We start from the raw sequence: 246,644 nt of genomic DNA on the forward strand, positions 1-246,644 counted from the left end.
TACCAGTGGGGTCTTAAACACACAAGGCCTCACTCGTCAGTGTGGTGAAGAAAGCCAAGACTCCGCGCTCTCCATTGTTAGCAGACTGGAAAGATCTGGAGACTAGCAGTGGAGAGATGTTTCTTAGGCTGTTCAGATCCAAAACTTCCACATTCCCCGTTGTCGATAGGTATGGGATGGAGAGGTGAACAGAACTGAAGCAGCTGTTGGAATTCATTTGCTGGTTACTTTAGTGCTTATTTGGCAGTGATGGGTTTGGGATTGGGCTTTTGGTTTTGCACATTCCCTAAGATGATTCTTTATCACTTTAAAAAATACCAGGATACAAGGATAGCTGGATGATTCTATAAATCTAATTTTTAAAACTATCAGTTCTGGGTAGGCACGGTGGCTCACGCCTGCAATCCCGGCACTTTGGGAGGCCGAGGCAGGCAGATCACAAGGTAGGAGATCGAGACCATCCTGGCTAACACGGTGAAACCCCGTCTCTACTAAAAAAAATTGCCGGGTGCGGTGGCTCACGCCTGTAATCCCAGCACTTTGGGAGGCCAAGGCGGGCGAATCATGAGGTCAGGAGATTGAGACCATCCTGGCTAACATGGTGAAACCCCGTCTCCACTAAAAATTCAAAAAATTAGCCGGGCGTGGTGGCGGGCGCCTATAGTCCCAGCTACTCAGGAGGCTGAGGCAGGAGAATGGCATGAACCCGGGAGGCGGAGCTTGCAGTGAGCCGAGATCGCGCCATTGCACTCCAGCCTGGGTGACAGAGCAAGACTCCGTCTCAAAAAAAAAAAAAAACAAAAATGAAAATACAAAAAATTAGCTGGGCATGGTGGCAGGTGCCTGTAGTCCCAGCTACTCAGGAGGCTGAGGCAGGAGAATGAATGGCGTGAACGTGCCACTGCATTCCAGCCTGGGCGACACAGCGAGACTCTACTGATCAGTTCTGCTGATGGAGAAAAAAAATTTGATAAAATTTAACATCCATTTTCTAAAAATTATTCCGATGTACCATTTATTATTAGAAACCAAAAGTGTTAACGCTTTAGAGTTGCATTCCAAGTCCACTCTTGCCCACTACCAAACACTGTTCTAGAGGTGCTAGTCAGTACAATCGGGCACGAGAAGGAAAAAATGTCTTGGAATGAACAAAAAGCAATCAGGGGTCATACTGGGTCAATGTTCCTAGACAGGAACTATTTTGTTCCTAGTTAGAAATGTTTAATGATTCAGGGAAAATTGACAGCTGAATGGGAGTGACATATAATTCATACTGATATATGAGAATACCAATGGTGGCCTTAGGCCAATCCTAACAAACATCAGGCAGACAAAAACCAAGGAAGCACACCAAACCTCTTAAAGCTATGGTAATTCAGTGCATCACTTGAGAAGGGTGGTGTTTCAGCTTAGTAGGTAATAGTTGTATTATTATGTGGGGGGTCATCTTGAGAAAAATAAAGCTGTATCCCTTACACCCAATAAATTGCAAACGGATCAAAATACTTGGAAAATGCAACTATACCCCCAAAAGAAACATGGTTAAATGGTATAAACGAGAGAAAACAAATAGCTCATGTGAAAAGATGCTCAACTCCACTGGCAAATTAAAATCACGAGGTAACGTCTCGAGAAGTGGGTCTTGTGATGCCAAGGATGGAGCAGCTTGCGAGGATGAACTCTAGGGAATGACCGAAATCACTCAGCCTAGAGGTGTTCTCAACACCCTTACCCCTGCCCCCGCCCCAAGCAGGTCCACTCCTAGAGAATCTCACACATGGGGAAGAGCCACAGCAGAGTTTTTGGAGAAAAATGAAACCACCAGCAGGAAAATGGGTGAGTACATTCAGGCATATTCAGATGATGCTCAGCTATGAAATAAGCTAGAACTACGTTATCAACCTAAATAAATCCTGAACAGTGAAGCCAAGTGCAGCAACATATCAATATGCACAATACCGCCTCATATCCTCTAAACGTGGCCCACGGGCCAGGCTGGCTGAGGAGAGAAAGTGTGTACACCAGAGTGTACATCAACGTGGACTAGTACCAAACAGATTGGTAATGAGTTTGTGGACATCAGCCAGAGGCTGTGAAAGCCCGAATCGATAGTGGTTAATTCAGTGAGGGAGAGGGGCGGAGACGAGGAAAGGCAGATACAGCTTTACCTATCAGTAAGGAAAGTATAGACGGAGGTGTTCATTATGCCTGTTTGCGTGTCAGATTTTCATTTTTGGGGAGGGTGGGAAGTGACAGTGTCCCAGGCTGGGGTGCAACGGTGCCATCATGGCTTGCTGCAGCCTCAACCTCCTGGGTTCAAGCGATCCTCCTGCCTCAGCCTCTTAAGTAGCTAAGACTATAAGTGCACACTACCACACCTGGCAAATTTTATAATTTTTGGTAGAAATGGGATCTTGCTACTTGCCCAGGCTGGTCTTGAACTCCTGGCCTCTAGTGACCCTCCCATGTCAGCTCCCCTAGTCGCTGGGATTACAAGCATAAGCTACCACACACAGCTCTCAGATTTTTAAATATCTATATCCTTTGATTAAGAACTTCACTTTCCTGAAATCCTCCCATATGTTCAAAAAGTATAATCCCTACTGCACTCTTGTAGCAGAAGAGTGGAAATAAGCTGATGTTCATCAAGAGGCAAGAACTGAATAAGGTAGAGAGCATTCAAACCATGGAATACTGTGCAGCCTTTGAAAAAGACAAGGTACACGTGTGTACGAGCAAGGAATGATGTCTGATATACGTTGTCTGCCCAGGGAAATATTCAATTACAGAGCAGTTTGTATTATAATCTACCATTTTTTAAAAACAGAAGGAAGTTAACAGTTTCTAGTAATGACAGTTGCTGAGAATAACAAAATGCTGCATATAGATGGCAGATGGTGGAAGCCAGGTCTCTCTGTTGGAGTGGGAGGAAGCAGAGGAAGCAAGGGGAGAAGCTAAGATAAGCAAGGGGAGGAAGCTAGAATAATCCATGTGGTAATGAATTAGAGCCGGAGATATCAGGATGAAGTCATGTTTAGCTTCATATGTACGGATGGTTTCATATAGAAACACTGATAGTGGCGAGGCACAGTGACTCACGCCTATAATCTCAGCACTTTAGGAGGCTGAGGCAGGAGGATGAGGAGCCCAGCAGTTTGAGACCAGCCTGGGCAACACAGTGAGACCCCACATCCACAAAAAAATTTAAAAATTAGCCAGGCATGGTGGTACCTGCCTGTAGTCCCAGCTACTCTGGAGGCTGAGGCAGGAGGATCACCTGAACCCAGCAGGACAAGATCACACCAGTGCACTCCACCCTGCACGACGCAGCGAGAGCCTGTTTCAAGAAAAGGAAAAAAGAAAAACTGCTGACTGTGATGTGTATATACACTGGTCACTACACACATGCATTTCCTTGTACTGTCAGCTCAGAAGGCAATGAACACACTTGGCTTCCAGTGTTAGGTTTCTAATGCCATTCTCCAGTAAAAAAGGGCTCCTTGGAGAAATGGCTGATTCTAGAGATGGGACAGAAAACATACAGTACGTGCCTGAAGAATACCAAAGCACCAGAAAGGAAGGGCTCAAAAACAGCAATCAAAGATGTGGTTATGTGAAAGGAACACAGGAGCCAATTGAAAAAGCCACAACAGCCGAAGAATGTGAGCAACAAAATAAAGCAGTATTGGACTAGAATCCAAAGTATAAATATCCACAAGTCCACGCTGACATAAACAAATAAATAAATGGGGGTGACTACAAATCTTCCATGCAGAATTCCAAGTAATTTACATGGACACTGCCTCAGGAGGTGGAGCCTCACCTCCTCTGTGGGCTGTGCAATGTTCCAAAGAGTACATACAGTAGGGATGGGAAAGTGCCCGTCACTGTGGAAACCTGACATGCTACCTCAGCCAGGGGGCGTCATCTTGAAAGCATGGGCCCTTGATCTGAAGTGATGAAAATGGCATTTTACCTTTGTGGTCTTCCTCTCAAAATACACAACCTCAGTCTAATCATCATCAGAAAACCCCTGACCAATCCCCAGATGAAAAATCCCTGACTGGTATTCCTCAAAACTGTTGAGGTCATCAAACCAGGAAAGTGAGAAAAGTATAATCATCAGAATGTAAAAACTAATGGGGCCAGGTGCAGTGGCTCACGCCTGTAATCCCAGCACTTTGGGAGGCCAAGGTAGTTGGATCACTTGAGGTCAGGAGTTCAAGACCAGCCTGATCAACATGGTGAAACCCCATCTCTACTAAAAATACAAAAAAATTACCTGGGCATGATGGTGCATGCCTGTAATCCCAGCTACTCAGGAGGCTGAGGCAGGAGAATCGCTTGAACCTGGGAGGCGGAGGTTGCAGTGAGCCGAGATCAAGCCACTGCATTCTCGGCTGGGCAACAGAGAGAGACTCTGTCTCCAAAAAAAAAAAAAGGCCAGGCGCGGTGGCTCACGCCTGTAATCCCAGCACTGGGAGGCCAAGGCAGGCGGATCGTGAGGTCAGGAGATTGAGATCATCCTGGCTAACATGGTGAAACCCCATCTCTACTAAAAATACAAAAAAGAAAGAAAGAAAGAAAGAAAGAAATTAGCCAGGCATGGTGGCGGGCGCCTGTAGTCCCAGCTACTCGGGAGGCTGAGGCAGGAGGATGGCATGAACCCGGGAGGTGGGGCTTGCAGTGAGCCGAGATTGCACCACTGCACCCCAGCCTGGGCAACAGAGGGAGACTCCGTCTCACCAAAAAAAAGAATAAAAAAAAGGTTGGCCAGCCTGGGCAATATAGTGAGACCTCAAATCGGCAAAAAATTTAAAAATTGGCCAGGCAAGGTGGCTCAAGACTGTAATCCCAGCACTTTCGGAAGCTGAGGAGGGTGGATCGCGAGGTCAGCAGTTCAAGACCAGCCTGGCCAAGATGGGGAGACCCCGTGTTTACTAAAAATACAAAAAAAAAATAGCCAGGTGAAGTGGCAGGTACCTGTAAACCCAGCTACTTCGGAGGCTGAGGCAGGAGAATCGTTTGAACCCGGGGGGCGTAGGTTGCAGTGAGCAGAGATTGCGCCATTGCACTCCAGCCTGGCTGGGCAATTGAGACTCCGTCTCAAAAAAATAAATAAATAAAAATTAAAAATTATCCTGGCATAGTAGCACATGCCTGTAGTCCCAGCTACTGAGGGGCCCAAGGCTTGAGGATCACGTGGGCACAGGAGTTTGAGGTTACAGTGAGCTGACTGCACCACTGGACTCTAGCCTGAACACAGCAAGACCCTGCCTGTCGCAAAAAAAAAACAAAAACAAAAACAAAACAACTTCATGGTTGGATGTGGCATCAAAATTGACACAGCAAAATAATGAATGAGGCTGGGCGCGGTGGCTCACGCCTGTAATCCCAGCACTTTGGGAGGCCAAGGCAGGCAGATCACCTGAGGTCGGGAGTTTGAGACCAGCCTGACCAACATGGAGAAATCCTGTCTCTACTGAAAATACAAAATTAGCCCAGCCTGGTGGCAGTAGCCTGTAATCCCAGCTACTTGGGAGACTGAGGCAGGAGAATCACTTGAACCCGGGAAGTAGAGGTTGCAGTGAAACGAGATCGTGCTATTGCACTCCAGCCTGAGCAACAAGAGCGAAACTCTGTCTCAAAAAATAATAATAATAATAATGAAACGGTCGATGAGAATAAATTAATTAGAATGCAGCAGAAGGTGAGGGTGGGGAGAAAAGGCTAGAAAACATGCAGGAAAGGTAAGATACCTAGAAGACAGACTGAGAAAAGCGACAAAGTCAAATATACATTTCACTACCTTCAAAAGAGGGCCAGCCACAGTGGCTCACGCCTGTAATCTCAGCACTTTGTGAGACTGAAGCTGGAGGATCACTTGAGCCCAGGAGTATGGAACAGTCTCGGCTACTTGGGAAGCTGAGGCAGGAAGATCACTTGAGGCCAGAAGGTGGAAGCTGCAGTGGCCATGAGCATACCACTGCACTCCAGCCTGGACCACAGGCACATGCTGTCATATCTGGCTAATTAAAAAAAATTTTTTTTACTGGGTGTGGTGGCGCATGCCTGTGCAGCTACTCGGGAGGCTGAGATGGGAGGATCGCTTAAGTCCAGGATACAGGATAACTAAAAAGAAATCCAGGCTGGGTACGGTGGTTCACACACGTAATCTCAGCACTTTGGGAGGCCAAGGTGGGAGGGCTGCTTGAGCCCAGTACTTTGAAACCAACCTGGGAAACAGAGCAAAAAACCATCTCTACCGAAAAAAACAAGAACAAAAATTAGGTGGGCATGGTAGTACATTCCTATATTCCGCATTCCCAGCTACTTTGGAGGCTGAGGCGGGAGGATGTCTTGAGTCTGGGAGGCGGAGGTTGCAGTGAGCTGAGATTGCACCACCGCACTTCCCAGCCTGAGGGACAGAGCCAGATCCTATCTCAAAAAAAAAAAAAAAAAAAAAAAGAAGTAAATCATTCCAGCCCTAGTAATAAACTGCAGAAAACCAAAGAAAATCTTAAGAGCAGTGGGGGACAGGGCAGAGGTAAATATCATCTTCAAAGGAGACTGACATTACAACAGTAACAATGAAAGCCAGAAACCAACGGGATGGCAGCTTCATGTGCTGAAGGCGATTAATGGCAACCTGGAGAGATTATGTAGTATTTAAGCATATAGTATTCAGGGTGAAATAAAAATATTTTTAGGCAAAAACAGGGTTCAGGCCGGGCGCAGTGGCTCATGCCTGTAATCCCAGCACTTTCAGAGGCCAAGGTGGGAGGACCATTTGAGGTCAAGAGTTTGAGACCAGCCTGGCCCAACATGGTGAAACCCCATCTCTACTAAAAATACAAAAACTAGCTGGGCGGTAGTGGTGCACATCTGTAATCCCAGCTACTCAGGAGTCTGAGGCAGGAGAATCACTTGAGCCTGGAAGATGGAGGTTGTAGTGAGCCGAGATCATACCACTCCAGCCTGAGCAACACAGTGAGACCCTGTCTCAAAAAAAAAAAAAAAGAAAGAAAGAGAAAAGAAAGAAAGAAACAGTTCTTCATCAGCAGACCCACACTAAGGGAAACTCCAGATGGGGTGGGTGTAAACAGAATTTAAATGATCTGAGAGCTTTTGTCATCCAAGAGGACAGACAGTAAAGACATCAGTTAACTTTAGGTGTGGATATGTTAAATAAATACATTGCAATTCCTAAGATAACCACTAAAGGAACAGAAACACAGGCCAGACTAGCAAGCTGGCTGAAGGAAAAAAAGGAACCTAAAATTACAGAATAGCAAGGATAAGATGATAGATTCCAACCCCAAATATAATCAATAACAATATTTTAAGAATATACTAAATATGTTATTCCTGTTCCTCTATTACAAGAGAATGATTTTAGCATGGCTGAGACATTCCTATTTTGGAAAGCAATCTGTACTTTTTTTTTTTTTTTTTTGAGACAGAGTCTTGCACTGTCGCCCAGGCTGGAGTGCAGTGGCATGATCTTAGCTCACTGCAAGCTCCGCCTTCCAGGTTCACGCTATTCTCCTGCCTCAGCCTCCCAAGTAGTTGGGACTACAGGCACCCGCCACCACGCCCAGCTAATTTTTTTTTTTCTGTATTTTTAGTAGAGCCAGGTTTCACTGTGTTAGCCAGGATGGTCTCGATCTCCTGACCTCGTGATCCATCCACCTCGGCCTCCCAAAGTGCTGGGATTACAAGCGTGAGCCACCGTGCCCAGCCTAGCAATCTGTACTTCTGACAGGACTCCCTGCAGGGGGAGGAGAGAAAAACATGTCCAGTAGTCAGCCAGTGAGTGTTGGTAAACTTTAAATTGGATGTTTTTCCATCAAAATAAGTAGAGGCTGGGTGCAGTAGCTCACACTTGTAATCCCAGTAATTTGGGAGGCCAAGGCAGAAGGATCACTTGAGCCCAGGAGTTCGAGACCAGCCTGAGTAACATAGTGAGAACCTTGTTGCTACAAAAAATTAGCCAAGGCCGGACACAGTAGCTCATGCCTATAATCCCAGCACTTTGGGAGGCTGAGGTGGGCAGATCACGAGGTCAGGAGTTCGAGACAAGCCTGATCAACATGGTGAAACCCCATCTCTACTAAAAATACAAAAATTAGCCAGGTGTGGTGCACATAAGTAGTAATCATAAAAATGTATTTTGTAAGTTTGGAAATTACTGGGTGACAGAGCGAGACTCCATCTAAAAAAAAAAAAAAATTAGCCGAGTGTGGTGACTTGTGCCTGTAGTCCCAGCTACTAGGGAGGCTGAGGCAGGAGGATCACTTGAGCCTGGGAGGTTGATGCTGAAGTGAGCCACGATCACGCCACTGCACTCCAGCTTACACAAGAGTGAGACCCTGTCTCAAGAAAATAAATAAGTAGAAATCATAAAAATGTGTTTTTTAAGTTTGGAAATTACTCAAAATGCCTTGATTTGTGACTAAGAATGTACAAACTTTAACATTTATTTTTTTTTATATTTATCGATCATAACCTGTTTAAGAAACAGATTCTATTGAAAACTGGGACTTAACCAGGCACAGTGTCTCATGGCACAATCTCGGCTCACTGCAAACTCCATCTCCCAGGTTCATGCAATTCTCCTGCTTCAGGCTCCCGAGTAGCTGGGATTACAGGTTTACATCACCATGCCCAGCTAATCTTTTGTATTTTCAGTAGAGACGGGGCGCTTCACTATGTTGGCCAGGCTAGTATCAAACTCCTGACCTCAGGTGACCCACCCGCCTCAGCCTTTTTTTTTTTTTTTTTTTTGAGACAGAGTCTTGCTCTGTTGCCCAGGCTGGAGTGCAGTGGCGCAATCTCAGCTCACTGTAACCTCCACCTTCGGGGTTCAAGCAATTCTCCTGCCTCAGCCTCCTGAGTAGCTGGGATTACAGGCACGTGCCACCACGCCCGGCTAATTTTTGTACTTTTAGTAGAGATGGGGTTTCATCATGTTGATCAGGCTGGTTTTGAACTCCTGACCTCATGATCTGCCCACCTCAGCCTCCCAAAGTGCTGGGATTACAGGCGTAAGCCAGCCTGGCCACAGTTTTTTTTTTTAATTACAGGGTCTCGCTATGTTGCCCAGGCTGTAGTGCAGTGGCTATTCACAGGCATGATCCCACCACCGATCAGCACAGGAGTTCTGACCTGCTCCGTTTCTGACCTGGGCCAGTTCACCCCTCCTTAGGCAACCTGGTGGCCCCCCACTCCCTGGAGGTCACCATCTTGATGCCGAACTTAGCGCAAACACCCGATTGGCATAGTGCACTGCAGCCCAGAACTCTGGGGCTCAAGCGATCCTTGCACCTCAGCCTCCCAAGTAGCTGGGATTACAGGCACATGCCACTGTGCCTGGCAAAAAAAAATTTTTTAATTAGCCAGATGTGCAGGCACGTGCCTGTGGTCCCAGCTAAGTGGGAGGCTGAGGTGGGAGAATGGTTTGAGCCCAGGAGGTTGAGGCTGCAGTGAGCTGTGATCATGCCACTGTACTCCAACCTAGGTGACAGAGTAAGACACTGTCTCAAAAACAAAAAAAGAAAAAAAAATGAGAGTTTTGGCTGGGTACGGTGGCTCAAGCCTGTAATCCCAGCACTTTGGGAGGCCAAGGCGGGTGGATTATCTGAGGTCAGGAGTTCAAGACCAGCATGGCTAGCATGGTGAAACCCCGTCTCTACTAAAACTACAAAAATTTGTCCGGCATGGTGACAGGCACCTGTAATCTCAGCTACTTGGGAGGCTGAGGCAGGAGAATCGCTTGAACCCAGGAGGCAGAGGTTGCAGTGAGCCGAGAGTGCACCACTGCATTCCAGCCTGGGCAACAGAGCAAGACTCAAAAAAAAAAAGACTTTACTTTTTATAAACTCTGCTGATGAACTGTGCAAATACAAAAGGGGGGGTGGCATATGCATATCCACTTATGTGATTTCAAATTATTTCTGGAAAAATACATGAGAAACTAGTAACTATGGTTCCTTCTAGAGAGGCAACTAGAAGGCAGGCAGGGTGGGGAAATTTCATAATTTCCCTTTTTGAAAATTGCTGTCTAGTCTATTTAGAAAGAAAAAAAGAAAACTGCTCTGACTTATTATGTGTGAATCTTAAAAGGATATATATATAGGCCAGGGTTAATGGCTCATGCCTATAATCCCAGCACTGGCAGGCTGAGGTGGGCAGATCACTTGAAGGCAGGAGCTTGTGACCAGCCTGGCCAACATAGCGAAATCCCATCACTACTAAAAATACAAAAAAATTAGCTGGGTGTGGTGGAGCATGCCTGTAATCCCAGCTACTCGGGAGGCTGAGGTAGGAGAAACATTTGAACCTGAGAGGAGGAGATTGCAGTGAGCTGAGATCATGCCACTGTACTCCAGCCTGGGCAACACAGCGAGACTCTGTCTCAAAAAATAATACTAAAAACCAATAAAATTGGATCCCTACATCACACCATAGAGAGTACATTTTGACCTTGAGTAAGGAAGGATTTCTTAAGAATTGTAAAACACGGGCCGGGCACGGTGGCTCACGCTTGTAATCCCAGCACTTTGGGAGGCCGAGGTGAGTGGATCACGAGATCAGGAGATCAAGACCATCCTGGCTAACACAGTGAAACCCCGTCTCTACTAAAAAAAAAAAAAAAAAAAAAAAAAAAAAAATTAGCCAGGCGTGGTGGCACATGCCTGTAGTCCCAGCTACTCGGGAGGCTGAGGTTGCAGTGGGCAGAGATCGCGCCACTGCACTCCAGCCTGGGGGACAGAGTAAGACTCCATCTCAAAAAGAAAAAGAATTGTAAAGCACAACCATAAAGATTCAACTATATTAAAATTAAGACCCTCTGTTAACCAAAAGATACTACAGAGAATGACAAGCCATAAACTGGAAGAAGATATTGCCAACTCATGTTCGAAATTGTATCTAGAATATACAAAGAATGACTATGAATTAATGAGAACAAGATAATCCAATAGAAAAGTAGGCAAAACAACAGGAATTTCAGAGAAGAGGAAATCATTCCTCTGCAAAATCGTTACTAAATATATAAAATATTGTTCAATATTATTACAAAACAGGAAAATCTAAATTACAGTAACTATGTCATCTCACACACAGTGTGTTGGAGAAAATTAAAGATTGATAACACCCAGTTAGTGAGGAAATGGAACAAAGTGCTGCAGGTGAGCATGTTGGTTTGTACATTATATATTTCTGTAAAAATAAAATACATAGCAGAAGCAGTTTGAAACAAAAAGTTAGAAAAAATATGTCCATCAACAGAATAAAATGGATACCTTATATCCACGCAGATTCTTATATTGCAATGAAAACTGAATAAGGCACCCTACAAAACCCTTGACGAGTACTCCTCAAAACTGACAAAGTTAGTAAAAACAAGTGTGAGAAACTGATAGCCATGAGGAGCCTAAGGAGACATGATGACTATGTAATGTGGAATCTTAGATGAGATTCTGAAACAGAAAAAGGACATTAGGAAAAAAACTGAGTAAATCTGGGCCAGGTGTAGTGGCTTATGCCTGTAATCCCAACACTTTGGGAGGCCGAGACAGGTAGATCACCTGAGGTCAGGAGTTCGAGACCAGCCTGGCCAACACGGCGAAACCCTGACTCTACTATAAACACAAAACATTAACTGAAGGTGGTGGGGGGAGGCTGAGGCAGGAGAATCACTTGAACCCAGGAGGTAGAGGTTGCAGTGAGCCGAGATCACACCACTGCACTCCAGCCTGAGTGACAGAGCGAGACTCCATCTCAAAAAAAAAAAAAAAAAAAAAAGCAAATCTGAAAAACCATGGACTTTAGTTAATAATAATGTATCGGCTGGGCACAGTGGCTCACGCCTGTAATCCCAACACTTTGGGAGGCCCGAGGCAGGCGGATCACAAGGTGAGGAGTTCAAGACCAACCTGGCCAACAGGGTGAAACCCTGTCTCTACTAAAAATACAAAAAATTAACTGGGCGTGGTGGCGGGCACTTATAATCCCAGCTACGTGGGAGGCTGAGGCAGAAGAATTGTTTGAACCCAGGAAGCGGAGCTTGCAGTGAGCCGAGATTGTGCCATTGCACTCCAGCCTGGGTGACGACAGGGCAAGACTCCATCTCAAAAAAAAAAAAAAAAAAAAAGTATCAATGTTGGCTCATTAATTGTGATAAATGTTCCATGGTACTGTAAGATATTAACAATAGGGGAAACTGTGTGTGTGGGGGGGAACGTGGTTACTTTCTGTGCTATCCACCCAATTTTTCTGCAAATCTAAAACTGTTCTAAAAATATTCTATTAAAAATAGTCCAGGTCGGGCACAGTGGCTCACACCTATAATCCCATCACTTTGGGAAGCCAAGGCAAGCAGATTGGTTGAGCTCACGAGTTCGAGACCAGCCTGGGCAACATGTTAAACCCCATCTCTACAAAAAATACAAAACATTAGGCCAGGTGTGGTGGCTCATGCCTGTAATGCTAGTACTTTGGGAGGCTGAGATGGAGGACTGCTTGAGGCCAGGAGTTTGAAACCAGCCTGCTCAACTTAGTGAGACCCCATCTGTTACATTTTTTTTTTTTTAAGATGGATTCTCGCTCTGTCACCCAGGCTGGAGTGCAGTGGCACAATCTCGGCTCACTGCAAGCTCCGCCTCCTGGGTTCACGCCATTCTCCTGCCTCAGCCTCCTGAGTAGCTGGGACTACAGGCGTCCGCAACCACGCCCAGCTAATTTTTTTGTATTTTTAGTAGAGACAGGGTTTCACCATGTTAGCCAGGATGGTCTCGATCTCCTGACCTCGTGATCCGCCCGCCTTGGCCTCCCAAAGTGCTGGGATTACAGACGTGAGTCACTGTGCCCAGCCTAGATTTTTTTTTTTTTAATAAAAAGAAAAAAAATTAGGGGCTGGGAGCGGTGGCTCACGCCTGTAATCCCAGCACTTTGGGAGGTTGAGGTGGGCAGATCACTTAAGGCCAGGAGTTTGAGACCAGCCTGGCCAGCATGGTGAAACCCCATCTCTACTAACAATACAAAAATTAGCCTGGTGTGGTGGCATATGCCTGTGATCCCAGCTACTTGTGAGGTTGAGGCAGGAGAATCATTTGAACCCAGGAGGTGGCGTTTGCAGTGAGCCGAGATTGCCCTACTGTATTCCAGCCTGGGTGACAAAGCTAGACTCCATCTCATAAATAAACAAATAAATATATAAATAAATAAATGATATCATGGAACAACATACAACATTCAAAGTTCAAAACAAGCAAATAAATAAATAATTGCCAGGCATGGTGGCTCATGCCTGTAATCCTAGCACTTTGGGAAGCCAAGGTGGGTGGATCATGAGGTCAGGAGTTTGAGACCAGCCTGGCCAACATTGTAGATACCCTGTCTCTACTAAAAATACAAAAAAGAAAAAAAATTAGCTGGGCATGGTGGTGCACACCTGTAATCCCAGCTACTTGGGAGGCTGAGGTGGGAGGATTGCTTGAACCCAGGAGGCAGAGGTTGCAGTGAGCCAAAATCACGCCACTACACACTCCAACCTGGGTGGGAGACTGAGACTCTGGCTCAAAAAAAAAAAAAAAAAAAAAGCTGGGCATGGTGGCTCACGCCTGTAATCCCAGTACTTTGGGAGGCCGAGGCGGGCGGATCACGAGGTCAGGAGATCGAGACCATCCTGGCTAACACGGTGAAACCCCATCTCTATGAAAAATACAAAAAATTAGCCAGGCGTGGTGGCGGGCGCCTGTAGTCCCAGCTACTCGGGAGGCTGAGGCAGGAGAATGGTGTGAACCCGGGAGGCGGAGCTTGCAGTGAGCTGCGATTGCGCCACTGCACTCCAGCCTGGGCGACAGAGCAAAACTCCATCTCAAAAAAAAAAAAAAAAAAAAAATTATCTGGCCATGGTGGGGTGGGTGCTTGTAATCCCAGCTACTTGGGAGACTGAGGCAGGAGAATTGCTTGAATCTGGGAGGCAGAGGTTGCGGCGAGCCAAGATCAAACCACCGTACTCCAGCCTGGGTGACAGAGCAAGATTCTGCCACAAAAGAAAAAAAAAAGTGTTGTTTAGGATAAAAATGTGGTAAAAATAAAAATGAAACAAGGGAATAATGGTATTATTTTACAGATAAGAAAAATGAGGTTGTTATTTACCCAAGCTTCAAAAGACTTTCAGGGTCACAAAATAAAAGAAGTAATAAAACAAAATTCACTCATGGGTACTTCTGGCAGGAGTGGGGCTAGAGGAGGAGTAGGGCCAGCTGGGATCAGCCTGGTGCACAGGCGTGTGGGGGTCCTGGAAATGTTCTATTTTGTGACCTGGGTGGTTGTGTACACATTTTTCCTGTGGTTTTGTAAACACTTCTACTATGCTTTCACATGCTTCTGTATGTATGCTGTATTTCACCAATGTCCCATTTTTATTAAAATAATCAAGAAATCCCTGCCAGGCCCCAGGCAGGCTCTTGGCCTGGGCTCACTGGAGGTTCATTATGCACAGGGACCACTCTCCCAGATCTGCTCAGGGGTCTCCACACAGCCTTGACTCAGAGAGGGCCCCTCCCTGGCCTCCCCTAGGAGGACAGAAGCTGCCCCCAGGTCACTGCGTGGCTTGTGTATATGCCCAGCATTCTGGAACAAGCTCCAGTAGGGGGATATACAGGAGGTCACCTCTGTCCCTTCCTGTCACACTAGTAGGCTTCACCAAACAGCAGCAGCACAGATGTGGGGAGTGGCCTGGGCCTGCAGGGGTCCTGGGGTCAGCTCGTTTGGGCCCCTCAAGGCTGGGGCTTCAGTCTGGGAGCCACCTTGTCTGAAGGACAGACCCCTGCTGGCTGTGGTTCCTACTCAATTCCTAGACCAAACCTCTGTTGCCCCATGGAGACTGATAGGGAAGATGGGCCCGTGGGCCGAGGGGCCAGCTGACTAGGTCATGGGTAGAGGATGACCCAAACATGAAAAAAATAACTTCCCTGGGCCTCTTGCTTACGCAAGACCAGGCCCAGCACTTAGGGGTTCAGGTCAAATCCACTGATCTAGTGCCAAAGGGGTCCTAGCCCACAGGGCAGAAGGCAAGGTTACCATCCTCAGGGATGCTGGCCTGACAAGGACCAAGGTTTAGCCCTCAGAGGCTGCTCCCCACCCATACACCCCTCCGAGGGCTCCAAGTGCTGCCACCCCTGCTACAAGGCCCCTTTCATGTTATGCCCCCACCTGACGAGAGCGGAAGACCCAACTCTCTGAGTCTTATACCAAAGGAACATGGAGGCACACAGAACCCAAGGGAGCTGCCCACAGCCACACAGCCAGTGACAGGCCATGAGGCAGAGGCAGAGGCTTCCCGAGGGTGGAGAGAGGCCCTCCCCCAGGCCTCAGCCCTCCTAGTGGGGAGGGTGGGTACCTCTGAGGCGGCACTGAAGGAGGGGGACTCAGGGATGATACAAGCAGCCAGCACCCCCCCGACCCCGACACACACAAAACCTCAAGCACAGTCTCCCTCAGCCCTCAACAGGGGAGGAATTGACCTCAGTCCAGGAAATACCCCAACTGCAGAGCCAGGCGAGGGGGAGGGACCCCAAATCCCACAGCCAGGAGAAAGCTAAGGGGGAGGCCTGAGAGGACCGCAGAGAGCACAAGCTCCTAGCTCCAGCAAGAGGAAGCGGAGTAGACGCTCAAGAGACTGCAGAGCTCCTGGTTTGCCCCTAACCTGAAGCCCACGGAGGGGCTCCCTGGGTAGACACGGTGGCTGCCGGGCTAACCTGGGCATATGTGTTTGCCACGCAGAGAGGACAAGCCAGCCAGGTCCCTTGAAAGTTCCAAAAAAGATTATACTCTCACTCCAAAATCCCCCTGCTGAGAATTTACCCAAAGAAGGAAAAAAAATAGCACAAAGGAGGTCACCAGAGGGTTGTTTATAAAGAGAGAGACACTGGAAGATTTAAGTGGCCAGCGAGAGCTGTGTCGTGACGCGCTGTCCTTGCCAGACTGTCTGCAGCCTTTAGACACAGCAAGGCTGAGGCCTGCAGCAACAGACGGTGAGGCGGGCTTAGTGTGGCTGTTTTCTCTGGAACAGAATATATGATACAATTGCAGAGAGATCCGTTAAGACCATACTGAAACTCCAGGGCAGCAGGCTCTGGACAGACGAAAACAGCTAATGTGCCCATCTGAGACTCAGTGCACTCATCTGTGAAAGCGGCCAATTCTACCTCTCCAACTTCAGGGGGTGTGAGGCTGAGATGTGATAATGTAGGCAAAGGCCATGCCTCGTGGCCTGTCTCAGAGGAGCACTCACAAAATAGCAGCTGGGGCCGGGCGCCATGGCTCACACCTGTAATCCTAGCACTTTGGGAGGCCAAGGCGGCCAGATCATGAGATCAGGAGTTCGAGACCACCTTGACCAATATGGTGAAACCCTGTCTCTACCAAAAATACACAAATTAGGCAGGTGTGGTGGCCCATGCCTGTAATCCCAGCTACTCGGGAGGCTGAGGCAGGAGAATTGCTTGAACCTGGGAGGTGGAGGTTGCAGTGAGCCGAGACAGCGCCACTGCACTCCAGCCTGGGCAACAGAGTGAGACTCTGACTCAAAATAAATGAATAAATAAATAAAAATAAAGAAAAGAAATAGCAGCTAGGGGCCAGGTGCGGTGGCTCACACCTGTAATTCCAGTGCTTTGGGAGGCCAAGGCCCGTGGATCACCTGAGGTGAGGAGTTTGAGACCAGCCCGGCCAACATGGTGAAACCCTGTCTCTAGTAAAAATACAAAAATTAGCCAGGCGCGGTGGCGCATGCCTGTAATCCCAGCTATTCAGGAGGCTGAGGCAGGAAAATCACTTGAACCCAGGAGGCGGAGGTTGCAGTGAGCCAAGACTGTGCCACTGCACTCCAGCCAGGGCGACAGAGCAAGACTGTCTTAAGAAAAAAAAAAAAAAAAAAAAAGCCGGGTGCAGTGGTTCACGCCTGTAATCCCAGCACTTTGGGAGGCCAAGGCAGGCGGATAACCTGAGGTCAGGAGTTCGAGACCAGCCTGACCAACATGGAGAAACCCCGTCTCTACTAAAAATACAAAATCAGCCAGGCATGGTGGCACATGCCTGTAATCATGTGCCAGACGGAGAGTGAAACTCCGTCTCAAAAAAAAAAAAAAAAAAGGAAGAAAGAAAAAAGAATAGCAGCTAAGGCAAATAAAAGCAAGGGAGTACTGATCAAATCTGAGGTTGGTAAAAACAATAAAAACCAAATGAAAGCACTTAATGATAGTGGTGCTGATGAGGGGCCGGCAAACAGGCACTCGCACCTGTTATTGTTGGAGGGTAATCGGGCAGCACCCATGAGACATGTCAATGCACACAATCTGAGACCCAGGAATTTCACTGCAAGGAACTTGACTTCGGCATATCCTTGGAATATTATGGCAAAATATGTTCATGACAGCACAGACTGAAATAATTATGTTCAAGAATGGAAAACAAGTGTCCACCAGTAGCAGAAGGGTTGCGGAAATTGTTCCTTCTGCAGAATGGATTCTGCAGTACTGATGATTAAGGGGTGCACTGACGCTGCACAGAATGTCCCTGTGCACAGCACGGCCTCGTATCTTTTTTTTCATACGGGGTCTCTGTCGCCCCAGCTGAAGTGAAGTGGCACAATCTCGGTTCACTGCAACCTCCACCTCCTGGGTTCAAACGATTCTCCTGCCCCACCCTCCCAAGTAGCTGAAACTACAGGCGACCACCACCCATGCCTGGCTAATTTTTGTATTTTTAGTAGAGACGGGGTTTCACCGTGTTAGCCAGGATGGTCTAGATCTCCTGACCTCAGGTGACCCACCAGCCTTGGCCTCTCAAAGTGCTGGGGTTACAGGCATGAGCCACCGTGCCTGGCAGAATATTTTTTATAATATATATAGTTAAGGAAAAGCACAAAACTATTTTTACAAAAGTAGAACCAGAAACTTATTTTGGGGAGAGACAATAAATTCAGTGGATTGGGAAGTAGATGTATTTCTAATTTTATGCCTTTCATGGTTTAATTTTTTTTTTTGAGAGGGTGTCACTGTGTTACCCAGGCTGGAGTACAGTGATGCAACCACAGCTCATTGCAACCTCCACCTTCTGGGCTCAAGCAATCCTCCCACCTCAGCCTCCTGAGTAGCTCCCATGTGCATTGAAGCTGGGACCATAGGGACACACCACCATGCCCAGCTAATTTAAAAATTTTTTTGTAGACATGGGGTCTATGTTGCCCAGGGTGACCTTGAACTCCTGAGCTCAAATGATCTGCCCAGCTCGACCTCCCAAAGTGCTGGGATTACAGATGTGAGCCACTGCACCTGGCCTGAATTTTTTAAACATGTGTAACTTTAGGTAACACATATATATTACAAATACACACCACATTTCACATAAATTAAGATGTGTTTACTGGAGTTATCCAGATGGCAGGCTTACAGGTCATTTCTTAATTGTCATAAAACATATATAACATAAAATGTGCAACCATCCGCACCATATCCAGAACTTGTTAAGCATTCTAAGCAGAAACTCTGTCCCTATTAGAAACTAAGTCATTCCTTCCCCCCAGTTCCTGGCAGCCTCTAATCTACTTTGTCTTTATGAATCTGACTGTGCCAGGCACACCTCAAGATTCATGGAGTCATACAGCATTTGTCCTTTTGTGATTGGCTTCTACCACTTAGAATAATGTCCTCAAAGTTCCTCCATGCTGTAGCATGTGTCACTTGCCTTTACAAGGCTGAGTAATATTCCATTGTACCGAAAGACGCACCTTGGTTTGTTTATCTACTCATCTAAGGACACATGGGTTGTTTCCCCCTTTTGCTGCTGTGGACAGTGCTGCGTGGACATGGACGTGCAATCTTTTGGCGTTCCGGCTTTCACTTCTTCGGGTGTACACCCGGAGGTGGAACACTGGATCCTAGGGTAGTAGTACTGTTTGAATTTCTGAATCGCCAGACTGTTCTCCACAGTGGTTGTGCCACCTTACATTCCCACCAGCAATGCACAGTGGCACTGTTACTTTAAAATTCATGTTTTCTTTTCATGGCTACTGTGGAGGCTGCACTGTGGGCTTCTTGGTTTGTTCCTGACCTTGCTGGTGCCGTGTGCTGTGCTGCCAATGACCTTCCACAGCAGTCTGAGAAAACCCTACACTCTGGACCAGGCTGGTGGTGGCCCGGGCGGGGGTGCTGTTTGCCCAGGCCTGGAGAGGTCTAGACGGCAGACCTGCACTGCACCCCAAGACGGGAGGTGGCAACTGAGGCCCCTCCTGCTGCCCTGGGGCAGGGAGGCTCCTGCAGAAAGTGGAAAACCTTAGTAAGGCACTTACCTCAATGGCCCCTCCCAGCTCAGGGCTTCCCGGTGACCTGGCCACAGCCGTGCCTGGAGGACGAGGTGAGGTTCATGTGGAGTCTGGACTCACTGCCTGTCGTCAGCAGGGAACGCAGGCCTGAGCACAACCCCAGAGAGCTGCTCACGGGGACAGCTCACCTAAGCTCTGGGAAGCAGCTCCGCACAGGCCCTAGCCTGCCACAGGTAAGCCAGTGTAGGGCTGGGAACGCAGGAAGCCACAGGTGAGGCCTTTGGAGGCCGGTTCCTCCCACCCACGGACAGCTGCAGAGTTAACTCCCAAGGGCCCTCTGGGGTCAGGCCTGCAGCTGTTGGGAACTTCGAGCTCCCCTCTCGCAGGTTTCTCAATACTTTTCCAGGGAACACCTGCACAGAATAGGAAGTCAGGGTGGGAAGTGAAAGCTGCAGACCACTGGGCCTGGGCCAGGCCTCTGGATTCCAATAAAAGTTTGGTGCTGGGCCTGGGAACCTGCATCGCTGAGATGCATGCTCTAGTTTGGGGATTGCAGATTTTGGCAAAAGCCGGCCTCATTTTTTGGAATTCAGAGGCAGGAGTGTGGCCCCCCAGCTGTGGCTGCAGGGAGAGCTCCTGCCATCAGCCATGAGTAGGGTACATACCTACCAGGTCCCTGGAGCCCAGCAGGGGTTGAAAAGTGAAAAATGGGAGATTCTGCTGAAGGGCAAGGCTCACCTCGACTCCAGAGCCCGCCTCCCTGCTTGGCTGAGGGTCCTTCAGAGACGAGAGGGCTCCAGAAGTGCAGAACCACCCCCAGCTCCCCAGGGAGGCCTGGCCAGCTGGCATTCCCCCGTGAGGATGTCGCAAAGGGTGACGTGCTGAACGCCGCACGGACTCATTTAGTCCTCACCCCAGGAGGCAGCAGGGGCTGCATAGCTAACTGCCCCAGCAGCCCATGGGTTCTGAGGGGGAGTGGGGTCTTTTTAGACCTAGGTGGTCTCTGAACAATCTGGAAAGTGGAGAAATGACTGTTTAAAACACCCCCATACTGGCTGTGTGGGACTCCAGAACCCAGAAAGAACTTGTGGTGACTGGGCATTTGGGGGCTGTCCTTGGTCAGGTGCCTGGTCTCCAGGCAGGTGGCTCGGCAGGAGAGCCACAGGGCTGAGCAGCCTGGTTCTGTCCCTGCCTCCTGGAGCTCCCTGCCCTTGAGGTTTTGGGTTTGTGAAAGAGTGACAGTGGCAGTGCCAAGCGACAGCTTCAGCACCCTCTGAGCACCACTCTTTGATGTCGACCGAATGTTTTCTCAATCCCGTGTGAGGTGGTTTCACACCTTCAGCCGCCTCTTCCAGCCTGGCTGTCACCCTGGGGCTGGAGCTGGAGCTGCAGGGAATGAGGATCCGTCCTAGCAGGTGCTGGGCTGGAGAAACCTGGAGAACACAGGGGCTCTCAGCAGGGCTGAGGGGCATGTCAAGGAAGGGGATGGTGGGAGGGTGCCAGCTGAGGGCAATGCATGGGGCCTGGGCTCTGGGACCCTGATCCAGTGGATGTGAGTGCGGTGGTGAGCCTGCCATGCAGAGATGAGATTGCGCGGTGGGGCTGGGCTTCCTCCTGGAGTCAGGGGAAAGGAAAAGAGGCATCGCCTCTCTCATCACAGTAACGACAGGTCATGGAGCTGAGGAAGCCCATGAAGTGAGGCTGCATCCTGGAGAGCATGCCTAGGCCAAGGAGCAGGCAGCTTCTTCTACTGGCCGCACACTCACCTGGTGTGACCCCAACTATCTGTGGGGCTTTATTTTTTTTTAAACACTGTCTCTGTCGCCCAGGCTGGAGTGCAGTGCAGATCCTGGCTCACTGCAACCTCCACCTCCTGGGTTCAAGTGATTCTCCTGCCTCAGCCTCCTGAGTATTGAGTAGCTGGGATTATAGGTGTGTACCACCATGCCCGGCTAATTTTTGTATTTTTAACAGAGCGGGGGTTTCACCATGTTGGCCAGGCTGGTCTCAAACTCTTGGCCTCAAGTGATCCACCCGCCTCGGCCTCCCAAAGTGCTGTGATTACAGGTGTGAGCACGCCTAGCCTTATATGTCTCTTTAGAAGTGGCTCAGATCAAGTGATGTTGCGCAGGCTTTAGGTCTTAGACTGAAAGACTCATAGAAACTTTTTGCCCATTTTAAATTGCAGTTATCAGATGTTCTGAGTTCATTAACTGCTGTACAGTTACAGTTTTTACATTTTAGGATACGACTTTCTACTGACATCAAATTTATATTTTGCAGCACCTTGGACTAATTTTTGAATTTAGGATTAGCTGTGACACCCACCCCTCACCTCCGATTAATTGTATACTCAGAGCCATCGCAACTTAAGACACAAGGGAGAGGGTGTGGGAAGAAACTCCCAGCCCCAGAGTTCAGGGTGTGATACTCAGGCTGACCAGTGACAGACTGCTGGAACCAGACCCCAATCTCACAGCTGCAGCAAAAGAGCCAGGCAGACGCAGCTGAAATCTGGCCAAAGACTCTCAGGCTCCAGGGAAATTTACCTACTCAATATGCAAACAGATGAACCAGCTCAGGGTTCCTGAGCTTTCCAACCCTCCTGGCTCCCAACACTAGGGGAAGAAAGTCTATTTCTGGCAAATAATTCTGGGGCTGAATCAATGCATTCCGAATAAGACAAAAATACTAAGAGTCTATTTTGAAAAGGGCTTCCATTCTGATCACCCCAACACCATGACTGTACAAACCAGTTTTATTAGGGAACTGCCCCAGGTGCACCTCTGGTTCATGCTCTTGTCACACCTGTTTCTCAGATCAGCCCAGGCTCAGAGGCAAGTTACTAGCTAAGCAAAGAGGAAAACTGTTCTGCAAAATAGCAACTGTCAGCTTAAGGCATTACTAACATTGCAGAAGGAAGCAAGATTTACTAGGGACATCTGGATAGCCCAGGACAATGACTTCTGGGAACAGGAAGCTCCCTAGGGCCAGATCGTGCTGCCATCCAACTTGGGAGATGACACTATCGTGCTGGGATGGTGGGTAACTCCTTCAAACCAATCCATGTCACAGAACACTGTCTATTCCTTGAGTTTTTGGATTTAGAAATTAGTTATATAAAAAGTACTCTTGGCCCAGAAGCCCCAACATGTGCCTGGGTCTCGGGGCACTCCCTCAGTCCTCCCTGGCTGGAGCAGGGGAGGATGGAGATACATGGAAGGTTGGTCAGGCTCTGTTTTAGAAATGAAGTCACGACTAGGAATTGGGAGCGAGGGGGCAGAGACCCCTGCTGCAATCACATGCTGAATCATTGTCCTCCTGAGAGCAGGCTCCTACGGTTCCTTCAGTCCACGGAAGTGCTCAGAGCAGGGCAGGCCACTGCGGCCATGGAGCTGCCGCCCCCTCACTGCATGCCGAACCACTGCTCCTGGTCAGCCCACTGGGCCGCCTCACTGTCGCTGCCCTCCAGGTCCCCTTCTTCCCCACTCCCTTCCATGTCGTCCACATCCTCCTCCTGAGTGGCATCCGTGGGACTCTCCTCCTTCTCCATCTTCTGCATCCCCTCTAGAGACTTCTGGTCATTGGGGTCCAAACTAGGGGACAACAAAACAAAGGAGAGGCCTGAATCTCTGCCTTGCTCTTGCTGGCTGATTCGTCTTCTCCCTGGCCCGGCAGTGAAATGACCACACAGTCCCAAAAAATGTGCTAAAGCCTGGCCTCTCCAAACAACTCAGGCTTCCAAGCTGGGTTGAGGGAGTCCACCACCAGAAGTGCAAAAAGGAGTCTCTTCCTAATTTTTAGAGTTCTCAATTTGAGTTTTTCTCCACAAATTTCTTAAACTTTTTCATACCTATTACCCCTAGCATTCTGCTAGAGGCGGCTACCAGATAACACAAATGAAAAAGTGGCAAACAAACATTACCAGGTAAATTCAAATGGAATTCCCAGAAAGTTGGGTTTTTGAGCTACAGGGTTACAAAAAATAGGAATTTCTCTGAGTATAGGTGTCCCATGTTCTTATGATGTAATTAAACATAGCAGCATTTCAGGAGCCAACCAAAAACATCACGCTGTACCATGGAACAGACTTGTAAACACCTAGGTCAGACCCCAGGACCCAAGGCTACCCCTACCCAAGCATTCACATTTAGCAGCTGAGTGTCAGTACATACGCCACCCCCACCCCCAAAGTTCAGAGCCTCTAGAACATTCATTTATTTGCCTCCTAAGCAATCTTTCCTCTTGCCTTAGTGACCATCACCCAAGCCAGCAGGCGTCCCATGCCTAGCAAACCCCACCTCTAATGGAAGTCTGATATTTTATTTTCTCACTTGCTTCTGAGATTCTAAAAAGCAGCTAAAACCCATGTTGGCACCGTTTCTACCGATATAAATGCGGACCGATCTGTAACATCTCGTCTCCTGGTTGAAGCCTTCCACATCCTGTACTCTGAAGCTCTCACCCATACCCAGGGCTCCTGCCCTCTGGACTCCCACCTTCCCTTCTACAGACTACTATGAAAGCCCTTAGCACATGGTATGGCCAGTCTGCATGTCTGAGACTGACAGCTCCCGAAACATAGCATCTCCAGTTGTCACTGAGATGCTAGGCACACAAGTGGTGCTCAACTGTGTGCTGAACAATTGAATGTGATCAGACTCTATTAAAGACAGCCCTTCACCATAACCTTACAGACACACAGACAACCCTCAAAGAAACCACTTCTGTATTAAACAGTAAGAATACCACTATTTATTTAGTATTTACTAAGTACCAGGCACAGGGCTAAGAGCTTTACATGAAATAATCATTTAACCCTCATTCGATCATTTAATATCTAATAAGGTAGCTAGATATAGACAAGGAAATGTGTTAGTAACTTGCCCAAGATCACAGGTGGTGAAGGTAGTATTCAAAACTTCAGACCTCAAGTTCTTAACGACTACAGTAGATAGAAACATGGGAAAGTACTTACAATACTTTGATTTGAAAAAGAAGAATATAAAATATATACTAGGTACAACCCTATAAAAATATGTGTGTGTGGGCAAGGACAGAAGATGAGCTATACAAATGAACACAGATGTTATAGTGGTGTGGGATGGTTATGAGTGAAACAGTTCTCTAATGTTGTTAATATATTTTAAGAAAAAATTTTTAGAAGTCATGAATTCACAAATAACTCTTCTACCATTACTATTATTATTCTGCTTTCAACCATGGACACAAAGTGTGTGTGTGTTTCCATAACTCCTGTGACACAGCTCACTGCCTCCTCTACCCTCCTCAGTGGCCTTCCCCCAAGGGAGGCTAGTGCCTACCTTAGTGCTATACTATACTGGTCCATTGCCTCCTGATACTCATTGACAGCTACAAGGAAATCTCCTAGGATCCGATGCAGGACACAGTCACTCTGATTAGCCAGTGCGTTCCTCAGCAAAGCAATTCCATCTTCATATTTCTGTTCTCTGCCTGGGGGAATAAAAAAGACCCTCACTTAAGTCACGTACAAAAAAAACCACAACTACTATTCTGACAATCTCTTTGCAGACATCCTCAAGAGAACACTGGTGCAACACAAAGCGAGGGCAAGCACACCTGAAGCCCTATTCAGTTAAGAAATTTTCCATCCTGGCTAACACAGTGAAACTCCGTCTCTACTAAAAATACAAAAAATTAGCCGGGCTTGGTGGCAGGTGCCTGTAGTCCCAGCTACTCGGGAGGCTGAGGCAGGACAATGGCCTGAACCCGGGAGGCGGAGCTTGCAGTGAGCCGTGACTGTGCTACTACACTCCAGCCTGGGCAACAGAGCGAGACTCTGTCTCAAAAAAAAAGAAATTTGCAGTTTGAATTATTATGTTTTAAATGGGCTCTTAACTTTAAAAAGCCAAACTGCTTTTATTTGCCGACTAGCCCAAATTCAATGAACCAAATTATGAGTTTATCATAAATCAGGACTGAAAAAAAAAAAAAAACAGGGCCAAACGGGAAGTCATAAAATCATCCAAATAGCTCCACTCAAAATGGCTAAAATCAGTTAGTTATATTCAGCTCCAACTAATTCAGGACAACTCAAACCAGATAACAGTGAGCTGAGGCTGGGCACGGTGGCTCACGCCTATAATCCCACCACTTTGGGAGGCCGAGGCGGGTGGATCACAAGGTCAGGATTTCGAAACCGGCCTGGCCAATATGGTGAAACCCCATCTCTACTATAAAAAAAAATAATAAAAAATAAAAAAATTAGCTGGGCATGGTGGTGCATGCCTGTAGTCCCAGCTACTCAGGAGGCTGAGGCAGAAGAATCGCTTGAACCCAGGAGGCGGAGGTTGCAGTGAGCTGAGATCGCACCACTGCACTCCAGCCTGGGTGACCGAGCAAGACGCCGTCTCAAAAAAAAAAATTAGTGAGCCGAATAGATACCAACCAATTATAGGTGGTTGGAACCAAGCCAAGCAGATCTAAGCCAGCTACGTTTGGTTGGGCTAAATATAAACCAATCCAAGCAGGCTCAGACCTGCTGCAAAAGGCACACACCTGTCTAGTCATCTGTAACTAGCTGGGACAAGGGGCTCCAACTGAGGTCAGGTTTTATAAAAATTAATGATGAACAGGGCAGAAAATAAGACACACTTACTAAGTAGTTCTGCTTTTTTCACCACAGCCTTAATGTAATCTGGCCTTTGGGTCAGGGCTTTATCTAATAATGTTTTGGCTTTCTCCTGTGTCACTGGGTCTTCAAGACAAACGGTGGCTAAAAGGGTAAGGGTCTGTGCATTTGCTCCCAGAGTTTTGTAAACGTTGTTAGCCATTACCATTGCTTCTCGAATACTGTTGGAGGCTAAGTAACATTCGATAAGACCTGAAAAAAGTAAAACACGTGAAGACATTCAATGCCATTACCATTCCAACCCATGCTTCCACTCTGACAGCTCTCCAAATTGCTAACCTTCAAAGTTTCAGACAAAGGGCAGGCCAGGGGAAACTGATGGTGAGATTAGACTGGCAAGAGTGTTGATGGAATAGCTAAGAAGTGCTCTTCCCCAGAGCACTTGATGGATGTAGAAAAAGACTGCCTTCAAAGGCACCTTCAGTTTAGGGAAGGAAACAAGCACATGTAAGGAACCTGCAGCATGTGAGCACCCCATCTGACCACCGGAAGAATAAATGCCACACTAATGATTAGTCTGTCATGTGGCCAAGAGATCAAAGTAGTGAGAGATGATGTTCTCAACAAAACCCAAGGTTTTGCTGCCTCTTAACAAGCAGTTATTCTCCAGCTGCATTCGGTCACCTGTAGGGCTAGGTTTAAGATGGAGGACTCCTAGGGTCTTTATTTTATTATTTATTTTTTTTGCGACGGAGTTTCACTCTTGTTGCCCAGGCTGGAGTGCAATGGCGCCATCTCGGCTCACTGCAATCTCCGCCTCCTGGGTTCAAGCGATTTTCCTCCCTCAGCCTCCCGAGTAGCTGGGATTACAGGCATGCACCACCACACCCGGCTAGTTTTGTATTTTTAGTAGAGACGGGGTTTCTCCATGTTGGTCAGGCTGCTCTCGAACTCCTGACCTCAGGTGATCTGCCCAGCTCAGCCTCCCAAAGTATTAGGATTACAGGCATAAGCCACCGTGCCTGGCCTGGCTCCTAGAGTCTTAAAGTGAATTTACAGTTTGACAAATAAAGGACTTATTGTCAAGCAACCTAGGGAGAAAGACTCTTTTATTTGAAACGTTAACAGCTGTCTCAAAAGGCACTTGCTGAGGGCTTCCCTAAACAAGATGAACAGTACTTACCAGATGCACCAAACAGACTGCAACTGGCAGCCCTTGCCTCTTTCCACACCCACAGCGAGACGCCCTATGAGGAGGCCACCTTGAGAAGAGTCAACTCTCAACTCTTCATGGCAATAAGTTGAGGAGAACAGAGGAATAACTTTTTGGCACAAAGCGCTCATCAAAACAAAAAAACAGCTTAAAACCCCAAACCCACACAATCCTTGGCAGATTTTCTCTGCATACTCCTCCACCCTAGCAGCATTTATAACATTCATGCACACCCTTCCACACACTATGGTTACTTAACCAGAAATTACCTAACTCTAACTCTTTTTTTTTTGAAATGGAGTCTTGCTCTGTCACCCAGGCTGGAGGGCAGTGGTGACATCTCGGCTCACTGCAACCCATGTCTCCTGGGTTCAAGCGATTCTCCTGCCTCAGCCTCCCAAGTAGCTGGGACTACAGGCGTGCACCACCATGCCTGGCTAAATTTTTTTCTATTTTTAGTAGAGATGGTATTTCACCATGTTGGCTAGGCTGGTCTCGAACTCCTGACGTCAGGTGATCCACCCGCCTCAGCCTCCCAAAGTGCTAGGATTACAGGCATGAGCCACCATACCCAGCCAATTACCTAACTCTTAAGGACAACATGTTGGATTCCACATACAGTTGTTTGCAATTACTTACTGAATAGTTTTACTTCCCTGCTAAAGCCCTACTGGAACTTCAGAAGAAAACAGAATGCACTTGCCTAACCTAAATCTCTACCAGCAAAAGAAGGAAGCTCCAACTGGAAACTGTAAGAAACATCAAAGGGTGTAGTCAGAGTTGCCCTGACCCAAATCTCCAAATGGCAGCTTAAGAAGCCTCACTGGCCAACTGGGAAACATCCGCTGTCCAAATATTATAGGATGGGCTATTCAACCGCATCCCTGAGCTCTGGTGAAATAGGCATGCAGTATAATGGAATTAACATGATTAACAGCAGCTGGGAAGACAGGGAAGTTACAGTTTCAGGATCAAGAAGTTAATCTGAAATCAATGGTTGGTTTGCTAGAGCTTCTTTCAGAACAAAGACAATACTCTTTCCCCCCCCCCAACAAATCCAGAGGCATAGCTCTCTGGCTATATAAGCAGATTTGTTCTCTTTCCCAACATCCAAATTTTATTTCTCAAATTTGAACTCATCTTCCTGTTAAGAGCAAATCACTCCTAGACTCCTAGGTTTATTTTTAAATGCTTATAAAAATATGTTTTGGAGGAACTGCATCTTGTAAGATCTATTTTAATGTCTGTGACTGAGTCACCAAACGTTGCTGAAACTGGCACAGCTCCTTTGAACTCCCAGGGTCAATTCACATGAACTTAAAATATTACATAACAAAACAAAGTTGGACCCTGATTGTGCCCACTCTGGAGGTCACAATGAACAGACCCATTCCCACAGCCAACACTATCATATGGATGTGGAGTTATCCCACGAGTACTAACTCTGGCCCAAGGTAAGATGGCCACGAAAAAGAATAGGCCTAACAGGCCATGTACAGTGGTTCACGCCTGTAATCCCAGCACTTTAGGAGGCTGAATTGGGCAGATCACTTAAGCCCAGGAGTTCGGGACCAGCCTGGCTAACATGGCGAAACCCCATCTCTACTAAAAATACAAAAATGAGCTGGGTGTGGTGGTGTACGCCTGTAATCCCAGCTACTCAGGAGGCTGAAGCAGGAGAATCACTTAAACCCGGCAAGTGGAGGTTGCAGTGAGCTGAGATTGCACCACTGCACTCCAGCCTGGGTGACAGAGTGAGACTCTATCTCAAATAAAAATTAAAAAAATAGGCCGGTTGTGGTGGCTCATGCCTGTAATCCCAGCACTTTGGGAAGCCAAGGCAGGCAGCTCACGAGGTCAGGAGTTCGAGACCAGCCTGGCCAACATGGTGAAACTCCATCTCACTAAAAAATACAAAAATTAGCTGGGTGTGGTGGTGGGCGCCTGTAATCCCAGCTACTTGGGAGGCTGAGGCAGGAGAATGGTTTGAACCCGGAAGGTGGAGGTTGCAATGAGCCAAGATGATGCCACTGCACACCAGCCTGGGTGACAGGGCGAGACTCTGTCTCAAAAAAAAAAAAAAAAAAAAAACAGGGCCCGGGCACGGTGGCTCACGCCTGTAATCCTAGCACTTTGGGAGGCCGAGGCGGGCAGATCACGAGGTCAGGAGATTGAGACCATCCTGGCTAGCACGGTGAAACCCTGTCTCTACTAAAAATACAAAAAATTAGCCAGGTGTAATCCTAGCTACTGGGGAGGTTGAGGCAGGAGAATGGCATTAACCTGGGAGGTGGAGCTTGCAGTGAGCCGAGATCATGCCACTGCACTCCAGCCTGGGCAACAAAGCGAGACTCTGTCTCAAAAAAAAGAGGAATAAGGGAAAAAAAATAGGCAAACTAAGTGATCTTGCATGGTGCCTGACAGAGATTCATATTAATGAGTACGCCACACTGGATGGGGGCGAGGGGTGGGAGGACAAAAAAAAAAAACCCCATCCCAACTATCCCCTCACCAAAAACCAGAAAAAAAATCAGAAAAAATGGATTCTGAAAGTATGGGGTGACAAATCCAGTGAAAGCCCTAAATAAATGTAAAATGCCTAATGCAGTGGTTCCCAAACCTGTCTGCACATTGGTAACCCCTGGGGACCTCCAAAAATATCGATGTCTATTCCCAATTCCATGTATTTCCATCTACACTGGAGAGACCCAACGTCAGGATATTGAAAAGCTTCCCCGGATGATGGTTTTTGTTGTTGTTGTTGTTTTTTTAATAGATGGAGTCTCGCTCTGTCGCCAGGCTGGAGTGCAGTGGCGCAATCTTGGCTCACTGCAACCTCCGCCTCCCAGGTTCAAGTGATTATCCTGCTTCAGCCTCCCAAGTAGCTGGGACTACAGGTGTGAGCCACCATGCCCAACTAATTTTTGTATTTTTAGTAGAGACGGGGTTTCACCATGTTGGCCAGGATGGTCTCAATCTCTCGACCTCATGATCTGCCCGTCTCGGCCTCCCAAAGTGCTGAGATTACAGGTGTGAGCCACCACGTCCGGCCAGCTTCCCCAGATTATTCTAACAGAGTTTGGGAAGTGCTGGCCTAATGAAACCTTCCATCTGAGGGCTGCTGCCACACCCACGGATTCACATCATTCACCTATGTTTTCTGTCTTACCTTCATAACAATCTAAGCGACAAGGTGCGAGCCGTATGGCCTCCCGAAAGTGGATTATTGCTTCTTGGACTCTGCCCATGTTCCTAAGTGCTGCTCCCTTAAGTAGCAAAGCTTGAACACTATTACTGTTCAGCTGAATGGCCTTGGCTCCTAAATAGAGGGCCCGGGAGTAGCGTTTGCTATAGAAGCTGTGACAGCTGGAGAAAAAAAAAAAAAACACAAAAACCCCAGAAGTTATCCAAGAGAAGTCTACAAAGAAACTTGATCCAAAAATCATATTGAAGGCCCTGAACATAATCCTTATTCCAAACCACACTTATAGTTTTAACCTAAGATATTAGTAGGAAAGCAAAACAAACCAAAAAATCCACCATTTATTTTTAAGGGGAAATCTTGATATGGAAGGGAAAAATTATGAAAAAGAACCTATGATCTGGATATTAGTTATTAGCAGAGAGGCATTCAGAGAATTTGTAAAGCCAGGTTAATAAACAAAGGAGCATCTTCTGGCCCCATCACTGATGGCTCAGTACTAAGCACAATGCATTCACCAACTCAGTTAATGCTTAACCCTAGAAGGAGAGGTTATTAGCCCATTTTCCAAATGAGAATACAGACCTAGATAGGTAAATAATGCATCCAGAGTCATAAACCATGATTTGAATCCAGGGCTGATTATCCTATTAAAAAATATACATATACATATATATATACACATATATATATATACATATATATATATATACACACACATATATATTTATAGAGACAGGGTCTTGCTACATTGCCCATGCTGGTCTCAAATTCCTGGCCTCAAGTAATTACCTCTTTTTATTTTTATTTATTTATTTTTGAGACAAAATCTCACTCTGCCGTCCACCTGGAGTGCAGTGGCACGATCTTGGCTCACTGCAACCTCTGCCTCCTGGGTTCAAGCAATCCACCTGTCTCAGTCTCCCAAAGTGTTGAGATTACAGGCATGAGCCACCATGCCTGGCCAGGTGATTACCTCTTAAACCTGTGCTTTCAATTTATATTCTCTTCAGGAGCAACCATAATCTCTTAATCTACTGACAACTGGGGAGAAAAGAGAATGCATAATCATACCCAGAAACCACCCACGGTTCTGCATGCTGATCAGAGATATTGAAAAGGCGGCATCCAAGGTTCTCAACATCCTCCAGCCGCCCTTCTCGTGCCAGTAGGTAGCCATATACATCCATTCCTAGAAGAGAAGGACACAGTGAGAAGAGGTGTTTTAAGAAGAGAAGCAGGGGTCCCACATACAGGAGTAGCACCCAACATCAGACCCCATGCTGAGGCCCCAGCTCCTGCAGGGGCTAAGCCCTTTCCACCATCACAGGCTCCTCCAACTACTATTTCCAGTTTCCTACAAAGTGACTATTAAAATGCAAAACCCAGGTTGGGCGCAGTGGCTCACACCTGTAATTCCAGCACTTTAAGAAGCCGAGGCAGGTGGATCACGAGGTCAGGAGATCGAGACCATCCTGGCTAACATGGTGAAACCTCATCTCTACTGAAAATACAAAAAATTAGCCGGGCATAGTGGCACGCGCCTGTAATCCCAGCTACTTGGGAGGCTGAGGCAGGAGGATCACTTGAACCAGGGAGACAGAGGTTGCAGTGAGCCGAGATCACGCCACTGCACTGCCTGGGTGACAGACTGAGACTCCGTCTCAAAAAAAAAAAAAAAAAAAAAAAAAAAGAAAATGCAAAACCCAGCTGGGCATGGTGGCTCACACCTGTAATCCTGGCACTCTGGGTGGCAGAGGCAGGAGGATCACCTGGGCCCAGGAGTTCAAGACCAGCCTGGGCAATATGGTGAGACCCTGTCTCTAAAGAAATTTTAAAATATCAGCCAAGTGGCCAGGTGCAGTGGTTCATGCCTGTAAACCCAGCACTTTGGGAGGCCAAGGAGGGCAGATCACGAGGTCAGGAGTTCGAGACTAGGCTAACAGGTGAAACCCCATCTCTACTAAAAATACAAAAATTAGCTGGGCATGGTGGCGTGTGCCTGTAATCCCAGCTACTCAGGAGGCTGAGGCAGGAGAATCGCTTGAATCAGGGAGGCGGAGGTTGCAGTGAGCCGAGATCGTGCCACTGCACTCTAGCCTTGGCTACAGAGCGAGACTCCATCTCAAAAAAAAAAAAAAAAAAAGAAAAGAAAAAAGGGCCAGGCGCGGTGGCTCATGCCTGTAATCCCAGCACTTTGGGAGGCTGAGGCAGGTGGATCACGAGGTCAGGAGTTCAAGACCAGCCTGGCCAAGATGGTGAAACCCCGTCTCTACTAAAAATACAAAAAATTAACCAGGCACAGTGGCAGGCGCCTGTAATACCAGCTACTCGGGAGGCTGAGGCAGGAGAATTGCTTGAACTCAGAGGGCAGATGTTGCAGTGAGCCGAGATTGCACCACTGCACTCCAGCCTGGGCAACAGAGTAAGACTATGTCTAAAACATAAAATAAAATAAAATAAAATAAAATAAAATAAAATAAAATAGAAAGAAAAAAAATTAGCCAAGCACAGTGGCACATGCCTGTGGTCCCAGCTACTCAGGGGGCTAAGGCAGGAGGATTGCTTGAGCCCAGGAGATCAAGGCTGCAGTGAGCTATGTTTGTGCCACTCCCGCCTGAGTGACAGAGTGAGACCCTGTCTCTAACAACAAAAACAAAACCAAAGGAGGCCGGGCACAGTGACTCACGCCTATAATCCCAGCACTTTGGGAGGCCGAGGTGGGAGTTCAAGACCAGCCTGGCCAAGATAGTGAAACCCCCATCTCTACTAAAAATACAAAAACTAGCCAGGCGTGGTGGCACACACCTGTAATCCCAGCTACTCAAGAGGCTGAGGCAGAAAATTGCTTAAACCAGGAGGTGGAGGTTGCAGTGAGCTGAGATCGCACCACTGCATTCCAGCCTGTGAGACTCTGTCTCACAAAAAAAAAAAAAAAAAAAACAACCAAAAACCAAAGGAGCAGAACAACCTACCTCACAATTTGAAAGCCTGCTGTTTTCAGGAAGTGCTTGTCCTTCTATCCTGTGGTGTGATACACAGCTACCCTAACCCAACCAGAAAAGGCCCAAAAAAGGCATCAACTAAGGTCTCTCTTCCCAGAGTTCTAGACCATCAGAAATACACTGCTGAAAAGCCAATCAGTCTCAGAAAAAGTTGGCCTATTCCAGAAAAAAGCTCGTAGTTCTATCCAGAATGCAGTTCATTAAAGATCACTGCCTCAGGCTGGGTGCAGTGGCTCAGGCCTGTAATCCCAACACTTAGGGAGACTGAGGCGGGTGGATTACCTAAGGTCAGGAGTTGCAGACCAGCCTGACTAACATGGTGAAACCCCCGTCTCTTCTAAAAAAATACAAAAATTAGTTGGGTGTGGTGGCGGGCGCCTATAATCCCAGCTACTCGGGAGGCTGAGGTGGGAGAGTCACTTTAACCAGGAGGCAGAGGTTGCAGTGAGCAGAGATTGTGCCACTGCACTCCTGCCTGGGCGACAAGAGTGAAACTCCGTCTCAAACAAACAAATAAAAAATCACTGCCTCTCTGCAGCCCCCGCTTTATTCTCACCCACATTCTATAAAAAGGGACCTATGCTCACTGTTACCCATCTCTTGCCACCATTCTCTTCCATCCCTTGCTATCCCTTCAGATTCCCATGAAAATTCCTCTCAAGCCAAGATTACTGCAATGCTCCTGCTAGCCCCTGGGCCTGGGTCTGAGATTCCAAGCTGCCACTGCCATTCCAAGCTGCCAGCTGTTGCCAGACTAGTATTTCTAAAACATCATTTTCATCATGGGTGCAGGCAGCTTCGAGAAGAGGAATAAGCACTTGAGGCGAGGGGAGATCTTGTGCAAACAAATCCATCCTTCTAGATCTGCTTCCTCATCTAAACGCTGGGGATGGCCCCTTCCCAGCTCCATCATTCCCCTGGCTTAAGAGCTCATAAGACTGTTTATTGTCACAAGGCCCTGTTTTTCTGATGGCCTTTTTTGGACCTTTACAAATAGACAGCATATCTATCTGACCTTATTTCCCACTATTCCTGAGAACTCACTGCCAGTGTCCTAACTGCCATCTGTTGGAGGTCCCTGTGAAGATTACCCTTCACCTGCAATCTTTTTCAAGATCAGTGATTTTTCTGTTGTTCATGCCTAATTACTGCCTTTTATCACCTTATCCCTTTCTTATTCCTTTTTAATTATACTAAGGACATGGCAAAACAAAATTCCCTAAAAGGATATTATGGTTTTAGGGATGCCATCCAAATTCTCAGTCAGGCACACCATAAATTTATAAGTCATAAGGAGGAGCTATGAACCCCTCAAAAGAAAAAAAGCCAAATAATGATCTGTGGGGAGAAGACACTTGAATTCAAGCAAAAACAGCTGCTCAAATGGTATTACCTAAGCGTTAGAGACATGTGTCATGACCTAAAAAAAGTAGAAGACTAGTATAAGTTTTATACACCATTTCTATGAAACTTGGTATCGAGTATTAATGCTGCATATTCTCCCTATTATCTCTGATGCCCCCCAACAACAGCCACTGTCTTCCTGCCCCAAGAATTACTTACCTTTTATCAGATAAGGATCCAACATCTGTGCCTGTTCAAACTTGAGGACAGAGTTTTTATTGTCTCCAGCTCTGAAGTACAGATCTGCCAAGCTTCCCAATAGGTCCACGTTATCTCGCAATAAGGATTTTTTCTCTAGTGAACTTTAAGATATTTATTAAACATTGAACCTTTAAATCTATTATAAATCCTCTTAGTTGCTGAATCTGGATGATTGGTCATACAGATACTATTTTCTTTTGCATAAATATAAAATTCTTCGTAATAAAAAACTTTAAGCTTATGACTTTAAAAAAAGTTATATAGGACAGGATAGCAAAAACAAAGAATAAAGCAGAAATCTCTCAGTACCAACAAATAACTTTGTGGTTGCAGTTCTTCAGAACACAACATACGCTACATGGTGTTAAAGGTAATGTCATTCACAAGTGACACCTATTTATTACTCAAGTAAATGACTTTGCATAACACAAGCCCAATTCTCTTCTTGTCCTTGAACTTTATCTGAATATAAAGAAAATCCCTAGTCCTAAGCAGGCAAGCTAGGTTAGACGCTGCAATAAACTAAGCTTCTGGTGAGTGCAAAATGATTTTCTTCCAGGCTGAAGAATGATACACCAAGGCCAGGCATGGTGGCTCACGTCTATAATCCCAGCACTTTGGGAGGCCCACGTGGGAGAATCACTTGAGCCCAGGAATTCAAGACCAGCTTGGGCAACATGGTGAAATCCCATCTCTACAAAAACATACAAAAATTAGCTGGGTGTGGTGGCATGCGCCTGTAGTCCCAGATACTCAGGAGGCTGAGCAGGATGGTTTGAGCCCGGGAGATTGACAGGTCAAGGCTACACTGAGCTGTGACTGCGCCACTGCACTGTAGCCTGGGTTGGGGGGGGGGGGGGGAGAGAGAGAGACAGAGAGAGAGACACCTTGTCTCAAAAAAAAAAAAAAAAAAAAAAAAAAAAAAGAATGACACACCAAGGTAGCCTGCTTTGCTTTGCAAGGGTTACTACCTGTGCAGGCACAGAGCTAAACTCAGTCAGATTTCTATTTTTACAGGTCTCCAACAGAGATGATTACATGATTACATTTGGGACCATTCAGTATAAAAGACTAACACATCCCAGAGACTGGCTGCCGCACCAACAGCAAAGCATCTCATTTTTCTTTTTGCTACTTCAGATACATCAGACTTCCAGACAAGCAAAGGGCCTCAAGAACACTGAATTAACTTTGTGGCTCTCACCAGATGGTATTGATTGCTCTTGAGTTGTCACCAGTGTGCACAAAAGCATACGCTTTGATCCACACAGAGAGCCAGTCCAAGTTAGGCACGGTTTGGATCACATTCATTGTCATGGATGCCACCTCTGCCCCTTTTACAGAAAGGGACAACAAGCCTAAACCAACAGAAAGCAGAAGAAAGAAAGTAAGGCACGATATCTCTCTTCCACATGCAAGGAGAACGGGCTACATCTTCCCTTGGCTAAAAGGCAACCGCTTCCCTATTCTGAGCGATGCGTGAGAGAAAAACCATAATTTAGTATTTCTTTTCTTTTACAGACAGTCTTGTTCTGTCCCCCTGGGCTGGAATGCAGTGGCACAATCTCAGCTCACTGCAACCTCTGCCTCCTGGGTTCAAGCGATACTCATGCCCCAGCCTTCCGAGAAGCTGGGACTACAGGCACGCGCCACCATGCCTGGCTAATTTTTGTATTTTTAGTAGAGACGGGGTTGTGCCATGTTGCCCAGGCTGGTCTCGACCTGCTGAGCTCAGGCAATCCACCCACCTCAGCCTCCCAAGGTGCTAGAATTACAGGTGTAAGCCATCATGCCCGGCCAAAAACCATAATTAAGTATTTCTTGATTGAATATGTGACAACAGGAATCCTACTAAATCACTCTCTGGAGGGGAACTTTTAAAAAAATAAAGTTATTCTAATGTACAGGCAAGATTGAGAACTACTATCTTTGACAGTAAACATGCCATGAAAACAGGCAGGAAATATCTCTACCTAGAATGGCATCAAGGGCTAATGGGCACTGCCTCAGCACCTCCTTATAGCTGGTGACTGAAGGGCGCTCCTGACCAGCCTTCTTGTACAGGTTTGCCAGCATCATGTTTATCTGTACAAACACAAATAACAGATAGTAAAATAAGTGTATATTGCAAAGAAAATCTCTCACCATGAAAAAGTCCTAATTTTCATTACCAGTTATTTACTTTTTACTGGAAAATCTACCCACAACCCTGTGCAAATAAAGGCAGACTGACCCCATTCTTCAAAAGAAAGAAGAAATTGGCCAGGTGCGGTGGCTCACGCCTGTAATCCCAGCACTTTGGGAGGCCGAGGGGGGTGGATCACGAGGTCAGGAGATCGAGACCATCCCGGCTAACACAGTGAAACCCCGTCTCTACTAAAAAATACAAAAAAATTAGCTGGGCGTGGTGGCGGGAGCCTGTAGTCCCAGCTACTCGGGAGGCTGAGGCAGGAGAATGGTGTGAAACTGGGAGGCGGAGCTTGCAGTGAACCGACATCACGCCACTGCACTCCAGCCTGGGCTACAGAGTGAGACTCCATCTTAAAAAAAAAAAAGAAAAGAAATTACTGCCCTTCCTTTCCCTAGCTCCTCCCATCCCTAAGAGGAAAGTCACATTACCTTCCCACAAGGCCCAGTAATATCTGAACAAAAGACGCTGCCCTCTGGAAACTGGAATAACATTCATTTAAGAAATGGTAGAGAACGCTAGTTAACTTGATTCTTTCTTGATCTTAAAACAGAAGATGAACTATCTCACATAAGAAAGTGAGAAACTCTTGACATAGCTAGTTAAGAAGGATCAGCTCAGTTTTTCCTAATAAGGAAATGATACAGAAAGACAGATAAAGAAGTATAATACTTGGCTTTTCTTTGACAATTCCCCTTGTGGCTAGACTCTAGCCTTTCTAACACTTAAGGCTTTGGCCCGTAGGTACTAACTCACTAAAGTAATGCTACAAAAATCAGCTACACTATTTAAATCCAGTGAGTGCAGACAGCTTCATTTTAGCGTAATTTAAATATGTAACTTTGTAAAGCTAAATTAAAATAATCCTACCTAACATGCAACTGGGAAATGAGAAAATCTAAAAGTTCTGGCCGGGCACAGTGGCTCATGCCTGTAATCCCAGCACTTTGGGAGGCCGAGGTGGGTGGATCACGAGGTCAGGAGATCGAGACCATCCCGGCTAACACGGTGAAACCCCGTCTCTACTAAAAAATACAAAAAATTAGCTGGGCGTGGTGGCGGGCGCCTGTAGTCCCAGCTACTCAGGAGGCTGAGGCAGGAGAATGACGTGAACCCGGAAGGCGGAGCTTGCAGTGAGCCGAGATCGTGCCACTGCACTCCAGACTGGGAGACAGAGCGAGACTCCACCTCAAAAAACAACCAAAAAAACCCACAAAAACAAAAAAAAAAACAGAAAATCTAAAAGTTTCTAAGAATGTAGAAGTTATAGGCAAGTGATAAAAGACCTTCCTAATAGTACACAGATAAACACAATATTCCAATTTAAAATTAGATTTTTTTTTTTTGAGACAGAGTTTCACGCTTGTCACCCAGGCTAGAGTGCGATGGCACGATCTCAGCTCACTGCAACCTCTGCCTCCTGGGTTCAAGTGATTCTCCTGCCTCAGCCTCCTGAGTAGCTGGGATTACAGGCACCCGCCACCACGCCCAGCTAATTTTTTTTTTGTATTTTTAGTAGAGATGGTGTTTCACCATGTTGGCCAGGCTGGTCTCGAACTCCTGACCTCAGGTGATCCAACCACCTCAGCCTCCCAAAGTGCTGGGATTACAGGCGTGAGCCACCGTGTCTGGCAGAATTAGTAGATTTTAAACACAACAGTATTTGCTAGATCATTAACCTAAGGAAGCAGTCAATGTGAGGGCACAAAAGAAAAAAGGTCAACCCCCAATCTCTTCGATTTAACTGTGGCTTGGTATGCCAGATATTTACTAGAAAGAGTGGCTCTAAAGATAAAGAACATCTGTTCCAATTATAGACCTACATTATATAAAACAATCTAATATAGCATTGATTCACACTAATTCAAACAATGGAATAATGAAATACTAAAAATAAAACTATTTTTTACTTGGCCTCAGATTTTCCATATTAGGCTACTATTTTGAAAATGCAAAGAAAAATACTTAAAAGGAAAACTCCAGGATTGATGTCAATACTTGTAAAGAATAAAAAGTTAAATTTAAGATCCTTTCTTGACTGCTGGTTATATTAACAAACTATGACTGATGGACTATCTGTCTCAACAAATATCAAAATTTCCTTTAAGCTACTTGACTGTCACTTTAAAAGAAGGAGTTTTGAGTAATACCTAATGAAAAAGTCAATTATTGGCCGGGCGCAGTGGCTCACACCTCTAATCCTAGCACTTTGGGAGGCCGAGGTGGGTGGATCACGAGGTCAGGAGATCGAGACCAGCCTGGCCAACATGGTGAAACCCCGTCTCTACTAAAATACAAAAAATTAGGCAGGTGCAGCGGTACGCGCCTGTAGTCCCAGCTACTCAGGAGGCTGAGACAGGAGAATCGCTTGAACCCAGGAGGCGGAGGTTGCAGTGAGCTGAGATCATGCCATTGCACTCCAGCCTGGGCAACAGAGAGAGACTCCATCTCAAACAAACAAACAAAAAAAAGTCAACTATTTTAAAAATAGATCCTCACTTAAAAACATCATAAAGCCACATTCCACCAGTTATAAACACAAGCAGTCATCATTTTCTAAAAACTGAGTAAGAAATTCTATGTTGGTATGTTTACTCTTAAAAGGTGAAGATTTACCAAGATTTAATAATCTAACACTGGAATTTTCCTTTAAAATGTGAGGGAATATGTGGCGATGTTTACCATATATTAACAGACATTCATTTAGACACATTTTGACTCACTTCCTTGTCCTTTACATAGACTGAGAAGCCAGTTAACTCCCTAACGGACAAGAAAGAAAAACTGTAAATGTTATAGGTTTATGTTTGAGGCACACATCTTTGCTCCTAGCTGTAAGAGCACTACAGAATGAAGGATATGTACTGCTGACAAATGCAGACTCATATAGGTGCTTTAAGAATGATGGCAATGAAAATCAAGCAGTGGATGCTATAAAGCTGAGATGCTTTGCCATTACTATTTTCAAAAAAAAGTCCTACAAATATCCACAGGTCATTATGAAGGAGATTATGGTATATGTCTAATAAAGTAAGGAATAGTATCCTTCAAAGTTTATAATTAAAATGGCTTCTTGGCCGGGCGTGGTGGCTCACGCCTATAATCCCAGCACTTTGGGAGGCCAAGGCAGGCGGATCACCTAAGGTCAGATCGAGACCATCCTGGCCAACATGGTGAAACCCTGTCTCCACTAAAATGCAAAAAGGTAGCCGGGCGTGGTGGCACACGCCTGTAGTCCCAGCTACTCGGGAGGCTGAGGTAGGGGAATCGCTTGAACCCGGGAGGTGGAGGTTGCAGTGAGCCAAGATTGTGCCACTGCACTCCAGCCTGGCAACACAGCAAGACTCCACCTCAAAAAAAAAAAAAAAGACTTCTTACAAAAGGAAGATACCTTGAATACTGCAGCAGACATTCTTCATCTGTGCAACAAGATTATTCTTGGAGTAAGAGAAGACTTTCATAGGTTACCAGAACAGGATTTAGTATACAGCATCCAGGCTTATGATGAGAGAGGTTAATTCATAATAAACTTTCAAGTGTTTTTAATAGCAGCCACCATCATACTGAAGAAATAGCTTCAAAAACTCAGAAAATAGTAAATAATACCTTAATATGAGGAGGTGCTTAAACATGTTCTCATCAAGTTTGGTTACTTTTAAAGTTCAGCAAGACTTGGATGAAGCAGCACTAACTAAAATACACCAGGCCCCTACTGCTTAGATTTCGTATCTTTTAAAGGCAGGAGGATGCACCTGTCATTTTACCTATAAAATTCCTTATTGTTAAGCACAAGTTGCACAAAACAGTTTTTCAATAAAATGAGCAAGGCAGGAGACATGACAGTATTATTAGAATATTAAATACTGATATATTCTCACATTCATGAATTTGGTATTTATAAAAGTAACAGAAAAAATACTATTCTTCTCATTTTATAAATAAAAAAGTAGTAAAGCTCACAAATTGGTAACTTGCCCAAGTTCACACTGCACACAGCTTGTATGCACCTAAACTCAAACTAGACACCAGATCTTTTTTTGTTTTTTTTTTTGTTTTTTTTGAGATGGAGTTTCACTCTTGTTGCCCAGGCTGGAGTGCAATGGCACCATGTTGGCTCACCGCAACCTCTGCCTCCTGGGTTCAAGTGATTCTCCTGCCTCAGCCTCCGGAGTAGCTGAGATTACAGGCATGCGCCACCACACCCGGCTAATTTTATATTTTTAGTAGAGACGGGGTTTCTCCATGTTGGTCAAGCTGGTCTCGAACTCCCGACCTCAGATGATTCACCCACCTCGGCCTCCCAAAGTGCTGGGATTACAGGCATGAGCCACCATGCCCAGCCGACACCAGATCTTTTGATTTTAGTTAAAGGTGTTTTCTTCACTATAATATGCTGCTGAATCAAACACAAAGACATATTCTACACATAAATAAGGATAAAAGAATCTTACAGTATTAATTTTGAAAACAAAGGAATAAAACCACCCCCATTACCAAATGTGTACACCTATGGAAGGCAAAAAATGAAGTTCTAAAAAAGTATTTTTGCCACCTGGAAGTGTTTTGCAAATAAATCATTATTTCCTATAATAAGAAATATCAAAGGCTTCTCTGCCTATGGAGTAGCCATTCTTTATTCCTTTATTTTATTAATAAACTCACTTTCACTTAAAAACAAAAACAAACACAAGGAGGCCAGGTGCAGTGGCTCCTGCCTGTAATCCCAGCAATTTGGGAGGCTAAGGTGGGAGGACAACTTGAGCCCAGAAGTTTGGGACCAACCTGGGCAAATAGTGGAGACCATCTCTATTTAAAAAAAAGAAAAAAAAAAAATTGGCCGGGCATGGTGGCTCCCACCTGTAACCCCAGCACTCTGTGAGGCCGAGGTGGGTGGATCACCTGAAGTCGGGAGTTCAAGACCAGCCTGACCAACATGGAGAAACCCCGTCTCTACTAAAATTACAAAATTAGTTGGGCATGGTGGCGCATGCCTGTAATCCCAGCTATTTGGGAGACTGAGGCAGGAGAACTGCTTGAACCCGGGAGGCAGAGGTTGCAGTGAGCTGAGATTGCACCATTGCACTCCAGCCTGGGCACCAAGAGTGAAACTCCCTCTCAAAAAAAAAAAAAAAAAAAAAAAATAGCCGGACATGGTGGCTCACGCCTGTTATCCTAGCACTTTGGGAGGCCGTGGCAGGCAAATCACAAAGTCAGGAGTTCAAGACCAGCCTGGCCAATATGGTGAAACACTGTCTCTACCAAAAACACAAAAATTAGCTGGGCATGGTGGTGGGTGCCTGTAGTCCCAGCTACTCAGGAGGCTGAGGCAGGAGAATCACTTGAACCCGGGAGGTGGTGGTTGCAATGAGCCGAGATCGCACCACTGCACTCCAGCCTGGGCAACAGAGCAAGACTCTGTCTCAAAACAACAACAAAAAAACAAAACAAAAATAAAAAATAGGCTTGGAGTGGCGTCTCACACCTGTAATCCCAGCACTTTGGGAGGCCAAAGTGGGAGGACAGTTTGAGCCCAGGAGTTTGAGACCAACCTGGGCAACACAGTGGAACCTTGTCTCTACCAAAAATAAAAAAAATTGGCCAGGTGCGGTGGCTCCCGCCTGTAATCCCAACACTTTGGGAGGCCAAGGTGGGCGGATCACCTGAGGTCAGGAGTTCAAGACCAGCCTGGCCAACATGGCAAAACTCCATCTCTACTAAAAATACAAAAAAATTAGCCTGGCGTGGTGGCAGGCGCCTATAATCCCAGCTACTCGGGAGGCTGAGGCAGGAGAATCACTTGCACTTGGGAGATGGAGGTTGCAGTGAGCCCCCATGCTATTGCACTCCAGCCTGGGCAACAAGAGTGAAACTCCATCTCAAAAAAAAAAAAAAAATTAGCTGGCTGTGGCAGCATGCAACTGTAATCCCAGCTATTTGGGAGGCTGAGGTGGGAGGACTGCTTAAGCCTGGGAGATTGAAGCTGCAGTGAGCCAGGATCACAACACTGTACTGTAGCCTGGGTGACAGTGAGACTCTGCCTCAAAAAATATTAAATTAAGTTAAACATAAAAAAGAAAAAAGAAAAAACAAAGAATAAGCATGTGTAGTATTCTCCAGCTATCATTTTCATCAGCTGGATTTTCAGGGTCCCCCACCCCCACTCCATGAAGAGGAAGAAAATGAGAATTAGAATCATGGGTAAAATGTTCACACGGACTCCTTAATGCATGAGAAAACATGGAGAGAGGGAGCAGGGTTAGGAGAGCTGAGGAGAAAAACACATAAACATTCAACTTACTTTGGGAGTTCTTTGTCTTGAAGGGATCCCATCAAGTATAGCAATGGCATCTTTATCTTGTTTTAGCATTGTATAACATTCAGCCATTTTGTATTTCACTTCAATTTCAGATGGAAGACACTAAAAGACAATGGAAATATTTCTTTGAAACGTTATTCCAACAATATGACAGTTCTTCAAAACGTTAAACATAGAGTTATCATATGACCCAGCAATTCTTTTTTTTTTTTTTTTTTTTTGAGACAGGGTCTCGCTCTGTTGCCCAGGCTGCAATGCAGTGGTGCAAACATGATTTACTGCAGTCTTAGACTCCTAGTCTCAAGCGATCCTCCCACATTGGCCTTCTGAGTAGCTAGGACTACAGGTGTGTGCCACCATGCCCAGTTTTGTAAAGACAGGGGTCTCACTATGTTGCCAAGGCTAGTCTCAAACTCCTGACCTCAAGTCCTCCTACCTCCACCTCTGGAAGTGCTTGGATTACAGGTGTGAGCCACTGTGCCTGGCCTCATCTTCTTTTTTTTTTTTTTTTTTTTTTTTGAGACAGAGTCTCGTTCTGTCACCCAGGCTGGTGTCTCCTGCCTCAGCCTCCCAAGTAGCTGGGACTACAGGCATCCACCAAGATGCCCAGCTAATTTTTTGTATTTTTAGTAGAGACGGGGTTTCACCGTGTTAGCCGGGATGGTTTCAATCTCCTGACCTCGTGATCCGCCCGCCTAGGCCTCCCAAAGTGCTGGGATTACAGGCGTGAGCCACTGCGCCCAGCTTCTGGCCTCATCTTCTACATCTAATCAGCTATCATCTAAATCAGAGGTCCCCAACCTTTTTGGCACCAGGGACCAGTTTCATGAAAGACAATTTTTCCACAGATAGGGGGTGAGGGGGTGGTTTCAGGATGAAACTGTTCCACCTCAGATCATCAGGCATTAGACAGATTATAATAAGGAACACACAACCTAGATCCTAGCATGTGTAGTTCACAATAGGGTTTGTGTTCCTATAAGAATCTAATGCCGCAGCTGATCTGACAGGAGGTGGAGCTCAGGCAGTAATATTCACTAGCCCTCCACCCACCTCCTGCTGTGCAGTCTGGTTCCTAACAGACCAGGCACTGGGGCCTGGGGACCCTGTTCTAAATTCTTAGAGTCTTTCTCAAAAAAAAAATAAATAAATAAATCACAATTCTATCTCCAATTACCTGACTTTGTGGAGTAGATGCAGAATTTCCAGTTGAAGGTCTCACTTTTGAAGTTTTACTTAGCGCTTTCTTCTGCTGTAAAGCCATGGTATACTTACTCACAGCATTCCGATATTCCTTATCATGAAAGAGAGAATCTGCATGATACACCAAAAGCTGGTACTTCTGAGGTGGGGAGAATAACTCACTACAAAACAAGAGAAAATGTAATACATCTTTTCCTCCCTTTCAATCCAAGCTCCCCCAGCTTCTTTTTTTTTTTTTGAAATAGATTCTCACTCTGTCACCCAGGCTGGAGTGCAGTGGCACGATCTCGGCTCACCGCAACCTCCACCTCCCGGGTTCAAGTGATTCTCCTTCCTCAGCCTCCCGAGTAGCTGAGATTACAGGCGCATGGCACCACGCCCAGCTAATTTTTGTTTTTTTTTTTAGTAGACATGGGGTTTCGCCACGTTAGCCAGGCTGGTCTCAAACTCCCGACCTCAAGTGATCTACCTGCGTCGGCCTCCCAAAGTGCTGGGATTACAGGCGTGAGCCATCATGCCTGGCCACCAGGCCCTTTTAACAGTCTGAGATATATCTATCCATACTCTCATATTAAGATGACGTACAGAGAAACCTCACCACTTTGAATCCTTTTTAAAAACAGGCTGCACAGGCTGGGCGCGGTGGCTTACGCCTGTAATCCCAGCACTTTGGGAGGCTGAGGGGGGCGGATCTCGAGGTCAGGAGATCGAGACCATCCTGGCTAACGCGGTGAAACCCCATCTCTACTAAAAAATACAAAAAATTAGCCAGGCGTGGTGGCAGGCGCCTGTAGTCCCAGCTACTTGGGAGGCTGAGGCAGGAGACTGGCATGAACCCAGGAGTCTTGTAGTGAGCCGAGATCATGCCACTGTACTCCAGCCTGGGCGACAGAGCCAGACTCTGTCTCAACAACAACAAAAAAAAACCAATGCACAAAAAGAAGTTTGAAAAAACCTGAAAGCTCTTCAAATACTAAAGAAAGGCCAGGCGCGGTGGCTCACGCCTGTAACCCCACCACTTTGGGAGGCTGAGGCAGGCAGATCACAAGATTACGAGATCGAGATCATCCTGGCCAACACGGTGAAACCCCAGCTCTACTAAAAATACAAAAATTAGCTGGGAGTGGTGGCAGGCGCCTGTAGTCCCAGCTACTCGGGAAGCTGAGGCAGGAGAATTGCTTTAACCCAGGAGGTGGAGGTTATAGTAAGCCGAGATCGCGCCACTGCACTCGCACTCCAGCCTGGCGACAGAGTGAGATCTCGTCTCAAAAAAAAAAAAAAACAAAAAAAACTAAAAACTAAAGAAAATGCCACTATAAAAGGAGAATGGGGGGCTGGGTGTGGTGGTTCATGCCTGTAATCCCAGCACTTTGGGACACCAAGGCAGGCGGATCACCTGAGGTCAGGAGTTTAAGACTAGCCTAACCAACATGGTGAAACCCTCTCTACTAAAAATACAAAATTAGACGGGTGTGGTGGTGCATGCCTGTAATCCCACCTACTCGGGAGGTTGAGACAGGAGAATCGCTTGAACCCGGGAGGCAGAGGTTGCTGTGAGCTGAGATTGCGCCACTACACTCCAGCCTGGGCGACAAGAGTGAAACTCTGTCTTAAAAAAAAAAAAAAGATTGGGAAAGCCAATGGGATAGCAAGAGGATTGGCCTTGATAAAAGTTTATTTAGGCTGAGCTCAGTAGCTTGTACCTGTAATCCGAGCACTTTGGGAGGCCGAGGCAGGCAGATCACTGAAGGTTGGGAGTTTGAGACTAGCCTGGCCAATAAGATGAAACCCCGTCTCTAGTAAAAATACAAAAATTAGCCAGGTGCGGTGGCGAGTGCCTGTAATCCCAGCTACTTGGGAGGCTGAGGCAGGAGAATGACTTGAACCCAGGAGGCAGAGGTTGTGGTGAGCCAAGATCGTGCCACTGCACTCCAGCCTGGGTGACAAGTGAAACTCTGTCTCAAAAAAAAAGAAAATACAAAAATTAGCCAGGCATGGTGGTGCATGCCTGTAATCCCAGCTACTTAGGAGGCTAAGACAGGACAATCGCTTGAGCCCAGGAGACAGAAGTTGCAGTGGGCCAAGATCATGCCATTGTACACCAGCCTGGGCAACAGGGAATGAAACCCTGTCTCAGAAAAAAAAAAAGTAAACTTCACTAGCACTAGAATTCTTACCTCCTGGAGTCTCAGGGATTTCAGGACAGCGTAAAGGAACCAATGTTTTAAAACTGTTTAACCTTGAGTATTACAGTCAAGAATTATAACCTGCCTAGAAGTTGACCACCATTCCTAATGAGGAACTCATATTTTCAACCTCCAATTCCACTCCTTCCCAAATAAGAGGAAGAAGTTTACTGTTTTTCTTTGACAAGTAAAAACTATAGCAGGCCGGGCATGGTGGCTCATGCCTGTTGTAATCCCAGCACTTTGTGAGGCCAAGGTGGGTGGATCACCTAAGTTCAGGACCTGACCAACATGGAGAAACCCTGTCTCTACTAAAAATACAAAATTAGCCTGGCGTGGTGGCACATGCCTGTAATCCCAGCTATTCGGGAGGCTGAGGCAGGAGAATCACTTGAATCTGGGAGGCAGAGGTTGCGGTGAGCCGAGATAGTGTGCCATTGCACTCCAGCCTGGGCAACAAGAGCCAAACTCCATCTCCAAAAACAAAAACAAAAACAAGAAAAACAAAGTTATAGTTGCTTATATGAAAGAACAGAGTGAGCTGAATAATTCTTTTTTTTTTTTTTTTTTTTGAGAAGGAGTCTTACTCTGTCGCCCAGGCTAGAATGCAGTGGCACAATCTCGGCTCACTACGACCCCCGCCTCCCGGGTTCAAGCAATTCTTCTGCCTCAGCCTCCCGAGTAGCTAGGATTATAGGCACCTGCCACCTCGCCCAGCTAATTTTTGTATTTTTAGTAGAGACGGGGTTTCGCCATGTTGCCCATGGCTGGTCTCAAACTCCTGACCTCATGATCCACCCGCTTCAGCCTCCCAAAGTGCTGGGATTACAGGCGTGAGCCACTGCGCCCAGCCGAGTCGAATAATTCTGTAGATAGTTAATTTCTCAACAAGCTAGGCACAGTGGCTCACACCTGTAATCCCAACACTTTGGGAGGTTGAGGTGGGAAGACTGCTTGAGCCTAGAGTCTGATCAACATAGTGAGATCTTGTCTCTTAAAAAAAAAAACAAACAAACAGGTATCATACATTAGTGTTTGCGGGAGGAAGGGACAATTGGAGAGTGATTACTAATAGACACAGGGTTTCTTTTTGTTGGGATAATGAAAACCTTCTGGAGTTAGATCATGGTGATGATCATACAATTTTGTAAATACACTAAAACCCACAGAATTGCATTATTGTGGCCATGTGCGGTGGCTTATGCCTATAATCCTAGCTACTTAGAGGCTGAGGCAGGAGAATCGCTTGAACCTGGGAGGTGGAGGTTGCAGTGAGCCAAGATCCCACCACTGCACTCCAGCCTGGGTGACGAGAGAGAGACTCTGTCTCAGACAAAAAAAAAAAGGGGGGGGGGGCCGGGCGCAGTGGCTCACGCCTGTAATCACAGCAGTTTGGGAGGCCAAGGAGGGAGGATCACCTGAGGTCAGGAGTTCGACCAGCCTGGCCAACATGTTGAAACCTCGTCTCTAATAAAAATACGAAAATTAGCCAGGCATGGTGGTGGGCGCCTGTAATCCCAGCTACTTGCAAGGCTGAGGGAGAACTGCTTGAACCCAGCAGGCGGAGGTTGCAGTGAGCCAAGATCACGCCACTGCACTCCAGCCCTGGCAACAGAGCGAGACTCAGTCTCCCCAGAAAAACAGAAAAAAAGCAACAAAAAGAGAGTATACTCTAGATGACTTAAGTTCTCTTCAAACTCTGTGATTCTATGTATGTAGTGAGAAATAACCATTTGATGCTTAGATACAAAAGTATTATTACATCCACAGAAAGCATTCAGATATGCATATAACATACATGTCTACTTACACATGCATAAGTTATCTCTGTAAAGACACACGAAAAAATAGTTATTGCCTCTGGAGAAAGGAAATGTTGGGGTGATGTTCAAGACTCAGGTAAAGATACTGATCTGCATGCCCCTTCTCCACTGTTTGAATTTAACAGTGTCTATTCCTATTCCACAAGAAATTTTAAAGTATAAATCATGAAGGTCAGAACTTAAACATGTCCTGAAGCTAGGAAACTGCCAATCTAACCCAATATGAAAAAGCATGGGCTAAACTTCGTCTAGCCAGAGAATTAAACTGTTTCAAACTATCCTGTAACATCTTTAAGAACTAAGAGTAACTAGGGCCTAAATCTCCAAACGTGGAAACTGTATGCTTTGTCAAATCACTCAGAACCAAGTGAAAGGCTCCAGAATAAACACGTAAGGCTGACAGAGACCAGGGCTCCTGTCAACATGAAGTGGATGGTGGCAAAATGATGGGTCTCACTAGTAAGGTCCAAAGCACATTAATGAGGCCGGGCTCGGTGGCTCACGCCTGCAATCCAAGCACTTTGGGAGGCCTAAGTCATGGGGATCACTTGAGGTCAGGAGTTCCAGACAAGCCTGGCCAACATGATGAAACCCCATCTCTATTTAAAAAAACAACAAAAAAAAATTAGCTGGGCGTGGTGGTGCGAATCTGTAATCCCTGCTACTCAGGAGGCTGAGGTGGGAGGATCGCTTGAGCCTGGGAGGTGGAGGCTGTAGTGAGCCGAGATCGCACCACTGCACTCCAGCCTGGGCAACAAAGCAAGACTCTGTCTGAAAAGCAAAACAAAACAAAACACCAAAGTGCACTAATGAAAATCCAATGGGCAGCAGCAGCTGCATTGTAAGCACTTAAAGGACTTTTCCCTTCTGACCTAGACCAGCTTCTACAGCAGGCCAAACACTAATACATCTACAGAGTAGAAGTTTCCATTATAACGCCATTTGGAGGTAGCAGACTGGTGGCTCAGAATGGAGACTCTCCAGTCAGAGAAGACCAGGTCCAGACATCGTACTCCTCCATTTATTGGATGTGTGAACTTGGACAAGGGTATTTCACCTCCCTGAGGTTGTACTCACTTCCTCAACACACTCAATAAGCATGTGAGTGCTTATTGCGCACAGCCACTGCGCTTTCAATTGGTGGGTGATGCGAAGGGTAGAAAAGTGGGAGTACCCGAGAGTCCTGGGAGTCAGAGAAGGCTCTTTAGGAGAGATATCCAGGCTAAAACCTGAAGGAGGAGGCAACGCTGAGATGAGGACCGTCGCAGGAGGAACAGCAAGTACAAGGGCCCAGAGTAGAGAACACGCTTGGTGCATTCAAATAACACAAAGAGGCCAGAAGCGATGGTTCACGCCTGTAATCCTTAAACTTTGGGAGGCCGAGGCGGCGGGATCACCAGAGGTCAGGAGTTGAAGACCAGACTGGCCGGCTGGGCGCGATGGCTCACACCTGTAATCCCAGCACTTTGGGAGGCCGAGGCGGGCGGATCACGAGGTCAGGAGATCGAGACCACCGTGAAACCCCGTCTCTACTAAAAATACAAAAAAATTAGCTGGGTGCGGTGGCGGGCGCCTGTAGTCCCAGCTACTCAGGAGGCTGAGGCAGGATAATGGCGTGAACCCGGAAGGCAGAGCTTGCAGTGAGCCAAGATCGTGCAGAGCGAGACTCCGTCTCAAAAAAAAAAAAAAAAAAAAGACCAGACTGGTCAATATAGTGAAACTCCGTTTCTACTAAAATTACAAAAATTAGCTGGGCGTGTGGCGCTCGCCTGTAATCCCAGCTACTTGGTTGGCTGAGGCAGGAGGATCGCTTGAACCCAGGAAGTGGAGGCTGCAGTGAGCCAAGACTGCGCCACTGAACTCCAGCATGGGCGACAGAGCGAGGCTGTCTCAAAAAAATAAAAATAAATAAACAAATAAAAACAAATAACAGAATAGCCAGGGAGGCTAGAGGGCAGTGAACAGAGTAATGAGATGAAGTCGCAGAGAGTGGAGGGCAGATATTTGCCTTCAGAGGCCATGGGAAAGAATTTTCATAAGTGCAATCAAGGATTTTTTTTTTTTTTTTTTTTTTTTTTTTGAGACGGAGTCTCGCTCTGTCGCCCAGGCTGGAGTGCAGTGGTGCTATTTCGGCTCACTGCAAGCTCCGCCTCCCGGGTTCACGCTATTATCCTGCCTCAGCCTCCCGAGTAGCTGGGACTACAGGCGCCCGCCACCACGCCTGGCTAAAGTTTTTTGGTATTTTTTTAGCAGAGACGGGGTTTCACTGCGTTAGCCAGGATGATCTCGATCTCCTGACCTCGTGATCCGCCCGCCTCGGCCTCCCAAAGTGCTGGGATTACAGGCATGAGCCACTGCGCCCGGCCAATAAAGGATTTTACGCAGGAGAGGGACATGCACTCAAGGATGGAATCAGCTCAGTGCTTCAAGGAAACAAGAAAGGCGCCACGCCCACCCATTAATGGAGTCTCCCGTTTCCTTTTTTTTGAGACAGGCTGTCGTTCTGTCGCCCACGGTAAAGGACAGTGATGCGATCACGGCTCACTGCAGCCTCGACCTCCTGGGTTCAAGCGATCCTCCTGCCTCAGCCTCCCGAGTAGCTGGGACCGCAGGCACGCACCATCACGCCCGGCTAATTGTTTAATTTTTACTTTTCGTAGAGGCAGAGTCTCCCTATGTTGCCCAGGTTAGTCTTGAACTCCTGGGCTCAAGCAATCCTCCCGCCTCGGCCTCCCAAAGGGCTCGTATTAGAGGCGTGAGCCACCGCGCCCGGCCCCGTTTTCAGGGGTTTCCCAAGGCGAGAAAGTGGACCCTCCTGATACACTTAACGGGGGGACCAATCTCAGATGCGGGGGCCAGCGCATAAAAACCAGGAGGCTGGGTCCCTGAGCTGCAGCGAGAGAAAAAAACGTTCTTCTGGAAGGAGCCGAGAGGGAAGGATTCAGCCTAGCGATGTGACAGTCGCGCTGCCCCGCGACAGGTGCCTCAGGAAACCCTCGCCTGGGTCGTCCTCAGAGCCTCTGCCTTCTATGTCTCCAAGCCGCCGCTCGCCACATCCCCGCGGGGACTTGACGCCGGCACCCAGTGAACCCAACTTGCGCTCCGAAGTCTGCTCCGCTCCAGGACGCCCTCGCAGACCCCGGAGCCTCCGCTGGCGCCGGCGGCCGCTCCTTCCCGCCTGTTCCCACGTGCCCTGAGCCCCCGCTCCCAAACCGCCGCGGCTTTCTCCTCAGCCCCAGGCAGCTACCCGCCTCAACTCACGGGTTGTTATTACTCATTGTAAGTAACAAGCTGCTGAGGAGCCGCACGTTGGAGTGCAGCCCCGCGGCCGCCATGTCCCGCACGTGGTCTATCACATTCATCCTGCTCCGCAAAGCCGCGGGCAGCGGCGGCAGCACTGACTCGAAAAGCCGGTAGAGGATCCTTAGGGAAGACTCCAAAATGGCGGCGTCGCCGGGGTCCATCGGGTCCACACGCGGCACCACCCCCAAGCAAGAGGTAACTACTGAAGTGCCCGAATAAAAAGAAACTCGAGTCCCTGCTCCTGTCGTGGTCCTTTTCAGGTGAAATGAGTTGTTATTTTTACGCAAAAATCACGTTATCATCCTAAACTGCAAACTTTACTGAGGATTTACAATGAGACAAAAGGCACCTTATAAGACTACTCGGTCAATTTGAATGAGTCTGAGAGGAATTTGTGCCTCTCAGAAATTAAAATGTGTGGGTATTTACCGAAATAAAATACAGTAAGGTGAGGAAAAACGCTCCAACTGGAATTAAATATTCTAATCGGGAGCCAGGGACAGACCTAACGGCCTTTACAGTGGCGCATGCGCACCAGGCTAGGGCCGCCGCGCCCCTCCTCAGGTGTTTTGTGTTCCTGCCAAGTCAGGCTTCGGCCCTGCAGGAACTCCTTGGTTTGAGGGGCATATTTCCCCATGTAAAATTATTCCCTAGATCCGTGGAAATAGAGGCTGGATCCAGGAATTAGCTGATACCCATATAAACCAGCATGTGTCTGGCACACTTAACGTTTTAGGAAAGTTTTACACAAGTTATTGGACGCTCACAACAATCCATAAAGTTGAAGTTGTCATTCCCTTCCCACAAGGGAAGAAACTGCCTGCTTAAATTTTGTGCTCAGGTTGTTAAATGGTTGACTTGGAATCAGATCGACTGGTTAATTATGTTGGATCGCAAACTCAAATGTATACAGGGACCAGGGAGGTAACTGAGCCAATGAGGCAGTTTAGGTCGTTGAGTCAGAGTCCGAATACTCTCCACAATCATCCTCTCAGATCTAGCCTATCGCTCCTTTCTTGAAGGAGACAGTCGTTTTGGTCTAGATTTTGTTTTCATTTGATTTTTACAGTAATAGATGCAAAAAAAAATGCTCTGAAAAAATCACAGTGTATCTTCATCAGTCAACTTTTTCAGCTGTTAACATTTTGTCACAGTTGAAGCTCCTGTAGATCCTTTTCCCATCTCATCCCCTACTCTAGTTTCCTGGATGTGTGAGACCTTCTATTTGATTTTGGTGGGCATCATCACTGTGAACTTTCTTTTTTCTTTTTTTCGAGACGGAGTTTTGCTCTTGTCGCCCAGGCTGGAGTGCAAAATCTCAGCTCACTGCATGCTCTGTCACCCGGGTTCAAGGAATTCTCCCTGCCTCAGCTTCCCGAGTAGCTGGGATTACAGGCGCCTGCCACCACTGTCATGTGCGTCCATGTGAAGAGACCACCAAACAGGCTTTGTGTGAGCAACAAGGCTGTTTGTTTCACCTGGGTGCAGGCGGGATGGTAGCAGCACGAGCCATAGGCAAAACTCCTCAGACACCAAGTTAAAGAAGGAAGGAGTATATTCGGCTGGGAGCATCAGCAAGGCTCCTGTCTCAAGAGCCGAGCTCCCCGAGTGAGCAATTCCTGTCCCTTTTAAGGGCTCACAATTCTAAGGGGGTCCGCGTGAGAGAGTCGTGATCGATTGAGTAAGCAGGGGGTACATGACATGCACCGGTGGTCAGAGTGAAACAGACCGGGAAGTTTCACAATGTCTTTCTATAGTCTATAGATAACATCAGTTGCTAGGTCAGGGGTCAGTTAAGGCAGGAACCGGCCCTTTTCACTTCTTTTGTGATTCTTCAGTTACTTCAGGCCATCTGGATGTACACATGCAGGCTTGGGTTCAGAGGCCTGACATTCCTGTCTTCTTACGTTAACAAGAAGAATAAAACGAAATAGTCGTAAAGTGTTGCGGCAGCGAAAATTTTTGGGGGTGGTATGGAGAGATAATGGGCGATGTTTTTCAGGGCTGCTTCAAGTGGGATTGGGGGTGGTGTGTGGGAACCTAGAGTGGGAGAGATTAAGCTGAAAGAAGATTTTGTGGTAAGGGACGATATTGTGGGGTTGTTAAAAGGAGCATTTGTCGTATAGAATGATTGGTGATGGCATGGATGCAGTTTTGTATGAATTGAGAAACTAAATGAAAGACACAAGGTCTGAATTAAGAGAAGGAGAAAAACAGGTATTAAATAACTAAGAATTGGGAGGACCCAGGACATCCAATTAGAGAGTGCTCAAGGGAGTTCAGCATAATTACTTGCTTGGTTGGTGAGTTTTTGGGCTCTATCCTTGACAGAGTCCTTTTTAAGTTGGAGGCTGAGCTTGGTGAGGTGTGTTTTTAAAAGACCATTAGTCCATTCTACCTTTCCTGAAGATTGAGGACAGTAAGGGGTATGAAGTTTTCACTGAATACCAAGAGCCTGAGAAACTGCTTCGGTGATTTGACTAGCAAAGGCCGGTCCGTTATCGGACTGTATAGAGATGGGAAGGCCAAACCGAGGAATTATGTCTGACAGAAGGGAAGAAATGACTGCGGTGGCCTTCTCAGACCCTGTGGGAAAGGCCTCTACCCATCCAGTGAAAGTGTCTACCCAGACCAAGAGGTTTTTTAGTTTCCTGACTTGGGGCATGTGAGTAAGGTCTACTTGCCAGTCCTGGGCAGGGGCAAATCCCCGAGCTTGATGTGTAGGGAAGGGAGGGGGCCTGAACAATCCCTGAGGAGTAGTAGAATAGCAGATGGAACACTGAGAAGTGATTTCCTTGAGGATAGATTTCCTCAATGGAAAGGAAATGAGAGGTTCTAAGAGGAGGGCTAGCAGCTTGTAACCTACATGGAAGAGGTTATGAAATGACGACAGAATAGAATGGGCCTGTGAGGCTGGAAGAAGATATTTTCTTTGGTCCAAGAACCATTTGTCTTGTGTGGGAAGAGACTGATAGGTAGAAGTTTCAGTGGGGGAGTAGGTGGGAATGACCAGATGAGAAGGAGAAAAATTGGCCCTGAGGGACAGAAGTTGGAAGGCTAAGCTGCTTCTTTAGCTACCTTGTCAGCGTAAGCGTTGCCCTGAGCGATGGGATCTGATGCCTTTTGATGGCCCTTGCAGTGAATGACTCCAGCTTCCTTTGGAAGTAAAGCAGCCTTGAAAAGAGTTTTTATTAAAGAGGCATTAATGACAGAGGACCCTTGAGTAGTGAGGAAACCTCTTTCAGCCCATATAACAGCATGGTGGTGTAGGATATGGAAGGCATATTTAGAGTCAGTATAAATATTGACGCGTAGTCCCTTTGCAAGAGTGAGGGCCTGAGTTAAGGCAATTAGTTCGGCTTGCTGAGAGGTAGTGCAGGGGGTCAGAGCAGTAGCCTCAATGATAGATGTGGAAGATACTATAGCATAGCCTGCCTTTGCTGGTGAGTGGCAATTAGGCCTGGTGGAACTGCCATCAATAAACCAAGCGTGATCAGGGTGAGGAACAGGAAAGAAGGAAATATGGGGAAATGGAGTGAATGTCAGGTGGATCAGAGAGATACAGTGATGGGGGTCAGGTGTGGTATCCGGAATAATGTGGGGGCTAGCCTAAAACAGTAAGGTCAAGTTGTTTGGACAGGAAGGCTACAGGGTGTGGTCCCAGCTCTTGTGCAAGAATTTTGACCACACAGCCCTGTACTTTGGCTGTGTGTAATGAAAAGGGTTGGAATGAGTTAGGGAGAGCTAGTGTGGGAGCAGCTTCTAGGGCTGTTTTTAAGGAACAGAAAGAGGAGTGGCGAAAAAATTTAGGATCTATGGAGTCAGCTAGGTTTGCTTTTGTGAGTTTATATAACGTTTTAGTCAGGATGGTAAAACTAGGTATCCAAAAGTGGAAGTACCTAACAATGCATAGGAAGGAAAGGAGTTGTTGTTTTGTAGAAGGGATTGGGGTTTGGGAGATTAGCCGGACACAATCAGCAGGGAGAGCATGTGTGTTTTCACAAAGAGTTATGCCAAGATAGGTAATGGATGAGGAAGAAATGTGGGCTTGACTAAAGTAATGGGAGCTGTCTGTGAAGCCTTGCGGCAGTACAGCCCAGGTAGTTTGCTGAGCCTAATGGGTGTCAGGGTCAGTCCAAGTGAAAGTGAAGAGAGACTGTGATGAAGTGTGCAAAGGAATAGTAAAGAAAGCATGTTTGAGATCCAGAACAGAATAATGGGTTATGGAGGGGTTGTGGAGGGAGGTATTGAGGATAGAAGAGTATATGGCTTTGGCACCATGGGTTGAATAGGCAAGACAATTTGGTTGATAAGGCACAGATCCTGAACTAACCTGTAAGACTTGTCTGGTTTTTGGACAGGTAAAATGGGGGAATTGTAAGGAGAGTTTATAGGCTTTAAAAGGCCATGCTGTAACAGGCAAGTGATAACAGGCTTTAATCCTTTTAAAGCATGGCGGGCTAAGGGTGATTAGGTTTTAATGGGATGGTAAGGGGTGCATGATTGGTCTCCAAGGAGGGAGTAGAGGTATCATATACTCGTGGATTAGGGTGGGGAGATACAAGGGGAGGATGTGAAGGAGTCTTTGAACTGGGGAAAAGGGCAGTAATGAGGTGTGGCTGTAGCCTAGGAATAATCAGGGAAGCAGATAATTTAGTTAAAATGTCTCAACCTAATAAGGGAGCTGGTCAGGTGGGGATAACTAAAAAAGAGTGCATAAAAGAATGTTGTCCAAGTTGGCATCAGAGTTGGGAAGTTTTAAGAGGTTTAGAAGCCTGGCCGTCAATATCCACAACAGTTACGGAGGCAAGGGAAACATGCCCTTGAAAAGAAGGTAATGTGGAGTGAGTAGCCTCCGTATTGATTAAGAAGGGGACGGACTTACCTTCCACTATAAGAGTTACCCAAAGCGTCTGTGATGGTCCTGTAGGCTTCCGAGGTGATCGGGCAGTGTCAGTCTTCAGCCACTAAGCAGAGAAGATCTGGGAAGGAGTCAGTTAGAGAGCCTTGGGCCAGAGTTCCAGGGGGTCTGGGAGTGGCTGCTGGGTTGGACAGTCCAATTGCCAGTGGGGTCCCGCACAGATGGGACGTGGCTTAGGAGGAAACCTGGGCTGCGGGCATTCCTTGGCCCAGTGGCCAGATTTCCAGCACTTGAAGCAAGATCCTGGGGTAGGTGGTGTCAGGCCTCTGAGCCCAAGCTAAGTCATCATATCCCCTGTGGCCTGCACGTATACATCCAGATGGCCTGAAGCAATTGAAGATCCACAAAAGAGGTAAAAATAGACTTAACTGATAACGATACACCACTGTGATTTGTTCCTGCCCCACCCTAACTGATATGATATAGTCTACCCTGCCCTTAAGAAGGTACTTTGTAATATTCTCCCCCTCCCTTAAGAATATACTTTGTATGCCTATCCCAAACCTATAAGAACTAATGATAATCCCACCACCCTTAGCTGACTCTCTTTTCGGACTCAGCCTGCCTGCACCCAGGTGAAATAAACAGACTTGTTGATCACACAAAGCCTGTTTGGTGGTCTCTTCACATGGACGCGCCTGACAGGCAGTCCTGGAGGAATGCCTGGCCTCTGCGGTTCAGGCGTTTGGAAGTTCTTGTGTACTGGAGATGTGGCTGGGGTTTGTCTCACGGTGGAGGCAAGGAATTGCAACTCAGAAATACATTGCTACTTGGCTGCCTCTACTCTATTATTGTACACCTTGAAGGTGACGTTAATTAAGTCCTGTTGTGGGGTTTGAGGGCCACAGTCTAATTTCTGGAGCTTTTTTTAATGTCGGGAGTGGGTTGGGTAATAAAATGTATATTGAGAATAAGACAGCCTTCTGGCCCTTCTGGGTCTAGGATGGTAAAGCGTCTAACGGTTGTTGCCAAACGGGCCATGGACTGGGCTGGGTTTTTATATTTGATGAAAAAGAGCCTAAACGCTAACTGACTTGGGAAAGGTCGGATAAAGAAATAGGAGCATTAACCTTGACTATGTCTTTAGCTCCAGCCACCTTTTAAAGAGGAAATTGTTGGGCAGGTTGGAGAGGGCTAGTTGTGGAACGAAACTGCAAGCCGGACCGGGTGTGAGGAGGGGAGGTGATAAAAGGATTATAGGGTGGGGGAGCAGAGGCTGAGGAAGAATTGGGACCTCGCTTGGCCTGGCGAGGAGCAGCCTGGGGAGGAGAGGTCAGATGGGTCTGTAGAAAAGGAAGATTCAAAAGACTCAGCAATGCTTGGGGTTGGGACTGAAGGGACAGGCGAGAGGGAAAGAAGGAGGATTTGGGATGAGTCGCATTGGGAACAGAGACTAGGGAGGGACCGATGTGTAAAAGAATGCCTGGACGTCAGGCACCTCAGACCATTTGTCCATTTTTTGACAAAAATCATCCAGGTCTTGTAAAATGGAGAAATCAATAATGCCATTTTCTGGCTATTTAGAACCATTATAAAGTTTGTATTGGGGCCAAGTGGTGTTGCAGAAGAAAATAAGACGCTTAGGTTTTAGGTCAGGTGAGAGTTGAAGAGATTTTAAGTTTTTAAGAACACAGGCTAAAGGAGAAGATGGGGGAATGGAGGGCAGAAGTTTGCTCATAGTGAAGGAGGTAAGTTTAAAGAGAAAGGTAGAGACATGGAGAAGGGGGTGGTGAGCAGCCAACGCAGGCGTCTCCACAATTGACTTGCCACCAAGGGAATGTGGGTGAATGACCAAGCAGGCGTCCCCGCAGTGATCAGACACCAATGGACTGTGGGTGAATAATCAGGCAGGCATCCCCACAGTGATTAAACACCAAGGGAAGACTGTCTTCCCGAGTCCATGACCGGTGCCAGAGTTTTGGGTCCATGGATAAAATGTGTCTCCTTTGTCTCTACTAGAGAGGAAAAAGAACTGGAATTGGAAGGACAGGGAGATTGAAGGGTAGCAAGGGAGGGAGATTGAAGGGTAGCAAGAGAGGCTGGAGAAGAGAGTGGAAAGATCGTTTACCCGATTTGAAATTCATGAGATGTTCTTTGGGCTGGTTGGTCTGAGGACCTGAGGTCATAAGTGGATCTCCTCATGGAGTGAGGGTGAGGACAGGGGACCGGTCTCCCAAAGGAGTCCTCTTGTCCCGGGTTTCAGCACCAAATGTCATGCACGTCCATGTGAAGAGACCACCAAACAGGCTTTGTGTGAGCAACAAGGCTGTTTATTTCACCTGGGTGCAGGCGGGCTGAGTCCCAAAAGAGAGTCAGCAAAGGGAGATAGGGGTGGGGCTGTTTTATAGGATTCGGGTAGGTAAAGGAAAATTACAGTCAAAGGGGGTTGTTCTCTGGCGGGCAGGGGCGGGGGTTGCAAGATGCTCAGTGGGGGAGCTTCTGAGCCAGGAGAAGAAATTTCACAAGGTAATGTCATCAGTTAAGGCAGGAACTGGCCATTTTCACTTCTTTTGTGATTCTTCAGTTACTTCAGGCCATCTGGATGTATACATGCAGGCTTGGGCTCAGAGGCCTGACAACCATGCCCAGCTAATTTTGTATTTTTAGTAGAGACAGGGTTTCTCCATGTTGGTCAGGCTGGTCTCCAACTCCTGACCTCAGGTGATCCACCTACCTTGGCCTCTCAAAGTGATGGGATTACAGGCGTGAGCAACCATGCCCAGCCTAACTTTTTTTTTTTTTGGGACAGAGTCTCACTGTGTCCCCCAAGCTGGAGTGCAGTGGTAGGATCTCTGCTCACCACAACCTCCGCCTCCCAGGTTCAAGCTATTCTGCCTCAGCCTCCCAAGTAGCTGGGATTAAAGGCATGCACCATCGTGCCTGACTTATTTTTGTATTTTTAGTAGAGACAGGGTTTTGCTTTGTTGGCTAGTCTGGTCTTGAACTCTTGACCTCAGGTGATCTGCCAGCCTCGGCCTTCTAAAGTGCTAGGATTACAGGTGTTAGCCACTGCGCCCGGCCTTCTGTGAACTTTTAAATACTTTTTCTTTTCTTTTTTTTTTTTTTTTCTGAGATGGAGTTTCATTCTTCTTGCGCAGGCTGGAGTGCAATGGCGTGATTTTGGCTCACTGCAAACGCTGCCTCCCGGGTTCAAGCGATTCTCCTGCCTCAGCCTCCCAAGTAGCTGGGATTACAGGCATGCACCACCATGCACAGCTAATTTTTGTATTTTTAGTAGAGATGAAGTTTCGTCCTGATGGCCAGGCTGGTCTTGAACTCCCGACATCAGGTGATCCGCCCACCTCAGCCTCCCAAAGTGCTGGGATTACAGCTGTAAGGCACCACGCCCAGCCTTAAATACTTTTTCTAAATATGTATATATCCAAAAACAATGTATAACATTGTCATCTTGATAAATGGCAATTGACATCACCACTCAGCACATTGGGAGGAGCAGGGAAGTTGTAACAAACTGGAGTATGCCCTCTCTACAGGGGCAGCTGCAACTTAATTTCAGTATATTAGTCCCAGGCAGCTGGGAATTTTCTGTATCATTTGACTTTTCAAAAGAATTCATAGTTATAAATCTGGATTTTAAAATTTGAAGTATTCCAATTTTTTTTTTTTTTGAAACAGTTTCACTCTGTCACCCAGGCTGGAGTGCAGTGGCACGATCTTGGCTCACTGCAACCTCTGCCTCCTGGGTTGAAGGGATTCTCCTGCCTCAGCCTCCCAAGTAGCTGGGACTACAGGCATGCGCCACCACATCCAGCTAATTTTTGTATTTTTGGTAGAGACCGAGTTTCACCATGTTGGCCAGGCTGGTCTCAAACTCCTGAGCTCAGGTGATCCACCCACCTCCGCCTCCCAAAGTGCTGGGATTACAGGCATGAGCCACTGTGCCTGGCCAAGTATTCCAATTTTTAAACGTTGGCCAAAATGAAAATAACAAGAACTTTCTATGTATAGAAGACCAAAGCCTTGAAACATATTGTTTATACATTAGCAGAAGAATGGATACATTTTGCTACATTTATGCAAGGAACTGCTATGCAGCATTTAAAACATAAGTGAACTCTAACACATGTATTAATGTTAACATGGATAAATGTAAAAAAGTATATTGAATGACTAAAGCAAGTTGTAGAATTGTATCACTCTATGATACCATTTAAATAAAGTTTGAAAACGTACAGGATGTTATACATTGTTTTTGGATACATACATATTTAGGAAAAGTATTTAAAAGTTCATGGTGAAGATGCCCACCAAAATCAAATTGAAGGTTACATCTAGAAAACGAGAATAGGGAATGAGATGGGAAAAGGATCTACGGGAGCTTCAACTGTGGCAAAATGTAAGAGCTAAAAAAGTTAAATGATGAAGATACAGGTATTCTTTTGTTTTTTGGAGACAGAGTCTCACTCTGTCACCCAGGCTGGAGTGCAGTGGCGCCATCTCGGCTCACTGCAACCTCCGCCTCCCAGGTTCAAGCGATTCTCCTGCCTCAGCCTTCTGAGTAGCTGAGACTACAGGTGAGGGCCACCATGCCCAGGTGATTTTTTGTATTTTTAGTAGAGATGGGGTTTCACTGTGTTAGCCAGGATGGTCTTGATCTGACCTTGAGATCCACCCACCTCAGCCTCCCAAAGTTCTGGGATTACAGGCATGAGCCACTGCACCCGGCTGATACAGGTATTCTTTACATTGTCCTTCATAAATGGCACTGGGGAGCCATTAAAAGCATAGAAATAGGCACTAGACTGCCTGGGTTTAAATCTCATTTTTGCCATTTATTATCTTAATTTAAAAGTCACTTAATTTTCTGGGACCTTAGTCACCCCTTCTGTGAAACGGGGGAGATATAACAGCACCTATTTAATGGGATTGTTGTAAAGATTAAATTAATTCATGGTGGGAAGCTATTAAGGGCAGCGTGGTAGAAGTGATCCACCCCAGGGCATAGGTTAGAGAGGGGTAGGTTGCACCACTGCTCACTCCAGCCTGGGCAACAGAGCAAGACTCCATCTCAAAAAAAAAAAAAACAGGCCAGGCGCGGTGGCTCATGCCTGTAATCCCAGCACTTTGGGAGGCTGAGACAGGTGGATCACCTGCCGTCAGGAGTTCAAGACGAGCCTGGCCAACATGGTGAAACCCTGTCTCTACTAAAAATACAAAAATTAGCCGGGTGTGGTGACAGACAACTGTAATCCCAGCTACTTGGGAGGCTGAGGCAGGAGAATTGCCTGAACCCAGGAGGTGGAAGTGACAGTCAGCCAAGATTGTGCCACTGCACTCCAGCCTGGGCAGCAGAGCAAGATTCTGTCTCAGATAAATAAATAAATAAATATTATATAATATATATTATTTATATTAATATATATTAGATTGCTCTTGTCATACTGCCCAGGCAGGCAATATAATATATAATATATAGTATATTATATGTTATATATAATATATAGTATATTATATGTTATATATAATATATAGTATATTATATGTTATATATAATATATAGTATATTATATGTTATATATAATATATAGTATATTATATGTTATATATAATATATTGTATATTATATATTGTATATTATATATTGTATATATATATTATATATTGTATATGATATATAATACATATATACTATATATAATATATAGTATATCATATATAATATATATCTATATATTATAGATATAGATATATATAAGATATATAAAATATATATATGATATATATAATATATATTATATATCTATAATATATATATAAGATATATATATAATATATATTATATATCTATATATATAATATATATTATATATATATATAATATATATTATATATCTATATCTATATATATATATATATTTTTTTTTGAGACGGAGTCTCGCTCTGTCACCCAGGCTGGAGTGCAGTGGCGCGATTCTCCCGCCTCAGCCTCCTGAGTAGTTGGGATTATAGGCAGGTGCCACCACACCCGGGTAATTTTTGTATTTTTAGTAGAGACGGAGTTTCACCATGTTGGTCAGGCTGGTCTCGAACTCCTGACCTCGTGATCCACCCGCCCTGGCCTCCCAAAGTGCTGGGATTACAGGCATGAGCCACCACGCCCGGCCATAAATATATTTATATGTGTATATACACACATATATATACAAATATTTAAATGTCATTTAAAAGCATTAATTTGTTACCTTTTTGTACCATAATATGAATTTGATTTTTTTTTTCTTTTGATACAGAATCTCACTCTGTCATCCTAGCTGGAGTGTAGTGGCATGATCTCAGCTCACTGAAACCTCCACCTCCTGGGCTCAAGTGATTCTCCCACCTCAGCCTCCTGAGTAGCTGGGATTACAGATGCACACCACCACGCCCAGCTAATTTTTTTTTTTTTTTTTTTTTGAGAAGGAGCTTTGCTCTTGTTGCCCAGGCTGGAGTGCAATCGTGTGATCTCCGCTCACTGTAACCTCCGCTTTCTAGGTTCAAGTGATTCTCCTGCCTCAGCCTCCTGAGTAGCTGGGATTATGGCGTGCGCCACCACGCCCGGCTAATTTTGTATTTTTAGTAGAGACAGGGTTTCTCCATGTTGGTCAGTCTGGTCTTGAACTCCTGACCTTGTGATCCACCCACCTTGGCCTGCCAAAGTGCTGGGATTACAGGCGTGAGCCACCACGTCCAGCCTACAGGCTAATTTTTATATTTTTAGTAGAGACAGGGTTTCACCATGTTGGCCAGGCTGGTATTGAACTCTGGACCTCAGGTGATCCACCGGCCTCGACCTCCCAAAGTGCTGGGATTACAGGCTAATTTTTTTTTTTTTTTGAGACACAGTCTCACTCTGTTGCCCAGGCTGGAGTGCAGTGGCGCGACCTTGGCTCACTGCAAGCTCTGCCTCCCAGGTTCAAGCAATTCTCTGCTTCAGCCTCCCAAGTAGCTGGGATTACAGGCAACCGCCACCACGTCCGGCTAATTTTTGTATTTTTAGTAGAGACGGGGTTTCACCATCTTGGCCAAGCTGGTCTTGAACCCTTGACCTTGTGATCCACATGTCTCCGCCTCCCAAAGTGCTGGGATTACAAGCGTGAGCCACCATGTCCAGCCTACAGGCTAATTTTTATATTTTTAGTAGAGACAGGGTTTCACCATGTTGGCCAGGCTGGTATTGAACTCTGGACCTCAGGTGATCCACCTGCCTCGGCCTCCCAAAGTGCTGGGATTACAGGTGTGAGCCACCATGCCCAGCCATGAAATTCAATAAAGTAAAACTTTCACTGTTTCTTTTCTGGCCGTGATTATTAGTCACTTCATTTCAGAATTATTGCTGACTGTAATTTTGTTATAAAAGACAGAAAATATTTAAAAAATGAGCTGCTCTGAGGCCGGGCGTGGTGGCTCACACCTGTAATCCCAGCACTTTGGGAGGCTGAGGCGGGCGGATCAGGAGGTCAGGAGATCGAGACCAGCCTGGCTAACACAGTGAAACCCGGTCTCTACAAAAAATACAAAAAATTAGCCGGGCGCGGTGGTGGGTGCCTGTAGTCCCAGCTACTTGAGAGGCAGAGGCAGGAGAATGGCGTGAACCTGGGAGGCGGAGCTTGCAGTGAGCCTAGATCGCGCCACTGCACTCCAGCCTGGGCAACAGAGCGAGACTCCGTCTCAAAATAAAATAAAATAAAATAAAATAAAATAAAATAAAAGAGCTGCTCTGCAGGTTGAACCAGCTAGGTGTACCACCATATCTAAGACACTTAGAACAACACCTAGCACACTGTGAGCACTGAAGGAGTGAAGGACGTGCCATCCCAAAATATGCCAAATTGGGCTGGGCATGGTGGTTGTAATCCCAGTACTTTGGGAGGCCGAGGCAGGCAGATCACTTGAGCTCAGGAGTTCAAGACCTGCCTAGGCAATATAGCAAGACCATGTCTGTACAAAAAAACACAAAAATTAGCCGGACATGGTGGTGCTCATCTATAGTCCCAGCTACCAGGGAGACTGAGGCAGGGGAATCACTTGAGCCCAGGAAGTGGAGGCTGCAGTGAGCTATGATCCCACCACTGCACTCCAGCCTGGGTGACAAAGAGAGACCCCATCTCAAAAATAAATAAATAAATAAAACAAAAATCCCCAAACTCCAAATATGCCAAATCGATATATCAATTATTGAGTTAAAAAGCATTAGAGAGGCTGGGCACGGTGGCTCACGCCTCTAATTCAAGCACTTTGGGAAGCCGAGGCAGGCTGATCACTTGAGCCCAGGAGTTCAAGACCAGCCTGGCCAACATGGTAAAACCCTCTCTCTACTAAAAATACAAAAATTAGCTGGGCGTGGTGACGCATGCTACTCAGGAGACCGAGGCATGAGAATCACTTGAACCTGGGAGGTGGAGGTTGCAGTGAGCTGAGATTGTGTCACTGCACTCCAGTCTGGGTAACAGAGTGAGATTCTGTCACCAAAGAAAAAAAAAATAGAGGAAGTAAAGTTTCAGAAACAATGAGCTGACCACTGTTTTCCTGCATGTAACAAGTGATGAGGATTTATCTGGAAAAGGTACCCTCTCCATATAAGAGCAAGAAAATAGCCCTTATCTCCAGAGACTTAAAACTAAAGGCTACAAATGGACCTCCATAAACATACTTAACAAAGTTACCTTTACTTTCACCAGTTTGGCACTCCCCCCATTTATCTCCTAGTGACTCCCCTGAAAAATTTACTGCCCCAGCCAGATTTTCTTTGTCCTGTCATTTCTTCTCAAATATATTGCTCTTTGTCTAAAACATATAAAGCATCTTATTTGGCCACTTCTTCAGACTTCACTCTTTTTTTTGTGTAGACCCCCCCGTACACGTGAAACAAAGTTTGTACACTTTTCTCTTGTTAATCTGCCTGGTGTCAGTTCGTTTTCGATCCAGCTCAAAAACCCACTAAGAGTTAAAAGAGGGGCTGGAGGTGATCTCTGGGTCCCTTGCAGTGTAGCGAGCTAATTTAGGAATCAGACCGAGGGGTTGAGGAGGATACTTACTATTTAATTATTTAGGTGCACCAACCCAGTCGGATTAACATCCAAAGGACTGAGCCCCTAACAAAGAGTCAAGTTACCTTTTAAGCATTTCATGGGGCAGGGGGAGATCTGTGCAGGGGGAAGCATATTACAGAAGTGAGAAACAAAGACAGTTATTCAGTTGAGACATGCATTACATCATTTCTTACTTTTCAAGGAAAAACATGTTTTACGACTTGAGTTTATCTATCTACTTACCTTGCAGCCACACAGCTAGAGAAACAGAGTCTTCACAATGCCTGGGAAAGGGAGAGATAAGGCTCACTAGCCACAGACAGAAAAACAGGCAGTTAATTTTTAAAGGACTCCACCTTTTTCTCTTCCTCAGGGGGAATTGGGTTTTCTTACATACAACTGAGTTTTTGCTTACACATTCTTTAATTTCTTTTAATTCCTGTTCCAGAAGCAGTATATAAATGTTTGCTATTATACTTTTTTCTTTTCTTTTCTTTTTTTTTTTTTGAGATGGAGTCTCGCTCTGTTGCCCAGGCTGGAGTGCAGTGGTGTGATCTCAGCTCACTGCAAGCTCCGCCTCCCGGGTTCATGCCATTCTCCTGCCTCAGCCTCCTGAGTAGCTGGGACTACAGGCGCCCGCCACCATGCCCGGCTAATTTTTTGCATCTTATGGAGAAATAGCCATAGCATTTAGCAACATGAAAGTCACTGATGATGTTAACAAGAACATTTTCAGTGGCACTTTGGTAAAGAGAAGGAGACAAATGTGAGACAATGCAGATAGATAATTCTTTTATTTTGAGATGGAGTCTTGCTCTGTTGCCCATGCTAGAGTTCAACGGCATGATCTCGGCTCACTGCAACCTCTGCCTCCCAAGTTCAAGTGATTCTCCTGCCTCAGCCTCCCCAGTAGCTGGATTACAGGCATGCTCCACCATGCTCCCGCTAATTTTTGTGTATTTTAGTAGAGAAGGGGTTTTACCATGTTGGCCAGGCTAGTATTGAACACTTGACCTCAGGTAATCTGCCTGCCTTGGCCTCCCACAGTGCTGGGATTACAGGCATGAGCCACCTTGCCCAGCCAATAATTCTTTTTTTTTTTTTGAGACGAGATCTCGCCCTTTCGCCCAGGCTGGAGTGCAGTGGCACGACCTTGGCTCACTGCAACCTCCACCTCCTGGGTTCAAGTGATTCTCCTCCCTCAGCCTCCCAAGTAGCTGGGATTACAGGCATGTGCCCGGCTGGCTAATTTTTGTATTTTTAGTAGAGACGGGGTTTCACCCTGCTGGCCAGGCTGGTCTCGAACTCTTGACCTGGTGATCCGCCTGCCTTGGCCTCCCAAAGTGCTGGGATTACAGGCGTGAGCCACTGTGCCCGGCCAATTATTTTGAGGAGTTTTGCTGCAGAGAAGTGGTTCTCAACTGGGGTGGAGGCAGGGTGGTGACTGTATTCCTAGGGGACATTGGGCAATGTCTGGAGACATCTGAGGTGGGGTGGGTGTTGCTTCTGGCATCGGGTAGATAGATACTAGGGATGCTGCTAAACATTCTTTAATGTATAGGACAGCCCCCCACAGCAAAGTGGAGGAGAAATTTACATTCATGCCAGGCATGGTGGCTCACACCTATAATCCCAGCTACTTGGGAAGCTGAGGCAGGAGAATCACTTGAACCCGGAGGTGGAGATTTCGGTGAGTTTAGATTACACCATGGCACTCCAGCCAGGGTGACAGAGGGAGATTCTGTCAAAAAGAAAAAAAAAATTTTTTAATTCATATATTTAAGTAGCCAGTCCAAAATGTCAAAGTGTCAATGTGGAGAAGCCCTGTTGTAAAGCGAAGGAGGACATGGTTGGCAGCAGGTGGGTGAAAGAGAGGATTTTTTGTTTTCTGATCGGAGAAATATCATTTTTATATATTGATGGGAATGAAGGAGAATGTATCACTGGCTAACTGGTAGAAGAAAAGTTGAGACTGGGCACAGTGGCTCAGGTCTGTAATCCCAGCACTTTGGGAGGCCAAGGTGGGTGGATCACTAGGTCAGGAGTTCAAGAGCAGCCTGGCCAATATGGTGAAACTCCATCTCTACTAAAATTACAAAAATTAGTTGGGTGTGGTGGCGCATGCCTGTAGTCCCAGCTACTCGGGAGGCTGAAGCAGAAGAATCGCTTGAACCCGGGAGGCAGAGGTTGCAATGAGCTGAGATCGCACCACTGCACTCCAGCCTGGGTGGCAGAGTGAGACTCCATCTCAAAAAAAAAAAAAAGAAGAAAAGTTGATAATTCCTGCAAAGAAATAGAGCTAAAACACACCTGTTAAACTGATAAACTCACACAAAGAATGGATGAAGCAAAAATATTTATAGAGAAAAAATTAGAGGCAAAGGGGTACCTACCTCCTCTGGAAATTTTATTTATTTATTTATTTATTTTTTATTTTTTTTGAGACAGGATCTCCCTCTGTTGCAGGCTTGAGTGCAGTGGCACAATCATACCTCACTGTAGCCTCAACTTCCCAGGCTTAAGTGGTCCCTCCACCTCAGCCTCCCAAGTAGCTGGGACTATAGGCATGCACCACCACACCAAGCTAATTTTAAAAATTGAGTGTGTGTGTAGAGATGGGGTCTTGCTATGTTGCCCAGGCTGGTCTTAAACTCCTGGGCTCAAGCTGTCCTCCTGCCTTGGCCTCACAAAGTGCTGGATTACAGGTGTGAGCCACTGTGCCCAATTTTTATTTATTTATTTAGAGTTGTGTCTCTCTCTGTTACCCAGGCTGGAGTGCAGTGGCGAAATCATAGCTCACTGCAGCCTTGACCTCCTGGGCTCAAGCGATCCTTCCACCTCTGCCTCCTGAGTACTTGGGACTACAGGTGTGTGGTACCATGCCCAGCTAATCTGGAAATTTCAAAATATTCATCTTGAAAATCAATTTATCAAAGAGAGGGTAGGTTCTATGGTTAGGTCCCATTAATATGATGTAATTCAGATCATACTGATTTTGTTTTGTTTTGTTTTGAGACAAGGTCTGGCTCTATCACCCAGGCTGGAGTGCAGTGGTGCAATCACAGCTCACTGCAACCTCTACCTTCTGGGCTCAAGAGATAATCCCACCTCAGCCTTCCAAGAAGCTGGGAATACAGATACCTGCCACTACGCCTGGCTAATTTTTTTTGGTAGAGACGGGGGTTTTGCCATGTTGCCAGGCTGGTCTTGAACTGAGCTCAAGCTGAAACAGGAATTAAAATAAATCAAAAAATGTTTAAACAAATACTCAGTTGTATATAAGAAAACCCAATTCCCCTTGAGGAAGAGAAAGAGCTGGAGTCCTTTAAAATTAACTGCCTGTCTTTCTGTGGCTAGTGAGCCTTATCTCTCCCTTTCCCAAGCATTGTGAAGACCCTGTTTCTCTAGCTGTGCAGCTACAAGGTCACTAGACAGATAATCTCAAGTTGTAAAACATGTTGTTCCTTAAAAAGTATGAAATAATGTAATGCATGTCTCAATTAAATAACTGTCTTTGTTTCTTGCTTCTGTAATATGCTTCCCCCTGCACAGATCTCCCCCTGCCCCACGAAATACTTAAAAGGTAACTTGACTCTTTGTTCAGGGCCCAGTCCTTTGGATGTTAATCCGACTGGGTTGGTGCAGCTTAATAATTAAATAATTCCTCCTCAACCCCTCAGTCTCTCTAATTCCTTAATTATCCCGCAGCAAAGTGATCCACCAGCCTTGGCCTCCCAAAGTGCTGGGATTACACACATGACCCACCATGCTTGGCCAGATCATACTGATTTTAATAATATTCAAAAGACATGTATGGTGTTAAACCAACTTGGGACACACAGGAGATATATCCAAGGAGACTAGGCCTCTTCCTCATGGAATCATATTCAGAAAGGATAATTTTGGAGCTGGAGGGCATGTTAGAGGTTATCTTCATTTTATGTGAGGAAACAGAAGTCCTGGGATGGTAATTGGCTGTGAATCGTTAGGTCAGCTGCGTAACAGATGTAGAATGATGTGGATACCGTGGAGTGTTGGGTCAAATACATTGGAGGAACAATTTATAAATATAAATGTTCTGCTCCACTTAAGTTCATCTCTAAATGTCCAGCAGCTTCCTAAGAATGAAAATTTTTCCCAGCTGCATCAGACGTTTTTCTTAGATCTGTCTTTTGTACAAGGGGAAAAACATAACACTTATAAATTGCTCTAAGGGAAACATTACTTAACATCCCTTAAGTGTCTCCTGGCAGTGATAGGTTTCCTTTCGGTGGAAAAATAACTTCAGGACAAAGAATTTCCCTGAACAACTGGAGGGAATAAATACCACCAGCATCCCAACCAATTTTCCCTCTTTTCAGTAAAGAAGGTTCTAAGATGTCCAGATGGTCATTTTTATTTATGAGATAGTCAGACAAGTAAAAAGACTTAAATAATGGTTTAGGGATAAATCTCAAGGGGATTTGTGATAAAATAGCAAATGGGTGACTTTTTAAAAGCACTCTGAAAGCAGGAACTCAGCTTGTATAACCATGTTCATTGCAGCGTTCTTCACGGAAGATGGAAACAACCCAAGTGTCCATGAACAGATGGAGAAGCAAAATGTGGTCTGTCCCTACAAGGGAATGTTATTCAGCTATAAAATAGAATGAAGGGCTGGACACGGTGGCTCACACCTCTAATCCCAGCACTTTGGGAGGCTGAGGCAGACGGATCACCTGAGGTCAGGAGTTCGAGACCAGCCTGGCCAACATGGTGAAACCCCATCTCTACTAAAAATACAACAATTAGCCAGGTGTGGTGGTGGGTGCCTGTAATCCCAACTACTCAGGTGGCTGAGGCACGAGAATCGCTTGAACCCAAAAGGCGGAAGTTGCAGTGAGCCGAGATTGCACCACTGCACTCCAGTCTGAGTGACAGCGTGAGACTGTCTAAAAAAAAAAATGAAGTTCTGAGTTCTGATACATGCTACAACATGGATAAATATGACTGAATCTCAAAAACATTACATTAAGTGAAAGAAGCCAAACACAAAAAGGACAAATATCATAAGATTCCTTTTTTTTTTTTGAGACAGAGGTCTCCGTCTGTCACCCAGGCTGGAATGCAGTGGCACAATCTCACCTCACTCACTGCAACCTCCACCTCCTGGGTTCAAGTGATTCTCCTGCCTCAGCCTCTCGGGTAACTGAGATTACAGCTGCCCACTACCCTGCCCAGATAATTTCTGTATTTTTGGTAGAAATGGGGCTTTGCCATGTTGGCCAGCCTGGTCTCAAACTCCTGACCTCAAGTGATCTGCCTGCCTCGGCTTCCCAAGGTGCTGGGATTACAGGCGTGAGCCACTGTGCCCAGCTCACATGATTCCATTTATATGAAATGTCCAGGATAGGTGAATGCATACAGACATCAAGTAGATTAGAGTTTACAGGGGCTGAATGGAAGCGGGGGAGTGGTTTAATGGGGACAGAGTTTCTATTGGGGTGATAAAAAAGTTTTCAAAATAGATAGTGGTGATGGTTGTACAACATTTTGAATGGAATTAATGCCACTGAATTGTACACTTAAAATAGTTAAAATGGCAAAGTTTATGTTACACATGAAAATAGTGTAAAATGCTAAACACCATTGAACATTTTATATGAGTGAATTGTATGTGAATTATTTTTCAACAAGGCTGTTTTTATTTTATTATTATTTTTTATTTTGAGACGGAGTTTTGCTCTTGTTGCCCAGGCTGGAGTGCAATGGTGCGATCTCAGCTCACTGCAACCTCCACCTCCCAGGTTCAAGTGATTCTCCTGCCTCAGCCTCCTGAGTAGCTGGAATTATAGGCATGCGCCACCACGCCTGGCTAATTTTGTATTTTTAGTAGAGACGGGGTTTCTCCATGTTGGTCAGGCTGGTTTTGAACTCCCGACCTCAGGTAATCCACCCGCCTCGAACCTCCTAAAGTGATAGGATTACAGGCGTGAGCCACTGCACCCGGCCAACAAGCCTGTTTTTAAAAAGCCCACAAAACTTGAGTACAGAAACTGTGGAAAAACTCAGAAAGAAAAAAAGTGACGATTGCTCAGGCAAATGGTTATCAGAATGGTGGGAAAAGCAGAAAAGTGCCAATGTGGACAATCTGTGATGTCCTTTGCCCTGTTGACAGGAGAAAGTTTCACGTCCTAGTCCGACCCTGGCTCTCAAAAATGTGAGGCATTCCCCCAGTCTTAGCTTTCAAGACAAAAAAATGTGGGGCATTCCCTCCTGCTGGGGCAGAATCCACCCCATCATATTCTACACCCTAAGGTTGCCTTCATGCCAGGCTTGACCACGTCATTTACCTGGGACCAGAATACCATTTTTGGATCTAGTCTGCCCAATTTGGCTCACTTCAGAGCTCAGTTGGTTTGAGAGCCACCTTTGCTAAATCTTCTCCAACTGACTTCAACAAAGCCTTTTTTTCTCTGGGCTTCTACCAAACTGGGCATCATATGAACCTTGCAGTATTTCTTCATATCTATCTTGCTACACACATTTCCCATCAGACCATTATGGTCCTAGAGAGCAGAGACCACACTAACATCTCTTGTGCATCCTTTCAATAGCTGGCATAGTGCACCCAACAGAGCAATCTACTCATATTGTTGCATGAATGGGTTACTGAAAATTACACTCTTTCAAAGTAACCACGTTTTGGCTGTGTGGGCCAGCTCTGGATTCCGACAGATTTAGGTTTAATTACCAATTTAGCCAACTTCCAGGTGTGTGAGTTTCAAAAAGTTAATTTTTGTAGCCTCGCCTTCTTCATCTGGAAAAGGGGATAATCTTGCATCTGCCACAAAGGTTTTTTTGTGTTTTTTCTTGTTTTTTTGTTTTTGAGACAGAGACTTCCTCTGTTGCCCAGGCTGGAGTGCAGTGGTGTGATATCAGCTCACTGCAACCTCCGCCTCCCAGATTCAAGCCATTCTTCAGCCTCGGCCTCCCAAGTAGCTGGGATTACAGGAAGCCACGAGCATGCCCAGCTAATTTGTTGTACTTTTAGTAGAGTCGGGGTTTCACCATGTTGGCCAGGCTGGTCTCGAACTCTTGGCCTCAGGTGATCCACCCTCCTCAGCCTCCCAAAATGCTGGGATTACAGGCATGAGCCACCGTACCTGGCCTTCTTTTTTTTTTTTTGAGACAGAGTCTTGCTCTGTCACCCAGGCTGGAGTGCAGCGGCGAGATTTTGGCTCACTGCAACCTCCGCCCCCCCAGGTTCAAGCGATTCTCTTGTCTCAGCTTCCCGAGTAGCTGGGATTACAGGTGTGTGCCATCACACCCAGCTTATTTTTAATTTTATTATTTTTAAATTTTTATTTATTTTATTATTATTATTTTTTGAGATGGAGTCTTGCTCTTGTCGCCCAGGCTGGAACGCAATGGCACGATCTCAGCTCACTGCAACCTCTGCCTCCCGGGTTCAAGCAATTCTCCTGCCCCAGCCTCCTGAGTAGCTGGGATTACAGGCGCTCGCGACCACACCCGGCTAATTTTTGTATTTTTAGTAGACACGAGGTTTCACCATGTTGGCCAGGTTGATCTCTAACTCCTGACCTCGTGATTTGACTGCCTCGGCCTCCCGAAGTGCTGGGATTACAGGTGTGAGCCACTGCTCCCAGCCTTTTATTTATTTATTTATTTTTGAGATGGAGTCTCGCTGTTACCCAGGCTGGAGTGCAGTGGCGAATCTCAGCTCACTGCAAGCTCCACCTCCCGGGTACAAGTGATTCTCCTGCCTCAACCTCCTGAGTAGCTGGGATTACACACACCTGCCACAACGCCCAGCTAATTTTTCTATTTTTAGTAGAGACAGGGTTTCACCATGTTGGCTAGGCTGGTCTTGAACTCCTGACCTCAGGTGATCTGCCCACCTCGGCCTCCCAAAGTGCTGGATTACAAGCGTGAGCCACAGCACTCAGTTCTAATTTTTGTATTTTTAGTAGAGACAGGGTTTCGCCATATTGGCCAGGCTGGTCTCAAACTCCTGACCTCAAGTGATCTGCCCACCTCAGCTTCCCAAAGTGCTAGGATTACAGGCATGAGCCACAGCACCTGGCCCACAAAAAGTATTTTTTTTTTTGCAAAAGTTAAATAGGATTTAAAACTGTAAAGTGCTTAGCGCACTGCCAGATCACCTATAAATTGGAGCTGCAGAGTTGAAGCAAAGTGGAAAATCATGATGGATGATTTATCTCAATATCAACACAGAGCAGATGTGGCCCTAAAATTACACTCTCCTAATGGCATGGTCTTCCAAACATCTATAAACAAAAACGAAGGGGGAAACAAACCAAATGGCTTTTGGTGGAATAGTATTACATCCCTTTCTGGACATAGCACCAAACTTTATGAAGGTCTTCAGTACTAATACTTTTGGGAAAAAGAAAAACATCAAATCAAACAATTCACATAGATCTTGTTCATGTATTTCCATGTACTATAATCTTTCCACACAAATGACAGTAATTAGTGGCATATGGCAATGATGAATGTAAACAGGATGCTTAAGAAAGAAGAACAAGATGACCATCGTCCTCACACTGTTTTGGGCTAACGTGCTTTATAAAAGATTTTCTTTTCTTTTCTTTTTTTTTTTTTAGACGGAGTCTCCCTCTGTCGCCCAGGCCGGAGTGCAGTGGCACAATCTTGGCTCATTGTAACCTCCACCTTCTGGGTTCAAGTGATTCTTCTGTCTCAGCCCCCCGAGTAGCTGGGATTATAGGTGTGCACCACCATGCCTGGCTAATTTTTCTATTTTTAGTAGAGATGGGGTTTCACCATGTTGTCCAGGCTGGTTTCGAATTCCTGACCTCAAATGATCCACCTGCCTTAGCCTCCCAAAGTGCTGGGATTACTGTGCCCAGCCAAGATTTGATTTTCTATCAATCTTTTTTTTTTTTTTTTTTTTTTTGGTGACGGAGTCTTGCTCTGTTGCCAGGTTGGAGTGCAGTGGTGCAATCTTGGCTCACAGCAACCTCCGCCTCCTGGGTTCAAGCAATTCTCCTGCCTCAGCCTCCCGAGTAGCTGGGATTACAGGCATACGCCACCACACCCAGCTAATTTTTGTATTTTTATTAGAGACAGGGTTTCACAATGTTGGCCAAGATGGTCTCGATCTCCTGACCTCGTGATCCGCCCGCCTCGGCCTCCCAAGGTGCTGGGATTACAGGCATGAGCCACCGGGTCCAGCCAATCTTTTTTTTTTAAGTAGTTTTTTTCCTCCTGGTTATTAAGAGAACACATATCTTACTGAATTATAGATATATTTTACTCTGAATGTACAAGTCTTGTACTCTCTCCTGCCCCAAGATATTCATTGTTAAGTTTGCTGTACATGCTTCTAGTTTTTCCAGGAGTATATACAATGAAATAAACATTGTATTGGGATCATACTATAATACTGTCTTCAACTTTTTTTTTTTTTTTGAGACAGAGTCTCTATCACCCAGGCTGGAGTGCAGTGGCTCGATCTCAGCTCATTGCAACCTCCGCCTCCTGGGTTGAAGCGATCTCGTGCCTCAGCCTCCCGAGTAGCTGGGATTACAGGCATGTGCCATCACACCCAGCTAATTTTTGAATTTTTATTAGAGACAGGGTTTCACCATGTTGGCCAGGATGGTCTCGATTTCCTGAACTCGTGATCCGCCCGCCTCGGCCTCCCAAGGTGCTGGGATTACAGGCATGAGCCACCGCGTCCAGCCAATCTTTTTTTTTTTAAGTAGTTTTTTTCCTCCTGGTTATTAAGAGAACACATATCTTACTGAATTACAGATACATACTACTCTGAATGCCTAGGTCTTGTACTCTCTCCTGCCCCAAGATATTCAAATTTGCTGTACATGCTCTTAGTTTTCCCAGGAGTACATACAGTGAAATAAACATTGTATTGGGATCATACTGTAATACTGTCTTCAACTTTTTTTTGAGACAGAGTCTGTCTCTGTCACCCAGGCTGGAGTACAGTGGCTTGATCTCGGCTCACTGCAACCTCCGCCTCCCAGGTCCAAGAGTTTCTCCTGCCTCAGCATCCAAAATAGCTGGGATTACTGGTGCCCACCACTATGTCCGGCTAATTTTTTGTATTTTTAGTAGAGATTGGGGTTTCACTATGTTGGCCAGGCTGGTCTCGAACTCTTGACCTCATGATCCACCTGCCTCGGCTTCCCAAAGTGCTGGGATTACAGGCGTGAGCCACCTCACCTGGTCGTCTTCAACTTTATTTAAAACTCAATAATGTATTCTAAGATATCTTACCATGACAGGATAGGTAGAACTGAACCATATTTAATTTTATGGATGGACCATAATTTAGTTATCCAATTCCCTATTGAGAGATGGCTGAACTATTTTCTTTCTTTTTTTTTTCCAGAAAAGGATTTTTTTTTATTCAAGTAACTGCAAATAGGAAACCAGAGGGGGAGCCCCAGGCTGGGACAAATCCTGGTGACCCCTCCCCAACAGAACAGGGGGAGGAGGTGGCCCCTACGCCCTTTATGGTTGATTCGGGCCCCCTTGCTCACTCTGCTGCAGCATCCTAGGGGCAGGGCCCCACCTTCCCTGGGACTGGGGTAGTCGGTCACCCAGCCTGCCATGCCCCAGCCCCTCTTCCCCACAAAGAGTATCTTGCGGGAGGGGATCGTGGGCAGAACAGGAGGCAATGAGGATGAATATTTGGCGCTGGTAGCAGCAGCAATGACGGATGTGGAAGAATGGAACATTGAACAAAAAACAACACAACTGTTCAGAGGTAGTTTGTGAACAGAGGAAAAATGGAACCAGAACCTTGAGGGGCAGGGAAGAGCAGGAGCGGGGTTGGGAGCGGGCAGGGTGAGGAGGGGGAAATGGCTGAGTGGCGGAAGCAAAGTAGGGTTAGGGGAGCAGCCCCAGCCCACCTCAGGCGGCGGACACAGGGCTCGTGGGCCTCACCTGGACAATAAGTGACTGCATCTCCATCACCACAATATGTACTCGATCCCAGGCGGAGGGCAAGGGGGCTGCGGCCACAGTGAAGAGGGAGTAGGGGACTCACCCCTCCTGCCTTCCTGTAGCCAAAGGGGGCTGTCCAACCTAGTGCAGGGACTAGGGAAGGTGGGGAAGGATGAAAAGTGTGAGCCCCACGTGGTGACAAAGACAGTTTGGCTGGGGGAATCCTGTGGGCCAGCACCCCCCTCCATTGGCCACACCTGCTGCTGCCAGGGCAGTGGAGTAGGGCGTGCCAGGATGAGATGGGGCTTGGGCCCCTTTTAAGGCCAGGGGAACCCTCCCAGGCCCCACTATCGGAGGCCAGAGGGAACAGTGAAGCAGAGAGGGCGCCCCCAAACTAAAAGCCCAGAGAGCAATGTTCCCACCACCAACGGAGTGGGGACGCAGCAGGTGCAGGGTGCAGCTAAGTGAGATGCTAGCCTTGTCCAGGAGGGCATGTGTGTATGCGTGGGTGGGCGGGGGGAGCTGGGAACTGAGGCCAGGGGAAAACTGCTCCCCACTCAGCCCATGGGAGCCCTGCAGTGGCTGGTGTGCTGCGTAGTGTGGTGGTGTGGGCACAGGTGGAAGATGGGGGTGGCGGCCAGAGGCGGTGGTGATGGTGGGCCTGCGGAAGGGGCGAGGGCGGTGGGAGCGGAGCAAAGCTGTCCAGTCCCAGAAGGAAGCTGCTCCTCCAGTGAGGAGCAGGCGGCACGCACGGGTCACTGCTCCTCCTCCGAGGACTCTTGCGAGATGCCCTCCTCTTCCTACTTCTCCAGTTTTTTGGGTCTGCCCCTTGGTTTCCTTCCTGGAGTTATGGTGGTTTTCCGGGTCTTGGCGGCACCCTTGTTTTTGCTTCCCTTTGGTCGGCCCCGAGGTCTCTTAGGTGTTGGCACTTCGCTGGGCTCCTTCTGACTCCCTACAAGCGCTGTCCCAGGACTCATCGGAGGCTGCTTGCGCGGCCTGCCCCGGCCCCGCTTCTCAGTGCCCTCCTTTTCCTGCTTGGAGGCCAAGGGCTGGCTGGACTTCGAGCTCGACTCGCTCATCTTCCCTTCTCTAAGGAGCAGGTGAAAGAGTGATGGCTGGGATGCTTCTTGGAACCGCGCCAGCGCGAGAAATAGCCCCGGCTCGGAGTCCCAATTAGAGGACGGCTGAACTATTTTCAGTGTGTGCGTGTGTGTGTGTGTGTGTGTGTGTGTGTTTTCCCAGCATTCAACAATATGAAGTTGAGTTGCTTGATCAAAAATAATAAAATCTGGAAGCTGGGAGCAGTGGCTCACGCCTGTAGTCCTAGCACTGTGAGAGGCTGAAGCAGGAGGATCACTTGAGCCCAGGAGTTCGAGATCAGTGTGGGCAACATGGTGAGACCCATCTTTAAAAAAAAAAAAAAAAAAAAAAGGCCGGGCGCGGTGGTTCACACCTGTAATCCCAGCACTTTGGGAGGCCGAGGCGGGCGGATCACGAGGTCAGGAGATCGAGACCATCCTGGCTAACACGGTGAAACCCCGTCTCTACTAAAAATACAAAAAATTAGCCGGGCGTGGTGGCGGGCGCCTGTAGTCCCAGCTACACGGGAGGCTGAGGCAGGAGAACGGCATGAACCAGGGAGGCGGAGCTTGCAGTGAGCCGAGATGGTGCCACTGTACTCCAGCCTTGGCGACAGAGTAAGACTGCGTCTCAAAAAAAAAAAAAAAAAAGAAGGGGAAGAAAATAAAAATAAAAATCTGAGAACTATTACTAAATTACCTTGTCTAAAAAGTCAACATTATAATTGTTTTTAATGTCAGCATTACATTTCAATTAAAGCTGTATTTTAAAGTTCATACTATTGGACCGGGCGTGGTGGCTCACGCCTGTAATCCTAGCACTTTGGGAGGCTGAAGCGGGTGGATCACCCGAGGTCAGGAGTTTCAGACCAGCCTGGCCAACATGGTGTAACCTTGTCTCCACTAAAAATCCACAAATTAGCCGGGCATCGTGGCGCACGCCTGTAATCCCAGCTACTTGGGAGGCCGAGGCAGGAGAATCGCTTGAACCTAAGAGGTGCAGGTTGCAATGAGCTGAGATTGCGCCACTGCAATCCAGCCTGGGTGACAGAGCAAGGCTCTATCAAAAAAAAAATTCAGACTATATTCATGTATAATTTATAATAAATCATTTGGAAATTGTCCTCTTGCATATATTAAAAAACAAAATATAACAAAACAAAACACCTACCACGATAAAGTCCCAAGGGGAAATGGTCCAGAAGCTAGTTCCAGCGCCTGTGGCCCGTGCGCCCCCTGCTGGCAGTAGTGGAACTGGGAACAGGGCCCAGAGTAAGCTGGTTTTCTATCATGATGGTTCCACAATAAAAAATAAAAAAAAATAAAAATAAAAAAAAGGGCCGGGCGCGGTGGCTCACGCCTGTAATCCCAGCACTTTGGGGGGCCGAGGCGGGCGGATCACGAGGTCAGGAGATCGAGACCATCCTGGCTAACACGGTGAAACCCCGTCTCTACTAAAAATACAAAAAAGTTAGCGGGGCGTGGTGGCGGGCGCCTGTAGTCCCAGCTACTCGGCAGGCTGAGGCAGGAGAATGGCGTGAACCCGGAAGGCGGAGCGAGGCGGAGCTTGCAGTGAGCCGAGATCGCGCCACTGCTCTCCAGCCTGGGAGACAGAGCGAGACTACGTCTCAAAAAAAAATATATATCTATATAGATCTCTACAGATATCTAGATATCTATCTATATATATAGATATATAGATATTTATCTATAGATATATCTACATATCTATATATAGATCTATATATCTACATATCTATATATAGATATATCTATATAGATCTATATATCTACATATCTATATATAGATCTATATAGATCTATATATCTAGATAGATCTATAGATCTAGATACATATCTATAGATCGATCGATCTATATATCTAGATACGTATCTAGATATATAGATCGATCGATCTATATCTAGATATAGATCTCTCGATATCTATAGATATCTCTAGATATCTATATATGTCTATAGATATATATACATACATACATATATTTGGCCGGGCGCGGCGGCTCACGCTTATGCCAGCACTTTGGGAGGCCAAGGCAGGCGGATCACTTAAGGTCAGAAGTTTAACACCAGCCTGGCCAACGTGGTGATATGTTTAAAATAAAAATTTTTTTTCTTTTTTGAGACAGGGTCTCAACTCTGTCGCCCAGGCTGGAGTGCAGTGGTGCGATCATGGCTCACAGCAGCCTCGACCTCTCGCCACCAGGCCTGGCCCCAAACCTGTAATCTTGAAATGAATCAGGGTGGCTTTCTCTCCTTTCTGACATGTCTGTAACCCCTGTGGCAGAAGTTCCAACCCAAACACCAAAACTCTGATTCTGGGTTAAGAATTTTAATTTAGGACAGGTGCAGTGGCTCATGCCTGTAATCCCAGTGTTTGGGAGGCTGAGGTGGGTGGATCACTTGAGTCCAGGAGTTTGAGACCAGCCTGGACAACACAGCAAAACCTTGTCTTGCTGGGCGCTTTGACTCACACCTGTAATCCCAGGACTTTAAGAGGCCAAGGTGGGTGGATCACTTGAGGTCAGGAGTTTGAGACCAGCCTGGCCAATATGGTGAAGCCCCATCTCTACTAAAAATACAAAATTAGCCAGGCGTGGTGGCGCAAGCCTGTAATCCCAGTTACTCAGGAGGCTGAGGCAGGAGAATAGCTTGAGCCTGGAAGGCAGAGGTTCCAGTGAGCCAAGATTGCACCACTGCACTCCAGCCTGGGAGACAGAGACTCAGTCTCAAAAAAAAAAAAAAAAAAAAAGCAAAAACCAAACCAAACCAAAACAAAAAACAAAAAAACATGATACCCCGTCTCTACCAAAAATACAAAATTAGCTGGGCCTGGAGATGTGTGCCTGTAGTCCCAGCTACTGGGGAGGCTGAGGTGAGAAGATTGTTTGAGCCCAAGAGGTCCAGGCTGCAGTGGGCCGTGTTCATGCCACTGCACTCCAGCCTGGGCAACAGTGATACCCTGTTTCAAAAACAAACAAACAAACAAACAAATTTTAATTAAACAAACAAACAAAACCCCCCACGACACACCACCACCACTCTTTTGGCTTCAGGACTGTCCTTCTGTTTATCTATGGAGTAGGTTTTCACATATCCATTCCTTTTGCTGTGTGAACTGTGGTATTTAGCTAGCTTGTAATTCAAGTCTTTAAACAGATGCTCAAGAGCATTTAACCCACATATTAAAATCATATATTCACCCGTAAAACCAAAATGCAAATACTCTAATCATTCAAGTACTACCATAAACTCTAGGTTTTTTTTTTTTTATTTTGAGATGGAGTCTCACTCTCTTGCCCAGGCTGGAGTGCAGTGGTGCAATCTCCACTCACTGCAAGCTCCGCCTCCCAGGTTCACGCCATTCCCCTTCCACAGCCTCCTGAGTAGCTGGCACTACAGGCGCTCGCCACCACGCCTGGCTAATTTTTTGTATTTTTTTAGTAGAGACGGAGGTTTCACTGTGTTAGCCAGGATGGTCTCGATTCTCCTGACCTTATGATCCGCCCGCCTTGGCCTCCCAAAGTGTTGGGATTACAGGCGTGAGCTACCGCGCCCGGCCGGCCGTTTTTTTTTTGAGACGAAGTTTCACTCTTGTTGCCCAGGCTGGAGTGCAATGGCGCGATCTCAGCCTACCGCAACCTTCGGCTCACCGTAACCTCTGCCTCCCAGGTTTAAGCGATTCTCCTGCCTCAGCCTCCCGAGTAGCTGGGATTACAGGTATGCGCCACCACGCCGAGTTTTTTTTTGTTTTTTTTTTTGAGATGGAGTTTCGCTCTTGTTGCCCAAGCTGGAGTGCAATGGTGCGATCTCGGCTCACTGCAACCTCTGCCTCTGGTTCAAGCGATTCTTCTGTGTCAGCCTCCCGAGTAGCTGGGATTACGGGCGCGTGCCACCATGCCCGGCTAATTTTTGTATTTTTAGTAGAGACATTGTTTCATCATATTGGTCAGGCTCGTCTCAAACTCCTGACCTCAGGTGAGCCGCCTGCCTGGGCCTCCCAAATTGCTGGGATTACAGGCGTGAGCCATCGCACCCGGCCCGGCTGGTTTTTGTATTTTTAGTAGAGACCGGGTTTCTCCGTGTTAGTCAGGCTAGTCTCGAACTCCCGACCTCAGGTGATCTGCCCGCCTGGGCCTCCCAAAGTGCTGGGATTACAGGCGTGATCCACTGCGCCTGGCCATATTAGTATATTTTATTTCGTACATATACACAGAGAGAAAAAAAAAAAAAGAAAAAGAAAAGAAAGCACTGATATATGCTCTAACATGGGTGAATTAGAAAACATTGTCAAAGAAGCTAGACATAAAACGCCACGTTGTATAAAAAATTCAATTTACATGAATTATCCAGAATAAGCAAATCCATAGAGACAGAAAATAGATTAATACTGGGAGGAGGGGTGGGAGGGACAGGGGGCTTGGGGAGGAATGTGGGGTGGGGTGGCTGCTAAAGAGTGCAGGTTCACTACACCGGGGTGATGAAAATGCTCTGGATTTACTGGGGATGGTTGTAAAACTTCATGTATATACTAAAAAAAGTGAATTGTACACTTTAAAAGGGCATTATGGAATGTGAATTTTATCTCAAAACAAATTGTAAGTGAATGTCAAAGACTGGCAATAAAGTTTTTCTGACACGGAATGTTAGAAATTTCTTTATTATTACTTATTCTTATTAAGCGCCAGCTTAATGCTGCAGAAAATTTCAAATCACCCTTGATAACCCACTTTCTTTTCTCCCACCCAAATTCTTGATCAAGAGTTTTTCAAATAAAGACATGCTCTTCTCTCTTCTGTATAAAACTTTACGAAATAAAGGCAAAAGATTGTGTACATCTTGCTGGAAAATGCTGCCCAGGCCTCTGGAGACGGTGGCTGCCCGGGCTCCCTTCACTGTCCAGGTCCTGAAAGACTCTTGTTCATGAACTGTCTCTTCACAAAGCAAGTCCACCACTAACAAGAGAGAACAACACAGAATGAACAGCAGGGTCAAATTACAATAGAATTTGCATTTATTTAATAATAAAATTTCACATTAGTCTGGAATCTCTTATAAACTTTTTTTTTTTTTTTTTTTTTTTTGAGACGGAGTCTCACTCTGTCACCCAGGCTGGAGTGCTGGAGTGCAGTGGTGTGATCTTGGCTCACTGCAAGCTCCGCCTCCCGGGTTCATGCCATTCTCCTGCCTCAGCCTCCCCAGTTGCTGGGACTACAGGCGCCTGCCACCACGCCTGGCTAATTTTTTGTATTTTTTAGTAGAGACGGGGTTTCACCATGTTAGCCAGGATGGTCTCAATCTCCTGACCTCATGATCCGCCTGCTTTGGCCTCCCAAAGTGCTGGGATTACAGGTGTGAGCCACCGCGCCTGGCCATAAACCCTTTTTAGACAAAGTCTCACTCTGTCATTCAGGCTGGAGTGTAATGGCATGATCTTGGCTCACTGCAACCTCCACTTCCTGGGTTCAAGCGACTCTCTTGTCTCAGCCTCCTGAGTAGCTGAGATGACAGGTGCACACCATCACGCCTGGCTAATTTTTTGTATTTTCAGTAGAGATGGGGGTTTCACCATGTTGGCCAGGCTGGTCTCGAACTCCTGACCGCAAGTGATCCACTCGCCTCGGCCTCCCAAAGTGGTGGGATTACAGGCGTGAGACACTGCGCCCGGCCTGCAATTCATTATTTAGTGTGATTCAGTGAACGCATATTACACACTAGACATATACTGGAAGTTAAGCAACATTGCAATGCAGAAATTAAAAATATTCTTGCAATGGAAGACCTTAGTGTGTTCAATGGTGGCTATGGGATAAAAGGTGATTTACCAATTAAGCAGGCAAGAAGAGGGTCTTACCTTGCTGGGTTTATCATTCTGAGGGTCGAAAACTTTCTCACAAAGTCTCAGTCCAGTCTCTTGCCTTAGCTGTTGTAAATAGGCTCTCATCACTTCTAAAACAGAACAATTTAAAAAAAACTGTATTTGCAAATACATCCCAAATGTACTGGTTGCAGTTCTGGATGCTCACTGTGGTAATACATTTTTATACATTTGAACAGGATACAAAATAGAAATGACAGTCCAGATAGTTTTATAACTACATTTGTTTTTGTTCAAAAGATTTTCTGCATGTCATCCTTGTTGCCAAGAATCGTTTGTGAGAGTGACTAATAAGATAATGTACTTCCTATGATTTCACTCTCAATCTGTACATGAATCAAGGCAAGAAAAAGAGGGGTGGTAGGAAGTCAAGTGGAGAAAATCTTCTTGTGTCACAGAGTGAGGATAGAGACCTGTTCTTACCATCTTCCTGTTTGTTTGCAGGTTTGGCATAAATTGCGTTAAGCGGAAAACCAGGCTCTCCAGGAACGGGAAAATTAGTGATTCCCAGCGTATACATTTCTTTCTCACCTTGGCTTTTGGAATTGCACTGGAAAAAAAAAAAAATATATATATATATATATACACACACACACACACACACACACACACACACACACACACAGATATTTTACAGGGAAAAGAAGAATTCTATCCTTGGACCCCAGGTTAAGAACCCTTGAGTCAAGGGCTTAAAAGGAATTCCTCTGTCAAGATTTCTATCTTGAGAAAATATATTCAAAGCCTTAAAACACCACTACTTTTATCTTTGTGTCAGTCAATTATACTACAAGTTCAGAGAACTAAATTCAAATTTTTCTCTTAAGTCCATGCTGTAAGTCAGAGGAAATATTTTCTACCTGTCTTTAAAGTCTCAACAAATCCCAGATGACTGGGAGGGTAAATGCCTCTCAGCAATTTGTTTTCCTGATATACAATCATCCAAGTTTAATTACCTTTTGCAGTTTCTTCAGACATTCAGAAATGTAGAGAGTTATATATATCAAGGTCCTATCAGCTTCATTCTACAGGGAGAAAAAGAAGACTTAAAAACAGTTATCAAAACATAACAATGATGTGCAATGTATGAATTCCATCTTTGTCTTCTGATTATCTGCTAAATGCAGTGGTAGGACAGCCACTATCACATCAAAACTCCCATTCTCCAAATGCACAGTCTCCTCAGTCTCCTTTTCCGTCTGCCCCTGGGAGGAAGGCACAAGCCCCACTCTGAGATGTGCAGCTGCTTTTTTTTTTTGAGACGGAGTCTTGCTCTGTTGCCCAGGCTGGAGTGCAGTGGCACAATCTCAGCTCACTGCAACCTCCACCTCCCAGGTTCAAGCAATTCTCCTGCCTCAGCCTCCCGAGTAGCTGGGATTACAGGTGCCCGCCACCACGCCTGGCTAATTTTTCTATTTTTAGTAGAGACGGGGTTTCACCATGTTGGCCAGGTTGGTCTCGAACTCCTGACCTCAAGTGATCTGTCCACCTCAGCCTCCCAAAGTGCTGGGTTTACAGGCATGAGCCACCACGCTCGGCTGAGTGGCTGCTCTCTCGTTTTTCTCGGCTCCCCTTGCCCCAGGGTTCCCAAGGATCTGTGTCAACAGCCCCTCACTGTATAGGAAGAAGTAACAAATCTGCCTGGAAAGCCTGAACTGCTCCATATGGTTGGCTAATTTTTAAAAACCCTTCCCTTCAGGGTCTCTGCCGAGAACAGAAATAGTCATTACTCTAAAGGAGGAAGCAACTATTTCACATTTGACTTGCTCCCAAAGAAGTCCATAATCTCAATGTCTTGACCTAACCAAAAAGAAAATGTGGAGAAGACAAATGAATGTTGATCAAATGTGGTATGGACTTTGGGTCAAATTTTACACAAATTTAGGCCAGGTGCAGTGGCTTATGCCTATAATCCCAGCACTTTGGGAGGTTGAGGTGGGTGGATTGCTTGAGCCCAGGAGTTTGAGACCAGCCTGGGCAACATGGCGAAACACCGTCTCTACTAAAAATACAAAAATTAGCCAGTCATGGTGGCGTGCGCCTGTAATCCCAGCTGCTAGGGAGGCTAAGGCCGGAGAATCGCTTGAACCCAGGAGGCAGAGGTTGTAATGAGTCAAGACTGTACCACTGCACTCCAGCCTGGGCAACAGAGCAAGACTCTGTCTCGAATTAAAAAAAAAAAAAAAAAAAAGGCCGGGTGCGGTGGCCCACGCCTGTAATCCCAGCACTTTGGAAGTCCAAGGTGGGTGTATCACGAGCTCAGGAGATCGAGACCATCCTGGCCAACATGGTGAAACCCTGTCCCTACCAAAAAATACAAAAATTAGCTTGGCGTGGTGGCGTGTGCCTGTAATCCCAGCTATTCGGGAGGCTGAGGCAGGAGAACTGCTTGAACCTGGGAGTCAAGGGTTGCACTGAGCCGAGATCGCGCCATTGCACTCCAGCCTGGTGACAGAGCAGGACTCTGTCTCAAAACAAAAAAACAACAAAAAAATTACCCCCAAACCACACCATTTTCCTATTTTTTTTTTTTTTTTTTGAGAGTGTTTCACTTTTGCTGCCCAGGCTGGAGTGCAATGGCGTGATATCGGCTCACCGCAACCTCTGCCTCCTGGGTTGAAGTGATTCTCCTGCCTCAGCCTCCCAAGTAGCTGGGATTACAGGCACGCACCACCACGCCCAGTTAATTTTGTATTTTTAGTAGAGACGGGGTTTCCCCATGTTGGTCAGGCTGGTCTCGAGCTCCCGACCTCAGGTGATCCGCCCGCCTTGGCCTCCCAAATTACAGGCGGAGGCACTGCGCCCAGCCACATTTCCCTATTTTTAAGACAATATAGTATCTGGGAACAAATGAAATGTGGCAGAGTTTTTTGTTTTTTTTTGAGACAGTCTTGCTCTGTCGCCCAGGCTGAGTGCAGTGGTGTGATCTCGGCTCACTGCAACCATCACCTCCTGGGTTCAAGCAATTCTTGTGCTTCAGCCTCCCGGGTAGCTGGGATTACAGGCATGCACTACTACACCTGGCTAATTTTTGTATTTTTGGTAGAGATGGGGTTTCGCCTTGTTGGCCAGGCTGGTCTCAAACTCCTGGCATCATGTGATCCACCTGCCTCAGCCTCCCAAGTGTTGGGATTACAGGCGTGAGCCACCATGCACTAATTTTTCTATTTTTTGTAGAGACGGGGGTTCGCCATGTTGCCCAGGCTGGTCTCGAACTCCCGAACTCAAGCAATGTGCCCAGAGAATTGTAACATTTATAACTGTTACAAACTTAACCCACACATGAGATATAGAAAACATTCTATTACCATCACAGAATGTTTAGACTACAATTTGTACACCAAGAGTCTACAAATAAATAATTCACAACCTGTTTGATTCCAGAAGTTCAGAGTTTGGCAAGGAGGGGCTGAAATTCCATTTTAGGGCTGGGAGCGGTGGCTCACGCCTGTAATCCCAGCACACTGAGAGGCTCAGGTGAGCGGATCATGAGGTCAGGAGATCGAGACCATCCTGCCTAACACTGTGAAACCCCGTCTCTACTAAAAATACAAAAAATTAGCTGGGTGTGGTGGCGCGTGCCTGTAGTTCCAGCTACCTGGGAGGCTGAGGCAGGAGGACTGTCTGAGCCCAGGAGGTTGACGGTATAGTGAGCTGTGACTGTGCCACTGCACTCTAGCCTGGGCGACGGAGCAAGACCCTGTCTCAAAACAAAACAAAAGGCTGGCACATAGTAGGTGCTGCTTAACTAATGTTGAATAAATAAAGATACTTCTAGCAAGGGGTTGGCAAACTTTCTCTGTAAAAGGCAGGCAGTATTTTTAGGTTTTGTGGGCCATACAGTCTTTGTCACAACTACTCAATTCTGCTGTTTTGGTGTGAAAGTAACTATAGATAATATAGAAACAAATGGTTGTGGCTGTGTTCCAATAAAGGTTTATTCATAAAAAGGGGCAGTGGGCCAAATGTGGCCCTCAGGTTAGAGTTTGCCAACCCCTGGTATAGAATTTGGAGGAAAAAAAAAGAAACTAATATTTATACAAAAGCTAACATTAAGCACTGCTCTCGAATTTAAAAATTACATGCTGATTTCATTTTATTTTCTCCTCACAGCAATCTGGATAGCAAGGTTGGTATTATCCCTATGAGAAAACTAAGTTAAATATTAAAAGCTCTGTAATTTACCTTAATTTCATAGTTTTTGAAGAAGACATTGGCCTTGAAGTAATAGATGGCTTCATCCACAATATCTGTATCTTTTGCTAAGCAGGACACAAGGGAAGGAGCACAGAGAACATTAGCCAAATACAAAACATAACAACTATCAAAGCCATAAAGGGAAAACACATACAACTGTCAACAGTTGCAGAGTTGAATAAAATAAAATGATCCTATTGAAATACAAAGTTTTTAGAAAATATTTATTTATTTTTTTTTGAGACAGAGTCTCGCTCTGTCACCCAGGCTGGAGTGCAGTGGCGTGATCTTGGCTCACTGCAAGCTCCGCCTCCCGGGTTCACGCCATTCTCCTGCCTCAGCCTCCTGAGTAGCTGGGGCTACAGGCACCTGCCACCACACCCTGCTAATTTTTTGTATTTTTAGTAGAGATGGGGTTTCACCATGTTAGCCAGGATGGTCTTGATCTCCTGACCGCGTGATCCGCCCATCTTGGCCTCCCAAAGTGCTGGGATTACAGGCATGAGCCACTGTGCCCAGCCTTTGTTTTTTTTTTGAGACAGAGTTTCACTCTGTCGCCCAGGCTGGAGTGCAGTGGCGCGATCTTGGCTCACTGCAAGCTCCGCCTCCCGGGTTCACGGCATTCTCCTGCCTCAGCCTCCCGAGTAGCTGGGGCTATAGGCACCTGCCACCATGCTCAGCTATATTTTTTGTATTTTTAGTAAAGACGGGGTTTCACCGTGTTAGCCAGGATGGTCTTGATTTCCTGACCTCGTGATCCGCCCATCTCGGCCTCCCAACGTGCTGGTATCACAGGCATAAGCCACCGTGCCCGGCCAAATTTTTTTTTTTTGAGACGGAGTCTTGCTCCGTCGCCCAGACTGGAGTGAAATGGCATGATCTCGGCTCACTCTGCCTCCCGGGTTCAAGCGATTCTCCTGCCTCAATCTCCCAAGTAGCTGGGATTATAGGCATGTACCACCAGGCCTGGCTAATTTTTGTATTTTTAGTAGAAATGGGGTTTCACCATGTTGGTCAGGCTGGTCTCGAACTCCTGACCTCGTGATCCGCCTGCCTCAGCCTCCCAAAGTGCTGGGATTACAGGAGTGAGCCACCGCCCCCGGATTTTCAGAAAATATTTATAGAAAAGTAGTACATGGTTTATTTTTACAGCTTTATTGTTTTTGTAAAACTTATACATGCTCATTAGAAAATGAAATTCAATCAAAACAGTTTTATTTTTTAGAGAGAGGTCTTGCTCTGTTACCCGGGCTGGAGTGCAGTGGTACAATTATAACTCACCACAGACTTGAATTCCTGAGCTCAAGTGATCCTCCTGCTTCAGCTTCCCAGGTAGCCGGACTACAGGCATGCGCCATGAAGCCTGGCTAATTTTTTTCTTTAAAAATTAAATAAAAATTTTAAAGAAAAGTTTTTAAAGATGGCTAGGCACAGTGACTCACGCCTGTAATCCCAACACTTTGGGAGGCCGAGACGGGTGGATCACCTGAGGTCAGGAGTTTGAGAGCAGCTTGGCCAACATGGTGAAACTGCGCCTCTACTAAAAATACAAAAAATTAGACAAGCATGGTGGCAGGCACCTGTAATCCCAGCTATTCGGGAGGCTAAGGCAGGAGAATCGCTTCAACTCGCGGGTGGAGGATGCAGTGAGCCAAGATTGCACCATTGCACTCCAGCCTGGGCAACGAGATCAAAACTCCGTCTCCAAAAAAAAAAAAAGTTTTTTTTAGAGATGCAGTCTCACTATGTTGCCTAGGCTGGTCTCAAACTCCTGGCCTCAAGTGATCCTCCTGCCTCCTGAGTAGCTAGGATTACAGGCATAAGCCACAGCACCGGGCCAAAAAAAAATTTTTAATTGTCACCTTAATTCCCATTTCCCCAAAAATAACTACCATTAGCATTTGGTGAACATTATTCAAGACGTCTCTCAATGCATTTATAAAAAAACACTGAGACATAGACTAACTTTAACTGCTTCCTAAAAATAAAAAGTATTCAGTCGGGCGCAGTGGCTCACGCCTGTAGTCCCAGCACTTTGGGAGGCCGAGGCGGATGGATTGCCTGAGGTCAGGAGTTCGAGACCACTCTGGCCAACATGGAGAAACCCTGTCTCTACTAAAAATACAAAAACTAGCCGGGCATGATGGTATGTGCCTGTAATCCCAGCTACTCAGGGGGCTGAGGCAGGAGAGTTGCTTGAACCCAGGAGGCAGAGGTTGCAGTGAGCTGAGATCATTCCACCAAACTCAAGCCTGGGTGACAGAGCGAGACTCCGTCTCAAAAAAGTAATAATAAAAAAAATATATAATTAAATAAAATAAAAAGTATTCAATATAATTTTATTTGAATTTACATATTATAGTTTCAGAAAAAAACTCAATTATTTAGAACATGTTGAGGTTCAGATACACATCTTTCTTTTTATGAAAATTATGACTTAAAATATACTCGTACAAGCTGTTGTAGGTAGCTCTAGACGGACAAAAGCCAGAAATACTGTCTTGACAAAGACAGATCTCATGACACAATTTGTTTGGCAATTTTTTGTTTTTCTTCTTATTATTTTAAAAAGGTCAAAATCCCAGGGTCTTGATATCTGGCAGCTGGTTTCAGCAGTGCTGAGATAGTTACTTATACTTCTTGTCTATGACTGTTAACGTTCTCGCACAGCAGAAATGCAAAGTAATCTTGAAGCTTTCATACTCTGCAATTCAGTTGTCTTCATCCCAGCTCATTGCCCTGTGGAAGAATTTCAACAGAACTCTAACTCTAGACTTGTGTTCCTTGCAATCTACTTTTTTTTTTTTTTGAGATGGAGTCTCGCTCTGTTGCCCAGGCTGGAGTGCAGTGGTGCAATCTTGGCTCACTGCAAGCTCCGCCTCCTGGGTTCACGCCATTCTCCTGCCTCAGCCTCCCGAGTACCTGGGACTACAGGAGCCCGCCACCACGCTTGGCTAATTTTTTGTATTTTTAGTAGAGATGGGGTTTCACCGTGTTAGCCAGGATGGTCTCGATCTCCTGACCTCGTGATCCACCCGTCTTGGCCTCCCAAAGTGCTAAAGTACTGGGATTACAGGCGTGAGCCACCGCGCCACGCCCTATTTTTTATTTATTTTTTCGAGATCAAGTCTCACTTTGTCGCCCAGGCTGGAGTGCCATGGCACAATCTAGGCCCAGTGCAACCTCCGCCTCCTGAGTTCAAGTGATTCTCCTGTCTCAGCCTCCTATGTAGCTGGGACTACAGGTGCCTGCCACCACAGCCAGCTAATTTTGGTATTTTTGGTAGAGACAGAGTTTCACCATGTTGGCCAGGCTGGTCTCAAACTCCTGACCTGAGGCAATCTGCCCGCCTCAGCCTCCCAAAGTGTTGGGATTACAGGCGTGAGCCACTACGCCTGGCTGCAATCTGTTTTCTTATCTGTGAAAGAAAACTTTCTTGGAGGACTCAATATTGTTTCCAAAAACCAGCTAGTTCTTCTAAATGCAATGACAGGAGGGGGCAAAGGCCAAAGGATTCTGAAATTAGAAGAATACTTGGCACATAAAAGGCATTCTACAGATATTTGTTGAATATAAATGAATTAGTGTGATTAATGCTGTTATTTAGCTCACAGCACAGGCCTCCATTCCAACTCAGGTTTTTTTTTTTTTTCTTTTGAAACAGAGTTTTGCTCGTTGCCTAGGCTGGAGTGCAATGACATGATCTCGGCACACTGCAACCTCTACCTCCCAGGTTCAAGCAATTCTCCGGCCTCAGTCTCCCAAGTAGCTGGGATTACAGGCATGCGCCACCATGCCCGGCTGATTGTTTGTATTTTTAGTTGAGATGGGGTTTCTCCATGTTGGTTAGGCTGGTCTTGAACTCCTGAACTCAGGTGATCCACCCACCTTGACCTCTCAAAGTGCTGGGATTATAGGTGTGAGCCATCACGCCTGGCCTTTGCAGTGAAAAAAATTTTTTTTTTTTTTGAGATGAAGTCTCACTCTGTCACCCAGGCTGGAGTGCAGTGGTGCAATCTTGGCTCACTGCGACCTCCACCCTCTGTGTTCAAGCGATTCTCCTGTCTCAGCCTCCTGAGTAGCTGGGATCACAGGTGCCCACCACCATGCCTTGCTAATTTTTGTATTTTTAGTAGAGTTGGGGTTTCGCCATGTTTGCCAGGCTGGTCTCGAACTCCTGACCTTAAGTGATCCACTTGCCTTGGCCTTCCAAAGTGCTGGGATTACAAGTGTGAGCCACCGCACCCAGCCTTGTGATTTTCTTTTATGTTATTTTTCTTCTTTCCCAGGCTGTCTTCTTCCTTGTTCCTTTTCCTCAGAATCAAGTAGAGACTGTGGTGACTCACCATATGCATTAAGTTTACTGAGCTTTCAAATGGTGTTGAAAACAAAATTAAGTTTAAAAAAGGTCAAGTCAAACAGTCTGGCAGAGAAATGGGGACTGGATCAGTACCAAATTGGTAATTATAATAATGGTCTTGGAAACCATGAATGGAATTCAGTTCAGACCCTTGCAGGGTACAGGGAAACCATGTCTAACATAATACAAATTATAGTGTTGGGAGAACATCTCAGAAAGCATCAGAAGAGTCTCAGACAGTGTCTGAAAAATATTGCGGCTTTCTGAAATAAAATTCAGAAAAGCGGGAATAGACGTAAGTAATGTTACATAGTACACTTCAGATTTAAGATTGAGGTATTGCTAAAAATGAAGATCTTGAAGAATGAATAAAGGAAGTAGATTTAGACGAGGAAGAGGTTAAAATATTTGTTGTTGTTGTTTTTCAGGTTGATGACAGAAAGGATGGGCATGTGGCATTCTAGACGTAACAGCATTAGATTTGTTTGAAAGAACTGATAAACAGTGTCCAGAATTAAGCACATTTCCTCCATTTTCTCAAAAGAGTTTCCTAGAGAAGTCAGAAGAAATAATACAATTTCCTATTAAATGCAACATATAACCACTATCTTGAAAGGTCTAGACCACAATATCTACCAAGCAAAGTACAAGGGCAATTTGAGAGAGAAGACTGAGCTAAGAATTTTCCTGATTTGATCATTTCAGAAGATTGTTAGGCATTTTGTACCAAAATTTGAAAATAATGGGTTTAGACTTACTCTCTCTGGGGGCAGGTCCTTTGAATTGACTTCTGATAGGCAACAGTGCCATGTTTCCGATGAGTTTGGTATCAGGATCCATGAGAGAAGAGTGGTAAGCCTGTAATGGCAAGCCCAGGAAGAACACAGAAGCAGAAAAAGAGCAAATGTCACTGTGGCAAACAACCTTCCCTTAAAGGAAAAAAAGAGTAAACCACCCAAGATTAATTAGGGGAGGGAGAAGGGATAGCAGCATTGAGGTGCGAGGGCTGGTTCTTTCTGGCTCAAGAAAACCAATTGTTAAATTTTGAGGCATTTTTCAAGCTGGTTGTTAAACACAGCTCTTCTCAAAAATCAAATTATATAAACTTACAATTAAGTAAATGATGTTGGCTGGGCGTGGTGGCTCATGCCTGTAATCCCAGCACTTTGGGAGGCTGAGGCAGGCGGATTGCCTGAGCTCAGGAGTTTGCAACCAGCCTGGGCAACACAGTGAAACCCCATCTCTACTAAAATATAAAAAATTAGCCAGGCGTGGCGGCGTGCGCCTGTAGTCCCAGCCACGTGGGAGGCTAAGCTGGAGAATCACTTGAACCCAGGAGGCGAAGGCTGCAGTGAGCCGAGATCGTGCCACTGCACTCCAGCCTGGGCAACAGAGCAAGACTGTCTCAAAAAAAAAAAAAGTAAATAATGTTAAAAACAATGATGCTTAAGTATTCATCACTTTTTTTTTTTTTGAGAAGGAGTCTCACCATGTTGCCTAAGATGATCTCAAACTCCTAAGCTCAAGTGTTCCTCCTGCCTCGGCCTCCCAAAGGGCTGGGACTACAGGTGTGAGCCACCACACCCGGCTACTTCCTAATTTTTTTTTTTTTTTTTGAGACAGAGTTTGGCTCTTGTTGCCCAGGCTGGAGTGCAATGACGTGACTTTGGCCCACTGCAACCTCCGCCTCCCGGGTTCAAGTGATTCTCCTGCCTCAGCCTCCTGAGTAGCTGGGATTATAGGGATAAGCCACCACGCCCAGCTAATTTTGTATTTTTGGTAGAGACGATGTTTCTCCATTTTGGCCAGGCTGGTCTCGAACTCCCGACCTCAGGTGATCTGCCCGCCTTGGCCTCCCAAAGTGCTGGGATTACAGGTGTGAGCCACTGCACTGCACTTGGCCTACTTCCTAATTTTTTTTTTTTTTTTTTTGAGACGGAGTCTTGCCCTGTCGCCCAGGATGGAGTGCGGTGGCACGATCTCTGCTCACTGCAACCTCCGCCTCCTGGGTTCAAGCGATTCTCCTGCCCCAGCCTCCCAAGTAGCTGGGATTGCAGGTGCGTGCCACCACGCCCAGCTAATTTTTGTATTTTTAGTAGAGACAGGGTTTCACCATGTTGGTCAGGCTGCTCTCGAACTCCTGACCCCATGATCCACCCGCCCCGGCCTCCCAAAGTGCTGGGATTACAGGCGTGAGCCACCACACCCAGCAATAACCTAATTTTTAAAAATTACATTTTACTATTGTCTATGTTCTTAAGGTTATTATTACGAAATACTAAATAATGGGGTGCTGCTGTGCATCTCTTCCAATTCTACGTTCGGTGACATCACATTGGTATATGGCCAAAGTATTTCCACTACAGAAAGACAAACATCATATAAATCAGGGTACCCAGCCCCCAGCTAAACCAAGACCCAAGCACTATCTTTTCAGCTCTGCCACTTCATGGCGTTATGCTTTTGACCAAGACATCATTCTTCTTCTCTTAGCTTGTTTCCAAACTTGTAAAATGAGAAGATATATATTCCCTTCAGTGGGTAGGTGTGTGTTAAAGGAAGGGATAAAAAAATCACATTTATGAGAGCATTTTGTATGCTGATTCTTAGTTCTGCTTTTTACAAGATGTCTGGCTTTTTATAAGTCAACATGGGTCCCATTCATATATTCATTCATTCATCAAATGATTGCTAAGCACCTTCTATGTGCAAGACACTGTGATATAGTAATATACAAAGTAGTACAATTCTGGTCCTTGAAGAGTAGAGAAGACAGACAGAAAATAATCACAGGATGGGATGGGCGGGGTGGCTCACGCCTGTAATCCAAACACTTTGGGAGGCCGAGGCGGACAGATCACAAGGCCAGAAGATCGAGACCACCCTGACCAACATGGTGAAACCCCATCTCTACTAAAAATATCAAAATTAGCTGGGTGTGGTAGTGCATGCCTGTATTCCCAGCTACTTGGGAGGCTGAGGCATGAGAATCGCTTGAACCCAGGAGGCAGAGGTTGCAGTGAGCCGAGATAGCACCACTGCACTCTAGCCTGGCGACAAAGCAAGACTCTGTCTCAAAACAAACAAACAAACAAACAAACCCCTCCCCCCCCCAAAAAAAACAAACAAAACCCAACAGAGTGAATCCAGGGTGCTCTATGTGCGATTGGAACCAGTACAGGGATTTAGAGTCCGTTTTTTTTTTTTTTTTTTTTTTTGGAGACAGAGTTTCCTAGGCTGGAGTACAGTGGCAGGATCACAGCTCACTGCAGCCTCAAACTCCTGGCTCCAGGTGATCCTCCCACCTCAGCCTCTTGAGAGGCTGGGAGGACATGCACTACCACATCCAGCTAATTTATTTTTATTTTTGTAGAGGCAGGGTCTCATTATGTTGCCCAGGTTGGTCTCAAACTCCTGGGCTCAAGTGATCCTCCCATCTTGGCCTCCTAAAGTGTTGGGATTACAGGCATAAGCCACTGCACCCAGCCTAGAGTCCTGGCTTAAAACCTGGTTTTACCATTACTAGGCAACCTTGTCCAAATTAACTTCTCTGAGGCTCCGTTTCCTCTTCTGTAAAACAGGAATCATGGTACCTACTTCATAGGGTCGTTATGAGGATTAGATGGGATAATTTATAAAGTGTGTACCCCAGAGCTCAGGAGTCAAATGGTAATTATGGGATTCATAAAATATGCATTTGTGAGGCTGAGCGAGGTGGCTCATGTCTGTAATCCCAATACTTAGGGAGGTTGAGGCAGGAGGACTGCTTGAGCCCAGAAGTTTGAGACCAGCCTGGACAACATGGTGAGACTCTGTCTCTACTAAAAACACAAAAACTTAGCTGGGCATGGTGGCGTACACCTGTAGTCCCAGCTGCTCAGGAGGCTGAGGTGGGAGGATCACCTGAACCGAGTTTGTGTCACTGAACTGCAGCCTGAGAGACAGGGTCACGCCCTGTCTCAAAAAAAAAAAAAAAAAATGTATTTGCAACTATGGCTTGCTCCTTTTCATCACAGGTATGCTTTATCTAAAGCAGCCTCCGCCTTCCCTCTCACCAACTGTCTTGTTACCCATCTAGCTTCTTTTTTTCCGGGGCGGGGGGTGGTACGGAGTCTCACTCTGTCGCTAGACGAGTGCAGTGGCACGGTCTCGGCTCACTGCAACCGCCGCCTCCTGGGTTCAAGCGATTCTCCTGCCTCAGCCTCCCAAGTAGCTGGGATTACAGGCACGTGCCACCACGCCTGGCTAATTTTTGTATTTTTAGTAGAGATGGGGTTTCACCATGTTGGCCAGGCTGGTCTTGAACTCCTGACCTCGTGATCCGCCCACCTAGGCCTCCCAAAGTGCTGGGATTACAGGCGTGAGCCACTGTGCCTGACCACCCATCTAGCTTCTTTATAGCATTTGTCACTACCTGACACTACCGTATGTATCTCCTTTATTATGTTTACACTTTTATTGTCTCGACTCCCGATTTGAATGTACATTCTTTAAGATTAGGGATTTGTTGAACTTATTTGCTGCTGTAAATACAGCCTGGCAGGCAGCAGGTGCTCGTTAACGTTTGTTAAAAATAATGTGTGAGCAGGCTGGGCGCGATGGCTCACGCTTATAATCCCAGCACTTTGGGAGACCGAGGGGGCGGATCACCTGAGGTCTGATGTTCCAGACCAGCCTGGCCAACATGGTGAAACCCCGTCTCTACTAAAATGCAAAAAATTAGCTGGGCGTGGTGGCGCGTGCCTGTAATCCCAGCTACCCGGGAGGCTGAGGCACGAGAATTGCTTGAACCAGGGTGGTGGAGGTTGTAGTGAGCCGAGATCGCCTCACTGCACTCCAGCCTGGGCGACAGAACGAGACTCTCTCAAAAAACAAACAACAAAAAAAGTGTGAACAATCACATAATAACTGAACCACCTTTTCCCGAATCTGCAAAATGGAGACCATGACGGTGATAAATCTACCCCACAAACTGGCTGTCAGAAATTAAGTACAACCAGGCCGTCATAATTTTTTACTCCCACTCTGATGGCACACGAAAAAGGAAATCTTTGGAAGTCAGGCGCCGAACGAGTCTGTGAGGGCCCTAAACCCAGCTGGCTCCGGGGTGGCCGCCGCTGCCGGGAAGTGGGTTCTGACAAATGACAAACAGCAGAGGGAGCCTGACCCCGGGGCGGAGGAGGAAGTGGGCCTGACAGAAAAAGGAGAAGCTAGACCCCTGGACTTGAAATATGAAAAATAAAAAGCGCAGCCCTTGGCTTCGCGCTCTAGTGAGGCTTTGGGAACCCTGCCGGAGTCGGAAGGAGTAGACGGAGAGAGAGAAAAGGGCCTCTTCACACACTCTGGACCCTTGGCCCACTCCTGCCGCGCCCCCGCCTCCCACGACTGGCACCCCCGGGCCGCCCCAATCCTTCAGCAATCGGTCCCCTCCCCTCGCCTCCCTCCTTCTCGGGCCCCAGCTTCCTCTCTGCCTTCCGCCGCCCGCTTCTCTCGGCACACACACGGTTTCTCTCTGCTCTTCGCAATCCCCGCTGTCTCCCCACACCGTGGATCGAACCCTCACCGGCATCTTGGCGGCGCCCGGGTTTCAACCCAGAGGAGCAGGATCCAGGTAGAGCGGAGCGCTTCCGGTCTGGCAGCCTGGGCGAGGTAGGCGGAAGCGAAACGGAAGGGGCGGGTGCGGACGTGGAGCTTCCGGCCTTGCAGTTCTGCTTCTGGTTGCAGCGGCCGCGCGGATCTGAAGGAGGCGCCAGAGCACTAGGCAGGTGCCTTGAGTGGTGCAGCGTGAGGCAGCGCCCAGAATGGAGATGGGTCTTGAGGTTCCAGAATCTGAGATCAATCACCTCTTTTGTATTTTTTTCAAATGTCACCTTTTCAGGGCCGGGCATAGTGGCTCACGCCTGTAATCCCAGCACTTTGGGAGGCCGAGGCGGGTGGATCACCTGAGGTCAGGAGTTCGAGACCAGCCTGGATGGTGAAACCCCGTCTCTACTAAAAATACAAAAATTAGCTGGTCGTGGTAGCATCCCAGCTACTCGGGAGGCTGAGGCCGGAGAATCGCTTGAACCCAGGAGGCAGAGGTTGCAGTGAGCCAAGATCGCGCCGCTGCACTCCAGCCGGGATGACAGTGTGACTCTCTCAAAAAAAAAAAAAAAAAATCACCTTTCCTGTGAAGCATTCTCCGTTCATTCTATTTTCAGTTCACCCAACTCCAGCCCCATGCCTTATCCTTCTCTCCCGCTTTTTCCCTTAGTTCTTACGATTCTTGTATTTAGTTTACTCTTAGTGCTTGTGAATGCCAAAAAGGCAGCACTTCGTCCGTTTTGTCACCTGCGCCTGTAACAGTGATGGTATGTAGGAAACATCAATATTTGAGTGAATGAATGAACCCAATGCACTGCATCTAAAAATGGAGAAACTGAAGGGCACTGGACTCCAGGTTTGAATCGCAGCTCCAATACATACTAGCTCTGTAATTTTGAGCAAGTTAACTGGCCTGTGCTTCAGTTCCTCACCTGAAAATGGCAGTAACAGTATTTACCTCATAGTTTTGTGAGGATGAAATGAATTACATGTAAAATGCTTAGAACTTACATGCTTGGAGCATACTGAAAGCCCAGAGTTTTAACTTATTTATTACTAGAAAACTTCTTATGTTAAAAGTCAAGTTCATTGCTGCCTGAGAGCCATTTCTTCTGCCAGTTCCCAGCCTGAAATAGGACCCCATGTTCCCACATCTGATTTCGCATTCAGCTGACTGGGCAAATAGCACCTTTTAGGCAAGGTCTTTTTTGACAAAGAGCCCAGAGTAGCCCCATAATCACTCTCCATTTCTTTTCTGCTTTTCTTTCCATCCTCTCTCCGAGGTTTCCTTCCTCATGGTCAGTCTCACAGGCCCAGCATGGCAGCCCCACGTGAGCAAGGCCCTGCCTGCACTGTGCATCCCTGTTCTATCCCCAGTGTCTGGCATCCACGGAACTTCAGTAAATTTGTGTAAATTTACTGAATTTCTGTCAGCCCTGCCTATGAGACAGTGAAATCCTCGAGGACTGGAATTGTCAGATTCATCTTTGAAACCCCAGTGTCCAGTGGGGAAGGCACTGGAATCGGGTCCTTCACTTTTTCTCCACAGGCACATACCATATTCTCTAGAAGCTAAACCAGGGAGGACCAAGGAAGAGGGCAACTGAAAAGCTGCCTCTTCTTTCTTCCCCTCCCATGTGACAATAAGTTTCTAAGAATTAGCAACCCTGGGAGATCAGGCTGTTTCCACACTATCTATCCTCTAAGGGCCACAGGAAAGTCCCCAGGCAGCCCAGCACATCCCCATGTTGCCCACTCATCATGCTCCTCCCTGAGTGGACCATGGGGTAGACACCCGACCCTTCTCTCTAGCCTGGCCCCCCGGCATAAGCTACCACCGATACTTACAGGTCCTCACATTTTTTTTTTTTTTTGAGATGGAGTCTCACTCTGTTGCCCAGGCTGGAGTGCAATGGTGCGATCCTGGCTCACTGCAACCTCCACCTTCTGGATTCAAGGGATTCTCCCACCTCAGCCTCTCAAGTAGCTGGGATTACAGGCACGCGCCACCACACCCAGCTAATTTTTTGTATTTTTAGTAAAGACAGGCTTTCACCATGTTGGCCAGGTTGGTCTTGAACTCCTGACCTCAGGTGATCCACCTGCCTCGGCCTCCTAAAGTGCTGGCATTATAGGTGTGAGCCACCACGCTCGGCCACATTTTGCTTAATTAAAATGAATCAAATTAGACACTGCAGTGTACTTGTTATCTAGGTCCAAGAATTATTAAAAACCTTTCTGTTTCTTTTATATATACACATACATATCTCAAAACATAGTTATTTTTACTTTTTAAGTTATATAAATAATATACATTTTCAATATAGGAAAATGGGAAGATACAGATAAGCAGTGGTCTTATATATATCCTTGCAGCTTTTTCCCTTCGGACATACATATTTTGTTACAGTAATTCCTGCATCTCAAAAATAATACAAAAAGTGAAAATAAGTTTAGACCAGCCTTAACCTTAGCTCAGGTGCTAATTTATATATAAATCTATGTGCATTCATTTCAATTTTGACTTACAAAATCTAAAGTGATGCTGTTATAATACTAAAAGATTCCACTTTAAACAGCAGCAGTTTCAGAATAATTAAAAATTTGATTCAGGCATGCGGCTGATAAAGAACGAAGTTTTACTTTTTTTCATTAAAATAAGTAGCTTTCTACTATTGCATCCTTTGAAGAGAAGAATGTTCTGCTGGTTTGGCCACAAGCTCTTTAGATGGTTACTTTTAGTAAACTCTTCATTCATCCTGGCATTCTTGAAAATATTCGTCAAACATAGAGGAAGACTCATCTTCACGTTCCTGACACAATGGAAACACAAAATAGAAAATATATTCATTTCCCCTCAGTCAGAACTAGTATGTGTTTATATATTTTTCAGGTAATACCCTATGTGGAACTAATTACCCAGCACCAGCTCCAGGTGCTGCTTATAGGTAACTGTTAATAGTAAGAAAAGGCATGATTGACAGATTTTTTTCCAGATATGTAGTAAATTAATGTGCTTCTATCCCAGAAGCATTTCTTATTTGAATTTACATTCAAGACGATTCTTGGCTAATTTCCTGTGATAGTGCTTTACTTCGCTGGTAGTCTAGTGGTCAGGAAAATAAAAAATAAAAAAATAAAAAAATAAAAAAATGCTTAGCTGATACTATCATTAGTCTTCTCAATGACATACGTGAGGGCAGCCCAATTTCACCTCCTCTTTACACATACACCCAAGCTCTAAGTACACACAGGCTTCATCATACTGCCTCAACAAAAGTAGAGTAAAAGTGATACTGCTTGTGGAGTACAGTGTTAATTTCAGAGATCACCCAGAAAAGCCCAGTTAACTGCCATCAATAAGACAAAAAACTAATTTAAGGAGTCGCCTGGATTATGCAAGAGTCCAGTGAGTGCTGGCAAATATTTTTATCAAAAGCTAACAAACACCCCAAACCAGAAATTACCTTTGGTTCTTTAAATTCTAGGTCTTCTCCATATTGAATGGCAAAATCAATATGCTGCAATACAATGTTCATGCTTTCTTCATCTGACTGATCGTAAGGTAAAAATCGAACCATGCTGTAGTCATCAATCTACAAGTTGTGGATTTCAAGAAAAGTTCATTCTGAAGTTGTGCAAAATACATAATTTTCAACTTATATTTGAGTTTTATAACCATTTGTACTTCTGAATAAAAACACTGATGTGTTTACAGGAAGAGGAGGAGAAGGGATAGCTAGACACAGAGAGTAAATCATTGATTTTTCTGACTTCTGATCTGCTAGAACACTTGTTAGCTTATTACTTTAACTAGACACTGTTTCACGGCTATTTATCTGAATTCAACAACCACTGGAAATTTCACAGGAGAACAAACAGTCCTGAACTCTCCAAATGGCTTGAAATAATAAGATGTTAGTTAATTTATTGGCCACTACCAATAACTACTTCTAAATTAAACTGCTGACTGACCAGCCCACAGCCCTTTTCCCTCCTCCACTTTGCAGAAAATAGGGTTGAACTGTGCTTTTTATATGGCAAATGACTGGACACAGGCAAACACTTGACCAGGTGTTTAGGAAAAAAACCCAAAAAACTTCATCTTTTTTTTTTCTTTTTTTTTTTTTTCCGGGGAGACAGAGTTTCGCTCTTGTTGCTCAACCTCCACCTCCAGGTTCAAGCGATTCTCCTGCCTCAGCCTCCTGAGTAGCTGGGATTACAGGCGTGCCCTACCATGCCCAGCTAATTTTGTATTTTTAGTACAGACGGGGTTTCACCATGTTGGTCAGCCTGGTCTTGAACTCCTGACCTCAAGTGATCCACCTGCCTTGGCCTCCCAAAGTGCTGGGATTATAGGCGTGAGCCACTGCGCACCTGGCCCCCTTTTTGTTTTTGTTTTTTTTGAGATAGGGTCTCTCTGCCGCCTAGGCTAGAGCACAGTGACATGATCTGATCATGGCTCACTACAGCCTTGACCTCCCAGGCTCAAGGGATCCTCCCACCTCAGCCTCCACAGTAGCTGAGACTACAGGCGTGCAGCACCATGCCTGGCTTTTTTTTTTTTCTGAGACAGAGTCTTGCTGTTGTTGGACCGGGCTGGAATGCAATGACAAGATCTCGGCTCACTGCAACCTCTGCCTCCTGGGTTCCAGCAACTCTCCTGCCTCAGCCTCCCAAATAGCTGGGATTATAGGCATGCACCACCACGCCTGGCTAATTTTTGTATTTTTTAGTAGAGATGGGGTTTCACCATGTTGGCCAGGCTGGTCTCAAACTCCTGACCTCAGGTGATCCACCCACCTCGGCCTCCCAAAGAGCTGGGATTACAGGCGTAAGTCACTGTGCCTGGCCTAATTTTTTTTTGTTTTTGAGACAAAGTCTTACTCTGTCGCCCAGGCTGGACTCCAGTGGCATGATCTCAACTCACTGCAACCTCCGCCTCCCGAGTTCAAGTGATTCTCCTGTCTCAGGCTCCCGAGTACTAGGATTACAGGCGCACACCACCATGCCCAGCTAATTTTTTTTTGTATTTTTAGTAGAGACAGGGTTTCACCATGTTGGCCAGGCTTGGTCTTGAACTCCTGACCTCAAATGATCAGCCTGCCTTGGCCTCCTAAAGTGCTAGGATTACAGGTGTGAGCCACTGCGCCTGGCCTAATTTAAAAAATTTTTTTAGAGATAGGGTGTCACTATGTTGCCCAGGCTGGTCTTGAACTCCTGGACTCAATCTTGCTGCCTTGGCCTGCCAAAGTGCTAGGGTTACAGGCATTAGCCACTGCACCTGGCCAAAAAATCCAAACTTTAAAAGCTTACCAGTCCACATATAGCTTTAGTCAGTTTCTTGAATTTTTTGCTTCTTAAGTCACTTGTAGAATCTTCTAATAAAGAATACATGTCTGGATCTAAAAATCTTTAAAAGACAGAAAGACTGATGAATTCAGGAGACTAGGTTTATAAACCAGCCAAACTTCCCATCTAAATAAAACAGAAGGTTCATCTCTGCAACTGAGATCTGATAATAATGGAAGAACAGTGAACTCACTTCTCAATTTCCTTTTTTGCTTTTTTACTCAGCAGATCCATTTTTGTCATGATGTTGACTTGCGGAATTTCTAGAGAGATCATGGCACTCAGGGCTGCCAAGATGCCAGAAATAAACTGAAGGAGGAAACAGAAAAGGGAAGATGAACTGACTGTTGCCAACAAAATTACCTGGTCTGCATAAAGAGTCTTCTATTCCTCACTGGAACAGAACTGGCCTAAATAAAAGAAATGCAAGCTGGACGTGGTGGCTCATGCCTGTAATCCCAACACTTGGGGAGGCTGAGGCGGGCAGATCACCTCAGGTCAGGAGTTCAAGACCAGCCTGGCCAACGTGGTGAAACCTTGTCTCTACTAAAAATACAAAATTAGCCAGGCATGGTGGCATGTGCCTGTAATCCCAGCTACTCAAGAGTCTGAGGCAGGAGAATCACTTGAACCCAGGAGGCGGAGGTTCCCGTGAGCCAAGATTGCACCACCACATTCCAGCCTGGGCAACAACGGCAAAACTCGGTCTCAAAAAAAAAAAAAAAAAAAAAAACAGAAATGCCAGTTCAGAACATGTGGAAAAGGCAAAATTATTTATATTTTATTAAAAGTAATGCTAGCCATATAGAAAAAAATGTTCCCAAATCATTGGGAATCAAATGCTTGATTCTTGGTTCCCAAAGGTGAGGGAAGATATAGATAACATACAGTGATCACAAATTTCAATTTAGTCAGCATTTTAATTTCCTTTCCCATCTAATATTCCTTAAGAGCTATTAATAAAAAATTTGATCTTGGTAGTTCATAAACTGGACAAGAGGTCCTCAGAAAATTAAAAATAGACTATTTTATAAAATAGCCATCTGCTTCAGTTTTTTCTCCCCCGCTACTTCCTCTTTTTTTTTTTTTGAGACAGAGTCTCACTCTGTCACTCAGGCTGGTGTGCAATGGTGCGATCTTGGTGATCTCGGCTCACTGCAACCTCTGCTTCCTGTACTCAAGCGATCCTCCCACTTCAGCTTCCCAAGTAGCTGGGACTACAGGCACGTGCCACAACGTCTAGCTAATTTTTATATTTTTTGTAGAGACAGGGTCTCACTCTGTTGCCCAAGCAGGTCCGAAACTCCTGGGCTCAAGCAATCCTCCTGCCTTGGCCTCCCAAAGTGCTAAGATTATAGCTGTGAACCACTTCACCCAGCAACCTCAGTTTTTTTCTTGGTAAGCAGTTCCTCCTAAATCTCTATGATATAATAATTTACTATTTTTGATTAACAACATGTTATAATTTAATAACAAAAGGGATAAAGTAACTCTGGAATCATTTGTGAAATGTTCAGAATCACACAATAATTAAAGGAACTGTCATCTGCTTGAACTCATAGTTTAAAAATCTTTAAGAGACTTTGGGAGGCCAAGGCAGGTGGATCACTTGATGTTTGAGGTCAGGAGTTCGAGACCAGCCTGGCCAACATGGTAAAACCCTGTCTCTACTAAAAATACAAATTAGCCAGGCATGATGGCACACACCTGTAATTCCAGCTACTCAGGAGGCTGAGGCCCAAGAATCACTTGAACTGGGAGGCGGAGGTTGCAGTGAGCTGAGATCACGCCACTGCGCTCCAGCCTAGGCAACAGAGTAAGACTCTGTCACACACACACACAAAAATCTGTAAGAGATTTAGCTTCAGACCTTGAATGACTCCACCATGAACTGAGAATCAACAAGAAAAACTCCACAGACTCGGAACTCCCACTGCTCGAGCTGCTGGACCAGCTGTTTCATCACAGGCAGGTGAGTGTACAACTCAATCTGACCTACATGAAGAGTATTGCAAGAATTTTAGAAATAGCAAGTATGTTAAATCATCAAGTTAGAGGAAACAAATTTTCCCCATAAGATGGATAAAAATAAAAGCCAACACATTTTTAAGGGGCCCACAGCCTCCCAAAGCAATCATAAAACCTAAGGTACTGCCACCATAGGAATCCCTAACTATTAAGTTTTATGTAGAAAATGAGGTTCTCTGGTTGGGCAGGGTGGCTCATGCCTGTAATCCCAGCACTTTGGGAGGCTGTGGCAGGTGGATCACTTGAGGCCAGGAGTTCAAGACCAGCCTGACCAACATAGTGAAACCCCATCTCTACTAAAAATACAAAAAAATTAGCCAGGCGTGGTGGTGCGCGCCTGTGGGATGCTGAGGCACAAGAATTGCTTAAACCCGGGAGGAGGAGGCTGCAGTGAGCCAAGATCACGCCACTGCACTCCAGCCTGGACAACAGAGTAAGACTCTGTCTTTAAAAATAAAAAGAAAGAAAGAAAGAAAATGAGATTCTTCACACTTTAGTTTTCTGCCAATGTGAGTGTTATTGGCCAGATGCCATGGTTCACACACCTGTAATCCCAGCACTTTGGGAGGCTAAGGTGGGAGGATAGCTTGAGCCCAGGACTTTGAGAGCAGCCTGAGCAATATAGTGAGATCCTATCTCTACAAAAATAAATAAATAAGTGCTACAAAGATATCTATAGTTTGGGAATATTCATCAAGCTGTATACTTATGACATATATACTTTTCTGTGGGTATATGTATGGTCAATTAAAAGCAAGGGGAAAAAAGTGAGGGCCATAAATGGTCAAAGCCAGGTTAGGCTCAATTGAAAATTCACAATTTGGGCTGGAGGCGGTGGCTCACACCAGTAATCCCAGCATTTGGGAGGCCGAGGCAGGTGAATCACCTAAGGTCCAGAGTTTGAGACCAGCCTGGCCAACACAGTGAAACCCTGTCTCTACTAAAAATACAAAAATAGCCGGGTGTGGTGGTGGGTGCCTGTAATCCCAGCTACTTGGGAGACTGAGACAGGAGAATCACTTGAACCCAGGAAGTGGAGACTGGAGTGAGCCAAGATGGCGCCATCGTACTCCAGCCTGGGTGACAGGAATGAAACTCAGTCTCAAAAAAAAAAAAAAAAAAAAAAAAAAAAAAAAAAAAGAAAATTCACGATTTGGCTTCAGAAGCCATGATGTGCTATTATCTGTCTCCTACCAGTCACACCTCATGACAATTGCCTCTTTGTTTATTATGCTCCAGCCACACTGGCCTTTTCAGTGCCTTAAAACAGCTTTGTTCCTTCCTCCTGGGAGGTGTTCAGCAGGCTGTGCCCTCTGCCTTCCTCACCCTCAGCCTCCAGCCCAGCTGAAAGGCCGCCTCAGATGCCTCTCTAACCGCCATTATCTGTGTGATGATCTGTGCTACTCCTGTGGAATACTCAATGACAACTGAATATTAAATAATCATTTGGATGCTTTTTGTTTGTACTGTCTCGAGTTCTGCCAAATGTGAGCTCCATGAGGCCAGAGACCATGGCCATCTGTGCTCTATGGTATTCCCAGTGTACAAAGCAAGCACTTAATAGATATACTTTTTTTTGGTTTTTTTTTGTTTTTGAGACAGAGTCTCATTCTGTTGCCCAGGCTGGAGTGTAGTGGTGCAATCTTGGCTCACTGCAAGCTCCACCTCCCAGGTTCACGCCATTCTCTTGCCTCAGCCTCCCAAGCAGCTGGGACTACAGGTGCCCGCCACCACGCCCAGCTAATTTTTTGTATTTTTAGTAGAGACAGGGTTTCACCATGTTAGCCAGGACGGTCTCGATCTCCTGACCTCGTGATCCACCTGCCTCGGCCTCCCAAAGTAAGGGGATTACAGGCGTGAGCCACTGCGCCCGGCCTCAACAGATATACTTAGTAAGTGACAGCCATTGAATAAGCTTGGTACTTTACTGCAGTATAGTTTAGAGCTACAAATACTCACTCTCCTTTCTCCTACTAAGGATGGAACTATCAAGACTTTAAGGAAGACAATGCATTCAAATTGTTGATTCACCTGGACAATCAAAAAGGATATAGTCATCCTCTACATGGCCAAGACAGTTCTCCAGCCAGTCAAAATTATTGGCAAAGTACTCCATGCAAAATACCAATCCTCCGTTGGGACCGAATCGCAGAGAATCATCCTCCATTACATCATCCACCTCGATCAGTTCCCGGATGTCTGCAAAGGACAGATAGGGCCCAGAATATATGTGTCCCTTCAAAAATTGTTATCCTTACTAGAAATAGAACATAAAAGTTAATAATTACATAAAAAACCCATATGCAGGAAATTATTTATGTACATGGCTTTTCCCTGTAGCAGTGTCCATCAATAGAGAACTGAGCAAATAAATTATTGTACAGCCCAACAATGGAATACTACACAGCCACAAATGGGGAAAATCTCTTTAAGTATTAATAATAATACAATCTCCTAGGCATATTGTTCAGTGAAAAATGCAAGGTGCAGAACTGTGTAAGAATGCTATCATTGGTGTTAATAAAAGACAAAAATTCACTACATAGACATAATACATATACATCTTGAATTTTATGTGCACAGGCTATGAAAGAACACACCAGAAACTGGTAACACTGGCTGCTGCCAGGGAGGGGAGCTGATTGCTGGGATGCAGAGCTGAGAGGAAGATGTTTTCCTGTATACTTACTCTTTAGTACTTTTACATTATGAACCATGTGAATATGTATTACCTATTCCAAAAAAGTACAAAACCAAAAAAAGAAAACAGATTACCATTTCTTAACACAATGACACTAAGGAAACTATTTCACCTCCTTGAGCCTCACTTTCCTTATCCTGGGTTAGAAGGATGAGAACTATGAGATAATATATCATAATCACCATCAGGGGCTGGGCGCGGTGACTCGTGCCTGTAATCCCAGCACTTTGGATGAGGCAGGCGGATCACTTGAGGTCAGGAGTTCAAGACTAGCCTGGCCAACATGCTGAAACCTGTCTCTACTAAAAATATAGAAATTAGGCTGGGCATGGTGGCTCATGCCTGTAATCCCAGCACTTTGGGAGGCCGAGGTGGGGGGATCATGAGATCAGGAGTTCGAGACCAGCCTGGCCAACATGGTGAAGCCCCATCTCTACTAAAAATACAAAAATTAGCAGGCATGGTGGCGCATGCCTGTAGTTCTAGCCACTCCAGAGGCTGAGGCAGGAGAATCACTTGAACCCAGCAGGCAGAGGTTGCAGTGAGCCAAGATCACGCCACTGCTCTCAAGCCCAGGCGACAGAGCAAGACTCCATCTCACTTTCCAACTTGGACCCAGCAGAATGGCTCCTGCAAAGAAGGGTGGCGAGAAGAAAAAGGGCCATTCTGCCATCAACGAAGTGGTAACCCGAGAATACACCATGAACATTCACAAGCACATTTATGGAGTAGGCTTCAAGAAGCGTGCCCCTCGGGCACTCAAAGAGATTCAGAAATTTGCCATGAAGGAGATGGGAACTCCAGATGTGCGCATTGATACCAGGCTCAACAAAGCTGTCTGGGCCAAAGGAATAAGGAATGTCCCATACCGAATCCGTGTGCAGCTGTCCAGAAAACGTAATGAGGATGAAGATTCACCAAATAAGCCATATACTTTGGTTACCTATGTACCTGTCACCACTTTCAAAAATCTACAGACAGTCAATGTCGATGAGAACTAATCACTGATCGTCAAATACATCAAATAAAGTTATAAAATTGAAAAAAAAAAGACTCCATCTCAAACAAAAACAAACAAAAATAGAAAAATTAGTCAGGTGTGCTGGCATGTGCCTGTAATCCCAGCTGCTCGGGAGGCTGAGGCAGGAGAATCACTTGAACCCAGGAGGCAGAGGATGTAGTGAGATGACATGGTACCACTGCACTCCAGCCTGGGTGGCAGAGAGAGACTCTGTCTCAGGAAAAAAAAAAAAATCACCAACAGGAGAGGCTTAAAAAATTCTGGTATGGTTACCTTACTAATTTTGGGGAATCAGTATATAGAATCTTCTACCTTAGGTTTTTACTTATTTTTGTGCTGAAACCTACATTCTCCATTCACAAAGGACTGAGCTTCATTCACAGTCACATTTATACTGACAACACCTTCCTACCCCCTCCCTCAGCAATCAATAACAGATAACTGATCCAAATTGGGACAATCAATCTGGCTTTCTTTCTTTTTAGACAGGGTCTCACTCTGCTGCCCAGGCTGGAGTGCAGTGGCATAATCATGGCTCACTGCAACCTTGACCTCGTAGGCTCAAGTGATCCTCCCACCTCAGCCTCCTGAGTGGCTGGGAATAAAGGCGCCCGCCAGCATGCCAGGCTAATCTTTGTATTGACTTGTAGAGATGGGGTTTCACCATGCTTCCCAGGCTGGTCTTGAACTCCTGGGTTCAAGCCATCCATCTGCTTTGGCCTCCCAAAGTGCTGGGATTACAGGTGTGAGTCATAGCGCCCATCCTAAGTCCTCTTTTTAACTAAGCTAGCTTAGAGTGGTTTCTGTTTGCTGCAGCCAAATGGTTCCAAAGTAATACAATGCCTTTTTTCTCAAAGAAAAGCATTTGACATCTCCTCCTCTCCCTTCAATCTGCCTCCCCGCAACCTGCTCACTCATTAACAGAAATCAGAAGTTTCCCTTTGCACTTAGTGAGTACAAAGAGAACGTCCCCAAACCTAAAACGACCTGTCTCCCTCCACAGGAAATTATATCATACACTGAACAAAGCTGTAAGAGTCACCCTTGATTCCTTACTTTGCTATGCCTTCTTGGTTCAATCCCCCACAAAATGCTGTTAATTCAACTTGCAAAAAATATATTGAATCTGTCTGCTTCCTTACATCTCCACCATGACCACCCTAGTCCTGGTGTACACCTGGCTAACTACAACAGCGGCAGTGCAGGTTGTACTTCTTTTTTTAATTTTAAAATGGAGTTTTGCCCTTGTTGCCCAGGCTGGAGTGCAATGGTGCGATCTCGGCTCACCAGAACCTCTGCCTCCCGGGTTCAAGCGATTCCCCTGTCTCAGCCTCCAGAGTAGCTGGGATTACAGGCATGTGTCACCACACCCAGCTAATTTTGTTTTTTTTTTTTTTTGAGACGGAGTCTCGCTCTGTCGCCCAGGCTGGAGTGCAGTGGCGCGATCTCGGCTCACTGCAAGCTCCGCCTCCCGGGTTCACGCCATTCTCCTGCCTCAGCCTCCCCAGTAGCTGGGACCACAGGCGCCCGCCACCATGCCCGGCTAGTTTTTTGTATTTTTAGTAGAGACGGGGTTTCACCGTGTTAGCCAGGATGGTCTTGATCTCCTGACCTTGTGATCCGCCTGCCTCGGCCTCCCAAAGTGCTGGGATTACAGGCGTGAGCCACCATGCCCAGCCATGCAGGTTGTACTTCTACTCTCAACCCACTAGAGTCCATTTTTCATCTGAGCACCTGAGTTATTTTTTAAAACATAAATCAGGCCAAGTGCGGTGGCTCATGCCTATTATCCCAGCACTTTCGGAAGTCAAGCTGGGTGAGTCGCTTGAGCCCAGGAGTTTGAGACCAGCCTGGAAATCGAGACCAGCCTGGGCAATGAGACCAGCCTGGGCAACATGGAGAAACCCCGCCTCTACAAAAAATACAAAAATTACCCAGGCATGATAGTGTGTGCCTGTAGTCCCAGCTACTTGGGAGGTAGGAGGATTGCTTGAGTCCAGGAGGTTGAGACTGCAATGAGCTGTGATCAGGCTACTATACTATAGCCTGGGTGACAGAGTGAGACCTTGTCTCAAAAACAAAACAACAACAACAACAAAAACAAAAAAAGGCCGGATGCAGTGGCTCACGCCTCTAATCCCAGCACTTTGGGAGACTGAGGCCAGCAGATTGCTTGAGCTCAGGAGTTTGAGACCAGCCTGGGCAGCATGGTGAAACCCTGTCTCTACAAAAAAAAAAAAAAAAAGTATAAAAATTAGCCAGGCATGGTGGCATGCATCTGTAGTCCCAGCTACTTGGGAGGCTGAGATGGGAGGATGGCTTGAGCTCAGGAGGCAGAGGTTGTGTCACTGCACTCCAGCCTGGGCGACAGAGCTGGACCCTGTCTCAAAAAAAACAAAAAAACCCCAAAACGTGTATCAAATGTCAATCCTTTCCTCTTCTTAAAACCCTCTAGTGGCACCCCACTGACAACAGGATAAAATCCCATCTTCTCATGTCCTGTTAGCCCCTACCCACTTCTTTCTTTCAGTCATTACGCTTTAGCTCACTGACATCTTGGCTTTCCTGGAGAATACCATATCCTTTCTCACCTCCAGGCTATTTATTTATTTATTTTATTTTTCAGAGATGGATCTTGCAATGTTGCCCAGGCTGGACTTGAACTCCTGGGCTCAAGTGATCCTCCCACATCAGCCTCCCAAGTAGCTGGGACTACAGGCACATGTCCCTGCACCCAGCTTGGCATATTTATTGATCTAAATGTTCCCTCATTTTGGAAGGACTTTCCTCAGCCTGAGGAGCATATTACCATCCTTCAGGTCTAGGCTCAAAGATCCCCTCCTCAGAGTCACCATTCTCCCTGACAATCCTAGCTAAAGCAACCTCTCCCAATGAGTACTTCTCATGAGCCTGTCTGCAGTCATCACATTCTGTAACATGTTCATCATGTTGTTTATTGCCTATTTCCTAAAGGGTTGGTGTGGGCAGGGATAATGTCTGTATTATTCTCTGCTATAACTCCGGTGTCTGGCGTAAAACAGGTGTTCAACAGACACTTGAATGAACAAATTAAAAGAATTTAAAAAAACAAACCCAGGCTCCTGACTTATAGTGATCAGCAATATACCACATGATTCACTACAGCAGGACTAAGGACAAAAGGGACAGAATGAAAGGGTGCTGAGGGAAGTGTCCATTTACTTTTTTTTTTTTTTTTTTTTTGAGATGGAGTCTCGCTCTGTTGCCCAGGCTGGAGTGCAGTGGCGCAATCTCGGCTCACTGCAACCTCTGTCTCCTGGGTTCAAGCGATTCTCCTTTCTCAGCCTCCTGAGTAGCTGGGATTACAGTCACATGCCACCACGCCCAGCTAATTTTTTTGTGTTTTTAGTAGAGACAGGGTTTCACCATGTTGGTCAGGCTGGTCTCAAATTCCTGACCTCGTGATCCACCCGCCTCGGCCTCCCAAAGTGCTGGAATTACAGGCGTGAGCCTCCGCGCCCGGCCCCATTTACTTTTAAATCTTACATCAAAGACCAAGAAAGGATACTGTCACACATATCACCATGAACAGATGTGACCAAATGACAAGCTCATGCTATTTACCATAAAACCAGGGATCCAGACTATAATAAGTATCTGTGCTAAGCAGCTAGTACTCACTGCCTCCCCAGCCCTTACTGTTCCTGAAGGTGGGGGGAGCCTTTGCTCAGGACTTACCAGCCATCACGGAGTAGTTGAAGTGTTCTGCTGCTGGATCCAGGTTTACAACTTGGACAGACCGGTTGAGGGCTTCACAGTGCTGGACCATGGTGGCACAGTAGGTGCTCTGTAATGTCACAAGGCATGAGAGATTAAAGCAACAGGTAGTGTAGTGCTACCTTCCATACTCTGGAATACTATCCACTAAGGTCAAAACTATGCCTTCATCAACCAAGAGGCTGACTGACAACAAGGGAAAACGATACCTCACTGGGCTGCAGATTCAAACCTGACTTAGACTCATGGGTACCTCTGGGGAATTTACTTCTCCACTCTGCCCCTCAATTTTCTTGTTTCTAACTAGGATGTCCTCCATAATCACTAAGGCTCCTTACTGTTCTAAATGTGACAAGTGGTATTTAAAGGGAAGAGTTCTGGTTACATAGTGTAACACCTAACACAGTGTCTCTACCAGGACTTGTACAGTCCAAACAAAGCTTTAGGTAGGATGGTCAGGGATGATGTCTCTGAGTAGGGGAGATCTGAGTATATGAGAAGGAGTTTGCCAACCTAAGGGGAAGAGCATTCCAAGATGAAAGAACGCCAAGATCAATAAATAGTCTGGAGGTGGCTATCAGTTTGTAACTTTTGGTTTAGATAATTCTTTATCCATTATATAGTTGTTACCATACTATGTTAACATCTGGGGCTGGGTGCAGTGGCTCACATCTGTAATCCCAGTACTTTGGGAGGCTGAGGTCGACGGATCACCTGAGATCAGGAGTTGGAGACCAGCCTGGCCGACATGGTGAAACCTCGTCTCTACTAAAAATACAAAAATTAGCTGGGCGTGGTGGCGTATGCCTGTAATCTCAGATACTCAGGAGGCTGAGGCAGGAGAATCGCTTGAACCCGGGAGGCAGAGGTCGCAGTGAGCTGAGATCACACCACTGCACTCTAGCCTGGATGACAGAACAAGACTCCTGGCTCAGAAAAAAAAAAAAGTCTCTAGGCTACTTGTCTGTGTCATACTCTGTTTAAAGGCAGAGATGTGTCTTATTCAGTTTCCCAAGCACAGGGACTAGCACAATACCTAGTACATAATAAATACTTGATAATTGTTTCTAATTGACTTATTATGTTTAAAGATAAGCTCCACAAGGGCACGGATTTTGTGTGTGCGTGTTTTTTTCCCCACACAACCCCCAGGGCCCAAAACAGTGCTTGGGATAAAGAACGTACTCAAGGAATGTTTCTGATAGTAGGCATCAAAAGCTTATAAAGATACTTGTTTAACACAATCAGCCCAAAAATTAAAATAGACTATAGAAAAAACATCCATCATGCTGTCCTCTCAGTGCCTTTACACATACTGTTGTCTCTGTCTGGAATGCCCTCTCCATACATCACACACTGTATCTTTTTTTTTTTTTGCAAAGGGTCTCACTGTCACCCAGGCTGGAGTGCAGTGGCACCATCATAGCTCACTGCAGCTTTGACCCAGGCTCAAGCGATTCTCCAGCCTTAGCCCCCCGAGTAGGTGGGACTATAGGCTCTCGCCACCATGCCCAGCTAATTTTTGTATTTTTGGTAGAGACAGGGCTTCACCATGTTGCCCAGGCTGACCCTGAACTCCTGGGCTCAAGTGATCTGCTGGCCTCAGCCTCCCAAAGTGCGAGGATTACAGGCTTAAGCCACCACACCTGGCCACATCACACTGTATCTTAATTGACAGGTCATCTATTTGTCTTCCCCAAAAGACTACAGACTCTGGGTAAGTTAAAGGCCATAGGTATCTTAGTTACATGTACATGTTTTTACCCAGAATAAGTCAACAGCTTAGAACAATGTGTTTGTTAAAGACTGAGGCCACACAACACCTCCACAGACTCTAGTGTTTCCACACTTTTTTTTTTTTTTTTTTTTTTTTTTTTTTGCGACAGTACCTCTGTCACCCAGGCTGGAGTGCAGTGGCACGATCACCACTCACCACAGCCTCAACCTCCTGGGTTCAGGTAATCCTCCCACTTCAGCTTCCCGAGAAGCTGGGACTACAGGTACCTGCCACCAGGCCTGGCTAATTTTTGCATTTTTTTGTAGAGACAGAGTTTCGCCGTGTTGCCAAGGCTGGTCCCAAACTCCTGGGCTCAGGCGATCCGTCCACCTCCATCTCCCAAAGTGATAGGATTACAGACGTGAGCCACCACGCCTGGCTATGTTTCCCACACATATGTTATTTGATCCATATCTTCACCATTCTCACTGTATTTGAATGTTCCTAACATTCCCTTAATATTTGTTTACAAGAAAAAATTTTATCCCTACTGTAAACTGAAAACCACTTATATTTGACATAACGTGAAATTAGACATAAAATTATATAAAATCTTTAAATGTTCTTATTTTTAGCTAAATACAGGTGCCTACTAAAAGCTCTGAGACTAAGAACTGCTCTCTGAAAAGACTTGGGGATTAAAGAAGTGCTGAAGATACATACTAGCACCGAGCACAATTTCTCCTAAATGCGAAGTTGAGAACTGAAAGAGAAATGAAAAGGGAACAATTTCCCCAATACATTATCTGATGCTCCTTAATGTGGGGTCCATGTACCACCTAAAAGCACCTTAAATACCAAAAGTCCATGTCCCAAGTTCTGAGAAACAGTAATTAATGAGACCCTACTTTACCCTCCTGGGAGCGAGACAGGGCCGGATTCTGGAGTTGAGACAAAACTGGATTTATATTTTTTTGCTGGGCAAAGAACTTAATTAACCTTTCTGTGTCTCGTTTTCTGTAAAATGAGAAAAATGAGATCTCTCTCACAGGGTTGTTGTAGAAATAAGCGAGACGTTTCATCTGCTGTCTGGGGCTTAAGTATACAATAAATATTAACAACTACCATTATTTCCCTTTCAAAACAACAACAAAAAAGAACGTGAAGCCAGACAGCAGAAATGAGTTGCGTGGGGTCTCAGGGTTCCCAATACACACACCCGCCGGCTCACTCCCTCAGGACCCAATCTCCCGCCTTCCACGAACTCCTACTTTTCTCTCCTTGTCCCCGCAGATCCTCACCTTCCCGCTGCCCGCGGGGCCCATGACCAGCTGCGCATACCGAGGCATGTTGGCTCCTGGAGCCGCCCGCCACACTCCCTTAGCCTTCGCGCGACGCCCACCGAGCTCCGGGAAAGTGAAGTGCGAACCAATCGCAATCCACATTCTTTCTACGCCTCCAGTTCTACCACACCTCCTACTACGGGGCAGCCCGCGGGCCAAATCCCGTGAGAAACGCGTCCTGAGAAAAAAGGGGAGGGGTGAGGGAGAGGATATGCGCGTGCGCAGAAGTAGTTGTTGGAAATCGGCCGTTGGGATGCTAAGCTTGGATACCTGAGTAATAACGGACAACAGATAAAGCTCCGCATCCTTGCGCCGCGTGCTTCGGTCCGTGGTTTGCGTGCAGACGTTTGACCTGTATGGTGACCCTCGCGATTTGCGAATGTGCTGAGGATCTGGAATACTGAAGTGGAAGGCACCTCTTGTTTTGGGGAGCATGTATATTTCCCTCCTGTGACGTACTGCTTCCACAGAGAGGTGCAAACGTGCAAACGCTCAGCGACCGCAGCGCTCCTGCCCCTCCCCCACCGTAACTCCGGGGTCGCGGATCTGCCCGCCCCGCTCTCCCGAAGCTGTTCGGGCAGTGTCCGAACGGCTTCGGAGGGGCGAGAAGCCGGCATCTGAGCGGCCTCTCTGGAATACCAGCAGCCTGACGCACGCGTGCTGTCGGCGGAGGGACGCTGGGACAGCTGCTCCCGCACACGGCTCGCGGTCTCGGCGCCGCGGAGATGCCCGGCCAGGGTCCAGGGTCCGACTGGACGGAGCGTAGCTCTTCTGCAGAGCCGCCCGCAGTGGCCGGGACCGAGGGTGGCGGCGGCGGGTGAGGTTGGGGGCCCCGGGGTAAGGGTGGCAGCATGGGGCCCCCGGGTCGTGGGGCCCCCGGGTCGTGAGGCCCCCGGGTCGTGAGCCCCGTGGAGGAGGGCTGCGGCCGACCTCTCGTCTCGGGGGCTGGCCCCGGTGCCCTCAAGTGAGAGGCGGGGAGCAGTTGTGTTGTGGACAGGAGGGCAGAGGGGAGGACTGCCTCGCGGTTGAGGGAGGGTCTCTGAGGGAAGCTTCGGAGGAGCCTTTGGTGCAGTGGCCACGAGGTGACTGCGACAGTCGCCCGCGTGCATCTCTCTGCCCCGAGGGGGCGCTGCGAGCCCTGCTGGGACGTTTGCTGTCTGGCACAGGACTGTGTGTCCACCGAAAGGCGAGGCGGCGGGGACAGAGGAGGAAGATGTCCCCCGGTTCAACTGGGGGCATCCAGGCCCCTAAACCAGTTCCTTCCCTCTAGTGATATGAGCCACCTTCCTGTCAAACGGGGATTTCTTTTTCTTTTTTTTTCTTTTCTTTCTTGTTTTTTGAGAGCGAGACAGTCTCGCTCTGTTGCCTAGGCTGGAATGCAGTGGTGCGATCTCAGCTCACTGCAACCTCAGCCTCCCAGGTTCAAGTGATTCTCCTGCCTCAGCCTCCCGAGTAGCTGGGATTACAGGCGCCTGCCACCACGCCCAGCTAATTTTTGTATTTTTAGTAGAGAGGTGGTTTCACCATGTTGGCTAGGCTTGTGTCGAACCCCTGACCTCAAGTGAGCCGCCCGCCTCGGCCTCCCAAATTGCTGGGATTACAGGGTGAACCATTGCGCCCGACCTCAAACGAGGGTTTCTAATCGCCAATGAGACCAATGACTGAATATCCGAGGTGCCTTGATCTTGACATTTTCTTCACACTGAAGTTCCTTTTTTCACAAATCTATTTCGTTTTGAGCAGGTTTTTACACCTATTTCCTAGATAGTGAAGACAGCGAGCTGTTGAAGTCACTGCTGGAGACTCTACCTCCTCTTCCTCTCCCTACTTTATTCCCTAAAAGCAAGAACTGCGATATGTTTGCCGTTCAGTGCAACCCGCAGTCAGGGCCCCTGTTGCACCCATGGCCATCCTTTTTGGTTTTTTTTTTGAGACAGAGTCTCGTTCTGTTGCCCAGACTGGAGTGCAGTGGTGCCATCTCAGCTCACTGCAAGCTCCGCCTCCCGGGTTCACGCCATTCTTCTCCCTCAGCCTCTGGAGTAGCTGGGATTACAAGCGCCTGCCACCACGCCCGGCTACTTTTTTGTATTTTTAGTAGAGACGGGGCTTCACCGTGTTAGCCAGGATGGTCTCGATCTCCTGACCTCGTGATCCGCCCGCATGGCCGTCCTTTTTGTCTCTGGTGCTACTGAAGACTTCTTAAAGATGGGATGGAGTCTTGGGTTTCTTTTCTGTTCTTCACAGTCCTTGACCGACTGCAGGATCCTGGTGTATCAGGAGATACGTGAATTTTTTTTTTTTTTTTATTGAGACAGAGTCTCTCTCTGTCACCCAGGCTGGAGTGCAGTGTCACGATCTCAGCTAACTGCAACCTCCGCCTCCTGGGTTCAAGCAATTCTCCTGCCTCAGCCTCCCAAGTAGCTGGGACTACAGGTGTGCGCCACCACGTACCTGGCTAATTTTTGTATTTTTAGTAGAGATGGGCGTGAGCCTGTAATCCTAGAAGGTTCTATTATGATCCCCACTTTATGGATGACAAAACAGGCACAAAGAGGTTGTTTGTCCTTTCCTTTTATCTCCGCCTGTCGTTCATCTCCATGCTTCCTTTAGTTTATCCAAACTCTTAAAAATACAAAAAAAAAAAAGACAGTATGCCCTTCATTTTGGTTTAAGGAACCCCATTAAAAAACACAAACCAAGACTAATTTATGAAAAGCTTATATTCCCAGAAATACAAAATAAAATTTTCAAACTAGAATCAGGTTTATTATGCTACATGATACAATGTTGGCACTGGCAGGGGTCTTAAAAATCATCAATTCCAGTCATATTTACTAATCTGAGAGGGGAAGTAATCTGCCAAAAATCCCATTATTAACTAATGGGAACTCCGGAACTCCTTACTTTTTTTCTTCTTTTTTTTTGAGACGGAGTCTCGCTCTGTCACCCAGGCTGGAGTGCAGTGGTGTGATCTTGGCTCACTGCAACCTCCGCCTCCCAGGTTCAAGCGATTCTCCTGCCTCCTGAGTAGCTGGGACTACAGGCACGTGCCACTACGCCTGGCTAAGTTTTTGCATTTTTAGTAGAGAACGGGGTTTCACCATGTTAGCCAGGATGGTCTCGATTTCCTGACCTCGTGATCCACCCGCCTCGGCCTCCCAGAGTGCTGGGATTACAGGCGGGAGCCACCGTGCCCAGCACTTTTTTTCTTTAAAGTCAGGTTTATTGAGGCATAATTTACACAAATTAAAGTCTTACTTTTTCATGTATAATATGATGGGTTTTGACAAATGCACATGGCTATGTAAGTAAGCACTGCCACACTAAAGATACAGAGCAGCTCTATCACTCCTTCAAAACTCCCTCATACCCTATAAAGTCAACCTTTGAGAAAGGAAGCCACAGGAGGGTTGCCAGCAGAGAAGTGATGTGATCTTACTTTACTTAAAAAGGATCACGCTGGTTGCTAGTTGGAGAATAAACTAGAAGGAGCAAGCGTAGAATTAAGAAGTTGGAATACAAGAAAACGATATGGTGGCTTGGAATAAAATAGCAAAGGAAGCGGCGGTGAAAAGTTCATAACAAAAACTTTATAAACTTGGCGCCTGGCCCATGAACTCTTGGTCATTGAATAAATTGCAGGATGAGGATCAGTTGTTTTGTCTTAAGTTTAGAAAAGAAAAAGAATTTGTACGAAATTAGAAACATTACAGACCAACTTATTAGTTCTAGCACACCTTAATTACTATTCAAAGAACAGTCTTTCGGCATGGCGTGGTGGCTCACACCTGTAATCCCAGCACTTTGGGAGGCTGAGGCGGGCGAATCAGTTGAGGTCAGGAGTTTGAGACCGGCCTGGCCAACATGGCGAAAACTTGTCTGTACTAAAGATGGAAAAATTAGCCGGGCGCGGTGGCGGGCACCTGTAATCCCAGCTACCGGGAGGCTGAAGTGGGAGAATTGCTTGGACCTGGAAGGCGGAGGTTGCAGTGAACGGAGATCACGCCATTGCACTCCAGCCTGGGCAACAGAGGAAGACTCTACCTCAAAAAAGAAAAAAGAAAAAAAAGAAAAAAAAAAAAAGAACAGTCTTTTCAATACCCAAATCACTTCATTAAAAATAAAGACAGCAAGATAATCACATGGATAGCCCAGGAGCCCCAACTACTTTATTGAGCTCACTGTAGGAATGAGATTAGGCAGCTATAAAATTAAGACCCAGGATAGGCATGGTGGCTCACATCTGTACAAAAATTAGCCAGGCGTTGTGGTGCACGCCTGTGGTCCTGGCTACTTGGGTGGCTGAGGATCGTTTGAGCCCAGGATTTTGAGGCTGCTGTGAGCTATGATCGCGACACTGTACTCTAGCCTGGGTGAAGGAGGGAGACCCCATCTCTAAAAAAGGAAAGAAAAAAATCTTGGAGCCATTAGGATTTAACCAGAATTATAGGAAAAAATTTGTAAGACATTATTTCTGATGGAAACATGAAAAGTAAAAATAATATGCAACACTATCCTTTTTTAAAATTTGAAATATGTTGGCTGGGTGCAGTGGCTCACACCTTTAATCCCATCACTTTGGGAGGCTGAGGCAGGCAGATCATCTGAGGTCAGGAGTTTGAGACCAGCCTGGCCAATATGGTGAAACCGTCTGTACTAAAAATACAAAAATTAGCTGGGTGTAGCAGTGCTAGTCCCAGCTACCTGGGAGGCTGAGGTGGGAGAATCACTTGAAACTGGGAGGCAGAGGTTCCAATGACCTGAGATCATGCCACTGCACTCCAGCCTGGGTGACAAAGTGAGACCCTGTCTCAAAAAAAAAAAAAAAAAAAAAAAAAAAAAAAAAAAAATTGAAATATGTTGTTCAGTGCTTGTAACATTGTAATTATTACATATTATTTATATGCTTTATTTTTTCAACAGATCAGCTGGATACTCTTGTTACCAGAATTCCAAAGGTTCTGGTGAGTAGTGCATATAAAGCAGATAATACTTATAAGTAACATGGTTCTGAGAAGCCTATTTGTCTGTAACTACTTACACAATAGAGTTTTTTTCTTTTTTCTTTTTTTTTTTGAGACGGAGTCTCACTCTGTTGCCTGGGCTGGAGTGCAGTAGTGCGATCTGGGCTCATTGCAACCTCTGCCTCCTGGGTTCAAGCGATTCTCCTGCCTCAGCCTCCTGAGTAGCTGGGACTACAGGTGCGTGCCACCATGCCTGGCTAATTTTTCTATTTTTAGTAGAGACAGGGTTTCGCCATGTTGGCCAGGCTGGTCTGGAACTCCTGACCTCAGGTGATCCACCTGCCTCCGCCTCCCAAAGTGCTGGGATTACAGGCATGAGCCACCACACCCAGCCCACAATAGAGTTAAAAATAGATTGTATTAGTATCCTTGGTGAACTTAGTCTTTAAGATTTCAAAGAGCAATCAGGGAGGTTTTTCTTGTCTGTTGGTACAGTATATTTTACATCAAGCATTTTTAAAATTAGCAGTGAATCCTAAAAGAACTGTATTTATAGCTGACGTTGGTTGAAAAGCACAGAGCACAGCCTGGGGTTTATACATGGATAGAAGAAAAAAATTCTAAATTGAATAGCTTCAAAGAATACAAAATATTTCTCAGGGCTGATGTTTTCCTCTCACTTGAAATAAAGAATAGAGCTTTCAAAGTATTCACCTCTTCTCTGCTGGAGTTAAGAGAGTAGGTTAAACAATCCCCCAAAGGTCTCTCACTAATTGCTTTTTTTCCCTTGGGAGAGGAGCTGGAATTAACTGACTGTAGGAGTGTGTGTGTATGTATATATATTTTAAGTATAGTAGTTATAATAGGTTTTAAATGTTTCATTTAAATTCAGCGATACATAAACCTGGGTTCACTTTGCTTTTCCTTGGTAAATATATAGTCATTACAGTTACCCGGGAAAAAAATATACAGACATATATGTGTGCATATATACATATATAAATAAATAATATGGCCATTTAAAAAATGTGTTGCAGTCTGGGTTCATTAATTTAGATTCCTCACCAAAATTCTTACTGAATTATAGTTCAGTGTAAAAAAGAAAGGAAACACAAAACAATATAATTATTAGTAATATATTCCAGATGTGGAGGGAAATAAAGAAATATTAACAATTATCAGTATATTAGATTGACTTAGTTATATAAAAGAAAAATTTCTAAACAAATATATGCCTAGTAAAAACTCTGAAAGGCAATATGTCAAAGTGTTTTAAAATAATTACTACTAGGCCGGGCACGGTGGCTCACACCTGTAATCCCAGTACTTTGGGAGGCCGAGGTAGGTGGATCACCTGAGGTCAGGAGTTCAAGACCAGCCTGACCAACATGGTGAAACCCCGTCTCTGCTAAATATACAAAAAAATTAGCCAGGTGTGGTGGTGCACGTCCGTAGTCCCAGCTACTCGGAAGGCTGAGGCAGCAGAATCACTTCAACTCAGGAGGCGGAGGTTGCAGTGAGCTAAGATCATGCCACTGCACTTGAGCCTGGGCGACAGAGCGAGACTCTGTCTCAAAAAAAAAAAAAAAAAAAAAAAAGCTGGGCGCCGTGGCTCACACCTGTAATCCCAGCACTTTGGGAAGCTGAGGCGGGCGGATCACCTGAGGTCAGAAATTCGAGACCAGCCTGACCAACATAGAGAAACCCCGTCTCTACTAAAATAAAAAATCAGCTGGGTGTGGTGGCGCATCCCTATAATCCCAGCTACTCGGGAGGCTGAGGCAGGAGAATCGCTTGAACCTGGGAGGCAGAGGTTGCGGTGAGCCGAGATCGCGCCATTGAACTCCAGCCTGGGCAACAAGAGTGAAACTCCATCTCAAAAAAAATAAATTAATTTAAAAAAATTACTACTAGATTGTGGAATTAAAAGTTTTTATTTTCTTTTTATACACTTACTTTACTTCACTAATCTGCAGTGAACAATGTGTATTGCTGTTTATAATTGGAGGGGAAAAGGGCCAGTATTCAGCAAGTGCTTGATTGTCTTCCTCTATAGTTGAACTTAAGGATTCATTCTATTATTTAAAATAAACACGATAGCCAACTACTGGCAGTGACTCTAGATATTACTGTTATTATTATTTTTGAGACGGAGTCTCACTCTGTCGCCCAGGCTGGAGTGCAGTGGTGTAATCTTGGCTTATTGCAACCTCGGTCTCCCAGGTTCAAGCGATTCTCATGCCTCAGCCTCCCAAGTAGGTGGGATTACAGGCACACGCCACCATGCCTGGCTGATTTTTGTATTTTTAGTGGAGACGGGGTTTCACCTTGTTGGCCAGGCTGGTCTTTAACTCCTGACCTCAGGTTATCCTCCCGCCTTGGCCTCCCAAAGTGCTGGGCAGGCATGAGCCACAGCGCCTGGCCCTCTTTATTCTTAAATACTTCCAAGTATGTATTTCCTTTATTTATTTATTGTAAGACAAGGTTTCACTTTGTCTCCCAGGCTGGAATGCAGTGGTGCAATCTCAGCTAACTGCAGCCTTGACCTCCCTGGCTCAAGTGATCCTCTCGCCTCAGCTTCCCAAGTAACTGGGACTTCACCCCTGGCAAAAAAAAAAAAAAAAAAAAAAAAAATGGGGGTATTTATCTTAGCTATATTTTTTACTCTATCCCCCAGGCAGGAGTGCGGGGATACAATCGGCTCACTGCAGCCTCCACCTCCTGGGCTCAAGTGATCCTCCCACCTTACCCTCCAGAGTAGCTGGGACCACAGGCATGCGCCACCACACCCAGCTAATTTTTATATTTTTAGTAGAGATAGGAGTCTTGCCAAGTTGCCCAGGCTGGTCTCAAACTCCTGGGCTCAAGCAATCTGAACACCTCGGCCTCCCAAAGTGCTGGGATTACAGGCATGAGCCACCACGCCTGGCCTATCTTAACTACATTTATTTATCTCACAAAATAATTATCCAAATCAAGAACTTGAAATACTGTTATCTATAGACCTTATTAAGATATCGTTTATTGTTTCAATAATATCCTTTATAGCCAAAAATTAAAAAAATCCAAGTTTATGAATAGCATTCAGTTGTCAATGTTTTTTTTTTTTTTTGAGACGGAGTTTTGCCCTGTCACCCAGGCTGGAGTCCAGTGGCGCGATCTCAGCTCACTGCAAGCTCTGCCTCCCAGGTTCACGCCATTCTCCTGCCTCAGCCTCCTGGGTAGCTGGGACTACAGTCGCCCGCCACCACGCCCCGCTAATTGTTTGAATTTTTTTTCTTTTTAGTAGACATGGGGTTTCACCATGTTAGCCAGGATGGTCTCAATCTCCTGACCTCGTGATCTACCCGCCTCGGCCTCCCAAAGTGCTGGGATTACAGGTGTGAGCCACCGTGCCTGGCCTAATGTTTTTATGTTTCTTAGCTTTTTTCTTTTTTTTGAGACGAAGTCTCACTCTGTCGCCCAGGCTGGAGTGTTGTTGCACAATCTTGGCTCACCGCAACCTCTGCCCCACCAGGTTCAAGCAGTTCTTGTGTCTCAGCCTCTCGAGTAGCTGGGATTATAGGCACATGCCACCATGCCTGGCTAATTTTTGTATTTTTGGTAGAGACAGGGTTTCACCATATTGGCCAGGCTGGTCTCAAACTCCTGACCTAAAGGATTTGCCCACCTCAGCCTCCCAAACTGCTGGGATTACAGGTGTGAGCCACCGCGCCTGGCCGACATTGATATTTTTGAAGAATACAGGCCTGTGGGGTTTTGCTTGTTTGAGACAGGTTCTCACCCTGTTGCCCAGGCTGGAGTGCAGTGGCACAATTACAGCACACTGCAGCCTCAACCTCCTGGGCTCAGGTGATCCTCCCACCTAAGCCTTCAAGTAGTTGGGACTACAGGTGTGAGCCACTACATCTGGCCCAGGCCTGTTCTTTTGTAGAATTTCCCTAAATTTGGGTTTGTTTGATGTTTCCTCCGATGAGATTCAGCTTATGTCCTTCTAGCAGGAATAGCACAGAAGTGGTGCTGAGTTTGTCCTGGTTAATCATATCAGGAGAACCCTGCTATGCATTAGTCCCTTACTGACAGTGTTGTCATGGTTTGGTTCAGGCGATGTCTGCCAGCTTTCACCACTGTAAAGTTATGATTCTTACCCTTTGTAAAGGTAAAAGTATATGGGGATATACTTTGAGACTTTGTATATAGCCTATTACTTCTCAAACTTTCATCCATTAGTTTTATCATCCATTCTTTTATTTATTTATTTATTTATTTATTTTGAGACGGAGTCTCGCACTGTCTCCTAGGCTGGAGTGCAGTGGTGCAATCTCGGCTCACTGCAAGCTCCGCCTCCCGGGTTCATGCCATTCTCCTGCCTCAGCCTCCTGAGTAGCTGGGACTACAGGCGCCCGCCACCACACTCGCCTAATTTTTTCTATTTTTTTTAGTAGAGACGGGGTCTCACTGTGTTAGCCAGGATGGTGTCTATCTCCTGACCTCGTGATCACCTGCCTCGGCCTCCCAAAGTGCTGGGATTACAGGCGTGAGTCAACACGCCCAGTCTTGTCATCCATTCTTGACTAAATCCATTATGATTAAGATGGCTAGAAATATGTGCTTTTTCTTTTTTTTTGAGACAGAGTCTCCCTCTGTGGCCCAGGCTGGAGTGCAGTGGTGCAATCTCGGCTCACTGCAAGCTCCGCCTCCCGGGTTTATGCCATTCTCCTGCCTCAGCCTCCCGAGTAGCTGGGACCACAGGCCCCCGCCACCACGCCCGCCTAATTTTTTTGTATTTTTTTAGTAGAGACGGGGTCTCACTGTGTGTTAGCCAGGATGGTGTCGATTTCCGGACCTCGTGATCCACCCGCCTCGGCCTCCCAAAGTGCTGGGATTACAGGCGTGAGTCGCCGTGCCCGGTCTTGTCATTCATTCTTGACTAAATCCATTATGATTAAGATGGCTAGAAATATGTGCTTTTTCTTTTTCTTTTCTTTTTTTTTTGAGACGGAGTCTCCCTCTGTCGCCCAGGCTGGAGTGCAGTGGTGCAATCTCGGCTCACTGCAAGCTCCGCCTCCCGGGTTCATGCCATTCTCCTGCCTCAGCCTCCCGAGTAGCTGGGACCGCAGGTGCCTGCCACCATGCCCGGCTAATTTTTTGTATTTTTAGTAGAGACGGGGTTTCACCATGTTAGCCAAGATGGTCTCGATCTCCTGACCTTGTGATCTGCCCACCTCTGCCTCCCAAAGTGCTGGGATTACAGGCGTGAGCCCCCGTGCCCAGCCATATGGACTTTTTCTAATTCCATCATTGATTCTACATTTTTCAGATGGCTTTCTAATGAAGAGCTTCCCTTTCTCTACCATTTTTCAATTTATATATTAATTATATAATTGTCAACACATGGATTCTTATACCATCTAATAGGTTAAATACTTTACTTTAAATCTGTTATTTATTTTGATGCTCAAATTATCCCAGATTTGGCCAGTGGGAGCCCTTTAAAGATGGCTCTTGTTCTCTGTCTCCATTATCCTTTGAAAACTTTTATCTTTTAGCACAAAACGTTGTACTGTCCCTGTTCTACCCTTGATGTCTGCCATTTCTCCAAAGAGCCTGTGGTAGGCAGCATGGTCCCCAAAGATGTTCACACTCTAATCTCTCTAACCTGTAAATATGTTATGTTACATGGCAGGAGCAATTTTGCAGGTAAAATTAAGTTATAACCCTCAAAAGAGATGTTATTTTGAATTTTCTGGGTGGGCCCAGCCTAGCCCAAGGCAGAGGAGTTTCTCTGGCTGAAGTCAGACAGATGTGGGGAAGAGGAGCAGTTAGATGTGAAAGAGAGATCTTAACACCCCATTGTTGGCTTGAAGATGAAGAGAGCCACATGTCAAGGAAATAGGGACTTTGGTTTTGTAAGGAACTGAATTCTGCCAACAACCTGAATGAACCACTACAGGCTCCAGGCATCCCAGTCCAGCCCAGGCACCCCGATGCCTTGATTTTGGCCTTGTGAGATTCTAAGCAGAGAACCCAGTGGATTCATGTTATACTCAGTCTTTTGAGCTATAGAACTATGAGACAATACGTGAGTGTTGTTTTAAGCCGCTAAAGTTGTGTTGTTATGGCAGCAAAATGAAACTAACATAGAGCCCCTTTTTAAAAAATTTTATATATTTAAGGCCGGGCGCGGTGGCTCACGCCTGTAATCCCAGCACTTTGGGAGGCCGAGGCGGGTGGATCACGAGGTTAAGAGATCGAGACCATCCTGGCTAACACGGTGAAACCCTGTCTCTACTAAAAATACAAAAAATTAGCCGGGCGTCGTGGCTGGCGCCTGTAGTCCCAGCTACTCGGGAGGCTGAGGCAGGAGAATGGCGTGAACCTGGGAGGCGGAGCTTGCAGTGAGCCTGGGCAACAGAGCGAGACTCTGTCTCAAAAAAAAAAAAAAAAATTATATATTTAAAGTAGAGAAGAGTACGTAGAAACCAAGATCTGGGTGCTAGGTGTGCTTATTTATAATATATTTTCATTGCTTCTAGACTTTCTCCGAGGACAGTGCTGGGAAAGAAATGTGTGTGCATTTACCTGTGAGCACATACATACCCATACATATCTATTTCAATATTTCTACTAACTCCAAATTCCAATCCAACAAACAGGGTTTATTCTGTGCTTTCCTCTTTCCATATTAATAGGTAACTCGTCTCCAAAAGTGTGAGACCTGCTTCTTATTAACTACAATATATTATTTGCTTCGTCCTAAGATGTATAAAAAAGTAGTTTCTAAAGTGCTAACACATGCTTCTGAAAAAAAAAAAAAAAAAAAAAAAAAAAGAAGCTAGTAGGCTGGGCGCGGTGGCTCATGCCTGTAATTCCAGCACTTTGGAAGGCTGAGGTAGGTGGATCACGAGGTCAGGAGATTGAGACCATTCTGGCCAACATGATGAAACCCCGTCTCTACTAAAAATACAAAAAATTAACTGGGCATGGTGGCGCGTGTCTGTAATCCCAGCTACTTGGGAGACTGAGGCAGGAGAATCACTTGAACCAGGGAGTTGGAGGTTGCAGTGAGCAGAGATCGCGCCACTGCACTCCAGCCTGGCGACAGAGCAAGACTCCATCTAAAAAAAAACCAAAAAAACAAAAAACAAAACAACAAAAAAAGCCTAGTAGTTAATTAGAGATCAGTATTTGCTTAGAGTTGTTTTTGTTTGAGGGCATATAGTCCAAGCAGTATATTCAAAAGTTCTTGGGTTGGTTAACTATTTATTTGTGGTAAAATATACATAATATAAAATTTACTATTTTAATCTTTTTTTTTTTTTTTTGAGACGGAGTTTCGCTCTTGTTGCCCAGGCTGGAGTGCAATGGCTCGATCTCGGCTCACTGCAACCGCTGCCTCCTGAGTTCAAGTGATTCTCCTGCCTCAGCCTCCTGAGTAGCTGGGATTACAGGTGCACCCCCACCACGCCCAGCTAATTTTTTTTTTTTTTTTTGAGATGGAGTCTCACTCTGTTGCCCAGTCCAGAGTGCAGTGGCACGATCTTGGCTCACTGCAAGCTCCACCTCCCGGGTTCACGCCATTCTCCTGCCTCAGCCTCCTGAGTAGCTGAGACTACAGGCGCCCGCCACCATGCCTGGCTAATTTTTTTATATTTTTCTAGAGACGGGGTTTCACCATGTTAGCCAGGATGGTCTCGATCTCCTGACCTCGTGATCCGCCCGCCTCGGCCTCCCAAAGTGCTGGGATTAAAGGTGTGAGCCACCACGCCCAGCCTAAGGGTTTCACCATGTAGGCCAGGCTGGTCTCAAACTCCTGGACTCAAGTGATCTGCCCGCCTCAGCCTCCCAAAGTGCTGGGATGTATAGGCATGAGCCACTGCACCTGGCCCATTTTAATCATTTTTAAGTGTACATTTCAGTGGCATTAAGTATATTCACACTGTTGTGCAACCACTACCACCATCCATTTCCAGAAAGTTTTCATCTTCCCAAACTAAAACTCCGTACCTATAAAACACTAACTCTCAGGTGGGCGCAGTGGCTCGTGTGTGTAATCCCAGCACTTTGGGAGGCTAGGGCTGGAGGATCACTGGAGCCCAGGAGTTTGAGACCAGCCTGGGCAACATAAAATTAACTTTAATTTTTTTTTGTCTCTGAAAGAAAATTTAAAAACAAAATAAAAAACCACTAATTCCCTATATACCTCCTTTCCCCTGACCTCTTGCAACCTCCATTCTTTCACTCTGTATATATTTGATTTTCCTAGGTATCTCATAAAAGTTAAATCATACAATATTTGTCCTTTGTGACTGGCTTATTTCACTTAGCATGTCTTCAGGGTTCATCCATATTGTACCATGTGTCTGAATTCTCTTATTTTTTTAAGGCTAATATTCCATTGTTTGTATATACCACATTTTGTTTATATATTCACCTGTTGATGGATACTTGGGTTTCTTCCACTTTTTGGCTATTATGAAGTAATGCTGCTATGAGCATGGATAAATAATCTGTTTGAGTCCCTGCTTTCAGTTCTTTTGGAATTGCTGGATCAGAAGTGGAATTATTAGATTATATGGCAATTCTATGTTTAAATGTTCGAGGCACTGCCATACTATTTTTCTTTTTCTTTTGAGTCAGTCTCACTCTGTCACCCAGGCTGGAGTGCAGTTGCAGTAACTCAGCTCACTGCAACCTCTGCCTGCCAGGTTCAAGTGATTGTTCTGCCTCAGCCTCCCAAGTAGCTGGGATTACAGGGGTGTGACACCATGCCTGGCTAAGTATTTTGTGTGTGTGGTTTTTTTTTTCAGTAGAGACGGGTTTCACCATGTTGCCCAGGCTTGGTCTCGACTCCCAACCTCAGGTGATCTGCCTGCCTCAGCCTCCCAAGGTACTGGGGTTACAGGCATGAGCCACCATGCCCAGCCTATTTATTTTTAAGTGCTTCATTTTCTGTAAAGAAATGTTATCAAGCTTTTGAGAAATTAAGTGTTGGTCCAAAATATAATATGCATCTCAGAAATATTGTTTATTAAGGACACAAGACATATTCTTATATAAATACCCTCTGTTTACAACTTGAAAAAGGATTTCCAAAACAAAAAACTTTTAAAAATCTTAAATTGGCGTTCATATTATTACAGATTATAAGTTATGTTTCAAGGGTCATAATACAATTTCCAAATGATTTTCCATTTCTTGGTCAACTAGTTAGTCCTTACCTGTAGTATCCAACTTGCCAAAATCTTGAAGAAATAACTAAATTTAAAGTTTAATACAAAACTGAAATAGCCTGTTATTAATAATATTGAAACAAAAATGTGCTTATTGAATTCAACTAACTATACACTTTTTTTTTTTTTTTGAGACAGAGTCTCACTCTGTCACCCAGGCTGGAGTGCAGTGTTGCGATCTCGGCTCACTGCAACCTCCACCTCCTGGGTTCAAGCGATTCTCCTGCCTCAGCCTCCTGAGTAGCTGGGACTACAGGTGTACGCCGCCACACCTGGCTAACTTTTATATATTTTTAGTAGAGACAGGGTTTTGCCATGTTGGCCAGGCTGGTCTCCTGACCTCAAGTGATCTGCCCGCCTCAGCCTCCCAAAGTGCTGGGATTACAGGCATGGGCCACCACACCCGGCCACAAACTTTTAATTTAAAATGTGTCTTTCCAGCTTTATTTGTAATAGACAAAAAGTGGAAACCACCAAATGTCTATCAACAGGTACATAATCAAATAACAGTGTAAACATATATACAATAGAAGATAACCCAACAGGCTGGGCACGGTGGCTCATGCCTGTAATCCCAGCACTTTGGGAGGCCGAGGCGGTCAGATCACAAGCTCAGGAGATCGAGACTATCCTGGCTAACATGGTGAAACCCCGTCTCTACTAAAAATACAAAAAATTAGCCGGGCGCAGTGGCGGGCGCCTGTAGTCCCAGCTACTCATGAGGCAGGAGAATGGCATGAACCTGGGAGGCGGAGCTTGCAGTGAGCCGAAATGGCGCCACTGCAATCCAGTCTGGGCAACAGAGCAAGACTCCATCTCAAAAAAAAAAAAAAAAAAAAAGATAACCCAATGATAAAAATAAATGAACTATTTGTTACATGTGACATGAGTGGATCTCAAAATCGTTAGGTTGAGTGAAAAACCAGACAAAAAATGAGTACTGTGTATTCCCATTTATATCAAACTCAAGAAAATGCAAATGAATCTATGGTAATAGAAAGCACATCAGTGGTTGCCTGGAGAAGGGAGTGTGCAGGGAAGAGGGATGCATTATTATAAAAAGAGACATTTCGGGGCCGGGCGCGGTGGCTCACGCCTGTAACCCCAGCACTTTGGGAGGCCGAGGCGGGCGGATCACGAGGTCAGGAGATCAAGACCATCCTGGCTAACACAGTGAAACGCCGTCTCTACTAAAAATACAAAAACTAGCCGGGCGTGGTGGCGGGCACCTGTAGTCCCAGCTACTCGGGAGGCTGAGGCAGGAGAATGGCGTGAACCCGGGAGGTGGAGCTTGCAGCTTGCAATGAGCCGAGATGGTGCCACTGCACTCCAGCCTGGGCGACAGAGTGAGACTCCTTCTCAAACAAAAACAAAAACAAAAACAAAAACAAAAAAAAAGAGGCATTTCATGATTTAATTGTCAGAGACTATTTTTCCCAAAACTGCTAGTGAAGCTTATACCCTAAATTACTAGTCTCAGTATGTCTGAAACTGAAAACCAGTTCCCATTCTTCTGGGAATATGTTTCAACTTTTATTTTTTACTAAAAGGTTATTCTTTTATGCTGTCCACAACTGTTTTTAAAACAATGAAATACGCTGGGCATGGTGGCTCATGCCTATAATCCCAGCACTTTGGGAGGCCAACGCAGGCGGATCACCTGAGGTCAGGTGTTTGGGACCAGCCTAGCCATCATGGTAAAACCCCATCTCTACTAAAAATACAAAAATTAGCTGGTAGTGCATGCTTGCAATCCCAGCTACTTGGGGTGCTGAGGCAGGAGAATCGCTTGAACCTGGGAGGTGGAGGTTGCAGTGAGCTGAGATTGTGCCAGCACTCTAGCCTGGGCAATAGAGTGAGACCCCATCTCAAAAACAAACAAAAATCAACAACAAAAAATGAAATAACTGAAACTATGTAAAAATAAATTTTGATAAATTTCTGCAGTCTTTCATGTTAATACTACATCTCCAAAGGGATAAAATTTGTGTTACTCTAGTCTAATACAGAATAGAATTTTAAGGCCGAGTGCAGTGGCTCACACCTATAATCCCAGCTACTTGAGAGGATTATTATCTCTTGAGCCCAGGAGTTTGAGGCTGCAGTGAGCTATGATTATGCCACTGCACTCCAGCCTGGGCGTCAGAGATCCCATCTCTTAAAAAAAGATTTAAAAAACTATATACTAAAGTTAGGCCGGGCGCCGTGGCTCACGCCTGTAATCCCAGCACTTTGGGAGGCTGAGGCGGAGGATCATGAGGTCAGGAGATCGAGACCATCCTGGCTAACACGGTGAAACCCCATCTCTACTAAAAATACAAAAAATTAGCCGGGCATGGTGGCAGGTGCCTGTAGTCCCAGCTACTCGGGAGACTGAGACAGAAGAATGGCATGAACCGGGGAGGCGGAGCTTGCAGTGAGCCGAGATCGCGCTACTGCACTCCAGCCTGGGGGACACAGCGAGACTCCGTCTCAAAAAAAAAAAAAAAACAAAACTATATAGTAAAGTTAAATGATAATAAAATATTACTGTAAATCATTAAAGCACAAATCCTGCGTGTATATTTTCTCTTTAGTATGTTTCTGACATGATAATGTTACTGTCAACACTTTGCATCTTAGCTGAGTTCAAAATAATGTATTATATATACATAAAATATTTATTTACAAGTATCTTTGATGTTGTTTGTGTGCTCTAAAACCAAATGGCATATCATACAGTCTCTTCAAATTTAAGTCTGAGTGAAGATATTCAGTACTACTCCAGGATAATCACTGACACATGTAAATATCTAGATTTTTTTTTTTTTTTTTAGACGGAGTCTCACTCTTTCGCCCAGGCTGGACTGCAGTGGCGCTATCCTGGCTCACTGCAAGCTCCGCCTCCCGGGTTCACGCCATTATCCTAAATTTTTTGTATTTTTAGTAGAGACAGGGTTTCACCGTGTTAGCCAGGATGGTCTCGATCTCCTGACCTCGTGATCCACCCGCCTCGGCCTCCCAAAGTGCTGGGATTACAGGCGTGAGCCACCACACCCGGCCTAAGTATCTACATCTTAATAATTCAGTTTGTTGAACTGATCTTTGCCTCTGAAATTCACATGATGTCTTTGCCTACAGATAGAATCAAAGATGGATACAAAGTGAACTCACACATAGCTAAGCTGCAAGAGTTATGGAAAACTCCCCAAAATCAAACAATCCACCTCCCTAAATCAATGATGGAGGCGTCCTTTTTCAAGGTATGCTAACAGGGACATATTTAAATACCAATACTCTTTGTATTCAGAGCCGAACTTTTTACTGAAGATCAGCTGCTTAGAGGGTGAGATACTGCAGATGACAAGGCATATGCAGTATAATTGTCTAGGAGTCAATAAATATCTTTGAGTAAACTCATGAATGAATGTAAAGATTATACATTCTTTATCATAAGAGTTATTTCATGGTTTTATGATACTTCATATCTAATGTATCTTTACTGAGGGGAAGCTTAATGCCCCAACCACAGAGATGCTCAAGAAAAGTTCCATCTTTTCTTGAAAATAGAAACCCAACTTCACACATATTTTACTCAAGGACTACAAAATTAAGAAGAAAGCAGGTAAAGAAAATGGCAGTAATTAGCTTGCAAGTAGGATTTAAAAAAAGAAAAATAAATAAAAGAAAATGGCAATAAGGATTTTACAATGATTACCTGTATCCCATTAATGATCGTAACTGCTAAAAGTATCTCTAGAGCAATGTGAATTAGGGTAAATTTTTCTAACATTTTGCATTTTCTTTGAACTTACCATGTATTCAGTAAAGTAAATCTTGTATATATAGTGGAATCATACATCTTAAGTGAACATTAACTTCTAAATCAGCAAGTGCAATGAAAATCTCAAGTCAAAATTACTTAGAGACTAACATACTATCCCTCAGAATATCCAACACAGTCAGTTATTCTTCTGGTGCTGGAAAAGAATGTTTCTTCAGTTGAGACTAAGTAGAGTAATTGGGTTGATTTTAGGTACCATGTTATACCTCAAAAATCATTTTGAGAAGGCAAGATGCCCACACTGAGAGGCGCACAGCAAGTAACACTTGACAGAACAGCAGATTCACTCTTTCCTTGTTCATCTAGAGCAATGGGTTCTCAGACTTCAAAGGGCATCTGAATCACCTGAGTGGAATGGCAAGCAGAGCCACTTGCACTGTTTAATTGGCCATTTCTTTCTCTTTTGTCAAGTTAACGTAGTTGAATTTGCTAAAGTAAAATACAGTTGGCACAACTCTCTTGAACATTCATCTCTTCAGATAAGGAATATTGCCAACTTCTCTAATACAATGCAGACTATAAATCCTCTTATTCTGTCTTTTAGCATCCAGACCTCACCACAGGCCAGAAGCGTTACCTGTGCAGCATTGCTAAAATCTATAATGCAAACTATCTGAAGATGTTAATGAAGAGGCAGTACATGCACGTACTTCAGCACAGCTCACAAAAGCCAGGCAGGTGCACCTCCAGTTGTCTTTTCACTAGTTTTTACAATTAGTGAGAGGGTCTTTTAACAGGTGATTTGTATCACAGGTGTCCTCACTCATCACAGAAGCCGCCTTAGCTCCCGTTACTCACAGAAACAGCATTACCCTTGCACTACATGGCGACATCAACTGGAGAGAGAGGACTCGGGGTCTTCTGATATCGCAGCTGCATCTGCACCTGAAATGCTCATACAGCATTCCCTTTGGCGGCCAGTGAGAAACAAAGAAGGGTCTGTTTCTTAGTGTAAAAGGGGGGAAATGCATCTCAGTTTAATTTTTTTTTTTCTCAGACAGGGTCTTGTTCTCTCACCCAGGCTGGAGTGTAGTGGTGTGATATAGTTTACTGTATTCTCAAACTCCTGGGCTCAAGCAATGCTCCTGCCTCAGACTCCCAAGTAGCTAGGGCTAAAGGCACAAACCACCATGCCCTGCTAGTTAAAAAAAATTGTTTGTACAGAAAGCATCTCACTATGTTGGCCAAGGTACTCTCACCTCCGCCTCCCAAAGCACTGGGATTACAGGCGTGAGCTACTGTGCCCAGCCTTCCCCATCTCTTTTGAAGGGTAGCTAAGTGATATTAATGCTTGTGTTCCCTAATATATTCACTTTGCTAAATTCAGAATAGGCTGGACTTTTAAAAAGCAGAGATACTTTTTTTTTTTGAGACCGAGTTTCGCTCTTGTTGCCCAGGCTAAAGTGCACTGGCGCGATCTCGGCTCACCGCAACCTCCACTTCCCGGGTTCAAGCGATTCTCCTGCCTCAGCCTTCCTGAGTAGCTGAGATTACGGGCATGCGCCACCATGCCCGGCTAATTTTGTATTTTTAATAGAGACGGGGTTTCTCCATGTTGGTCAGGCTGGTCTTGAACCCCCAACCTCAGATGATCCACCCGCCTTGGCCTCCCAAAGTGCTGGGATTACAGGCATGAGCCACCATGCCTAGCCGAGAGATATTTTCATACTTTTTCTTTACTGCACTGATAAGAATATGCCACTTCTTTTAGAATATATTTTGTGGAATTATAAAAATTCATCAGATAGAGTTATGGATGACTGCCCTTTTCAATGTAATTCCCACTCAACCTCAAAATAATGCAAATACTTTCAAAAGGAGAAGAATATGGTTGGTTATGCACAGGGGAATACTATATAACAGGGAGAGGAAAAAGATTAAGCAGCATGAGTATTGAAATTGCACTGCAGCAGCTTTACATGTCAGGGTTAAGAAATTACAGGAGAATCTGGGTGCTGAAAGGGTCTTTTTGGTGATGTTGGCAGCTAATAAAACAAATTTGTGTGGTCTTCCACATGCCCTAGGCAGCTGTTCACTTTGCTGGCTCCAACTAAGATACTTCCCTTTCTTATAGGATAAAAACTGGATATGCATCTAAAACAAGATGTAAGTCACTGAAGATTTTTAGAAGACCAAGGAAACTGTTCATGCAAACAGGTAAATGTGGAAATTTAACAATATGCATTTTTTAAGATCTTATGCTTAAAAATACTATACCAAATACAATTTCATTTCTATTATGAAGATATTAACAAATTTAGAATATGATTTGCTTTTATTGTCACAAACAAAAAACCAAACATAAAATATAGTTTATGCTTGCAATTAAAAGAACATACTGGGCCAGGCGCCACGGCTCACGCCTGTAATCCCAGCACTTTGGGAGGCCGAGGCAGGCAGATCACCTGAGGTCAAGAGTTCGAGACCCGCCTGGCCAACATGGCGAAACTCCCATCTCTATTAAAAATACAAAACTTAGCTGGGCGTGATGGCAGGCGCCTGTAATCCCAGCTACTTGGGAGACTGAGGCAGGAGAATCGATTGAACCTGGGAGGCGGAGGTTGAAGTGAGCTGAGATTGCGCCACTGTACTCCAGCCTGGGTGACAGAGTGAGACTCCATCTCAAAAAAAAAAAAGAAAAGAAAAGAAAAGAAAAAAAGAACATACTGCTCAAAAGAGTAAGATTCAAGGTATTTCTAATGCTAAAGATACTTACAATATCAAGGTCAAAGACTTAGTAGAGAATGAATTCGTCTGAACCCAGAACCACAAACATGACTTTCTCAAGCAACAGCACTTCTTTTATGAGTTAGTGCTATTTTTGGATGAACATATTTTGTATAGCATCTATTAGTTTACAAAGTGCTACATCTCTTATAGTAGGCCCTTCTTATCCATGGGGAATATGTTCCAAGACCCCCAGTGGACGGCTGAAATCTTGGATACTACTGAACCCTATACTTTGTTATTTCCTAAAAAACACATATCTATGATAAAGTTTTAATTTATAAATTAGGCACATAAAGAGATTAACAACAATAAAAGAACAATTTTATAACAATATACTGTAATAAAAGTTATGTGAATGTGGTCTCTCTCAAAATATCTTATACTGTACCTTGGAAAGCAAAACTGTGGATAAGGAGGGACTTCTGTATACCATTTTGTTTGATATTCAACAAAACAGTGGAGGCAAGCCAAGCAGGTGATATTATCAAAATTTTACAGCTGCAACTCAGACAAATCCAGACTTTGGAAGGATCAGCATAAAGGATCCTTCTACCACAAGAACAAAATACTGCAAAATGAAAAAGGGAAGACAGACCGAATGATCAGAAGTATTCCTCAGAACTGATAATGTTAAATCATGTTAAGTAGTTTCCTAGTTATCAGCATAGTGAAGTAGGGAGGTGGGTAAGAAGTAGGGAAGTTGGCCAGGCGCAGTGGCTCATGCCTGTAATCTCAGCATTTTGGGAGGCCAAGGCTGGCAGATCACCTGAGGTCAGGAGTTCAAGAGCAGCCTGACCAACATGGAGAAACCCTGTCTCTACTAAAAATACAAAATTAGCCGGGCGTGGTGGCACATGCCTGTAATCCCAGCTACTCGGGAGGCTGAGGCAGGAGAATGGCGTGAACCTGGGAGGCGGAGCTTACAGTGAGCCAAGATCACGCCACTGCACTCTAGTCTCCAAAAAAAAAAAAAAAAAAAAAAACCAGAAGTAGGGAAGTTAGGCCTTCTGAATTGATATCCCATCACTGTATGACAGTGTTAGCCAGCTTTGCTGTAAATATCGTACCATGCCTATCCAAGAAATGAGGGAAAGGGCAGGAGAGAAGGGGTAAGTCAGGTTCCAAAAGGTACAGTTAGCGGAAACTGTAGGGGGGAGAGTCCCTGTGGTCCCCAATAGAAGAGATGAGAAGGAACTAAATGAAAATGCAGAGATTCTGAAGATGTAACTGACCACTTTAATTTCCCCCAACTGAAAGATTTTGTAAATCAATGGTAAAACAGGACTTAGTAACAAGAGAATTTGCTGTACAGTAACTTGGCTAGAATACAGTATTGTGTATCTTAAAGAGTAAGAAACTTGGGGGAAGGATGAGGTGACTAAGAGCCTTGAAAATTGCAGGCAATTTGTCTTTACTACAGGCTTATTAATAAGCCAGGTCATTTTGAAAGTTGTACTTAGAGCTTTATTTCCAAAACAGACAATTGTAAATTCTTATTTTTCCTTCAGTTTCTTCAGATGATTCTGAATCATACATGAGTGAAGAAAAAAAGGAAGAAGATTTACTAAATAAGTTTATGCAATCAATGTCAATTGAAGAACAGGGAGAACATCTGATGTTAACTTGACAGTCTTGTCTCGTGTATTGAATTCGTGCCAAAGGTGAGGGTAAGGGGTTGTGAGTTGTGTCCTGTATGTTTAGGATGGTACTGTTATTTATTAAATCATTAAGTAATTTTGGTTTGTTCAGAAACTTAAAACAATGTAATTGGTCTGATGTAGTTCCATGTACCAATGACAGTTATGTACGAAAATTTACATGTAACATATACTTGTACTTCTAGCTAGATACAATTAAAACTTTTCTTGCATTCAATATTGAATTACTTTTCTTTAAATCTGACAAATGCATCGTATTTCTTCTTTCTGTGTTCACAGTAAGTCCTAAAACAGCAATATTAGAATATCCTACAAGGGCCAGGCGCAGTGGCTCATGCCTGTAATCCCAGCACTTCGGGAGGCCGAGGCGGGTGGATCATGAGGTCAGGAGTTCGAGACCAGCCTGACCAACATGGTGAAACCCCCGTCTCTACTGAAAATACAAAAATTAGCTGGGCATGTTGGTGTGTGCCTATAGTCCCAGCTACTTGGGAGATTGAGGCAGGAGAATTAGAATTGCTTGAACCTGGGAGGCGGAGGTTGCAGTGAACCGAGATCACACCACTGCACTCCAGCCTGGCAACACAGCGAGACTCCGTCTCAAAAAAAAAAAGAATATCCTACAAGTATTTTTTTGATTGGGCTAAGGGAAGCTTGGAAATATCCAGATACAGAATAGCATTTGACAGAGATAATGCTCTGACTTACAAAGTAGGTGATCAATAAATATTTGCTATTTGAATACAACTTTAAAATGTAAATACACATTTTCCCTATCTTATGAAATTACCACATAAATAACTTGGGACTCTCGGACTAGATTAGGTTGGGAGTAGTTACACTAACAAGAGGATTCTTTACGTTATATATTACTCTAGTATGCTTCCTTGCTAAATTTGTTTTTTTTTTTTTTGAGACGGAGTTATGCTCTTGTTAACCAGGCTGGAGTGCAATGGTGTGATCTCGGCTCACTGCAACCTCCAACTCCAAGATTCAATTGATTCTACTGCCTCAGCCTCCCGAGTAGCTGGGAATACAGGCATGTAGCACCATGCTGGCTAATTTTGTATTTTTAGTACAGACAGGGTTTCACCATGTTGGACAGGCTGGTCTTGAACTCCTGACCTCAGGTGATCCACCTGCCTCGGCCTCCCAAAGTGTTGGGATTAGGGTGTGAGCCACTGTGCCCGGCCCCTAAACTTGTATTTTTAAAACTTTTATTAAACCTTGAAAAATGGAAATAGCAACAGTTTGAAGAATCACTGTTAATGTCGGCATGGTATATTATTTAGCAAATAAAATCTGAGTCCAACATTATGACACAATATAAGAGAAGAGCTCTGAAAGGTCATCTCGTCCACTTTAATATTTATATCCGTAGTTTCACTTGGTTCCTCATTTTTATGTTTTTTTTTAAATTAAATACAGGTTATCAAGAAAGTATAAATGAAAGGTAATTGTTTATTACTGGAGAAGAGAAAAATGTATACAAGAAAGTCTAGATTCTTTCTCCACATGCACTACTTTTGGAATAAAGTTCCAAATATCAACTTTGAAGATACTTACAAGGATAAATTTTTCTTAACAAGTGACCAATTACTGTGTTGTGGACATTTTTTCATAGAATCCATATACTGTAAACTAAATATATTCTTATAGTTTACAGGAAGCTTGGAGCAATTATGTATTAACAGAGAAGATGGTATATTTTACTGCAAAATATTATAAAAGTGATACAATTTTGTGGCTCTTAAATGTTTAATTACTTGATTTCAACAGGACAATGAAAAAAAACCAAAAATCATCAAGACAGGCCTGGCTTTAAGATTTTTTGTATTCGATTCGTTCTACTTTCACATCATCTCCAATTAGCTGATACACATAGGTGACCACTGTAGAAGCCTGGATATCCATCAACACAAATGATGGAATAATGTTTCTAGAAGAAAAAATAAATAATGTCAGTGTTTTGTAGCACAAAGCAGCAGCACTATAAATTTCAATTTAAGATGACTATTTGGATTCAGAGAAATCTGTTACATATCACATGAACAGTTACCAAAAGATTGCCAAAATGGCTAGATTTATTTAAATGGTCACATGTGGCTGGGCACAGTGGCTTACACCTATAATCCCAGCACTCTGGGAGGCTGAGGTGGGTGGATCACCTGAGGTCAGGAGTTCAATACCAGCCTGGCTAACATGGTGAAACCCCATCTCTACTAAAAATACAAGAATTAGCTAGGCGTGGTGGTGGGTACCTATAATCCCGGCTACTTGGGAGACTGAGGCACAAGAATCACTTGAACCCGGGAGACAGAGGTTGCAGTGAGCCAAGATTGCAACACTACACTCCAGCCTAGGTGACAGAGCAAGACTCTGTCTCAAAAAAAAAAAAAAAAGTCACATTTATTTTTATTTATTTATTTATTTATTTATTTATTTATTTATTTATTGAGTCTCCTTCTGTCACCCTGGCTGGAGTACAGAGCCTCAAACGTGGCTCACTGCAGTCTCAACCTCCTAGGCTCAAGTGATCATCCCACCTCAGCCTCCTGTGTAGCTGGGATCACAGGTATGCACCACCACACCCAGCTAATTTTTAAAATTTTTTTGTAGAGACAGGGTCTCACCATATTGTCTAGGCTGGTCTCAAACTCCTGGGCTCAAGCAACCCGCCCTGGTCTCCCGAAGTGCTGGTATTACAGGCATGAGCCACTGTGCCCAGCCACATTTCTTTTACGAAATGTCACACATGCAATTATTTTACTAAAGCCCCCAAATTCCCAAATTCTATACTACTCACGTTTCCAAGGCATTATATGCCCCAGTGGCAGAACCTGGATTAATGTAGAATTTATTTTCATGCTCAAATGCTTCAAATTTGTGTGTGTGTCCCGAGATAAGAATGTCCACATCAAATTGCCTCTGCAACAGGGCTAAGCTGGCCATATCTCCCCATGGAATAACTTGATGTCCATGGATCAGACCAATTTTGAACTGTCCAACAGTCACAACTTTCTGTTCTGGATAATTCAGATTCTAACATAAGAAAAAGACATAAGAAAATATGTATTTTAGAGATACTGATGTTTAAAAAAATCAGTTTGCTTAAATATTCAATCTCCTATGGATGTTTTGATGTAGTACCCCACAACACACACATTTATACATTTTTTTTTTTTTTTTTTGAGACAGAGTGTTGCTGCGTTGCCCAGGCTGGAGTGCAGTGGTACCATCTTGGTTCACTGTAACCTCCGCCTGCCAGGTTCAAGCAATTCTCCTGTCTCAGCCTCCCAAGTAGCTGGGATTACAGGCACCCACCACCACGCCCACCTAATTTTTTTGTATTTTTAGTAGAGACAGAGTCTCACCATGTTGGCCAGGCTGGTTTCAAACTCCTAACCTCAAATGATCCACCTGCCTTGGCCTCCCAAAGCGCTAGGATTACAGGCCTGAGCCACTGTGCCCACCCCACATTTATAAATATTTTATTTCTTCTTGGTCTCTAAGGCTGCATCTATATTTTAAAACATAACTTACTCAATATAAACTGGAATTTATCATGCAACCCCTTCATTGTGTTTATTCCTATAGAATATGGGTTCTTCTGTGCATGCTGTAAATAATTATTCCCCCCAAACTTGTGATTTTCCTTTACCTAAGGCATGTAAGTTAGGGTGTGTTCAAATTATAGCTTAATGTAGCCTTAATACTTTTATAGATAGCTTAAAATAATGAGAGCTAACACTTACATAGTACTTAGTATGAGCCAGGCACTACTGTAGGGGTTTTACAAATATCAACTTAATTAATACAAACAATCCTAGAAGGTTCTATTATGATCCCCACTTTATGGATGATGAAACAGGCAAAGAGGTTGTTTGTCCTTTCATCTCCCCGTCTTTCACCTCCATGCCACCTTTAAATTTATCCAAACTCTTTTTAAAATACAATAAAAAGACAGTATGCCCCTTCAGTTTGGTTTAAGGAACCCCATTAAATAACACAAACCAAGATTAATTGATGAAAATCTTATATTCCCAGAAATACTATATGTATAAACTTTTTTTTTTTTTTTTTTTTTTTTTGAGACAGAGTCTCACTGTGTCGCCCAGGATGGAGTGCAGTGGCGCGATCTCGGCTCACTGCAAACTCTGCCTCCCAGGTTCACGCCATTCTCCTGCCTCAGCTTCCCGAGTAGCTGGGACTACAAGCGCCCACCACCATGCCCAGCTAATTTTTTTTGTATTTTTAGTGGAGACGGGGGTTCACCGTGTTAGCCAGGATGGTCTCGATCTCCTGACCTCGTGATCCACCTGCCTCGGCCTCCCAAAGTGCGGGATTACAGGCGTGAGCCACCGCACCCGGCCTAAAATAAAATTTTCAAACTAGAATCAGGTTTATTATGCTACACCATACAATGTTGGCACTGGCAGGGGTTTTAAAAATCATCCATTCCAGTCATATTTACTAAGGATCAGAAAGGGGAAGTGATCTGCCAAAAATCCCATTATTAACTAACGGGAACTCCAGAACTCCTTACTTTTTTTTTTTGAGATAGAGTTTCACTCTGTCGCCCAGGCTGGAGTGCAGTGGCACAATCTCAGCTCACTGCTAGCTCCGCCTCCCAGGTTCACACCATTCTCCTGCCTCAGCCTCCCAAGTAGCTGGGACGACAGGCGCCCAGCACCACACCTGGCTAATTTTTTTGTATTTTTAGTAGAGATGGGGTTTCACCGTATCAGCCAGGATGGTCTTGATCTTCTGACCTCATGATCCACCCACCTAGGCCTCCCAAAGTGCTGGGATTACAGGCGTGAGCCACCGTACCCGGCCCAGAACTCCTTACTTTTTTTCTTTAAAGTCAGGTTTATTGAGGCGTAATTTGCACAAAGTAAAATCTTACTTTTTCATGTATAATATGATGGGTTTTGACAAATGCACATGGCTGTGTAAGCACTGCCACACTAAAGATACAGAGCAGCTCTATCACTCCTTCAAAACTCCCTCATGCCCTATAAAGTCAACCTTTGAGAAAGGAAGCCACAGGAGGGTTGCCAGCAGAGAAGTGATGTGATCTTACTTTACTTAAAAAGGATCACGCTGGTTGCTAGTTGGAGAATAAACTGGAAGGAGCAAGGGTAGAATTAGGAAGTTGGAATACAAGAAAATGATACGGTGGCTTGGAATAAAGTTAGTAGAGGTAGCGGCGGTGAAAAGTTCATAATAAAAACTTTATAAACTTGACTGAGTGTGGTGGCTCATGCCTGTAATCCCAGCACTTTAGGAGGCTGAGGCGGGAGGATCACCTGAGGTCACGAGTTCGAGACCAGCCTTGCCAACACGGCAAAACGCCATCTCTACTAAAAAAAAAAATAGCTGGATGTGATGGTGTGCGCCTGTAGTCTCAGCTACTTGGGAGGTTAGGCAGGAGAATCGGTTGAACCTGAGAGGCAGAGGTTTCAGGGAGCCAAGATTGTGCCACTGCATTCCAGCCTGGGCGACAGAGCAAGACTCCATCTCAAAAAAAACAAAAACAAACAAAAAAAACTTTATAAATTAAACGACAGCATAAAACAGTAACAAAGCCACTTTTATTCAGTATCTATTTAGTTAGAATAAGTATTTAATGTTTACTAGGTGATCTAAATCAGTGATTTTCAAATAGTAAGGGAGGGGCATGATGTATAGTAATTTTACATTTGGAAAAGAAAAAGGGGAAAAAAAAAAACCTTACCAGTTGAGAAACCCTGGTCTAAAGATAAAGCTTATGTAAGTAATAATCAAGAAAGGGAGATACTTGAGAAGGGAAAGGGAAATACATCACCTCATCGAAGTCTCCTCTCACAATATGAACATCACCAGCCAGAGTCTTGAGATAGTCATAACTCTCTTTGGTGCAAAGGTTTCCTGTGCAGAGAATGTGCTGAATTTTTCCTGGCACCAGGAGTTTTTTGAATTTAGCTGGCAAACTGTTGCACCGGTGTGGGATGTGCAGATCTCCTAATACCAACACCAACTTTAAAGTGTCAAGGTGAGATAAAGCATAATGTTAAACACAATATCAAAACAAAATAGTCTCCTCTTGTAAGCCCCCTTTTAAGTCTCGTAAGAGATCCCGAATCCCAGAAATTATTCATAGGGTTCCTATCATGACTATTTAATCTCAGAAGCTGAATCTGTACGTATTTTTCTTCAGGTCATCAGCTTTGGGATAGGTTTCATCATTGATTGTATCATGACAATTTAAACAGACATACTTATGGTAATGTACTTTGTTCTAAATCAATCTTATTTTGGTTGTAAACAGTTGCATATATAAAATACAGGTAATCATTCTATTTACCAAGAGTGAAATCAAGCATTCTAAAGTGATTCATTTAGAGACCTGTAAATACACTGAATTTTAAAAATTACAAAATGTAAAGTATACTACTGGGCCCTATAGAATTTGGCATTTTTAAAGACTGATATGATAATTCATATTTCTGCAGTTGTAACATGAAATGATATATTAATCCCAGAAATATTTAAGGAAATTGTTAATAGAGAAAAAAGTTAATTATGTAATTTATCTGTACTAGACTGACAACTATGTGCAAGCATAATAGCCAAAATTTGATATTTTTGTTACTTCAAACTATTAGGTGTACGTTACAGAGATATACAACAGCCTTCAGTTTCATCAGGTAAATGTGTGCTTTTGAATTATAATCTTTGATATCTTCACTTTCCTTCATTATTAGAAGTCCTCACTGTCATATTTTTATGGTCTGGATTAAATTGCTCATATATCCTCGGTATAGTTCCCCAACTTAAAAAAAAGAAAACATTTTCACAATCTTTCATGTATATTAGAGCATTAAAACAAAAAAGAGATCAGCTAAATAAGTGATAAATTTAGCATAAGGTGGTTTAGAGCTGCAACATAGTCTCAGATGACAAAAGTAAATTTTGCTTTTAAATATAAAAGAATATAAACCCCAATCCTGTACAATTTCTTTCTTTCTTTTTTTTTTTTTTTTTTTTGAGACGGAGTCTCACTCTGTCGCCCAGGCTGGAGTGCAGTGGTGCGATCTCGGCTCACTGCAACCTCCGCCTCCTGGGTTCAAATGATTCTCCTGCCTCAGCTTCCCAAGTAGCTGGGACTACAGGCGTGTGCCACCATGCCCAGCTAATTTTTGTATTTTTAGTAAAGATAGGGTTTCACCATGTTGGCCAGGCTGGTCTGGAACTCCTGACCTCAGGTGATCCACCCACCTCCGCCTCCCAAAGTGCTAGGATTACAGGCATGAGTCACCACGCCTGGCCTAATTTAAAAATTTCAAGATTTGAGAAACAACATTAATTTAGCCATTTAACAGAATACTGTTAGAAAGATCATTTAAAAATAGTATCTGTCTGGCCGAGTGCGGTGGCTCACACCTGTAATCCCAGCACTTTGGGAGGCCGAGGTGGGCAGAATACTTGAGGTCAGGAGTTCGAGACCAGCCTGGCCAACATGGTAAAACACTGTCTTTACTAAAAAGAAAAATACAAAAGTTAGCCAGGCACGGTGGCAGGCGCCTGTAATCCCAGCTACTTGGGAGGCTGAGGCAGGAGAATTGCTTGAACTCAGGAGGCGGAGGTTGCAGTGAGCTGAGATGGCACTGGCACTGGCACTGGATGCCACTGGCACTCCAGCCTGGGCAGCAGAGTGAGACTCTGTCTCAAAACAAACAAACAAAAAATTAGTATCTATCCTCCAAAGGACAACAGAATCAATTTTTTTTTTTTTTTTTTGAGACGGAATTTTGCTCTTGTCGCCCAGGCTGGAGTGCAATGGTGCAATCTCGGCTCACTGCAACCTCTGCCTCCCAGGTTCATGCAGTTCTCCTGCCTCAGCCTCCCGAGTAGGGATTACAAGCGCTCTCCACTACACCCAGCTAATTTTTGTATTTTTAGTAGAGACAGGGTTTCACCGTGTTGGCCAGGCTGGTCTCCAACATCTGACCTCAGGTGACCCACCTGCCCTGGCCTCCCAAACTGCTAGGATTATAGGCGTGAGCCACTGCGCCCAGCCCAACAGAATCAATTTCTTCATGTTGATCAGTATAAGCACCTTCATTCTATACAAAATGTTTTCCTTTACAGATATTGCATGCATAAATGTACATGCCCTTTAACTGCTTTTAAAGGCATGACTATTCTTTAATATTATCAAAGAAAACATTAAATAGCTAATAGGATAAAACAAAATAGTTTTGCCACTGCAGACTTTGTAAATGAAAATTAATCAAACAAACAAAATGTGTGAAATTAAAATGATTACCAAAAGAAGCTTGATTCATCTTGCAACAAAAATTAAAATTATTGCAAAGAAAAGGAACTGTTACCAGGACACAGAGTTATCGGGACATAGTTTGTAATCTCAAAGTAACACAAGGTTATGAAATTAGCACACTTTAAATTGTTAAGTAAGATTCTTCTTTATAAAGACTAGTTTCAGCAGGTATTTGTTGTATGACCTATATTAATTGTTTCAATGCAGATCTCAGTGGACAAAACATCTGTAAAACTAAAAACCACTATGAAGTTTCCACCCTCACTGGTAATCAACATAAAAGTACCTGGATATAGAACAATCTTCATTTTAGAGGGGGATTCCTTCTGATATGGATTGAAGTACATAGTTAGTATGGGAATCTTGCTTTGAGAAAAAGGTAAAAATAATAGATTTCTATATTTAAAAGAAGAAGAAGAACAACAACAACAACCACCACCCCAAACTCATAAAAGGGTATATGTCTACAACAGGTTGAAATGTTTGGTACTAATAATGAATGAGCTGTTCAATCTGAATGTACCAGAAAGAACATTAGTAAGACATGGTACTTTATAATGCTTGATGACCTAATTCTATAAAGTACTGTGGATTATCTCCAAGACTCAAGACTATTAGCAGTCTAAAGATATAACTGTATGAATGACCACACAATCATTTCAAATTAGTAGGGATCCTTACTAGGACAGAATCCTCTGGTTTCCTGCTGATGACAAAGTTATGGGGAAATAGTGTTACATAACACGGGTCATACTTTGAAACATGTTCCCACCCAAATTCCACACTTTGACAAATCGGGATAGACATAGATGATAGAGTCCTTTAAGAAAGCAAAAGATCCTGGAAATGGTAGTCTTATTAAATTGAAATAAAGAGCCAACCCAATCAAAGCATAGGAATTCGGTTACTTCCTTTCAACAGACCTTAAAAGGGTAAGAAATCCAGTCAGTAAACAGCCACCCAACCACCACTGTTAGTAGGAGCTAAGTGAAGAAACTTACTCTGTGCCCAGCCTTAGTGGAATGAAGAAGTTGATTGCAGACAGGGGGGATGAAAAAAAAAGGGTGAAACATGACCAATGTTAAAAGAAAGCAACAAAAAGAAACCAAAAAAAAAAAAAAAAAGAGAACAAAAAACCCATACCAAATGAGCAAACAATTGTTAATGATTTCTGAGTGTTATGAAAGAAAATGTTAAAAATCAGCTGTGCTCAAAACAATACCAAAATAAATATTTGCTTTATTTTTGAACATGACACACACACTTTTTAATAAATTTGTCTTGTCAGTTTCTCCTACTTTTCCTAATCTTGTTCTGTACATCGACTTCCATCTCTGTTTTCCATTCTGTTTAGATTTTTATAAGATTTTATAAAATAATGAATTTAGATTTCTACAAGACACTGGAAAATTTATCATCAGTAATAGCTGAAAGGCTAACATTTTCTGGATTCTTAGGGTTTAATTATTCAAGTATATGGATCTTAATTATCTTACATTCAAAATTCTAGTAGCTGGAAAATTATGCTGCGGCTAGGTGATTTTTTGTAGCTGATGCAACACAGCACCATGAATACATTATCAAGTGTTGAACAAATCAACTAAAGGTGAAGACAAAATAATAAAAACAAACACATTTATTCAGGTAAAACTGGACCTTTCCCACACCTGAATTTGCTGCCCACAGACTCTGGACACTGTACTGAGTGTTGAACGTCTGTATCCTTTGCCAAATAAAATGCTTTTAATCATGAAAGAACTGGCTAATGCTAAATTTTTCCCAGTTCTATTTCATATGAAAAATGATGTTCCAGTACAACTACCCTAAATAAGAGGGATCACTTCTCAAACAACTTGAGAAACATTAATATTTTGAAACCATGGCAAGTAATTATGTCTTCTCCCATGGATAGGTGTCTCGAAATTACTGTAAACGGATTACTTTAAATTGGAGTCTGTTTAGAAGCAAAAATTAAAAGTGAGATTAAAGATTTTAAAGAAGCATGCACCATAAATCTCTGGCTGCCATGTCTGTAAGTCCCCCTCTTGAAAAGGCTGTTTGTCATGCAATAGTAAATCTTAAAAATGCATAGCTTCTTTGGTTTCCTTGTAAAAATAAAAAAGAATGCAATAAATGCCTGTCAGAGGTAGACGTCCCTTTACAGCCAACCTCCATCAACACAAATATGAAGATAATCACAGCTCCATTTCAAACAATTGATTTTTTTTTTTTTTTTTGAGCAGCAGCAAGATTTATTGTGAAGAGCGAAAGAACAAAGCTTACACAGGGTGGAAGGGGACCCGAGTGGGTTGCCCCAAACAATTGACTTTTTAAGAGTCAAAGGCACCTTTGAAAATATGATTACAGGCCGGGCGCGGTGGCTCACGCCTGTAACCCCAGCACTTTGGGAGGCCGAGGCGGGTGGATCACCTGAGGTCGGGAGGTAGAGACCAGCCTGACCAACATGGTGAAACCCCGTGTCTACTAAAAATACAAAAATTTAGACGGGCTTGGTGGCGGGCGCCTGTAATCCCAGCTACTCGGGAGGCTGAGGCAGGAGCTGAGGCTTGAACCCGGGTGGCATTGCAGTGAGCCGAGATCGCGGCATTGCACTCCAGCCTGGGCGACAGAGCGAGACTCCATCTCAAAAAGAAAGAAAGAAAATATGATTACAGCTCTGAGTCCTCTCTAGTAGAGGCCCCCAGTTTTTATGTAGGAAGGTCTGAGGGGCACCAAACTACTGGGGGTGAAGGGGTGATTGCTTGAAGGTGGCTGGGGGAGACTAGGCAAGTCTCCAACACCGGCACTCTCCCCAGAAAAATGTGTATATTCACAAAAATTTCCCAACAGTTTCAATGAGTTCACACATCATTAAGGAATCCTACCCTAAAGAGGCGTAGCAACCCGTGGAAAGAAATAGTTCCAGCAATTGCAAGTGCCAAATCCCGCCCTCTGAGAGCACACCTGCTCATCTCAATGGCAGCTAGATGTTATTTCAGGAGCGAGGAGGGTGGTTTATTCCCTTTCCCTAGATGGCAAACTTAAACGGGTACGAAATTCTGCTCGCTACTTCCTGTTCTGCATCCGAGAGGCCAGCTTCCACCACTACACCCCAACCAGCGGGAGGTACTTTTTGCGGGAAACGAGTAGGAAACGTCTGGAAACGGAGGACCGTGCCCCTATCCCCGGAACATTCGAGGTAGAGGACCAAAGGCCTTCCCTGGCTCGGGCGTGCGTGTCTCGTGACAGGTCGGGCTGCTTAGAGGGGCCTTTTTACCTCTTGGATGGCCTCTGGCCCCTTGGGGCCGGGATACGAGACCTAGGCCAGCCGCACCCAGAGGTGGCCGCTCCCTTCCTTCCCTAGACCTCTTCTGGGCCTTTCCCAGGCCAGCGCCTGGGCCCTGACGCCGAGGCCTCCGGGATTTCCCAATTCCTCGCCCTGGGCCTCCCTACGGCTCCCAACAACGCAGCACCCCACCCGAGAGCCAGGCCTTGGTCGCCGCAGCTGCAGCCCTCACCATCCTGTCACCAGACTCCGCTCAGTCACCACCACCGTCGCCGCCCTCTTCCTCAGGCTCCTCGGCGACCCGCCCACTTAACCGCAACCAATGAGAGCAGAGGGAGACAGAAATTGCCCTACGGAGGCCCGCACGGACCCTTCTCCGCCGTAAAGCCGTTTGGGAACTTGTGGAGACGGGGTGGTAGAGTGCAGAGACGAGATCGCGAAGCTTTGAAAAGCGCGGGCAACATCCGGGCACCTGGGCCGTCGAGCTGAGGCGCGCCTTCTGAGCCTGCTTTTTAGGGCGGATGGCAGCCATGCTGAAGTGCGTGATGAGCGGCAGTCAGGTGAAAGGTGGAGCGGCCTTTGTTGTCTTCCCATTTAGCAGAGAGAAAAGCAGACGTTAATAGGTCGTCCCTACCATTGTCTAATTTTTCCTCTTTGCCTTTATGCGCAAGGACTGAGGACGCACGCCCTGGCCACAGCCCCACCCACTCAAGTCCCTGTTAACTTCTGAGGGGAGGATGAGGACCCATCTCGTGTTACTTAGAGGCAGATGTAATATGGGTGGTATCCGGGAAATAGAGTTGTACCATCGGGCCACAAACTCGGGATGCTGAGGACTGCATGGGGAAGAGTTGAGAGAAAAAAATAATGTTTGGACAGTAAAAGTATTTTTGTGCCAAGAGAACAGCATTAACCTGTTTTTTTTTCCCCCAGATTCTACCATTTTTAAAAATGTATGAACTTGGAAAAGTCACTAAATCTCTTTGGGGCTTAGTTTCTAAAACGGAAACGGGTAATGACAGCACCTTCGTCACAGAGTTTGTTTGGAGGCAATGAAATGGAAATGCGTGTAAAGAGCCCAGTAATAGATGGAATGTACAAGAACTATTAGTGTTGTAAACGGCGCTTTCAAAATGGAAGTTAGGCCGGGTGCAGTGCCTCACGCCTGTAATCCTAGCACTTTGGGAGGCCAAGGCGGGTGGATCACCTTAGGTCGGGAGTTCGAGACCATCCTGACCAACATGATGAAACCCCAACATGATGAAACCCCGTCTCTACTAAACATACAAAAATTAGCCGGGCTTAGTGGTGGGCGCCTGGAATCCCAAGCTACTGGGAAGGCTGAGGCGAGAGGATCGATTGAGCCCGGGAGGTTGAGGCTGCAGTGAGTTGAGCTCGCGCCACTGCACTCCAGCCTGAGTGTCAGAGTGAGACTCTGTCTCAAAAAAAATAAAAATAAAAAGAACATTAACAGTGTCATACGGGATCAGACTAGTGTGTTTTCCAGCCCTAAATGTGTTCTGTGGTGGGGAAATCTGGCTGCCCTCAAACATCAGAGATGTATGCTGAATATCCCTAATTTCTCTCTCATGACTTGTTGTGACTTGGCTATCAAGCTATTAAAACCACTTCAGATTATCTTCTCTATGCACTGTTTTCACAGTTTTTGGGGGGTCAAATACATTTATCTAAATCAAGTTGTAAAATACATTAGTATGGAAATTGGTTTGCCACAGTAGCTCCATGCAACACTGTAAACATATAGAAGGACAAATTTCGGTCAATTTTATCATTTCACACACTACAAATTTATTGAGCCCTGACTATGTGTCTGGCATTTTGCCAAGGGTATTATACTGTATTAAAGTAATATAGCATTAGTCTGTAAGATACTGTTATTTTTGAATTTCTCTTGAGTCCTCTGAATGCTGAACTAGTCTTGTGATTTGTTTTTATTGTTAGAGGGAAAGAATATAAGCATCACCTTTCTTTTTCTCCATAGTATTTGGGAAAGCAGTTCAAGCTCTATCACGAATTAGTGACGAGTTCTGGCTAGACCCATCTAAAAAAGGTGTAAGTAAGAAAGTTAACAGATCACGTATCAAGGCAAGAGGAGATGTTTAAAGATCCCAGTCCAGATTGAATGTTAACTAGGAAATCCAGAAATTGTAATTATCCCTTTCACTGTTTATCTTTATTTTACATATCTGAATACACTTAGAGCATGGTAAAGTTGAAAATATGCAGATAAGCTTGATTGATTTAAACTGGAAGTCACAAACTGGTAGTTAAGAGACTAGCTACGGTCTGCAGGAATGTTTGTTGGCCTGCACTGTTTTTGTTTTTTTTTTTTAATTTGAAATAATTTCCAACATTTAAAAATTGAGGCCGGGCGCGATGGCTCACGCCTGTAATCCCAGCACTTTGGGAGGCCGAGGTGGGTGGATCACCTGAGGTCAGGAGTTCGAGACTAGCCTGGTCCACATGGTGAAACTCCTTCTCTACTAAAAATATAAAAATTAGCCTGGCATGGTGGTGGGCACCTGTAATCCCAGCTACTCGGGAGGCTGAGGTGGGAGAATTGCTTGAATTTAGCAGATGGAGGTTGCAGTGAGTGAGCCGACATGGTGCCACTGCACTCCAGCCTGGGCAACAGAGTGAGAGTGAGACTCCGTCCCAAAAAAAAAAAAAAAAAAAAAAATTGAGTCAAATTTTTCCTGCTTCTCTTGAAAATTCAGAAGACCTGACAGTTTTGGGACTGCATTCATTCCCAAGTGGAAGTAGTTGGCTGAAACTGAGTAATGGTTTCCCCCCTTAGACAAGGTGTGAGACCGCCAATATGCTGTAACTCCCTTATATATTGCAACTCCCTTATATATTGCCTTTTGCCATTTCACACATTAAGGTTAAGGCTCATGACTGGGTGTGGTACTTCACAAATGTAATCCCAGCACTTTGGGAGGCTGAGACAGGAGGATCACTTGAGCCCAGGAGTTCGAGACCAGCCTGAGCAACAAAGCAAGACACTACCTGTCTCTACAAAAAAATTTTAAAAATTAGTCGGGTGTTGTGTTGTGTGCCTGTAGTCCCAGCTACTTGGAAGGCTGAGAGGAGGGAGGATTGGTTGAGGCCAGGGGTTTGGAGGCTGCAGTGAGCTGCGATGGTACCATTGCCCTCCAGCCTGGCCAACAGGCTGGTTTTTTGAAAAAAAGTAAAAAAGAAATTAAAAGAAAGTTAAGGCCCCTGTAGGCATTTACTATTTTATGTTTTCAACATGTAAACTTTTAGATTTAACACATATATGTATTCAATATAATATACATATATGTATACACCTATATATACGTACATGCATGTATATATACATGTATGTACACCTATATGTATGTATATATATAGGTGTATAATAAATTAACAGACTTGTCCTGAATGCCATTTAAACTATCAAGTATAGAATACAGGTTATGTCTTGTATATATTATAGGTGTACCTATATGTATATATATGCAAATTCAATACAGACTATATAGGGCAGTCCATAATTAACATCCCATGTTCTTATTTGAACACATTTAACTGTGATGTTAAACATAATGACGTTTTCTGAATCAAGCTATTATGTAAAGAAAGTTTATTTTCTCCTAAATTTTTTTAAAATAAAAAAATAGAGGTGGGGTCTTGCTCTGTTGGCCAGGCTGGTCTCAGACTCCTGGCTTCCATCCATCCTCCTGCCTTGGCTTCCCAAAGTGCTTGGATTACAGGTTCATGGGAGCCACCATGCGCAACCTCTCCTAAATAGTTTTTATCTTATTTTTCTAGCTTGCTCTAAGATGTGTGAATTCTTCTCGGTCAGCATATGGATGTGTCCTGTTCTCTCCTGTGTTTTTTCAACATTATCAATGGTCAGCTTTAGTGAAAATGAGTGAAAATGAACTTGACACAACACTGAATTTAAAATGCAAATTGGGAATGAAGGTAAATATAAGTGGCCCTGGTTTTCTCTTATTCTGTAGAAATATTCATTATATAGGACATAACCTGTATTCTATACTTAATAGTTTAAATGGCATTCAGGACAAATCTGTTCATTATTATTATTATTTTTGAGACAGAGTCTCGCTTTCTTACCCAGGCTGGAGTGCAGTGGTGCAATCTTGGCTCACTGCAACCTCCGCCTCCCAGTTTCAAGTGATTTTCGTGCCTCAGCCTCCCAAGTAGCTGGGATTATAGGCGTGTGCCACCATGCCTGGCTAATTTTTGTGTTTTTAATAGAGATGAGGGTTTCGCCATGTTGGCCAGGCTGGTCTTGAACTCCTGACCTCAAGTGATCTGCCCACCTCGGCCTCCCAAAGTGCTGGGATTACAGGCGTGAGCCAGTGCACCTGGCCAAGTCTGTTCATTTTTTTTTTGAGACGAAGTCTCGCTTTGTTGCCCAGGCTGGAGTGCAGTGGCACAATCTCGGCTCACTGCAAGCTCTGCCTCCCAGGTTCACGCCATTCTCCTGCCTCAGCCTCCCGAGTAGCTGGGACTTACAGGCGCCCGCCACCACGCCTGGCTAATTTTTTGTATTTTTAGTAGAGACGGGGTTTCACTGTGTTAGCCAGGATGGTCTCGATCTCCTGACCTCGTGATCTGCCCGCCTCTGCCTCCCAAAGTGCTGGGATTACAGGCGTGAGCCACCGCGCCTGGCCAAGTCTGTTCATTTATGAATGCATATACTTTTGTTTCTAAAATGAATCAACCATGTTAAGTATGTGCTTAATATGTATATTTCTGTTACAGTCAATTTTGCCCATCTTTAGATGTCTGAATTCCCTTGAAAGAAATATAGAGAAGTGCAGAATATTCACCAGATCTGATAAATGCAAAGTAGTTATTCAATTCTTCTACAGACATGGTAGGTATAATTAAAAGTGGTTTAAAATACTGTGTTTTTTTCTCAATAGTTTTCATGTTTAGAACATTGATATTTCATGTCAAGATTTCTCGTTACATTATTGCTTAGAGTGTGTGTAGTTAAGTGGTAGGGCAGTTTGAAGTACTATCCTTTTTTTTTTTTTGAGATGGAGTCTTGCTCTGTCGCCAAGGCTGGAGTGCAATGCCGCCATCTCAGCTCACTGCGACCTCCACCTCGTGGGTTCAAGCAGTTCTCCCGCCTCAGCCTCCCAAGTAGCTGGGATTACAGGCACCTGCCATCATGCCCAGCTAATTTTTGTATTTTTAGTAGAGACGGGGTTTCACTGTGTTGGCCAGGCTGATCTCGAACTCCTGACCTCAGGTGATCTGCCGGCCTTGACCTCCCAAAGTGCTGGGATTGCAGGTGTGAACTACCGCGCCTGGCTGTATTTCTTAATTTAATCTTACATTTATTATAATATATTTTCATTTCAGCATATATTTATAGTCTTTAAATTGTTTCCTATAAAATACTAATAATTTAACATTATTTTTTCCTTCTTTGAACTTCAGTTCATTTAATAGCAGAATGATTCAAAGAGCATGATTAAAAGCATAGCAAGCCTTGACATCACAAAGATGTGGGTGTAAATTCTTCTCCACTTCTTATTAGTTTTGGGACAGTGCATAAGCTCTCTGAATCTTCATTCCTTACTGTGAAGTGGAGATGATCATGCCTACCCACAAGTTACGGGGTGATTGTGAGGATGAAGTGAGATCACATATGTAAAGTACATACCGCAGTACCTGCCCCAGGGGAAGTACTTGTTAGTGATTGCTGTTACTATAATTATCCTCTTTCCTTATCTCCAACTAGATTTTAGACAGAAAGTGAATACTTGGTATTCAGTATCTCTCAAGTAGCTTACTTGAATCATGTCCAGTAAGTATTTGTGATTGGTTAATTATTTAATGGTTTTTATAGGGTAGTTATATGATACTATGCTTTAGGTTACAAGTAACAAATAAAAACAGACGGTCCAACTCAAACTAGCTTAAAAAATAAAGTATTGGCTCATGTAAACAAAAAATTCAAAATTAAGTCACAGGCATGGTTGTTTTTGTTTTTGTTCTTAATTTTTGTAGAGTCAGGGTCTCGTCATGTTGCCCAGGCTGGTCTCAAACTCCTGGGCTCAAGCAATTCTCCTGCCTTGGCCTCCCAGAGTGCTGGGATTACAGGCATGAGCCACCGCCATGGTTTGATCCAGGGTGCAGCTTCTTTTCTTTTCTTTTCTTTTTTTTGAAACAAAGTCTCACTCTGTCACCCAGGATGGAGCAGGATGGAGTGCAGTGGCGTGATCTTGGCTCACTGCAGCCTTGACTTCCCAGACTCAGTGATCCTCCTACCTCAGCCTCCAGAGTAGCTGGGATCACAGGAGCGTGCCACCATACCTGGCTAATTTTTTTATTTTAATTTTTTTGAGACGGAGTCTGGTTCTGTCGCCCAGGCTGGAGTGCAGTGGTGCGATCTCAGCTCACTGCAAGCTCTGCCTCCTGGGTTCACGCCATTCTCCTGCCTCAGCCTCTCGAGTAGTTGGGACTACAGGCGCCTGCCACCATGCCCAACTAACTTTTTTTTTGTATTTTTAGTAGAGACGGGGTTTCAACATCTTAGCCAGGATGATCTCGATCTCCTGACCTCGTGATCTGCCCTCCTTGGCCTTCCAAAGTGCTGGAATTACAGGCATAAGCCACCATGCCCGGCCCTAATTTTTTATATTGTTTGTAGAGATGGGGTTTCACCATGTTGCCCAGGCTGGTCTTGAACTCTTGGGCTCAAGTGATCTGCTTGCCTCAGCCTCCCAAGTGCTGGGATTACAGGAATGAGCAACCACGCCCACCACACCTGGCTAATTTTTTTTTCACACCTGGCTAATTTTTAAAAAACTTTTAATAGATAACAAGGTCTCACTGTGTTTTGGAAGCTGGTCTCAAACTCCTGAGCCAGGCAGTCCTCTTGCCTCAGCCTCCTAATGTGCTGGAATTACAGGTGTGAGCCACCATGCCCAGCCTGGGATGGCAGTCTAAGATGAAGGAGAAGTGTGAAAAAATACCGGTTGAGGGTGTCTAGTGTGTGCTTATAAGAAAAAAGGAAGAAAACAAGTAGCAAGAATAGAGCATTGCGGATGACAAAGAAAAGACACTTCTCAGCTTGCACATCCTCAGCAATACCAATATTCACTTGATTCAAATATTTGTTATACAGGTATAAACACACTTATATATGCATAGGTTATTTCTAAAGAACACCTAAGAAACTGGTAGCAGTAGTTGCTTCTGTGTAGGTTCTAGGTTGGCAGGAGTCAGGGATGGAGGGTGACTCACTCTCACTGTTCTTTTATATCTTTTGCATTTTGTCCCATGTGCATCTATTACCAATTCCACCAAAAGTAACTTGAAAATATTTTTTAAATACGTAAAATATGTCATCTTTTGAGCTTTGTGTCTTCTCAAAACAGCAGTCACAGTGATCCCTTTAAAATAGGTCATATTATGTCACTTCGGTCCTCAAAACTCTCCCAGTAGCTCCCCATTTTACCCAGGGTAAAAGCCAAAGATCTCAGAATGGCCTATAAGGTCCTCCATGATTCAGAAGCCCTGGCATGTTTCCTCCTCAGGGTGTATGCCCTGCTCCCTTGCCTACTGTTTTATTCATTTATTTTCTTGCTATCTATCTCCCCTCTGTAAAATGTTAGCCCTGTGAAGATAGATTTTTGTCTGATTTGTTCTCTGCTAGTTCCAGCTCCTAGAATAGTCCCTTATGTGGTAGATCACAAAAAAAATTGTCACCAATTATCTGCAGCCCCTCCCTTCAATACCTGGAGTATGTTTCCTCATTTTGAATTTCACCCGGCCTTAGATTTGCTTTGATACCGGTAGAATGCACCATAAGTGTTATTGTGTGAGTTCCGAGCTGAGTCCTGTCAGCTTCCACTGTTGCCCTAAGAACCTTTCCACCAGCATGAGAACAAGCATGGAATAGCTTTCTGGAGGATTAAAGAATAGGTGAGAGGCCTTAGCCATCTCAGTTGTCCCAGTTGAGGCCCCAGACATGAAAGTGAGGCCATCCTAGCTACCCCACAGGGATATTGTGAGGATCAGAGAGAATGTATGTAATATGTATGCTACAGTTCCTGGCACATAGGTTCATACTCATTATTGCTACCTCTCCTCTTCCTCTAAAAGGACAATAATTCAGCCTCGGCAACATGGAGAAACCTTGTCTCTACCAAAAATACAAAAATTAGCCAGGTGTGGTAGAGTGTGCCTCTAGTCCCAGCTACTGGGGAGGTTGAGATGGGAGGATCACTTGAGCCCAGGAGTTGGAGGTTGCAGTGAGTTGAGATCACACCACAACAGTCTAGCCTTGGCAACAGGTTGAGACCCTGTCAAAAAAAAAAAAAAAAAAGAAAGAGAGAAAGGAAGAAGGAGGGAAGGAGGAGAGAAGAGGAGAGAAAAGAAAAGAAAAGAATTAACAAACCAGATGTTGAAATCTGTCAAAAGTCCTGTTTAGAAATATCAGTCCTGGATGGAGGGTACTGAAAGAGAGTAATAGAGATATGATCTGTAGTCTGCAATCACTATTTTACATGCAATTTAAGAAACTACCTGTATTTTGGAGATTTCTTAAAAAACTAAAAATAGAAGTACCACATGATCCAGCAATCCCACTACTGAGTCTTTATCCAAAGGAAAAAAATATATATCAAAGAAATACCTACATCTCTGTGTTTATTGCAGCACCATTTATAATAGCAAAGTTACGGAATCAAGCTAAGTGTCTATTAGTGGACTAATGGATAAAGAAAATGTAGTATATATACACAATGGAATACTATTTGGCCATAAAAATAATGAAATCTTGTCATTTGCAGCAACGTGGATGGAACTAGAGGTCACTATGTTAAGTGAAATAAGCCAGGCATGGAAAGTCAAGTATTGCATGTTCTCACAATGTGGATGCTAAAAAGTTGATCTCATGGAGGTAGAGAGTAGAATGGTAGATACCAGAGGCTGGTAATGGTGTGTGGGTGAGTATGAAGAGAGGTTGGTCAGTAGGTACAAACATACAGTTAGGTAGAAGGAATAAGTTCTAATGTGGGGTAGCAGAGTAGGGTGACTATAAGTTAGCAGCGGTGTATTCTGTGTTTCAATGTAGCTAAAAGAGAGGACTTAAAATGTTCTTAACACATAGAAATGATAAATACTTGAGGTGATGGACACCCCAAATATCCTGGCTTGATAATTACACAGTCTGTGCATGTAACAAAATATCTGTCACATGTACCCCATACATTTTTTCTTTTTTTTTGAGACAGAGTCTCGCTCTGTTGTCAGGCTGGAGTGCAGTGGCACGATCTCGGCTCACTGCAACCTCCACCTCCTGGGTTCAAGTGATTCTCCTGCCTCAGCCTCCCAAGTAGCTGGGATTACAGGCGCATGCCACCACGCCCGGCTAGTTTTTTATATTTTAGTAGAGACGGAGTTTCACCATGTTGGCCAGGATTGTGTCTATCTCCTGACCTCATGATCCGCCCGCCTCAGCCTCCCAAAGTGCTGGGATTACATGCGTGAGCCACCGTGCCTGGCCTTTTTTTTTTTTTTCCTTTTTGAGACAGAGTCTCACTCTGTCACCCAGGCTGGAGTATACAGTGGCACAATCTTGGCTCATGGCAACCTCTGCTTCCCAGGTTCAAGTGATTCTTGTGCCTCAGCCTCCCAGGTAGCTGGGATTACAGGCATGCACCACCATGCCCGACTGATTTTTGTATTTTTAGTAGAGACAGGGTTATGCCATGTTGACCAGGCTGGTTTTGAACTCCTGGCCTCAAGCGATCCACCTGCCTTGGCCTCCCAAAGTGCTGGGATTACAGGCATGAACCACCGTGCTTGGCCACATGTACCCCATAAATATTTTAAAATACCATGTATCAATAAAAATATATTAACAAAAAAAGAAGAAGAAGAAGAAGGAAACTGCCTGTATTTCAAAGGAATCTGGGAACTCTCCTGCCTGATTGGTCAGAAGGTATGACATATTGCTTGGTGTCCACTAGGGAGCGATAAACACATTTAATTAAGGAATAGTGCTTCTCCAAGGTATATGCACTTGCCAGATAGTAAATGTTACTTTATTACTTTAATTTGGCTGTGAAACTTAAAGACTTCTTTAATTTGTTAGTTTTGTACTTAAAATTATTAAGAGGTGGCTTTATTCTTTTTAAGGTATTAAAAGAACTCATAATATATGTTTTCAAGAAAGTCAGCCTTTGCAAGTTATTTTTGACAAGAATGTTTGTACTAATACGCTAATGATTCAACCAAGGTAATGAGTTGTCTGTTGTCAGTTTTTTTCACCTGAATACAGTATGATCATGGAGTGAAGAATCAATGCCCTAGAGCTTTTCAGTCAGCACATTTTTTTTTTTTTTGATATGGAGTCTCGCTGTGTCGCCCAGGCTGGAGTGCAGTGGCGCGATCTTGGCTCATTGCCAGCTCCGCCTCCCGGGTTGACACCAGTCTCCTGCCTCAGCCTCCCGAGTAGCTGGGACTACAGGCGCCCACCACCACTCCCGGCTAATTTTTTTGTATTTTTAATAGAGACGGGGGGGTTTTACCGTGTTAGCCAGGATGGTCTTGATCTCCTGACCTCGTGATCCACCTGCCTTGGCCCCCTAAAGTGCTGGTATTACAGGCGTGAGCCACCACGCCCTGCCAGTACATTTTTTTTTTAAGCTGAAATTTGACTTGGAGAAATCACCATACGGGGACAAGAGGAAACTTTGTTAAAGATAATAGTGGATAATAACTAATGGTAGCTATAATAATTTAGTGACCCAAGAAAGTTCTAAAAACACCCCATCAGTGGCTTTCTATATCAAGTTGCATTTATATGGTTCTTGTTAGAATCTTAAAACACAGAGCTTGAGGAAATTTTAACATTTTTTATGTGAAATGATTTTGGCCCTAAGTATTAACAGTTTTTTCCTCTAGATAATGAGTAAGGCATATATGTCTTGAAATTTGAAACTTGAAACCTGTTATTTGAAAGTGCATCCAGTTTTCAGTTCAGCTGTAGCATTAAACATTAATTAACATTACTTTGTGAGCCAAATGATATTTTATCCATATTGTTTTTATATTATTATTATTATTATTTTTGAGACAGAGTCTCCCTCTGTTGCTCAGGCTGGAGTGCAGTGATGTGATCTTGGCTCACTGTAACCTCCACCTCCTGGGTTCAAACAATTCTTGTGCCTCAGCTTCCCGAGTAGCTGGGACTACAAGTGCAAGCCACCATGCCTGGCTAATTTTTGTATTTTTTTGTAGAGACGGGGTTTCGTCATGTTGCTCAGGCTGATTGAGACAAACTTCTGAGTTCAAGTGATCCATCTGCCTTAGCCTCCCAAAGTACTGGGATTACAGGCGTGAGCTACCACATCTGGTCCCTTCCTTCCTTCCTTGCTTCCTTCCTTGCTTCCTTGCTTCCTTGCTTCCTTCCTTCCTCCCTTCCTTTTTGAATTGCACATTCATGTTGCCATTTTTTTTGTATCAAATTATTTGGTATCTTGTATAACTGCCCCCGCTTAACACTGGAAAAGTTCCCAAATGAATTTTGTAGGTGTTCCTGACATTTTGATATCAAGAAACACCGTTAAACCAATGTCTAACATCAGATTAACACCAAGATTACATAAATTCTAAGAATTTTATTTTTATCTTAATAATATCTTAATGTCAAAAGGAGTGCAGAATTTATAATACAATAATAAAAAGACAACCCAGCTGTAAAAAATAAGTAAAGGATTTTAATAGTCATTTCTTCAAAGAAAATGTCAGTAAGCACCTGAAAAGATGCCCAACATCATTAGTCATTAGGGAAATGCAAATCAAACAATTTTCAATCTGTGAATTATGTCATATGGGAATTATATCTCAATAAAACTGTTTTTGAAAAAAGCCAGAATAAAAGGGCATTTGGGATGTCAAGAGAACCTTGAAAGCAACAGGTAACAGTCGAGGAAAGGAGCAAAGGGAAAGAATATAGGCAGCAGGCTGCTTAGAAACCTCTGCCCCCACATCTAGGTCTCCAGCATAATTCACCTGAGTTGTTTTTGAACAGCTTCACTTTCCAGTATCTCTCTTTACAGTATGATCTAGGGCATAAGTAACTGGGCATACAAAAACATATAATTAAAGATATTTTATTCTGGAATTTTGTTTGTACTGCAGAGTTCATGTGTTTTACTAAGGATATATTTTGCTATTCTCTTGGCCTTCAAATGAAGTTATAATTTTAAAATATGCTGAAAATATAGCAGCTATGTATAAGAAAGAAGGTAGGAGTTTGGGTAAATTTTTCTAAACCCAGGCCAAGTAATTATTTATTTCCAGATTAGAGATTTGAGTCCCAGTTAATAAGGTATGTCTTTCTGTTTGTTTTTCAAATAATGTTAATACTGTTCTTTACATTTTATAGATTGCTTGCTGATGCCATTGTTCTTTTTACATCAAGTCAAGAGGAAGTTACTCTTGCTGTTACTCCACTGAATTTTTGCCTCAAGAGTTCTAATGAGGAATCAATGGGTAAAGATTGTATCTGAAATGGTGTTTTGATGGGTTATTACTTCCTGTCTCTTAATTACTAACCATACTGCAAATATTAGTGACATAATTTTATTCCTGTCTAAAAAGCAGTAAGATGTAGAAAGGTTGGAAAAAGCTTTAAGAGATCCAACAAGTTTAACACAATCAGCAATTAAAATATTTGGCTTTGAAATTCAGGGTGTTTTAAAATTAGGAGAATGGGGCCAGGTGCTGTGGCTCACGCCTGTAATCCCAGCACTTTGGGAGGCTGAGGCAGGTGGATTACCTGAGGTCGGGAGTTCGAGACCAGCCTGGCCAACATGGCGAAAACCCATCTCTACTAAAAATAAAAAAATTAGCTGGGTGTGGTGGCTCAGGCCTGTAATCCCAGCTACTCAGGAGGCTGAGGCAGGAGAATCGCTTGAACCCGGGAGGTGGAGGTTGCAATGAGCCAAGATTGCACCATTGCACTCCATTGCCTGGGCGACAGAGACTCTGTCTCAAATAAAAGAAAAAAGAAAATTTGCTACGGTCTTTTGGCACAACAAGCTGTTTGAGACTGTTTGACCTTAGATAATATGTTTTTGGTGACAGCAGTAAGGAGAGGATACAAAGGAAAGAACTATTATTTTAAAGTGAAAAACCAGGGCTTAAGTTGGGTCACATGACTTTTGTAGTGTTTGTGCCAGGTTCTGTTCTAAATAGTTTGCATTTATGAAGTCATTTGATCTTCATAACAACTCTAAGATGTATGTAGGTACTATTATTATCCCCATTTTACATATGAAGAAATTGAAAGCACATATAAAGCACATATGAAGCAGTTGGACACTTTGGGAGGCTGAGGCAGAAGGATCACTTGAGGGGAGTTACCAGCCTTGGCAACATAGTGACACCTCATCTTTACAAAACATAAGAAAAATAGCCAGGCATGGTGGTGCACACCTGTAGTGTCAGCTACTTGGTAGGCTAAGGTGGAAGGATTGCTTGAGCCCGTGAGTTTGAGGCTGCAGTGAGCCATGATTGTGCCACTGCACTCCAGCCCAGGCAAGACAGCAAGATCTTGTCTCAAAAAAAAAAAAAAAATTGAAGCACAGAGAAACTGTGGCTTGCCTGGTGTCACAAATTGCCTAGTGAAAGGGTCTGTTTTATGTACCATCATGCCATCTCTGAATAAAGATGGCCATTTAGTAGCCAGGAGAAACTGTCCCTTGTGAGTAGCTTTCTAATGAAGTTATAGTTACAGTTGACTGGCAATCTAGTTGTTTAATCTTATTATTAAACTTCTTCTATGCTAGTATATTAGGAGTGACATGAGCCTTCTTGTTGGAGATGAATGTATATTTAAGACATTGTTTGATCCTTTAAAAAATATATCATTTGGCCGGGCGCGGTGGCTCACGCCTGTAATCCCAGCACTTTGGGAGGCTGAGGCAGGCGGATCATGAGGTCAGAAGATCGAGACCATCCTGGCCAACATGGTGAAACCCCGTCTCTATTAAAATACAAGAAATTAGTGGGGCGTGGTGGTGTGCACCTATAGTCCCAGCTACTTGGGAGGCTGAGACGGGGGATTAATCACTTGAACCTGGGAGGCGGTGGTTGCAGTGAGCCAAGATCACGCCACTGCACTCCAGCCTGGCGACAGAGCAAGACTCTGTCTAAAATAATAATAATAATAAATATGTATATATATATATCACTCAATCTTTGTTCTTACTACTTATATAATTGATATTCATTGAAGAAAATTAAAAATACAAAAAAAATTTTTTAAGTCACCTGATATCCCACTATACAGAGATAAGCACTTTTAATAGTTGGGTATATCTCCTTCTATACTTTAGATCTCACAACAGGAGATTGAGTGAAGATAATGAAATACTATGAAACTATTAAAAGTAACATTGGCCAGGTACAATGGCTCACCCCTGTAATCCTAGTGCTTTGGGAGGCTGAGGCAGGATTGCTTGAGGCCAGGAGTTCAGACCAGCCTGGCCAACACAGCAAGATCCCATCTCTACAAAAATAAAAAATTAGCCAGGTATGGTGGCATGCACCTGTAGTCCATGCTGCAGCAGCTGAGGCAAGGGGATCACTTGAGCTCAAGATTTCAAGGTTGCAGGTGAGCTATGATCATGCCACTGTATTACAGCCTGGGCAACAGAGTGAGACCCAGTCTCAAAAAAAATTAATGGGCCGGGCGTGGTGGCTCATGCCTGTAATCCCAGAACTTTGGAAGGCCGAGGAGGGCTGATCACCTGAGGTCAGGGGTTTGAGACCAGCCTGGCCAACATGGTGAAACCCTTTCTCTACTAAAAATACAAAATTAGCTGGACGTGGTGGTGTGTGCCTGTAGTCCCAGTTACTCAGGGGGCTGAGGCAGGAGAATCGCTAGAATCTGGCAGGTGGACCTTGCACTGAGTCGAGATCACACCACTGGACTCCAGCTTGGGCAACAGAGTGAGACTCCATCTCAAAAAAAAAATAATAAAAACATTAAAGTAATGTTATATGTGTATGTATAAATACATTCCTCTCTCTCTGAGGGTATGTATCAGAGAGGTTTAATGAAGCAATTTTGTAGTGGAAAACACAAAACATTGACACACACACACACACACACACACAAATAATTATAAAAATGTGCTTATTGACATGGAAAAATAGCCAAGATATATTGATATATTATTGGGTAGATTATGAAATGGTATGTAGGGTAAGATTGTACTTTCATTTAAAAATATGGCCAGGCGCAGTGGCTCACGCCTGTAATCCCAGTACTTTGGGAGGCTGAGGCGGGTGGATCACGAGGTCAGGAGATCGAGACCATCCTGGCTAACACACTGAAACCCCATCTCTACTAAAAGAAATACAAAAAATTAGCCGAGTGTGGTGGTGGGTGCCTGTAGTCCCAGCTACTCGGGAGGCTGAGGCAGGAGAATGGCGTGAACCCGGGAGGCTAGAGCTTGCAGTGAGCCGAGATTGTGCCACTGCACTCCAGCCTGGGCAACAGAGTGAGACTCCGTCTCAAAAGAAAAAAAAAAAAGTTAAAAATGTGCATGTAAGTGGCACATGCCTGTAGTCCCGGCTATTCAGAAGACTGAGGCAGAGGATCACTTGAGCCCAGGAGGTCAAGGCTGCAGTGAGCTGTGATCATGCCACTGCACTCCAGCCTGGGCAACACAGTAAGACCGTGTCTCAAAAAGAAGAAAACAAAAAATTTATTAATTAACTTAGATAAGAAATCTGGTATTTAAACATAAACAGTTTAATTTATGTGAAATGGACTTATAGACCCTGAATCATTGGGTAGTTTAAGAGAAATGTAAAATATTAAATTTCTCTTTTGAACAAAGGCATTTAAAAATAGCATACAGATATCAGGTGGGGAAGTTAGGGTACGTAGGGCAGGAGGAAATGGGATGGGATTTGGGAGACCAGAAAAATTCTTTTTTCCTCTAAATTCATCTCTGGAACTAATTTTATTCTTTATTTTCCCATAATATTAAACAGATTTGAGCAATGCTGTATACAGTGAGATGTTTGTTGGCTCAGATGAGTTTGACTTCTTTCAAATTGGAATGGACACTGAGATAACATTTTGTTTCAAAGAATTGAAGGTAAATAAAGATTTGTATCAATTTAAAATTCAAATTTTCACTGTAAGTTTTTATAAGGATTTTAAGTTTTTTTCTTCTTTTCTTTTTTCAGGGAATACTGACATTTTCAGAAGCTACACATGCTCCTATATCCATTTATTTTGATTTCCCTGGGAAGTAGGTCCTTGAGAATTTTTCTGAGCTTGTTTCTTTTGTTTTATATCAATAACAAAACCTTTTGGATCACTTTGAAATTAATTAACACCTCAGGAATACCTAAACTTTACTATTAATACTTATCAAACTAAAATTTTGAAAGATGCTAAAACATGGCATTTAAAATTTTATTTTTTCTTTTTTCAGACGGAGTCTCACTCTGTCGCCCAGGCTGGAGTGCAGTGGCATGATCTCGGCTTACTGCAGGCTCTGCCTCCCGGGTTCAAGCAATTCTACTGCCTCAGCCTCCCAAGTAGCTGGGATTACGGGCGTCTACCACCATGCCTGGCTAATTTTTGTATTTTTGGTAGAGACGGGGTTTCCCCATGTTGGCCAGGCTGGCCTTGAACTCCTGATTTCAAGAGATCCACCAGCCTCGGCCTCCCAAAGTGCTGGGATTACAGGCGTGAGCCACAGCACCCGGCCTACTGTTTCTTTTTTGTTTTTTGTTTTTTTTTGTTGTTGTTGTTGTTGTTGTTGTTTTTGAGATGGAGTTTTGCTTTTGTTGCCCAGGCTGGAGTGCCATGGTGCAATCTCAGCTCACTGCAACCTCTGCCTCCCAGGTTCAAGTGATTCTTCTGCCTCAGCCTCTTGAGTAGCTGGGATTACAGGCATGCACCATCATGCCCGGCTAATTTTTTTTTTGTATTTTTAGTAGAGACGGGGTTTCTCCATGTTGGTCAGGCTGGTCTCAAACTCGCAACCTCAGATGATCCACCCGCCTTGGCCTCCCCTGTTTCTTTTTAGTCCAGAATTAAGTATCATTTCTAATGTGTTTCTAATGTCCATCAGAAAATGAGTGTCACTGTTGCTCTGACTTGGCTTTTTTAGACCTCTGGCTTTGAGTATTGATGATATGTTAGTGGAAGCTAACTTTATTTTGGCCACATTAGCTGATGAACAAAGTAGAGCATCTTCACCACAGTCACTGTGTCTTTCACAGAAACGAAAAAGGTAAGACTGTGTTTTAACTTCTTTATTACTTGGGACAAGCCATCATAATCTTATTTTGAAATAATTCACTTGCATTCACTTAGGAAACAATTGAGGAGTGAAATATTAGTTAACAAATTTTGACTGAATACAGAAGAGCTGTAGTGAAACTTACCTGTAGCATAGAAACATCACCAATCTCGTGTCAGATATTTGCTTTTTCTGTTCTGTCCAGAATTGAACAAGACTGTCTGGTTTATCTGTGTTGTTTCCCAGAACTCAATTCCAATTTTTAGTTTTTGTTGTTGTTGTTGTTGTTGTTGTTATTGTTTTAGACAAGGTCTCACTCCCATTGCCCAGGCTTGAGTGCTCTGGCGCAATCTCAAGTCACTGCAGCCTCCATTTCCCTGGCTCAAGTGGTCCTCCCACCTCAGCCTCCCAAGTAGCTGGGACTATAGGCATGTGCCACCACACCCAGCTAATTTTTTGTATTTTTTTTTGTAGAGACAGGGTTTCACCATGTTGCCCAGGCTGGTCTCAAACTTCTGGGCTGAAGCCATCCACCTGCCTCAGCCTCCCAAAGTGCTGGGATTACAGGTGTGAGTCACCACATCGGGCCTTTAGTTTTTTTTTTTTGTTTTTTTTTAGGGGTAATATAGTGTTTTCACAGGAAAGTCTATATTCACTTCCTAGAACTTTTGCTCAGATATAGGGATAGCCATTGCTTTCTTGCTTTCTTTTTTGTTTTTTTTTTTTGTTTGTTTTTTTGAGACAGAATCTCACTCTGTTGCCCAGGCTGGAGTGCAGTGGCATGATCTCAGCTCACTAAAACCTCCACCCCCTGGGTTCAAGCAATTCTCCTGCCTCAGCCTCCCTAGTCGCTGGGATGACATGTGTGCACTAACACACCTGGCTAATTTTTGTGTTTTTAGTAGAGACGGGGTTTCACTATGTTGGTCAGGCTGGTCTCGAACTCCTGACCTTGTGATCTGCCCGCCTCAGCCTCCCAAAGTGCTGGGATTACAAGCATGAGCCACTGCGCCTGGCTTTTTTTTCTTTCTTAATTTCTTTTCTTTTGGGGGAAGAATGATGCTTTATTGTAAAAGTTATTTCAGGAAATTTGGAAAATAGAGAAAAGTACAAAGAAGAAAATAAAACTTACTCATAATTGCATCACCCAGAGATAGCCACTGTAACATTCTGGCTCACTGCATTTTCTTTCAGACTTAATTTTGTGTATACTTGTATTTTCAAATTTAAAAAAAAAATTTTTTGAGACAGGGTCTCACTCTGTCACCCAGGCTGGAGTGCAGTAGCACAGTCATAGCTCATCATAGTCTCAACCTCCCAGGCTGAAGCATTCCACCTCAGCCTCCTGAGTAACCAGGACTACAGGCACCTGCCACCACACCCAGCTAATTTTTGTGTTTTTTGTAGAGATCGGGTTTTACCATGTTGCCTAGGCTGGTCTCTTAACTCCTGGGCTCAAGCAGTCTACCTGCCTCGGCCTCCCAGAGTGCTAGGATTACAGATGTGAGCCACTGCACCCGGCCTATCCTTGTATTTTAAAACAAGATTAGGATCATAGAGCATATACAGTTTTGGTATTGTGGGTATGTTTCAATATCACTGATAATGACTTGAAAACATGATTTTTTTTTTTTTTTTTTTTTTTTTTGAGTCAGAGTCTCGCTTTGTCACCCAGGCTGGAGTGCAGTGGCGCCATCTCAGCTCATTGCAACCTCCGTCTCCTGGGTTCAAGCAGTTTTCTGCCTCAGCCTCCAGAGTAGCTGGGATTACAGGTGCCTGCCACCACGCCTGGCTAATTTTTTTGTATTTTTAGTAGAGACGAGGTTTCACCATCTTGGCCCTGCTGGTCTTGGACTCCTGACCTCGTGATCCACCCCCCTTGACCTCCCAGAGTGCTAGGATTACAGATGTAAGCCACTGCACCCGGCCTATCCTTGTATTTTAAAACAAGATTAGGATCATAGAGCATATACAGTTTTGGTATTGTGGGTATGTTTCAATATCACTGATAATGACTTGAAAACATGATTTTTTTTTTTTTTTTTTTTTTTTTTTGAGTCAGAGTCTCGCTTTGTCACCCAGGCTGGAGTGCAGTGGCGCCATCTCAGCTCATTGCAACCTCCGTCTCCTGGGTTCAAGCAGTTTTCTGCCTCAGCCTCCAGAGTAGCTGGGATTACAGGTGCCTGCCACCACGCCTGGCTAATTTTTTTGTATTTTTAGTAGAGACGAGGTTTCACCATCTTGGCCCTGCTGGTCTTGGACTCCTGACCTCGTGATCCACCCCCCTTGACCTCCCAAAGTGTTGGGATTACAGGCGTGAGCCACCGTGCCCGGCCGAAAACATGATTCTTAATGACTGTACACAATTTTATCATATAGATGTATAGTAATTTACTTGGCTTTTCCCCTAACTTGCTCCTGTTACCATATCACAAGATATTCTATGCACAGTGAGTTGCTTTACTGAAAGATTGTCTGTCAAGAGAATTTATAAATGATCATATATATAAATTTTAACTTGCAACAATTTAGTTCCATGTATTTCAATATATTCCCTAATCCAGTGCTATCATTGTCATCCCACATTGTCCATTAGTTATATAAAAATATATTTCACAATAAACAGTTCATTCATTTAATGCCTATTAATACCTCAGGTCAGATCTGATTGAAAAAAAGGCTGGCAAAAATGTAACTGGCCAGGCCCTGGAATGTATTTCAAGAAAAGCAGCACCAAGAAGGCTTTATCCTAAGGAGACTCTCACAAACATATCTGCATTGGAAAACTGTGGCAGCCCTGCAATGAAAAGAGTGGATGGAGATGTCAGTGAAGTATCAGAAAGCAGTGTCAGCAACACAGAGGAAGTGCCAGGGTCTCTGTGTCTCAGAAAGGTAAAAGCATTGAGATTCAACCACATCTCAGTCAAGAATTCTCATCTGTCTCCCTTTGCAGTCTTCCTCCCCAATCCCCACCCAGCCATGTTCTGAAAATTGATTTTCTTATTTTTTGATAGGGGAAAAGTGAAGCTAGTCTGAATTATAGAATGAAGAAAAGTCTGATAGAGAAAAGTCTGATTTACAGAATATCAATAGAAAATAGTTAAATTGTTCAGTCAGTAATTTCTAACAAAGCATATTCAAGTAGAGGTTTGGGTCACTTGTTTCCAAGAATAAATTATGATTTTTTATGGTATATTCTATCTTGAATAGCGATAATATGCTGAGGTCATATAAATAATTTGTTTCCTAAAATGTTTCCTTCTAATTTTACTTTTCAAATTTGTTTGGTAAATCTTGTATTCATAATAGTACAAACGTAAATTTCATCCCAACAAATATCACAAATTCCTTCATAGTGGAGTCCCAGTTAATAACATCTTATTCTATAAGATAGATGATAAGCTTCACAGAATGCTGTAGTGTTAAACCTTACGAAATCTACTGAACTGAAGGTAAGCAATGTATTAGAAACTGAAGTATCTCAAATATTGATAATCCTAATTTTACTTGTTTAATGTTTTGTTCAAGCTTGTTTTGCTGTTGTTATTGTTGGTTTGGAGATATGAGTTTCTTAGTTAGAATTAGAAATTTGAAAGCAAAAATAATATTTTTGAAAGTTACCATCACCATCTTGGCTGGGTGCAGTGACTCACGCCTGTAACCCCGGCCCTTTAGAAGGCCAAGGAGGGAAGATCTCTTGAGGCCACGAGTTCAAGACCAGCCTAAGCGACAGAGTGAGACCCCATCTCAACAAAAATTTAAATATTAGCCAGATGTGGTGGCTGTAGACCTAGCTGCTGAGGAGGTTGAAGTGGGAGGATCTCTTGAGCCCAGTAGTTCAAGGCTTCAGTGAGCTATGATCGCACAACTGCACTCCAGCCTGGGCAACAGAGTGAGACACTGTTTCTTAAAAAAATAAAAAATTCACCATATTACGCTGTATATGACTTTTAGGGCAGAATTTGATTAGAAAACTGGACTTAGTTTGATACCATAGGTGTTTATTGAGTACTTGTTATATTCCCAACACTTAGGGCAATTTTCTCTTCCTATATGTTACTAAGTTGGCCATAAAATGAAAACTGAAATCTGTGTTCTCATTGTACAAAAGCATTGTCCCCTCCTATTTTTCTAGTCACACATATTGTACTTACTTTTTCACAGGCAACAACAGAAATCATCTTCCTGCTGCTTCAGGTCCCTGAAATTCACTAAGATTGCCAGTTTCTTTGCTAGAGAAAATGACATTTAGAACTTTAATCTCCATGAGCACCATTACAGCACTCTTTACTCCAAATTTCCTATTGTGTCACCAAATTCTTGAAAGAAGGCTCTATTTTTAAAGGGAATTATTTGCCTTAATGTGGCAAACTCCTGCAAAGCTGAAATTACATTATGGGTAAATGATGTAGACCCTTATCATGTTCTGCCTGAAATTCCATGGGCTTCCTGCCATCCTCTGTGCCTCTGTTCTCCTTCACCCTGCTTCTCTTCCACAGTGTACTCATAGATTTTTGTCCAAACCTGAGGTCTACAGTGAGGCCCAGGGGTTCAGAGCCCTGGCTTTAGAGTTCAAATGCCAAGGTTCAAACCTCTCTCTTACCACGTATTAACTGCGTAACTTGGACAGGTTATTTATTTTGCCTTCAGTTTCCTTAGTAAAATGGGGGTAATAATAATTATGCCCACTAAATGGAATTGTAAAGATTGAGCTAAAGATGCAACAGGCACATGGTCAGTGCTTGATAAAATTTAGTTATTGGCTGGGCACAGTGTCTCATGCCTGTAATCCCAGCACTTTGGGAGGCAGAGGCGGGCGGATCACGAGGTCAGGAGTTCAAGACCAGCCTGGCCAAGATGGTGAAACCCTGTCTCTACTAAAAATACAAAAATAAGCTGGGCATGGTGGCGGGCGCCTGTAATCCCAGCTACTCAGGAGGCTGAGGCAGGAGAATTGCTTGAATCCGGGAGGCGGAGGTTGCAGTGAGCTGAGATCGTGCCATTGCACTCTAGCCTGGGCGACAGAGCAAGACTCCGTCTCAAAAAGAAAAAAATTATTGTTGTTACTTATCACTCTCTTGCTTTTAAAACTCTTAGATTGGCCGGGCGTGGTGGCTCATGCCTGTAATCCCAGCATTTTGGGAGGCCGAGGTGGGCAGATCACAAGGTCAAGAGATCGAGACCATCCTGGCCAACATGGTAAAACCCCGTCTCTACTGCAAATACAAAAATTAGCCGGATATGGTTGGCCAGGCTGGTCTCAAACTTCTGGCCTCAAGTGATCTGCCTGCCTTGGCCTCCCAAAGTGCTGGGATTACAGGCATGAGTCACTGTGCCTGGCCTCCACATTTAATATTCAGTATAACAGTACAATGATCATTTCATTGAACAAAAATCAGAAAATACAAATAAGAGATAATCACTTCAAATATTTTGATTATTACTCTGCCTTTAAGACTTTCTTCTTTTTATTTATTTGGTTTTTTTTAGACGGAGTTTCATTTTCGCCCAGGCTAGATTGCAATGGTGCAATCTGGTTCACTGCAACCTCCACCTCCCGGGTTCAAGTGATTCTCCTGCCTCAGCCTCCTGAGTAGCTGGGAATACAGGTGCCCACCACCACGCCCAGCTAATTTTTTTGTATTTTTTTTAGTAGAGACGGGGTTTTACCATGTTGGCCAGGATGGTCTCGATCTCCCAACCTCAGGTGATCCACTCACCTTGGCCTCCCAAAGTGCTGGGGTTACAGGTGTGAGCCACTGTGTCTGGCCAATTTTTGTATTTTTAGTAGAGACGGGGTTTCACCATGTTGCCCAGGCTGGTCTCAAACTCCTGACCTCAAGTGATCCGCCCTCCTTGGCTTCTGAAAGTGCTGGGATTACAGGTATGAGCCACTGCACCCAGCCCGCTTTGTCCTTTACTTTGACATTTTAGTAGAATGTCCTAACTTTGGGTTTTTTCTGTGTTTCCTCATGATTCAATTTAAACTATGTATTTTCAGTAAGAATTCAACAGAGTAATAATGTTGGGTTCTCTTTGTACATTGTATCTGGAGGCACAGGTTGGTTTTTCTCCATATTGGTGGTGTTAATTTCCATCATATGGTCAAGGTGGTGTCTGCCGGCTCTCTACTATATAGTTACTGTTTTTCTTTTAGCAACTAGTAAGTATTTTGTGGAGAGATACTTTGATACTATGTCTCACTCTGTTGCCTAGGCTGGAGTGCAGTGGCATGATCTTGGCTCACTGCAACCTCTGCCACTCGGGTTCAAGTGATTCTCCTGCCTCAGCCTCTCGAGTAGCTGGGATTACAGGCGCCTGTCACCACACCTGGCTAATTTTTGTAGTTTTTAGTAGAGACAGGGTTTCACCATCTTGGCCAGGCTGGTCTTGAACTCCTGACCTCGTGATCCACCCGCCTTGGCCTCCCAAAGTGCTGGGATTACAGGCGTGAGCCACTGCACCTGGCCACACCCAGCTAATTTTTGTATTTTTTTGGTAGAGCCAGGGTTTCACTGTGTTGGCCAGGCTGGTCTCGGACACCTGACCTCAGGTGATCCACCTGCCTTGGCCTCCCAAAGTCTGGGATTACAGGCATGAGCCACCGCGCCTGGCCTGCTGTGGATTTTTTATTAAGTTTAAACTAGAAGTTATACACAGCTCTCAGGGGCATCAAAATAGGGACAATATGTATATTAGTAAAAAAAAAAAAAAAAAGATTTTATAATTCTCTTCCTACCCAACTCATATTAGACTTGAATTTCTGGTTGCATGGGTGTTCTCAAGCTTCCTCCATTAGATTACTAGACATGGAGAAGGGCCCCATTATCCAGCCATATGAGACTTACAGGCTGAAGGTGGGGACAAGGGAGGGTAGCAAATAGCATTTACTCTAAGCCAGTAGCAAATTCAGGGCAGCTCTCAAAGATTAAAGAAAACCTCAGCTTTCAAGTCTCATATAGCACCACAAACATTATCAAGAGCTATTTGCACGTGATGATATACACTGAACAGACACAGGTGCTATATTTAGGTCTTTTCTAGCCTTAGGTTCTTGACCTTGGTGAAGACTAGACTCTTTAGAGGCAATTGAAACCATGCCTCCAATTGGTCGGGCATGGTGGCTCATGCCTGTAATCCCAGCACTTTGGGAGACCGAGACAGGCAGATCACGAGGTCAGGAGATCAAGACCATCCTAGCTAACACGGTGAAACCCTGTCTCTACTAAAAATACAAAAAACTAGCTGGGTGTGGTGGTGGGCACCTGTAGTCCCAGCTACTTGGGAGGCTGAGGCAGGAGAATGGCATGAACCCAGGAGGTGGAGCTTGCAGTGAGCCGAGATCATGCCACTGCACTCCAGCCTAGGTGACAGAACGAGACTCCATCTCAAAAAAAAAAAAAAAAAAAAAGAAACCATGCCTCCAATTATGGCCAGATCAGTATGTTAGTTTCCCAATGACCCTTTAACAAATTGCCACAAATTTAGTGGCTTGAAACAACATGAATTGAGTATCTTACAGTTCCGAAGGTCAGAAGTCCTAATTGGGTCTCAATGGGCTAAAATCAAGGTGTCATCAGAGCTTTGTTCCCTTCAGGAGACTCTGGGGGAGAATCTGCTTTCTTGCTCTTTCCAGCTTCTAGAGACCACTTCCATTCTTTGCTTTGTAGTTCTTTTCCAGCTTAAAATCAGCAACGGCCGTTTTTTCCACACAGCCGCACTCTGACCTTAAGTCTTCTGTCTCCCTCTTCCATTTCTATGGATCGCTGTGATTACATTGGGCCCACCTGGCTATTCCACATCAGCAATTAGAAACCTTAATTCCAACTGCTACTTAATTCCTCTTTGCAGTGTGACATAACATCTTCAGAGGTTCATGGGCTTAGTACATGGACCTCTGGGAACCATTTTCCTGCCTGCCACAGCCAATATCACGGCTATCTGGAGAGCAGGTTCAACAGCTGCAAGGCAAGCCTTGCAGAGGGCATCTTCACCTTCTGAGACGTGAGGATGACCCAAGAACAGGGCTCATTCATTTGTTGTCTTGTGGTACTGTGCAGCTCCAAGTATTTCTTGAGAGCTGTGTCCTAGACAGCCATGCGAGGGATACTACAGTGAACAAAATAAACAAGCTTCCTCAACTTGTTTAGAGACTAGAGCGGGTATCACGTATCGGGACTAGGGTATAGGTATAACATGACCAAATATATAATCTTTAAAAGGCTGTGTTTAGTTCAATAAAGGAGAAGTTCAGGGTGCTTGGAGAAGATTTAATGGTATGTACTGCCTTAATCCAGGTCAGAACGTCTTCCCCTTGAAACTGGTGTTTGAGCTGAGCTGGAAAGGATGAGGACATGGGGGTGGGAGTAGAGCTCAGGGAGGGCGGCCTGTGCAAAAGCCCCAGCAGGGGAGGGAGCCTGGGGGCTTGAAGGAGCTGAGGGATGGCCACTGTGGTTGGAGATCAGAGCCAGAGGGAGACAGTGGCACAAGGGAAGGCTAGAGTGCTTGGTAAGAGCCAGATCATGCTGGAGAGTCCTGGAAGCTGTGCAAGCGGCCAAAGTACCTGGGTATTTAAAATATTTGAATGGCTTTACCTGGGAGGGCTGACAGACTCAATGTTGACTGGATGACTTTAGCCGCTGGTGTTATATGAAAAACGGGCTTCAGTGAGGCAATAGTCACCCAATTGTAGCATCTGAGAGATGGTGATTACTTAGATGAGAAGTGGAGAGAGGCGGCTGAAATAGTTCATTTAGGAGCCAAAACCAGCAGGACTTGGTGATGGATTGGTTATGGGGGTTAAGGAAAAAGGTATCCAGGGAGGTCTTAGGTTTGGAGAAGTAGATTCAGGGCTTAGTAAGATCATGAATTCAGTTTTGGATATGTTAAGGGAATGCTAATTGCATGTAGCGGGTAAAGACCCGCAGTGCCGCCCACCATCTTCCTCCCTGCAGGACAGCTCTACACCAAAGACTCATAAGGCCTCAAATGGCAGCAGCACTGAGGTTAAGAAACCCAAGTTCAGAGGCTGCTTAGAAGAGGGCAAGCTGGCTGAGCTGAGATTAGCCAGGAGAGTGCGGCATGAGAAAGATGTCAGAGTGAATATCAAGTGGGGAGGACTGAAAATGGGTCCTGACTTTAAGGATGTGGTAAATTCTGTTGACCATAAGTTTCTGTGATATGGGGGTCAGTGAGGGAGAAGCTTTTTTTGTTGTTTTTGTTTGTTTGAGACAGTCTTGCTCTGTTGCCCAGGCTGGAGTCCAGGGGCACAATCTTGGCTCACTACAACCTCCACCTCCCGGGTTCAAGTGATTTTTGTGCCTCAGACTCCCAAGTAGCTGGGATTACAGGCATGCATCACCACACCCAGCTAATTTTTTGTATTTCAGTGGAGACAGGGTTTCACCATCTTGCTCAGGCTGGTCTCGAACTCCTGAGCTCAGGTGATCCACCCGCCTTGGCCTCCCAAAGTGCTGGGATTACAGGCGTGAGCTACCGCGCCGGGCCTGGAGAAGCTTTTTTTAAGTAAAGAGTAGGAGAATGAGAAGATGGAGACAGTGGGTGTAGACAGCTCTACAATTAGAGATAAAGCAGTAACTGAAGGGGGAAATGGGATGAGGTTAGGCTATTTGTTTGTTTGTTTAGAGATGGAGTTTCGCTCTTGTTGCCCAGGCTGGCAGTGGCTCAATCTCAGCTCACTGCAACCTCTGCCTCCCAGGTTCAAGTGATTCTCCTGCCCCAGCCTCCCTAGTAGCTGGGATTACAGGTGCCTGCCACCATGCCCAGCTAATTTTTTGTATTTTTAGTAGAGACGGGGTTTCACTATGTTGGCCAGGCTGGTCTCGATCTCCTGACCTCAGGCGATCCACCTGCCTCAGCCTCCTAAAGTGCTGGGATTACAGGCGTGGGCCACCGTGCCTGGCTATTTCTGTATTTTAAAGATAAGAAGACTGAGCACAGTGGCTCATGCCTGTAATTCTAGCACTTTGGGAGGTGAAGGCGGGAGGATTGCTTGAAGCCAGGAGTTTGAGACCAGCCTGGGCCACGTAGCAAGACCTGGTCTTTATGGAAAAAAAAAAAAAAAAAGGCTGCGCATGGTGGTGCGTACCTGTAGTTACAGCTACTCCAGAGGCTGAGGTGGGAGGATTGCCCAGGAGTTTGAGGCTGCGGTGAGACGTGATCACACAGCTGCACTGCAACCTGGGCAATAGGGCAAGACCTGATAACAAATAAAAAGGTAAAGATGAGAGGCATTTGAGCATTTGAAAATGCTAACATTCCGAGGGTGCTGGGATGCAGAGATAGGGAGGAAAGGACTGGCTTTAACTTGGAAGGGTGGCTTCTGCCGTAGCAGGAGGGGAAGGGAAGAAGATGGATTAATTAATCCAGTGGCTTATGGAGGCTTCCTTGACCTCTGCCTCTCAGTTCTGGTGGAAGCTTTGATGGCTCAGGAGGGGAGTCAGCAGCAGACCATTGATCCCAAACTGAAGATTGTCATGTGCCTTTGAAGTCAGGGAAAGGTTTGGTTTTTTTGTTTTGTTTAATTTTTTGAGATGGAGTCTTGCTCTGTCCCCAGGCTGTAGTGCAGTGGCACGATCTCGGCTCACTGCAAGCTCCGCCTCCCGGGTTCATGCCATTCTCCTGCCTCAGCCTCCCGAGTAGCTGGGACTACAGGCGCCTGCCACCCACGCTCGGCTAATTTTTTTGTATTTTTAGTAGAGACGGGGTTTCACCATGTTAGTCAGGATGGTCTCGATCTCCTGACCTCGTGATCCGCCCACCTTGGCCTCTCAAAGTACTGGGATTACAGGCGTGAGCCACCGTGCGCGGCCAAGGTTTGGTTTTAGGACGTGTTGGACCAATAATGAAGGTTCTGGGTGTTCTGTGAACCATCACCAGCAAAGACAGGGATGTAATACTGGTCAGGTTTCTGAGGAGGGCTGTCACCTGGAGCATTTAATGAGCAAACTTTCTCTTTGGAATCAACAGTGCAGTTCCTTTTTTCCCTCCAGTTTTCTTGCATGTTCTTTGGAGCAGTTTCTTCTGACCAGCAAGAACACTTCAACCACCCTTTCGACAGTCTGGCAAGAGCAAGTGACAGTGAAGAGGACATGAATAATGGCAGTTTCTCTATATTCTAATGCTTAATGATGGCTGAGCTGGCCCCCAGCCCAGTGACTGGCTCATTTGCCCCTCAAGCACGAGTTTGCATGTTTAGTGTCTAAAAGAGGTTGTCCAGGACTTCCTTTTAATGGAGGATGGGCTTTTAAACCACATCATCTTGTACAACAACCATATCTAGAAATAGCTGTTTGTCAAGTGTATGTAACTTGCTTTAAATCCATTATGCTACTTGTGAGGCAGAAGAGTTTTCTGTGAAGGAAAAGCCCATTAGAGTTCTTCAATTCAATGCACGTTCACCCTAGAGCTTTTAACATCTTTGCTAGTTTTATAAAGGTATTTAAACTTTATTCAACAGCCATTTAGAGTGCCATCAAGATGGCTTGAAATGGAATTTTGTGATTTGTAGTCAGGTATCTTTTGTATTTGATTGCAAACATTTGGATTTTAGTTTTCTCATGTAATACCATGGCCTTTTTTGTGCATTGTTTTTTATATTTTAAGACTTTAAGTAGAATAAACCCTGGAAAAAAGATCAAGAGTAAAAATATATAGTCACCTTCACTTGGTTTTTTTAGACGGAGTCTCACTTTGTCACTCAGGCTCAAGTGCAGTGGTGCGATCTCTGCTCACTGCAACATCTGCCTCCCAGGTCCAAGTGATTCTCCTGCCTCAGCCTCCCGTGCAGCTGGGATTGCAGGTGCGTGCCACCATGCCTGGCTAATTTTTGGTATTTTGTAGAGACAGGGTTTCGCCATGTTGGCCAGGCTGGTCTTGAACTCCTGGCCTCAAGTGATCTGCCCACCTCGGCCTCCCAAAGTGCTGGGATTACAGACTTGAGCCACCGCGCCCAACCTGGAGTGTTTTTACGTATTGTAAAATTTTATTTCCTAACCTCAAATTGTTCTGATTTTCAGATGTGATTTTTTATTTTGCAGTGTGCTGCAGGAAAGAATTTAATGGAAGTGATGCCAAATATTTCTGTATTATCTGACATAGAACAGTATCCTCCACTGCCAAGACAGCCTGAGTTTGGAGTGGAATAAGGTGGAAGACAAATGTCTCTGTTCTTTGGCCCTTTAAGAGTTAGCTTTTTACCTGCACAAATGGACTAAAAAATCTGGCACAAAACATTGTTATGTAATGTCTTATGATGTGTGCCTCTCCCTCCCCCAAACCTGTTTACAGTCAATTATAACCTGACAAACAAGACTTTTATAACATATTATTGTTACATCTTTCTGAAACCTTCAAACCGTAAGGAAGTGTTAACTGGCAAGCAATTGTACTTTAGACTTTGTGAGAAATTCATAAAGGTGGCTGAGTGGATTTGCATGCTTTAGAACTGTGAATAGAGTTCTAACTGAAACCAGAATTAATTTGGCTCTTGTAGCTTAGTAATGAGTCACAGCTACCCACAATAACCTAATAAAAACTCAAGTTCATCCCAAGATGTTCCTTAGTGAATGAAAATGGGCCTTAACCAAGCTTTTTGTGGTAACTGGCAATGCCCACATAATTTCAACTAAGTCCTTTCATCACATGGTAGGGGAAGATATATGTATCTTATGCTTACACTGATGATTAACACTGAATTTCTGGTATTTCTAACAAATGCAGACGCCTACACAGGGAGCTTTTATACACAAAAGTAACTCTGTAGGTCTCTTTGCTGAGGATAACATTTCTGGTTCATTCATTGAAGTAGGCAGAGGGGTTTAGGTCTTGAAGGCATCATCATCAGTAATAGCCTGGATGCAGCATTGGACTATTATAGTTAATACTGGCGGGGCGTAGTGGCTCATGCCTGTAATCCCAGCACTTTGGGAGGCCCAGGTGGGCGGATCAGTTGAGCCCAGCAGTTCAAGACTAGCCTGGGCAACATGGTGAGATCCCATCTCTACAAAAAATACAAAAATTAGCCGGGCACTTTGGATTTTAGAATTTGGATACAGAGTGCTAAGCTGAAATACAGTCATGTGCTGCATAACGTTTTGGTCAACGATGGACTGCACAGACAGTGGTGGTCCCATAAGATAATGGAGCTGCCCTATACAGGTGTACCATTTTTTTGTCTTTCATACCATAGTTTTGCTGAAACATTTCTATGTTTAGATATACAGATGCTTACTGTTGTGTTACAACTGCCTACAGTATTCAGTACAGTAACATGTTATACAGGTTTGTCGCCTAGGAGCAACAGGCTATCCATATAGCCCAGATGTGTAGTAGGCTAGACCATCTAGGCTTGTGTCAGTACACAATGATGAAATTGCTAAGGATGCATCTGTCAGAACATCTCTGTTAAACAACACGACTGACTGTACAGCAGATTTTTTTTGTAGCTTCCCTCTATACTATATGGAAGGTGCAAAGCCTCAGCTGGGAAAAAGTTCTATAATTTACATTTAATTGTCAGTCCATTTTGATGAATTTCTGAGGAAGCTAAACTGATGTAGTGAAGCAGCTGGAGCCAGTTAAAGTAGCAGCATATAATCAGTGCTAGAATGACTAGGAGGCTTGGAAATGAGGACCTGATAGTGACCAACAAACTCAATGTCAAGGGCTGGTGTCTCATTTAGTTACTATTCAAACCAAAAGAAGTACACAGATTAGTATAAATACTATATTTATTAAATATCTTTACAGTTTATTTAAATGTATTTACAGAACTATTCCTGCATAAGTTATAATTCAGACATCCAAATTCAGGTAATTGCCTCTTGGGTAATAAGACAAATAATGATAGTCTCAACAGAAAAAAAGCAGCTCATTAGTATACACACAGATTCTAATTTGCTTCATTATTTAGCCATCTTTGCCACAAACTACCTGCTAACAGTTAAAATTCTGACATGGACACGTTTTAGTTGAGAAGTTCAATTTTGCAAATAATTTAATTTTAAATAAATAGAATCCAAATATGTCCTGCTTCATGTTTTGTTTCATAAGCAGATTTTGGTTTTTTGATACTGTAAAATTTTTAAAATGCAAAAATGTGATACAGTTTCCAGAGAAACTGAATGCTGTAGCTTCTACCAAAGATAGCTGGTATTAAGGTGACCTAAAGAACCATGAACTCATCCAAAGTACAATTTACAATTCGAGCCAATCTTGTTTACATTCTCTCAAACACTCAAAGCTGACTCAATAAATTCCCACGATTCCTGCCTAACTTGTTACTTGGTATGGTGGGCTAATGGTACTGAAGGTGGTTTCCATCTCCGGGCTACTGTCCTATCCAGAACACACGCAGCTGATAGAGGAGAGGACGCTCTCCCATCATGCAAAGCTTGAAACCCAGTTTCTAATCTAGACACAGCCCAACCCCCAGACATGCATACCTGGAATGGATTCTTTTGTGATTTAGTACCCATCAACCATGTCAAGCAAGTACAGTAACTCAGGACAAATAACTTGTTCCCCCTGCATCCCATTTCTTTTAGTTTTTAGAGCCTATGGACTCTACTGCATCTCCATTTGGTAAATTTTTTTTTTTTTTTGTGCGCAGGCAGCTTAAGTTCATAGGAAGAAATAAGGTTCTGATATGTTTAGAGTGCACATTTTAAAACAACAAAATAAAAATTTCAAGCATGTGATAAAAATATTGATTTTTATAATACAGTATTGCTTTATAAATATAGATGGAAAAGCTATAAACTTTACTGGTCTTTGGTGCATCCAGAGAGGGATAAATAATTTGCCATTTGTAAATTAGAAATCCAAATTTTTTCTTTTGTTATAAAAGTCCATTACATGAGGCGTGTGTGTGTGTGTGTTGCTTAAAATATAATTAACACACACATCAGGTTCAGAATCAGACCCACCAAGTGGTACAGCACAGTAACAACCCATGGAAGCTTGGGTCTGTGACCTGGAAAATTCTACTATGGGTCCAACACAGCCTCTGACCACTGAGAGTAGGAGAGATACTTGTTAAGCAGCACTCCAGCTGACCCCCCGGCAGTCATAAAATTAAGTGCATAACACAAAAAGAACAGGGGAAAATAGAGAAAATATTTTATGTCACTAATCTATAGGCCAGATCCAAAGCCAATTCCACTGTGAAACTCAATTCTTGCCCCCACTACTTTCAGTATCACTGGAACAAACACATCATCAATTTCTAACAATCGTTTCTCAAAAAGGTAAGCTGAGTAAATAAGTTGTATAAAACACCACCAATCTAGCTTTACAAAGATTGTGTTTGACTGGTTAAATGAGAGCAGAGAAAAACCAGAAACTTGACGAGCACTGCTCTTACCAGGAATTAAATGTAGGCGTTGGAAAATGAATGCAAAATATATCCAGATCATAAGGCTACATACTCTTACCAAAAATAATTGAAAACCTAAACAAAAGAGCTGAAGTTGTCAGTCCTAATATAAATGTATTCATTCTAACAAAACCCTTCTGGATGCAACTTTCTTTACTTTTTAAATACACAGAGACTGCAAATAGTTTGTGCAAAATAAATACCCCGCCACTTGCCACTCATGCTTCTGTGTTTTATCATAGCATGATGATTTCTCCTTAAATAGAGACTCCGTCCAGACCCCCCACCCCGCCCCCACCGCGTCTACCAAAGAATTCTGTTTTGTCAAGTTAGGGTAGTTAAGGCATTCTGACATGTAATTAAAGGTGATTCAAAATAGATTATCTAACATTATGCCAATTTAGGAATAGTAGATAAATTACTGAACGGCTTACAAATGAATAACTCATTCTTATTATAAATGAAATGCCTGTTACAAGCATGATGCATTGAAATATAGTAATGACATGTACATGGTACATGTTAAACAATTTTAAATAAAAGCCTGACAGTTACTCAAATATACAGTACAAATTCACAAAACAAAATCTTTTAAAACAAGTTGAGGTAACCTCAAACATAAATTTTAATGCAATAAACCAGGGAGTCAGTATCTCCTTTAGAGAAAGACTTTCTATATTCTCAAGTAGATTCTCATCAGGTTTAATTGCATTCTCATCTATACACCAATGTTACCTGACTTATATATAAAACATGGCTTTAATTTAAGGATTTCTAAGTATATATTTTTTTCTACCACCAAGTTAATGAAGGAAAAAAACTGACCCAAAAATATATATCTTTACAGCAGTCAACTTGTACACAAAACTTAAAAATAAGTTTCAGCTTGCAGATAATGGGAAAACTGAATGCGGGGTAGTTTTGTAAGGAAACTATATACTGCAAAATGGCTATTTGGAAACTGTAAACATTAAGCTTGATTCAGAAACCCCTAAATTTCCGTGTGGGGTAATTGTAAATGTCAGATCATCACTGGGAGTTTTCCTCATGGACGTCTGTGCTGCTGCCGCTGCACACAGTGCTCTCTCCACATGGACTCACTGGATTTGGTGCATGCTCTATAGAAAGCAAGGCTACTAATAAAAGGTCTGAGAGTACAAGTATGGGTAGGTAGCATGACCACTGAAAGCCAACAAAATTCAAAGTTACAGCTGTCTGTTCTCAACCCTTCAGGCCTTGGGACCTAGAGTTCCCATTCAGGGGCATTCTATCAGACAACTAGGAGGAATTTCAGCCATAACAATTAAATTTCTAGGCTTTGAGGGGTTTTACAACCTTGAGTATTATTTCCATAAAAAAATACTGGTAAAGTGTCTCCCCTACCCCTCCTGGAGATCAGGCCTTAGCCTGTGATTTGGACTAATCAATAAACTGCCAAAACTTTAACCACAGGAACACAAACATCTTTTTAAAAGCATGAAATATTTCCATCCATAGACTAAAATGGATTTTTCTCCCGATTTGTAACAAAAAAGCTTTTGGGATCAAAACTGTATAACCCAGAGCAATGTTTTACAGCAGAATCATAAGCCCCTGAAAAATAGGAGTTTATAACAAAGACATAAAGCCACACCAATCATCATAACAAAGACTATGCCTGTGGAGTACACATGTAACATTTCTTTTGATGAATAATGTATGTTTCTAGTAGATGTATCATTACGTACAATTTGTGTTAGACTTGTACCATCCCTTTAGCATACTAGGGTTTTGAATTCACTTTACCAACATTACTCATTTTCAATACTTCAACTACTTTGAAAAGTAACAGCCACGGTGGCACTGAACACCTCCATCCCCATCATGGAAAGAACATCGAGAAATGAAGGCCAATCTTCAAATCTTGGATCTCTTCAATTGCTGCCGGCAGATATGAGCTAGTGAATGATAGTAGTGGTTCTCAACAAAGATCTCAACGGGTCTCAAGAAGACAGGCAAAAGACTTACATCACTGGCCATTGAGATCAGTGGCAAAGAAATGTGGTCCTGCCAGCAGGATCAGCACACATGGCAGGGGAAATTTGGGATGATGAAAGGAAAGGCAGGACTTGACACCTCAGCTAGTCTGTATACTCAGCCACTATTGAAAGAAGGACAGTGATGTCATCTGGCTTTCCACCTACAATGAAAATGAGAACCTATCAGTATATTTTAAAAGGAAAAGTAAAAAAAAAATGTGTACTTAAATAAGTACTAGGAGACAAATGCTTGCATTCCAGGCAGTTTTGGTTTGTCAGTATACCCTAGTAGAATAAAGAAAAAAATATTTGATTAAAAAAAAACAGTTAAACAAAACTCCAAGAAATTACATGAAACTGAAGCTTAAAAAAAAAAATCTTCCCTGCTCCTTTACAACAGGAGCTCTATTCAAACAGCCACCACACCCTCTGTTCACATCAATCACAGTGAATCTGACGAGAAAGTTACATGCTTCTATACCCACAATCCTAATTTAGACAGACATATCCAATGTTTTGAAACTAGGAATAGCCTTGTATTCTAATCTGCCAAACAGCTATGGCATGCACTTTTTCTATTTTAACATTTTTTGGAGGACTAAGAAATGTTTCACATGTCATAAAATTATATCAACAAGAAACTAATTCTACTAGCTCTGATATGCTAGCACCAACATGTCCCAGCCCTGAGACGGAGCCACTGGCCTGCTCCCAAAGTCACACATCATGCTGTAGATAGGACAAGTCTTCAGTCAAGGGCAGTTTCACATTGCTTCCCTCTTCAAACCCTGCTGTGGCAATTTGTCAGGCAAACACTGTTGAGTCCCACAAAGCCAGAGGAAGGGAGAAGCGAAATGTCAGACACGTGAAAGGCAGAATGTTAAACTGTTAGGAATGTCCACGCACTCTGGGCAGAGCTCAGAAGCCTTTTGGGCTCAGGTCCAAGCATTGCGGTGGCGGCAATAAAGGGCTTCAGGTTCCACCTGCCTCTGCCGCCAATGAGGTTCAGTTCTGAAGGGCATGCTGTGTGGGGAAGACATGACGAAATGCACTTGCTCTTGTCCTCCTGACCTTGCTGGAAGCCACAAGTGCACAGCTTGGGGGCTGGGAGAGGACACCTCCACAGTCTCACCCAGAGCCCAGAATGCTCCACTCTACTGACACCATGTCCCCAGTCAGTCCCTATGACCTTCCCAAAGAATGCTTACCTCTCACATTCAATCCATTGTCACATGCAAACTGTGCAAAAGGTGACATATAATTTGGGTCATAGGCCAGCTCATGAGCTTGCTCAGCAATGCTTCTGGCAGTCTGTTGTATACTCTCATAATTTGAATTCTAAGATAAAGCATGAGGAAGTTATTTTACCATAATGCTCAAGACAGTAACATTTATCTAACCACCTTTTCCATCATGTAAGTTTTATTCTAGTTAGAAAAGACATTAAAACATCATGCCCTGGCTAATATGAACAAGACTCCAGTGCTGCCTGCACAAGGTATCAATCAGAAAGTCCTTTGCTTTGGTGGCCTTAAGCCCTAAAGTTTGGATTTTCATTTTTGCTTTTTTTCCCATTTGAAATTCTTAAGGTATTCTTGCTAAAATAGGATGAACTGAAAAGGCAGATTCTGATAGCCTTTGAAGGATACCTCAAAAGCTTCCTTGCTTAGGAACACAGCCTGGCCAACCCCAGTTTGCTCTCCAAGAGCTACCAGTTGCTCTAGTGAAAATACCTTCAGAATTTTATATCAGGAAGAGATTCCTGTCTAGCTGTGAAATCTTGGGCCATACCTTTATCCTTGCTGCTCCAACTTCCTCATCTGCAAAACGGGGATGGGAACACGAGGTCCACTTCAGCTCTAGTTTCAGTATAATGACAGGTCTCTGCTTCAATGTCACCTCCTCAAAAAGGCCCTTCCTGACCAATCTATCTAAAGTAGTAGCAGTCCCTTCTACTCTCTATTCCCTTATCCAGCTTTGTTTTTCTTATTTAGCACCCACATTACATCATAGATTTACTTCCCTGTATTTATCTATTTTCCTCCACTAGGATGTAAGTTCCATACAGGTAGGGACTGTGTAGATTCTGCTCACCACTGTGTCACCACACAGAGCACAGTGCCTGTGACAAGGAAGCACCTCACACTGACTGCACTCCACAGACAAGGCGTGGCGCTAAGGAGTTCCTACACAGGGCTGTAGTTAATCCTCACTGCAACCCTATAAAAGAGGATCTTTAGGATGCCCCATTTTATATGAAGAAAATACTGCTTAAACAGTTTTAAGAAACCCTCAGATCTCAGCAACTTCAATAAATAATAAAAAAAGAGAAAGAAACGTACCCAAAGTCATACTGGTTAGAGGTAAAGACTCATGAGAAAAAGACTCATTTTTCCCAGAGTATGTTCACAAAGCCAGGAAAAAATTGAAAGCCTAGTTTTCACCTCCTTCCTCTATGGGAGAAACCCATACTATTTGGTTACTGGTGGCAGCTCAGGTCACACTGAGGCTTCCAGTGGCCTGCTGCCTTTGGCTGGCTCTGGCATGACTATTTCCTGTCTTTGCCTGATTCAACACCTGCTGGGTGTTAGAAGAATAAAAGGAGAAACAACCAGGACCCGACACCATTAAAATATAAATAAAGATACAAACAAGAAATGCCCTCCATCTAGACTTTTCCTACTTCTACCAGCCTATGAAAACCTTGGGTAGGAAGCTTCTTTTTCCAAGTGCTCTAATTATTTGAAAGACCAGAGCTATTATTATTTTCCTGAAATTCACAAAAGAGTTCTTTCCAAAACTACAAAGAGATAATGCAACTGAATCCATAAAACTCAGCTGTCCAGAGAGGGCCACTTTTCCCAAGAGCTAACCTTTGAGTTAATTACCTTTAACTTTTTTAGCTCCTGAAGGATCATATAATCAGGCATGTTGTCAAAGAGTCCATCTGTTGCCGTCAGGATAATGTCTCCTAGCTGGACATCGAAAGACGTGCTATCAGCAGCATCCGGACTGTGGCAAGGACAGGGGAGGGACAAAGTTAAGAAGGCCCTTTAGAGATGAGTTCAAAATGTCCTACAGGCACTATTTTACAATGTAATAAGCTTTCTGCAAGAAAAACTGATTTATTATAATGGAGTCAATTTTTTTAAAAAGTCATTCTGAAATTCCCAACCCTGAAAAAAGTTAATCGAAAACTCTAATATAAATGTTTCAAATTTTTAACTGAAACTACCGAGTAAAACCAAGTCTGATGATTAGTCACAAGTGGCTGAGAAGGAGGGAGGAAGGGTTCTCTTCTGAGTCAGATCTAACACACCTCTAAAATCCTAGTGGAAATGAGTCTTTATTCCTAATTCTTTACAGCCGAATTCCATCCCTTTTTTTTTTTTTGGAGACAAGTCTCGCTCTGTTGTCAAGGCTGGAATGCAGTGGCACGATATAGGCTCACTGCAACCTCTGCCTCCTGGGTTCAAGCGATTCTCCTGTCTCAGCCTCCCAAGTAGCTGGGACTACAGGCATGTAAAATAGTGCCTGTAGGACCACAGTCATGCACCACCACGCCTAATTTGTTTTTACATTTTTAGTAGAGACAGGGTTTTGCCACGTTGGCCAGGCTGGTCTTGAACTCCTGACCTCAGGTGATCCGCCTGCCCCGGCCTCCCAAAGTGCTGGGATTACAGGCATGAGCCACTGTAATCACCAGCCACCCAGCCCACCCCCTCTTATTCACATATTTCACTCATCAGTTTCCTTGAATATTTGAATCTGGGTCCTGGGGTGCCATAGTGAGGGTGGGATGATGAATACCTGTGGAGAACAACATGCCAATCTTTTTTTTTTTTTTTTTTTTTGAGACGGAGTCTCGCTCTGTCGCCCAGGCTGGAGTTCAGTGGCGCGATCTCGGCTCACTGCAAGCTCCGCTTCCTGGGTTCACGCCATTCTCCTGGCGCAGCCTCCCGAGTAGCTGGGACTACAGGCGCCCGCAACCATGCCCGGCTAATTTTTTGTATTTTTAGTAGAGACAGGGTTTCACCATGTTGGCCAGGATGGTCTTGATCTCCTGACCTCGTGATCTGCCCGCCTTGGCCTCTCAAAGTGCTGGGATAACAGGCGTGAGCCACTGCGCCCAGCCACCAATCTTATAAGAATTCATTCACTGCTGGGTGTGGTGGCTCACGCCTGTAATCCCAGCACTTTGGGAGGCCAAGGTGGGTGGATCACCTGAGGTCAGGAGTGCAAGACCAGCCTGACCAACATGGTGAAACCCCGTCTCTACTAAAAATTAAAAAATTAGCCAGGCGTGGTGGCACACGCTTGTGATCCCAGCTATTCAGGAGGCTGAGGCAGGAGAATTGCTTGAACCCGGGAGATGGAGGTTGCAGTGAGCCAGTGAGCCAAGATCGTGCCACTGCCCTCCAGCCTGGCAACAGAGTGAGACTCCATCTCAAAGAAAAAGAAAAAGGAAAAAAAGAATTAATTCACTTGCCAGTCGCAGTGGCTCATGCTTGTAATCCCTGCACTTTGGGAGGCCAAGGCGGGCGGATCACCTGAGGTCAGGAGTTTGAGACCAGCCTGGTTAAAACCCGTTTCTACCAAAAATACAAAAAATTAGCTGGGCGTGGTGGCACACGCCTGTAATCCCAGCTACTAGGGAGGCTGAGGCAGGAGAATCACTTGAACCTGGGAGGCAGAGGTTGCAGTGAGCTGAGATTGCACCATTGCACTCCAGCTAGGGCAACGAGAGCTAAATTCCGTCTCAAAAAAAAAAGAATACATTCACTGGAAATAGCTACAGTATTTTGGCATAGTAAGGACTCTGTGTCTCCCAAGGGTCCCAAAGTGGTCATCATACATAGGTATTTATTAGTGTGCCTCATGTAACAGGTCTTCAAGAAATATCTTGATATCTTGACAAGGCGTGGTGGCTCACGCCTGTAATCCCAGCACTTTGGGAAGCCGAGGCAAGCAGATTACTTGAGGTCAGGAGTTCAAGACCAGCCTGGCCATCATGGTGAAACCCCATCTCTGCTAAAAATACAAGCGTTAGCCAAGCATGGTGGCGTGCGCCTATAATCCCAGCTACTTGGGAGGCCGACACAGGAGAATCACTTGCTTCAACCCCAAAGCTGAAGGTTGCAGTGAGCTGAGATGGCGCCACTGCACTCTAGCCTGGGCAACAGAGCAAGACTCCATCTCAAGAAAAAAAAAAAAAAAAATAGAAGAAATATCTGTTGCATAACTAAATGAATGAAGCAGCAAAATATTTGACTCTCCAAATTGGGGGAAAAAACTCTTCAATATACTGTTGAAGAAAGCAAGGTGAAGACAGTGTGTCGTATGTGCAACCATTTCAGTAAAAAAAAAAAAAAAGGCAGAAAGACACACAGACATGGATGCTTCTATATGCAGGGAATAGATCTGGAGAGAATCAAATAAACTGCTCATAGCAGGCTGTGGGTGGTGGCTCACACCTGTAATCCCAGAACTTTGGGAGGCCAAGGTGGGCAGATCACTTGAGGTCAGGAGTTCAAGACCAGCCTGCCCAACATGGTGAAACCCTGTCTCTACTAAAAAATACAAAAACTTAGATCATGGTGGTGCACACCTGTAATTCCAGCTACTCGGGAGGCTGAGGCAGGAGAATTGCTAGAGCCAGGGAGGCAGCAGTAGCAGTGAGCCGAGATTGCGCCACTGCACTCCAGCAGCCTGGGCAGCAGAGCGAGACTCTGTCTCAAAAAAAAAAAAAAGAAAAGAAAAAGAAACTAAAGAAACTGCTCATAGTGGCTACCTTTGAGGACAGAATATGTGGCTAAGGGCAGGAACAGGAGGCAGATGTCTCACTAAACTTTTTTGTGTACAACTCTTAAAAAAAAAAAACAGATGGAAGATCTTTTTCTCTGACAATGCCTGATGAAAACAGACATAAAAATGGGGGAAAACCCCGGGTGGGGAGAAAAGATCCTATATTCAGAGATCATGGCCTCCTGAGGCTGGTTCTTGGCGACTTCTTAAGGCCAGTTTCCCTCCTTCCAGGCCTCCCTGGGGAGGGAAAGGTGAGATCTGATAATCTGCCTTAACCTCTAATTAAGGAACAAGAGCCAGGAAAGCAAATCAGATACCGACCCGGAAGGGAGGCACCAGATCCAAAGCACCCTAAGCTCCACGGAAAAACCCCAACACTTGTGTAAGCAACATGTGACAACATTTGTGAAGAGAAAGCATAAAAACTAACAAAAGCACACATGCCTATGAGGATTCACACTAAATGCACTCAGAAAATTTCTGGTTCATCTTCACTTGACTGAGGAAAAAGGTGGCACATGTAAAGTTCTACCATGTGCTGCTGCAGGGAACCGACTTTCACTTACATATTTAGATAATCAACATTTTGTAAAAATGTCTACTAAAGGAAAACCTGTAAGTTAAGGTTAAAATAATATTCTGTAGATAAGAGGGACCATTAACTAAGGAGATACATGCAGCATGAAAAAAAAAAAGGGAAAAAGACTGTAAAACTGGGGGAAATCAGGTCAATTCTTTCCGTGGAATAAAGAGAAAACAATGCAAGACGCTCTCATCTGCTCAGCCTTTGAAAGCTAATCAGATTCTAGAAGTTTAGATTAATGACCAGGTTGGCACTGAAGCTCTGTTTTATGCTGAGGTTTTTCTTTCCCCAGAAGTGTCCTTTGCTATTCTGTCTGTGAGAGTCTTGCTCCCATTGGACAGTTCGTCCTCTCCTAACAGTTACTCCCACCCATGAGCTTGGTGTTCTGCCAGCTGCAGTTTTGCCCATTTTGATTGAACATACTGTGGTGCTGGAAACTTTTGACCGCACTGAAACATGAGCTGAAATCACATGCTAGCGAGCTGTCTCTGGGCTCCAGGGGAAGCCACCTCCACCTCGCTGGCATGCCGGCAGAGTACTGCCCCAACCTGTCTGTCCCACAGACAGTGTGTGAGATATGGCAGGGCTGCTTTGGTGCTTGGAAGCCCAACAAGAAGAATCAAATGAAGAAAAAATTGAAGCACCAGTCTCCAAAAACTGTGATCTGAGCTTGGGCTCTAAGGAGGCCTTGGGGTTCAGAGTTCTCCCCACTCCAGTGTGGCTAACAATAATGTAGATTACAGCCAACTTTAGAAGGGCCTAGAATCAAATACTCTTCCAATTATGGTCACCCGCCTACTTTTACTTTTTACTTTTGGATTTAGACTGGTGACCATAATTGGAAGAATATTTAGACTTTTACCGGTAAAAGTTACTTTTACTGCTAAAGTTAATTTTTAGATGGGCAATGCTGAACATTTAATTATATAACATGCTCATTCCAGTTTAAAAGATGGCAATAATAATTCATTTTATCTTAGTTTGGACCTAAGAGATGGTTTAATGAGAGCTATTAAGTAGAGACAAGTACTTGCTAGAATGCTTCTATTTTTACAAAAGGTTCATTGTGCATTAATCAACATTTATGAATTGCCAGTGATGTTTGTGCCAGGTCTTATAAAGCTATAAGATTGTTAAAGACACTGAAATCTGAGGCTTTGCCTTACTCTGGACACTCATCTAAGAAAAGATAAACTGTAAAAGTCAACTCAAAAAAAGCACCGTTTTGGCTGGGCGCAGTGGCTCATGCCTGTAATCCCAGCACTTTGGGAGGCCGAGGCGGGTGGATCACGAGGTCAGGAGTTTGAGACAAGCCTGGCCAACATGGTGAAACCCTGTCTCTACTAAAAATACAAAAATTAGCCAGGCATGGTGGCGGGCACCTGTAATCCCAGCTACTTGGGAGGCTGAAGCAGGAGAATCGCTTGAACCAGGAGGCGGAGGTTGCAGTGAGCTGAGATCATGCCATTGCACTCCAGCCTGGGCAACAAGAGCAGGACTCTGTCTCAGAGAAGGGGCGGGGAAAAAAGCAGCATCTTGGAACGTTCTTGACAATTTAAAAGTGAACTGAGAAAAGATGTGAGAAAGAAAAAGAGAACACCTCAATAACATTATCAAAGAACATATCCAAGACCACTTTTTTTAAAAGACAGGGTGTCGCTATGTCACCCAGGCTGGACTCCAGCGATTTTCCAGCCTCAGCCTCTCAAGTACCTGGGACTATGGTCCTACACCACTGTGCCCACCTCAAGACCATTTTGGTTTTATTGTTTTGGTTTTTTTTGAGACAGAGTCTTGCTCTGTCACCCAGGCTACAGTGCAGTGGCGCAATCTCGGCTCACTGCAATCTCTGCCTCCTGGGTTCAAGCGATTCTCCTGCCTCAGCCTCCTGAGTAGCTGGGACTACAGGCGCCCGCCATCACGCCCAGCTAATTTTTGCATTTTTAGTAGAGATGGGGTTTCACCATGTTGGCCAAGCTGGTCTTGAACTCCTGGCCTCAAGTGATCCACCCGCCTCAGCCTCCCAAAGTCCTGGGATTACAGGCGTGAGTCACCGTGCCCAGTCACTTAAGACCATTTTGACTCCATTTCCTGCAAGTTCTATTTGAGGCATGTAGTAAGAGGTCTAGAGAATCAGGAAGTTACTCCAATAAATAACGCAGATGTCTGTTTGTGCTCTTCCCTAACAATGTATGCAAAATCTTGTACAAGCAATGGCATGCATGAACAATGACTCATTTCTCCAGCACAATTTAATAAAGTACTGTATGTACCATGTGGTGTTGATATGAAAAATTGATATTCTGTAAGCCTGAAATAGTATTTTCATGGTCTTGTCAAATTATTGGGTATTTATCAGAATTCCACTTAGCTAGATTATCTAGTTCCAGAAAAGTATCTTTCAAAGTTAAACTAAAAGGTCCTCTTGATGAGAACATTCTCAGTGTATTCTTTTCATGGAAATGCCTACCTCACTGCACTCAAGGGGGACAGGAGGGGACTATGAATGAGCCATGTCCTGCTCACACTTAATGGCTGAGAGGGGAGATTACCTGTCGCTCAAGACGACTCCCTCGGCTTCAGGGGGAGCGATTGAGAGCTGGAATGGAGTGTTGAAGTAATGCTGCTGCTCATCTGATCGGTGCACGACTTCACCACCCCTGACAACCAGGAAGCCTGAATCGCCCAGGTTTGCTGTGTGTAAGCGGTGGCTGGTTCTGTCCAGCACCACAATGCAGGCGGTGCTGCTACCTAGAAACAAAAATCATCTCCATTTATTTTTTCTTCCTAGGCTGCCTTTGCACACACATTTTAACACATGACCCCAAAGAGCAACACACCATAATTTGAATCTCCTTTGCCTAAACAGGACCTTTCTTAGTTATGCTCCACATCCTCTATGAATATCAATAAAATACTGATCAGGGTTAACACGGTGGGGAAAGAAAAAGGATTTGTATTATACATAGTAATTGGGCCACAGATGATCTGAATTCTTCCATTTGCATTGACAGAAAGCAATAAAAATGACTGGTATTTAATCACACTATTTCATTTCAACAGTGCTGTCATCTATGCCAAATGCTCAAAAACATGTTGTTGAGATACTAAGTTTTAATACTTCAATGCCAGAATGAAAATGTTACATTTTCCTGACATTTCTTATTAGTCATTGGCCACAAAATTCACTCACATTTAAGACAGGGCACATAACTACAATTTTAAACCAGATTTCCATCTGTTGAGGTCATGAAGAACTTTTATTGGAGACTAATGACTCACTCACTATGAGGTAACAAGACCAAATTTCTGCAGGCAGCTTGTGGAATCAACCTGTTCATTCGACAGAGACTCTGGGCAAAGAACTCTGCATAGCTTTGCTGTGCACGGGCCACAGAATCTTCCCTAGACTGAAAGGCTAATGGCACAACTAGCAGAGACCACTCTCAAGTACTAACAGTTAAACCTACCTACCTCCACCAGAAAAATGGCAACATAGAAAAACAGGCAGTTCACAAAGAAATAAGTGTAGATGATCTGTAAATATATGAAAAAATGACCACCTCACTAGTAACGCTTTTCACCTATTAGTTTAACACGAGTCAAAAGAAGATAAAGCATATTGTTGGTAAAGTGTAGGGAACATGCCCACTGCACAGAACATTCATTCTGCGGGAGTGAAAAGTAAAAGTAAACAACTTTCCTGGAGCGTAAGATAGCCCGGAAAAATGTACCTCCTTTCATCTAGCAATTCCGTCTCTGAGAATTTACGCTAAGAAAATAATTAGAAGGGCAAACAAGACTTAAGTACAAAAATATTACTTAAGATGAGAAAGAACTGGAAACAATCTAAACATCTAAAATAAGGGACTGGTTAAATAAATTACAGTACATCCATACAGTGCAAAGATATACCATCATGTAATACTCAGGAGTACAGGCTCTGGAGTCAGCCTGCTTCCTGCCTGTGTCTGAATCCTAGCTCTGCCACTTCCCAGCTCTGTGACGGGGCAAACTACTTAACCTCTCTGTGCCCCAGTTTCCTCATCCACAAAAACAGGGATAACAGTAAGTACCTCATAGAATTTTTCTAAGAATTAAAATTAGTTAAGTCATGTCAAACCCTTATAACAGATAGTGTTGGCTATTTTATAGCCATTAAGATTATGTAAAATATATTTGAAAGGAAAGATAACTATAAAATAAGTAGATTACAAACTCATATGAAAGTTTCCTTAACAACAACAAAAAAGATGATGTCAAAACCTGAAGAACTGTACACCAAAAAGAGTAAAGTTTACTAGAAGTAAATTTTTTAAAAAAAGCAATAGGCAAAGTCTAAATTATTAAAATGATGGTTAAAAGGAAAACAACACAAATGGGCCACGGAACCAGCCACATTAAATCCCAGTGTGCCATCATTTTCCAGCTATGTGACCATGGCAAGTCACTTATTCTCTCCAGACTTGTTTCTTCCTAACAAAATGGAGAATAGTTCAGGCGTGGTGGGTCATGCCTGTAATCCCAGCACTTTGAGAGGCTGAGGCGGGTGGATCACTTGAGGCCAGGAGTTCGAGACTAAGCCTGGCCAACATGGTGAAATCCCCTCTCTACTAAAAATACAAAAAATTAGCTGGGCGTGGTGGTGCACACCTGTAATCCCAGCTACTTCGGAGGCTGGGGCACAAGAATTGTTTGAACCCGGGGGGCGGAGGTTTCAGTGAGCTGAGATTGCACCACTGCACTCTAGCCTGGGCAACAGTGCGAGACTCTGTCTCAAAAAAAAAAAAAAAATTTGGAGGGGAATAAAATTAAGTACCTATGTATTTACCTCATGGGGCTGTTGTGAGCACATAGTAGACTCAATTCAAGTTACCATTATTCTATGCACACATACACACAGAAAAAAAATCTGAAAGCATAATCACTCAAATATTAACAGTTGTTTTAGTGGGATCATGGGTAATTTTTATTATTAATTTTGTCCTAACAAAGTAATTTAAAAACACTTAAAAATATACATATCTTTCTCATGCTAATGCCCAGAAATTCCATTTCCTTGTTATCTACAGTATATGCGTTAGTACTAAACTCATACTATGCTAGCCATTAAGTGTCAACGAAAAGCAAAGCACGGGTACTGTAACTCACTGGTAGTGCTGTCAGATAACCCGCTCCATAGCTTACAGTAGGACAAAGATTGCCCATTACCTTTCCTTCCTAACTCAGTGCACATCAACTCTAACCTTTTATCATTAATAGATCACCACCCAAAACATCTTCTGAAAACTCATGGGATTATATTCTGAGAAAGAAAAACAACCCGAGTAGCACATCCTTGAAAATTCTGCTGCAAGAAGGACTCATGTGACTCCTTATTACTCACTGACGAAGCCAGGCTATCCTTTGCTACCCTGCGACAGTCACTCGCTGAGTTGGAATCAAAACAGTCCTGGTGAGTGACTGAGCTTCAGTATCCAAAGCAGCACCAACAAGTATAAGCCCAGCCTTACAGAACCATCTGGGCTTGGAGTGTACCCTCCTCTTTTGCCTCCTCAAATTCCTGATGTGTGCACGTGGCTCAGGCCCCAGCAGCCTAATATTGGGAGAAGAGCTAATCATTCTCACGTGTTTGGAGAGGCACAAGCAGGCAAAGATGAGTAAGAAAAGCGGTGCTGAGAACCACAGTGTAGGATGTTTAGACAAATGACCCATATAGACAGGAACCCAGGCGAGTCCCTCATGCTCAAATGGAAATATTTTTATCACCCAGCTCCTTATTTTGTAAACTACTACTAAGCCTTTTGTATGGCAGAAAAAGGGATAACTTTATTAGGAATAACCCCTCAGGTTCTTAAGATACGCTGGCTGCTTAGGACCTTATCAATCCATTTAAAGGTTTCTGAGGAAATCATATATGCCAACAATTAGTCTGTAATGCCCTTAGACCCAAACGCAGCTAGAAAGTCAAAGAAATAAGTGGTTACAGCTACCAGCTTGCCTTTTATATTGGAATTGCTTTGTAGGCTTTTTAGCAGTTGCTGGATTAAAAAAAAAAATTACCTAACTAACTTATCTGGTAAAGTTGTCATGATTTACAATTATATCTAGCTGAAGTTCAGTAAAACTCAGCAGCTTGTCTTTGTCAAAATATGCTTGAGTTTCATTACAAACAGCCTAGAGATGTGTAGATTTTGTGAAAAAAAGGTGTGTCAAACATGGTGATGAAAGATTATTTCAATGTGCCTTTTAGGAGAAAAAAGTAATCACAATATTCAATGTAAGAAAATATTATTTTCTCTAATATTAAATTTAAATGTATTTTATTAATATCTCCCAGTTACATGAGGGTAAACAGAAAGAAAGGGAAAGTAGGAATAGGAAAAAAAAAAGGCACAGCAAAAACCAAAGCTTCTAAAGTGTAAAATCAGGATGGTTACGTGTTTTGTAACCAGTTATCTCAAGTCAAAGTAAATGATCGGGGGTCAGAGGGTCAGCAGAGCCACTCTTGAGAACATGCAGGAGGCAGTCCCCTGGAATCTGTGTCTAGGGGCTCTCTCTCCATTTAACATGTGAAGCAAGGAGATCACAGGTTAAGTGGCTTGCCCAAAGTCACACAGCAAGTTGACAGAGAGGTGCTAGAAATAGCATCTAGAATGTTTCACTATGCCAGACAAGCTCCAGATTGCATGTCCAAAACAGGGAATTAAGACAAAGCAGTATATATTGAAACTGCAAGACAAGATCCCTTTTCAGTTTGAAGGAAAACAAGTTAGTTAATCACAGCACAAAGACAGAAGACAGCAGACTGATAAAAAGAACTCCTTACAAAGGACTTAAACTGAAAGCAAATTCTACCACAACTGTGGTGATCTCCATTAACACTAAACAGGGGCTGATTTTTTTTTTTTTTTTTTTTTGGAGATGGAGTCTTGCTCTGTCGCCCAGGCTGGAGTGCAGTGGCGCGATTTTGGCTCACTGCAAGCTCCGCCTCCCAGGTTCACACCATTCTCCTGACTCAGCCTCCTAAGTAGCTGGGACCACAGGTGCCCACCACCACACCCGGCTAATTTTTTGTATTTTTAGTAGAGACAGGGTTTCACTGTGTTAGCCAGGATGGTCTCAATCTCCTGACCTCATGATCCGCCCACCTCGGCCTCCCAAAGTGTTGGGATTACAGGCATGAGCTGCCGCCCCTGGCCGAACAGGGGCTGATTTTAAATGTCAATGGTGACTGGGAAGGAGGCCTTCTAGTAACTAGAAAGATGCTGGCTATGAGCAGAAACGTAATAATACCCTCTCTGAGAGACTGCTTAGAAGGCTGGGTAAGTTCCCAGGAAATCATGTAACAAACAAACGTAGAGGCCTGGCCAAAGGATGCTCCATTAGCATACCACATAAACAAACCCTAAATACTTGGTTTTAAGTTTTCTAATACAAGATTATCGGGGATCTAATTTGTGCCAAGTTATTTCACCGACTAATCACCTGTTAGCAGTGTGGGGTGACCAAACACAACTTGAACTCATCACAGGTAATGAATTGAATTTTGCAGGCCAGATCATTTCTTTTCTTTCCTCTTAATCTTCTTTCTTCTTTTACCAAATTTTAGAATCCCTCAACAATACAGTTTTAACTTTTTATGTTTCTAAACTTGAAATATATGGAATCAGACTGTCAGGTGGAATTCTGCAATGTTCTCTCTTCCCTTCACAACATGTTCCTGAGTAGAACATGCAGCTTTAAGTCGTTTCTTTTCACAATGCATTTTTCTACAACAGATAGACTTTTAGGTTGTCCCCAGTTCTCTGCTATTGGCAACATTTTGAGAACATTCTCATACCTATCTTTTGGTTCACGTATTGTGCAAGAGTTTCTCTAGTCTAGGGTAAACACCTAGAAGTGCAACTGCTGTGGCATACTATATGTTCATATTTAATACCAAATTGTTTTCCGAAGTGGCTGTACCTATCCACATTCCCCCCAAGCAGTACTACGTATTCTGGTTAGCCTATAGTTTCTCTTTTATTTTTTGGAGATGGAGTTTCACTCTTGTGGCCCAGCTGGAGTGCAATGGTGCCATCTCGGCACACTGCAACCTCCACCTCCGGGGGTTCAAGTGATTCTCCTGCCTCAGCCTCCCAAGTAGCTGGGATTACAGGCATGCGCCACCATGCCTGGCTAATTTTTGTATTTTTAGTAGAGACGGGGTTTCTCTATGTTGGTCAGGCTGGTCTCGAATTCCCAACCTCAGGTGATCTGCCCACCTCAGCCTCCCAAAGTGCTGGGATAACAGGCGTGAGCCACTGCGCCCAGCGGTTAGCCTATAGTTTCTCTATCACACTCTGCTTAGTAGGAAGAGCCTCAGAAAAAAGCTGGTCCGATAAATGATTTTCTTGGTTTTGTTTTTAACTATCTAGGGGGCTTCTTTAGAGGAAAACACGTAAGATACCCACTTACCGAGCAAAGGGACTTTATTTTGCAGCAACTCACAGTAGCTTGTGGTGAGAATTCCAATGGGATTACTAGGTACGAACCGTCCTTCTTTTACTAAACGTTCACACGTCCGCATTAAAGTCCCTGAGAATTGAGATGGATCAACTCCATAGTCTCTCCAGCCTCCTACACCATCTGCAACCCCTGAAGAAAAAAACAAAAATTACAGTAAAAGAACAATCTTACCAACTTCTCAGGAATTCTTACCTCTGTTTTCTCCTAACAGTTAATTTCACTACATGCTACTACATACATTTACTCCAAAATTCAGAATAAAAAGCACTCACGTTTAATGTATTCTACACTAACACTCCTAAGCCACATTCGCTACTTAGAATTTGGCCTTTCATATATTGATGAATAAACTTTTGAGCTACCACAGGGTGGCATTGCCTACCAGCCAAGAGTTCAATTTCAGCAGGATTAGCATCTGTGTATAGACATATTTGTGTCATTAATACTTTGTCTTTTATAAGAATGAAAATTGATTTTTAAGCAAAGTGCTGATGCTAGTGACGATACAATTCAGTCAGAGCTGGAGATCACAAAGAACATCAAAAGTGGCAACCTTTTAACTCCAAACATTGGTCAATCGCTGGGAAATAAAGAACGAAACTGAGAACATATCCCATCCCCTCTCCTTCTACCCTGTAGAGGGCGGTACTGTACAATACAACAGCCATTCCTCACATGGTTACTGAGCACCTGAAATGAGGGAAGCCCAACTTGAGACATGCTCTAAGTATAAAACATACAGTGGGCCGGGCGCGGTGGCTCACGCCTGTAATCCCAGCACTCTGGGAGGCCGAGGCGGGCGGATCACGAGGTCAGGAGATCGAGACTGTCCTGGCTAACTCAGTGAAACCCCGTCTCTACTAAAAATACAAAAAATTAGCCAGGCGTGGTGGCAGGCGCCTGTAGTCCCAGCTACTTGGGAGGCTGAGGGAGGAGAATGGTGTGAACCCGCGAGGCAGAGCTTGCAGTGAGCCAAGATCGTGCCACTTCACTCCAGCCTGGGCAATGGGGCGAGACTCCGTCTCAAAAAAACAAACAAACAAAACCACACACAGTGGATTTTGAAAACTTAGTATGAAAAAAAGTAAAATCTCTTTGGGAGGCTGAGGCAGGTAGATCACCTGAGGTCAGGAGATCGAGACCAGCCTGACCAACATGGTGAAACCCCATTTCTACTAAAAATACAAAAAATTAGATGGGTGTGGTGGCAGGCAACTGAAATCCCAGCTACTCAGGAGGCTGAGGCTGGAGAATTGCTTGAACCTGGGAAGTGGAGGTTGCGGTGAGCCGAGATCGCACCATTGCATCCCACCCTGGGCAACAAGAGTGAAACTCCATCGCTCTGTCACCAGGCTGGAGCAGTGGCGTGATCTCGGCTCACCGCAACCTCTCCGCCTCCTGGGTTCAAGGGATTCTCCTGCCTCAGCCTCCCGAGTAGCTGAGACTACAGGTGCGTGCCATCACGCCTGGCTTTTTTGTATTTTTAGTAGAGAAGGGGTTCACCGTGTTAGCCAGGATGGTCTCATCTCCTGACCTCATGATCTGCCAGCCTCGGCCTCCCAAAGTTCTGGGATTACAGGCATGAGCCACTGTGCCCGGCCCCCAAAATCTCTAATTTTTATATTCATTACTTACATACTGAAATCGTATTTTGGGCCAGGCATGGTGGCTCATGCCAATAATCCCAGCATGTTGGGAGGCCAAGGTGGGAGAATCACTTGGGCTCAGGAGTTCAAGACCTGCTTGGACAACACAGTGAGTCCCTGACTCTACTAAAAATAAAAAAATTAGCCAATAAAAAAATTAGCCAGGCATAGTGGTGTGCACCTGTAGTCCCAGCTACTCAGGAGGCTGAGGCGGGAGGACTGCTTGAGCCCCGGTGGTTGGGGCTACAGTGAGCCATGATTACGCCACTGCACTCCAGCGTGGGTGGATCAGCAAGACCTGGTCTCAAAAAATGAAACAGAAAAAGAATATTTTAGATATAACGCACCAAAGAGAATGCATTATCAAGACTGAGCTCACCTTTCTTTATTTACCTATTTTTTTTGAGACAGAGTCTTGCTCTGTCGCCCAGGCTGCTGGAGTACAGTGGCGTGATCTCAGCTCATGGCAACCTCTACCTCCCAGGCTCAAGTGATTCTCCTGCTTCAGCCTCCCTAGCTGGGACTACAGGTGCTCGACACCACACCTGACTTGCATTTTTAGTAGAGACAGGGTTTTGCCATGTTGGCCAGGCTGGTCTCAAACTCCTGACTTCAAGTGATCTGCCCATCTCGGTCTCCCAAAGTGCTGGGATTATAAGCATCGGCCACTGCATCCGGCCAAATTTCACCTTTTAAAAAATTAACTATTATTATTTTTAGAGACAGTGGCTTGTTCTGTTGTCCAGGTTGGAGTGTAGTGTTACAATCACAGCTCATTGCAGTCTTGAACTCCCAGGCTTAAGTGATCCTCCTACCTCAGCCTCCTGAGTAGCAAGGACTACGGGGTCATGCCACCACACCCAGCTAGTTTTTGTTTGTCTGGCAATACAGAGTCAGGATCTCACTGTATTGCCCAGGCTTATTTTGAACTCCTGGGCTCAAGTGATCCTCCTGCCTCAGCCTCCCAAAATGCTTGGATTACAGGCGTGAGCCACCATGCCTGGCCTCTTTTTATTTTTAGTTAATATGAATATTAGGAAATTTAAAATTACATATGTGGCTCACATTATATTTCTACTGGATAGTACCAGTATAGAGATTTTCGTAGGCCCAAAGAGTTGCTGATGAGTTCAGAGTCTGCTTAGAGCTCCTTTATCAAGAGGAAATTAGTGTTTATGAAAGTCAATAAAATATCAAAGCCATCATACAATCTTCTACTCAAACTCTTGCAAAACACCAAGCTATTCTTTCCAACACTAAAAGTAATTTCTATCTACTAAATTCAAAGACACTGAGAGAAAATGTCAAAAATATACATTATTAAGGCTTTAAATGGCCTTTCTGGAAGGAGCCATAAGAAGTATTAGCAATGGTTGCTTTAGAAATAAGGAACTGAAAACGATACATGAACAAAATGGGAATTTTTGCCTTTTACTTCATACCATTCTGTATTAATTTTATTTTTATCATGAGCATGTATCATATGATTTTTTAAAACAGGGATTTTTTAATTTTTAAAACTTTCTGAGCATGAAACATCCTTCCCATACACACATTTATTTTTTGTACATTCAACTTTAAGAATGTATTTGGTACAAAAGTAGCAGAGTGCCTATATATACATCCCTGAAAAATTGGCTTAACATGAATTGGACATGTGAAACTATTTCTCTGGGGATGGCAGTTAACAAAAAGAAAGGGAACACATCGTGAAAAAGTAAGAGGAAACAGAATTGGAAGACATAAAGAAGGCAACAAATAGTGTATCACCACTGGGACAGCAACTTTCCCCACCTATGTGACCAACCAATAAACCAAATTTCACGACAGGGCAATTCCAAATTAGCTAATTAAAGTAATAAAAACTCTGGGATTCGTTTCAAAATATTTAAGGGGTTGAAGGGGGAGTGACAGAAGCACAGATGAAACAAGACTGGCCATGAATGGATCGTTGTTGAAGCTGAATAAGAAGAACACCCATCTCTCTACTTTGATATATATTTGAAATTTTCCGTAACACAACATTTAAATAATAACAATGATAACAAGTTTAAAAAGAAAAAAGACCCTTTTGCCTGCTGTGTGGAGAGCAAGAGCGGAAGGAGTTTAAGTAAGAGATCCATTTCATAGTCCACTCGCAATCTGCTGGCAGTGTGGTTAGAGGCGTGCAGACATTTGGTATCCATGAAACAGAACACGTGGATTGAGGGGTGAGGGAAAGAGAAGCAACCGGGCTAACTAGGGATCTATCTTACAAGGAACAGCACATTTCACTGTTTTTCAAGGAGTTGTGAAGAGGTTTGGGAAACTTATATTAAAAGAATTTAAGATCATTTCAATAGGAACTTCTTTGGAGAAACTCTTATTTTACTAGGAGTAAGATTTCACCACAATTTAAAACACAACAATTTATGTTAAAACACAGAATATAATTATAAGCCTTGCAACACTATCTGATGAATCATTCATTCTTTTCAAACCACTGCCTGCTTCAGGGAAGAATTTCTTCTTAAGTAGTCTCTGGTACAACTACAATTAACTTTAAATACAAATTGGTTTCATCTGCAAATGCCCTTCACAAGAAAACCATTAAAATCTAAGATAACGTTTAGAGTTGATCCTCGATCCTCGCACTCACTAAATAATCTGTCAGCAGGTTGAGTCTGACCTGACACAGCCCTTCAACATTAATCAGATTTCTCCCAGAATAGAGCGCAACCTTTTGGGCACCTGTTTGCTTTTTTACACGGGCAAAGGATGCCAAGCAAAACACCACTGACCAAATCTCTTTAGGGGAGAGAGAAATTCAAAAAGCATATAAACTCTTCAATAAAGCTGCAGGGAAAAAAGCCTTAATACAGTGCATATATATAACTAAATTATATAAGGGGAAGGGTTGTATTTGGGATAAGAATCAGACTAAAACTAGAATAACCTACTACACGTACATATGAAACCTAATTTTATTCATATTAGGTGGCTGTTTCTACACAGAAATTAATATGTCCTCTATTGCATAAGCAAAAGCTTCAGACTGCAAAGAGCAAGAATACCCTTTAAACAGTGGAACTGATCCAGATATAAAGGGAAATTTCATTCAGAATACATTTCAAAGGTAAAGAAAACTGTTAAAGGAGAAATTGCTTAAGATCCCAAAGATGTCAGGAACACAACTATCAAACAGCAAAGGATAAGAATAAGAATACCCTAAGAGCAAATGGAGGCCACAGGTGGACCACCACATTGTGCATGCTGCGCTAGGAAATAAGACGGCTGAGAAAGCCGGTCTCTGAGAAGCTCCCCTGCTAGTGGGGTGCTAGACTTCTCACAGAGAAACCAGACAAACGGCTCCCATAAACACTGCTGTAGGAGGGTCAACAGCCAGTGGTTAGTGCTTACGGACACCACGAGAATGCAGCGCCTCAAGAACAGTGCCAGCCTGCTCTGAAAGTGGCATTCGGATAGGCCTTGGCAGGGGTCAGCCAGATTTCCACGGCAGGGAAGGATAACAAGAGGAAAAGAAAGGCAGACAACTAGATGCTGGGGCTTGGGTGAGCAGGGAGAAGCTGAAAAATGAAGGGCAGCAGCGAAAGTTGTAGAAAATCAAGAATGCCAGTTCAAGAACTCTAAAGTTCTTTATGCTACTGACCTGTGCTGTCTGACATGGCAGCCACTAGCCACATGTGGCTATTGAGTCTAAAATCTCACTTGTTTGGATTGAGAAGTGCTTGCTATGAAGTGTAAAATACATTCTGGATTCCAAAAACTTAGTACCAACAAAAGAAAAACTAAAATGACTTAGTAGTAGTTTTGTTTTCTTTTAAGAGATGGGGTCTCACTCTAGCCCAGGCTGGAGTAGTGGCCTGATCATAGCTCACTGCAGTCTCGAACTCCTGGGCTCAAGTATTCCTCCCACCTCAGCCTCCTTAGTAGCTGGGATTACAGACACACCCTGATACACCCCGCTATTTTTTTTTTTTAAGTTTTTGTAGAAACAGGGTCTCACTATGTTGTCCAGGCTGGTCTCAAACTTCTGGGCTCAAGCAATCTCACACCTTGGCCTCCCAAAGTGCTGAGATTATGGGCATGAGCCACAGGATCTGGCCAAGTTTAACACATATATTAGGCATACTCAAGAGGTTAACAACGATAATAAAACAGAATAATTATAACAATATGCTATAATAAATGTTGTGTGAATGTGGTCTCTGTCTGTATTATTGTTAGGTAATGTGGGTATATTAGTCCATTCTCATGCTGCTATGAAGAAATACCTGAGACTAGGTAATTTATAAAAGACGGAGGTTTAATTGAGTCACAGTTCTGCATGGCTGGGGAGGCCTCAGGAAACTTAGAATCATGGCAGAAGGGGAAGCAAACACATCCTTCTTCCCATGGCAGCAGGAGAGAGAAGTGCTGAGCAAAAGGGGAAAAGCACCTTATAAAACCATCAGATCTTATGAGAACTCACTATCACAACAGCAGCATGAGGGTTTATGGGGATTATTATGGGAACTACAATTCAAGATGAAATTTGAGTGGGGACAATGCCAAAACACATCAGTGGGTAATTGAAACCTCAAATAAGAGGGAACTACTGTTTTCTGGATTTGGGGAAATTAGAAAATATTGATTAGATTATTCTACAGTTGGCAAGGGTGTGTAAATGCCTTTAAAAGACATTTAATTCTGTCTTGGGTATGTCAAACTTCAGGTGCCAGCAGGGCATCTTTGTGGAAATGTTGTGTATAAAGTGAGGAACTATGAGTTTGCGGCTGGCAAGGCAAGTTGGGGCCAGAAAATCTGAGAATTGATACCTTAGTGGTAGGGTATCCAGTTTGTCAGAATGATATAATCTCTATGGAGGTAGAGAGAAGCGAAGCTAAAAAGTAGGCTGAATTAATGACTAGAAGGGCCTTGAATGCCAAGATAAAGAGGTTGCACCGAATATAGAAGCTATTTCCTTTAATTCACTGTAATCATCTTATGTCTCCATTAATAACATTCTGTGAGCACACATCTAGCTTAAGTGTTTCCCTTGACCCAAAATCCAATTAAAATCACTATTAGATTAAGATAATGGTTACATATCAGAAATAGCTGAGCAAAAGATTGAGAAGAGACCATAGGGCACAGAAAAATCCTTTAGTGTTTTTGTTTGTTTTTGTTTTTTGAGACGGAGTCTCGCTCTGTCGCCCAGGCTGGAGTGCAGTGGTGCGATATTGGCTCACTGCAACCTCCGCTTCCCAGGTTCAAGTGATTCTCCTGCCTCAGCCCCCCAAGTAGCTACCACGCTCGGCTAATTTTTTGTATTTTTAGTAGAGACGGGGTTTCACCGTGTTGGCCAGGATGTTCTCAAACTCTTGACTTCATGATCCGCCCGCCTGGGCCTCCCAAAGTGCTGGGATTACAGGCGTGAACCACCGTGCCCAGCCTAGTTTTATCTTTTCAATGGAAATGTCAGTTTTATGAAGCAAAATGAGCAATTAGAAAATAGTTACAGTATTTATGTTTTTACAAAGTATTTTATTAAGTTTTCCATAGACTGATGCTTTTTCCCTTTTTCTTTTTTTAACAGCATCCTGCTCTGTCACCCAGGCTGGAGTGCAGTGGTGCAAACACAGCTCACTGTAACTTTGAACTCCTGGGCTCAAGGGATCCTCCCACTTCAGCCTCCAGAGTAGCTATGACTATAGGAATGCACCAACACACACAACTCATTTTAAAAAAATTTTTTTTTGTAGAGATGCAGTCTCATTATGTTGCCCAGGCTGGTCTCAAACTCCTGGGGTCAAGTGATCCTCCTGCGTCAGTCTCCCAAAGTGCTGGGATTACAAGCACAAATCACCATGCCTGGTTTCTACAGTTAAGAGTTAAAAATGGAAGCAAAAAGAGTAATTCTGGGTGTCTGCCATCATTAAGTGTTTATAAGAAGAAAAAATTTTTTTTTTTTTTTTTTTAAGAAATGGGGTCTCGGGCCCAGTGTGGTGGTTCACGCCTGTAACCCCAGCACTTTGGGAGGCCGAGGTGGGCAGATCACTTGAGGTCAGGATTTCAAGACCAGCCTGTCCAACATGGTGAAACCCCGTCTCTACTAAAAATACAAAAATTAGCTGGGCATGGTGGTGCGTGCCTGTAATCCCAGCTTCTTGGGATGCTGAGGCAGGAGAATCACTTGAACCTGGGAGGTGGAGGTTGCAATGACCCAAGATTGCATCACTGCACCCCAGCCTGGGCGACAGAGCAAGACTCAGCCTCAGGGGAAAAAAAAAAAAAAAAAAAAAAGAAATGGGGTCTCACTCTGTCACCCAGACTGGAATGCAGTGGTGTAGTAATAGCTCACTGCGGCCTCGAACTCCTGAGCTCAAGAGATTCTCCCATTTCAGCCTCCTGAATATCTGGGACTACAGGCATGTGCCACCATACCCAGCTATTTATTTTTTGTAGGGATGGGTCCTCGCCATGTTGCCCAGGGTGGTCTTGAACTCCTAGGCTCAAGTGATCCTCCTGCTTCGGCCTCCCAAAATGCTAGAATTACAGGAATGGGCCACTGAGCCCAGCCAAGAAGAAAATTCTTAAGCAATTTTCATTTTTCTAATTAACATGTTTTTGTCTTTGCCAAAATGGTATAACCATGTAAAATGGTAGTTATGACCAGGTGTGGTAGCTCATACCTGTAATCCCAGCATATTGGGAGGCTGAGGTAGGAGGATTGTTTGAGCCAAGGAATTCGAGACCAGCCTAGGCAACATAGCAAAACCCATCTCTACAAAAAAATTTAAAAATCAGCCAGGGATGGTGGCACACACCTGTAGTTCCAGCTAAACAGGAGGCTGAGGGTGGGAGGACTGCTTGAGTCCAGGAGGTCAATGCTGCAATGAGCTGTGATCACACTACTTGCACTTCAGCCTGAGCGACAGAGCGAGACCCTGTCTCAAAAAAAAAAAAAAAAAGGTAATTATAACCAAATGATAGCTATCTTAAAAATCCTATCTTCCCAATTACACAGTCACCTAACTGTGTAATTGCAAAAGGCTTACTATAAGAAAGACTTCTGAACTAGTCAAAATCAGCAAGAGCGTCTCCAGTCCTGTCCTCCATTAACAGCCATCAACATGATGTTGCAATTATTTTAAACCCCTCCTACTGCACTCATCTACAGACTGACATGCAGTTACCTACAAAGCAAACGTTTTCTAGAAGAACGCGATGCCTAGAGAATAAATACTAAATTTCAATTTTAATATAAGCATCAATGAAGAAAAACAATTTGATTTTGTCCAAAAATGTATTTAATGTACACTCTGGCAGAATTTCAAATATTAAGTAGTATCCAAAGGTAATAGCTTTATTCCTTGCATCTTTGATGATCTCAAGGCATCTTACATCAAGTCTCGCATTCCAAAGAAGCATACTGGCTCTACATGGATTGTCTTTCCATCAGTGAAACACATCTCCTGCCTACTAGGATGGGTACTTGATAGTGAGTTGAAACTCTAGAGGAGAAACTGAGTAAGAATCTGGCAGGATCACAAGAATTGAATAACAGAAGTATCAGGAGACCCTCTGCACTCTAAGGAATAAGGGTATCTGCTTTTACAGACTTTCTGCAGTAAGGAGCCATCTAATGAGAAAGGGGGCTAAGCAATATTTATTGCAGTACGACAGGCATCTTTTCAGATGCTGAGGCTTTAGTGTTCTCAGAGCCAGCCTCATTTGTCTAAAGACATCACAGCATGAAGCACTATAACTAGAAAAAAAATGAGATCAGAGTAGAAACTCAATTTCCTATCCAATGGAACAGATCACATTTATATCAACATTTCTTTTTTTTTTTTTTTCTTTCTTTTTTGAGATGGAGTCTCACTCTGTGGCCCAGGCTGGAGTGCAGTGGTGCAACCTCAGCTCACTGCAACCTTCGCCTCCCAGGTTCAAGTGACTCTCCTGCCTCAGCCTCCCGAGTAGCTGGTATTACAGGCACCCACCACCATGCTTGGCTAATTTTTCTATCTGTAGTACAGACATGGGGTTTCGCCATGTTGGCCAGGCTGGTCTCAAACTCCTGACCTCAAGTGATTGCCCCCCGACATAGCCTTGGGCTCCCAAAGTTCTGGGATTACAGGCATGAGCAACTGCATCCAGCCTGTATCAACATTTCTTAAACCTCAACTATTTGGGCACTTAAGAACGCTCCCAATGGGGTGCAGTGGCTCATGCCTGTAATCCCAGCACTGTGGGAGGCTGAGGCGGGTGTATCATTTAAGCTCAGGAGTTCGAGAGCAACCTGGGCAACATGGTAAAACCTCCGTCTCTACTAAAAATACAAAAAATTAGCCAGGCATGGTGGCACACACCTGTGGTCCGAGCTGCTTGGGGGACAGGGGTAGAAGGATCACTTGAGCCCGGGAGCTGTGATCGTGCCACTGTACATGAGCCTGGGTGACACAGGAAGACCTGCCTCAAAAAAAACCCCAACAAAACAAAAAACACTCCCCTGTGATTCAAGACTGTGAAATGTTGTATCTGCAAATAATTATCCCAAACGGAGAGTCGCTTGAGCCAGGAGGTTGAGGCTGCAGTGAGCTATCACTGTGCCACTGCAATCCAGTCTGGGTGAAAGAGCAAGACACTGTCTCTATTTTAAAAATGAAAAAAATTAGCCAGGCCTGGTGGCGCATGCCTGTAGTCCCAGCTACTCGGAAGGCTGAGGCAGGAGAATTGTTTGAACCCAGGAGGCGGAGGTTGCACAGGGAGCTGAGATTGCACCACTGCACTCCAGCCTGGGCAACAGATTGAGACTCCATCTCAAAAAAAAATTCCAAAATGAATGAAAAGCAGGATGACTGAAAAAATATATTCAACAAATATATTCTGTCAAGTTATACAGAAAAATGTCATGTGCTTTTTGACTAACAACAGTCCTTTCAGTTCTGTGGAGGTAAAATTATATAGATTATGCTGCACTTCCTGTTTTAACAAGCCAGTGAAATACTCCCTTTGCAAGAAGTTTCCGGCCCAGTGCAGTGGCTCACACCTATAATCCCAGCACTTTGGGAAGCTGAGGTAAGCAGATCACTTGAGGTCAGGAGTTTGAGACCAGCCTGGCTAACATGGTGAAACTTCATCTCTACTAAAAATACAAAAATGACCCAGGTATGGTGGCGCATGACTGTAATACCACCTAGCTGGGTAACTGAGGCAGGAGAATCGCTTGAACCCAGGAAGCAGAGGTTGCAGTGAGCTGTGATTGAGCCACTGCACTCCAGCCTGGGTGACAAAGCGAGACTCTGTCTCAAAAAAGAAAAAAGAGGAAAAAAAAAAAAAGAAGAAAGATGTTTCTGGCCAGGCGCGGTGGCTCATGCCTATAATCCCAGCACTTTGGGAGGTCGAGGCGGGTGGATCACCTGAGGTCAGGAGTTCGAGACCAGCCTGGCCAACATGGCAAAACCCTGTCTCTACTAAAAATACAAAAATTAGCTGGACTTGGTGGTAGGCACCTGTAGTCTCAGCTACTTGGGAGGCTGAGACAGAATTGCCTGAACCTGGGAGGCAGAGATTGCAGTAAGCAAAGATTGCGCCATTGCACTCCAGCCTGGGCGACAGGGTGAGTGAGACTCCATCTCAAAAAAAAAAAAAAAAAAAAAAGAAGAAGAAAAAAGAAGTTTCCATTCCACATTAATCACAATGAAATCTGTGTCTTTTGATTCTCCAGAGATCAAGACTACGTCAAGAACAAGATCTCTAAGCAGAAGTTAATTCAAAAGTGAAGGTAATGAAGCTCAAAGGATGGACTGAAAAGTTCAACCCTGTAATAAAACATGTGAAAATGGCCGCATGAGGTGGCTTATGCCTGTAATCCCAGCACTTTGGGAGGCCAAGGCAGGTGGATCACCTGAGGTCAGGAGTTCAAGACCAGCCTGGCCAACATGGTGAAACCCCATTTCTATTAAAAATCAAAATTAGCCAGGCGTGGTAGCACATGCCTGTAATCCCAGCTACTCAGGAGACTGAGGCAGTAGAATCCCTTGAACCTGGGAGGCAGAGGTTGTGGTGAGCCGAGACTGCGCCATTGCACGCCAGCCTGGGCAACAAGAGCGAAAATCTGTCTCAAAAAAAAAAAAAAAAAAAAAATGTGAAAATGGAAACTATAGGCAAAACTCAAACAACAAAATCAAAGCTGGAGTAAGCGGTTCATTTTGCGTTTGAGAATTCCAAACAAAATAGTTAGCTATTCCTTGCTAGCTTAGTAATTATGAGACAACTTAAGAATTAATCAAATTAATGAGCCTCCACATACACTTACACCTATGTCTAGAATACTTCATTAACTAGAGAAGATAATTTCCAGACTATTCTGGGCAGTTGCCTTGTCTTAAAAAGCAGTGAAAAGTGCTGACATGAGGATTAGGAAACAACTGTGTGAAGGCAAAGAAACTTAAAGTCAACCTTTTAAAAATAAAAATGTTCTTCCTTTAACTTCAATAATTCTATTTAAATACCAATACTTAATGTGGAATTATCTATTCTGGCTCAACTGTGGCTTGGGAACTTGTGCAACTTACAGACTTGGTATGAATCACTGGTCTGCCTTCCACAAACTGCAGAGTTGAAGGTTAAGTTACTGAAAAGGTCACTTCACTCCTTTCTGGCCTGCAGCAGTATCTTCCTCAAATGCCAAATGCTGTTAGCAATATTTCTGGACAGGAGGAGGCAACAAACAAATCATCTGGGAGGTCATACTTATTGTAAGTTATGAATAGCAGAGGCAGGGCACTAATTATGTTACAGAAGTAAGGGCCTCTATTAAAGCTGTGGCTTCAGTTTGTTTTCAGGTGTTAGAAAATGTCACATAATACCAAATAATTCAAAAATTAAGTAAGGAAGTAACAAGCAATTAAAGACCAGCTATCTGATATGTGCCTACTTGTACTGGCCCTTTAGGCTGGGGAGAAGATTTTCCTTCTGTTTATAATTTACAAGATTAGATCTGGAATTCTTGTCGACCTGATATTTATGACAAGCCATATATCCTTGACCTAACCCCAAAGAAGATACTATTTACCCACTGCTTTCTTCACCCTCTATAAAAATAAGGGCTGGCCTTGACTAAAATAGGCACGCTCTGGGAGAGGTCTATAGTCACATGCGGCCTGGCACAAATGTAACTTTTTTTTTTCCTTTAAATGAGAACATCATTCCTTTGAATAGCCTGCCAAGTGTAGAACTGTCTCTTAATTTCTGAACACTAATTTATATACACATATATATACACGTATATATACACATATATACATATATACACACATATATACATATATACATACATGTTATATATATATACACGTATATGTAAATGTGCATATATACATTGTTTTTTTTTTTTTGAGATGGAATTTCACTTTTGTCGTCCAGGATGGAGTGTGATGGCACAATCTCGGCTCATTGCAACCTCCACCTCCTGGGTTTAGGAGATTCTCCTGCCTCAGCCTCCTGAGTAGCTGGGATTACAGGCACCCGTCACCATGCCCGGTTAATTTTTTGAATTTTTAGTAGAGATGGGGTTTCACCATGTCGGCCAGGCTGGTCTCAAACTTCTGACCTGAGGTGATCCACCCGCCTCAGCCTCCCAAAGTGCTGGGATTACAGGCGTGGGCCACCACGCCTGGCCTATATTTTTTACTCTATACATTGTTCAACTAAGTAATGATCTTTGAGTAGTAGGACAATGAGTACTTTTTTTTTTCTTTTTCATACTTTTTTTGTTTTGTTTCGTTTTTCAGACGGAGTCTCGCTCTGTCGCCCAGGCTGGAGTGCAGTGGCATGAACTTGGCTCACTGCAACCTCCGCCTCCCAGGTTCAAGCGATTCTCTGCCTCAGCCTCTTGAGTAGCTGGGATTACAGGCGCTTACCACCATGCTGGGATAAGTTTTGTATTTCTAGTAGAGACGGGGTTTCACCATCTTGGCCAGGCTGGTCTTGAACTCCTGACCTTGTGATCCACCCCGCCTTGGCCTCCCAAAGTGCTGGGATTACAGGCGTGAGCCACCGTGCCTGGCCCATACTTTCCAATTTTTTAGCAATGAGTAATGTTACTTTCATGGGAAGGATGACAAGAACTATTTATGTAAATCAGGTAAAAACCACATTCTATACTTACATTTAATATTAAAACTATTCAAAACATTCTATTGGACATTTACTGTATGCAAGACACTATGGTGAAAGGGAGCTAAAGATTTATATGTAATAAAATATTTCCTGCATATGGGAACTTAAAATGAAGTGATGATTTTGGTTGGGGAGGACAGTTTAGGGAGATTCAAGATATATGACTATAATAAAGCAAAATATGCACCAATAAAAACAAAAGCAAAGAAGGTCAGATTATGCATAGCTGAAGGAATCAAAAGGATTAATGAAGAAGTGTCTGAAATGAGCCTTGAAGGATGAAAGAAAATGAGTTGTAGGAGAGGAGGCTGACAAGACAGGCATTTTGAGCAATTCCCTAGGATTCTGACTTACATGAATAAAGTACAAGTCATAGCAGGTGAGGGTTCCAAGAGCAGGGAAACTTGACCTCCAGGTAAATGTCTATTACATTCATGCCAGGAACCTCTCACCATTAATCAGCGCAAACAATGCAGTGCAGAGCTTAAGGCATTTAGGAGGTCCCTGGAAGGAAAGGCTGGCCTGAGGCTACCAAACTCAACAAGGCTTGTTAAGTTTTTGTTTTAACTAATAGTTAACAGTTAAGCAAAACCCCTTAATTAAAACAAAAGCAATAGCTAATAACTAAGTAGAAGTCACAATCAGCCAAAATCACCTCCCTAAAAGAAAATCTAAAATGATCTTTTCTAACTGGAAAGGCAGTGTGGGATACTGAGCAAGGACACAGGCTCTGGAGGCAGATCTGGGTTCAAACTCCAGCCCCAGAACAAGATGTGCAGCTCTCTGAGCTTCAGTAGCTTCACCTGTGAATGGAGTCGTATCCTCGATTTCACAGGGCTGGTGTGAGGAACGAGGATAACCTCTTCAGAACACCTACCAGTGTTCCGCTCACAGCCAACATTCAGCAAGTTAGAGTTATGCCTATCTCTAAGAAAGGCCGGTGAGCAGCAAACAGACCAGCCTAGACTGCAGCAATCAGAAAAAAAAGAGTCTTTGACCCATGTTTGTAGGCTGCCAGCTCTACAAACACTAGTCTGTGGTCACAACCAAAAGACAATGCCTACTCAGAGATAATGCATAAAAGATAAGTAGTCCATTCAGCTCTTTCAGTCACACATCCATCACCATTCAATATTCCATTAAACATTCAATAGTAACATTTTCAAGTACTAATAAACATATATTTGTCTCCAAAAATAACAAGGAAAAAAGGATTTACCTGCACGTTGAAAAGAATATTTTCCCCAGAAGGACTCTGAAGTAACCTTACTTAGCAAATACTTCAGAGCCTGCTGCCTCCTGTGTCAGGATTCCAACTCAAAGATTTCTCATTTTACATGGGAAATCCTAAAACTATGAGGAATACATACATGGGCCTAACCATTTTCTTCGTCACTACAATAATACCAGTGCCTTTATAGCGATCTTCCCTTCTCTTTTCTTCCCCTGTATATTGTGAGCCTCCAAAGGGCTGAGTCTCACACAGCTAACCGTTGTTTCATCCCCACTGGCTGGCCTAGTACCTGGCCCAATGATTCCCCACCCTTGCTGCACAATGAGATTACCTATGGAACCCCAGCCCTACTCCCTGAATCGGTGTGGCCAGGGTGGGCCTAGGCCTCTCAGCACAGGCGATTCTAATGAGAATCAATGGTCCAGCTGGATGGAAGCATTCCACAAGCCTGATGGTTCTGCCTGTAAAATGCCTCTTGTACCAAGTAATCCCATTTTCTGTTCCCAAACTTGATCCTTCCTTTTGCATTTCCCACCCTAATTAATGGCAGCCCAGCTACCCATACATACTTCCAGGCTTAGAACCCTTAAGGCATCTTCCAAGTGCAAAACCTGTAACTCAATTTCCACTCCTCTTTCTCTTTCATCCTCTGACCAATTATCACCAAGCCTACCATGAGTCTGAAGCTCAACTACTTCCCACTGCCCTAGGTAAAGCCCTTTCTAGCTCAGACTATTTCAGTAGCTTCGTAACTGGTCTTTTGCCTCCTGTTCTCCCATTACACCCTCTGTATCGATTTGTTTTTTACAACACTGCAATGTCCATGTTACTCCTCTAGTCAAATACCTTCCATGTAATATGTATTTATTTGCTTGTATATGTGAAATATTCTTTAGAAGGATACACAGAAACTAGTAACACTGGTTGCCTCTTGAGAGGACTTTGTAGCTTGGAGACAAGGGTGGTGAGACTTCACTGTGCACTCTTGAATTCTGAACACCTTTTAAATTCTGTACCATTTGAATGTGCTGCCTCTTCAAAAGCAAAGACCTCTTCTACAGCTTCCTCCCCACCTACCCCCCAAAAAACAAACTAAACCAAACAAAAAACCACCCAATTCCTTAACATGACAATTTAGTCTCAGTCTATTTTCTAACATCAATTCTCAACACTGACCCCTATGCCGACCCTACCAGCCATGAAACAGCTGTAGTTTTGGGGATCTACTTTGTCTTTGCTGAGCCCTCAATCTGGAGTATTCCATTCTTCTCATTTGCCTCAGCTTACTGAAAAACCCATCTCTTAAGGCCTGACGTTGTGCCCCTACAATCTCATGCGTTTTTTTTTTTTTTTTGAGACGGAGTCTCGCTCTGTCACCCAGGCTGGAGTGCAGTGCCGCGATCTCGGCTCACTGCAAGCTCCGCCTCCCGGGTTCACGCCATTCTCCTGCCTCAGCCTCCCGAGTAGCTGGGACTACAGGCGCCTGCCACCACGCCCGGCTAATTTTTTGTATTTTTAGTAGAGATGGGTTTTCACCATGTTAGCCAGGATGGTCTCGATCTCCTGACCTCGTGATCCGCCTGCCTCGGCCTCCCAAAGTGCTGGGATTACAGGCGTGAGCCACCACGCCCGGCCCTCATGCATATTCTTTCACACCAGTCCTGTGCATGTTTGCCTTCCCCACAGGACTATGAAACATCAGGGTTGAAGTCTGTTTTGTTCATTGGTCTTTAAAACAACTGCCAGGGACTAATAGGAAGCAACCAATAAACAATGAATTCAGCTGACCACACCGAAAAGTTAGAACACCAATATCTGGTATACAAACTTTCAGCCAAAAACTCCAAAGGGATTGAACCTAGTAATGGATCCTAGCGTTTCACAAGGTGTCATTCCCTGGGTCAGAACTCGCTACAAGATGTTCCTCTAACAGGCCATTCAAAGAGAAGGCTGCCAGGCAAGGTGGCTCAAGCCTGTAGTCTCAACTACTTGAGAGGCTGAGGCAGAAGGATGGCTTCAGTCCAGGAGGTCAAGGCTGCAGTGCACTACAACTACACCTGTGTAGAGAATAGCTACTGCACTCCAGCCTGGGCAACACAGCAAGACCCTGTCCCCGCCCCCCACCCCCAAAAAAAGCCAGGCGCGGTGGCTCACGCCTGTAATCCCAACACTTCGGGTGGCCAAGGTGGACAGATCACTTGAGGTCTGGAGTTCAAGACCAGCCTGGCCAACATGGTGAAACCCCATCTCTACTAAAAATACAAAAATTAGCCGGGCATGGTGGCGGGCACCTGTAATCCCAGCTACACGGAAGGCTAAGGAAGGAGAATTGCTTGAACCCAGGAGGCGGAGGTTGAAGTGAGCGGAGATCACACCACTGCCCTCCAGCCTGGGCGACAGAGTGAGACTCCGTATCAAAAAATAAAAAGTAAAAATAAATAAAAATAAAAAAAGAGAAAGAGAGGGCTGAGCTGATGGAAAGAGCATTAAAGAAAAGTCTGGAGATAACACTGCTCCCAACTTTCTTTGCCACTAACTGGACCTAAGACACTGGTCAAATCGTTTCTCTAAGCTTTAGTTTCCTCATCTGTGAAATGAGGGGCAGGAAGACACAGTCTCTCTAGAGTCCCTTTCTCGGATCCAAGACTGTGGGACTTATAAGTCACACTACAGGAAAAAAAGAGCCAGTTTAAGAAACTTTATAAACAAAGGCTAACAAATAGGGCTATCCTGTCTTCATTCACTTAGGAAAAGAAAACAAAACAAATAAGGCTGTACTTTGCATTTCACATACAATATTACATTCACTGCATGAACTAGTTTTGAAACAAAGCCTTAATTTCTGGCTTCCCAATTTATCTCTTGTCCTTATTGCACTGCCACATGTATATTTCCAGTGAAGTTTCAATAATGATTTAGAGAGTGGAAACAGTGCCCCTTGTCCTTTCACTTTAGTTTTAAACACCTAACTAAAATGTTGGCAAAGTTTTTCTTAAAGCCACTAACAAACACCTCAACCACTTTTCAATCTGAAATCCTAATAAAAGAATAAAAGATGATGGCCAAGCACAAGATCCTGGAACAACAACAACAACAACAACAACAACAACAAAGATGGTTATAAATTAGTATTAATTGACTTCACGAAGTCAAATGATCTATAAATATGTATAGAATTGTACAGTAATTATTGCTGCTCACCTCTAACTGTGCCTAATTTATAAATTAAACTTTATCACAGGTGTGTATGAATGTACAGGAAAAAACATAGCCTATATAGGGTTTCATACTAAAGAGTTTCAGGCATCCACAAAACATACTAACCTTGTTATTCAAAGACCATTGATTGTTTGGTGAATTGTGTATTGTAATAAGAAAAAAATGACAGGATCAAAATGGCCTCTCAAAACCAAGAGAAATGGATTTCTAAGAACAATGCATACATAAGGCATCCTTATTTAGACTTTCTAATTTCATAGAAACACTAATGGTTCCATCACCAATTAGTGGTCAACCTAGAGGCCATAAACAGTTTTCTAGCTCTTATGGAAATAGCTTAAATCTTATTTTCTTGCCCCAAATTGCTATTCAAACATAGCAGATATGAAAACAGAAGCACTTTTTGTTTGCCTCATTCAGCCCAGCCAACCTTTTGCATTTACCTCAAATGACAGCATAGACTAATTTTGGTAAGTCAAAAAACTTGCTAGATAACAGCATCCTCGAAAGATAACAACGTGGCTAGGTGCAGTGGCTCACCTCACACCTGTAATCTCAGAAGTTTAGGAGGCCAAGGTGGGTGGATCACGAGGTCAGGAGTTCAAGAACAGCCTGGCCAACATAGTGAAACCCCATCTCTACTAAAAATACAAAAATTAGCCGGGTGTGGTGGCATGTGCCTGTAGTCCCAGCTACTAGGGAGGCTGAGGGAGAATCGCTTGAACCCGGGAGGTGGAGGCTGCAGTGAGCCAAGACCACGCCATTGCACTCCTGCCTGGGTGACAGAGTGAGACTCCGTCTTAAAAACAAAAAACAAAAAACAAAAAAGATAACAATGTACAGAATAGTCCAAAAATAAATAAATTCCCTTTCTCTTCAAAATACTCTGTTAATGAATACGAGAACAGTGCAAATGTGTGTTGGAATTCGCCAAGTAAAAATAGTACTGGGCCCTTCAGCAGAAAGCACTCTTTGTAGGAAGTCACTTTTGTAGTCTCTGGCAAAGTTTTTGCAGTCATTTTGTAGTCCTTAGGATTCATACCAACAATTCAATCCATTCTAGAACTTATTCACCTCAAAAACAACTATTTAGGAACCTAGTAAATTTATAAATTCTTAAGTGAGACAGACTCAAGATCAACAATAAGCTTGCTGATGAGAGCAATTTCACCACAGTTGGGAAAGTAACATATAACCTTTCTGGAGGACCTATCGTAATCTTTTTTAAGTTTTTATTTATTTATTTATTTTTGAGACGAGTCTCACTCTGTCACCCAGGCTGGAGTGCAGTGGCATGATCTCGGCTCACCGCAACCTCTGCCTCCCGGGTTCAAGTGATTCTCCTGCCTCAACCACCAGAGTAGCTGGGATTACAGGCGCCCGCCACTACGCCCAGCTAATTTTTGTATTTTCAGTAGAGACGGGGTTTCACCATGTTGGCCAGGCTGCTCTCAAACTCCTGACCTCAAGTGATCCGCCTACTTTGGCCTCCCAAAGTGTTGGGATTATAGGCGTGAGCCACCACGCCCAGCCCTATGGTCATCTTTATATCAAAGGCCTTGCAAATGCTCATAGGCTTTGACCCAGGAATTCCTCTTCAAGGAATTACCCTGAGGAAATATTCAGATGTAAAGAGATACTCATTCTAATGTTATTTATAACAGAAAATTGGAAACAACCTAAATAACTACAAATAGAGGACTGGTTTAGTAACTGATGGGCTATACATGCAGGAGAATATGATGCAGTTATGCTTACCAGTATGGAAACATGCACTCCAGCATGGTTCTGGTGTCATACACTATTACAAACTCCATTTGCACACTGTTGCAACTTTTTAAAAGCTTTACAGAGTAGAATGCATATTAATCTAACGTGTATTCTATGTTTTTTAATAACATGTATACAATTATATACACAAAGGCTAGAGGGAACCACAATGACTATAGCTTACTATAGCTGAGTTATGATTTATAGGTGTTTTATATGGTACTTTTCTGAAGATGTGTTACTTTTATAAGCACTAAACATCCATTTATTTAAAAGCACTACACAGGCCAGGCACGGTGGCTCACACCTGTAATCCCAGCACTTTGGGAGGCCGAGGCGGGCAGATTACTTGAGATTGGGTGTTCAAGACCAGCCCGACCAACAGGGAGAAACCCTGTCTCTACTAAAAATACAAAATTAGTCGGGTGTGGTGGCACATGCCTGTAATCCCAGCTACTCGGGAGGCTGAGGCACGAGAATCGCTTGAACCCGGGAGGCGGAGGTTACGGTGAGCCAAGATTGTGCCATTGCATTCCAGCCTGGGCAACAAGAGCAAAACTCTGTCTCTAAATAAATAAATAAATAAATAAAGGCACTACACAGGCTGGGCACGTGGTTCATGCCTTAAATCCCAGTACTCTGGGAAGCTGAGGTGGGAGGATTGCTGGAGCCCAGGAATTTGAGACCAGCCCGAGCAACACAGAGAGACTCTGTCTCCACAATAATTAAAAAAAAAAAAAAAAAAAAATTAAAAGCATTAGACATGCAAGCAAGAGACCTAGGTTCAAGTCCCAATATAATACTAACTATACCACCCTTACTTGATGTGTCAGTTTTATAGATGAGGAAACAGATTCACATTAAGTGGAGATAAGAGCAGCAGCTTCGTAGTTACAAAGATTAAATAAGGTAAAACATAAAAATGCTTTGCAACTTCTAAGGCACTATATAAAGCACTAGAAGGATGGGAGAATCATGTTTTGTGTCAGATATGAAACAACTGGCTTAGAAAAAAAAAAGAATGAAGCATTTTTACTCCTTAAAGAAAAGCTTCTGTCCTTCCCCATTGCCCAATCCTCAACCCCCAATCCTGTTGGGGATTTTTCCTGTTAGAGATTTTATTCAAAAACATTTAGCATCTCTTTTCTTCTCTAAAAACTTTAAACTAAATTGAAAGAGCTGTGCCAGTTGTCAACTCAAGTTGAAATGAATAATAAGTCGTGTGTTAGCCTAATGCCCTCTGCAATAGGTCAGCTTTTACAAAAAGTCTTGATTTATGATATGCAATTTTGTGAACTGTTAGGAAACAAATTATTTTAGTTCTCAGGGAGACAGAAAACTCCCTATCAGATTATTATTATTATTATTTTGAGACAGAGACTGGCTCTGTCATCCAGGCTGGAGTGCAGTGGCATGATCTCGGGTCACTGCAACCTCTGCTTCCCAGGTTCAAGTGATTCTCATGTCTCAGCCTCCCTAGTAGCTAGGATTACAGGCGCTCGCCACCATGCCCGGCTTTTTTTTTTTTTTTTAACTTTTAGTGGAGATGGGGTTTCATCATATTGGCCAGGCTGGTCTTGAACTTCTGACCTCAAATGATCCACCTGCCTTGGCCTCCCAAAGTTCTGGGATTATAGGTTGTGACCCACCGTGCCCGGCCCCTATCAGATTTTTAAAATATATGACAACTCCCAAACAAGACAGACTCATAAATTTTATTACTAACAACAAAAATTAGGATCCAGGACATCACTTCTTAAAAAGAGATCAAAAGTTAACAACTAATTTTGAAAGGCAAACTCACATTATTTTTCATAAACTAAAACTTCCAGTTTGAAAAGTCAAATTTCTTTAGAAATAAAATACTGCTAACTTACTTTTGCAAAGCATTTTCCTAAAACTTCTGAACCTAAAGCCCCAGGCAAGACCTCTCTCTAAAAGGCATGGGAACATAAAATGAATTTGACATTTAGCTTGAACTTAACTTTAGCATTTGAGCTACTCAAAGGACATGGTTGTAGGTCACATTCTAACCCGGTGTAGTGCTTCTGGTGTCACACACTAGTACAAACTCCATTTGGATACTGTTGCAACAATTCAGGTTATGTATTGCCCAGTTTCACAAACCAGTGCTAAAGTTCAGGGTACAGCCTCCTCCCATGCAGCAACCCCACCTCAAAAAAAAAAAAAAAAGCTCCACAACAGCTTGCATCTGTAATCTACCTTCTGCTACAATTTAAAACCTCCTTAACAAACAGTTATGCTTCTAAAATTCAATTACTTGCACTACAAAAGGATTCAACCAGAATCCTTTACAGAGACTGTTAACAAATCGAGAGATAAACTGTAAGTTAGGAAAATTTTAAACTAAGCTAGAAAATCTCAAAAGATTTGTGAACAAAGGAAAAGTAGCTCTGAAGCTATAACAAATGAAGAAATGACTTCGGCCGGGCGCGGTGGCTCACGCCTGTAATCCCAGCACTTTGGGAGGCCGAGGCGGGCGGATCACGAGGTCAGGAGATCGAGACCATCCTGGCTAACACGGTGAAACCCCGTCTCTACTAAAAATACAAAAAATTAGCCGGGCGTGGTAGCGGGCGCCTGTAGTCCCAGCTACTCGGGAGGCTGAGGCAGGAGAATGGCGTGAACCCGGGAGGCGGAGCTTGCAGTGAGCCGAGATCGCGCCACTGCACTCCAGCCTGGGCGACAGAGCGAGACTCCGTCTCAAAAAAAAAAAAAAAAAAAGAAATGACTTCAAAAATAAAGGTACCTTAATAAGTAACTTATAAAACTGCAACACACCTATATAGCAAAATGAGAAAAATACCAAGGAACAGAAGTTTAAAAAGCAAACAGCAAACCTCCTCTATCCATCAACCCTGTAATCTTATGTATTACAGAATGAAATACCACTCAGAATAGTCAGAAAGCCACTAGTCAGTGGCTTCCTAAACCCTGCTATTTCATTAGTCCTAGATGGCTCTTTTACTAAATCCACTCACACTTCCTTATTAATATTCCACAATTTTCTCTTGGAAGCACACAGCTCATTATGAAATCAGGCATATTTAAAGTACTGATTGATCTCAGAATTTATATATTTGATTGCTGCAATTTTTAAAGTATTTTCCCTTATATAAAATAATTATATGTATATTAATATTATATAGCTACATAAAAAAACAGCTATATTCCTCACAAAGTTAAACAGGGTTACAATATGACCCAGCAACTCTACTCCTAGGTATATATCCCCTCAAATTAAAAACATGTCCATACAAAAGCTTGCACACAAATGTGCATAGCACTATTCACAATAGCCAAAAGTAGAAACAACTCGATGGCCATCAACAGATGAATGGATCAACAAAATGTGGTATATAAATATAATGGAACATTATTCAGTCATAAAAAGGGAGGAAGTACTGACACATGCTCCAACATGGATGAACTCTGAAAACATGCTAAGGGAAAACATGCTAAGGAAAAGGCCACATATTACACGATCCATTTGTATGAAATGTCTCAAACACAAATCCACAGACAGAATCTGCTTTCTGTTGCCAGGGAGATGGGGAGTGACTGCTAATGGATAGGGGGTTTCTTGGGGGGTGATGAAAAACATTCTGGAACTAGATAGTGGCAGTGGCTGTACAACTTTGTGAATGTAAAAACTACTGAACTGTACACTTTAAAAGGATACATGCTATGGAATGTGAATTATTCATATCAGTTTTTAAAAATTCACTCAAGGGGCTGGGCATGTGGTTCACGCCTGTAATCCCAGCACTTTGGGAGGCCAAGGCAGGTGGATCACCTGAGGTCAGGAGTTCGAGACTAGCCTGGCCAACATGGTGAAACCCCGTCTCTACTAAAAATATAAAAATTGGCCAGGTGTAATGGTGGGTGCCTGTAATCCCAGCTACTTGGGAGGCTGAGGCAGAAGAACTGTTTGAACCCAGGAGGCAGAGGTTGCAGTGAGCCAAGATCGCGCCACTGCTCTCCAGCCTGGGCACAAGGGCGAGACTGTCTCAAAAAAAAAAAAAAAAATTCACTCAAGGTCATATTTGCTATCAACACGCGCCACTGCTCTCCAGCCTGGGCACAAGGGCGAGACTCTGTCTCAAAAAAAAAAAAAAAAAAAAAAAAAATTCACTCAAGGTCATATTTGCTATCAACAGGTAGATGATGCTGGAATCTGACTTTAAGAAAATTATGGCATGTCCCGCACATGTATCCTGGAACTTAAAAAAAATAAAATTAAAAAAAAAGAAAAGAAAATTATGGTAATATAATGAGACTGGTGTCCTGACATGGCTTGAAATCTAGCTGAGGAAAATTCCAACAAGAACTTCTTGAAAGACTGAAGTCAGTGGGTGCACACACACACTCTGAAGGTGACTACTTTTTTAAAAGGACAACTCACTTTCAGAATAGAGGTTCTATAAGTACATTAAAATGATCATGACTGTTTGAGAACACCAAATTCTACCTCATCCATTCACTTCCTAAATATAATTTAGATCTTAATTTTGTTCATATGATCTTTATACCTTAAGACAACTACTTTTAAGACTGACATTACTCACAAAAACACTTCAAAATCCTGACCACGATCAAAATCAGATCCAAAGGCTGGGATATGAAATTATTTTAATTTCACTTTTAGGTTTCAAGTTTAACTAAGCTTAAATAAACATCCCACAGTTTCATAATAAATACTTTACAACTCAATATTCAGAGGTCAAAATTTATATGGCACAGACCAGGCTGCCATTTTTAAAATAAGTGGTTTCTCTAAACTGTGGTTTAGCATGCAGAGGAGTTTTTGTTGCACATCAGTTATGAGTCAGAGTGAATAAAGAAGTTATAAACATACACACATACACACACCCAGGAAAAGCATTCGAAGCACAAAAGTATCAGGAGACTGACTGGTTTTTAATTCACATATATCATCAAGAAAACTTGACCAGTGGTCTAACGGGGACAGGGCTGGGAAAGGGAGTCTCAGATGAGAGACTGAGATAGGTGTCAGCCTCAGTTCCACCAATAACTAGTAGAGTAACCTTGGGGAAGTCATCTGACTCTCTGGAGGCCTGTTTTCTCATCAGTGAGGTGAAAAAAACTAGACTCCAAGGTTTCTAAGTGTTACAATTCTCAACAGTCTTTGATTCTATTGTTAAGTAGCATAAGGCTGTGGGAAGCCCAGGTATTACAACATGCAGTTCTCATATTTTTGTGCACCTAGGAAGCCATGCCACATAGAGTAATAAGAGAACTCAGAATTAGCCACAGGGAAGAAGGAACAAGAAAAGTGTACACGGCTCCCGCTAGTACTGGTTTACTCTTGTTGGACCTAGTAAAGAGAAAGCACCTTTGACAATTTTCTAGAGAATGATAGGAGTGGTTCCTATGTCTCACCACACCCAACATAGTCAGTTTTTCCGAAAAGAAATACAGTGGGGACTATACAAAATGTTGTGAAGCACCAAGCACTATTAGTCACTGCATGACTAATAGGACAGATCAATTTTAAATTAAAGAAACAAAAGAGCTTTCTCTTTCTCATATAAAAAGAAAGAAACAGCTTTCATTCCAGTCAAGGAGTCCTAGATGACCACAGTGAATAATCTGTTACACGGATACTCAGTAATAAATATGGTGTCAATTCAAAGAAAATTAATTATCTACAGAACCAAAAGGTTCAAAAGCACTTAAGTTCAACGTAACGTTATTACTCAACATAGCCTTTTAATGTAATTCAGGTTGTAACTCCAACCTCTAGAGTAGACAGCAGTATTAAAGAGTCATTCAAAGTCATCACCTTAGCCAGACACTGTGGCTCACACCTGTAATCCTAGCACTTTGGGAGGCTGAGGCAGGTGGATGACATGAGGTCAGGAGTTCGACACCAGCCTGGGCAACGTGGCGAAACCTCATCTCTACTAAAAAAATACAAACAATTAGCCGGGTGAGGTGGCACATGCCTGTAGTCCCAGCTACTCGGAAGGCTGAGGCACAAGAATCGCTTGAAGCTGGGAGGCAGAGGTTGCAGCGAGCCAAAATCGTGCCACTCCACTCCAGCCTGGGTGTTAGAGCAAGACTCTATCTCAAAAAAAAAAAAAAAAAAAAAAAAAAAAAAGTCATCACCTTTTACGGTATCAATAAAATAGAAGTCACCATCATATGAACTGGTTCAGGACAGCCAAGGATCAAATGAGGCCAACTCATGAAGTTATTTCAGGTGGCTTCCAAGACTGCCGTCCGGAAGAGCTCCTCCACAACAGGACAGTCCTGGAGAACCTGTCCTTCACTGCCCCTATCCCCCACCATTTGCATATGTGCATGCTTGATCTTTGTCAAACATGGCTAACAGCCACCTTTTGGCCACATCAGCTACCACTATCTGACTGTGTCTGCTGGCATTCCCTTCAAGGGTACAGAGCTGGGGTTCTTGATCTGATTCCTATGCATGGACCTCCAGGTGGTATCAGAGGAGTCATGGAGTCAGCAAAGTTCCTTAAGAGCCCATGCAAAATTTTATCTCTGTGCACAGGGTCCTGATCCTCAGGGGTTGTGAATCAAGGAAAGCTAAAAACCACTGGTTTAGTGCTACATACAAAACAGGAATCTACTGAAGGTGCCCATGACACCTGTCATTTGAGGTGCAGAACAAAGGGTGCCATCTATTCAAAGCAAAAGGAAAATATGGGCTGGGCGCAGTGGTTCATGCCTGTAATCCCAGCAGCTTGGGAGGCCGAGGCTGGTGGATCACCTGAGGTCAGGAGTTCGAGTACAGCCTGGCCAACATGATGAAACCCCGTTTGTACTAAAAATACAAAAATTAGCCGGGCGTGATGGCGTGCGCCTGTAATCCCAGCTGCTCAGGTGGCTGAAGCAGGGGAATCACTTAAACCCGGGAGGCGGAGGTTGCAGTGAGCCGAGATGGCGCCATTGCACTCCAGCCTGGGCAACAAGAGCGAAACTCCATACCCGCACCCCCCACCCACCAAAAAAAAGAAGAAAAGAACAAAAGAAAATGTGATATGATGGTCAGAAGCTGTAGTCACTAAGGGTCAGATCGTCCATTCCCTTTATCCCCTAGTCCAGATAAACCAAAGGAGACTCAAGAGAGGCTCTGCCCAAGACCACAAATCACAGAGCTACTAAGTGGCAAAGCTGAGCATCAAAGTTCACTGGATTTCCACCAGGATGTCAGGGCATGAAATTATGTTTATACTTTTTTAGAATGGGTTTGACCAAAATCCCCCCAATTCTTGTAAATATCCCACTCCATTAAGAAGGTAGCCTTCCAAAATTTTATTGTATTTTTTTTGAGACGGAGTCTTGCTCTGTTACCCAGGCTGGAGTGCAGTGGTGTGATCTCGGCTCACCGCAACCTCCATCTCCCAGGTTCAAGCAATTCTCCTGCCTCAGCCTCGCTAGTAGCTGGGACTACAGGTGTGTGCCACCACACCTGCCTAATTTTTGTATTTTTTAGTAGAGACGGGGTTTTGCCATGTTGGCCAGGCTGGTCTCGAACTCCTAACCTCAGGTGATCCGCCCACCTCCGCCTCCCAAAGTGCTGGGATTACAGGCGTGAGCCACCACGCCCGGTCTAGCCTTCCAAAATTTTAAAATCAAGCTTCCATATAGAATTTGATACATTTAAATACTCCCCAAATCATCAATCAAGTCACGGATCTTTCACAAAAGTCGCATACAGATTTTTTATTTTATTTTTTTTTGAGACGGAGTCTCGCTCTGTCGCCCAGTCTGGAGTGCAGTGGCACGATCTTGGCTCACTGAAGCCTCCACCTCCCCGGTTCAAGCGATTCTCCTGCCTCAGCCTGTTGAGTAGCTGGGACTATAGGCATGCGCCATCACGCCCGGCTAATTTTTGTATTCTTAGTAAAGACTGGGTTTCACCATATTGGTCAGTCTGGTCTTGACCTCTTGACCTCGTGATCCACCCGCCTCAGCCTCCCAAAGTGCTGGGATTATAGGAGTGAGCCACCACGCGCAGCCCAGCATACAGATTTATGAGGTGAACCTTAGAGGCTCATTATCCCCTATCCTGTTATGAACACAACTTTAAGAAGCAACACAGGGGCCAGGCTCACACTTGTAATCCCAGCACTTTGGGCAGCCGAGGCGAACACGAGGCCGATCACGAGGTCAGGAGTTCGAGACCGGCCTGGCCAACACAGTGAAACCCCATCTCTACTAAAAATACAAAAATTAGCTGGGCATGGTGGTGGGCGCCTATAATCCCAGCTACTCGGGAGGCTGAAGCAGGAGAATCGCTTGAACCGGGGAGGCGGAGGCTGCAGTGAGCCAAGATTGCGCCACTGCACTCCAGCCTGAGTGACAGAGGTAGACTCCGTCCGAAAAAAAAAAAAACGCAGCACAGGTCACAAGCTCATTGAGTGAGGCACTTCTAAATGTATCAGGGAAGACAGCCACTGACAGCTGACTTCGGGGTGGATTTGTACAATTTCAATCTGCAAGCTGCAGGACCTTTCTAAGTCTCCCTCTCATGTTAATATCAATAGCGTTGCCTAAACATTAAATGCTTTTTCTTCAACCCAGGTAATGGGGTCATTCATAAATTAAACTGAGAACAACCTTTCCAGTCCCATGTTCACAAACACTACATGTGGTAGAACCAAAGATACTAGGCAATTATTCTGAGATCAAATTAAAAAATAATTACTGTCATAAAAAAGTTACAGAATCATTTGTTCCAATGCCAAACTCTGCCTCAGCATATGAAATTTAAAGTAACCAAAAACTTAGTCTCACCTGGGAAGGGAAATCAAAGTGACATTTGAACCCAAGTTCAATGACAACACGTCCTTCAATTTCAAAGCGAGCGCATTGCTTTATTCATTCAAAGAGTTTTAACGGCACAATATCCCATAGCATACACAAAATCTCCTAAGGCGTACATTATGGTAAAGTTTCTGACTGCTTGTGAACTATATTTAGCCCTTTCTGCCAGCTCTCTCCCTAGTCTCCCACCCCCAAAAGGTATAACTGGAATAGGCCTCAGGGAGCACCTGTGGCCTGAAAAGGCTGTGACCAATTCTCAGAGCTTTACCGGCTGCAATCTACAAGTAGGCTCGACCATTCTATTTTGGATCAAGGAGACTCTGCCAACCCCCAAGTGACCGCAAGTGGACAAGATCAATTTGGGAGAAAACGCTGTGAGGGTTTTTTCGCCAAGCCAGTAGCCCCCACCGCCACACTCCGAAAAGGGTGAAGATTTGGTCACCATCCAGGCGGCGAAAGAATAGGGCCGGGCTGTCTGGGGGCTCACGACTGCCTGTCTGCCGGCGATCCCGCAGCCTGGGCCGGGCTGTGGTGTCGGGAGCACGCGAAGAGGCAAGGATCCCCGGGGCACGCGGAGAGGGAACCAGAACGAGGTTAGGAGCCTGCAGGTGTCGCCCAGGGAGGGGACGAGGTCGCCCAGGGCTGGCACGGCCGAGTGAGACCGAGAGTGTGGCTCTGGACTCGGACAGACCGGTCACACTCTCGGGTTGTGACCTTGAGCACACGACTTGACCGCTGTGCGCCTTAGTTTCCTCCTCTCTAAAATGGGGGTCGTTCAAGCGGAAAACGCGCCTCGGAGCGCTTGGCACGGCGCCTGGCGCATAGTAAGCGCTCCCTCCATGTGAGCGCTCTGGCTCCTTTCGCCGCCGGGAGGAACTGGGGAAGCCCCGCGCGGGGAGTCCCCGGGAGGCGGATCCGAGGCTGGGGCGAGGGAACCGGGTCGGGGACTCACCGAGCACGTCCGCGGAACGGTGCCGGGCCACGAAGCACGCGTCGTCCCCGTAGCACGCGCCCTTCTTGAGGAGGCCCTTACGGAAGTCCTTCCCGAAGCCGCAGCCGGCCGTCACCAGCCCGTAGTCGCCGCCGCCGCCGCCGCCGGCCCTGGGGTCGGTCTGCGAGAGGCCGCCGAGCACGGCGCGGGCCACCAGCCGCCCGTACGAGAGGACCGAGAACATCGCCGCCGCCGCCCCCCCGAGGAGGCGGGGGGCCGGGGGAGCAGGAGGACGCGGAGGCCCGGAGCCGGCTCTCTCCTCAGCCGCAGTCGCGCCGCCGCTGGGGCGCTCCTCAGGGCGGCGCGCAGTGGCCGCCGCCGCCCCTGCCCGACGCGCGGGGCCTCGCACGCGCTCAGCCGCGCGCACCGGAGCCAGAGCGAGGTCAGAAGCGGCGGCTCCTCCGCCTCAGCCCAACTGAAGTCCCGGCTGCAGCGGCCGCCGCCGCCGCCATCTTCCGCTCCACTAGCGTGTTCCGGGCGGTGCCGGCAGCACCGCCCCCTCCCTGGCCCTGCCCCTAGCCCCGCCCCGATTCACCGCTCAGGCCCAAGCCCAGCCCCTTGGGCTCGCTGCCTTATGCAGTCACCAAGGTTGAACATGCGCAGAGGGTGCGGACGCAGTGTCTCCTGGGAATTATAGTCCCGGAGTCGTAGTCACTTTTGACTTGGCTGTCAAAGATTTAGGACCTAGGGGGATTCCTCAGACGCGGGACCTATGTTAAGTTAGTAGGAATTGCAGGTGGGCCACGTGAGGGTTTTCTACCCTGTTTTAACCGTATCTTTTAAAGCCTGTTTTAAATAAATAACGCCACCATTCCTTTAAACAAAAACCTGCAAGAAACCAGAATGGAGTCACATAATGAGAAACAGAGGTACACAGATCTAGTGACACCTCCCCAAGTAATATACTGGAAGGATTTAGGGCGGCAAACTGTTTGGAAAGAAGAGACTTTTTGTAGTCTTTTAGGAAAAATTGAGAAAATGTTATGTGTCCCTATCAGAGTGGGAGGGGACACAGATGGTGTCATGTCCCTTTTGCTAACTGGCCTCTAGCCATGCTCACAGCTGTCTCAAGACCTTTGCCCTTGCTTTCGCTTCTACCCTCTGGAATGTAATTCGTTTATCCGAGGGTCCTGTGTTTTCTGTTGCTGTATCCCCAGAACACGTGAGCACACAGTAAATATGTGAATGAATGAAAGAATGAATGAATATTTCACTAGATTCTAAGTTTCCCAAGGACAAGGATCATTTGCTGCTCAATTATTAGAATCTAAAGCAATGCCTGGCACACAGTAGGAGAGTGTGTAAATGTCTGTGGAATAAAAGAAGGAATAATGGGCTGGGCGTGGTGGCTCACACCTGTAATCCCAGCACTTTGGAAGGCTGAGGTGGGCAGATCACTTGAGGTCAGGAGTTCAACACCAGCCTGGCCAACATGGTCTCTACTGAAAATACAAAAAAAAATTAGCTGGGCTTGGTGACAAACAATTGTAATGCCAGCTACTCAGGAGGCTGAGACAGGAGAATCGCTTGAACCTGGGAGGCAGAGGTTGCAGTGAACCGAGATAGCGCCACTGCATTCCAGCCTGGGAGACAGAGCTGGACTCCATCTCACAAAAAAAAAAAGGAAGGAGTAATGGAATAAGAGCCACAAATGATAAAAGAAAGTCATGTTTGTTGAATACAGGAATGATTGAGTGAATGGGGTTCACAAACAACAGAAAATGAGCTTTGGGGCAAGTAATCCAATTTAGAGTAATTTTTAGTTTGATTGAAACATATATTTCTCAGAAACAGCAGTCTTTTTCCAGTTCACTTTTAACAAGACCATTGTTACTTTGGGAATTCCCACCTCGTTTTTAAATGGTCCTTTTTTATGCTTTCTTTTTTTTTTTTTTAAGTCTTTTTTTTTTTTTTTTCTTTTTTATTGATCATTCTTGGGTGTTTCTCGCAGAGGGGGATTTGGCAGGGTCACAGGACAATAGTGGAGGGAAGGTCAGCAGATAAACAAGTGAACAAAGTTCTCTGGTTTTCCTAGGCAGAGGACCCTGCGGCCTTCCGCAGTGTTTGTGTCCCTGGGTACTTGAGATTAAGGAGTGGTGATGACTCTTAACGAACATGCTGCCTTCAAGCATCTGTTTAACAAAGCACATCTTGCACCGCCCTTAATCCATTCAACCCTGAGTGGATACAGCACATGTTTCAGAGAGCACAGGGTTGGGGGTAAGGTCACAGATCAACAGGATCCCAAGGCAGAAGAATTTTTCTTAGTACAGAACAAAATGAAAAGTCTCCCATGTCTACCTCTTTCTACACAGACACAGCAACCATCCGATTTCTCAATCTTTTCCCCACCTTTCCCCCCTTTCTATTCCACAAAACCGCCATTGTCTTCATGGCCCGTTCTCAATGAGCTGTTGAGTACACCTCCCAGATGGGGTGGTGGCTGGGCAGAGGAGCTCCTCGCTTCCCAGTAGGGGCGGCCGGGCAGAAGCGCCCCTCACCTCCCGGACGGGGCGGCTGGCCGGGCGGGGGGCTGACCCCCCACCTCCCTCCCGGACAGGGCGGCTGGCCGGGCAGAGGGGCTCCTCACTTCCCAGTAGGGGTGGCCGGGCAGAGGCGCCCCTCACTTCCCCGACGGGGCGGCTGGCCCGGCGGGGGGCTGACCCCCCCACCTCCCTCCTGGAGGGGGAGGCTGGCCGGGCAGAGGGGCTCCTCACTTCCCAGTAGGGGCGGCCGGGCAGAGGCGCCCCTCACCTCCCGGATGGGGCGGCTGGCCAGGAGGGGGGCTAACCCCCCCACCTCCCTCCCGGACGGGGCGGCTGGCCGGGCGGGGGGCTGACCCCCCCACCTCCCTCCCGGACGGGGCGGCTGGCCGGGCGGGGGGCTGACCCCCCCACCTCCCTCCCGGACGGGGCGGCTGGCCGGGCGGGGGGCTGACCCCCCCACCTCCCTCCCGGACGGGGCGGCTGGCCGGGCGGGGGGCTGACCCCCCCACCTCCCTCCCGGACGGGGCGGCTGGCCGGGCGGGGGGCTGACCCCCCACCTCCCTCCCGGACGGGGCGGCTGGCCGGGCGGGGGGCTGACCCCCCCACCTCCCTCCTGGACGGGCGGCTGGCCGGGCAGAGGGGCTCCTCACTTCCCAGAAGGGGCGGCCGGGCAGAGGCGCCCCTCACCTCCCGGATGGGGCGGCTGGCCAGGCGGGGGGCTAACCCCCCCACCTCCCTCCCGGACGGGGCGGCTGGCCGGGCCGGGGGCTGACCCCCCCACCTCCCTCCCAGACAGAGCGGCTGGCCGGGCAGAGGGGCTCCTCACTTCCCAGTAGGGGCGGCCGGGCAGAGGCGCCCCCCCCCACCTCCTGGACAGGGCGGCTGGCCGGGCAGGGGGCTGATCCCCCCACCTCCCTCCCAGACGGGGCGGCTGGCCAGGCGGGGGGCTGATCCCCCCACCTCCCTCCCGGACGGGGCGGCTGGCCGGGCGGGGGGCTGACCCCCCCACCTCCCTCCCGGATGGGGCGGCTGGCCGGGCAGAGGGGCTCCTCACTTCCCAGTAGGGGCGGCCGGGCAGAGGCACCCCTCGCCTCCCGGACGGGGCGGCTGGCCAGGCGGGGGGCTGACCCCCCCACCTCCCTCCCGGACGAGGCGGCTGGCCGGGCAGAGGGGCTCCTCACTTCCCGGTAGGGGCGGCCGGGCAGAGGTGCCCCTCACCTCCCGGACGGGGCGGCTGGCCGGGCGGGGGGCTGACCCCCCCACCTCCCTCCCAGACGAGGAGGGAGGACGCTCCTCACTTCTCAAACGGGGTGGCTGCCGGGCGGAGGGGCTCCTCACTTCTCAGACAGGGCGGTTGCCAGGCAGAGGGTCTCCTCACTTCTCAGACAGGGCGGCCGGGCAGAGACACTCCTCACATCCCGGACGGGGCGGCAGGGCAGAGGTGCTCCCCACATCTCAGACGATGGGCGGCCGGGCAGAGACGCTCCTCACTTCCCAGATGTGATGGCGGCCGGGAAGAGGCGCTCCTCACTTCCTAGATGGGATGGCGGCCGGGCAGAGACGCTCCTCACTTTCCAGACTGGGCAGCCAGGCAGAGGGGCTCCTCACATCCCAGACGATGGGCAGTCAGGCGGAGACGCTCCTCACTTCCCAGACGGGGTGGCTGCCAGGCAGAGGCTGCAATCTCGGCACTTAGGGAGGCCAAGGCAGGCGGCTGGGAGGTGGTTGTAGCGAGCCGAGATCACGCCACTGCACTCCAGCCTGGGCGCCATTGAGCACTGAGTTAACGAGACTCCGTCTGCAATCCCGGCACCTCGGGAGGCCGAGGCTGGCGGATCACTCGCGGTTAGGAGCTGGAGACCAGCCCAGCCGACACATCGAAACCCCGTCTCCACCAAAAAAATACGAAAACCAGTCAGGCGTGGCGGCGCACGCCTGCAATCACAGGCACTCGGCAGGCTGAGGCAGGAGAATCGGGCAGGGAGGTTGCAGTGAGCTGAGATGGCAGCAGTACCGTCCAGCTTCGGCTCGGCATCAGAGGGAGACCGTGGAAAGAGGGGAGAGGGGAGAGGGGAGAGGGGAGAGGGGGGAGGGGGGAGGGGAGAGGGGAGAGGGGAGAGGGAGCTCTATCTACCACACAGTCCTTCTCTGAATATGAGTCGGTCCCCTCTTTCTTAATATATTTAAAATGCTGCCAACTATCAACTCAACACATATTATTCCGTTATCCTAATTACTGTCATCATTAAACACTTTTGCAGTTCACAGTGTGCCAAGTACTCTCTATATGTTTCTGTCTTTAAGAGCTTTCATCAAAATTGGACGGAAGAAATGACTTCACGTAGTGGCATTTTGTCAAATATACAGAACCCAGAAAATGTTCATTTACTGGATAAATGGTATAGTAATGACAATAATGCATTCACACCTTCCTTTTTTTTAATGGCACAAGAATTGGAGAGTGCCCAGAAGAGGGGGTAGTGCCTCTCGGAATCCTCTACTTGGCATTTATATTGCTGCCAGCTGTGCTAAAGGTAGCTCTTTCAAGTACACATACCACTACCAGATCCCAGTCAGTCTGGCATGTAATTCTACCCCAAGGACAAACTTTTTAAAATAGCATGTCAACCCTATTTCTTGCCTCGTCAAACTCCTTCAGACTGCTCCTACTTTTCCTTTTCAGGGCATATATTACCTAATTTCCATGTCAGTCACAAGAACTGGTTTGATGGGATGAGTAGGAACCTAAAATGTGACTCTAAAGCCAGTAACTTCTGCTCCGATGGGGCCGCTGTTTTCATGATTAAGTGATACCAGTGCCTTGAGTTTCCGGCAAATGAATTTCCTGCAAGTGAGTTTCCTGCAAATGAGTTGCCCAGAGAAGCACGTGGCGAACAGAATCCTTCTCAAAGCTCCTTTGCAAGTTTTAAAGGAACAGGAGATAGGGCCTCGGGTTCTCTTGAATCATTTATTCCAGAGCCAGCTCTGAAGTTTCATCACCATGGGGGAAGCCAGGGAGGGTACTTTACAAAACACCTCCCTTCCCGTTCCCTCTCCCAGGAACACAATTCACGTTTGACATTTTGCTGGACTTTAAAAGGCCTGGGTTTTCTTCCTTAACAGAGTTACATTCTTAGCACTTCAGGGATTCCTGAGAGGTCAGTTGCCACTCTTAAAGGTGAACAAGTGTGGTGAAAATACCATCTGGGCTCCCAGGGCACCTCTATGACATTAGGAAAGAGCTTTGCACTAAAGTCAGCCTCTGCTCCTAAAAAAACCAAACAAACAACAACAACAAAAAGAAGGCATGACATTTCCCAGTGAGATTTTCTGCCAGACTGGTAGGTTGATCTCTTTGGGTTCCTTTTTGCTAACCTATTCACAATGAGCACTAATTAGCTTACAGCAAGGTGTCTCAAGCTTGACACTATTGACATTTTGGGCAGGATGATTCTTTGCTGTTAGGGCTGTCCTGTGCATGCGTTGGAGGGGGCTTAGCAGCATCCCTGGCCTCTACCCACTAGATGCCAGAAGCATGCCACCTCTGTGCCCCCGGGACAACCAAAACTGTCTCCAGATATTGCCAAATGTCCCCTGGGGGGCAAAATTGCCCCCTGACTTAGAGCCACTGTATTACGGCAATGCCATGCAAATGAGCAAATATTTGTTGAGCACTTATTATGTTCAAGTCTCTAGGCTAAGGATAAAAAAAATCAGTGATTTTGTGGCAGTCACAGTGCAGTAGGAAGGTTAAAATTAAGTAAATGTATTAAAATAATAATAACAGACTGGGTGCGGTGGCTAATGCCTGTAATCCCAGCACTTTGGGAGGCCGAGTAGGGGGTGGATCACTTGAGGTCAGAAGTTCAAGACCAGCCTGGCCAACATGGCGAAACCCTGGGTCTACTAAAAATACAAAAATTAGCTGGGAATGGTGGTGCACGCCTGTGATCCCAGCTAGTTGGGATGCTAAGGCAGGAGAATCACTTGAACCCGGGAAGTAGAGGTTGCAATAGGCCAAGATCACGCCACTGCACTCCAGCTGGGGCAACAGAGCAAGGCTCTGGCTCAAAGTAAATAAATAAAATAATAATAAGCACCACAAGCTGAAATAAAGGAGGGGTCTGGGAAGGGGAAATGAGACCCTCTGGGGTTAGAGAACACCTGGGGCACTTCACAAAGACATGACATTTGTGAGAGGCCTGAATGGACAGACAAGTCTCTCTGTCTGTCATGCGGCATAACCAGCTCAAGAGGAGGAAAAGGATATTCAATGAATGCAGAATGTGATTGGAGAAGAGCAATGCAACCTTAGGATCTGAAAAATGAATAATAATAAATGGTGGGGCTGGGCCAGGTGCAGTGGCTCACGTCTGTAATCCAAGCACTTAGGGAGGCCAAGGCGGGTGGATCACTTGAGGTCAGGGGTTCCAGACCAGCCTGGCCAACATGGTGAAACCCCATCTCTACTAAAAATACAAAAATTAGCCGGGCGGTAGTGGCGTGCACCTGTAATCCCAGCTACTCGGGAGGCTGAGGCAAGAGAATCACTTGAGCCTGGGAGGCGGAGGTTGCGGTGAGCCAAGATCATGCCACTGCACTCCAGTCTAGGTGACAGAGTGAGACCCTGTCTCAAAAAAAAAAATGGTGAGGCTAAAAGCTGGGCAAGCTGGCAAGTGCCTGTAGTCCCAGTTACTTGGGAGGCTAAGGCTATAGAGTGTCAGGATGGAGCCTGTGAATTGCTACTGCATTCCACCCTGGACAATGTAGTGAGACCCCATTTCTAAAACAAACAAAATCAGTATTTTAAGGAGTCAGACACAAAATACCACATACTGTATGATTCCATTTATATGAAATGTCCAGAATAGGCAAATCCATAGAGACAGAAAGTAGATTAGTGGTTGCCAGGGACTTGGGGAAGGGACAAATGGGGAGTGACTGCTCATGGGTACAGGGTTTCTATTTGGAGTGGTGAAAATATTCTGGAATTAGATAGTGGCAATGGTTGCACAAGTTTATAAATATATGAATAATCGCTGAACTGTACACTTTAAAAGGGTGAATATGGCCGGGCATGGTGGCTCATGCCTGTAATCCCAGCACTTTGGGAGGCCGGGGCAGGAGGATTGCTCAAGTCTAGGAGTTCAAGACCAGCCTGGGCAACATAGTGAGACCTCTTCTCGATAAAAAATCAAAAAATTCCTGTAATCCCAGCACTTTGGGAGGCTGAGGCGGGCAGATCACGAGGTCAGGAGATCGAGACCATCCTGGCCAACATGGTGAAAACCCGTCTCTACTAAAAAATACAGAAAAAATCAGCTAAGCATGGTGGCCCGTGCCTGTAATCCCAGCTACTAGGGAGGCTGAGGCAGGAGAATTACTTGAACCAAGGAATCAGAGGTTGCAGTGAGCCAAGATTGCGCCACGGCACTCCAGCCTGGCGACAAAGTGAGATTCCATCTAAAAAAAAAAATTTGGCTGAGTATACTGGTGCACATCTACAGTCCCAGCTACTTGAGAGGCTGAGGTGGGAGGATTGCTTGAGCATGGGAGGTCAAGACTGCAGTGAACTGTGATCGTGCCACTGCACTTCAGCTTAGGCAGCACAAGTGAGACCCTGTCTCAAAAAACGGGGTGGGGGGATGAATATTATGTGATTTATATCTCAATTAAAAAATAATTTAGGGCCAGGCGTGGTGGCTCATGCCTGTAATTCCAGCACTTTGAGAGGCTGAGGTGAGCAGATTACCTGAGGTCAGGATTTTGAGACCAACCTGGCCAATATGGTGAAACCCTGTCTCTACTAAAATATAAAAATTAGCCAGGTGTAGTGGTGGGCGCCTGTAATCTCAGCTACTCGGGAGGCTGAGGCAGGAGAATCACTTGAACCCAGGAGGCGGAGGTTGCAGCGAGCTGAGTTCACGCCACTGCACTCCAGCCTGGGCGACAGAGTGAGACTCTGTCTCAAAAAAATAAGAAGAAGAATTTAGGACCTAATGCAGGGGGTCTTATATGCTAAGCTGAGGCTACTTAATGCTGCAGACAGCAAGGGGTCACCAAATGCCTTTAATATACCAAATAATAATAGTGGTAATGATAATAACAAGAATAAGAGCAATGGAGCCCATAGGTTAAGCATGTACCATGTGTTTTGCCTGCATCCGCATCCTCTTCTCTTTTTTTTTTTTGAGACAGAGTCTCACATTGTTGCCCAGGCTGGAGTGCAGTCATGCGATCTCAGCTCACTGCAACCTCCACCTCCCGAGTTCAAGTGATTCTCCTGCCTCAGCCTCCTGAGTAGTTGAGACTACAGGCGTGTGCCACCATGCCTGGCTAATTTTTGTGTTTTTAGTACAGACAGGGTTTTACCATGTTGGCCAGGCTGATCTCAAACTCCTGGCCTCAAGTGATCTGCCCACCTCAGCCTCCCAAAGTGCTGGGATTACAGGTGTGAGCCACCACACACCTGGCCTGCATCCTCTTCTCTGATCACCTTTTTTTTTTTTTTTTTGAGACAGAGTCTTGCTCTGTGGCCAGGCTGGAGTGCAGTGGCGTGATCTCGGTTCACTGCAACCTCCACCTCCTGCGTTCAGGTGATTCCCCTGCCTCAGCCTCCTGAGTAGCTGGGACTACAGGCACATGCCACCACGCCCAGCAAATTTTTTTTTTGTATTTTAGTAGAGATGGGGTTTCACCATGTTGGCCAGGATGGTCTCGATCTCCTGACCTCGTGATCTACCTGCCTTGGCCTCCCAAAGTGCTGGATTTACAGGCATGAGCCTCCGTGCCTGGCCTGATCACCTATTTAAATCACCCAATAGTGCCATCTGCATTTTTCTTCATAACACATAGTGCTTATTTATTTTGTTGAATGTTTGTCTCCTCTCTGACTAAATGATAAATGCCACGAGAGCAGGAAATTTTGTCTGTTTTATTCATGACTTTAGGCCAGATGCAGTGGCTCACGCCTGTAATCCCAGTATTTTGGGAGGCCGAGGCAGGAGGATCACTTGAGGCCAAGAGTTCAAGACCAGCCTGGACAATATAATGAGACCCTGTCTGTACAAAGAAAAAAAAAAACCCAAAAACTGGCCAGGTGTGGTGGCATACACCTGTAGTCCTACTCAAGAGGCTGAGATGGGAGAATCACCTGAGCCAGGGGAGGTGGAAGTTGCCATGAGCTGTGATCATACCAGTGTACTCCAGGCTGGGCAACAGAGTGAGGCCTTGTATAAAAAAGAAAAAAAAAAAAGACTTTATATGGTGTCCAAAATAATGTCTGGCATATAATAGGTGCTAAATAAATAACCTAACAAGTGAATGCTGTTGAATACAAGAACCTGGGAAATCACATGTAACAAGCAACAAGCTGAAGAAAGCGTTGAGTAATATATTCAACTCGCTAGGCAGAGCTGGGTTGAACTGGAGAAGTGTCCCTGAGACACTTAATGCCTTCACTGCAAAGCCCTTTCGAAGTCACTAACCATTGGCTGTTCTTTCCCTTTAACTCATCTTGCTTTGCGTCATGTGTGATGGTCATGTTTTTCCCCCCTAGAATCCATTCTCCTGCTTCTCTGATTATTGTATTTTGATTTTCCTTGGAGGAGTAATCCAACACCCCCTAGGTTCATGCAGTTTATGTGGAACTGGACCAGGGCTCCAAGGATGAACATGTGGCCTAGGTCTGGCCAATCACAGCATTATATTCTGTTGCTAGCAGTGGTTGGTCCAGAGAGAAGGCACATGACCCAAGCCAGACCAAGGAAACTTCATTATGGGATTTTGCCGAAAGTGTTAGGAAGGAGAAATTATCACCAAGGTTTGTTTCTAAGCTGGTAGAATGCAAGCTTGGAGCTGCTGATGGCCATTTTTTTCTTTTCTTTTGTTGTTGTTGTTATTGTTGAGATGGAGTCTTGCTCTGTTGCCCAGGCAGGAGTGCATTAGTGCGATCTTGGCTCACTGCAACCTCTGCCTCTTGGGTTCAAGCAGTTCTCCTGCCTCAGTCTCCCAAGTAGCTGGGATTACAGGCAGCTGCCACCACGCCTGGCTAATATTTGTATTTTTAGTAAAGATGGGGTTTTATCATGTTGGCCAGGCTGGTCTTGAACTCCTGAACTCAAGTGATCTGCCCATCTCAACCTCCCGAAGTTCTGAGATTACAGGTGTGAGCCACCGTACCCGGTCTGATGGCCATTTTTGCTGATACTTGGGAAGAACCAGCCTGAGAATGAAGTCAATACAGAGAGAAGCAGAGCCTAGAGATGGTAAGAAACAGAGGCCTGGTAAATGTCAATCAAACCCTGAATCCAGCTTTGCCTGAGGGAGGATCAGTCTCTGAACTAATATGAGTTCCCTATGTTGCTTTAGCCACTTTGATTTTGCCTTGTAATGCAGTGAATTCTAACAAACACATCACGTGATCCAAGTACCATGACTACAGTTACTAAATCAAAAACAAATCCCGAAACCAAAAGCAACTGTTTGAAGGGAACTTATCCTCTACTTACTTATATAAGCAGAGAGGGAACTTCCGCTTTTCAATAGAGAAGCTACTGAAGGAAAACTCATCCCTTTCTCTGGTACCTCCATGAGTGAGGAGTGATTTGCCTAATAGTGGGTTTGGGAGAAGATGCTGAGTTTGTTGCCTGGTCCTTTTCTCTTTTTTTCTTTTTGCTATGGCCTGACCTTTAGACACTGCTGTTTTCCTCCTTCACCATGAGGAGCCTGTCCCTGTGAAAGACATTTGCAGTAACCCAGCCTGTGGCTGGGTAAATTAGTTTAATCCGGAGGGAAATTGCATGCACCACTAAAGCCACATTCTCCAATCAGCCTTATCCAGAAAACAAACTCTAGAGCTCTAGTTTCCTGATTCATATATCTTTTTCTCAGTGGATTTGGAATTTGGAAAGGCTAAGGAGGGTGCAATTAATTATCAGCCCCATGAAACCCCAACATGTTAATTTACATTTTTTCTTTAGAAAACTTTGAGAGGCAGTCCTGTGGAGATCAAATTTCTGGTGTTGTCAGGGCTCCAGGCTTAAAGGTAATTACGGGTCAAGTGTGTTCCTGACCCGGGTAGTTTGTGACAGTTACAGTGGTTCCACAGGATTTTAACTGGCTGGAGCCTGAGTACAAGGGCCTCTAGGGCAGGCCTTGACCTAACTCATGTGAGTACAGCCTTGACCTCAGCATGCAGGTGGGACAGGGATTCGATTATTGGGGAAAAAGTCTTTCTGTCCCAGAGCAGGCTTACCTTCAAAAGGGCAGAACTTTAGTTTACCAACCTGTAGACTCCGGTGGGTAGATTTTTGCTTTTTGTAATACCTCTTTAAGCAACACTTGCGGCTGGGCAAGTTGACTTTGATTTGTGAATTGCATGAACTTTGATCACAGTTTAGCATTTGGAGAGCTCAGACTCTGGCTTTACCCATAGAATGGGGGTATATTTTATTAGTGAAAACAAATGAAAAGAACAGGGCCCTTATTGTATAGGAGATATGCTTCTTTGCGGGTGGAGGTAGATAAATTGAATGAAGACCCATGAGATAAGAAAACAGTGAGGCTTATGCTTGAAACTTTTGTCTCTGAGAAACAGGTTTGCTTGAGAAATCAAGGAGGACCTGGACCTGGGTTGTTTGGTTTTGTTTTTTTGTGGGTTTTTTTTTTTTTGAGCCAGGGTCTTACTCTGTTGCCCAGGCTGGAGTGCATGGAGTGCACGGTGCGATCTTGGCTCACTGCAACTTCCACCTCCCAGGTTCAAGCAATCCTCCCGCCTCAGCTTGGCAAGTAGCTGGGACTACAGGCGTGAGCCACCAACACTTCGATTTTTTTTTATTTTTTGTAGAGACAGGGTTTTACCATGTTGGCCAGGCTGGTCTTGAACTCCTGAGCTCAAGCAGTCCGCCTGCCTCAGCCTCCCAAAGTGCTGGGATTACAGGTGTGAGCCACCGTGGCCAGCCTGGGTCGTGTGTGGTTTTTTTTTTTTTTTTGAGATGGAGTCTCACTCTGTCACCCAGGCTGAAGTGCAGTGGTGCAATCTTGGCTCACTGCAGCCTCCGCCTCCTGGGCTCAAGCGATTCTCATGCCTCAGCCTCCCGAGTAGCTGGGGTTACAGGCATGTGCCACCACACCCAGCCAATTTTTAAAAATTTTTAGTAGAGACAGGGTTTCACCATGCCTCCGCTGCTGAAAGTGCTGGGATTACAGGCATTAGCCACCGCACCTAGCCTGGGTTGTGTTTTAAAACATGCTTCTGGGCTGGGCATGGTGGCTCACGTCTGTAATCCCAGCACTATGGGAGGCCAAGGTTGGTGGATCATCTGAGATCGGGTGTTTGAGACCAGCCTGGCCAACACGGTGAAACCCCATCTCCACTAAAAATACAAACATTAGCTGGGCGTGGTGGTGGCGCATGCCTGTAATCCCAGCTACTTGCGAGGCTGACCCTTGAACCCAGGAGGTGGAGGTTGCAGTGAGCTGAGATTCAGCCAGCCTGGCCTGGGCAACAAAGTGAGACTCCGTCTCAAAATAAATAAATAAATAAATAAATATAAAAAAATATGCTTCTGTTGTGCTACCAGAACAGAACCAGCAGAAGAGTGAAAGACAAATAAAGGAAGATCTGCTGACTAAACTGGAGGAGGGTGGGATTTTTTTTAAAAAAAAACATGATCTTGCTCTATCACCCAGGCTGGAGTGCAGTGGCCCGATCATAGCTCACTGCAGCCTCAAACTCCTGGGCTCAAGCAATCCTCCCACCTCAGTCTCCCAAAGTGCTGGGATTACAGGGATCTTTTATAAAGAGCTAGAACTGTGATCTTAGTAGACAAGCCAAACAGATGTGGAAGAGAAGTGAATTTTTGAAGGCTTAACTAGGGGGATATATATATATATATATATATATATATTTTTTTTTTTTTTTTTTTTTTTTTGAGATGGAGATTCGCTCTTGTTGCCCAGGCTGGAGTGCAATGACACGATCTCGGCTCACCACAACCTCCGCCTCCCGGGTTCAAGCAATTCTCCTGCCTCAGCCTCCCGAGTAGCTGGGATTACAGGTATGCACCACCACACCCAGCTAATTTAGGATTTTTAGTACAGACGGGGTTTCTCCATGTTGGTCAGGCTGGTCTCAGGTGATCCACCTGCTTCAGCCTCCCAAAGTGCTGGGATTACAGGCGTGAGCCACCGCGCCCAGCCCGCTAGGTAGATATTAAGAGAAGAGACCCACAAATATACAACAACTTGAAAGGAAGTTGCAGTAATATTACAAATTACTGGAAAAAAATAATATACATATATTTTGAGACAGTGTTTTACTCTGTCACCCAGGCTGGAGTGCAGTGGTGCAGTCTCGGCTCACTGTAGCCTCTACCTCCCAAGCTCAAGTGATCCTGCCACCTCAGCCTCCTGAGTACAGGAACTACAGGTGTGTGCCACCACACCTAGCTAACTTTCTTTTTTTTTGAGATGGAGTCTCACTCTGTCACCCAGGCTGGAGCGCAGGGGTGCGATCTCGGCTCTCTGCAAGCTCTGCCTCCCGGATTCACGCCATTCTCCTGCTTCAGCCTCCTGAGTAGCTGGGACTACAGGCACCTGCCACCAAGCCCAGCTAATTTTTTCTATTTTTAGTAGAGATGGGGTTTCACCGTGTTACACACCTGGCTAACTTTTGTATTTTTTTAAATTTTTTTTACAGACGAGGTTTCACCATGTTCCCCCTGCTGACCTCGAAATCCTGAGCTCAGGCAATCCACCTGTCTTGGCCTCCCAAAGTTCTGGGATTACAGGTGTGAGCCACCGTGGCTGGCCAAAAAATAAATTATTTTTTAAATGGTGTGAGAACATTGGTTATCTCTCTGAAAAATTAAACTGTGGGCTAGGCATGGCGGCTCACGCCTATAATCTCAGCACTTTGGGAGGCCGAGGCGGATAAATCACTTGAGGCCAGGAGTTTGAGACTAGCCTGATCAACATAGCGAAATCCAATCTCTACTAAAATACAGAAATTAACTGGTGTGGTGGCTTATGCCTGTAGTCCCAGCTACTCAGGAGGCTGAGGCAAGAGAATCGCTTAAGCCCAGGAGGCAGAAGTTGCAGTGAGCCAAGATCATGCCACTGCACTCCAGCCTGGGCAACAAAGTGAGACTCTGTCTTTAAAAAAAAAAAAGTTAAACTGGGTCCCAAACTCACATTATATACAAGAGTAAATTCCAAGAGTAAAAAGAAATATTGAAAAGTCTTAGAATAAAATATAGAATATTGGGATAAGAAATGGCAGCTTCAATAATATATAAAAGTGCACAAGCTGTTAAGGAAAATTTAGATCAACTTGACCACATTAAAAGATACAGTTTAGCTGGGTGCGGTGGTTCACACCTGTAATCCCTGCACTTTGGGAGGCCAAGGTGGGCAGATTGCTTGAGCCCAAGAATTTGAGACCAGCCAGGCCAACATGGTAAAATCCCATCTCTACTAAAATACAAAAATTAGCCGGGCATGGTGGCACATGCCTGTAGTCCTAGCTACTCGAGAGGCTGAGGTGAGAGGATCGTTTGAGCCCGGGAGGTTGAGGCTCCAGCCTGGGTGACACAGTGAGACCCTGTTTCAAAAAAAAAAAAAAAAGTAATAAAAGTTCCTCAAAATTGATCAAAGATCTGTGTGTCAGAGCCAAAATTATAAAATTCTTAGAAAAAAAACAGAGGGAGAAAGCTTCATGACATTGGATTTGGCCGTGATTTTTTTGGATACGACACCAAAAGCACAGGCAACAAAAGAAAAAATACATCAGTTGGATTGTATCAAAATTTAAAGCTTCTGTGCATCAGACACAATCAACAAAAAGGCAAGCAACAGAATGAGGGAAAATTTTTGCAAGTCATATATTTGATAAAGGATTAATATCCAGATAATATGGCTCACACCTGTCACCCTAGCACTTTGGGAGGCTAAGCAGGGAGGATCGCTTGAGCTCAGGAGTTCAAGACTAGCCTGGGCAACTTAGCAAGACCTCATCTCTACTAAAAATAAAAAAAACTATCCAGGAGTTGTGGCACACACCTGTAGTCCCAACTATTTGGGAGGCTGAGGTGAAAGGATTGCTTGAGCCCAGGAGGATGAGGCTGCATTGAGCCGTGATCATGCCACAGCATTCCAGCCTGGGAGACAGAGGAAGACTTTGTCTCTACAAAACAAAAACAAAAACAAACAAACAAACAAACAAACAGAAAAACAGAATACAGGCCAGGTGCGGTGGCTCACGCCTGTAATCCCAGCACTTTGGGAGGCCAAGGTGGGCAGATCACCTGAGGTCGGGAGTTCGAGTTGCCTGACCAACGTGGAGAAACCCCGTCTCTACTAAAAATACAAAATTAGCCAGGCCTGGTGGCACATGCTTGTAATCCCAGCTACTCAGGAGGCTGAGGCAGGAGAATCGCTTGAACCCGGGAGAGGAGGTTGTGGTGATGCGAGATCGTGCCATTGCACTCCAGCCTGGGCAACAAGAGCGAAACTCGGTCTCAAAAACAAAAACAAAAACAAAAACAAAACCCAGAAAATAAGAAGTGTTGGTGAGGATGTGGAGAAATTGGAAACCTTGTGCTCTGTTGCTGGAAATGTAAAATGGTAGTCATTATGGAAAACAGTATGGTGGCTCCTCAAAAATTAAAAATTGAATTACCATATAATTTAGCAATTCCACTTCTGAGTATATACCCAAAGGAATTGAAAGTGAGGACTTGGCTGGGCACAGTGGCTCATGCCTTTAATCTCAGCACTTTGGGAGGCCAAGGTGGGCAGATCACTTGAGGTCAGGAGTTTGAGACCAGCCTGGCCACCATGGCGAAATCCCGTCTCTACTAAAAATACAAAAATTGGTTGGATGTGGTGGCGCATGCCTGTAATCCCAGCACTTTGAGAGGCTGAGGCTGGAGGATGGCGTGAACCTTGGAGGCGGAGATTGCAGTAAGCTGGGATGCACCACTGCACTCTCAGCCTGGGCAACAGAGCGACACTGTCTCTCTCTCTCTCTCACACACACACACACGTGGGGATTCAGACAGATATTTGTTCATCCATGTTTGTAGCAGCATTATTCACAATAGCCAAGGCATGGAAGCAATCTGATTGTCCTTTGACAGATTAATGGATGAGGAAAATGTGGTCCATCCATACAGTGAATTTTTTTTTTTTTTTTTGAGACAGAGTCTTGCTCTGTCGCCCAGGCTGGAGTGCAGTGGTGTGATCTTGGCTCACTGCAAGCTCTGCCTCCTGGTTTCATGCCATTCTCCTGCCTCAGCCTCCCAAGTAGCTGGGACTACAGGCACCCGCCCCCACGCCCGGCTAATGTTTTGTGTTTTTAGTAGAGACAGGGTTTCACTGTGTTAGCCAGGATGGTCTCAATCTCCTGACCTCGTGATCCACCTGCCTTAGCCTCCCAAAGTGCTGGGATTACAGGCGTGAGCCACCGCGCCTAGCCCATACAGTGAAATATTATTTAGTCTTTTTTTGCTTTTTGAGGTGGAGTCTCGCTCTGTCGCCAGGCTGGAGTGCAGTGGCATGATCTTGGCTCACTGCAACCTCTGCCTCCCAAGTTCAAGTGATTCTCCTGCCTCAGCCTCCCGAGTAGCTGGGACTACAGGTGCGTGCCAACACACCCAGCTAATTTTTGTATTTTTAGTAGAGACGGGGTTTCACCATGT

At 44.7% G+C, this 246,644-nt stretch overlaps 10 protein-coding genes, 1 long non-coding RNA gene and 1 other non-coding gene across 45 annotated transcripts; 4 read left to right on the forward strand and 8 right to left on the reverse strand.

The window, feature by feature from the left end:
* Positions 1-18,047: 18,047 nt before the first annotated feature.
* Positions 18,048-21,515, reverse strand: LOC101058308 (hypothetical protein). Its single transcript, NM_001302400.1, is given in 1 exon segment — positions 18,048-21,515. A coding segment is annotated over 1 exon segment (663 nt). The 5' UTR covers positions 20,992-21,515; the 3' UTR covers positions 18,048-20,328.
* Positions 21,516-22,034: 519 nt separating this feature from the next.
* On the reverse strand, positions 22,035-52,904 carry ANAPC7 (anaphase promoting complex subunit 7). 7 transcript variants are annotated; one of them, XM_522528.7, is made up of 11 exons: positions 51,952-52,904; positions 44,656-44,842; positions 43,461-43,580; positions 36,948-37,059; positions 36,179-36,332; positions 34,933-35,075; positions 31,439-31,556; positions 30,332-30,528; positions 25,977-26,201; positions 24,661-24,811; positions 22,035-22,932 (listed from the first exon to the last, which is right to left on the reverse strand). In XM_522528.7, the coding sequence occupies exons 1-11, from the start codon at positions 52,152-52,154 to the stop codon at positions 22,743-22,745; spliced, it is 1,800 nt and encodes a 599-aa protein (XP_522528.3). In that variant the 5' UTR covers positions 52,155-52,904; the 3' UTR covers positions 22,035-22,742. The 7 variants fall into 7 exon arrangements, with proteins under 7 accessions (XP_522528.3, XP_054519498.1, XP_054519500.1 ...); XM_054663523.2 differs by having other exon boundaries at positions 52,423-52,534; XM_054663525.2 differs by having other exon boundaries at positions 51,146-52,133.
* Positions 52,905-77,555: 24,651 nt separating this feature from the next.
* LOC107967638 (high mobility group protein HMG-I/HMG-Y-like) lies at positions 77,556-78,030 on the reverse strand. The gene has a single exon (XM_054663527.2). It carries the CDS (start codon positions 77,976-77,978, stop codon positions 77,700-77,702), a length of 279 nt encoding a protein of 92 aa, XP_054519502.1. The 5' UTR covers positions 77,979-78,030; the 3' UTR covers positions 77,556-77,699.
* Positions 78,031-82,888: 4,858 nt separating this feature from the next.
* On the reverse strand, positions 82,889-98,063 carry ARPC3 (actin related protein 2/3 complex subunit 3). The gene is made up of 7 exons (NM_001251913.1): positions 97,995-98,063; positions 93,190-93,289; positions 88,060-88,136; positions 84,831-84,899; positions 84,298-84,424; positions 83,851-83,945; positions 82,889-82,951 (listed from the first exon to the last, which is right to left on the reverse strand). The coding sequence occupies exons 1-7, from the start codon at positions 97,998-98,000 to the stop codon at positions 82,889-82,891; spliced, it is 537 nt and encodes a 178-aa protein (NP_001238842.1). The 5' UTR covers positions 98,001-98,063.
* Positions 98,064-100,278: 2,215 nt separating this feature from the next.
* On the reverse strand, positions 100,279-117,014 carry GPN3 (GPN-loop GTPase 3). 5 transcript variants are annotated; one of them, XM_001142177.6, is made up of 9 exons: positions 116,203-117,014; positions 115,891-116,110; positions 112,834-112,942; positions 107,426-107,593; positions 105,237-105,361; positions 103,560-103,675; positions 103,331-103,427; positions 101,482-101,610; positions 100,279-100,827 (listed from the first exon to the last, which is right to left on the reverse strand). In XM_001142177.6, exons 1-9 carry the CDS (start codon positions 116,547-116,549, stop codon positions 100,765-100,767), a joined length of 1,374 nt encoding a protein of 457 aa, XP_001142177.5. In that variant the 5' UTR covers positions 116,550-117,014; the 3' UTR covers positions 100,279-100,764. The 5 variants fall into 5 exon arrangements, with proteins under 5 accessions (XP_001142177.5, XP_009424519.3, XP_509364.2 ...); XM_009426244.4 differs by having other exon boundaries at positions 115,861-116,110; XM_509364.8 differs by lacking the exon at positions 115,891-116,110 and having other exon boundaries at positions 116,203-116,415.
* Positions 108,678-109,111, forward strand: LOC107967639 (large ribosomal subunit protein eL31-like). The gene has a single exon (XM_054663534.2). The coding sequence runs from the start codon at positions 108,719-108,721 to the stop codon at positions 109,094-109,096; it is 378 nt and encodes a 125-aa protein (XP_054519509.1). The 5' UTR covers positions 108,678-108,718; the 3' UTR covers positions 109,097-109,111.
* Positions 116,615-138,557, forward strand: FAM216A (family with sequence similarity 216 member A). Its single transcript, XM_509366.7, has 7 exons — positions 116,615-116,749; positions 120,856-120,896; positions 133,250-133,371; positions 134,497-134,626; positions 134,706-134,889; positions 136,027-136,109; positions 138,191-138,557. Exons 1-7 carry the CDS (start codon positions 116,658-116,660, stop codon positions 138,307-138,309), a joined length of 771 nt encoding a protein of 256 aa, XP_509366.4. The 5' UTR covers positions 116,615-116,657; the 3' UTR covers positions 138,310-138,557.
* Positions 138,558-139,781: 1,224 nt separating this feature from the next.
* On the reverse strand, positions 139,782-150,292 carry VPS29 (VPS29 retromer complex component). 3 transcript variants are annotated; one of them, XM_001143558.7, is made up of 5 exons: positions 150,185-150,263; positions 147,668-147,679; positions 144,171-144,362; positions 141,147-141,382; positions 139,782-140,279 (listed from the first exon to the last, which is right to left on the reverse strand). In XM_001143558.7, exons 1-5 carry the CDS (start codon positions 150,185-150,187, stop codon positions 140,162-140,164), a joined length of 561 nt encoding a protein of 186 aa, XP_001143558.1. In that variant the 5' UTR covers positions 150,188-150,263; the 3' UTR covers positions 139,782-140,161. The 3 variants fall into 3 exon arrangements, with proteins under 3 accessions (XP_001143558.1, XP_009424524.1, XP_003313988.1); XM_009426249.5 differs by lacking the exon at positions 150,185-150,263 and adding an exon at positions 149,552-149,695; XM_003313940.6 differs by lacking the exon at positions 147,668-147,679 and having other exon boundaries at positions 150,185-150,292.
* LOC112205140 (small nucleolar RNA SNORD50) lies at positions 144,507-144,576 on the reverse strand. The gene has a single exon (XR_002938993.1). It is a non-coding gene; the product is annotated as a small nucleolar RNA SNORD50 (small nucleolar RNA).
* Positions 144,989-146,967, forward strand: LOC107967640 (uncharacterized). The gene is made up of 2 exons (XR_001708281.2): positions 144,989-145,032; positions 146,874-146,967. It is a non-coding gene; the product is annotated as an uncharacterized LOC107967640 (long non-coding RNA).
* RAD9B (RAD9 checkpoint clamp component B) lies at positions 150,283-179,848 on the forward strand. Of its 21 annotated transcripts, none has more exons than XR_010147766.1 (13): positions 150,334-150,519; positions 150,624-150,964; positions 151,955-152,025; positions 153,772-153,927; positions 154,735-154,849; positions 160,135-160,234; positions 162,389-162,495; positions 166,012-166,118; positions 166,210-166,274; positions 167,145-167,267; positions 169,934-170,168; positions 178,289-178,733; positions 179,336-179,848. XR_010147766.1 is itself a non-coding variant. In XM_001142878.7 (12 exons), exons 1-12 carry the CDS (start codon positions 150,474-150,476, stop codon positions 179,389-179,391), a joined length of 1,290 nt encoding a protein of 429 aa, XP_001142878.1. In that variant the 5' UTR covers positions 150,323-150,473; the 3' UTR covers positions 179,392-179,848. The 21 variants fall into 21 exon arrangements, 10 of the variants coding, with proteins under 10 accessions (XP_063641003.1, XP_001142878.1, XP_054519503.1 ...); XR_010147767.1 differs by having other exon boundaries at positions 178,289-178,597; XR_010147774.1 differs by lacking the exon at positions 150,624-150,964 and adding an exon at positions 158,784-158,939 and having other exon boundaries at positions 150,454-150,519.
* A 1,161-nt stretch (positions 179,849-181,009) lies between these two features.
* Positions 181,010-230,032, reverse strand: PPTC7 (protein phosphatase targeting COQ7). 2 transcript variants are annotated; one of them, NM_001246519.1, is given in 6 exon segments: positions 184,468-184,852; positions 185,900-186,029; positions 187,580-187,703; positions 193,632-193,830; positions 199,540-199,719; positions 229,418-230,032. In NM_001246519.1, coding segments are annotated over 6 exon segments (915 nt in total). In that variant the 5' UTR covers positions 229,641-230,032; the 3' UTR covers positions 184,468-184,793.
* Positions 230,033-246,644: the final 16,612 nt, after the last annotated feature.

The sequence above is a fragment of the Pan troglodytes genome, chromosome 10, assembly GCF_028858775.2.
Source record: "Pan troglodytes isolate AG18354 chromosome 10, NHGRI_mPanTro3-v2.0_pri, whole genome shotgun sequence".
NCBI lineage: Eukaryota > Metazoa > Chordata > Mammalia > Primates > Hominidae > Pan > Pan troglodytes.

Coding starts and splice junctions, on each gene's coding strand:
- ANAPC7 (XM_522528.7), bottom strand. CDS start 52,154: ATGGACCCCGGCGACGCCGCCATTTTGGAGTCTTCCCTAAGGATCCTC. Junction 37,060..43,460: donor CAAGACAAAGAACTCCCAAA/GTAAGTTGAATG, acceptor GTGTTTGTACAG/ATAAACATGATGCTGGCAAA. Junction 24,812..25,976: donor GAAAAAAGCAGAACTACTTA/GTAAGTGTGTCT, acceptor TTATTCCCCCAG/GCAGAGAACAGAAATATGAA.
- LOC107967638 (XM_054663527.2), bottom strand. CDS start 77,978: ATGAGCGAGTCGAGCTCGAAGTCCAGCCAGCCCTTGGCCTCCAAGCAG.
- ARPC3 (NM_001251913.1), bottom strand. Junction 88,137..93,189: donor AGGACCTGCCCCCAGAGAGA/GTAAGTCTAAAC, acceptor TGTCCTGCTTAG/CAAAAGATACAGATATTGTG. Junction 83,946..84,297: donor TGCAAACAAACAGGAAGATG/GTAAGAACAGGT, acceptor GTTCTGTTTTAG/AAGTGATGAGAGCCTATTTA.
- LOC107967639 (XM_054663534.2), top strand. CDS start 108,719: ATGGCTCCTGCAAAGAAGGGTGGCGAGAAGAAAAAGGGCCATTCTGCC.
- GPN3 (XM_009426244.4), bottom strand. CDS start 116,549: ATGCCGGCTTCTCGCCCCTCCGAAGCCGTTCGGACACTGCCCGAACAG. Junction 116,111..116,202: donor TGTTGTCCGTTATTACTCAG/GTATCCAAGCTT, acceptor CTTTTTTCTCAG/GACGCGTTTCTCACGGGATT. Junction 105,362..107,425: donor TATCCTTTTTGATTGTCCAG/GTGAATCAACAA, acceptor CTCTTCATGTAG/GTCAGATTGAGTTGTACACT.
- FAM216A (XM_509366.7), top strand. CDS start 116,658: ATGCCCGGCCAGGGTCCAGGGTCCGACTGGACGGAGCGTAGCTCTTCT. Junction 133,372..134,496: donor TGGAGGCGTCCTTTTTCAAG/GTATGCTAACAG, acceptor TCTGTCTTTTAG/CATCCAGACCTCACCACAGG. Junction 134,627..134,705: donor GCACAGCTCACAAAAGCCAG/GCAGGTGCACCT, acceptor TTTGTATCACAG/GTGTCCTCACTCATCACAGA.
- VPS29 (XM_009426249.5), bottom strand. CDS start 149,638: ATGAGCAGGTGTGCTCTCAGAGGGCGGGATTTGGCACTTGCAATTGCT. Junction 141,383..144,170: donor TGAGAGGAGACTTCGATGAG/GTGATGTATTTC, acceptor TTCTTATGTTAG/AATCTGAATTATCCAGAACA. Junction 140,280..141,146: donor GCATATAATGCCTTGGAAAC/GTGAGTAGTATA, acceptor TTTTTCTTCTAG/AAACATTATTCCATCATTTG.
- RAD9B (XM_001142878.7), top strand. CDS start 150,474: ATGGCAGCCATGCTGAAGTGCGTGATGAGCGGCAGTCAGGTGAAAG. Junction 152,026..153,771: donor TAGACCCATCTAAAAAAGGT/GTAAGTAAGAAA, acceptor TTATTTTTCTAG/CTTGCTCTAAGATGTGTGAA. Junction 170,169..178,288: donor GGTCTCTGTGTCTCAGAAAG/GTAAAAGCATTG, acceptor TTTTCCCTCCAG/TTTTCTTGCATGTTCTTTGG.
- PPTC7 (XM_016922657.4), bottom strand. CDS start 229,640: ATGTTCTCGGTCCTCTCGTACGGGCGGCTGGTGGCCCGCGCCGTGCTC. Junction 199,720..229,417: donor CCGTTCCGCGGACGTGCTCG/GTGAGTCCCCGA, acceptor TTTTTTCTTCAG/GGGTTGCAGATGGTGTAGGA. Junction 193,831..199,539: donor AAATAAAGTCCCTTTGCTCG/GTAAGTGGGTAT, acceptor TTTTGTTTCTAG/GTAGCAGCACCGCCTGCATT.